This window comes from Mixophyes fleayi, chromosome 5 (assembly GCF_038048845.1).
Source record: "Mixophyes fleayi isolate aMixFle1 chromosome 5, aMixFle1.hap1, whole genome shotgun sequence".
NCBI lineage: Eukaryota > Metazoa > Chordata > Amphibia > Anura > Limnodynastidae > Mixophyes > Mixophyes fleayi.
Genome location: NC_134406.1, coordinates 242,128,253 through 242,379,810, shown reverse-complemented (window position 1 = coordinate 242,379,810; position 251,558 = coordinate 242,128,253). Strand labels below are relative to the sequence as shown.

The 251,558-nt window shown below is 40.0% G+C and overlaps 4 protein-coding genes across 7 annotated transcripts in view; 2 read left to right on the top strand and 2 right to left on the bottom strand.

Annotated features, from left to right (window-relative positions):
- Window positions 1-8,304: 8,304 nt before the first annotated feature.
- CNGB3 (cyclic nucleotide gated channel subunit beta 3) lies at window positions 8,305-127,084 on the top strand. The gene is made up of 19 exons (XM_075213753.1): window positions 8,305-8,386; window positions 11,648-11,745; window positions 21,278-21,416; window positions 35,588-35,710; window positions 49,065-49,216; window positions 50,960-51,169; window positions 58,634-58,842; window positions 61,790-61,840; window positions 64,589-64,675; window positions 69,409-69,473; window positions 71,075-71,197; window positions 81,934-82,075; window positions 84,277-84,436; window positions 84,642-84,739; window positions 87,834-87,917; window positions 104,583-104,701; window positions 108,826-108,972; window positions 111,711-111,864; window positions 125,735-127,084. Exons 2-19 carry the CDS (start codon window positions 11,697-11,699, stop codon window positions 126,029-126,031), a joined length of 2,409 nt encoding a protein of 802 aa, XP_075069854.1. The 5' UTR covers window positions 8,305-8,386; window positions 11,648-11,696; the 3' UTR covers window positions 126,032-127,084.
- A 17,471-nt stretch (window positions 127,085-144,555) lies between these two features.
- On the bottom strand, window positions 144,556-183,943 carry CPNE3 (copine 3). 2 transcript variants are annotated; one of them, XM_075213751.1, is made up of 16 exons: window positions 183,856-183,943; window positions 168,320-168,457; window positions 166,700-166,879; window positions 164,677-164,751; window positions 163,685-163,756; window positions 162,496-162,579; window positions 160,540-160,629; window positions 158,166-158,264; window positions 157,144-157,230; window positions 156,262-156,321; window positions 154,683-154,816; window positions 153,506-153,560; window positions 152,567-152,618; window positions 151,629-151,762; window positions 148,167-148,398; window positions 144,556-147,274 (listed from the first exon to the last, which is right to left on the bottom strand). In XM_075213751.1, exons 2-16 carry the CDS (start codon window positions 168,449-168,451, stop codon window positions 147,156-147,158), a joined length of 1,605 nt encoding a protein of 534 aa, XP_075069852.1. In that variant the 5' UTR covers window positions 168,452-168,457; window positions 183,856-183,943; the 3' UTR covers window positions 144,556-147,155. The 2 variants fall into 2 exon arrangements, with proteins under 2 accessions (XP_075069852.1, XP_075069853.1); XM_075213752.1 differs by lacking the exon at window positions 183,856-183,943 and adding an exon at window positions 183,675-183,739.
- Window positions 183,944-188,265: 4,322 nt separating this feature from the next.
- RMDN1 (regulator of microtubule dynamics 1) lies at window positions 188,266-213,975 on the top strand. The gene is made up of 10 exons (XM_075213750.1): window positions 188,266-188,474; window positions 201,390-201,507; window positions 202,163-202,250; window positions 204,594-204,753; window positions 206,596-206,685; window positions 206,999-207,054; window positions 207,706-207,793; window positions 209,292-209,322; window positions 210,908-211,041; window positions 211,725-213,975. The coding sequence occupies exons 1-10, from the start codon at window positions 188,367-188,369 to the stop codon at window positions 211,773-211,775; spliced, it is 924 nt and encodes a 307-aa protein (XP_075069851.1). The 5' UTR covers window positions 188,266-188,366; the 3' UTR covers window positions 211,776-213,975.
- An 18,066-nt stretch (window positions 213,976-232,041) lies between these two features.
- WWP1 (WW domain containing E3 ubiquitin protein ligase 1) overlaps window positions 232,042-251,558 on the bottom strand; it is a 93,404-nt gene continuing 73,887 nt past the window's right edge. For all 3 annotated transcript variants that reach the window (XM_075213746.1, XM_075213749.1, XM_075213748.1), the window contains exons 10-24: window positions 251,319-251,493; window positions 250,416-250,470; window positions 250,250-250,334; window positions 248,752-248,880; window positions 244,645-244,717; window positions 244,372-244,443; window positions 243,658-243,746; window positions 242,410-242,569; window positions 241,576-241,709; window positions 240,198-240,338; window positions 238,628-238,748; window positions 237,142-237,246; window positions 236,335-236,431; window positions 236,178-236,250; window positions 232,042-233,297 (exon numbers count right to left, since the gene is read on the bottom strand). In XM_075213746.1, the coding sequence (XP_075069847.1) occupies window positions 233,198-233,297; window positions 236,178-236,250; window positions 236,335-236,431; window positions 237,142-237,246; window positions 238,628-238,748; window positions 240,198-240,338; window positions 241,576-241,709; window positions 242,410-242,569; window positions 243,658-243,746; window positions 244,372-244,443; window positions 244,645-244,717; window positions 248,752-248,880; window positions 250,250-250,334; window positions 250,416-250,470; window positions 251,319-251,493 (1,609 nt within the window). In that variant the 3' untranslated portion in view covers window positions 232,042-233,197. The remainder of the gene's footprint in view (window positions 233,298-236,177; window positions 236,251-236,334; window positions 236,432-237,141; window positions 237,247-238,627; window positions 238,749-240,197; window positions 240,339-241,575; window positions 241,710-242,409; window positions 242,570-243,657; window positions 243,747-244,371; window positions 244,444-244,644; window positions 244,718-248,751; window positions 248,881-250,249; window positions 250,335-250,415; window positions 250,471-251,318; window positions 251,494-251,558) is intronic.

Below are 251,558 nucleotides of genomic sequence, written 5' to 3'. Positions count from 1 at the left end.
TATATATATATATATATATACACACACACACACACACACACACACACACATACCAGTGTATATATATATATATATATATATATATATATATATATATATATATATATATATATATATTAATGTATGTATATATATATATATATATATATATATATATATATATATATATCAATATATATATATTTACCTACCATTTCAGATGTTATTCTGTCTGCAATCTGACTTTCCTCTGAATTTGTTATATAACAGACATTAGTTCGATTTAATGTCCTTACCCACTTTGATTAAACCATTTCTTTTTTGCACAATAACGACAGCTGTTTCTAATGGAATTCAGACCCTTATAGTTTGATATCCCATATTGATTTTAAATTAGTTAATATGAGACACATTTAGAGCTTTTATAAGGGCACTCTTATCAACACAACATACTTGAATATGAGCACGAGAAGCTCAGTTATGATACTGGTTGCTCACAACTCTTTATATATTAAGACCCCTCTGTAGACAAAAAAATGTTTAAATAGGGTAACCGATAAGTGTAAGCTTTCTCGTGAGCAGGCCCCGCCCTACTTTTTATTTTACATGTCTGCAATTATTTTGTCTACCTTGTACCTGTTTTAAATATGTCCTGTTTATCCCACTGTACTGCTCTGCGGAGCAAAGCATTCAGTTTGAAAAATGCATTCTACCACTGGCAAAGAGTCAAAAGCACCATCCTAATACTACTAAGACAGGAGTCCCAAGGATGAGGTTATCAAGGTATTAAACTCTTCCACAAAATAAAGCTTGATGGTTTTTCTTGCATTAAAAGAATAAGTTTAGTTTTTGAATAACGACTTCTACAATTCGGTACATTTATCCCAAAGTGAAGTATACTGTAATACTAAGCTCAAGGTATCAGCTGGAAAAGACAAGAACTGCAAAGATCACAATGAGCTTGTAAAAATATTTGAAATAAATCAATGTAGGGCAATGATGGTGCTGATAACAAGCATTGTCCCAACAGCAGCTTGTGTAGAATAAGAGTAGCACATGCTATTGTGAGTGTTTATCTGAATGAAATGGCCAGTTTGATCCAGTATAAGGTATTCTCAGTGGTCGAAGTGGGCCGGTATACAACGATATACCATGCCGCCATCTCTGCCACTGCTTTCACTTTAGCTCCCAATGTGATGCCGGGCACATCTATGTAATGAGTGGCCCTCCCCCCATCTGTGCGGCTGTACAAAAAATAAATATGCTCGTTGGCATATTCACCTTATGTATCTTTTACCTTTTTTACCTTTTTGCACCTTTGTAGCTCCCATACGCACCGCAGAATTGGAAACTGAAACTATGCGTTCCACATGTATTCCATTCACTCTCAAGTGAACGGTGCAGGAATCTCTGAGTGTGAACAGAAAAATCAGCAGAAGTGACTGTGAGTGGGAACGTCCTAAGAAACAAAAGTGGTAAAGCAGAAAGAGTAAAATAAATGTGTGAGGGAAAAGAAAGCTTCATAAGTATAGATAAGAGGTACAGGGGAGAGTATGGTGCAAGGGGTTCGGTGAGAGGAACAGGGGAGAAGATGGTGCAAGGGATTAGGTAAGAGGAATAGGGGAGAAGATGGTGCAAGGGATTAGGTGAGAGGAACAGGGGAGAAGATGGTGCAAGCGGTTCAGTGAGAGGAACAGAGGAGAAGATGGTGCAAGGGATTAGGTGAGAGGAACAGGGGAGAAGATGGTGCAAGGGATTAGGTGAGAGGAACAGGGGAGAAGATGGTGCAAGGGATTAGGTGAGAGGAACAGGGGAGAAGATGGTGCAAGGGGTTAGGTGAGAGGGACAAGGTAGAAGATGATGCAAGGGGCTAGGTGAAAGGGACAAAGTAGAAGAAGGTGCAGGTGAGAGGGACAGGGGAGAAGATGGGGCAAGGCGTTAGGTGAAAGGGACAAAGTAGAAGATGGTGCAAGGGGTTAGGTGAGAGGGAGAGAAGAAAAGATGATGCAGGGGGTAAGGTGAGAGGGACAAGGTAAAAGAAGGTGCAAGGGGTTAGGTGAGAGGGACAGTGGAGAAGATGGTGCAGGGGTTTAGGTGAGAGGGACAGGGGAGAAGATGGTGCAAGGGCTTTGGTAAGAGGAACAGGGGAGAAGATTGTGCAAACGGTTAAGTGAGATGGGCAGGGGAGAAAATGGTGAAAGGGGATAAGTGAGAGGAACAGGGGAGAAAATGGTGCAAGAGGTTAGGTGAGAGGGACAAGATAGAAGAAAGTGCAGGGGGTTAGGTGAGAGGGACAGAGGAGAAGATGATGCAAGGGGTTAGGTGAGAGGGACAAGGTAGAAAATGGTGCAGGGGGTTAGGTGAAAGGGACAACGTAGAAGAAGGTGCAGGTGAGAGGGACAGGGGAGAAGATGGTGCAAGGGATTAGGTGAGAGGGACAGAGGAGAAGATGATGCAAGGGGCTAGGTGAAAGGGACAACGTAGAAGAAGGTGCAGGTGAGAGGGACAGGGGAGAAGATGGTGCAAGGTGTTAGGTGAAAGCGACAAGGTAGAAGATGGTGCAAGGGGTTAGGTGAGAGGGACAGAGGAGAAGATGGTGCAGGGGTTTAGGTGAGAGGTACAGGGTAGAAGATGGTGCAGGGGGATAGGCAAGCTCAGGGAGGACAGAAACCTTTCAATAACTATAAACGCTGGAACGATATCGGGCAAATTCTAAAGTGTGTAAACACTCTTGACCAGCAGTATAGGCAGATCTCTATAGAGTTTAAAGAGTCACAATCTTTTCAGCAGATGGTTATGAGAGATGAAGAGCACAGAACCGAAGGTAAATTGTGTAAAAACGTGTAAGTGTGTACACAAGAATCGACATACTGAATGGGACTTTCAGTCGTTGATAAAATCGTTAAAGATATTGCATCGGGAGAAATATTCTGTAGTGTGGTGAAAGGGAAACTTCCCTTTACAAGGCAGCGCCGCTTTAAATTTAAGCGCTGAAGACGCCAAACTTGTTGAAGAACCCGGAGCTTCATACATTTACCCCCATACCTCACCCACTGTAATTCTTCTCACTCACCACCACTCTGTGACACCATATCTCACCCACTGTACTTCTCCTCACCCACCACCACTTTGTGACACCATACCTCACTCACTGTAATTCTCCTCACCCACCACCACTCTGTGACACTATCCCTCACCCACTGTAATTCCCCTCACCCACCATTCGTGACACCATACTTCATTTTCTGAAATACCTTCTAAAACATCTGACAAAACAAGAAAACACCAAAAGAAAGTTGTACAACATTTTTTTTTATTATTTCTTAAATAAATTAATTTGCTCTACTTCTAAACGACACTCTGCTATTTTTTGCTATATCGGTCTGGTTAGATGGAAGGGCCGGGCCCTGGGATTGGTGGCTCTGCTCCATGTGACAGGAACCTGAGGCATGTAAATTGAATACTGAACTAGCGGGCTTTACTGTAGGTTTAAATGAGAAAGTGCAGTTTAGAAAACTTTTTGAAAGTTTGGATTTGGACGATTAAAGAAAACAGGAAAAAATTAAGATTAAGGAAAAAATATCTTACATTTATAACATAGAAGAAGGTATGGAACACGCTAATCGCTGGAGGATCAGAGACAGTGCTTTTATTAAGAAGGAACTTGCATGCTGACCTGGTGTTATGTGATTATATACAGTAGCTGTAGTTCAGACCTTAACATGTGGTAGTGATTCATGCCTACCATTCCAAGATTAAGCTTTAGAACAAAACTGCTAATACACTACCATGTATTAACAGAAGAGCAATAAAATATATAAGAACATTTTGAAAACAAGATTAAAAACTGTTTTATTATAGGGTTCTGTGGAAGTGTTCAGTGTGCCCAGCTGTGGATTAGCTTTATTGCCAATGACATCTGGTGTATTGGCATAATTTAGAGACATTATGCAGTGTTCCAAATTGTATTTCCAACAATTTCAATTTCAGCTTGTTTTGTTATGTTGCCTTATCTCCCAGTTTATACCTGTTCTCTTCTATGCTGTTGTGAAACTAGGATGCATAATAAAAACATGCTTTGAAAAGACTCATTAAGAAAGTTTACATAATTTTTATTTAAGTTATACTTCTATCTCACCTGCGCTAATGTTTTAAACCAATTCTTTTACCTGCAACAAACGCATTTTCTGATAGCGATCAATAAAGCTTAAAAAAACCCTCTCTAATACACCAGAATAAAAAAAAAGTTTTGCCTAAACACTCACGCAAAAGCAAGTCATTTGTTCGATTAACAAAGAAAGCACCAATCAGAGAAAGCGTAGCATTCGCGGACAGTCAATCACAAATGGTTTGGTAATCCAGGCGACCCTCATCAATATCATCGAATATTTCCTCCTTCAAATAAAATTGGACATGCTGGCGTTTGTAGTTGTACAAGTGGCTGTATGCTTTGGCAGTTAAAGGCAATCTGGTACTTGTGGTTTTACCAGCGCCAACATACCCAAGCAGCTTAAGGTTGCCAGAGCTAGTGAGGACCACTAGTGCCACAATCGAAAATTATTTTTTTGTTAATTTTTCGCGCACTGGCCACGGTGTTGGGAGTATCTCCAGTACTTTTAGCACAGGCCTGTTTTTTTGCTAGAAGAGGGGAGCGTGATTCCTTTAGAGCTGAAAAGCTTGGGGTTGTATCCCATTAGTTCAGGGAGACCCCATAGTGAAATTCCTGTTGCAGTGTCACCAAACTAGCCTGTCATTAGCATAGTGCTAATTTCGGCCTCACAGCAGAGTGACAAGCTATTTGTCTGACATTACTAAACTAGCCAAGGCTGCGATCCCTGGTGCTCAGTTTTCATAGGGGGAGGGGGGTTCACACATTTTTATTCATTTATAATACATCAAAACTCAAGTCATCATCATCAAGCCACTCTAGTATCTGGCCACATAAGGACACTCTTAGGGCCTGAGTCATGAAGGAGAGCAAAGCAAAAAAAAAGGAGTAACTTTGCACCTTGGCAAAACCATGTTGCATTGGAGGAGGAGTTAAATTTAAAATGTGGGGACAGATTTATAGTTGGGATAGGTCATGTCTTAGATCAACTTTAAATGTCAATGTAAAAATAAAACTATCAAGTATTTAAGTGCTAGATGAAAAAGCAGCCAGTATTTAACTTGTGCAAAATAATAAACTAATTTGCACCTCTTGTATTGTAACTAGAGATGTTCACTGACCCCCGTGTTCTGGTTTTGGTTTTGGATCTGGATTAACTTCGTGTTTTGGTTTTGGCAAAACCGCCCTCGTGTGTTTTGGTTTTGGTTTTGGCTTTGGATCTGTATTTTTTAGAAAAATTGCTAAAATATGCTAAAATCACATAATTTTGCTCTTTTTTTTTTTTCCCTACATTATTATTAACCCAATAACACTAATTTCAAATAGTTTGCAGTCAATTTTGATCATCTCACAGGTCACAATATTATTTTCATACACTTTCAAACAAAGACTGCAAACTCAGAAGACCAAGCCTGCCAGCCCAAGTATTTGTATTTCAGCTATGACAATTAGCAATGGAGCAATGGAGCTCTCCTCTTTTTGTGTTACCTATATAAAACTGTACATTATGGGACTGCAGATTTAGAAGACCAAGCCTGCCAGACCTATTATTAATTCTATTTAAACAAATATAATTAGCAATAGAGCTCTCCTGAATGTCACTGTAGACTGAAGAACACTGCTACCCCTCCTCTTTCTATTCTATCTATGACGCTGCCCAACTGCTCTACAGACTGTGCTTCCCCTTCTGTGTCCCTCTGTGAAATGGCGCTAGATCGCCGTGGAGGACGGTACTTATAGAATCCAAAACTCCCGAGATCCGATAACATAACAATGATGTTTTGCCTCGTTTTCAATTCCGAAAGAGCTCGAAAGTACCGAGCCAGCTCGATACTCGGATCTGCTAAGTTCGGGTGTGTTCGGTTATTGGGGAACCGAGCCTGGGCATCTCTAATTGTAACATGCTTTGTCCGTTTTTGCATTGCTCTCCGTAATGACTCAGGCCCTTAAAGCGTATCTGGATGCACTTTAAAGTTATCTTCAAGTAGACACACTGAGCTGCAGATACAAGCAACTCAGAATAATGTGTGTGTATGTTAAATTTATATTACATAATATATTTATAGCTACATTATATTTAGAATGTGTAAAGTGCATTCTGTACTGTGTTTCCTGCTGTAACACACAACGTTACATTTAAGCTACTGCTTGTGTGATTTTACCTTGTCATTTTTTACGACTGAGTATTTTTTTGTTAAAACAGCCGACTGATAATTTTCCCTTTGTAACATAGACATTTCTGTATCTGTAGACACACTGATCTGCCGAAGGATATGGACAGTGTTTATTACATTCTACTATCTGAGATTATGTTTCTTCTTAATATTCAGCCCTTTGCCAAAGGTTATCGTTCTCAATCTTACAATGTCTACTTTTTTGCACAATCTCTCACAAGCAGTAATTACAACTGAACACTGTGTACTTCAGAGATGTCATTACTTCCTAGTGAATAAAAAGACTGACTTCTCATCGGGGTTGGTAACCTCCATGACAATCAGTAAAAAATTGTCATCTTTCCACCTGTAATTAAGAAAAAGTATATTTCAATAAAAAATAAATCAGACATCTACGGACACTACAGTAAAATACACACAAAATGTGTCACACTAATGATTTTGTGAGATTGTGTGGGAATATGAGCACCTTTTGTTGTACTATAGATGTTGTATAATCCCTTATTTGTTCCACATTTTGCAATTGCATATTAATAGCATCAGTAGCATTGCTCGCTATCAGTTAATCTTAATATGATTTTGTGAGTGGTATTCAAATATCAGTAAGATTTTATTTTTCCCTGCCGTGTTAAAAAAAACCCGGCAATAGCGACCGGTTTGAGTTAGCACGGCGGGAAAACCTGTGCAATTCAATTAAAAAAGAGGGAACGCTGCCCCCGCATGTTAAAAATTGTGTTTGCGAGATTTTAGGAAAGTGAAGGGGAGTTTTAACGCTGTCATGCATAATAATAATAATAATAATAATAATAATAATAATAATATAAGGTTTTGCATACATTTCCATACATTGATAATATCAATGTATGGAAATGTATGCAAAACCTGCATACACTGATAATATATACATTACAGTACTTTCTTTTAGCATATTTTTTTATTGAACAATTTTTTACCATACAATCATCTATACCATGTCAAAACACATTACTACATTCTATTTTGTACCAAAAACATACATAAATCTAATTAAATAGTGATTTTACTTTTTTTTATGTTTTTTTTCTTTTAATATTTTTGTCACAAGAAAATCAACTTACACAAGTTAGGCATTAGTGATAAACATAAATTTTACTTTTTTTTTCCACATTTTTACATGATTTCCAATACTTTTCAGAGTTATTTTTATTTTTAACACACCTCAAGGAGGTGCGAGATAAAACAGCATATTTTGCCTGTTTTACCCGCCGCGTTAAAAAAATATTCAATAGCTTTTAACGCGGCTGCCTCTCGCACACCCTATACTTTCAATAGACCTTCTACTGGAGTGCGAGTGGACCGTTTGATGAAAAAAAAATGTAGCGTTAAAAATGGAATTGAATTGCGGGTAAAGTTAGCCCGCTCGAAAATGATAAAATAAACAGCATTAAAATTTACTTAACACGCTCAAAAAATAAACTTTCTGACAATTGAATATGACAATTGAATACCCCCTTTAGTAATATATTTTTAAGGGCTGATAATACCCATATTGATTGCTTCTGCAATGTTACCGTACACAGAAAGTCTCTAAGGGGGTATATTTACTAAACTGCAGGTTTGAAAAAAATTGGAGATGTTGCCTATAGCAACCAATCAGATTCTAGTTATCTTTAATTTAGTACATTCTACAAAACGACAGCTAGAATCTGATTGGTTGCTATAGGCAACATCTTCACATTTTCAAACCCGCAGTTTAGTAAATATAGACCTAAATGTTAATTAAAACATACAACCCATACATTCTACCCATGAAACTCACCATTTTGTTTACATATTAATTCTACATTCTAAATCTGTATACAATGAATGTGACACAGCTTAGCAACATTGTCTTTACAGTCTAGCAGCATTGTGCAGCAAAATACTGCCAGTGCTTTATCTAGTCGGAGTAAAGCATTATGGAATTAAATTAGGCTAAACCCCGAAGTGAAGTACTTAAAAGGCTGATTAGTTTGCCAGGTCAAAGCTAAGAAAGAAGTCAAACAGTCGACATAAGCAGCTGACGTAATCTTTCAGTTAGCAGCACAATACAGGACAAGCTTGTAAGACAGGAGAGCTTCATACCAGAGAGTAGCCTGTGCAAACGGTAATGTATGCATTTATTTATATGTATAGAGAATCATTTGGTGACTGTGCACACAATGTTACATTTAGATCTCAAGGAAAGTTTATGATATCATTGGAAAATACTGAAACTGAACAAAAAGAAGTAATATTAATATTTATATAATGTTTGTATAACTAGGGGCAATGGTAACACTAATGTAAGTTTGTGTTAAAATTTTAATGATGTGGTACAGTTAATAAGTGTTCCCAGAAAGCTACTGTATATGTAATCAGATACTGAACATTTATGATAAAATAAATCGATGTACTATAAGGACATTTGCTGACCCACTTTTATGTTTAGCTTAAATTGTATTTGCATGTGCATTAATAGGAACTAGAAAATCTGCTATCTGTGCATTATTAAGGCTTCCATATGCCAGGTGTTCCATCGGGACTGTGTAGCTTGGCATGATTATTTTCCCAGTCTTCAGTCCTGATAGACCTGCATTAACGGGGATTAATTAAAATCAATTCCAATCTAAAAGATGGTATTTAGTGACTGACCAGAGCACATATGGAAAGTTAATAGTGTACATAAATTGAACCATTAAGAGTTATTTTGAACTGCAGAACCTGTGGATATGAAAGGCCTGATTCATTAAGGAAAGTAAAGCAAAAAAAATTAGTAACTTTTCACCTGGACAAAACCATGCTGCATTGGAGGGGATGATACATTTAAAATGTGGGGACAGATTTATAGTTGGGGTAGGGCATGTCCTAGATCAACTTCAAATGTTAGTGTACGAATAAAGCTATCAAGTGTTTGTGCATTACATGAAAAAACAGCCTGTATTTAACTTCTGTGCAAAATTATAAACTAATTTGCACCCCTTGCATTTTAATATGGTTTTGTCCAGAAGAAAACTTACTCAATTGTTTGCCTTACTTTTAAATCAGGCCTGAAATGCTTAATTTTGTGCGCAGGTGCATCTACCTGTCCATCAAGCACATTTCAAGCTGCACGCCCACTTCACAGTCTTTGGGATCATCCCTGTGAAAACAATTTATTCCTGGATTAGCAGGTTGGTGAATGCTATCAAAATTTTGCATTTAAAAAAAAGTCACATCAATATCCAAGCTACTGCAACTTGTAAGTCAATTATATAGAAAACAAAAACTAAAGGTGATACAGGTATTGGTGCAACTGTGCTCTCTATAAGATTATATTTAACGAACATCTCTAGCTATTTGTGTATTTATGTTTTAATGATGAAGCTCCTCCTACTATTTTTGGGACTCCTCCTGTTTCTGAGATACTACCCCCCCCCTGTCCGTGCTGATCATGGTCTCTTCTCCAGGGCTCTGAATTTTGGAGACGTTTAAATGAACACACTGCTTCTTGTAGTGTGTCCATAATGCTGATCTTGTAGCAAACTCCACTGAGCGTTAAAACCTTTCAAGCTTTGTATTCTTTACACTTCTGCAGGGTGCTGAGACCATCGCCTATGTGGGAGTGGTAGAGCTCCTCAATAATCTATTACACAAGGCAAAGAACAATTATTGCATTTAAAATCTTCAATATTTGTAAACCACTGTTGATATAGGAAAATTATTTAAAACTAATTTCTATGTGGAGAAAATAATTTGCGTCAGTAATATAACACAAGTGAGGCCATTTGTTTAATCTACCGCCCTCCTTATACAAGCAGCATGCTGCGATAAGTAGGCCATTCAAGAGGTGATTAGGTCTTAAAACATTCTTTGACCTAATTTTTTGTGTCCTCTTAATAACAAGAGGTATACACTGTTGTACATTGACACTTATGTCTGCCCACTGCACATCACAGCAAGGGAAAATTTACTACACTGGTGGCTGGAAAAAAACTTGGCATGTGCAAGGGGGAGATCATTTTAATAGAGGAAAGCCAGAATACGGCACTGAAAGTGCCGGGGCAGTAACAGACACCCCTGGTTATGGAATCTGAGTGATAACCAGTAACAAACCAGTTTTGTCAAACCAGAGTTGACAAATTTTGCAACTTTATATTTCTTTTATAGTAAGGATATTTTAAAAGAGGAGGTGTGGTAACGATTTTTGAAAATCAGTATGTGTGTTTTATTTCACTTTACTATCATAACTGGGAGGGCAGGGGGACTGAAAAGACGCAGGGGTTTCAAAAAGTGGAAAAAAACCTTTTGGCCAATAATATCATCAGAATGTTCACAGCAGCACAGCATACTTCAGGAGATGAATGAGCTGATCTTGTGACCTGTACATTAGTTTGATTATGTTAGTGAGAACAGAGCTGGATGTGACACTGTCAGTGTCAGGATGTTGGGATAATGGAAGGAGCAGAGTCCCCCAGCAAAGATGTGAGAGGGGGTATATTTACTAAACTGCGGGTTTGAAAAAAGTGGAGATGTTGCCTTTAGCAACCAATCAGATTCCAGCTGTCATTTTGTAGAATGTATTAAATAAATGACAGCTAGAATCTGATTGGTTGCTATGGGCAACAGCTCCACTTTTTCAAACCAACAGCTTCATAAATTTACTCCACAGGCTCTTTCTGGGTCTCTAATAATATATCAGCCAAAGATAGGTAGGAGGGTGGTTTTGTTACATATGGGCACATTGTTTATAATCTTTTATCTTATAACAATAGCATTGGCCCTTATACTGACAGATTTTCCTGTAAATAATGGTAAATCAGCTACGGTTGGTGCTGACTATGTAAATTGCAGCATGGCACTCTGCCTAATTTCAGATTTTATTATTTCTTTAATTGCTGGTACAAACACAGATGTAGGACAGTACTTCACAAGGGGAATAAGTGAACTTTATTCAGTTTTTAACTGGAACTGTTCCTGGTATTTAAGCAGGACCAGCACACAAAGGAAATAATTAAATGCACCATATAAGATTGAGAGTTTCTCTCTGCAAATTAAATAAACTATAAGGGGCGTATTCAATTGTTAGCGTTAACGCTAACAAACGAGCGCTCGAAAAATCTTAGCGTTAATACGGTAATTAATCGCGTAATTTCAGCTCGCTGCTCCCTGAGCTGCGAGCTGAAATTCCGCGAGTAAACTACTGTATTAACGCTTTTCGCGCGCAATATTACCGTATAAACGGTAATATTTTTTGAGCGCTCGTTTTTCAGCGTTAACGCTCACAATTGAATACGCCCCAAAGTGTGATAGAATTGTTTTGTTCATTTGTTACAAATACCAATAATATGTAATTGCAGTGTGTCAAAGCATAAATTTAATTAATAAGCAATTTACTATCTTTTTAAAGAGTTTTATACACGAAAGAAAAACAAGAAACATTCAGAAGTGGTATAGACATGAGAAAAGTTACCTCCCAGGCACAGCTTCATGACTCCAAAAAACATGGTAAGTTTCATGACCATTTGGCTTTAAAAAAAAAAACAAACGCAAACTTAATGACTGATGCTATATAACAATGTGGGTGGCGAGAGATCCTAATCATGACACTATTAGGAACATATGTGTGGACACTTAGAATAAAAACCACATATGAATAGGTATACTTGAACAAAAATGTCACACAATAATCTAACATTTGCACAACTTGGCAGTTTTGGATCAATGGTTTATTTTCTCAAACCAGAGTTAAATTAAGCCCAAATGAAGCTCTAGGCAGGGATGCAATTTTGTGCCCTCCTCAGTTCTCTCCACAGTATACTATCATCATCATCACCATTTATTTATATAGCGCCACTGATTCCACAGCGCTGTACAGAGAACTCACTCACATTAGTCCCTGCCCCATTGGAGCTTACAGTCTAAATTCCCTAACACACACACACAGACAGAGACAGACTAGTGTCAATTTTGATAGCAGCCAATTAACCTATCAGTATATTTTTGGCGTGTGGGAGGAAACCGGAGCACCCGGAGGAAACCTGTGCAAACACAGGGAGAACATACAAACTCCACACAGATAAGGCCATGGTCGGGAATTGAACTCATGACCCCAGCGCTGTGAGGCAGAAGTGCTAACCACTTAGCCACCGTGCTGCCCACAATAATGCTAGCTATATATATATACATATATATATATATATATATAAATAATTACTATCACATGATTATAAAAGTTATGACGCCATATTGATTATACCAAAAGTTCTCCCATATTGGTTACATAGTAGTGTCTGCAATCTGAATATTATAGCAGTGCCCATACCTTACAAGGTTTTATTTTGTCCAATCAAGACATATTATGGAAGGCATGATTAAGCCACTTTAGGGGTGCCAGCACAGCTTAAGAGCAAAGCCTTGAGTAGCAGTCAATGCTGCTACTAGAACTGCTGACTTATATCTGCAGGGCTATAGAAGTTAGGCTAGTTTTGTGAATAATTCAGACCTGCTCTAAAACATCCTCATTGGAAAATATTTTACTCCTCAAATCATGGGCGGATCTAGAATATTTTTTTAGGGTTGGGTGTTTACACCCCACTTTTATCAATGAGCTGCCTGTGGCCGCACACTGTGTGCTGCAGGTCCCCGTGGGCAGGCAGACTATGCAGCCCAGCTGCTGTGATTGTGTTCAAAACACATAGCGGCCAGGCAGGATAAGCTGCTTGGGGACAACCTCATACCCACTGACCGATATAACCAAGCCAAACATATGGTGGTCTTACGGCTGTTGATAGGGTTACATCATTGCTTTTATGATGAAGAACATGATCTTTTGCTGGGTCACTGTGCTACATGCATTTGTTTTCCTTTAAAATGTTCCTGATAGGCTGCCAAGCCAAATTTTGCCTCCCAGGCTAAAATTTCCCAGCTAAACCCGGCATAGTTTTTATGTTGTGTTTTTAAAACAGAGAATAATTGGAGACACAGAGAAGGCGACCACATCATGGTATCCAGAAATTAATGCTTTTGCACACACGCCATACGAATGACACATTACTGGTCTAAAAATTAAAGCCATCAGGACACAATTACATAAGTCCTCTGACCTCTTCTCCAGAGCCTCTGTAATCCCCACATTGGTCCACTGCGATCAAGTGGACTATCGGCGACCTGACAGCGTGGACTGTCAGCCCGCTGATAACATGAGACGATAAATTTGATTCCTGCAGCTAACAAAGCTTCTACCCCTGCTCTGGTGGTTTCTCTAGATGCTGAAAAGGCCTTTGGTAGGGGTTCTTGGCCCTTTATGAGAGGTACTCGCAAAGAAATGGGCTTTTAAGGTCGAATTTATGCAGATTTGCTGCATTGTACCATAACCCTTCTGCTGCCGTCATTACTAACAGTGCTGCCTCGCTTCCTTTCCCTAATGAGAATGGCACCAGACAAGGCTCTCTTGATGAAGCCACTGGCATCTAGGATCCTCAATAGCCACAATATCATTGACATACATGCTGGCCTTGGATATTTTAAGCTTTCCTTGTACACGGATGATATCCTCTTAACACTTACAAAACCTCTCTCTTTATCACTTTATCACTAGCTGATACAGTTCTGAGCACTGTAGAGTTTTGTAATTTGTAGACATTCTCTTTAATGACGTTTTATCTTGTTTAGGAAATATTTGACATTTAATACACAACGAAAAAACAATGTTTTATTTCTTCTAGGCGCAGCCCACCTTTATCTATTTACGTCTAAAATAACCATGCTTGGTTATTCATCATTGTCCTTGTCGTGAACATAGAGAACTCACAGTTAGTTATAAGGGTTAACCCATCACATAATTGTGTGGAATAAGGCCTAAATCATAACTGCAGTGTAAATACGGTATATTAATTGAATCCATTGATAAGTTGAGCTACTAAAGTGTAAAATGTCAGAAAGTCTGTTGTATGTGTATTTGATGGCTCTGGACATCCCAGTGTGAGTGCCTTGTCATCTGTGGCAGTTTCAAAGAGCCCCTGCTGTGAGCTATATCCTGACACAAGTTAGTTTTTGGACACCGGAATAGACTTTTAGGAGCCGCTGAGCAGGGTGTCTGGTTCAAAGAGGCCATGCGCTGACTTGGCTATAATTTTATATAGACAAAAGAAGTCCGTTTTAAAATATGCCACTTAAAATCAATAAAAGTAGTGATCAACCACATATTCCTCAATAGCATGATAAAGGGCAGCTCATATGCCAAATTAAGCATTCTGTCACGCAGAATGGGGGTAAGCTCTACTAAGACATTGTATCTAGGCCTGTTTAGTATTAAAAGATGAACACATTCATAGGGGATTTATTAATAATAAAATTGGGTCTATGTGACGCTCTACAGAAAAGTTAGGTCACATAGTAGAAATGGGTAGTAAATTAGACAACATGCAAATGGTGATTGAAAAAAGTATCACAGACTACAACCCCGGGAGGTGGGTTGGTAAAGGTGTCTTTAAAAATCTGAGACCAGATACAACAAATTTTAAGTCTTTTGGGAAAATCAATCCACATTGATAAGCTGTCCATCTTCCTAGCCAATTTCCCATGGCACAGTTTATAGAACTAATGTAAGTTATACTCTGAATGTAACCCTTTTTACTTTAAACTGTTTTGCTTGTGAATGTTATGTCAATTGTTTTTATTAATTATTTTTTTATATCTGAATGCCCTGTACTTTTGTATATTAAATCTATAAATTTAGTAAGTTGCAGCCTTGATACTCTAACAAATCCATTAACCTGTTAAGAAGAATATAGCTTGACCAAGTTAACCCTTTGAATACCGGTGTGTGATTTGTTGATACATCTGATTAACAAGCTTAGTGTGTGCTTGCATTTACATTTGTGTGGCAATCTGGAGGTGTGACGAGTTAACCCTTTGTTTGCTAGTGTGGGCCTTGCTAGCCTGTGGGTAGCCAGAAGCCTTGTGTACCAGTGTGGGACAGTATATTGGGGTCCTATTGCCCGTATTCAATAGGTGGTGGTAAAACCTGAAGTGTGTGGGGATGGGAGAGCACTGTTATGGGGGTCGATTCAGTAGGTCTATAACCTGTGTGATAGGTAGAGAGAGACTTGAGTGTTGGAATCGTGTGTAACCTCATACAGTGAACATCTCAACTCACGGCAGCTGGGAGCGTGTTCGTGACAATCCTCCTCATCCCTTTCAGCATAGTAGTGCTAGCACACAATGTCAGGTCGTGCACAGCAAACTACTCTTTGTATCGCTGGTTTCACAATGAAACATAACGGTGTCAATCTGTTAGAAAAACTCAGGAATGTGTGTGCATTATGTGAATTTCAACACTCATCCTGCTTTGCACACACAATAAACTTGGTTGGTGCAGAATTTATTAACAAATGAGAGGTCGGTGCAGGAGATGCTACCTGTGGCCCATAAAATCTCTGGGCATTTTCAGCATTCAGCGTCCACATGTAGATCATTGCAGCAGCTTCCAAAATATGACCTGCCGTGCCACCAACTAAAGCTAGAGGTAGTAACGAGGTAGAATTCCACACTTTATGCACACTGCTGCGCCACTGTGTTTCATTGGGATTGTATATTTCACTAAACTACCATGTATATGCTACGTCACTAATTTTAGCCAGCCAGACTGTCTGTAATGACTGTAAATGAATGTTAATGATAGCAATGTAGGAACAAAAACAGCTCAAAATCACATGATTTTGCCTTTTTTTTTGCACAATTTTTAACTAAATCAAGATCAATAACCAAAACCAAAACACATGAAGATTTTTTGGCAAAACCAAAACCGAAGATGGTTTTTGAACTAAAACCAAAACCAAAAACACTGCAGTCTGCACTCATCTCTAACTTTTTTTTACCTATATAATGATGCTACTGACGTATTGTCATATGGTACATTTTTGTGCAGGTAATCTTAAACCAAGAACACATGGCAGTTAATTACCATACTTCCCTTATCATAATAATTAAAATCAATTCAGTCAATGCACATGATATTGTGTGATATGAACTCAAGAACCCCAAAACTGGAGTACATGTTAGTATTGCATACTCCATTTCTTTACCCTAAAACTGCAGAGATATATGTCTTACATCTCATTAAATACATTAACAAAATAAAGAGCTTATAAAAATTATCAGATATGTAAATTGTAGTATATTCTCTATTTTTCTTAAATTGTTTTGTGCATTATTATACAGTATTTACTTGACTAATTTGGCTATTAATTTTAAATGTAGGTTTGAATATATCAAAGTTTGTCAGATTATAGGAATTTCAACAGTAATGCATGAAGGATAATAAACTGCAATCCAGACACTTTAAAACAAGAATTTTAGGCTTAATAATTCCACATTGCAGAGAAAATGATTATACAACTCATTGGCTTTGGCACAATGTTGTCGCTTGCCCAGGGGAACATGCTAGCTCTGAAATGCTGTAATGAGGTTCGTCATAGTACACTGGCCAGGAAATGTGAATCACTTTCATCCCTCATATGCCCATGGAATCATTATTATTACCTAACATAAAAATAATAAACATCAAAAATTAACACTTCAGCAATTTTTTAAGGTCCTTTTGTTTTAACAACATCATTCTTCCTACAGGAAAGATGTATTATCTATAAATCACATTTAATATAGTTAGAATAATTTTAATAAATTGAAACAAAGAAATATGTTACAAAGCAAGGTTGAAAAAAGATAGAGGCCTATCAAGTTCAACCTTTTACAAACTCAAATTGTGTTGCTTGAGAGGAGGGCAATCCCCCAACCCATCCAGTGCAGAGGTTATCAATGTATCCTTACATGGGTAAAAAAAATATTTCCTGACCACAAAAATAGCAATTGCATAAATTCATGTATCAATCAGCCCAATGCGTTTTTTGGCTTCAATCTTTGCTAACCTGATTTCTTTTTTACAGCCCTACATTTGCCTGCACTTTAACATTTCTATAATGACTTTTCAGTCCCTCCCAAATTTAACACACACTATTTTTTTAAATTATGGCCTCCGATATTTTTTATTTAACCACATTTGTTGCCTTCTATTCCTATAAATGCTGTTTCCATATAACATATGACTGGCAACAGCATTTATTGAAAATATATTTTTTCCAAAATTCTATTTGGTCTCCTTGCTCTCATTAAAGAGTACACTTTGCCAGACTAGAAAATGTGCAATGTTTTCTCTGAGCGGATAAAACTTTGTCCTTGTAAGATTCATTGTTTTTATAGATTTCTTACAATATGTTTTATTGAAACTGAAGACAAATGTACACTAGATATATTTGTTCTGATTTATAATACCAAGTCCAGCAACGCTCCCCTTTTAATTGGTTCTTCTGCAACTTGCGTACGGTTTTAAAATAGATAAAAAATAATCTTTCCTTACCAGAAGCATTCATTTTATTGTTCAGTTTATGTCTGGATGGTTAAAATCATCCATGAGATCAACATTTTTCTTATTGTAAAGCCATGCTCAATTTGTGAGGGTCCAGACCCCAATTTTACTTGTGAACCTGGACATAAAAACTTGGCATTATTGGGAGTTATTTCTTAGTAAAATGAAATCCTGCATTCTAATGAATATTGGTTAACCCTATAAAATGACTGTCACCCCTGTGTGTAGTACGGGAGACTTCTAGATTATTAACAGACCGCCTAGGCTCCATGGGGAGTAGGTAATTCTCTTTGATGGACACTCGTGGCCTGCAAAGTGAGCGTGGCTGTGTAATAAAGATGCAAATCGAATGATCAAGGCCAGTCACCTGATCACAGACATGATGATGTGATTTGTGGAATCATACAGCTGGCCCTGCCCACTTGATGATGTCACTTGCATTCTCAAGCCCCACCCACACCCACTTTCATACCTTCTCCTGGAAGGAAGATATGAAACGTAGCTAAGTATGGTGCAGTCTATAGTTGAAAATCAGCCCTTACTGAAGAGTTATAACAATATAGAGAAACATTTAATTCTGAATATATGTTTTCAATGGAAATATGCACAGATAATATAGATTTTGTTTATGTGAATTTATGAAACACTTGTTTAACAGCAGTAAATCATCTACCTGACTGTAACCAAAGCTGGAGTCCCTTCCTCTATGTTTTAGTACACCATTGCTCTCCTCAGGCTCCACGCTGTTCTTTTCATCTCATTGGCTTCATATTCCTCACAGCTTGTTTTTTACTCTTTCTTGTCATTATTGAAAAGTTCATAAAGTAAAGCCACACACACAAAGCTATAAACAATTTTTAATTGGTTCCCATGACAATATGGAGCATTATCAAATATTAAAAACCTTTTTTATAAAATATTTAATAGCATATTTTTAAACTGTAAAGATCACAATGTCTTATGACTTCTTTAGTTACAAATGCTTTTTTTCATAATGATAATGCTGGTAACACAAGATGCAAATTTCAAGCTTTGCAGTAATAAACAAATGTGCAAAACTTGCACAGATTTTATGACACACTGAAAATAAAAGATGAACACACTTGTCAATTATTTATATGCTTTAGCAGTGTATGTAACAATATTTGTATTTATAAGATATGTGGCTCTGAATGTAGCTGTTTTCTGCATTTTGATCCAACTTTGTGCACTCTCCTGCAGCATCGTGGCTTAGTGGTTCTGCCTCACAGAACTGGGGTCATGAGTTCAGTTCCCGACCATGGCCTTATCTGTGTGGAGTTTGTATGTTCTCCCTGTGTTTTCGTGGGTTTCCTCCGGGTGCTCTGGTTTCCTCCCACACTCCAAAAACATACTGGTAGGTTAATTGGCTGCTAACAAATTGACCCAAGTCTGTGTGTATGTTAGGGAATTTAGACTGTTAGCTCCAATGGGGCAGGGACTGATGTGAGTGAGTTCTTTGTACAGCGCTGCAAAATTAGTGGCGCTATATAAATAAATGGTGGTGACAATGATGATGAAGTGTAAAGAATAAACCTAATTAAGGCAACATACAAAAGTAGCCATTGTATCTTCATTCAAAATATTAGGGTACAGATCACATGTAGTTTGAAAACATGAGGTCAATCTAGATAAGTATATTATTAATAAGGGGAGGTGGCCATTTGGACCTTGTATACACCTGAGTAAATAGAGTACACACTTTTCTTAATCATACGTATACATATAATCTAAATCAAAGTTCTAACATCCGCCTATATCATAGATATAATGTTATGCCTGGGAAATGTGCTGTGGTTGTCATTCCACATGAGCGTGTTAAATGCTTGTGCTATTTTGGTGCTGTTTGGTTAAAAAGCACAACAACATGGTTTCTGTTGCTGGGAGAAGCAGAGTAAAGGGACACTCTTTAATAAGAGATTGACTCCCCAAAATTGAACAATTTCATAGCTTTACAGGACAGTTTTAAAACTGCTGCAGTGCCCACAGCCCCCCTTCCTCTGATAATGGAACTAGAAAGTCTGTGTAAATGCAAATTAGGATTTTATGACTCATGTTCAAAACACCTTTCAAGTCATGTTTTATTTATATAAAACTTCTCACCAGAATGGCTTACAGACATGATTTTACCTCCACACAACAGGTCAAAAATTTCCTTTCATCTGCATAGAGCACATGCCTCCTGTAAGTACGATATTGGAAAAAACATGATATGATATTTTCCTCTGTCCCTATTTCACCAGCTTGTCATTAACATTTAACCCAGCTGCCTGGTTCAGCAGCCTCAATGTCTGAGTTTGTTCCATATCACTGTCCCTAAAGAGATATTTTCAAAGGCTTCAGCTTTTGCGACCCATGTCATAAATTGATACAGGGTGCTGATCTGTAACCATGGGTCTGGGCTCTCCTATCTGTAAACACCCCCTGGGGAGAACAGAGGAGTTTAACATAATCAAATGGACACATTAATTTAGATTCAGTTTCAACCCCTGACTGTACACAGCTCCTCTGAGCCATTTCAGGCTATTACTTAAACGCATATTTGCAGTTTTATATACCTAGTAATTAGCTTGCATATGACAACCATGTATTAAAAACACTCTTTCTTAAATTCAGTTCAAACAATAGTGCAAACAGGTTATGGATAATTACCATGTATTAAAAAACACTTTCTTAAATTCTTTTCTGACACTTCTGCAAAAAGGGTAAGTATAATTACTTGTTGATGAAAGAAATGATGAAGAGATTAGTGGCTTCTCTTATTCTCTGTAGCTGACGTAGATATAACTAATAGGAACTCCAGTATAACTCTGAAATATGCTGTATTAATCCTAATACACTAAGAACGAACACACTGTGAACTGAACACACTAGCTATCCAGCCAACACTTTCCCAATATGATAAGACACCCAACTGTTGTAAGTTGTGTTAATTGTGATCAGTGAGAAAGATTATAAAACAGGCTTCATGTAGAAATTGGGAATTCCTCAATACATGGGCACAATGATTAGTGCTGCTTTTTCTGGGACCTTGGGCTAGATTCTGACCATGGTGCTATCTGCATGGCATTTGCATGTTCATGTTATGTTCTCGTGGCTTTCCATCAATTACTCTGATTTCCTCCACTCTGCAGAAACATTCTGGTAGGATTACTGGCTATATTATAACCAAACTACATTGTAATGAGTGGGTGTGGCCACTAGGTGGCCGAGGTGAAAGGACAGCAATGTCTGGTCATTCTCCAAGGCCCCCTTTTGCTTTTTTGAGGATGAGCTGGGTTGGGCTTCACTGCTCATGCACCAGCCTCCTTGCAAACTCAGGAGAGCAATGCTAAGGCCTCTGGACAGGAAGGACTTCCATTACCCAAATTTTGCTATGGGTACCAATGGTGCTGTATTCCTCACTAATTAATTTTACAATGTTTTATTTTTTACATATCTCACAATATTACCAAATAAAAATTTAGGCCACATGATCCATATAGGCTATAGATCTATGAGAATAAAACATTTTTGAATATGTTCAGGTGAGCATGCGTCTTATTGTGGGAATTGTACCATATATAACGTAATCATTTTTAAAAATGTTTTTAGATGAAACAGCTCAAACATCAACAAAACGGACCAAACCTAAGCGATCTCAGAACCAGGAGAATCCCTCTTCCAGTAAACAGAGGGAATGTACCAAAACAGGAAATGAAACTCTTATTTGTGAAGAAAAACCTTTAAATGAGTAAGTACATAGTTTTGTGACTGAGCTTTCTAAATGTTGTGGAACTACAAGTCAGAGCATGCCTTACCCGCAGCTTGATAATGATGTAACAAACTTCTGTTGTTTGTTATTAGACATTAACATCTGGATGACCAGGTATTTTCTAACTTCCTGATTGGACCACACTTTACAGATTTACTGGGTCAGTCAAACCAAAAGAACATTAAAATAAATATCTTTATATTTAAGTTCATTATTTAGGGAAAACAGGCAAAAATAACAGAACAAACAAATGTTTTTTCATGATTCTTCCCGAAGTTACTTAGATCCAATTAGTACATCACCAGAAAGTTACCCTAACAATTATTCAGGTATTTCACCCAACTATAAGAGTACCAATATGTGCACTGTATGTAAACAGTTATAGAGACTAGAAACAAACGGCCCTGAGTCACTAAGGAGCGGGAGCAGTAAAACCCCACGAAAATAGGCTCTCCATACTGCTGTACTTAACAAGGAACGAGTCTCAAGATACGTTCCATGTTGACTAAGGATGTATTTTGACTATGCTCTACTCTACTACACAGCACATTGCAGGATACGTACCTGTCAGTTCCAGCAGACACTATATCCACTGAACCCGCCGCACAATACAGTGATTAAATTAATTCATTGATTTAAATAAACAGTGTGGCCCCTCCCTCCCAAACAGATTAATCCTAGTGCTTCCAACCTAGGCTGATAGTAGCAAAATCGGAGCCTTTGGCTTTCTCACTGACAGCGGGGGAATTTCCCCGGCTGGCTAAGCCTAGTGCTGGTTGTAGTATCATCAAAGGGGACTCCATGCTTTTTTTCTCATCCCGAATTTCATGCTACCAGCCTAGGCTGGCAGCACTAGGGTTAATCTGTTTGGGAAGGAGGGGGCCACATTGTTTCTTTAAATATATTTATTTATTTTGACACTGTCTAATGCTGCCGGGTCCGGCAGATGTAATGCAGCCAGACCTGGCGCAAGCACTTAGACTAGACTCCGAGCTGGAGCAGGAGATACAGCAGAAATCCAGCACAGGAAGCTGACTTGGACATGGAACGCACTTACTGCACATTGTCTACATGAATCCGCCTATTCACCAGTCCATTCATTCCACTAAACCGTAGGCTGTAGCAAGTGTTTTATTTACTTCTAAACAAGTCGGTTTTGCGCATGCGCAGACTGATCTTGTGGAGGATACGCTCAGACAAGCCAGATACATTCCTTTAAGACTCAGACCCAAAGAATTTAATTATTTTCACATGTTTAAAACTGCTTCAAACTAGCCAATAGATGGGCACCAAGGGTTTAGTTGATGTAAAATAGTTGCCTCTGTTAGCATCTTGGTGCTCTGACTGGCTGCAGGTTGTCTAGCCCCTCCCACTTCATTTCCTGCTTGTCTGTGTGCCCTCAGCTTTGAAGAATGAATGCAATAGGTGCTCTGAACCCAAAATTTAGATATTACAGTTACTGCTTTATAGTTTGACAAAGAGAAAGTTTTGATAATTTACAAATAACATCTGTTCAATTAGCCAAAAAATAGTAATTCCACTTTGTTCCTGAACATATTATTCAAACTGAAAAATGTACTTAGCCTCTTACTTACACAGTTTGATGGTGAAATAGCTGTGCAGATTGACTACTTCCAAGCTCTTTAAAAACATTCATGTAAGAGTAAATGTTATGTATTATTAAAAAAGGGACTCAATACATTCCCAGTTTCCAGGCGATCACTATCAGACAAGGAAACATTGTTAAGCCTTAGTACAACTAACATATATTTGGGAGAAAGCTTTCAAGGTCAACACTTTACAAAGAAATACTATCAAATATTTGTTTTTACATGAAAACATATAGTATTTAACTTATGTGCAAAGAAATGTGCTAATTTGAACCCCTTGCACTGTAACATGGTTTGTCCTGCAGAAAATGTACCCTTTTTTTTGCTTTACTTAACTTAATGAATCAGGCCAGGGAGTTCCAGCTCTCATAAACAATATAGTTACAATATGATAAGATAGTGAAATAGTGGAAGAAATTATTTGATTATAAGTTGTTTGTTATTTATTAATGATCAAGATGTAAAATCAATAACAAACAAGAGTCATCATAAATTATTTATTAACATTTGATGCGATCATTATTCCTACTAATCTCTTCAACTCTTAAATAATGTTATTATATTTGGGATATTATACAGCATTTCTGTAACAACTTGCATAGTTTATTATCTTCAAGTATCATTTTGCTGTATTTGTTTTTTTTCTGGTTGGATAAATCAGCAGCTGTTAGATGGATAGGTGAACACTCACTGAATATTTAGGAAATGAGAACTTGTTGAGAACCTGTTGTTTGAAAGAACCTTTCATGTTGGGTTGTTAATGCTATTATTTCCAGAGCTCACCGCTTATAAGAAAGAAACATTGTATAACCCACAGATAGCAATGCTGCATGTATACAATATTTAGGCTCAATAGGAGGTATCCCCATACAAAAACTCTGCGACCATTTGCAGAATAGCAGGTCTACATGGGAATCCAGATCCCATCACTCTTAAAATACTACATCTTTAGCCAAGGTGGCAGCATTTGCAGAAGGGAGACGTTGGGTGCAGTGAGGGCATTACTTGGAGTATGTGCACTAATGCACTTAGTTTTGTGGGGCAGTACAAAAAGAAGATTTCTTTCTCCGGAGTGAGCGGTGGTAATCGGTATTCCAGTGCTTGGAATACCAACAACCACTATAGCGACCAAAAAATCCCAATGACTGTATTGACGACATGATATAAATGTAGACATACCTTAATACAGACAGTTGAGATTTCTGAAAACACTGCTATGCGACTCTTGCTAATACCGAAGGTTCTGGATGCCGGCGCTTCAATTTGACATTACACAAGTGAGCGATATCAACATTTAAAGCATCATTTTAAGGTAGGACAGCACAGTGGCCTAGTGGTTAGTTCTTCTGTCTACCAGCACTGGGGTCATGAGTTCAATTCCCAACCATGGCCTTATCTGTGTGGAGTTTGTAAGTTCTCCCCGTGTTTGCGTAGGTTTCCTCCGGGTGCTCCGGTTTCCTCCCACACTCCAAAAACATAGTAGTAGGTTAATTGACTGCTATCAAAAATTGACCCTAGTCTCTCTCTCTGTCTTTGTGTGTATGTTAAGGAATTTAGACTGTAAGCTCCAATGGGCAGCAACTGATGTGAGTGAGTTCTCTGTACAGGGCTGTGGAATTAGTGGCGCTATATAAATAACTGATGATGATTAGGGTTAGGCTGGTACTATTGCCGCTTTAAATTTACAGATTTCAACGCCGCCCACTTGCGTGACATCAAATTGATGCGCCAGTATCTTCGGTATTAGTAACAGTCGCACAGTAGTGTTTTCGGACATCTACACTGTCTGTATTAAGGTAAGTCTAAATTTAAAACAATCTTCAGGGTTTTTTGGTTGCTATGATGGGTGTCGTATTGGGTACAGTATTCCAAGCACCGGAATACTGTATCCAACCCGGAGTCAGGTAATTGAAGTGAGATAAAGGGTTTTGAGAGGTCGTATTTTTAGTTGTGTTCATTACTTCTTTTTTAGGACATTCCGAACAATGTAATAAAAAGTTTAACATGCACAAAGTTCCATTGTGCGCGAATAGCCATCCCCCAAATACCTGTCATATAATACATTGAGAAACTCCACATTGACAGTCATACATAGCACAGTGATAAACCCAGTGTGGCAGCCATATATTGCACAGATAACACCCCTCCCCCATTTGCCAGCCACACATTGCACAGTGATAACCCATAGGCAGCCATATATTGTACAGCGGTAACCCTAGTGTATGACTCACATTGAATGACAGACCGTGGAGGTGACAGCAAGTGTGCCCATTACACCGATCTATACACCAGATAAATGATTCACAGCTGTACACCTTCGTATTCATTCATTCATTCAAACATAGTAAAATGTTTAATATCTTTTTTGAAAAATAGTTACATTGCTTCAAACATACACCTCCTGCTTGGCATGACTGACCTGTGAGCCCATTTGTGTAAAGGTTTCTAGAGGTGTATGATACAATCAATTAATTGCATCTATTTGGTCCCATCAAGTGACATGTGAGATGGTAACCAGGTGCATTCTCCCTCCGATAAGCAGACTTACTATAGAAGTTTACATCGACCATTACTCTGAGCCTGATTTCTGGTGCATTAAGCTAGGTCCTGAACCTGCTCTAGGTACTAGATCTCTGCGTTCTATTGATGTGTGTCTAACTCTCAGTTTCTGCCCAGGCTTGATCTTTGGACTACAAGAGTTTGCTAATGACTCTGACGTTGACTTGTATACATTGACCACAAACATTTTGCTACCTCGGCATGTTACTGGCTATACCTTTGTGTTTCAGACAATACCTTTCTATCTGTTCCTTTTAGTTCCTGTCAGCTTCTGCACAGTAGTGATAGTCTGTGGCTGTGACTTGTCGACATCCAGCAGTGAAGTCCATCATTAGAATTCATCACAATCTTATGGGGGTCCCAAGTAAAAATCAGGGAGCTAAATAGACTTCATACCCTAGAATATGCAGAGGTAATCAATAGCAGCAAAGTGGGTTCACCTCTGAGTCAGTCTATTACAGCACTTGTCCGGGGGATCTTTTATGTGACTGAAGATACAGACTAGTAAGACCAAGTAACCAGCTTCATAGGATGTATTTCATACTTGCCAACTCTCCCGGAATGTCCAGGGGACTCCTTATTTCGGGTGCAGGCAATTATCCCGCATCCTGCCCACTTCCTAGTGAAGCGGGCAAATAAAATGCTGCCGGCCTTGCCAGCCCCAGTGAACCCCTTTCTCTGCTTGTACAAGCACTTCTATAAGGGTGTGTCTAAACCACAAGCTATATTTTTAGTGTTTATTAGGTTTGTTTTTTATCTCTAAAAACAATTATTGACAAATTTTCCCTAATCAATCAATGGGCTAGATTTGCAATTGGGCACATCCAGTACATGCAGGAATATGTTGGTATCAATGGCTCAGACTTTATAGCACTTTCATTTTTTAACCAAGGCTACCACCATTGGTCTGAAATGGAAAAGGTATGATATATAGGTGATAATATATAGGTGATTCAAAATGAGCAAAATGAGACATATGCTACAGTAAATGCTACTCCACCTGTATGACAATCCCACCAAAATATACCTTTAATGCTAAACATCACTCTGCGCATGCCCAGCACAGGACCACACGCCAGTGAGCGCAGCCTTGTCTGCTCCGTATTCGAGCGTAAAGGACACTTACTACAGCCTATAATTTTGGGGAGAGAACAGGGCGGGGAAGGGACATATGGACATAGTCAATTTACAGTAAAGGTGTGTCAAAGTCAAGTCCACTCAGTTGCGTCCAAACCAAGCTCTGAACATCTCAAAGTTACTTATTTTTCTGTCTTTGTCTTGTTCCACTAAACTCTTAAATGAACCAGAATTAATTAACCTGGCTTCTATCACACTGAACAGATTCTGTTGCCTATTACGGGGAGTATTCATTGTTAGCGCATTGGGGTTTTTTCCCCGCCGCGTAAAAAAAATAAAAAAAATCTCCCGCGGGTTTTTGACGGCAATAGCAACCGCTTTGAGTTAGCGCAGGGGGAAAACTCGTGCACTTCATTAAAAAAAAAAGGGGATGCTGCAAAATTGTGTTTACGAGATTTTAGGGAAGTGAAGGGGAGTTTGAACGCGGTCATGTATAATACAAAAAAAAGGTTTTGCATACATTTCCATACATTAAATTGCATTACACATTGATAATATCTACATTACAGTACTTTCTTTAGCATATTTTTTAATTTAACTATTTTTACCATCATCTATACCATGTCAAAACACATTATTACACTCATATTTGTACCAAAAACATACATGAATATAATTAGTTAGTGATTTTATGTTTTTTATTTTTGTATGATTTTTTTATTATTTTTTCATAAGAAAATCAACTTACACAAGTTAGGAATTAGTGATAAACATAAGTTTAACTTTTTTTTCCATATTTTTACATGATTTCAAATACTTTTCACAGGTTTTTTATTTTTATCACACAAGGAGGTGCAAGATAAAACAGCATATTTGCCTGTTTTACCCGCCGCATTAAAAAACAATTGAATAGCTTTTAATGCGGCTGCCTCTCGCACACGATATACTTTAATAGACCTACTGGAGCGTGAGAGGACCGTTTCATGAAAAAAACTGAGTGTTAAAAATGGAATTGAATTGCGGGTAAAGTTAACCCGCTTGAAAATGAGAAAAAAAAAACAGCGTTAAAATTATTTTCAGATCTGCATGGATATGGCAATAATGCGATAAAAAAAAACAACTCGCTAACAATTGAATACCCCCCTACAAGTCTAAGTACTAGAATACAAATAATGAAATGCATACAGTACATATGAAAAAAAAGAAATGTCATAACATGATAAAACAAGGGGCAGCCTGATATCCATGCAGATCTGACTCCCTGGTCCTATGTGACATTTCCATAAATCTGGGCTTGCACTCACTGCAGAATTACTCAGTCAAGAAGTCCTGAATAACTCAAATCATTAATTCCTATATTATTAACAGGAGACAATAATTATTATTTTTTTTCTGTGCGTTCTTTTGCGAATTTATAATCCACATATGTACTGGACAAATGGTGCAGTATCTTGTGTAGATTAGGTCTACACCTGACTTCATCAGCGCATGTATCTTCAGATCCATTCCTGGTGAAATTCGGGAGTACGCGGAACCGATTTACACACGTTTTTAAACAAGCGCACATTGCGCTCAGTTTGCGTGTCTTGATGAATCGGGCAGCTATAATTAATGCCTATGGGCACTCTGCATGTGTAAGTGCTGTTTTGTTGACTATAACAATTGTATGCATATTTTAGCATATTATAATATGATACTCTCATATATAGTGTATTAATAATCCAAAAAAGAATACAGCATTTGTTTAAAATATATAACAATGGGGATACAAATGTTTTCCAGTGTTCTTACTCATTAAAATGTAATGATGTTTAACAAATCCAAGGTAAGACGGTGATCATATTAAAAAGCTATAATGGTAGAATGACTAATACATTACATATTTGGGGGATATCCAATGGCACATAAGTAGTAATTACAACCAAAAAGAGGACATAAAATTAAGCCTCATTTTATAATATGAAGGAGACCATTAAGAAATCAAATGAATTTTGGAAAAATTGGCTCTAGTCAGTATAATTATCTTACGTCTATGCAAAATACCACATTTTCCTTTCAATAAAAGGTCCTGGTTTTCGAAAATGATACCGTGTAGCTTAACTATAGTAATCATATTACTAAACTCTGAAATGAACCAGAATTAACCTGGCTTCTATCACGCTGAACAGATTCTGTTGCCAATTACAAGTCTAAGTAAGTAAAATATTTTTTTGTTCAAATAGTATCTAAACTCAACCTGCCTCTGCCAATAAAACTGCTCTTTTTTGTAGTATTAAAAAGAAAATCATATGTTTACTAGAATACAAATAATGAAATGCATGCAGCACATATGGAAAAAAGAAATGCCATAACATGATAAAACAAGAGGCAGCCTGATATGCAGGCAGATCTGACCGCCTGGGTCTTTGTGGGGTTTCCATAAATCTGGGCTTGCACCCACTGCAGAATTACTCAGGCAAGAAGTCCTGAATAACTCAAATTCTAGGGCTCTGAAAAACACTGAAGAAAAGAGTAATAAGAAATAAAAAAACATGATGACTCCCGTATTTAAGTAGACATATGAGTATATATATACATAATAAAGTTGTATGTCTGGCCATCCTATAAGTTGAAATCTCTTGAATACATTTTCTTCACAGTTTAGAAAATATTTTTTTAAGGTACATCATCATCATCCATTTATATAGCGCCACTAATTCCGCAGCGCTGTACAGAGAACTCATTCGCATCAGTCCCTGCCGTAGTGGAGCTTACAATCTAAATCCCTTAACATACACACACAGACCTAGAGAAACAAAGGGCAATTTAATAGCAATCAATTAACCTACAAGTATGTTTTTGGAGTGTGGGAGGAAACCAGAGCACCCGGAGGAAACCTACGTAAACACGGAAAGAACATACAAACTCCACACAGATATGGCCATGGTCGGGAATCGAACTCATGACCCCAGCACTGTGTGGCAGAAGTGCTAACCACTAATCCACCATGCTGCCCACATTTAACTAGGGCCTTAGTACCTTATTGTAATCAATGTTCATGTCCTGCTGGTCCGGGATGTTCATGGTTTTTAAGTGGGAAGTGATAGAAAAACCTTTTGGCCAATAATATCATCAGAGTGTTCACAGCAGCACAGCATACTTCAGGAGATGAATGAGCTGATCTTTTGACCTGCACATTAGTTTGATTATGTTAGTGAGAACAGAGCTGGAAGTGACACTGTCAGTGTCAAGATGTTGGGATAATGGAAGGAGCAGAGTCCCCCAGCAAAGATGTGAGAGGGGGTATATTTACTAATCTGCGGTTTGAAAAAAGTGGAGATGTTGCCTTTAGCAACCAATCAGATTCTAGCTGTCATTTTGTAGAATGTACTAAATAAATGATTGCTAGAATCTGATTGCTATAGGCAACATCTCCACTTTTTCAAACCTGCAGTTTAGTAAATATACCCCCAGGAGTGTAAAGCCGCATTGCTGGAATCCAGAAATTTGGTGGAGGGCCTAGTAATGCATCTACACCATCCTGAGTCCCCTGAAGAGCAAAGTGGGGGCGTATTCTGAACATGAATGGTTTCGGCACATGCTGAAGTCCTAGTCGGAGCTATACTGTGCATGCACTGGACCCATGCATGCTCAGAAGAGGTCCCCATTCATTGCCAGGTGTCCCTCAGTTCCAGCCCATGTAAGTGCTATAGCCTCTGTAGTGGTGATGTATTATATTTACCTTATCTTGAATGTAACAAGATGTCAGTGAACAATCTCACAAATCACGTTTTCATCCAGAATTGAAATATGTGTTCTGATTTGTCGACGAATAAGACGTTGCAAATAGTACATAGATGGGAGCAGGTTTGAGATGATGTTCAAAAGAGCAAGACACAGATACAAGGAAATATAAACGTATGTAAGCATATATGTAACTTCTAGTGTCTAATATCCATTTGCAATTAACTTATTTATCATCATACTATAAACCTTTTCGTAGGCTCCAACAAGAGTTGGCAACCATCAGTAAATTTAGTGACACTCCGTAAAAAAAAAGAAAAATCCACCAAGCAGTAAAAATAAAATAAAGTAATCAGACATAAATTTTCACCACTTAGTATGTGGGACAAAAGAAGTCTCTACCCGTTGGTCCATTCCTCACCGCTAACACCTATATGGTCTCATCTCCAATATACACTAGGGCACAGTACCATAATGGGATCTACATGGATTGCAGCTGGAATAAATGTTCCATTCCTCACACCAGGTTTTCTCAGTACCTCCAAATATGACACTTAGTTCACACAAGCTTCGAGGAAGCCCCAACAGGGAACCTTACACAACTAGAACACTCATGTACATACTCGACAAATTAAAAAAGGTACAATCTCCCAATGGCGCAATGTGAATCCAGCCCTTGGCAGCGTTCATTGAGGTGGAAGTGGTGGAAATGTCCCCACAGCAAACCCCCGCCCACCTTGCAGGCAGGTTAATGCCCTTTTGGAAGAACTGTCTGCTATTCCTGGAGACTCACAGAGATTCCCGGAGAGTCAACAACTCTGATATTAATTTATAAAATAAAAACATGGCATATTATTATTATTATTATTATTATTATCGTTTATTTATAAGGCGCCACAAGGTTTCCGCAGCGCTGTACACAATAGAACACGCCGTGCATATGAAGTAGGCAGAGTACTGCCCCTGCTACTGTGATAACTTCCATCCTTTAGTAAAATCTGATGATTTATCTTTTTTTTACCACAGCTCAGAGAGTCAAGAAAGCAATATAATGGTGCTGCGCTACCGTAATAACCATATTAAAGAACAGGTATAGCGACAGTGTGAAAATGAAACAGACTTTGTAAAAATGTGTAGATTAAACTGACCTCCTCTATAACATACTGCAAATTGAATTTGATATCTAATTTGTAGCATAGCAATAGATAAGGAGACCCAGGGGTTTATATTAATTGATGCTATGCATCAATATGTTTGTGACAAAGAGTTTAGCTATGTACTCAATCAGTTAATCGCATAATCATATTTTTCCAGCTTTTAGATATGGACTCATGCTGTAAATTAAATTAAGTGCTTCTATTAGGCAAATCAGATAAAGGTTCTTCAGGAACATTTTAAGTTTTGAAATGTTTCTTTAAAAGAAAACATACTCAATGTATGATTATAATGTTATTAATTTATATAGTCTAAATACTTGTAGGTTTATTGGGTTTTGACTAAATTTAGATTATTGTGGCTGTGTGTGTTCACATGGTAGAAAAAGTAGATTGTAAGCTCCACTGGGGCAGAGACTGATGTGATTGAATAGAGATCATCGGATTTCACAGAGTTACATAATATGTTGGTACAATATAAAGGATATTATAATTAGAAAATAAAAACAAACCTTTGATTGGTCGCGATAGGATAGGGCATCTTTTCTGAACAGGTTTCATAAACATCCCATTTAGTCATGTTATTTGCATTATCGGTGCACAGAGACAATGGGTGCAGTTACTGATTAAACTAGAAGGAATGGATGCTGTCATTCAATAAGCAGCAAAAGGTCCAGGGTGTTTTGGGCAGCAGGGGGTGAATGCATCAAGCTGTGAGTTTCTGGCGGGTTTGAAAAGTGGAGATGTTGCCTATAGCAACCAATCAGATTCTAGCTGTCATTTTGTAGAATGAACTAGAATCTGATTGGTTGCTATAGGCAACATCTCAACTTTTCAAACCCACCAGAAACTCACAGCTTTTTTACTCCTTTTTTAATCCTACCTTATTTGAGATTTGTCCCTTGAAATCGTTATACTTGTAATGTCCCTATTTTTCAATACTAACCAATTGCACAGTATAATTCCTCTGATTATGAATCCTGAATGCCATTTTCACTATTATGGAAAACTGATAAATTACAAAGATTTTCAGTACTATCATGAAGGGTAAGGGCTTCGGAAGATTTGTACCGGCATCTGGTCTGGACACTTTACATTTGCTATATAAACTCTTTACATCTGCTATAAAAACTACTGAATATATTGTCACATTATGATTTGTTATAGTGAGATATGTTTAAAGATCACTATTTTGCTATCCTCACCCTTCCACTCCTCTGTAAGTATACACCTAAAACAGGGAGGTCAAATTTTTTTTTTAAATAGATTTGCAAATATTTTCAGTTTTCTAAAAATATTGCTATTGCTTTACTTTAAAGGTCCATTAACAAAATGTATTAAAAGAAACCTGCATTCAATATAAGAACTATATCTAATTCTCTTCCACTAATCCGTTAGCTTTACTAATATTTCTATCTGTTTGACCTCTACATAACCATTTATTCCGTTCTTCATTTTCTTCTTAACTTATAATTGTTGAATTCTTTGTCTTCTACATAAGTATCTTTCGTATATACATGCATGGGAACTTTTATCCACATTTATGACCTTGAGTTTCTGGAAGACTTATTCTTAACTTATAAGTACTATTTTTGTGTCATGGTGCTCTGTCTTCCCCTAGACAGCACCTGTATCTTTTACCTTGCATAGCAGCGCTCTTCACAGTGACTGTAGGAGAAGTTACAGTAGTAGTGACAAGAGGAGAAGTCACAGTAGTAGTGACAGTAGAAGTCAGAGTAGTAGTGACTGTAGGAGAAGTCACAGTAGTAATAACAGTAGGTGAAGTCACTGTGGTAGTAACTATAGGAGAAGTCACAGTAGTAATGACAGTAGGAGAAGTCACACTAGTAGTGTCAGTAGAAGTCACAGTAGTAGTGACTGTAGGAGAAGTCACAGTAGTAGTAGTAGTAGTCACAGTAGTAGTGACTGTAGGAGAAGTCACAGTAGTAGTGGCTGTAGGAGAAGTCACAGTAGTAGTGACAGTAGAAGTCACAGTAATAGTGACTGTAGAAGTCACAGTAGTAATGACAGTAGGAGAAATCACAGTAGTAGTGACTGTAGAAGTCACAGTAGTAGTGACTGTAGGAGAAATCACAGTAGTAGTTACTGTAGAAGTCACAGTAGTAATGACAATAGGAGAAATCACAGTAGTAGTGACTGGAGAAGTCACAGTAGTAGTGACAGTAGAAGTCACAGTAATAGTGACAGTAGAAGTCACAGTAGTAATGACAGTAGAAAAAGTCACAGTAGTAGTGACAGTAGAAGTCACAGTAATAGTGACAGTAGAAGTCACAGTAGTAATGACAGTAGAAGTCACAGTAGTAGTGACAGTAGAAATCACAGTAGTAATGACAATAGGAGAAATCACAGTAGTAGTGACTGGAGAAGTGACAGTAGTAGTGACTGGAGAAGTGACAGTAGTAGTGACAGTAGAAGTCACAGTAATAGTGACAGTAGAAGTCACAGTAGTAATGACAGTAGAAGAAGTCACAGTAGTAGTGACTGTAGAAGTCACAGTAGTAGTGAGCGTAGAAGTCATAGTAGTAATGACAGTAGGAGAAATCACAATAGTAGTGACTGTAGAAGTCACAGTAGTAGTGACAGTAGAAGTCACAGTAATAGTGACCGTAGAAGTCCCAGTAGTAATGACAGTAGGAGAAATCACAGTAATAGTGACTGTAGTAGTCACAGTAGTAGTGACTGTAGTAGTCACAGTATTAGTGACAGTAAGAGAAGTCACAGTCGCAGTGACAGTAGGAGAAGTCACAGTCGTAGTGACTGTAGAAGTCACAGTCGTAGGGACTGTAGCAGTCACAGTCGTAGGGACTGTAGTAGTCACAGTAGTAATGACAGTGGGAGAAATCACAGTAGTAGTGACTGTAGTAGTCACAGTAGTAGTGACTGTAGTAGTCACAGTATTAGTGACAGTAGGAGAAGTCACAGTCGTAGTGACAGTAGGAGAAGTCACAGTCGTAGTGACTGTAGTAGTCACAGTAATAGTGACTGTAGTATTCACAGTAGTAGTGACTGTAGTAGTCACAGTCGTAGTGACAATAGGAGAAGTCACAGTCGTAGTGACAGTAGGAGAAGTCACAGTCGTAGTGACTGTAGAAGTCACAGTTGTAGTGACTGTAGAAGTCACAGTCGTAGGGACTGTAGCAGTCACAGTCGTAGGGACTGTAGCAGTCACAGTCGTAGGGACTGTAGAAGTCACAGTCGTAGGGACTGTAGTAGTCACAGTAGTAATGACAGTGGGAGAAATCACAGTAGTAGTGACAGTAGGAGAAGTCACAGTCGTAGGGACTGTAGGAGTCACAGTCGTAGGGACTGTAGTAGTCACAGTTGTAATGACAGTAGGAGAAATCACAGTAGTAGTGACAGTAGGAGAAGCTTATTTGACCATGCACTGTATATATTTAGGACATTTGTCTCCTTATTATCTTGAATATATATATAAGAAGTTATCTCACAGTGATTGTATGAGGAGGTAATTGATGATCTTGGGGTCTATTTATCAATCATCTCTTTATTCTGGCTAGAGGGCTTTAAGTGATAAATAAAAGGATGAAAGTGTTAAAAAAATTCACTTCTTACCACAATTTACCCAAAAAAAAAAAAGGAGCACAGGGGCAGCTGAGTGATAAGAAAAGTGAATTGATGATCACCTCAGTGTATATGACAGCCATAATGAGAAGCACTAATCATATCCTTTTCTTTACGCTTTTCAGAATTTTCTTGACAATAGGCCTATGGCTAAAACTTGTTTGTATTTGTTATGCATTCCATTTGTTGTTAACTAAACAATGGGATAAAACCATTAGTATAAAGAAAACACAATTTATGCTAAACATGTTGTCTTTGAGTTGTCACATATTAAGTAATATATGTAATATTTCAGTAGTTCAGTCATTTGCCCAAAGTACTTACTGCTTAAAGCCCTAATTGTAATATGTCTTGGTTGCAAATGCCACATTACATGTCAGTCACACCTTAAACTATTTTTATCTCTCCATTTCCTGTTTTTAAGGACCACAGTGGCACCTAAAATGTATCTAGGTGTCCTCTTCAGAGTTCCAATGGTCATCAACTGCATGAAGGGAATTCTAAAAGCCCAAAGACGACTCAAAATAGGTGGCTCTTTCCTGAAGAGGTATGATGTTTTATTTTATTATGAAATATTGGGAAAATATACAATGCGTTAGTAAAATTAGATGCAATACTCAGATACTGTAATAAAGCGGAAATATGCCCATTTGTAAATTCAAAGTGAACAGAAAATGCTTAGTGATAATTTGCAGATCTAGGGGCATATTCAATAAGTCCCAGGATTGCGGTAACGCACCAGAACGGGGTGTGAAGGTAATCAGCAGCACTGCAATAACGCTGATTATTGCAGTACCATATTATTGTCAGCAATGCACACTTTGCGCATTACCGCAATCAAGGATCCATATTGAATATGCTCCTTAGTTACATTCCAAAATTCCATTTGTTCATTTTGATCATTTTACATAATTTCATTAGTTGTTTATATTGCAATAATTCCACAATACATTATTTTGGACAGAATTTCCCTAGTTCCATTTCGGAGGAAGGTAAGGCAGGTATCAACCCATCATCGTGCCAATCACCGATAAACGACCATTAGGTCCGATATCTCATTAGTGTGTATACTCCATTGATCATGTCTTATCATTCCAAATACATTGTATCATTTGATTTGATTTTATAAACGGACTAAAAATCTCTGTACGATGGAACGAGTTTACAGAGTCACCATCTTTTCAACCGATGGTTATGACAGATGAAGAGCACAGATCTGAAGGTAAATCTTGTAAAAGGTGAATAGTGTGTACACATGAATCTGCATACTGATTGGGATATTCAGTCATTGGTAAAATCATTAATGATATCATCATCATCATCATCATTTATTTACATAGCGCCACTAATTCTGCAGCTCTGTACAGGGAACACACTCACATCAGTCTCTGCCCCAGTAGAGCTTACAGTCTAAATTCCCTAATATACAGACAAGGCATTGAGAGCAATTGTCTGTAGTTTGTACCCAACCTAAGCATGAATTTAAGGCACGCATAGACACTCTCACGATAAGTGGCCTTGAATGCATAGTGTAGTTAAAGTGGACCAAATTATATAACTAACTTGGCTTGCATCAGTTACCCATAAATATTGCACTGAGTTAAATTAATTGGTGTAGCTATTGTTTAAAAGGTTAAAAGCTGTGGATATTAAGAAGCAACAGCTCAATGCAATGAAATACATTTGCTCTCTGTCATACATTAAAAGAAAGAGTGTTTGAAATGAAAAATTAATTGGTACTTTAGTCGCGCTCTCTTTTCTCTTTCAATGTGTCTGGTGTAAAATTTGTAATTAACTTTTCAATCATTTTCTCATTTATTCTGGTACCTGGGATTGCATTTAATGTGCTGAAAATAGAGCTATATTTTTCCTAAGGGAAGGAGATTAGAGGATTCATCCTGTAGTGACTGACTGATTCCTTGCAATAAGCAGCCATTTCACATCTCACAAAGAAAAGGATTCTTTTGTAACGTGACCATCTCAAAAAGCAGAATTGACTTTTAGCTCTTGAGTAGAATCGTTTCCCTGGGTCTTTGTGTTGCTATTTTCTTCTTCTTTTTATGTAATACATGATTAACTGCTTGAAATTGAAAGTTAATTCTAGTGTGAATTGCTTGTGATTATCATTATCGTAAAATACTTCATTATTTAAAATAATAGCAATCTTTATCCAAAAGAAAAAAAACATTGGCTGTTCCCTGTTCTTCAATATACAGGTGAATAAATGAATTGTGTCCTAAGCCCAACACTGGTGCAATTGTGATAATGTAACAATGGAAATGATCATATTAAGCTAACGTCACACCTGCGCTATGTGCGCTCCCAGTTTTTAGTCTTAGGAACCTGGCGCTTAGTTACTCTGCTTGCTGCTCTCAAAGCTTATCTATCAGAGCTTGTGCGACAGGAATTGGATGCTTACACTACTGCCAAGAACGAAACTTTCAGGCCTGGCTTCCAGAGCCACAAAAAGGGCCATGCCCACACCAGGTGGAGAAACTGCAAAAGCAGTGATTATCAAGAGGTTGTTTACTTTTAAGCAACCCCTCTTTAATATAGCCTGTCCCCCATCTGTAACAAATAGGGTGGTACCCATTTCACTACCTCAATTAAGCTGAAAGTGCCAACTTTCACCATACCAGAGTGTAGTCTTACAACTAAAATCTATTCAATTTTATTTTATTTGTTGAACATATGCATCTGCAACTTTTACGCAATATATTGTTTTTCTCTCTTTCTGTACGTTTTAGCCATAGATGTATATCATCATGGAGTTATTTATTTTCATTGTCACACAGTTGTATCTAGAGAGCAATTTTAAGAAGGTTATGTACGAAGCGTAGCTGATGTACACCACAAAATGCTTGGTTTAGCACCAGTGCACCTCAATGATCCGCCCAGCATGCTTCGAGGTGCTTGACATCCCTCTACTTTCAGTAGGTCCTTCAGCAACCCAGGCATGAGGACAGGACATAAAGATCTCCAAAGGCGCACTGTGCAAAAATGTAAATGTAACATCTCCTACCACATTAGTTCCCCACTTCTGACTTCCATTAATTTTGAGTGAAGGGACCTTGGAATGGCCAAGTGGCAATTAATTACATGGGTGTCTTAAAGTATTTATTACATGATAATGATCTCCTCTATCAAAGTACAATAAAGGGCACAAAACGGATCTGTCAGATTCAGAGCTGTGGTCTCAAGATGCACTGAAACCACTAACTGGTATTTACGCCACTGAACTAGGAGGTGCGGAGTCTAACGTACCCTTGATGTTCACCAGCGACCTCCGCAAGGAGGTTTGTGCTTAGCCTCAAAGGGTACACAGGTCGCGGTCCTTCTAGACAGTTACCAGTGTAGTGATAGAGAGCAGTCAGAACAGTCTGGGTCAAACCAATCAGGAGGAGACGGTACCGAAGATAGAACCACAGAGAAGTCAGAGAGGCCGAGGTCACAATGATAAGGCAGATAGCGAAATCCAAGAGAATAGTCGACAAGCCAGGGTCACAACAGAAGGCAAAAATGGGCACAACCCAGAAGAGTAGTCAGAAGAAGGCGGCTCAAACCAGACAGGAGCAGGAACATACAAACAATGCTGGAGACAGGAGAACTGATACTCTGGCACCCTAATGGTGTCAGATTCGAGTTTAAATAGAGGCAGCAAGGAGGTGATTGGGGAAGGTAGTGGGCAGTCGGCCACGCTGACCGGCAAGTTAATGAAAGTGCCCCGTTGCCTAGCAATAGGACGCGCTACTGCGCATGCACCCGATGGCGTGAGAACGGCCGAGTACGCTGCATACCTGTTGCAACAGAACTATCAGGTGGCCTAACAGGATCCCAATAAAAGTATAGGACTTGACCTGAAGACAGGGAGCTCTGAGACCTATTTGGATTTGAAATTGGCAATGGGCCCATCCGCACATCAAAAAATGCCTCTTACAATGTGCTTTCTCTAACCCTTTATCTCATTACGATAATCTCACTGCACGAAAGGAAACCTCATTTTGAAAAGGTCCTCAAAACTAGAGGCTTTAGTGCGTCTACACCATACTTTTCAAGAAACGCATTTACTCCACCTATTTCCTCACCTCTGGCTTTGAAAAGGCCTTCACCTCGGCAAACGTTGACTTCTTGCTTCATGGGTCACTCTGCCTCAGTGGAAGTCATACTTGCACAAATCAAGGTGAACAACTAGTCCAAAGCTGCTTTTGTACACATGAACAATTAGCGCTCCATAAATTGCCGCCTGTGACATAACAATATGGTTAAAAGCACAGACAGAAACTGAAAATAAATCTCAATGTATGGGCATGTACAGGAAGGCATGAACAAGTAAAACAATATACGTAATCTGATTATGAGCTTTAACTTTTTTCCTAATTGTATTTAAAGTTCATCATTTATCACAGCTTATTTGTTTTGGCATTGTTCTATTTTTTGTGTTGCTTCTTAAACACATTTGATTTTTCTTTTCCCTTCTGCTTACAAGTATAATGAAGTGAATAAAGTTCAAATCTCAAACTTGACTTTGTAGGAATTAAATTCCCATATTTCTCACCTGACAGAGGACTTTTAATCCATTTACCAGTTATGGCAGTGAAAACAAAATTTAAGTTCTTTACACAAGAGATTTTCTTGTCTTCTGTTTGGAGTAAAACACTGAGTGAGTGGATAGCTGTGAATATGTGCCAAGCACCTTGGAGTATTGTTCTATTTTCTACTGATCACTGAATTATGTATGAGATTACAACAAGTGTCTTTTCTGATCATACAAGTGCCTGGGAGTTTTATTAGAAAATTATTCCCATGTTATCATGTACTCCAAACATCTTCCTAAAGGAGGATCTTGTTCTAGATTGAGAGCAATTTTGCATTTAATGTTCAATACATGGCATATGGTGTTTTCATTCATTATTATACTGCTACTTGAGAGCATGTTAGGGCACTTGCAACTGCATTTAACATAGATTGTTCACCTTAGGATAAGTGAGGTGCTGCCATTGTAAAAAATCTATATATAGTCTCTCTCTCTCTCTCTCTCTCTCTCAAAATCAACTCTTGATACAGTTTGATCAATATGCAAGTTTAAATCGGATGTGTGAACATTGTTTTATATAGGGATGTGTTTGACAACATATTTTTCCTGCACCAGTATAATGGGAGGCTTACATCATCACTCTGTGCTATTATTAAGGCTTAGACACAACCTGTTAGCATAGTCAGTTCCTTTCCACATGCAAGAACTGACCAAGCTGCATCAGATTGTTCTATCTCCACCAAAGGTATCACCTGCCTATCATTATGAAGTCATGGCAACCCTCCCCGCTCCTCCCCCCCAGCTGGGATAGTGGCTAAGGAAGCTATTCTATTACAAATTACCATTTCAAGGATCTATTTATATGAACCTACAAATTACACCTTGCAATGCCCAATATATGGTGCTCATAATGCCAGCATAAAATATATCGCCAAAAATAGAAAATATACAGAAGCCTCAATGATAACCAGACCAGTGTAATATAGTCCAATATAGTCTAGCAATGGTCACGGTAGTCTCAATAGTGTCCAGTATTAGCATGCTCAGAACTCACACCCACCAGTAATATGCTCAGTTTCAAACCAATGAGAAGCAGTACTTCCAGAAGTAGAAGCCCAGAGTTATTTGCATGCTAAATAGGCCTAGGCTTTGGGCTGCACAATGGGTGCTGACACCATTCTCATGCAGTTTAATTCTTCTTTTACTCCCAAATTGTAATCCAGACAGAGCTTGAGCATAAGGTGCGACTTGCCATAAACAAGCAGTGGGTTGATCAGATCTAATTCAGTCCTGCAAAGTCAGCTTCTTCATCTGCCTTTTGAACCTGTTGTGTCACAAGTTCACTGGCCGAGTGTAGACACTTCAGAGTGAGTTATAATCAGATCCTATGAATCCACCAAACACTGATATCAAATTACTGGCAGTACAGGGTGGGAGGGGGTTCAATGTTAAAAGTACTAAATGTACACACTCACTAGACAGTGAGCATGCTACAGTTTCTTCACTAAGCTCTGGAAGGCAGCTCACATTAGTGAGTGCAGCCAGCATCTACATAGTGCTGCCCTACACCTGAACGGAAGATGAGTCACAGATGCTGATAGAAGCATAGCACAGAGCCAATGCACCACACTTGCCAACTTTAAGAGGCAGCTGTCCGGGAGGGGGTCCGTCGAGGGGGCGTGGCCTAGCGTGGTGTGCCGTTAGGCTCCGCCCCTGTCCATCTTGACCCATTTTGGCCAATCGCAGCAGGGGCCGTTTTTGACCCATTTTGGCCCGTTTAGCTCCGCCCCCCCCGGCATCTTCAACAGCGGCGACTTCGGGATCCGGGATTTTTGCCTGCTCTCTCAGGAGTCCGGGAGAACTCCCAAAAATTCGGGAGTCTCCCGGACATTCCGGGAGAGTAGGCAACTATGCAATGCACCCACTATGAAGGTGGAGGTCACTTACAACATACAAAGCAGGGAAGGCAGAGCACAAATTCTTGTGGTGCCACTGATTTCACCAAAAGGTGTCGGTTTGCAGAGCAATGTGACAGTGTTTGCAGAGGAGCAAAAATTTGCACCTGACAGTAGAAGGAGTGAGCAGGGCCATTCCTTGCTAAATACAGAATAGGTGCACTGAAGCACCTAGTTTGGCAAAGCAGTGTAAAAACAAGATTTAATTTTGCAAAGCAAGATTAATGAAATGAGAGAAAGCAATGTAGAGGGTGCATTTTATGGGCAATAATGGCTGTGCAAAAGGGTACACAGCAATTTCCACTCCTCAAAAACACTTGATATTTGTACCAACTGAGCCAGAAAAGATTGAGTCCAGCTCTATACGCAGCACATTGAAAAGTACCATACTCAATCATAGCAAAGAGGTGCTTCATAAACATCAGTTCTCCCTGCAACACATTTGCTTTATTTCCAGACTGCAAACTCCAGTCCTGGTTTTGCATTTCTCCACACTGAGACTTTGATACACCTGTAACCAATCTTTCTCTCTTGCAACCATTAATCTTATCCTCTTTCCTGTCCATGTTTTGTTCTGAGTTGACTATATTATGCACATGCTGCAACTTGTTTTATTGTAGCTGAAAGATCAACAAACTTAATCTTCATCTTCATGCAGATCAAGTACTTTCATACAGCAAACAGTTTTACCTGGCTCATGAGGCTCGGCACTACATAACCCAGCATGTGTCACAGTAACTGTCTCCTTATACCGCTTTCATACTGCCGCCCCGGCAATATCCCGGGTTTTTCAAGCCGGGTTTTTGCCGGGGCTCGGAGCGTCCCAGCTCAGAAACACCATTCATACTGCACCTTGGACCCGGGAATTTCCTGGGTTGACCCCATTCATACTGCACAAGTCTGTGCCCTGGCAATTTGTGGGAGTCATCACCAGAGCAGTTTTCATTGGCTGAAAAATGGTCGAATCTTCCACGGGCTCCCACCGATGACATCATCCTCCAGAGACAGGCAGACAGCCAATCAGCTTGTTTTCTGTGCAACCCGGGTTGAAAAACCCGGGTTGCACCATTCATAGTGCAGGCAACCCGGGTCCGACCCGGGAATTACCCCTCGATAAATCCCGGGTTGAAGACCCGGGTTTTTAGACCTGGTATTTTTGACTTGTACCATTCATACTGCACCAAGACCCGGGTCGTTTGAGCTCGCCCCGGCAAAAACCCGGGATTTTGGTGCAGTATGAATGGGGTATTACTTCTCCTTGAAAAAAAACACTTGCTTTGCACATGTTGTGGACCACACCCAACTTACTTTAAACAGTGTTTTAAAGTTTCAACAAGATTCATAGGAGTTATTGTGATTTAGTGCTAACTTTAGACAGTAGTTGGCAGTAGTTCTCTATCTAAATATAAAATATACACTGCATATACCATTAAAACTACATCTAATACGTACGTTATAATAATATATATTGCTTGCATAATGCTTTCCTTATTATAGAAAAAAGAACAATACATAGACTATTTCAGTCTATTTCTAAGTGGTTTTATATATTGCACATTAAACATGGCTATAAGCTTTTACAATGCTAAGAATGAAATTGTATACTTGTGTGTCAATATGCAAGAACAAGTATTAAAATCCTTGCGCAATGACACATACCTCATAATATTTAGGAGAACTTTGCATAAATATCAGTTTACAAGAAGAGAGATTTAATGAGAGAAAATATGTTATTTAGAAATACAGGACAACACAAAAATTAAAAAATGGGAGGTAATCTAGAGTCTACTAAGAACCTACCGAAACTGACCATGCCAAAGAAAAAAAGAAACGCACAGGTTGTATTCAGACAATAGGAGTTTATGGTAAAGTCTTATGAATATAGGGATTTGGAATCCATTTTATTAACAACAATTTGACCAGCATCATTTCTAGAGAAGTCCCTATAGAGCCTAAAGTTACTTAGGAAAAACAGTGATTCCTGCTGATCTATGTGAACAGATTATAGAATATGGCAGATCTGGGTGTCATACTAGAAATCTCTGTAATCTCCAAATGCCTAACATTTTGGTCTACCACAGAACTGTACAAAATCTGATTAAAGCCTCAGATTAAAGGATGGATTAAAAAGAAAAGATCATTTTTCTGGCATTACATAATTTGACAGAAATAAAGAAATACAGTAAGGTTTCTCCATCACCGGCACATAATATATAATATAATATAAGGTGGCGTTAACTAAGATATACATAAAAAAGGAACAGAAGTATATTTCGAGGCACTCCAGGAAGTTTATTGCCATTTAAAACCATAAATGTTATTGATATACATAAAATGCATATGGCTAATGTCCTTTCCTTCACGCACCTTACCAACCTTCGTACCTTATAAGTGTAACTTAAACTAATGAAATAAAGACACAGACACGTAAAGCTACTTTGGCAAAAAGGTTGCAGTTTTATTAATAATAAACCAATTAAATGTATTCACCTAGTGGTGGCGAGAGCAAACTACAGTCAACTAAACAACCAATCATCTAACCAAATACTGCTATGCCCAAATGGCATTCGAACTAACCAAGAAATAATCCCTTAACATTGGCCGGTGTTAAACAGGCGTCAGCATGACTGCTCCCTTCTGGACTCAACATTGACGGCCACGCAAAGCACGCCAAGGGATCCTCCACTCAGAAGGATCAAGAGTAATGTTACTTGAAAGGGGCAGTGACGTGCGGCCAAATATCATAACCACCGCTGTGACTATTCGCTGACTGCACTGCTCTCCCACCAACTACGTTTCCTCTGTAAAAAAGATTGTTAAAGCAAACAAACAACTAGTTGGGCGGGCGGGAAGGCATCCGTGAAAGTGCGGGAAGAAAAGACCCAGCAATCCATGGGAGTTACTAGTGAAGAGGCTCTGCCACTCCCCATGGATCCTATTTCCTGGATATCATACAACATTTTACCCCAAATGGGTAAGGACCTGAAACACATAAACCAATGCTCTTTAAGTGCCCTCAGCTTAATGGCCTCCCTTAACATTAAAATAATATCATGTTACTGATTCCATGAGAGAAAGTGAAATATAAAAGCACAAAAGAGTAATAAAGTGACTTGGTAAACAAATGTGCAATAATAAAAATTGTAGAGTCAACTGCAACTGGTTTGTTATACTGCGCATATCGCCAGAAACACACTCCATATTGAATCTGGTAAGATGCCAGTTAGTTATATCATCAGTACACAGGGTGAGAGTCCAATTATGTTGCCATCCTATAGAAAAATGCCAGCTACTACATTTCTATTCCATCAGGCAGTAATATAACACCAACTGCTTTTTTTACACAGAGATATGATATAAGCTTTTGTGCCCAGTAATTGCAAGTTACTGATTATTTGCACAGAATAGTATAAGCCACTATGTCCAATGAGCAAAGTGAATTGCTAACTGCCTGGTAGATAACCAGCTAGTGGCCATATATCATCTTCATCATCACCATTTATTTATATAATGCCACTAATTCCGCAGCGCTGTACAGAGAACTCACTCACATCAGTCCCTGCCCCATTGGGGCTTAAAGTCTATATTCCCTAACATACAAACACACAGACTAGGGTCAATTTGTTAGCAGCCAATTATCCTACCAGTATGTTTTTGGAGTGTGGGTGGAAACCGGAGCCCGGAGGCAACCTACACAAACACATATAGCTTCAATATGAGTAAAAATATAAGGTATTATATCACCCCTCAATTGTAATGAATTGCTAGCTGCCTGATAATAAGCTAGCTAACGGCCATATAAAGCACTACCTGCTTAAGCATTAATATGCTAATATAGAAGTTTGTAGTGCTTCTCATTACAAACAGTAACTTATTGCCTGATTGAGTACTAGCTAGAGTCTGTGCATAATTAGGTGATAATAGGCCATGGAATTTCTGGCTGCCTGCTGATTCATGTACAGCCGCTGGATCGTGAGCAGGAATAAAGAGATACAAAGTAACGCCGACACGCATTTCGCTTTGTATGCTTTTTCAAAGCAAGACGAATGGTTGAATTGACAGGTCTTTTAAACTGTGGGAACCAAGCCCCAATGGTGACATCATCAATTTTAGACATTATTTTAGCCAATCCTTTATTGTTTTTGAATGGATGATTGGTAGTTTCAACTGCCAATCCGATTGAAGGATCCGCCCCTAATGGTTTCCCATAGGTTGGATTGCGTCTGTGTCTATTTTAAGGTACAGAGTTGAATTATCGACTGTATAATATTTATGTGATCAAAAATAACAATAGTGAGAGCAGATATTAGTCTACGATATTAGGAAATATACGGATCTTGTGATTGTATTACATTTAATTTGGTAATTTAGAATAATTAAATAAATAGAGAAAGAGGGGAAAATATAACTTATTACAGACATGGTAGGTAAGGTGTCACAAAAAACGTAAATGGTAATCATTTAAAGGATATGTTATTAAGCTGATTATTTGTTAATTAATAAAAGTAGCTAATAATATCAGGTTGTGATTAATGTAATCCTATATATATAGATGATAAAGCTGAGTAATGTGATAATACAGTGTTTATTGAAAATATAGTAAACTTATTTGAACAGTGCCATTATTAAATATTTATAAACTGTGTGAAAGGTGATGGGGCCCATATAGAGTGCATTAATCATAATCATATCACAATATAATAAGATAAATTAATAAGGTGTAAAGAAGAGAGAACATTATTAATATTATATTTTATATTTTCCCCACTTTATCTATTTATTTAATTATTCTTACTTACCAAATTAAACATAATACAATCACAAGATCCGTATATCCTAATATCTTAGACTAATATCTGCTCTCACTATTGTTATTTTTGATCACATAAATATTATACAATCGATGATTTAACTCTGTACCTTAAAATAGATGCAGATGCAATCCAACCTATGGGAAATAATTTTGGGCAGATCCTTCAATCGGATTGGCAGTTGAAATTACCAATCATCCATTCAAAAATGATTGAGGATTGGCCTAAAGCGATGATGTCACTGTGCTGGCTTGGCTCCTACAGTACAAAAAGACCTGTCAATTCAACCATTCGTTTTGCTTTGAAAAATGATATAAAGCGAAACGCGTGTCGGCGTTGCTTTGTATCTCTCTATTTTCTGCTCGCAATCCAGTGGCTGTATATAAATCAGCAGACAGCCAGAAACCCCATGGCCTATAATCACTTAATTAGGCAGGGTCACTAGCTAGTACTCAATCAGTCAATTAGTAACTCACTGTTTATAATGAAAAGCACTACAACTTCTATATTAGCATATTAATGCTTAAGCAGGTAGTGCTCTATATGGCCATTAGCTAACTTATTATTAGGCAGCTAGCAATTCATTGCAATTGTGGGGTGATATAATAGCTTATATTTTTGCTCATAATGACGCTATATATGGCCACTAGCTAGTTATCTACCAGGCAGTTAGCAATTCACTCTGTTCATTGGACATAGTGGCTTATACTATTCCGTGCAAATAATTCATAACTTGCAATTCCTGGGCACAAGAGCTTATATCACTACTCTGTGTAATAAAAGCAGTTGGTGCTATATTACTGCCTGATGGAATAGAAATGTAGTAGCTGGCATTGTTCTATAGGATGGCAAAATAATTGGACTGTCACCCTGTGAAATGATGATATAACTAACTGGCATCTTACCAGATTCAATATGGAGTGTGTTTCTGGCGATATACAAACCATAATATATCATAGTGTGTGATCAATCTACATAATTGATGATTTGATTATAATAGAATATACAAGAATACTTATATCAAATCGTTAATTTTTACTCAATAAGCAGCATAAAAAATTAAACAACACACAAAATTAAAGTGTTTTATATTAACATAAATAATAGAACAAAGCAGTTGCAGTTGAATCTGCAATTTTTATTATTGCACATTTGTTTACCATGTCACTTTATCACTCTGTTGTGTTTATATTTCGCTTTCTCTCATGGAATCAGTAATATGATATACTTTTAATGTATATCAATAACATTTATGATTTTAAATGCCAATGATCAACCAGGGGTGCTTCAAAATATACTTCTGTTCCTTTTCTATGTATAACTTTAGAATTCCACCTTTTACAGAAAATTATTATTTTTAATTATTATTATTGTTGTTGTTGTTATTATTATTATTACTATTATTATTATCTCTTATATATATAACTCCATATTATGCAACTACGTACAGAGAATATATGTCACTGACATCTGTCCCTGCTTCATTGGAGATTCACAACACTTCATCAAGAGGAAATGTATTCATGCCTGTGGGACATCTGTATTAAAAACCTTGAAATTATGGATCTGAAAAGGCATTTCAGAAACACCCACAAACGGAAAACATTGTAACAGAAAAAACGAACAGAGACAATCTTTTAAAAGCTTTTATTGGAATTGTCAATCTATTTATAAAAAAAAAAAAAAGCATCAACAAATGCTAAATTTGCACATTAATACTAGTGGACTAATATAGCTGTACCTGACTTTTAATAACTCCCATCTCTTTAGAATGTCAGCTTTTAGAATCAGAATTCCTAATAATGCTTGGTATTAATTTGAGAGACGCTGCATCAAGAAATCACTTTGCTTTATAAATATAAAATGACAGTCATTCCATTGGAGCCAATTTGTATGTCACTCGGAAAAGACAATTACCTTATATGAGACATTGTTACTGGCAAAATGACAACATGGATGAGTAGACATTAAGCATATTGCATAAAGTGACTGCTGCTAAAGTCCCTGTATGTAGAAGCGGATATTTAATTTCAGAAATGTTGCATTTATAATGTCACACACCTGACCATCAATCCTTCTTATAGACCTCATAATATAGTACTTAGTGTGACTATTCCCATATAAGGTGAAGAGTTTCAGTTTAATATGAAGCATAACTATTATAATGCATATATGAATGATACTATAAAATAAGTTTGATTGGTAGGTAATATTCAGTATTTGTGCTGAAGATTTTAAGTCACACGCCGTCTGCTGAAAAAGCTCAACAAAATATCTCACCCTTTAACGTTTAAAGCAGCATTATGAACCTTTAAATATTTTGTACATGTGTTACGTAGTCAAGTACATATGATATTTGTACCCATTCTTGAGGTTAAGCAAGTTGTCAGTAAAAATGGTAATTTGTTAAAAGGTGTCATTTTTTTCTACTCCGATCTTGCCTAGGTCCTTAGCGTGACCTGTGCAATGTCCATCTTTCTATTCTGGCCCTATAGCAGGATTTCAGCATAAGTTAACAGTAATATAATTTTATAAATATCAGTGTGGCACAGTTTTGTTGTTTATTTGAGTACTGTAACTCTCTCATTCTTAATTTGACAGAGGCGATGGACAAGACGGGACCACCGCAGGCAATGAGCGGGCAGAAATCCAAATTCATGACCTCATTAGACGCATGCGAGAAAGAACCAGTCATTACAAGGAGAAACTGACTGATGTAGACAGTTCATCAGCAGAGCCAAGCCCTGTAACAAGTAATTATAGTAACTTATTACTAATAACCAGATTTTTAGAATGTAAAAAAATAAAATTAGTTTTTTTCAATTCAAAAATCTTAATTTAGGAGTTTAAACATTGTTTGAAAATTTTAGCCGCGGTGTTCGGATGAACAACTGGCTGAGAATTTTCTATGGTAATACGGTACCACTACATTGTGGATTTCCCTTCGCAACTTTATGGGACGGCAGAGGGAAATCCACAATTTTGCTGTAACACAGAGTGCCTTCGTGCCCGCTCCGGAGGCGCTCTGCGCTTAATTGAATATGCCCCTATATATGCTGATTAACGTAATCTTTAAAACCAGCCTTCCACATAATATAAAAGAGTTTAGCATAGATGGTACAATACATTATCTAGTTTCCATTACGCTAAATTCTTTGCCTGTTTTATAAATGTGCTTATGTACTTCTCATGTATGTGTGTTCAAATGTAACCCATTACAATTCTCATGTTACCCTGCCTCCAGATCCCTAATCCTTACAAAACATTATGTAACACCCCCCTAGTGGTGTTTTAGTTAAACCTTTACCTCAGTGAATAGAGGAGGGGTCACCTAGAGGGTAAGATAGAAGTTTCTGAAAAGTTACATAAACTGGTTACCATGGTGATAACCCAGCCCAGCCTGTGAGACTAAGTGAGAGGAAGGAGGGGCTGTCATTAAGGGGGGATAGGAACTGAGAAGGGAGACACAAGAGGAGAGTTGTAGCTGGGGACCTGGGGTGGAAGCTCCCAGGCTCCCCCAGCATTGCCTGGAAGTCTGAGCATGGTGACTGAGCCAGGGCAAGGAATGTGTGCACTGGATGAGGGGGAGAACTCCATGCCACTATAGAGAACCCAAGAGAGAGGGGGACACTTCATGGAAGAGGCCCTGGAGTGAGGGCTGCTACAAGAGGCCTGGTAGCTGTAGTGTCAGATCCTGAGGCTGAGAGTACACAGAGTGACGTGTCAGAGCACAGGAGACATCATCCCCGCAGAGGAGGGGTGAGCTGCAGTTGAGAGGTACACAGAGTGTGTCAGAGCTGCATGGAGGAGAGGCTGCCTGCCTATTAGCATCCATGCATGTGCCCCTGCAGAAAGGGTATCTGCAGTGAGTATGGAGTGTAAGAGAGACCAATGATTTATGTTACATAACATCTGGATAACATTAAGAACTGTGCAGGAGGAGTAATGAGATATATTTGCAACCATATTCGTATTGCTCATTAAGAACTGTGCTGGAGAGAGTAAGGAGCTGTAGATATATTTCTTTATTGCTGCAACCATTATGATTATCGTGCTGGAGGAAGAGTGTAAATAAAGAGTTGAGTTTGTTATAGAGATGGTCTGGCGCCCAAATTATTGTGACTTCTATTACACTGCACCAAAGTGACATTACCTGTGTCCCACTAACTACAAAGAAACACCTGCATGTGCAGGGACCCCCTGATCATTTACACCCATGCCCATCAGCTAGCCAGGGCTTGAGAAGGAGGTGCACTGTGTACCCTTTGCACCCCACACTACACACAGTGACAGGGGGTTACAATTATATTACTGCTCATATAATATTACTGCTCCCACAATATCATTGCATGCATATCTTGCACTTAATGAGCCTGATGCTGGTAGAGACCAGCTACCCATCATCATTAGCCTAGATAAAGAAGGAGTAGGAGACAGAATATGTATAGGACATGTAAACTTATACATTATTTAAAAAAAAATAAATAAATTTACAGCTCCGGCCAAAAAGAAACTTCCTACACCCCCACCTACTATTAAAGAGGAAGAAGAAACTAGTGAAAAGGAAAAAGATGTTGAAAAGGCAAAAGAGCCAGAACCAGAGGATGAACATTATTGTGAAATGCTCTGCTGCAAGTTCAAGAGACGCCCATTTAAAAAGTACCTTAACAAATTCAAGATGCCTGATTCCATCGATGGTTATACAGGTAGGTCATGTGATTCTAAGCCTTCTTCTAAAAGAATGGTAGAATTAAACGTATTGGACCTGATTCCTTAAGGAAAGTAAAGCAAAAAAAATTAGTCACTTTGAACCTTGGCAAAACCATGTTGTATTAGAGGGGGAGGTAAATTTAAACTGTGAGGACAAATTTATAATTGGGGTAGAGCATGTCCTAGATCAACTTCTAATGTCAATGTAAAAATAAAGCTATTAAGTATTTGCGTCCTACATGAAAAAACAGCCAGTATTTTCCTTATGTGCAAAATAATAAACTCATTTGCACCTCTTGCATTGTAACATGGTTTTGCCAGGGTACAAAGTTACTCATTGTTTTGCTTTACTTTCCTTAATGATTCAGGCCCATTATATTTAAGTCAGCTCTTAATACAATTAATACATGTCTTAGAAAAATTCTGAAATTCTCTAATTTTGAAATTATATATTGTTTGTTTAACAACCTAGTAGGACCTTAAAGTAACTTTGTTCATCCTGCAGATAACACTGTTGATATTGCTGCTGATAGAAATCAGTTGGTCAGCGGCTAGTCCTCTGCATAAATAGCAATGTAAATAGTGACACCTGTAGACTATAAAACACGCCAATATTTGACAAATTTGATATCTGATTTATTCTTAACACCCCAATGTTATTGCAATTATGTAGTCTGTGTGGAGGCTGTATGTTTTTTCCCCATGTTTATGTGATTCAATCGGGTGGTTTCCTCCCATATACAACTTCTAAATAAATTAAGAACATGAGAATACCATTTATCAATTCACATGTCCCAAATGTCATCCTTGACCCTCTAGTTTCTAGTGAATTAATAATCTGCTGTGAGCTGAGCTTCCAAAATTGTTTTGGGCCTCAGTGAAGTAAAGATTCCTAGCGAATTCTAGACAGTAATCCAATGAATATTGTCTATGCCCTTATAATGGATGCCTTCAGTAGACCTCTGTTACAAAGCACACTCGATAAGCAAAAACAAGAGTGGAGTAGTTTGGATACAGATTCATCCAATTTATCCAATATGCAGTATTACCCTTGGACTCAGAATTGCCCTCCCTCCTATGATCACAAAGAGGCAAAACATAAGTTTTACTTGATGTCGGAATCTCACGAATTTCTTCCTCTGCTGGTTGATATATACACTACTCCATTGTAACCGTCCTTATTTTGTCTTCTAGAGAGTGCGGGAGAACATATAGGAGCATAGTTCATTTTTCAGTCATAAGAAAAAGCTGAACACTATTGACGTGATTAGGTTAATAAATTAGACGGAGCAGATAATTAAAAGGAGAGAGGAGCAAAGCGGTGGGGGGAGGGGGAAAGCAGCAATAATATAATATTCCTTATCTTTAATGGGTTTAAAAAAAGCTATATTAAAAATTGATGTGGTTATTATACAAGTACTTGAGGGCATGTGAGCAAGCAAGGCGCAAATTACTTTAATTATCATTAAAAGGATCTTGTGCAATTAATATTAACAGGTGATGGATAATATTGATTATAGGCTAGTACAAATTGGTGTATTATAAGATTCTCAAAGCAATATTGTCTGTCAGTGGCAGAGCCAAACAAGCAAAACAAACCAAATATTTCACCGTGTTCTTTAATATACCATAAGAAACATTCTTCCTCATATAATGTTTTTGTTTAAGTATAGTAACTATCAATTACAAAGTGGTCATATACTAGAACATATGAAGCAATTGCAATCCTCCCTTCAAAAAAATGTGCTATGCTGATATAAAGAAAAAATATATAGAATAATTATCAGTGTAATATGTTATTATTATATCAGTATTATAATATTATTTCAGTGGGGCAATACAAATCATTTAAAAAAATAATAATTAAATTATGTATATTACTAAATAGCTTGAGCACACAGCAAGTAATATATCCTGAAGCTAATTAAATGGTGTCCCTTGCGCTATGGTTTTCCAAATCTTAAGGATTGTGCTGCCCACTCCCCTAGTGCTACTGTATAAGCAAATTACTGTATATTCCAACGCCATTTTCTATCCATTGTTTTTATAAAGCTAATTCTGCCAGGTCATCTAGTCACCCAGGGTTCCAGGAATTTCAGCTAGTTCACCCAATCAGATTCACCCGTTTCTGTATCCTTTCCTCACCTCGTTGTGCATTCACCTGTTGTGGTGGTGACAGCTAAAAGAATATTGTAATTCACAGTAACACTACTGCTGTAGTCATGGGTCAGTCTATTACACAGGAGCTTTCAGTGGCAGATCCAGGGGGGGGCTGATTGGGGCGATGCCCCCCCCCCCTAACAGGGGCTTGCTGCTGGCGGCTGCACACTATGTGCAGGTCCGTTCGGCAGAGACAGGCAGGGAGAGTGTGCGGCCTGGCTGCTCTGATTGTGGGAGCAGGGGGAGGTAGGCGTGCAGAGCAGCCGGGCCGCACACTGTTCCTGCCTGTCTCTGACGAACGGACCTGCACATAGTGTGCAGCCGCCGGCAGCCTTAGCTGTCAAAAAGGGGGTGGGGACTGAATCGTCCCCCCCTAAATTGCCCTCCTATCTGGGGCTGCTCTTCTTGTCTCTTTCATTTTTGTCACATGCCACCTCTAAGTAGAAGACATACATGACACTGCTTTGAGGCTAGATATTTCATCTGTTAAATAGGCGAAAGGAAAAAACTTCAGGTCAGTACATTTTCTGCCAGCCAGCTCACTGCAGCCTTAGGGCAATGGTACTCACAATGGGCCTCATTTAGAATTGGACAAACATTTATTTGAATTACATAAATATATGCATTTCGGTACTGTGCTTGTCTACTAAAATGCATCTGTACCTAGATTTGAACATGTAATATCCCCTGGTTCTCTGAGGGGTGTCCCAGAAAGTGTGTTGTGTAAATGTGCATCTTCTCACCTCTCAAGCACAATGCCTCCACCGAGTCTTCTTCACCGCATGCTCAGATGTGGATACCAGCTTCTTCCACCAGGGGAGGACTCGGGAGACCCTTTGTACCTAATACAAGTGAGGCCGAGGGCACACACACAGACTCACAGATTTATGCAAAACTCACCTTGGTATATTTAATAAAAGGCCTGTTGTATGATGGCGGCATAAATAAATTAGTAGGTGGTTGTCAATATCAAAAAGAGCAATCACAGTATAGTAATTGTAACTAGTGGAATTAGAAGATAGCATGAAACAAGTATAGTAGAATAACAACTATTGAAATAGAACAATGACAATAGAATAAATAAAATTGAAAAACTGAATAATCAGAAGGATAATAGAAGAAAATAGAAACTCGACAGTATATCTATCCCAAAAGATATATGGAATGAATACATATTCCTACAGTACTTCCACACTGATGATCACAACCCGCCCACTTTCATTCAGGTGTTCCAGTTTGGCTGGTGGACAAGGCGCAGTGAAGGATAACAATCAATCGCAACAATTCATGAACTCAGTGACCACAAAGAGTTTCTGGGCTTACACTTCTCACCACGCTAGGTTATTAAGTATATGGATTTGTATGCCTGATGTAGAAACACTGTTGTATTTTAAGTCAGATGTATCTTGAGACAAATGTGACATCAGGTACGACAGCAATTTTTGCTACATTTTGTTACGCAAAGTTTCGTGATGCAATCTGAGTTAAGCGCTAACTTAGGCCAAATGATGTTAATTGTAAGGTAATATTAAGTAGATTGTACAGTATATAAATGCTAATGCAGCACAAAAAAAACTGCTCAAAATTACATTTTAATTATTTTTTTTTAGAATTGACATCAAATTTACATATTTTGCGGAAACACAAAACAAAAAATCAACCTTGGTTTGCTAAATCCAAAACACTAAAATGGTGTTAGAGCAGCGATTCCGAAAGTGTGCGCCACGGCTCCCTGGGGTGCCGTAGCGATCGCACAGGGATGCCGTGGCTAGGGCCAGTGGTAAGCCGGTTTAGCAAGTCAGGGGACTACTTGGTAATTATTTTGGCTTAGGGGTGCCTTGAAAATATTATGGAGACCCTAAGGGTGCCTCAATCTGAGAAAATTTGGGATCCACTGTGTAGAAGCCAAAACCAGGTATTTCATCTCTACACAAAATGTCTTGGTTTTGCTCCAGAGTTCCTAGATCAGTGTTGGCTAACCTATGACACTTCAGGTGTTGTGAAACTACAAGTCCCAGCATGCTTTGCCAATATATAGCAGCTTATTGCTGGAAGGGTATGCTGGGACTTGTAGTTTCACAACACCTGGAGTGTCATAGGTTAGCCAACACTGGCCTAGATGATCTGCCCAATGCTCTTCAAGGTGCATACCTACTCTCCATTATCGGGAGATATCTCCAGAATCTACAAGTGTGCATGAGTTTAAAGGGAGGCAATAAAGTATGAAGAGGTGCACTTTACACATTCTAGTCTAACTTACTACCACTTTACAATCATCCATTTAATTAAAGTAAACGTTTCCATGTTTCTCATTATAAATTAATCATTAGAGTGATTATGTGCATCTCTGCCAACTGACTAGAAGATGTAAATCTGTCCCATTAAAAATATAGGATGAAACCCGATCGCTGCTGGCTCTGAGCTGGTTGAAAATGTATGTCCTTTTGTGGAATGGAAATGGCTGAATGCAAGGAAGGAACACCCCTCTTTGCTCCACACGCAAGTGTGCATAAGCAGTTTTGCATAAATGTCCCTGGTGTACTTATAAGTTTAACATATTCAATCCATATATTCAATAATGTTAAGTAGAACTTTTCACTAATGTGAAAATATTGTACCTCTTTCGCGGCCAAAGTTCCAATTATTGTGCCTGTTGCTCTATGCTGTGCAGTGAATCTTATGAATGAATCACTTCTGCAGTGTGTGGTAAGTCTCCCGAAAGTAGGAAGATTGTTGCATCTTTACCAGTTATTTCAATGGGGTTTCCAGTGAAGTGACAATTGGTGATAGAAAGCAATGCATTATAATTATTATTATTATTATTATTTATAATATGCCACAAAAGGTCCGCAGTGTCGTACATCAAATCTACAATAGTATTGTCGAAGTCGTATAATTGGATGAACGAAAGTATATTGATTAATATTGTTTTGCCGTGCGATTGCGATCCGTACGCCACGTAACACAGATCCGTACGCCACGTAACACGTGGCATACGGCGATCGCACGGTAAAATACGCACGCACACACTCGCATTACAACATTTAGTTATTTATATAATTCATATTCATATTGGTTCCGTTACACTGTAATTTATGAGCAGATAGTATTTGGTTTATTATTAGTCTATATATATAATGATTATATGTACACTTCAGTGATAATCAAGGTTCAGGTTATAGGAAAGGTATCATGCCTAGTATTATTAAAACCCTATTCATCAGCAGCTGTCCGGTTCCATCGCCGAAGAGATCGCATATTGCATACTCTAGTTATTGATGTTAGGGAATAAACCTTTGTGTGATGCTGGCTATGAAATGCTAATTTACTGAGATGTAACTGGAGCATTGGCGGGAAGAAAGGAGCTCATCCCCTGGAGAGACGACCCCCACCTTTGGATTCCTTAGATTGAATCAGCCTATGACCTGTTTAGCCTGGACTCATCTGATGTCTGGACCTATAGAAGCAAGCCACGTCATTTGCATTGTTCTCTGTAACACTGCATGTGTATATATAATCATAGCTGCGCACCCAGTCTTCAGTCTTCACTGACCACAGTATTCTAACAGATATACTGTTCACTGGGTCCCGTGGGTGCGCAGAGAGCGCATGCGATAGCAGCGGTATGTATTTATCTTTTGGTGTTGGCTGTACTGTACTGTATCATAATATAATAATGTATTGAATTGTTGACTATTTACATTTGCTAAAATAAATCACTTTGTGCATTAGAAACACGATACAATCGCTTGACCAATGCTTATTTGAAAACGATAGAATTACTTTAATAGTATTCAATACACAGAAAGCAACTATCCATAACACATTACATAATACATAAAAAACAAAATGATACAAAACCAGACATCTACTATCTAAGAAATTATACACAGATAACTTGGTAACACAGATCAAGTTATATACGGGAGAGTGAGTGAGAGTGATGGTAATGTCCAGCGTGAAGTGGGCCGGGGCTGAAGAAAACAAGGTTTACTGCATGTAAAAAAAATGGTAATTAAAGCTTCCATAAACTCACATTATAAGATGTGACATGTCTCCATAAAGTGCTATGGTGCATAAAAAAATGGCACAACAAACTGTGCAAAAATGTAACCTGTGCGCTATTGTTGTGAAATATTTCTTTCGCAAACATCTTTTTCTATATACCTTCACATCTCTAATATTGGGAACAGGAAAAATATAAACAACTCATAGTGATGTTCAAGGATTTGTAGGAATGATCTTAGTGCAGCTATGACATGGTTGGCCAGGTGCAGTGGTGATATACGGTCTGCTTCCCTCCCACAATAATCGCTTATAATATCTGTGATCGCCAAATGAACCTCCTGTCCTTATCACTTGGAGGACTCCACTGAGGGGGACAGTGGAAGCTTCAAAGGAGGGACGTCACAGTTCTGCCCAAGGGACAGACTAGTGCACCGGTGCCAACCGAGTGGGCCGCAGGTGATCGTCCTGTTCTCTTTGTGATCTCTTGTGGCCCAAGGCATAAGAGGTTTCAGCTGGGGAGCAGCAGCAGAAATGGGGGATTTTGTTTCCCCTGTAACTCCTGCTACCGAATAATGTAGATAGAGGTAAATGGAACCAAACGGATTCTGATATTTCTTCTTCTTTTCCTCTTCTTCTTCCTTTGTTTCAGTGAAGTCCAGGGAAACTGCTCTGGATTATTTGCAGCAGGTCCTTGGCCTGCCATTCCCATCACGTTTCCATAAAGATCAGTTTAGCACATCTAACAGTTCTTTTTCTTTAACCTTTGGATTACCCTGGAAAGAAGAAAGAAATAGGAAAAGAAGAAGAATGAAGAAAATCCCTTTGGATTTAGGACTAAGGGAAAAATAAGAGTTTGGGGGAATGTTTATTTAAATGGAAGGGCTTTTACTACAGTGTTGGTGTTTTTTTAAGGTATGTGAATATGTAGCACTTGAGGTCCCAGTGGGTCCTGGATGCCTAAGCATGCTGGCGCTTGTAGTTCTAATCACAATTACGTTAACTGTGCTCATCCTACACTTACATACCTCTTCCTTCCGCCGATCCACCTCTCCAGATGTAAGGAGATATAAGTCTGGGATATCTTTATATGGATGTATGTGTATGCGGTTTTCATGAGTATGCACAGTAGCAAAATGCATATTTTATGCAAAACAATGACCCTCATTGTCTTTGATGTTAGTCATGTCAGAGAATGACAAATATAATGTTATATTTCACAATTGTTGATATAATTATTAGTCATAATGCTCAAGTATTACATTACATTTACAGTTAAAAATCTTTTTGCCTAGATCCCTCCTATCTGTTTTGGCTGCTTCTTCTCACTTTGTCATTCAACTGGAACTGCTGGTTCATTCCACTACGATGTGTATTTCCATATCAAACCTCTGACAACCTGTTGTACTGGATGATAATTGACTACATATCTGACATTTGCTATCTTTTGGATATTTTCGTATTTCAGCCACGTCTACAATTTATTAAAGGAGGTGACATAATAGTAAGTATAACTTGACATAAAGACGTAAAAATGGCTCTTTTGAGCTTAATTTCCAAATTTGACAACTGCATATATTATTTACTGTGTTTTATGCAAACTATGTGGCTCATTTATAACTGACCTTTCATTTGGCAACTTTGTACCAACTTTTGTGTAATTGTGCCTCTTTGGGCGTATCCTAAGGGGAAATCCATTTTCTTAATTACTCAGATAGATTTGCAAACATTTGTGGTCTTGGACGTTTTTGTACATGGGGTTACATAATTGAAAAAGTCCAGTCAAATCACAGCCTACTATACTTACATCTCTGGCCCTCACCACTCTTCCTGATTTCTCATTTGACTCTTGCTCAGGTAAAGGACATTAAAGTAGACTTCAGAGATCTTCATATTAAATCTCACTGAGTAGTTTGAAACTTACAATGAACTATTAGAGCATTAGCGTTACGCTCTGTGGGACAACAACCTGTGCAAATCCTTATTTGTGCTGACAGACCAGGGGTGCAGAGTCTAATGATTTCCCCGATATTCACCAAGAACTGCTGCAAGGTGTGATGGACTTAGCTGCCGAGAGCTCACAGGTCGCGGGTCCCTGGACTGTCTCAGGATGTAACACAAGGCCCAAAAGATGGATGAACGTACCCAGGAGATAAGGCAGTGTCAGGAGCCAGGAATACCGGGTGTAGCACAGAATAGTCAGGTAAGAATCAGGTACACGAGTGGTCAGATACAGAGTGAGTGGTCAGACAGGCTAGGATCTGGTACAGGAGTGGTCAGGCACAGAAAGGTCAGACGGGCTGAGTTCAGTACACAGGAGATCCAGCTATGCATAGTCAGACGGGTGTGGTAGGATTTATCCCCACCGACTATGCAGCAACGAGCTGAGAATATGGACTTACCATATTACTGACAGCCACTGTTTCCGGCAGCTTTATTTCTCTCCACAGCAAAAATGCAACTTTTACAAACATCTACACTAAGAAATTGCGTCACTTGTAATGACCCCACTGAAAATGCCGCTTTTAAAGCGGTAATGGCCAGACCCAGTGCCTGGATTACATCATACAGGCGTTGGGTCCGACTATTGCCGCTTTAAAAGCGCCATTTTAAGTAGGTCCATTAAAAGTGATGCAATTTCTTAGTGTAGATGTTTGTAAAAGTCACATTTTTGCTGTGGAGAGAAATAAAGCTGCCGGAAACAGTGGCTGTCAGTAATATGGTAAGTCCATATTTTCAGCTCGCCGCTGTTACGCTCATCGCTATTTTTCTGTCATTGAAAAGTTTGTCTGCATAGTCAGTGGGTGGTCAGACAAGCAAAGTTGGCTACACAGGAGATCAGCAATGCGTGGTCAGACAGGCAAGAACGGTACACAGGGAATCAGCAGAAGACACTCAGAGGGAGCAAGAAGCAAAAAACCAGGAGAGCAGCAAAACAGGGAGTCAGACGCTCAGCAACAACATTGCACTAACACAGGATGGGTGTCAGTGCAGAGTCTACATAGTGAGTGCCATTCAAAACACCCACCCTGACAGGCGAGTCATGTGACCTGCTACCCATAAGTGCCAGGATCGACACGAACGGAGATATCACTGGAGCGTGTGGAAGGTAAATTTGTTACAATTAGACTGTCCAAGGCCTCCGTAATGCTAATAATATGAAATTGATATGATTATTATTGGGCATGTCTAAATATTATACCCTTTTTAACAAAGGCAAACAGTCCTTACAATAGTAGATGCCAGGACAACAGTAGTCTAGGGGTAATAGTAAGATGAAGAACTGGAAGGTGCTATGGTTTAGCAGTCCTGGAAAATTAGACATTGACTAAAGGTGAAGTCAAACAAGAGGCAGACAGGATCAGGAACACAAAAGGGATATAGAATACAAGAATACTAACTGGTAGGACACAGGACAAAATGCTTGATAAGGCTGGAGCTCACAGCGGACAACTGTAAACAGGAACAATCAATGCCCAGCAATGAGCAGTACAAGTGGCAGGAATATAAAGCCAGGGAAGCAGGTTCAGGTATTCACATAGAGAGATTTAACCCCTCACAGGCAAAGTACACAAAGTCCAAAACAGCAGCCCCCCTGACGGAACCGAGGGACTACATGCCACAAAAAGTTTGAGACACAAGTCCTAACACATTTGTAGGCTGTTTCAAACCAGCATTTAGCTCTGGTTATCTGACTAGACTATTCAAGTCTTTCAATGATCCATTCATTTTCATCGGGTTCTGGAACATGAGTTAAAGTGTGGGTTAAAGCAGTAGGAAGATGTCCACAATCGGCCTTTGTATGTGGTCATCCTCGATGCAATGTACTGACTGGTCCCATTAACGGAGTAAATCAGGTGATCAAGCTTACTGACAAACTCCAGAGCCCATTCATTCTGGTCACCCTCAGGCCAAGTGACAGAAATGCTATGTGTTCAGTCTGAAATATAACAGATTAGGTACTTTGTTATGCACTTCGGGTGTACAACAAGATCTTGTTTTACTGATTTCAGCATTGAAGCATGAGCAACATTGTGACTAGAGAGTATTGCCCAAAGAACAGCCATCCTACGTAGCAATAAATTGCTCTTTGACAAAAAAAAATTGAACCTACTCTTAACAGTAGTGGTACTGTAGGGACAGGTAATGGGAGGTTGATTGGAAGCAGGTGAAGCAAGACTACTATTTATTGTACAATCCTAGCAATCTCTTGGACTTTAAGATATATAACGAGCAGTGAGTGCATGCCCTTACTGATAGAGCTCTGCACATCCTGAGCTGACAAAAATCTAACAATGGAGAAACAGAATGTTTGTAGACTCCTTCAGTCCATCTACTTAAATCTTACCTTTTCCCTGGCATAGAAATGTTACACTGACTTCATATTGAGTGAATATAGCAGGATCACTATATATCATGCTGGTTGCACAGTAACTTGCCTTTCTAATTAGACAGAGCGAAAACAAATAAGGAAACACTACTGGGAATCTGCAAAGTTTCGGGTAAGTCAGTTTAAAAAGAAAATATTAAATTGTGTTCTTTTTCTAATGTACCTGTGTGCAAGTATATGTCAAAGTATAAGATATACTTTTATATGATTACATCTATTGTGCATTATAGCCATATAAAAATATTACTTACAAAACTATTTCATATTTACATAAATTGTAAGACACTTTAAATACACCTCATACAGGCAGAAGGGAAGGAAATCTCTCCCAGCAGTATCAAATGTGCAGAATTATTATATATAGCCAGAATTTCAAGTAAAGCATCAGCCCCATTAAATAAAACAATGTCATATATTAGAATCTATTGGTACTATGAGGGAAGCTGATACCTAGGAGAGCTGCAAGTCAGCACCTACCGTAAGATGTTTCCTTGTTTAACAGCTGATTACTGTAAGAAATTTGTAAAAGACATTGGGAGAGCCCTATAAATGTGTGTATTTTAACTGAAAAAGCTAACTCCCTCCTGTCAAAGTTTATTACAAAACTTGTTGAGGGTCTGGCTTGTAACATTCTGATAGGGGCATTCAATTGTCAGCGAGTTGGTTTTTTTTTAGCGTGTTAAGTCATTTTAACGCAGTTTTTTATAATTTTCGAGCAGGTTAACTTAACCCGCAATTCAATTCTATTTTTAACACAACGTTTTTTTTATCATGAAACGGTCCTTTGGCGCTCCAGCAGAAGGTCTATTGAAAGTATAGGGTGTGCGAGAGGCAGCCCTGTTAAAAGCTATTCAATTGTTTTTTAACGCGGCGGGTAAAACAGGCAAATATGCTGTTTTATCTCGCACCTCCTTGGGGTGTGTTAAAAATAAAAAACCTCTGAAAAGTATTTGAAATCATGTAAAATGTGGAAAAAAAAAGTTAAGCTTATGTTTATCACTAATGCCTAACTTGTGTAAGTTGATTGAAATAAAGAAAACATAAAAAAACATAAAAAATAAAATCACTAATTAATTAGATTTATGGATGTTTTTGGTACAAATATGAATGTAGTAATGTGTTTTGACATGGTATAGATAAATATTCTAAAGAAAGTACTGTAATTTAAATATTATCAATATGTAATGCAATCTAATGTATGGAAATGTATGCAAAACCTTTTTTTTGTGTTACACATGACAGCGTTAAAACTCCCCTTCACTCCCCTAAAATCTCGCAAACACAATTTTTAACGCGTGGGGCAGCGTTCCCTCTTTTTCAATTGAATTGCACCAGTTTTCCCGCTACACTAACGCTATTGCCATCAAAAACCTGCGGGAGATTTTTTTTTTTCTAACACGGCGGAGAAAAAAAAAATCTTGCTAACAATTGAATACCCCCCTGAGATTAATCTCGTACATATTGCTGTGTACCGGGAGCCGGGAGCAGTACTTTGTTTCAACATTGAAGCTTCAGAGGAATCTTGGTTTTGATACATGTCTGTTCACATCTTACAGCTTACTTCTGGTACGTGCATAATCTGTTTTAAATTCTGCTGAATACATTGTAACATGATTTTACACCATAGAAGTGCCCCCTGGTTTTATTAAGTTTTATGCCCTGAATTCTGTTCATGTTTTACATATATACTGTATATACATGTGTAAGTGTGTTGATCTGTGTGTAAATACTTTTGCTTCCTTTACCTTCATTTGCATGAATGTTTTTACACTGTAGGCCTGATTCATTCAGGAACGTAAATGGCGAGACAGGCCGTATTTTGCATTAGATTGCACAGCGTGTGCCTAGAAATGGACTATACACCAGTGACCGCAGCAACATCCAACTCATCTTCGTGCGCAAAGGACCCTTACTACTGCCTACGATTTCATGGGCGGAACGGGGACGGGGTGTATGCACATAGTCAATGTACAATAATGTCGTGTCACCCTCAAGCGCACGCAAAAGTTTCTGATTCAAGCTCTAGGACTCTCTCAGGTGCCTGTTTTTCAGTCGTATCACTTACACCAGTTACAGGTCAGGTGTAAGTACCCAATGATACACCTGACCATATGCATGCTAGAACATGTGTTTTGCAATCAAGAGCAATTGTAGAAATGCGCTCTGCTGGGACTTTGTATTTCACATATGTACTGTATGTGCCCTGCAGTGTGTTGTGTCTGTCTCAATACGGCAAGTGCCTAGACCCGTATTCAACAAGACGCTTCTTCGGATCCACGTCTGGTTGAATATGGACGTGCATATGCCCCGAATTCTTTGCATTTTTAAAAAACAACGCACAAAATGTTTGTTTTACATGCCTTAATGAATCAGGATCTGTATGTGTAATAACATCATAGTATGTATGACCTCCATCCTATCTGTAACTCAGTACAATTTCCATTTATCAATACAATTTCCATATCCCCTGTAAAGTGTTGGGGGGGCACCTGTCAGATGTTTGGGCTGGGGAGACAGAAGTGGGCTTGTCCCTTTATGCAAATATAATTTCTAATACAGCTATGCTGAATTACTAGAACAATGTGTAAGAATATGGAAACTTTCAGGCAGTGCTCCCTGGGAAAATATATAAAACTAAGCCTCACCCATTTATATCAACATTTAAAGAATTAAAGTATTTCAGTAATGAAATTAATGGAATTCGTTAAATGGTCCAGGACTATCCAGCAATATGTGTCAGCATCATTTAATTTGTCAGGTTAACCTCTTCTGTCTCCTGGTGTGAACATGAGAAAAATATCAACATAATGTCATCTGTTTTGCTTAATTGGACACTCAGCCATGTGGTATTGTCTCACAGCTGGACGTAGCATCTGTGGCTCCGCTTGATCTCCTGTACATAGTCTTTGGATGCAAACCAGTGTTAAGAATCAACCGAATGTTAAAGGTAACGCTTATAATCCACTTTCAGAATGTGAGTGCGGATATGTCTGTTTAGTCTTCAAATGAATAATGAGTTGTCAGCTTTCAGAAAGCACAGATACATGTATTCCCAGAGTATAGCAATCTACATGTGATATTGTCTCTTTGCAGGCAGAACCTTGTCACTTGTCCATACTGCACAATGCAGCTAAAGTCTATGTTACCAGGGGCAAACGCAGAACTTGTAGAGGGAGGTTTCCACACCATGCCGCCAGTGGGCGTGACCAGCATGCATGGGGGCGTGGCTATAATTTTAGACAGTGCTTGGCTGCTCTCCAACTCTTCCTATCTCCATAATATACATGGGCAATGCTGCGGCACTACTGTTAGGTGTATGCAGCTCTCCCTTTTCAAGCAGAGCCGTGTGAAGTAGGGGCAGGGTCCAGCCACCTCAAATATACAGTGCCCTAGGCTTGGAGGGGGGTTTCCAGGCACTAGGAAACCCCCCCCCCCCCCCCCCCCCCCCACACTCAGTTTGCCTATGGTTACTGTGTGCATTACATATCTCCCATACATTACAAAGTTCCTCAATCACCCTCAACCTCCCTATATTAGCTGGCTCGGCTCGGTACTCGGATCTATTAAGTTCGGGTGTGTTTGGTTCTCGGGAACCGAGCCTGAGCATCTCTACATTTTACCTTTGCAATCTGGCTAGATCAAAATGCAATATGCAGCACCTTATGTATCAAACTCCCATTGTTCCACAGATTGTAAGCTTGCGAGCAAGACCCTCTTACCTCTCTGTCTGTATGTATTATCCAGTATTATTTTATTACTGTGTTTGTTCCCAAGTTTATAGCGCTTCGGAATTTGCTGGTGCTATATAAATAAATGTTGATTATGATGACGATGATTATATAAACCAGAAGGCAAGTTATCCTTACAAAGAATAAAGGATCAAATAGGGTTTGAGGTTACGATAGGTTATAAAATGGGCAGACTAGATGGGCCAAATGGTTCTTATCTGCCTTCAAATTCTATGGTTCTATGTTATGGTAAATGGACAAAGACAAAAATGTTGGCACTCTGCTTACAGGGTTACCTTGATTGGAGTTAATAATAGCTTTTAGAAACAGTTTATTCAATCATCTATTGAAATCTGCATCAAACAAATAATAAGGAAAAACAAAAAATAGGTGAAAGTCTTTAGGCACAATCTTTTTATAAATCAACTCAAAAATATAGTTCACCTGTACAATTTTTTATTACTTTAAACATTTACAAATATCAACCAGTATTCCATTTCCCACTGTCTCATAACAACATACTATTATTATAAAACTGCCACACTCATTGTACTTCTAATTTAATGTCTAATCATATAAATAGTTACGGTAAGTTACATAGTGTTGTAGGTTAAAATAAACGTGTTTCTTAAAGTCTGGGTAAAGCAAATGGTAAGGGATAAAGCCAAATGTAATATCCATCATTGGTTTAAACCAGTGGTCAGGGAACAGGGGTAAATTACCCCGAATGGGGTAAAAATTAAATTCCTGGGGGTAATGCTGCAGATTCACATGCGGTCATTTGGATTGTAGACCCCTTTAAATGTGAAATTGCTGTTGTACCAGAAGAGCCTCAAGGGTTGGCAGAGGCACTTCTTGAGCTTCGATGTAATAATGAAGCACGTATTGCATTTGAAAACAAAGCAGATCTGTCATATTTTTGGATGTCAACAGCTGCAAAGGCATTCAGACTTGCACATGAGGAGGCAGTCAGAAAGTTGCTGCCTTTTGCAACAACCTACCTTTGCGAACAAGGATTTTCCACTCTACCGAACATAAAAACAAAGCATAGAAATCGATTGGACGCTGAAAACTGTATCCAAATTGCTCGGACATCAAAATGCCCCAATATTGATGCTCTCGTATCAAAATTGAAGCAACATCATTTCTCCAAAACCTGAAGATTTTAAGTTGAAGCTTTCAAAGAAATTTGGAATAGATTCAATAAAATTTTGAATTCCAGTCATTAATAATATATGATTTCCTTCCTTTCAAATCAAGGGGGTAACGTCGGCGTATCTAAATATATATGGGGGTAAAAGGTAAAAAAGTTCCCTGACCCCTGGCTTAAACAATAGTGTAGCTCTCAGGTAAACACAGTGCGCAGAGGTGTGAGGGGTGCAGGGAACATGAAAAATTCCTGCAGTGAAACAATCATCATCATCACCATTTATTTATATAGCGCCACTGATTCCACAGCGCTGTACAGAGAACTCATTCACATCAGACCCTGCCCCATTGGAGCTTACAGTCTAAATTCCCTAACATACACATACACAGACGGAGAGAGAGAAAGAGCGACTAGGGTCAATTTTAATAGCAGCCCATTAACCTACTAGTATGTTTTTGGAGTGTGGGGGGAAACCGGAGCACCCGGAGGAAACCCACGCAAACACGGGGAGAACATACAAACTCCACACAGATAAGGCCATGGTAATGCCACAATAATGACATACTTAGACTGACAAGAATCTCCAGTGTCCAGTGGTCTAGGGCTTCCCCTTGATGCAGCCCTGTAGTAAAACTAGGTAACTTTCCAGTTGGTTGCACCACGGTGGCCTCCCACCAATACCGCCACGTTAATTCTGGCTGGTGTCAGATGATCTGTCTGACATGGGGCCTGATTCATTAAGGATCTTAACTTGAGAAACTTCTTATTTCAGTCTCCTGGACAAAACCATGTTACAATGCAAGGGGTGCAAATTAGTTTTCTGTTTTGCACATAAGTTAAATACTGACTGTTTTTTCATGTAGCACACAAATATCAACTTTAAATTTCAGTGTAAAAATAAGCTATGAAGTATTTGTGTGATACATGAAAAAACAGGCAGTATTTAACTTATGTGCAAAACAGAATACTAATTTGCACCCCTTGCATTATAACATGGTTTTGTCCAGGAGACTGAAATAAGAAGTTTCTCAAGTTAAGATCCTTAATGAATCAGGCCCATGGTTCCTAATTCAGTAATACCCTGTAAACAACTTAGCAGAGTATGTAGTCTCAGACAGGTGATGATTGAGTCATTGCAGAGCACAATTATAATACAATTATACATAGTTTTTTATTTCATTTATATATGATTTTAAAAACAATAAGACTCATTTACTAATCACTAATGAAACAGATGTGCAGTGCATTTAAATTTTCTTACCTAACGCACACATAGGCTACATGTCTCCTTCCCGATTTGGAAAGTAACTCTGTACAAAATGCTTTGTGTGATGATTAGATGGATTGTGAGTTCTCCTGAAAACGTGCAAGTTGGAAACCGTCACTTCAAAATCCTGTCTACCATCACTTGTGGACAACTCTGTAAACTCTGTAATGTTTCTCCTATAATTCTTCTGATTCTAGTCTTTGTTAATAAGCATGTACTGTTACAAGATAATACTAATTATAATATTAATAATCATTTTCTGAATAAAGTACCTCTGCTTGTTGTGAATGGGAGTGCATTGAAAGAATAGGCTATCTCCTGATCTCCGCCACCTCCAAAGATGTGTAACAATCATATTGTTTTGTTACGTGAAAAGCTCTGCAGCCGCACTCCACTGTCAAACTGAAATGCCCCCTGTGCACACTCCCGACACTTTGAAGCTCATTTACATAGATGTCCTGCAACATGAAATATAGTTTTTGTTTGTGAGGAACTGTCATGCTCATATCCCATTCTCAGTAATGACGGAACAATTTGACGATCTCCTACTGCCAAAAAGAGTCAAATTTTGAACCATAGTAGTTGTGACCTTGACCCTATAACCCATGCACAAATTTGCATAAAGTGATGCATTTGTGCAAGAACAGACACATGACAAAACGGTGGTAGTCAGCATATCGATGCTAACTACCCCGACACTACTTACCCAGATGTGGAGAGACCAGTAGCGGATCCATGGGGAGGGCGATCGCCCCCCTAGCAGGGGCTTGCTGCCAGCGGCTGCACACTGTGCAGGTCCGTTAGGCAGTGATAATGTGCTGCCCGGCTGCTCTGATTGTGTTTTAAACACAATCAGACCAGCGGGACAGCACATTATCACTGCCTAACGGACCTGCACATACTGTGCAGCCGCCGGCAGCCTTAGAAGTTAGAAAGGGGGTGGGGCTTAAATCGCCCCCCCCCCCCCCTATATCGCTCGGGGTAGAAAAAATTTCTAGATCCGCCCCTGGGAGAGACCAAATGGCTCCTTCCCCGACCAGCATGCGGGACAACTTCTGTGTATTGCGACTGAAAGTGATGGTGATCCCTGAAGAAGGCAACACCAGCTGATGACGTCACCGATAACCGCACAGCGGTCATCGGCGCTGTGAAGAGGGTTATGACCGCGTCACAGTTATAAGCAATACACAGAAGTCGTCCTGCACGCTGGTGGGGGAAGGAGCCCTTCGGTCTCTCCACGTCGGGGTAAGTAGTGTCGGAAGAATGTGTATCATTATTCCGTACCCAACCCATGTATTTTTTTGCAGCTTGCTAAATGGGCCTTAATGGATGTTTCTTTCATATATTAAACAATGAATGCATGCTTTGCTGTACATTGAAGGTAAAATAAAACCTATTTATATATGAAATATTTTTGCTTTCAGATTAAGTATTGTGACATTGGGCCGTTCCTTATTACGAGCGCTTGAGATTTTTGACTGTGCTGTGTTATTATTTGTGTGGGTCTAATTGTTTCATTTCTCATTGTTTCCCAGTATAGAACATTCTTTGAATTTAATGATCGGCTAGAATCTGTTCTCAAGAGAGCTTACATTTACAGGTAAGGTACAAATTGTGAAAACTTGCCAGGAAAACATCAATTATTCCAAAATGGAACAAAAATCAGCAGTGTTACTCTCCTGATAACCAACTTTAGCTTGTTTTATTTTCCTACTAATCAAATGGAGGAAGATTTCCTAAAACTTAATTTGGCCAGGATGTAAATTCCACTGAATTGCATTGCAGAAAAGGCAAGAAAATTACAGAAAATACAAAAACTGGCTGTTTCGCAGGACGAATGTAGCCTTGGGGGTAAATGTATCAACTGCCAATTTTTTCAACTCGCCGCTATTCGGCGAGTTTTCAGTGAAAATTTAAAGCGGCATTGGCTTTAAAGGCATTGCCGTTTTACATTTTCACTGAAAACTCGCCGAATAGCGGCAAGTTGAAAAAATCGTCAGTTGATACATTTACCCCTTGGACTATTAGCTCCTCAAAGTGCTTCTAGGTTTTCACCAGGATGCATAAGTTTACAACTTAAGATAGCCGTATATTCGGAGAAGTAGAACTTTGCCCAGGCAGGGGGAGTTACCTTTTTAATGGAGTCCATAGGTGTCCATTGGAGAAGCTGCTATGAATCCACCGCAGGATCCCAATGTGTATTATAATTGTGCTCTACAATGACCTCAGCTCTGCATGCATAATAGCCACAGAGGGGTCACCTTTTCCTTTTACCATCAGTGTTAGGTTGCCAGTGGAGGAGTTTTTTGCTCGCTTAGGAAGGGGGATTCGTCAGGGCCCGCCAATGAGTCCCAGCATGGACAATAGCAAGTGGCAGTACATTTTGCATACTGCAGCCAAACCAATAGCCCCCAATGTTAAATAGACCCCTATTTGTGTGTGATTTACACTACTTTGCCAATATTTAACACTATTTATCTAATCCTCCACTATGCAATTCGCACACAAGCAAAATAGAACAGGGCTTACAAAGATTGACCTGGGGGGTTAGCACAAGTAAGTGGTCCATGCTAGCAGTCATAGCTCTATCTATTTTCTCTATTATACTGCTGCTATGGGCCAGGTACACCCATTGAATGTCACAAAGCAACATAGGTGATATATAAAATGACTGGACACTAATACATTAATGAAGAGACAACAGAAGCCCCTCTGTAAAGTGACGGCCCACATCTGTAAAATCTGTGGGATCTGTCAAATCCTTCACAGGCACCATAATCTAGAACCTCAATATGAGTCTAGAACATCCAGTGACCATCATGTAAAATACCTAAATCGTTCCCCAAAACAGATTTATTTTTTAATAACACAATCTTGCTATTTCACCTGGCAGGAGTCCATGGTATAGTTTTGGTTCTTGTGGTTGATGTAATTTAGGCTTTACTATTGCTTTGGTGTAATAGAGATATAACACATTTTGCATAAACGACACACAAGAAACTGCCACATGGTGCATTATTCATGGTGTATACGATTAATCCTGCCCAGCTAATATCACGATATGATGGAGAGGTTGCTGCATGATCCAGCATACCCACCATGCCATCACCATTCATGCCATACATCTAAATAAAGCAGATTGTATGCATATATCAGGATTAGAAAACCATACACCAAAAATCACATCATTTTCTTTCACAGAGTGATTCGAACAACTGGTTACCTCCTGTTTATTCTTCATCTTAATGCATGCATTTACTACTGGGCCTCCATCTATGAAGGAATTGGTAGAACTAAATGGGTTTACGATGGACATGGCAACATGTAAGTTCTATTTATTAGTGGATCTGGAGATGTGTGAAAGTAAATGTTAAGATCAATGCATGTAATAGTTAAAATGTCTACAAAAATTGAATCAACTTGAACCCTACGTTATTGAGCAATAACCTTTAAGATGCTAGAGAGTATTTTCCGGATTATAATACATGTCTGACATAAGGCACAGTTAATGCTAATGTGTTATCATGAAAGGTCAACTTCAGCGTCCGCCAGTATAACTATCTGTCATTTTACAGGACTGACAGCTTGTTATTTCATTTGCTCTACAAATGACATAAAGACAATAGAAATGATGGAGAGATCCAGGATAAAGTATATTATTTATGCATCCCAGCTATTTTTGGTCTCTGGAGCAAGTGTCTCAAGAGTGACATGTACTATGAGGCTCTTACCTGGTTTACAAATTCTTGAAGTTACATTTTTAAGTCAGACAAACTCATTTATCCTTAATAGCAAACAGGAAACAAGAAGCATATTATTCATAAAACATTGGAATTGAGATTCGACCCTGGAAGCTACTAACTCAACACTGCTTTATTTTTGCCTTATGGGTTGATCTATTCTCTGATGGCCACAGACTAATTTTGTGTTTCTGCCTCCTGAAGGGCACATATTTTGCTGTGACTGGCTGTGATAGACATTACCATTTTTTATTATATGGTTCTTTGTTGCAAAGAGCAATTAGATTTTTTTTTATCTTACAAGTAATGAAGATATCAGCCTCTAGGTTATACTAACAGTTTCCAACTGTGAAAGTAGAATTCCTCACATGAACTGAACATAATTGAACTATAAATGTACTATAAATTAGTAGAGATGTTCACTGACCCCCGTGTTCTGAGTTTGGTTTCGGTTTTGGATCTGGATTAACTTTGTGTGTTGGTTTTGGCAAAACAGTCCTTGCGTGTTTTGGTTTTGGCTTTGGATCCCGATTTTTTTTCTAAAAATCCATATTTTATTTTGCTAAAATCACATATTTTTGCTTTTTTCGCCCTACATTATTATTAACCTCAATAACACTAATTTCAAGTCATTTGCAGTCAATTTTGACCACCTCACAGGTCACAATATTATTTTCATACACTTTCAAACAAAGACTGCAGCGACCTGGCTGGATGCTAAGCGACAGAGCAATGATTCAAACATATGGCAGTTCCTAGCACATCTAAGAAACATTGCAACACAACAGTGTCAGTAAAGAAAAGTGGTGCAATTAGCAATGGAGCTCTCCTGTTTGTGTTTTACCTGTATAACACAGTGCAATGTGACTGCAGATTTAGAAGACCAAGCCTGCCAGACCTATTATTTGTATTTCAGCAATGACAATTAGCAATGGAGCAATGGAGCTCTCCTGAATGTCACTGTAGACTTTGAAGAACACTGCTACCCCTCCTCTTACTTTTCCACCTATGAAGCTGCCCAACTGCACTAGAGACTGCCAAAATCTGTGCTACCGCTGGATCGCCGGGGAGGGCGGTAGTTATAGAATTCAAAGCTCGCGAGATTCGAGATCCGACAACATAACAATGACGTTTTGCCTCGTTTTCAATTCCGAGGGTGCGCGAAAAAACTGAGCCAGCTCGGCTCAGTACTCGGATCTGCTAAGTTCGGGTGTGTTCGGTTCTCGGGGGAATCGAGCCTGAGCATCTCTATAAATTAGAGCACTGTGAAATATAGGTAATATTTTATGATTTGGAGCTCCTATATTACTATTTATAGCATTATCATTTTTTTCCAATGATTTTGTCTGCACCGAGCTGTCTTAATAAAGGATTTTGTCATTTTGCCATTGTTGCATTTGCTTTCTCCCTTTCAATTCCAGAAATAATTAATTAGTCTATACAGTTCATCCCTTCACATAGCGTAAACTGTCAGCCATCATATCTCCATCTTTACATGTATTTCTTGCTAGGGGCAAATTCTGTCCTCTTAATTTCTCAGAATGTGGACTTTCAATTGCATTGTCAATACAGAAGTTTTGGGCAACCAAATCTGCATCAATGTGAATATTATACATACCTGTGTGGGAAGGGCGACTATTGGCCTATCTGAACTGTCTCTTTTACATCTTCCTTACTCTTCACTAATAGAACATATACATACATGGGTCTTCGGGACCACCTCTGCTGCAAGTCTCAGGCAGTCCCCTTCACCCCAGGGGTTTGCAAGGAGAGGTTTCCAGTCCCACCACCACTGCAACTTCAGGTAACCTTCAGGTCCTGTCCCCCAGAGGCACAGGCACCTTGGGCTCCAAACACCAGCAGCCTTCCAGCACTAGACCAAGGAGACCCACCCATTCAGGGTGTCCCGAACCAACCATACTAGGTCAGATACTACACTTGTGCTTAGCCAAAAGGATGAATCAAGATTGACATTTTAATCTCAAACTGGACATCGTAACTGGATGTAGATATACATGGTATTTATATCTGAGTTCCCTTGTTTGATTCACAAGTGCAGCATTATGGCACAGATCTACCTTACTCGAAGCATATAAGTGAAACAAGGTATTTGAAAGCTCACTCTTGGGTACCGATAAATGCTCTGCCCATCGAGAAGTGCATAGTACTAGTCTTTGAAGTATTTAGTATGGGTTCAGGCCACCTTGGTCCATTTAAATTTATAAATGTCTATTTCTTACCACTGTCCATCCAATTACCTCAGCCTGTTATTGTATCTTCACTATATATGATGGATGCCCTGTAACATTCAAAATTTATTGTGTGCATAGTCTTTGATGTTTTGTAGTATGGGAGCAGTCCACTTTCACCTATGATCATCAACATTTATTTATATAGCGGCAAGGTATTTGAAAGGTCTGCTCTTAACTAGCTATGAATGCTCTGCCCGTCGAGTAGTGCATAGTACTAGTCTTTGAAATTTTTGGTATGGGTGTAGGCCAACTTTGTCTATCATCATCATTTATTTATATAGCAACAGAAAATTACGTAGTGCTTTACAATTGGGTATCTACTTGTCTAAATATCTACTGATGCCATCTAATGACATCTGATTGCTACTGCCTCTTCACTCGTGTCACACGGCGCTCTTTTGGCTTCCACAACCGAAGACCAAGACACTCACCTGTTTCCCATTGAAGCATACTTCAGCTGCTGGCGTCCTGGCGTTGGTTCTGCGCATGCGCAGACCTAGAGCCTTTGTGTCCTCTGCAGGTTTCCCATTGGTTCTCAGTTCTGGCTCCAAACTTAAAAAGGCATTTCCTCTTTCTCCTCAGTGCCTGTTAATAAAGTTACCTGCCTTATTAGACTTTGTCTGTCTCCTGTACATTTACTTTGGATCGTCAGTGCCTCCTTGCCTTTGTTAACTTGCTGGCTGGACTGTTCACGCTGCACCTGTCTTCACTGTGCTGCTATACTACAGGCCCAAACGCCTAAGCTGCACTTGTCTCCGTTACTCTGCTAGCTAGACTGTTCATGCTGCAACTACTTTCATTGTGTTATTATATTACAGACTGTATTGCTAAGCTGCACTTGTCTCTGTTACTCTGCTAGCTAGACTGTTCATGCTGCAACTACTTTCATTGTGTCGTTACACTACAGACTGTATTGTTCAAGCCACACTAGCCTCCATTAAACCGCTACTTAAATTGTTCACCCTGCATCTGTCTTCACTCCGCTACTTGACTGAAGAGCTTACATTCCATCCACTTCCATTGTGTCTCTGCATAACATCTCAGTATCTACTCCCCTGGGATCTCGCCTGACACTCCTGGTAGGTGACCAGCTAGTGCTAGTATCCATCATCATCAACCACATGTGTTTGCCTCTGCCCTCTAGCAGGCGCAAAATATATTGCTTCTGAAGGCGTATATGCATCTCCATCCTAGCCTGCCTCAGCCGCATTTCAGTGAACATGCCTTTACTACACTCGGCCTGCGCTCCTTCTCTCCCCATTCTGCCTCTCCAGTGATGAGGATTCACAAATGTAGATACATGCAGCTCCGCATTTGCTTACTGTCAGAACACGCAAAGTGCAAATTTGCGCATTTTACTCTACACAAACAGGCGTAAGTTCAACTCGGCATCAGGCCAATAGTGTCAAGTACGACACAATTTAGCACCATCTTGCTATCCCCAAGAACAAAAACACTCTAAGGGCAAGTTGGACAATACCCTGGAAGGTTACGGAGACCCAGGTAACAGCTATAGATCTAAAGGTCTGGAAGTTTGTCCGACTCTTTGATGACCCTGACATTTGCTATTCTGTGGACAAACCAGATAAAATTGGAACTTTTGGGCATCAATGAGAAACAATAAAATATAATCATCATTTATTTATATAGTGCCACTAATTCTGCAACGCTGTACAGAGAACTCATTAACATCAGTCCTTGTCCCATTGGAGCTTACAGTCTAAAATCCCTAACATACACACACACACACACACAGACTAGGGTCAAATTATTAGCAGCCAATTAACCTACCAGTATGTTTTTGGAGTGTGGGTGGAAACCGGAGCACCTGGAGGAAACCCACACAAACACAAGGAGAACATACAAACTCCTCACAGATAAGGCAATTGTAGGGAATTGAACTCATGACCCCAGTGCTGTAATGCAGAAGTGCTAACCATTTAGCCGCCGTGCTTCAAATTGTGCAGCATCTAATGCTTAGTACTTTAGCAGAAACAAAGGATAGCTCTTAAGCTCGATTTATTTTAGAACCATTATTTCCTGAACATCTGCACCTTTTAAGGGATTGCCGTTTCTGCCAAAAGTTTTCAAACTATATTTCCGTGTTACTGGCTTTACATTAACTGTAGCATCAAAAGTAGAAGTAAAGTTATATATCACTTTAGAAGCTTTCCCAACTTACTAAATGTTTATTTGGAGAGATATTTTTTTTCAATATAACTTTTGAAATATCTGTTGTCTGCAAGCACATAAGAGAATACATACACCTCTAGCTTCTTCCTCTCTCATTATTTATGCTCAGTCTGTTACATTCTGCTCTAGCTGTTTACACATTAGCATGCCAGTCTATAATGGTATGTGTTTAATTCAGTGCCAGAGGCTCTGGAAAGGGTATCGATGTGTTGCAGAGCAACCTGGCATACTCTAGCCGAAAGCTTTGTTATTTCAGATCAATTTTATGAATAAAATGCATGTGTACTTTCATTGCTATACAACCATTGCCTATTATTATAGGTTTGTTATGCTTTGTCAATCATTTTGCAGATTTTTCACATATGCTGCTGTATTTTTGGACCATTTGTTCTGCTTTTATTTCCCTGGATCTTTTCTTGATTGTGATTTTAGATGCCAACATTAAACAGGCAAATCAACCTTTTCTAGTTTGATTGCTAAAGGCTACACATTAGGCTATTGCTTTTACCATTGTTACATGAGCTGGAATATTGTTTGACCTTGGAGTGGAAACTATCAAAGAAAAAAAAGTGGGATTTTAAATGCAGAAATATTAGTTACCAAAGTTTCAGCCAAATATCTGACAGGGGAGAAGGGGAAGAGTCCTGCAAGGTTTTAGAGTGGGTGTGGATATGAAAACTAATGGGTGTGGTCACCATTCTACAAATCAAAACTAAGGGCACAAGATTTTTGTCTCTCATCCACCCTTATTACATCCTCCCATTCCCAGTTACAGGACTTTTTTCGGGCTGCACCCACTCTATGAAATTCTCTCCCTCGCACAATAAGACTCTCCTCTGGTCTACAAACTTTCAATCGTTCTCTGAAAACCCACCTCTTCAGACAAGCTTATAATATTCCTCAACCACCCTCTTAACCTCACTACATTACCCTATTACCACCCGTTACACAATTTCACATAAGACAACTACCCCCTGACCAACATTGTTGTGTGACAGGATCATTTAGCCTATGAGTTACTTTTACCTTTGCAGTCTGGCTGGGCCGAAATGCAAAATGTAGACTTAGCCTCATGTGTCAAACTCCTATTGTCCCATAGATTATTGGCTCTATATAAATAAATGATGATGATGATGATGTTGAGTTGGCTGCAAAATGGGCCTAATTTACATTTAAAAAAGCTAAACTTAAAAATTACGTATTTAAGCCTAAATCCTGATCTATACACATTTTAGGATCTGTGCAGGTCGGCACCACTAACATATGCATCTGGTTTACAGTACACCAGGCACGCGTCACAGAGACTTGTGTTCCACTTGTGCCATGTCTTTAACCATTTGTTTTATGTGCAACAATCACATTCGCTATACGGCATTAATAAAACTTAAATAAACCTCTCTAAACAGCAGAAACAAAGCCCCACCTTGTGTAAATCAAAATATATATTTTTTTCCTTAAATATGCACAAAAAAAGTTTATTACCTGCTTTAGCGCAGCAGTGTAATGGCAAGCAGCCAATCACAAGCAGTTCACTAGAGACCATCTTTATCATCATTATCCACTATTTAAACCTGCCCCTGAACACCCGCAAATAATACAGCTTTCTCAGGTATAAATACATCTTTTCATGGTCTAAATTCGTTCACAATTGTACGTACACGCTGTGAGAGTCAAGTCATTGGATAAAGTCAGCTAAATTGATTAATATTGGTTTACTGTGCGATTGCGATCAGTGCGCCACATGTAATGATGCAATCACATTGATTAATAACACACACACTTACATTTTCACTTGTAAATAGTACACATTTACTAATAGTTCCAATTCCCACTCGCTTTTTTATAAGTTTATTAAAGGTTATTTATACAGATGATATTAAAGTAAAGGTATTTATGGTTCAGGGCCTCTTAAATGTAAAGAGTTTGGCCTCATATTAAAGCTTATTTCACCAGCATTAACCCAGTTTCGACAGAATAGCGATCGCATCAAGCGAATGCAAGTTATGAGCAATATGAGATTAATACTCAAAAATACTTTGTTTATGGGTCAGTTTAAACTTGTTCTTCGGCAGAAAGATACGTAGGCAACAGTTGGAGTGAGCAGCCCCCTCCTTTGTTAGAAGATCAAATGAACTGACCTTTGACCAGCATTCTACTGGAACATCTTTAACCCTGGACCAATGAAGTCCTCTCTTAGTGTTATCTGTGTACATAGGGACATCATCAGTGTTTTATCTAAACTTAACATAAAAGCAGCCTTGGATTTAGGAACAGTCTCTCTTTGCCAACAGACATCAGGCTTGACGGGCTGTTTCTGGATCCAGGGCTGTGCAGCGTATGTATCGGTTGTACTTTGTATTTTTCTTAGTTTTGCTATTGAATCTTTTCTCTGCACAGGAACCACAATAATCATATTGGACAATATTTATTGGTAGCAACAACACGGTCGTTACAATGCCCTTACTGTACTCGGCATATGTTAGAACGCCCCTGCTCCGCCTGTCCAAGCACAGACTGGTGTAGGTGTCAGAATGATGCAAACAGGGGTGGGCTGGCCCGGGGGGCAGGGGGGCAACCACCCCCCGGGCCGCTGGGTCAGACGGCTATTAGGGCCGGGGGGTAGGCCGGCCGCCCCCCCGGATGCAAAAAACATAGTTTTCCCCCCGCAGCCGCATCTGATGACATCAGATGCGGTCCGTGTCAGCGCACAGGCGGCCGCATCACATGACAGGGGATGCGGCCGCGTCATGACGCGGCCGCATCCCCTGTCATATGATGCGGCCGCCTGTGTGCCCCCCGGCCATCCCTCTCCCAGCCCGCGCCTGGACGCAAATCTACATGGACGCATATGCCCACTTTCTAGGCATGTGCCGAGAGATTTCACACAAGATATACTAAAGTGACGCAGTACTCGCTGTGCATCAGCCCCTAAATGTCTGTCGTTTTTCGACACAGCAGCAAATGTCCACCATTTTCATACACAACAACAAAATCATCGTCAAGATTTGCCCCTTTCCTCTCCCTGGATGTCACCAGGACCCATGATTCATGCTCTCCTCATCTCACAACATTTACTATTGGAAAAATCGCCTTTCTGGCCTGCTTGACAAGCGTCTGTCCCTCTGGACAACTGGACTGGGTCTAAACTCCCTCTGGGCGCCTGGACAGGGTCTGGAATTACTCTGGACACTTGGACCAGATCCAGTCTCTCTCTAGCCACTTAGCAGCTTCATCTCTCGTACTGGCAGGTTGAAATCTAACACTGGCAGATCCCCTTTTGCAATTCGCAGCTCTCATTTGGATATTGGCAGTTCCCTCTGTGATTCTGGAACTCTCAGTAGTAACCTAACAGCTCTCCCTGCTATAATGGCAACTCTCTGTGTAAGACTGGGAGCTCTCTCTTTTTGACTGTCAGCTCTCATCATAACTTTCAGTCTATGTAATATAGTTGTGCTCCCTCTGGATTTGCCCCTCTCTGCAGTCTCTCCCTCTTACCAGGTACTCTCCTTGCTTACAGACAGGTCTCCTGGCTCTGGTTGCACTGCTTCTTGTCTGAATCCTGGCTGTACTGGCAATGGCCATGAATTCTACCTCCTCAGTCACACTCCTGCTGGCACCAAACCCTTCAATCTGGTTGGGATTTTATGTACTTTCCGGTCTTCAGGCATGCTGGGAGGTGTAGTTTCCAAAGCCTGAGCAAGCCCTGCATTGTCCCCAGTCAGCGGCTCCTCCTCCCCTGTCACTACACTCCCAGGGCCCAGCCTTTCTAAACAGGTGAGCTCTTGGTCTGGGTGCTACATACAAATATATATTAATTGTGCCCACACTTGGGGGGTAGGGGAGGTAAAGGATGGTCACCTCAGGTGGTAACTGGGTCTGAAACGGTCCTGGCTATAAGCAAAACAAGTAAAATTGTCACCTATTAATGTGTAGAGTAGTGCTGTGCTATCTCTATAAAAGTAGTATACTTCAACCTATTTATTGACAAAGTAAAACTAATCAAAATAATCTGAGCTGAAAAGAAGACACAAAGAGAGGCCAAGTTAAAAATTGGCTCCATTCAGAAACTAGTAGCACAGCATAAAATCACCTCAATATTGTGACTAAGAGACTTATGAATGAACAGAGACTCTTTCTAGATTCATACACTAAACCCACTTATGAGATATGTGCTCAGAGGTATTATGTTCATGGAAACAGGTGTAGTAGGATGCTTGTTAGGGATTCATGAAAATCCCTCAAAAACAGCCATTGTCAGGGGACTGATGCACATTTACGTAACGTTTAAATTTAGTAAGAGGGCATGGAACACCATAGCAGTCCCCATAGATGTCTATGGGGACTGCTATATTCTGCAATTTAACAAGATTTTCGGAACTTGTGCCAAAAGCTATGGGGAGAGCCTTGTGGTAGAGGGTTATGAAGATCCCTCATCACAGCATACCTGCTCTCCCCTACGGTTACTATCACTTTGCGATAGTGACCATATTGGACGTAGGAGACAGGTCTTTGCAGGAACAGCAGTTTTTCATGACTGCTGTTTCTAGTGAAGATGTGTAATAAATAGTCACAATATTTCAACCTTTATCTTTGCGATTATGATTGAAATGGATCGTGTGGAAAATGTGGTTAATAATAAATATGCCCCTTGAAGCAAAGGCAAAATTGCACGTACGTAAAACAAATTCAAGACATTGTAGATGGCAGCGAAGGAAGTTTCAATTAACTAGTCAAAGACTTATATGGTACTCAATTTGCAACTATCTCCAATAGTACAGACCAATATCCACCAAATTTAAGAATATCTTAATTTTTCTAACTTTCATGATTGTGGCTAGAAATGAGGGAAGATTTAGATTCATCTTTCTGTACAGAGGAGTAGAAGAAGTAACTAAAATCTATACCTACTGGCAAAAATACATGAATATATTGGGAATTTGCCTCTGACTCTTGCTGGTGTAGCTGATACACCTAAATACTCAATCAGCCTCTAGGCATTCTAAGCTATTTTCATGAAAATCAGCCCCAGATTAGTTAGTTTTCCAGATATTAATGAACAAGAGCTTTAAGAAGTATTTTATTCAATTAAAGTTTTCTTTTAAAATTGTGTTTGTGTGGTTCTTTCTTCAATCTTTAGGTATAATGGCCTTTAGTTAAGAACTTGCCACTCTATGGTCCCAAACTTTTTAATTATCCTGGCTCCCACAAACCAGGGAAGGGTTATGAAAATCCCTATTCTGGCTTTTCTTGGTGCCCCCTCTCCCAATAAGAACACCAGCCCTGCACTTACCACTACGGCAGGGGCACCCACGTCAAGGATGTAGGCTGATTGCGGTATTGTAGAGTGTGCATTATTCCATAAAATAGATACATTTTTCTAATGTAAGTGGTATTGACATCATGTTTATCCAGATATTATTTATAGGAGTTTACATATATATTACCATCACTTGTATATAGGAAATATATAACATATTGGAATGATCATTCATATACTTTCTTTTACAAACAGGACGATAGAATTCTGTTAAACAAGATCTCACAAAAGAAAAATCACTACGTAAAATTATCTTTTTTTATGTCAAATAATCTTTTTATTGTCAGATTTGTTTTATTGTAAGTTGAAATTTAGAAATTTAAAATTGAGGTTTAACAATATTAATAGCTTTTAAAATCTGTTTTTTTTTTATTTTCACAATTCTGAACCACAGTTGGTTACAATAAGTAAAAACAGACTATTAGAATATGACAAGATGCATCAAGAACAGAAAATACACTTTCAATAGGCTACTGTCTGTGATAATGTATTATTAATATATTTTTGCATGTAACATTTAGAAATCTGTATAAACCTCCTTGTCTGATTTATCCACAGGTATCTAAGATGTTATTACTTTGCAGTACGAACGCTGATCACTATAGGTGGCCTTGCTGAACCTCAAACATTATTTGAGATACTTTTCCAGCTTCTAAATTACTTTTCCGGTGTCTTTGTCTTTTCAAGTTTAATTGGACAGGTAAAAAAAACACATTCAAAGATCACCATCATATTGAAGATAGCATTATAGTTGCATTGGTTATTTATGGAATTTTAGCAAAGTGCTGAAATAAAATTGGTGAAAAATGTTTAAGGGAATAAGTGTGAAAGGAATGAAACATTTACATTTTGGTTGCTATGGGTTACTATTGCCTTGTTTTCCCCCCAGGGTTGAACTGTCAAATTATTCAGTAGGGCAAAAAGAAGGGATTCAAACACAGCAAACTTTAAACACAGATAGCAATAACATTGTTCAGCCAGTAGAAGCCATTTTAAAAGAAGGAACACAAACAGTTACTATTATGGACTTATCGAAACGTATGATGGATGAATTTATTTTAGATTATTTCTGAATATGAGACAATAACAGTGTTGCTATTTAAATGATAATTGTATCCCTGTGGATACACAACAGAAGGGAGAGCGTAGCACCTTAATTTTGAATTTTTATCCTTCTATGACTCATTGTCTGGAAACCTTTTTGTATTTGTGTTAATTGAAAAAATGCTTCAGTCTGAAGGGGAAAAAAAACATGTTTAATAGTATTTAAATTAAATCTTGTCTGTGTATATAAATAATGTTCCAAGAGGAAATGAAAGTATTGAGTAAACCAGTAATAATTCAATAACAACATATTTAACTATTATGATATTTGCCTACTCTTCCGGAGGCTCCCGGACTCCCGGATTAGTAGGCCACTCCCCTACTGTCGTCACATGATTCACTGCTAAGTGCATAATCATGGCCCTGCCCACCTCTGTTTTATAAAAACTTTTCCTACCCCAAGACAGCGGAGGTCCTTACTTTGAACTCCTGCCATTAGCTACGGTATGGAAATAGAAAATGTGACACATGAGTGTGTCTTTGGGCTGTCTGCATATAATTTACATTATAAGATGTCAAGAGTACTCATCCACTTCAGTCCTGTCATGCACTGCAAACACTTCACACATTTTAAGTTAATAATGTACCATATAACATACTATAACGAGTTTATTATTAAAGGTGTTGGACCTTTGAAAAAGGAGGTAGTTGGATTTTTCAATGATGTAGCTGAGACTATAGCTAAATACTTAAATTAGAGAGGTGCCACAGGCTACGAGAACTGCATTTCATTGGACATGGGCCACAGAATGAGTCACGTGATCAGCTCGTTATTAATTTATGTGTCATTCACAAGTTGTTCCAGAACAAATCTATGGAATATACAGTCATTGGGCCTGATGCTGAGTAGGACGTATGCCCGTTCGCGTAGCATAAAATCCACAAGTTTGTACTGAGCATGCACAGAAAGCAAGCATATGTCTGTATGCAGGGTTTTACAGATCGACACTAGCGTCTCGTTATGACTGGAGATGTGGGACGGGGAAGGAAAGGGAAGTCAAGCATAGGTCAAGTACAGTAAGCGCGTTCACGCAAATGCTGCTGAAGCAGACTAGCACTGAGACGTTTATATACGCCTGTCACGAGCCATATCTTTTGCACCTGCTACAGAACATATGCAAATACACAGTGAAGATGATAACGGTCACCAGCACTAGCTAGCTGCTTCGGATTGGCTGGCTGTAAATTCATCTCTGAAGCTGTTAGGCACTTTATGCATTTATTGTGCATATATCATATTATATTGTGCATATATCATAGGATTGTGTGACCTTATTTTAAAAGTAATTTTCTGGCAGTTTCATTCATATGCAAGAAGGAATATTATATCAGCATAGCAGATGTGTTTTTCGCTATGAAAACTAATGTTGACAAACGTTTCTTGTGCTTATGACCTGATTGTGTATATGTGCATAGGGGTGTATGTATGTCTGACGTAAATCTGGCTGCAGGTGCATAGCTGAACGCATCATGAGATGTCTACGACTCAGCATGTGTCTAACACAACGACAGACCCATTGTTTCTCCAGGAAGTGGTCCGACTCTTTTTATTTCAGAAAATAGTTTAAAGTTAATTTTAAACACATATAAGTATTATGTTATTGGTATTAGTTCCTTGCTGATGTCTGTGTGTAAGCAATCAGAGCATTAGAATTTGCACAATAGCAAAGCCAACCACCTACTATGAACACAAAATATATATGTGAAATGCGTCGGTGTTATGAAACTAAGCTTATGCATCCAACTTGTTTGAAATACAGGTCTTCTAAAAATGCCATATTTGAATCCCTCTGTTAGATGCGCGATGTGATTGGAGCTGCGACTGCAGGGCAAAGCTATTACCATGCCAGTGTGGACAAAACTGTGTCATATATGAACACAAACAAAATCCCCAAATATGTGCAGAGTCGCGTGAGGTCCTGGTATGAGTATACATGGGATTCCCAAGGAATGCTGGGTATGAATTATCTTACAGTATATAGCAGGAATATATTATACTTATTTAATATCCAGTAGCAACTGAAAGACAAAAATCATCATTGGTCCTCATATTTTTATTTCTAAATTAAAAACTTACAGTGCGTGATAGAAATCACCTTAATGGATTTTGAGCTATGGTCTTAGTCTATTTGTCAATATGTTGTATAAATGTATTGCCACAGATGAATCAGAACTCTTGGAGCAGATGCCAACAAAAATGCAGCTGGCTATCGCAGTGGATGTGAACTTGGCTATTGTCCATAATGTGGAATTATTCAAAGTAAGTAGCTTTATTGATTGATTTTTAGCTCACAAATATGTAAAGTTTATCTAAAATGATGCAAAATTATTGTAACTAATAAGATATCTTAATAAATGAATATGTCATAATTTAATAAAAATATTTAAACTTTCAAATATATACATCACGTGCACATGTTTCAGGTGCATTTAAAAAGTAAAAATAATTATGATAGGCTAGTCTAGTAGGGGAACATTTTTTGCTAGAATAGGAATGCTTTAGTAAGACTAAGGATTATGAGAAAGAAACAGCAGATTATTACAGCGAAATACATAAGGCAATTGCTTTCAATTATATATACAGTATAGATTCTGTTTTATTTTTATTTATTTTCTTGTCATGCTAGAAAATAGGAACGCACACATCCATTAAACCTCACACATGAGGCACCATGTAACTCTTCCCTGACAAAACAGGTCAAATATAAACCACTGAAATGACTCCCAAAGATATATGTTTGATATATGTAAGATGTATGTTTGACTCCTAGATTTACCACTTTTTAGATTTTTATAAGAAAGTCTGGCAAGAAGCAAGCAAGCGTCTGTGTGTTTTTGAACTTATGTTTTTTTTTTAATGTACCTTTCAGTTGACAATACAGTAACTTGAAAATTGCTTCCTGCTGCCTTGTTTTGGAATTAGGTACATATTAGCGTTCTTTTTAGTCTGTCTAATTGCGATCAGGAGAATGCATCTGATATAAATCGTGTTTGAAAATATGGCAATTTGCATCACCCCCTCCCTTAACTATTTACAGCAGCCACAAATACTGCTAGATTCTTCTTTTGCTGCAACAATGTTGCTGCACTCTGCAAAACATTTAACACTTATGGGCATATTCAATTGTTGGCTTTACTGCCTAAAGTAACACGGCGCATGCACTATTACCGTCACTACGGTAATAGTGCGTGCGCGTAAATACCGTTATTCCGGTACATTTTTCGCTGGATTCCTGAAATCCGGCTTAGTATTACCGTAATAACGCTAATACTTTATCCGCGGCGGAAACCGCCAACAATTGAATATGTCCCTTAGAAGCTTATGAGTTTAAATAATGTTTCTTTGAAAGCATGCATAGGATCAGCAATCTTTCTTTCTATATAAACTATTAAGAGAAGTACAGGAACAGATCATAAGATAGCCTGTGAGGGAGAGTGTCACACATCAGACCCGCTGATCGATGGGCTCCCCGCTGTCACTTACCTTTTCCCCGGCGGCTGAACTCCTCTAGGAAGGACGCCACGGCTCTCTTGCCGGGTGATCTGCGTATGCGCGAACCGGCATTTCTCCCCATTCGTTCTTTCCAGCCAATCGGCTGGCTGCTTCCCCTATTTAACACACCTATTGCCCTTGTATGTTGCCAGATCTTCAGGTCTCATCTCTTATTCAGACGTCCTGTACCCTGGCTCCTGTTTGCATACCTGCCTCCATAGTCTCCAGCATACTGGTCCGCAGACTATATCACCCTGTGTGTCTACTCCACTATCTATGCAGTAACGCTCTGCAGACCATCACTACTTGCCTCCAGAGTCTCCAGCACATTGGTCAACAGACTATCTCCCTCTGTGTGTCTACTCCACTATCTACGCAGTAACGCTCTGCAGACCATCACTACTTGCCTCCAGAGTCTCCAGCACATTGGTCAACAGACTATCTCCCCCTGTGTGTTCACTCCACTATCTATGTGGTAACGCTCTGCAGACCATCACTACTTGCCTCCAGAGTCTCCAGCACATTGGTCAACAGACTATCTCCCCCTGTGCGTTTACTCCACTATCTATGTGGTAACGCTCTGCAGACCATTGCTACCTGCCTCCTGAGTCTACAGCTTTCTGCTATGCAGACGATCACACCCTGTGTATCTACTCCACTATCTATTGGAGTAACGCTCTACAAGCTCCTCTGTAATTCCCATTTATATACTCTCTTTGGTGTCTTCGTTTCTCATCTCTGTCTTGCTCATCACCTCCTAAGAGAACCACGATCTACGGTCTGTGAGCCGCAAAGTCCAAACTTCCTTGCGAGAGTCCCTGGTGAAAACCTCCTCTGATAGATTCCGCGCCTCTTGGGGGGTAGTACCAATTCAAGCAGACCATATGGGCATTCTTCAGACCTTTGTGAATGTGACAGAGAGCATATGTGTGCGCTCAAAAAAGATTTCTAACTAGGCCACATACAGGTTGATCCTGCCGTTAAACCCAAGATTCTAGTGATAACATCATCATTCAATTGACCACACACACAGGCTGTGTAATTTATGCCACCAGTTTTTTAATAAACCTATAGAACTGAAGGTCTGTTCTTCACCTATTTCCCATAGATCTATATATGCTCACCTGTACTATTTTGCCCTTAGGTGCAATAGTATAGGTTTATATCTATAAACTGGTGCATATAAGAGATATAATGAGAACTAGTATTCTGAATTAACACATAGGAAATACTGGAAGACAAATGGGTACTGAATACAAAAGGCACAATAGTCAGGAACAATCCAAACTAGCATCATGGGGCAAACACAGTAGTAGCGGTCACAAAAGTGGTCAGTTCAAGCGGCAGACAAGTGTAATAAATAAACATGGTGAGGTCAGTGCAGGTGGCAGACAAAAATGGTGAATTAGCAAACAGGGTCAAAAATCCAACAGACAATACCAACAGATTTGGAGCACAGCGCTTAAACAAGCTAACGCTATATCAGGAAATGAGAGTGTGCTGTTGACAGCCATATAAAGCTACTTGGAACCAATCCCAATAAGTCAATCAGTCCAGCCTACATTGTGCTGACCAGTAATGCTAAGCTCCTGGTGCCAGGGAAGTTTAGTGATATAGCAAAGCAACCAGTGTAATCAGAGGAAATAGATGTATTGGAATGCTTTAATCCACCACCTTTTCTAAACTAAACTCTGTTCATAATCCTGACAGGCTGATAGAGGTATTCTGCTGTTTAGGATCCTATCACCTGTGGTTGGTCGTTTGGGGGGACACACACACTGCAATATCAGGTCAATTTGTTCTAATATTATTGTAGCATCTCATTGATGATATTGACTGCTTTTTTTAATTTCTTTGCCAGGGTTGTGAATACCAGATGCTTCATGACATGTTGCTGAGGCTGAAATCCATTGTCTATTTGCCAGGTGATTTTGTTTGCAAAAAGGTAAACTAATATCATATTTTTATTTTGCCATGCTGTATCAATTAATATATTTTGCTATTTATGAACATATTTCCATAAATGTACAATTTACAACATTTTTATTGCATTCTGGAACATAAAAACAATCATGGATAATTGTAGCATTATCAACATATTTATAAAGATGTAACTGTGAAGCTGTAACTCTTACAGTTCTTCATCAGTAATTTAATGCCATTACCAAGCACTTAGAGACCAACAATCATAAAATACAAGTCGATCGAACATGGAAAGGTATCTCGTTATATCTGAAAATTTATATTCAAAGTCCTAGTAGTTATGAGCGTTATTAACAACTCTTTCATATTAGGCAACTTGTATTTTCATTTTTCGGCCTTTTTGATACAATGAAGTGTTAATATGCCAGTATGCATGCGGTGTGTAAGGCAGTGTAACAGTGCTCTGGCTTGGGGCAGAGATGCTAAAAGCCGAGGTTCTATTATGATGACTTTCCTCTGATGAACCATGTAGCTAATGTGCGGAGAAACGCGTAAGAAATAACCGAACGTGTTTTTCTTGACATTATAATTTTTTACTGAACTTTGGTCTTCAAGTGTTGATCATCCAGATGACAAAGGTCAGTGGTAACACGTATTCTGCAAGGCTGCCCTAAATTTATAGGTACCAAAAGTATCTGATCCATAGCTCTGCTATAACACTTCTATTAATCTAGGGGAACATATATAACAACCCTTACCTATATTTTCTGATTATTCAGATTATTATCCAGTTATCCCATCAGGAGCAGCTTTCTTTGCATACCTATAGTTGACATGAGAGTTTCTATTAAGGCAAATTTTTCGGTGTGCAACCAAATTATTTTTATTTTTATATGTTAGTATCCTAGGGAGGGATAAGCCCCACATGATAGAAGGCAAAATGTCAACTCACTTAGTATAGAAATGGCACCTTAGGCTTTTTATAGCACCCTATTTTTCTTTTGCCTATCCTTTTGATGAGCAGAAAAAATGTTTTCAGAGCTGTCTTAACAGGATACTATTTATTAATTTAGACATTCTCACTGTTTCTCACCCCACTTGTTTTGTTTTGTGCTACATTTTGATTCAACAGGGTAACAAGTTGGATCATTATCAGCACCTCTACCTAGCTTATGAGACGTGGTTTGGCCTCCAGGTTCTCACCTCTCTAAAGATTCTAAAGGTTCCTTCTTTGGGTCATGCCAAAGAGTTCCAGAATCCATGGCAGTACACAGAAATAACGGGAGAAAGGAGACCCCCTGCCCCCTAGGTGAACTTATTGATTTGGAGGCATAGTTTTTGGCAAAGTACTATAATACAGGCCTAAAATACATAATTAGTATTTTGAATTTTCTGTCTTTTGGTTAATTTAAAGTAGTGTATTAGGAGAGCTAGGAAACCTTTCTGATCATGGGCAGACTGCCCTGGTCCTCTGTCCAAGGGGCAGACAGGCTTGGATGTTCCCTTGCAGTAGTATCTGGGAGGTACCGCTTCTGGCTGGGCAAGAAAATATTTTTAACATTTTATCTAGGCTCCCACCTTCCCACTCTCTGAGTCTCTCTCATAAGGGGTAGGAGGGGGGAATTTTCTGGATCCTTGGGTAACTCTTTGGTAAATCCCAGGTAAAGGAATTGTCATGACAAGTGGTGAAGGGGCTATGAAGACCCTTGCTGTCATTGAACCCTCCTGGGACACAGTAGTTGGGAAACAAGAGCCGCTATCTCTCTGGAGAAGAGCATGAAAAGATGACAACCTTGAAGACTGTTTTTACTATATGAGGCACTTCAAGAAAAATTTGAAACCAGATATCTTGTATTTAGGTCTAGTGGTCCTTTAAGCAGTCAAAGGCTTTCACTAGGTCATACGATCATGTGACTTGCAGGAGTGATGAGAAAGTGTAAACACACATACATAAAATTGTTGGACCAATAGGGTCAGATTTGATACTGCTCATTGATCAAGAGTGGAATCCCCACAGGAACCTGGAAGTGACTTTGTTGTAACCTATGTTTTTATGGCATTTTATAGTTGTAATTGTCTGGATGAAAGTGCTAAAATAACTGGACGGTGTCCTGTCTCATGATATGGGAACTAAATACTGGAAACAACTCTCTTTTGAGAACTGTACTCAATGGGCCTGATTCATTAAGGAACAACATTTAGTGAGTTTTCTCTTTGACAAAACCATGTTACAATGCAAGGGGTGCAAATTAGTTTATTACTTGGCACATTAAATACTGGCTGTTTTTCATGTAGAGCACAAGTACTTGATAGCTTTATTTGTACACAAACATTTAGGTTGATCTAGGTCGTGACCTATCCAACCAAGGCCGGACTGGAACTAAAAATCAGTCCTGGCATTTAAAGCACACAGGCCGGCCTCTGTTCCAATAATATTACAGTACTTTTTGCAAAAGTTATTGTTATATGGTGTCCCGTGAGATACAAATGTATTACACGCAGCTTGACTCTCTATTTGTAGCATAGGGATTACCAGTATCAGATGATGGTATCTACAGGACTGGCAAGAGAAATTTGGGGCACAGGTACAGTGAACTTTTGGGGCCCCCCTCCATAGACAAGTAGCAAATGAACTGTGTGCCGCCGCTCAGCCGCGGCGCCAAAAAGGACGTGGCCACATTGTGCTGGGAGTGTTTTCAACATGGGGCATTGATACATATATTGTAATAAAACATTACATTTATCACACCCTACCAGCCACATTATGACACCCCCCAGCCCACTGTACTTATCTATGCTTCTGGTGCTGCTGACATCCATCAGGGTCGGAGCTTCCTGTAGAGTGAGCAGGGAAGCTCTTTGTCTCACGAGATTACCAAATCTTGTGATGCTTAGAGCTCCTCAGCTTGCTCTGCAGGCAGTATCCTGTCCAACGACCAGGAGCAGCTATCAGCTTCCTTCCCCTAACCAGAGCTGGATTAAGGCTCGGGGGGCCCAGGGTTTTTAAGACAGCAGGGCTCCTATTATGTAACATGGTTATCATTTAGACAAATGTTAGACAAATACACAGGCAATACTGTGTGCACTACTGTTAGATGCACACAGCTCTCCCTTCACAAGCAGTACGTTGTGAAGCAGGACAAACCTTCCAACTGTCCTTCCCGTCAGACCAAATCCTGACTAAGCAAGACAGTCACCCAAATTCAGGACTGCCCCACCAGATTCAGGACAGTTGGCAGACTGTCCTGCTTTCTCCTACCTGTCTTGTCACTTTCACCACTTCTAACTGCTGGTGTCCTTAGATCAGTTCCTTCTTGTCCTGATCCTGGAATGTTGAATGCCCTATTTTGAAAAAAATGGGTTCATGAGATTTAGAAAACTCCAAACAGCCCCAGTGTTAAAGCAATAGCACTTACGTTTTATAATTAGGCCTCCCGCCATTCCCAACAATAATAATATTCACATTAAATAATTAGACCTATTTCCCTCCAACCAGCCCCAACATTAAATCACGGCACCACATAGGACGCGCACCATGTGACAGGTGCCGTCCCATGTGATTACTTGTATTGGCCGCACATCACTGAATCTCCGTCCAACGAGCAGCGAGCAGGGAGGTGCTGCTGCCCAGGCGGGCATGCGGACAGCTGGATCAGCCAATCTAGCCATCAGCCCTTCTGGCATTTGCCAGAAGTGCCAGATGGCCGGTCCGGCCCTGTATCCAATTGTAAATCTGTCCCCACATTTTAAATGTACCTCCCCCTCCAATGCAACATAGCTTTGCCAAGGTGAAAAGTTACTAATTTTTGCATTACTATCCTTAATGAATCAGGCCCAATGTGTTTTTCAATTGATTATGAGGTTTTGCCAACAGCAATAATATTAAAAAAACTACCAATAAAGTATTGTACTGGTAAGGTCCCCTTCCAAATAAACAATTCAAGTTCTCCCCTCTGTAAGAAGTGATTGTGCGTTTCCCAGATGATGTAACCCAGAGATGGCTGCTGATGCTCCAGTTTTAATAGACCGGTATATTCACATCTGATTTCATTGGAAACCATTGCGGCTTAAATAGGTGAACGTAGGTGGATTAAAACCTTTTGAGAGTAGCAAATATTTGAACACACGGACCTCATTTAGAGTAAGAAGTAAATCCAGCGAGGAGGTGCATTTTTCATCCTGGCCAAACTGTGTTACACTCTAAGGGGCATATTCAATTAGCTTTCGGATTCGCGGTAACGAGCCAGAACAGCCGCGAAACGTAATACACGTTACCGCAATAACGTGAATTTTCCGCATTAATGCGGTACCGTAATACCCGCAAGAACGTGCACTTTTCGCGGTAACGCGCATTACCGCGAATCCGAAAGCTAATTGAATATGCCCCTAGGATTGTTAAAATTGAAGTTAGTGGACGATAATAATTGAGGACTGAGCAGAAATAGAATTTAAGAAACCTACCCCTGCATGGAATAGCGAAGTCATCTTGCAAAAGTTTAGTTTCAAGAGATTAAAAACTCATATTTATTAAACAATACTGTCTTTAATAGAGTTTCTGTATATTATTAATTATTATTATTATTATTTTTATTATTATTATTATTATTATTATTAATAATTATGTTATTTATTTTTACCATCATTTGAGGGAGATTTATTTGTACATTAATTTCTCATATCCATGGTTGATTTGCACCACCTTAAACTATATCTATTTTTACTTTTTTTTTCTTTTCTTAACAGTCCAGTCATAAAACTCAATAATATAAAACAGTCCAACGTTTCATTTTATGCTGTATTATTTGTATCTTTCTTTTATTTAAATAACGTCAAGCAGATTAACCATCCGTCTATGGTTGTGTTAGTTAATAAGCTAATCACTTAATTAATTAGTATGAACTGCAATATATTTTATCAGAAATAAACTCTTTGTTTTTGGATTAAGGCAGAAAATAAAGTAAAAATTAATACAGCTTTTTTTTTTTATCTTTTTACTTTTCGTTGCCTCTTTTCCCTGTCAGTTCTCTGTTTAAGATGTCTTAGTTGTATAATCACTTCTTCTCCTTATGGACTCACCTATCCTCCATGATGTCTGTCCACTTTCACACTTCTTATATTCTGTGATACACCTCCATGGACATTTCCACCCCTCACCTGTTTTATTTTTATTTGGTATTCTAGTATTCCATCTGGCAGTGTACACCTGTTTCTTGGCTTGGGCTTAATGCTGTTCTGTACCTACAGATCTGGCCAAAAGTTTTGAGAATGACACAAGTATTGGTTTTCACCAAATTTGCTGCTTCAGTGTTTTAGACCTTTTTGTCAGATGTTGCTATGGTATACGGAAGTAAGATTACAAGCATTTCATAAGTGTCAGAGGCTTTTATTGACAATTACATTAAGTTTATGCAAAGAGTCAATATTTGCAGTGTTGACACTTCTTTTTGATTACCTCTGCAATTCGCCCTGGCATGCTGTCAATCAATTTCTGGGCCACATACTGACTGATGGCCGCCCATTCTTGCCTAATCAATGCTTGGAGTTGGTCAGAATTTGTAGGGTTTTTTTTGTCCACCCACCTCTTGAGGTTTGACCACAAGTTCTCAATGGGATTAAGGTCTGCGGAGTTTCCTGGCCATGGACTCAAAATTTCGATGTTTTGATCGCCAAGACACTTAGTTATCACTTTTGCCTTATGGCAATGTGCTTCATCATGCTGGAAAAGGCATTGATCATCACCAAACTGTTCTTGGATGGTTGGGAGAAGTTGCTCTTGGAAGATGTTTTGGTACCATTCTTTATTCATAGCTGTTTTCTTAGGTAAAATTGTGAGTGAGCAGCATCCTGACACATGATTGGTCTCAGGATGCTTTACTGTTGGCATGACACAGGACTGATGGTAGCACTCACCTTTGCTTCTCTAGACAATAGTTTTTCAAGATGACCCAAACAATTTGAAAGGGGATTCATCAGAGAAAATTATTTTGCCCCAGTCCTCAGCAGTCCAATCCCTGTACCTTTTGCAAAATATCAGTCTGTCTCTGATGTTTCCGGGAGAGAAGTGGCTTCTTTGCTAGCCTCCTTGACACCAGGCCATCCTCCAAAAGTCTTTACCTCACTGTGCGTGCAGATGCACTCACACCTGCCTGCTGCCTTTCCTGAGCAAGCTCTGTACTGGTGGTGCACCGGTCCCACAGCTTAATAAAGTTTAGGAGATGGTCCTGGCGCTTGCTGGATGCCCTGAAGCCTTCTTCACAACTATTTAACCTCTCTACTAGAAGTTCTTGATGATCCAATAAAAGGTTGATTTAGGTGCAATCTTACTAGCAGCAATATCCTTTCCTGTGAAGCTCTTTTTGTGTAAAGCAATGATGACTGCATTTGTTTCCTTGCAGATAACCATGGTTAACAGAGGAAGAACAATTATTTCAAGCACCACCCTCCTTTTAAAGATTCCAGTCTGTTATTCCAACTCAATCAGCATGACAGAATGATCTCCAGCTTTGTCCTCATCAGCAGTTTCATCTGTGTTAATAAGAGAATCACTGACCTGATGTCAGCTGGTCCTTTTGTGGCAGAGCTGAAATGCAGTGGAAATGTTTTTGGGATAAAGCTCATTGTCATGGCAAAGAGGGACTTTGAAATTAATTGCAATTCATCTGATCACTCTTCATGGCATTCTGGAGTATATGCAAATTGACATCATTAAAACTTAGACAGCAGACACTGTAAAAAAAATAATGTCTGTGTCATTCTCAAAACTTTTGGCCATGACTGTACATGCTCAACCTGTCAATATTTGCCACATCCCTTTTTCTGACATAACAGGTATCAGTTCCAATCGCAATGTCACTGTCCTGGTGATTGACAGAGTGGGTGGTCCTAGAGACCACTACAGTGGTCAGCTCACCAGTGCGCTGAGCATGTAGCACGGTGGCTTAGTTGTTTGCACTTCTTACGAATAGTAAGTATCAATCACTTACATGTGTACACACCCCCAAAGTCTAACAATGCTAATCAGTGACACAATTACATTTTTAAAATAGATTGCATTAGTGGCTGCTATTAAAAGTTTAAAAATCGTAATATTGTTACTAGTTTGAGAAATAACATTCTGTCTCCTATTTTCTACACATACAGTAAACTCATTATAAAACATCACCCAGACATCATTGGTGTCACAAAGGGTAATCTTGCTCATTAAATGTTTATTTTGCTCCATCTAAATGATTTAAAAATGTTGATTTTAGAAAAATATTCAAACCACTGAAAGAGTTGATGTTTTATGCTGCATCATTAAATATTAATTTAATCTGTAAGCCTTTTGTCTGCTGTGAGCCAGAGGCTAAATTCATTCTGAAAAATCAGCTGTGTGCTGTGTATTTCCTCTGGCAACTTTTCAGAAGACCCTGAAACAAGCGAAGATATGTGGATAGGGAACATGACTGAGCTAAGAATAATCCGAGTTACATATAAAGTTACATATGAAGCTACAGTGAGTGGATTGGTTAAGGGAGCAAGGGGTGGGCTTATGCTTATAGGGAACTATGTATAAATGGAAGGGGAGGAGTGCTGACATTTTGCCGTGGAAAACATTTACACGTGCTATAGGGGGTGATGGGTATACAAAAATATGTTAGCAGAATCTTGAGGAAGTGCTGGTCCAACTGTAGGTCACATCATTGGTTAGAGGAGGAGAGTAGCTTTAGACCACTCTTAGAGGTCTGAACCTCAAAACAGTAACATAAACCAATCAGCTGAACATGTTCTTGGCAATCACTGCTGCAAGAACCTTTTATCCCTTCACCTCCTGCAAGCCCTGCACCATATTTTGAAATCTCACCGTTTGTGGAGACCATTCTGGGGCACCTGTAGATCACAGAAAAAGTCCATCAAGGAGGTATCCTGGGAGTAATTAAGTCATCAGCCATGTTATGCTCAACAGAAGGCATCATGGATCCAAGTAGAAGGGATTCAGAAGAGCCAAGAGAACTCTGGAGAGGAAGGTGTGGGTGCCACAGCACAGTGGATTGCATTTGGTGCAGAAGAGCCCTGGAGACAAGAGTCAGAGTGTGGGGAGGGCACAGCACAGACAAAGCAAATCTGTGGCTATCAGGAGGCATGGATGTTAAGGCTGGCAGATCTGTGGCTATCCGGAGGCATGGATGTTAAGGCTGGCAGGACTGTGGCTATCCAGAGGCATGGATGTTAAGGCTGGCAGGTCTGTGGCTATCAGGAGGCATGGATGTTAAGGCTGGCAGGTCTGTGGCTATCCGGAGGCATGGATGTTAAGGCTGGCAGGACTGTGGCTATCCAGAGGCATGGATGTTAAGGCTGGCAGGTCTGTGGCTATCAGGAGGCATGGATGTTAAGGCTGGCAGGTCTGTGGCTATCAGGAGGCATGGATGTTAAGGCTGGCAGGTCTGTGGCTATCCGGAGGTATGGATGTTAAGGCTGGCAGGTCTGTGGCTATCAGGAGGCATGGATGTTAAGGCTGGCAGGTCTGTGGCTATCAGGAGGCATGGATGTTAAGGCTGGCAGGTCTGTGGCTATCCGGAGGCATGGATGTTTAAGCTGGCAGGTCTGTGGCTATCCGGAGGCATGGATGTTAAGGCTGGCAGATCTGTGGCTATCAGGAGGCATGGATGTTAAGGCTGGCAGATCTGTGGCTATCAGGAGGCATGGATGTTAAGGCTGGCAGGTCTGTGCATCTCCAAGACACATTTTATTCTACTATTGGTCTACATACAATTTTTCCAAAGGGAGTAAATAAAATATCTCAATGTACTGATCCCTCCAAATATTTCTCTTTACTTCCTAACCACACAATACATTATACTGGTGAGATCTGCGGTAATCAATACAAGGGGTAATGAGATTATGTCCCTGCATTTGTTGAGGGACTTTAGTGAGTGTGAGATGCACAATGAGGATGTGGTCACTGCAGGTTTTCCAGTTAAAATTGAACAGCCTGATACTACCTGCATCCCGGCTGTTGTCATGACAAAATCTGGACCGTCACTTCCGGTTCCTGTGTCCCGGCCGTTGTCAGGGAAACTGCTGGGATGCTGTTCTAAGTCAGCGCCGTGTTCCGGCGATGCTGACAGCCGGGGGCGTGCGTTTGATCACCTGTGGGGCTAATTAGTTCATTTATTATTCTACTCCTGGGGCGCATTTACTACATCTCCCATCTCCCTTTTGATTGGTGCTTTTCAGCATTTAAGGCAGGGAGGGCTTAGCCTGCTTGTATACTGGACTCCGCTGTTTCGCTTGTGACCCTGACTTCGGCTTGGATACCGATTTGCCTGTTTGCTACGGACCCTGACCTTGGCCACCTCTGACCACTCGCTTCAGCCTGAGCTAGCTCCTCCGATCCCGCCTGTGCTACGGTCATCATAGATATGCTTTTACTACACTGAGCTTAAGACCTGGGGACATCCAAGTACCTGTGAACACATAAAGCTCTACGGGACAGGCGGCTGCTTAAGGTAAAGACCTCAACACCATTGTTCTAAAATCTCATCTTGGTGGTCGTGAGCCCTAACACAGCCTTCCCCAGTTGTGGAAAGAACTTCCTCCCTAGTGAGTACATAGTCACAAATTGCCCCAGTGGAGGTAGGATATTGGGGCTAGGGGAGTGGTCAGTGGAAACAATGACGTGCTTTCATCGCATTGGTGGGGAGAAAGATGTAGAGTGATTCTGTGTGCTCAAATAGTGGGACACAACCAGGGGAACTTGGTGAACTATGAGACTTGGTTATATGTGTGTTTCAAAGGGAGTCTAGGGGCCCACCAAAAGCAGGAAGTGAAGATAAATATTTGGACGGATCAGTACATTGAGAGATTTTATTTACTCCCTTTGAAAATATTCTATCTCGCCCAAGTGGGAAGGAATGAGAGTAGAAGGCAAAAGGAAGGCGATTGTAAATAATGAACTACTCCCAGGCCTTTCCGATTTTAGCTAGCAACATTGGGGAAAAAAAGCCGGAAAACTGCTGGTTGTAATATGATTAGTTCGGATTAAAAACAAGGTCCCATGCAGGCTGGAGATGGGATAACTTGGACATTAGCCTCTGGATGAAGTGTGGACTTCCTGCAATGGGATGACAGCATCCTTTTCTGGTGCCTGCCGTTGCTTCAAGAACAGGTAAGTTGCCGGCTAAAACAGGGCCGAGTACATGTCGCAGTTAAATGATGGCCAATGAAAGACGGGCGTATCATACAGATAGAGACATCGATGTTCAGGGTAGCCACCCACTAAGTGTTTTAAGAGGGGAAGGAAAGGCAGACACTGGGAACATGTGGGAAAATTGCATTGCACTGGTTAAAAGAGACTTGATATGCCCCTAGCTTAAGAGACATCCAAATGTCTGGGGCACTATAAGCGTACCATTTGCTGAGCCGTACACATCTTAATGTCTGTGCAGATTGGTTCTAGTAGCAAATATGACCAGTTTACACCAGGCACACATCACAGATACCCACATGCGTCCATGTTTTTATCCATTTGCTTAATGTGCAACAAACACATTCTCTGTTAGGTATCGATATGGCTTAAGAAACCTCACTAATACAGCAGAAATAACTCCTTGTCCTGTATAAAAAAAAAGAAAAGTTTTGCTTAAACCCATATGCAAAAGCATAATGTATGGCCAAGCGATGAAGAAAGCACCAATCAGAGTGAGCAGTGCAATCGCAAGCAGCCAATCACAAGTGATTCACTAGTGCTGTAGAAAGTCATCCTCATCATCTGCATATCTGCATCTTTTTCCTGGTCTGCATGCATTCACAATTGTACAAACACACCCTTGCTGCACTCACCCTATGTTAAGATCACTTTTTGGGCATGCACAGAGTGATTTCATGCAAGATAAGATACACAAACTGGCGTAGCTGATCCTGAGTGTTTCCTGGGATGCGTGCGGGAAGTGAAACTTTATGTGGATAAATGTGTGCCCATGGGGTGTTCAATGTCATATACCTTCTTAGAAACATTCAGCTCCTTACAGTGGGTGCTATGGGATTGGGACAGCAACAAAGCTGCTAGGTGGTGACTGAGTAACTAAATAATTATGCATATTAGGTGATGGCAAAGAAGTAATTTTAGATCATATGTCAGGCCCCAATTGGTGTCATAATAAAATAAAATTTTAACAAAAGTAAATGAAAAGTGGAGGTATTTGAGTAAAGGTCTGTGAGACAGAAAACAATAGGATAATGTGGTGAGGTATATGGACATTGTGAAATATAACTAGGTCTGCTTAAAAAAATATGAAAATAAAAAAGAATGGAATAAAAGGAAGCAAAGAAAACTATAGAAGGTAGGTGTCAAAGAAAATAAGATGGTGGAGTAGAGAATACATTTAGGTAATGGTAACCGATATATTCAGGGAAAGGTGGAGGTGGTGGAAGAAATTGGTATAAGTGGAAAAAGTAAGACTTGCTAGTGGAGCTGCTAAATTGTTGTACTTTGTTTCATTCAGATCCAGTTCAGTGCCTGGTGTGAATTGTGAGACAGTTCTATGTATTCTGGGCAGTGCTTCAGGCAGCAGTGGGACTAGATAGGAGGCAGTTGGGATTGGTAAGAGGTCAGAATGTTAGGTATATACATGGAATTGTAGTTCGCCTGCCAGAGTTAATGACTTGGGAGTGGTACATATGACAGACACCCTCACAGCTCTAGGGCCATGAGTTTGATTCCAACCAAGGCACTATCTGTCTTGAGTTTGCATGTTCTCCCCATGCTAGGTGGGTTTTCTCCAGATGCCCCAGTTTCCAAATAATATATAAAAATATAATAATATAATATATATAAATATAATAAAAATGGAGGTCTTGATGAAATTATGGGTAAGGTTTCCCAACAACATGATGGTGTGTCAGAGATGATGGCAAAGAGATACTGGCAACACGACAGATCCCAGAAAGGTGTGGACCAGGCCAGGATACAAATTAACAGGCTGATGTGAGAATATGTGGCCAGTGGGAGATGTTGATACATATACAGTTGGAATGTAGAAACGCATGCCTTTATATCAGTGACAGGGTGCAGCTACCAGAGATTGGTCTAGACCAGGGGTCAGGGAACTTTTTTACCTTTTATCCCATGTATATTTCGATACGCTGACGTTACCCCCTTGATTTGAAAGGAAGGAAATCATATATTATTAATTATTGGAATTTAAAATTTTATTGAATCTATTCAAAATTTATTTGAAAGCTTCAACTTCAAGTCTTCAGATTTTGGAGAAATTATGTTGCTTCATTTTTGATACGAGAGCATCAATAATGGGGCATTTTGATGTCAGAGCAATTTGGATACAGTCTTCAGCGTCCAATCGATTTCTCTGCTTTGTTTTTATATTCGTTAGAGTGGAAAATCCTTGTTCGCCAAGGTAGGTTGTTGCAAAAGGCAGCAGCTTTCTGACTGCCTCCTCATGTGCAATTTTGAATGGCTTTGCAGCTTTTGACATCCAAAAATATGACAGATCTGCTTTGTTTTCAAATGCAATATGTGCTTCATTATTGCATCAAAGCTCAAGGAGTGCCTCTGCCAACCCCTGAGGCTCTTCTGGTACAACAGCAATTTCACATTTAAAGAGGTCTACAATCCAACTGACAGCATGTGAATCGGCAGCATTACCCCCAGGAATTTCATTTTTACCCCATTTGGGGTCATTTACCCCTGTTCCCTGACCACTGGTCTAGACATACAGATCCAGGACGCGGTCCAGAGAGCAGCCGGTGTGTGGCAAGCAGCACAGATCTGAGGAGTCAGATTTGTTTGCTATATTGTGGTCCCAACTGGCCTTGGATATGTGCGTTACCCCTTTTGAATAAGGGAACCCGATGTTAGCATATTATGCTATCTGCTTTCTACTTTTATGTAATCAGTTATTACTGTGATCATTTTACTTCCACTCAACTGTTACTGCCAGTTCTTGGTGAGTTACAAGTATGTCAACATATAAGTGGAACAGTGAATAGCTCCGAATAAGCAAATAGCTTTTCTCTCAGCTGGTAATAAAAAGATTTGCAGTGTATTATTAACTTTCCTTCTGCCTTCTGGAGGAAAAATAACATGTATTAAAGTCTCTAATCTACCTACTAATGAAGATTCTTGAGCAAGAGAGGCAATGTGTGCCTCATGTCTCAGTCATGATCACTACTAAATTGATGGGTTGCTTTCTCATGAATATTGGGGTCTGGCCTCGGAATGGGGGCTTCCACTGGTTGTAATCTACAGGTACATTTTATATCAAAAGTTATTAAAAGTGACTAAATGACAAAATATGGGAAACGCTGAGTAATAAAAGCTTTTATGCGGACATCTGTTTTCTCCTGTGACAGCTTTGCAAAGTGCATCTAACAAATGAAAGATGGAACCTTCAAAACAGCGTGAATACCAACTGCAAATGTCTTCATTTAAGAGACAAGATATAATCATTTAACCAGCATAGCAGCTATGATTTAGATGTACCGAGGAAATCCACTTTGAAATTCTAACACTATACATTATCTAACAATAAGTAAACACAATTTACCAACCCAAGGCCAAAGCAGCAATTCTATCATTATTTGAAAAATGAAAGTGTATAAAATGATTATCTGACATCTAGAGGACTCACGCAGAAAAGGCATGACATTGTTGACCTAACTGATTACTTACCTTTTACATTGCTCCCTTGTTAAATTATGACTATTTTCCTGTTTCTTACAGTATTTGCCACTCTATTAAACCACAGAATTGCTTGAATCTCATATTTCTTCATGTTAAGAATTATTTGTCTGTCAGTCAGTTTCCCAAATCCTTAGTTACCCTATAGAACAAGTACTAAACCTAACAGGTCACATTTTATTTGATGCCTTCCTTCCGATATGTCTGACAAAGGGCACTGACCCCGTAATGACCACAGGGGGGTTGCATCTGAATAAGCAGAAGCAGTTTAGCATTGTTTGAAGCAAGATGGTGGTGTTTGCTGAGAAGCTGGAGATCGCACAGCCATAGGGGAGGGGCTGGGTGGAGGTAAGGTGTTCTTAGCATACTTGCCTACTTTTGGCAAGTGTAGTCCAAAAGAGGGGCATGACTAGAGGGCAGGAGGGGACGGGGCTTGGCCAAATGTGTCACTTTGCCAACCCCTCTTCCCCCCCGCGACGGAAATGCCATTTTGGTGCGTGGTGCGGGGCCAAAATGACACAATTCACCGCGGATCGCGCCATATTGGCTAGGCAGTTGAGGAACGCGGGAGACTTGCCTTCTCTCCCAGGAGTCTGTGAGACCGACCCGAATTTCGGGAGTCTCCCGGACATCCCGGGAGAGTTGGCAAGTATGGTTCTTAGTAAAGTACAAACTAAGCATAGCATTTTACCTTTTCGAGCAGGACAGTGCAAAATTGACACTTAGTTTTGTGGAGTGAGATAAAAGGCTGTTTAGGGGTGCTCCTTGCCTTCAGAGAATCGCATGGTCATTTCCACTACTCAAAAGGGCTTAAGTTTTGCACCAGCTGAGTCTGACCGTTTTCTAGTCTCTTCTTACACTTTTAATGAAACCACTTTCACAACTTCCATTTGAACTTCAAACGTATTCCCGAGCAATGTTATAAACAGTTTAATACATACAATTACAGTCTCTATATCCTTCTAAGCAAGTTGCTAGTTCCTTTTTTTTTACCTTGGTAGACCTTGTCTTCTATGTTTTTGGTATAGAAGTAATAGTAATTACCTAAGATCCATTTTACATGGCTCTGTAATCATTGTCTTGCATTGGAGGACTGATTTGGGTCTCTGCTGCCTAGACCAGAGCCTGGCTACCACGCATAGAAGCTACTTGTGATGTCACAGTGCTTCATAACGCTTTGGGATTGAACACACAACGACGAAGACGTTTAGTATTGCAGGTAGTTGCAGCAATGCATGGCTGTCATTTGGTGATGAAGGGCCTGATTCATTAAGGAAAGTAAAGCAAAAATAATGAGTACCTTTGAAATTTGGCAAAACCATGTTGATTTGGAGGGGGAGGTAAATTTTAAATATTTGTGTGCTACATGAAAAAACAGCCAGTATTTATCTTATGTGCAAAATAATAAACTAATTTTAGACCCCTTGCATTGAAACATGGTTTTGTCCAAGAGAAAACATACTCATTTTTTTGCCTTACTTTCCTCAATGAATCTTAAACACCAACACAGCATTAGGCCCAGGACCACATGCTGTATAAGTAGGACAGGCAGTTTCTAAGAGCTTAAGGTTATTGTAGACAGATGTAAATTTGCTTATTCTCCAGCTATATATTTATACATGTGAAATAAGCTTTAAGACAACCTTTTACATAAGGTACCAGCTAAAGTGCAGAGTATTATTAAAATACATTGTAAAAGCAAAAAATCAGCGCAGCAAAAACTTAGAAATTGAATATATTACTAGCAGGTATTGAAACACAGCTGTAGATTTAAGAAATACAGTAATAGATGAGTACAAAATATACATTCCAAAGCATAGAATAAAATACAGCACACGAAGCAGAGAATACTTTGCACATTTTAAAGGCTTTGTAAGGAACTAGGATGGGGTCTACTTAACCCCTACCTTGGTCTACCAGGAACCTAAAGCAATGGCAGTAGATGTCCTCCATTTACAACACATTTTAATTCCTTTCGGATGTACAGTATGCTAGGTAATACCTATCCTCTTCTCTGTTCGGAATCTCGGTGTAAATGCTGGGATCTATACGATGACCATTCTCTAAATCTTGTAGATTATAGCAACAGATAGAATCTCTGGGAGTGACATCACTGAGGTAGCAAAGGTGTTGGCAAGCCTGTCTCAGTGACCAACTTATTTCTTGAGGGATATTCTTCATGGGCCTGGCTTTCCCATATTCTCTTCTCAGCATTTACTCTCAACTTCTCCTCTTAGAAACATTTTCAGAATGTTTAACACTATCACAATCCTCCTGCCAACGTGAGTCACCTATCGTACAAACAAACAGTCCTCTAGATTGTAAGCTCTGGCGCACAGGGCCATCTTCCACCATGTTTTTTCTCACCTACTCATTCATTTTTGCCTCTGCATCTTTGAGATGCATTTTCAGCCCTGTCTCGCAGGCTGACCCTCAACGCCTCTAGCCCTGTTCCCACATTCTTAGATGCTGGCTTTATCCCCTTCCCTCCTCCGCACTCCCCCTCTTTACTGTATTTCCAGCTTCCAGGTTGTTAATTGTTTTCCCAAACTTTTTATTTCATTGTTTTATTGTTCATTTTACATTTTTTGGTTTGCTGTTACCACCATTGTATGGTGCTGTGGGCCTCTTGTGGCACCTTAACAATAAATGATTATAATACTAGTATGATACCTTGTGATTCAACACCAGTATCTCCTTTAGAATGTAAGCTCTAGTGAGCATGACCTCTCAGCTTCAATTTCACTATGTGTTGCTGTTTTGTTAATATGGTATGCTTAGTTTGACTGCTTTATTTTTATTGGGCCGACAAATTCCACATGACTGTATAGTCACGAATACAGAAATGAATTTCAGAATTCCTTCAGAATAATTTGCAAGTCTTAAAGTTTATATGACTGCTGTTATGATACAAAGCACAGAGACAGTATTATTCCAGTGTGACATGACCATGATTGCTCATATTTGCCACAAAGCACACTAATATGATTTAAATTTTTATGACTACAGGGAGAGATTGGACGAGAGATGTACATCATCAAACAGGGTGCGGTACAGGTTCTAGGTGGACCTGATGATCAGAAAATCCTGGTTACACTGAAGGCTGGTGCTGTGTTTGGAGAAATCAGGTTAACTTCACTTTCTGTTGCAAATTAAAGTAAAAAATTATAATTCCATTGTCAAAGAGCTCTGCTGTACAGGCAACAGTGTCTTGTAGTAGATAAATGCAGCATTCTGCACCTTTGTCTCAGTATGACTGTTGGATGGTCCCCGAGGAATACTCAATACTTCCAGAGGGGATCCTCCAAAATAGGCATGACCATCTTGCAAGGGGTGTAGCTATCATTTTAGACAGTGCAAAGCTTTTCTACAACCCCTCTCATCCCTTCCAGATGGATAGGCTATGCTACGCACACTAATGTTAGGTACACGTAACTCCCTCTTCCTAAGCAGAGCAGTGTGGAGCTGGACATTCAACTGTCCCCGCAGTCAGTACAAAGTTCTGATTGAGCGGGACAGTGGCCAAAAATCAAGACTGTCCAACCAGAACCAGGACAGTTGGCAGACTGTCCTGCTCTCTGCTACCTGGTCCTGCAGCTTTCACTACCAGTTGCTGTTGTTCGTGTCTTGAGCTTAATTGCTGCTTGTTAGGATCCTAGAATGTTGGGGCCGTGTTTGGAAAAAAAGATAGGTCGATGAAATATGTAAAGTCTAGCAATGAGTGAACCTGCTAAGCCTCCCTCCCCCTAAACAGCACCAGTTTAAATGAATGGCATTCACATTTATTGACCCCACTTTAAATTAATAGGCTGGACCTTAACCTCTGTATTAAATTAAATAGTCTGCACCATTAAATAAATAGCCCCAACCAAGAAATGAATAGTTACCACCCAACATTACATGATTAGCCCCCACCTTTATCCTACTAATAAACTAACATATCAAGCCCCCACCAGATCTACATTTAAAGCCCCCCCCCCTACATACAGTAGTGCCCTAAGGTTGCATGGGACCAATCTCAGTGTAACTCTAGACTTACCTTCCTCTTACCCACTATGAGGTCTGTGTTTCCAGCCACCCATTGTAGAATACATGGAAAAGAATTGTAGCATATTTGTGCTAAAAACTCATATATAACTCACGGAGCTCATTGTAGCTGCGTTTTTAGCACCTTTAGTAACATGCTAAATAGACAGTGGCATACGGTGAAACAATGTAAAAGCCAAGGTCTTAAAAAGGGAGTGACAAATTAGTAACTCCAAACTCCAAAATTGGATCAGCAGAAATGTTAAAACTCAGGGACCCATTCAACCTCCACCAGATCCCATATTGTCTAGACGCAAAAATATGCAATGTACGCTCGTTTTGCGGCCTAAGTGGATCAGGCCCAGCATTCATATATATATTGGAACTGCCTGTTTATCAAAACATTGTGGATAGAAGTCTTTCAATTATCGACTGAAGTCCTTAATATTGATTCAATCCCCTATGCTTTAGCCTAAATGAACTGCCAGAAGATTATATGATTGTCATTAGACATTGCCATTCACAGACTGTAGTAGATAAGATGTAATATTGAATTTGCTTTTTTTACCCTTATTGATCAAAAAGTTATGCAATAAGCATTAGTGATAGTAAATAAAACATCTATGGCAACATCATTTATCAATGAAAGTTCGCCCCGGAGACGGCTGACCAATAGTGGCTGGCAGAGACTTAGCATTCACCAGGCCAGTCTTGGTTCAATCTGCACATACATAAGCCGGCTTGTTGGCTTGCACATGCATACTGGAACGGGAAGCTTGGATTTGGGCTTCCAGTAGCAGATTCAAAAATAAGTAAATAAAGTTGTTTAAAAAAAGTGTAAAAACATGGGAAGAAATAAAATGAATTTATTAAGAAAAAAATAAAGAAAAAATGCATTATTTACATTTTTCAGCAGCTCCATCCTGAGATGGCATTAGCGCTAAGGAGTATAGCAGCAGTACTTTGCATGAGAAAGCTTCCCAACCACAGCACACAAAAACACATTGCAAGCTGAGTCAGGCTCTGCATCGGCAGCAAACGCACCAGGTTTATGCCAAATGCAAAATACCTGTGCAGAACTCTAATCTGCCTGCAAAAAGCAACAAAGTCACACAAACAAATGTCCGCTAGATCCCGTGATCAATGAAGGAAGTGGTATCAGCTAAAGAAGTAAATCTGTAATCATCCATCAGAACAGAGTATTTGCATCAGCCCTCTAGCAGGTGCAAAAGATATGGCTCCTCACAGGCGTATTTGCATCATACGCATTTGCATCAACATGCACTCACTGTACTCGGCCTACTTAGACTGCCCCTTTCCTCTCTAGTATCACCTGTCCAGCTGCAAGGAGGCGGAAATGTTAGATGTGTCCAAGACTGCATGTGTGCGTTCTGTTTGTTGAGAACTCTGCAAATTTGCATGTTTGACACTACACAAGCTGGTGTACAGCCTACAGCCCCCAAGTAATTCCTTCTACAGTCACTGTGAGAAGCACTGGTAAGCAAATATTTAAAAAATGAAAATCACATTTACTTGATACAAGTGGTTCACAGCACTTATCACATTTTGCACACAGCCTGCTAAGACCACTCAGGTGCACCACATTAATTTACATACTATTAAGTGGGTGGAGCTAATACTGAGCAATTTGTTGCATTGCATCACTATATACATAGGTAAAGATCTAACTTGAACAGATCAAGGCTGAATTTAACCTGAACACATCAAAACCCATCTGTGAGGGGTTAGCGTTCCCTTCCTCTACCTAACCCTGCCTCTTACAACCCTCTTCTCTTTCTTTGTATACTATCCTCTCTATACCTCTCCCCCTCCTTCTTACTCCTGTGCTTCCTTCCCCTCAGTGCTCTCATCCCTCACCCCCTCTTCCCACACTGTGTCTCCTGTCAGTCTCCCCTCACCTTTAGATTGTAAGCTTCCTAAAGCAGGGCCCTCTTTCCTCGTGTCCTCCCCCTCCTGTTTACCTTTAGCCCTCTGCCTCCTCTCTCCATTTCGTCACTTGACTCCTGCCCCCATCTTTCCTCTCTCTCCTTCCTCCTCTTCTCTATCTCTCCCTTGATCCTGCAAGTAGTGCCCCACACTACTGGGCTCTGGGGTAACCTCTTTTCCACTCTTTGCCCTGTGCTCCTTTCTCTGCTAAGTTGGTATTTACATGAACTTATTGCACTTTGTTTACACTATTTGCACTTTGTTTTTCTGCACTTTGCACACTTTACTACCCTGTGTGCCATGTATCGTTTCCCTGTATTGTTTTCCCATGATCTATGTACTGTGCTGTTCACCCTTCGTGGCGCCTCATAAATAATAATGATAATAATAATAATAATAATAATAATAATAATAATAATAATAATAATAATAATAAAACATGTGAAGCTTCAGGTTTCAAAATATTCAGCATCTCATACCCCATAAAATAATAGTTACCCATCTCATGCGGTGCACTATATATATTGCATGCTACACAGAAGTCCACACATAGTGACTACATTAAGCCCCCATAGCAAAATTTGTTTGGGGGGGAGGGTGTGTGCATGCGCATCTAAGTCACATTAAGGCTTCAGTGAGCATGACTGGGATAATACAGGGTTCAACCAGAGGTGGAATTACCATTGCTACTGGGTGAGAGGCGGATACAGTCCCCCCCCCCCACCTCACCTCCAGAGCCTGGACGTTGCTGCACCCCTTCAACTGTGTCTAGCTGGTTCACATCTGCACAGGGGAACTGAAAGGCCAGACATGGGCTTTCAGTTCCACTTACTGGGGGGAAACAAAAAGTTAAAGATATTTTTAAAAAGTATACATTGTAAAAATTTTGGCCATTGAAAAAATACTTTATTTAAATAATAAAGCATTTTTTAATGCATTTAATTCAGTTAAAAACCCATATATAATGCATATCTGAAAATATTACATTTGAAGGTTAGTGGTTCTTTAACTAGGCTGTAAAGAAAAATACAAATAAAACATTTAAAATATCACTGTATTGTAGACACATAAAACTGATTGTGTAGGTCTTCCATGTTAATCCGTGACTTGTTTTCCCAAGTGCACAAAGTCCTCTAGAGTGGCAGTGATAAAAGTAGGTTCCAGTAGGTCTTGTCTTTTCTCATCTGGTTGAGATGTGCTAGTGCCATGATTTCCTCTCGTCTCCTGTCTTCACATGTTTTGTTCTTTTACGTAACTATAACCCTGAATTTTCTTCCAGTCTCCTGTCCACTAGTGGAGGAAACCGACGAACTGCTAATGTGGTGGCCCATGGATTTGCTAATCTTTTTATTCTGGATAAGAAGAGCCTCAATGAAATTTTGGTTCACTATCCAGATTCAAAGAAACTACTGACAAAGAAAGGCAGGTATGACTTCTGCTGATTTTTTCCAGCCTATATGTTAGATATGTTTATGGCCATTAGTTCAGAAGATAAATAGATAGATAGATAATTAGTGGTCCTGAAGCAGTTACCATAGTAACATAGCCTCTGGTTTTCTGGATTCCTATGAAAACTATTCCCGATTAAACTTTTGGTTCTATGTATTTAACCATGCACCAGTGTTTTTTACACTTGTGGATGCAACTCAGCTGATCCAAACTCTGAACAGAGTGGCCCTGATACCTTGGCAACAGAGCACTCGGATCCGCCAGACCCTTCCAAAGTTGAAGCTGTTAGTCCCTTACATTTGCATTATATGCCACGGCCAAGTTGCAAAACTCTGATACCTGCTGACTGGCCTTTCCTGGCCACTTGGCCAAAGCTCTTTACTGAGATGGAAGGGTCTGCACCCCAGTTCCCCTACTCCAGTAGGCGCAGTAGGTGAACAGACTGGTGAGTAACTCCCGATGAAACAGAGTTTCTCCCAGGTAACTGGTTCTATCAACGATGCGAATAACACGCAGGTTTCCGAATCTGGTCGTCCTTCAGGGCCGGTAGGAGACAGAATTCCAACACCAAGCTCAGAAGAATCCCGAACACCCTGAATTTCCCCTGCAGGGCCTTTTTAAACAGATCAAAATTCCCACGAGGAAAGTTCCACCCTGCAGGGCTATTCTAAGGTCTCCAATCTTGGGATTGGCCGGGATGTGTCTAGGGGTTGGAGATGGGCAGGGAACAGGGACAGCCCCAGCAATTCTTCCCTGCTGGGATGGCTTCTCTATGTCTGGTAAAGTCCAAGGAAGAACAATAGTGGCTGATAGCCTCACTCCCAGTTAATGAAGAGCAAGTAGGTGAACCACCATTTGTTATTCCATGGAGATACAGGTAATACAGGTAACCCACTTGGCTAGTCTTTGGGAGAGATTCAATTCTAAAAAAATCCTCGCTAGGTGACACCTTGTGCAGATTTCTTCCCCAGAAATATCCCTAATTTTTGCTTGCGCTCTATGAATGAATGTTTTTACCATAACGGTAAAAATGCGTAGCCGCGACGTTCCTCAGAACATCACGACCAATTGAATTCCCCTCTTTAAGTCAGATAAAGTTAACATGATACTTTCTAAATGTTTAGCAGACGAGGTGGGAATGGTTGTCAGCCGAATACTGTCACAGACCGATAGATTAGATTGGACAGACAGATAGATCCATAGATAGATCCATATATTCATAGTTTATTTTTATCTTTGTACGTTTAAGATAAATTGATCCAATATAGTTTAGAAAAAGTCTTTAGGATTGGCAAGACTTCTGGACAATTAAACTAGCTATTCTACATATTAGGTTTAGTGGTTCTATACACTGCACAAAACAGTTGCTGCAATAATAGCAAACTAGGTCTAAACATGTAAAATATATTGCACTATTTCTATAAAGAAAAATATATTTTCTACAAAGAAATACAGAAAATGTCTTACAGCCAAATACATGCCGTTAGTCTAGTTTACTAAACAGATGTACCTGGAACATAAAAATAAAAACATACAGATGCACCTTCATTCTGAGCACTTGTCTGTCAGCTGAACTTTGAAATTCAGAGTTTTCTTTACTGTTTCCTATTTCCTTTTCAAACAGAACTTGGATCAATAGTTCTCAATTCCAGTCCTTAGTGACCATCTATTTTATAACCTTTATCCAATGCTATTAACGTCACAGATTTTCGATATCTCTCTGATCCAGTGCAAGTAGTTTAATTAAACCCAGAAAAGAAAACACTCACCTAAAAACTCCATGTAAGAGGGGTTCAGTGATTGAGATGGGGCTAGGAAGTGGTACCCGCTTGTGCATCAGAACCTATGTCCACAGGAATGTATTCTCACCTTAATAACCATATCCGCAATATATGACTGTTGGTGACCCCTAAGACTTTTTAAGCTAAAAATACACAATATATGATAGATAAAAATACAATACATAGTGTAATGTATTAATACTGCCTAATCATTTATTTATATTAGTTGCGTTTAATGTTAGCGCAGCTTTATACACTGTCTTTATAGTGTACTGTTATTATAAGGAGTTTACGTGTTACATTTTGAAGAGGACAAGTGGCAATGATCTCACATAAATTGCTCACTCTGGTACAAAGAGAATGGATTGAATCTGTCACACACCAGCTCTTCTAGTAAGCTCCGATCAATACTTGTAATCTCACCTTCAATCTTCCTGCACCTTGGATGCCAATTCAATGACATTACGAATCACATAAGACAAAAATCTAGAAACATACAGAAGAAGTTTAAAAAAATACTCAACTGGTGCCTTCAGGCTGGCCATTAGGAACATAAATCTAAGCGAATGATGTTAATTTTAATCCTGGAACGACCACTCGCAGTTAAACATTTAAATTAATTTCCCTTTAAGCTTCAGTTATTCTATGCTAAGAATTAGCTAGTGTTCTCCAATCTGTCTGTTGTTTAACCTGATAGTATTTATTTCTCTTCATGATCCATATGCCTTCTCTTATAAAGCCACCGGGTGAATGAGGAGAACAATGTGACAAAAGTAGAAGTAGACAGGGCTACAAGGCCTGATTGATTGTACGATGATGTGGAAAGGGAAACCTTCACATCGACATTTATTACACACACATAACAAATATGGCATATATTCTAATACTATATAAATAATAATCAACAAATAAATGTTGCATTTAACAACTACAGGAAATTACTGAAGGAGAAGGGAAAGCCGACAGGACCCACTGTTGTAAACAAAGGGTTTGCTCACCTAATACCCACAAAACCTGAGACACCTCGTCTGTTCGAAACCATACTGTCGGCCGCAGCTAACAAACCTGGATTCAGTTTACTACAGAAGGTGAGAAGGCAACGAGCTGAACGGGTAAGAACAGATCCAAACACAAAAAGTATTCACTTAATATATAATTATAATCAGTGGTGGAACTACCATCGGTGCAGTAGGTGTAGTGCACTGGGGCAATGGAGATAATGGGGGTTGGATACGTGAATACCGACAGCACATTCCACAAAATGATGACACCGATGGTGTCTTCCCCGACAGACTCTTCAGACCTACTGCTTGGCATACACACTTCAAAGGATTCCGATCAATGAAGATGCCGGGCGCCTAAAATGACTTCACTTTGATGCCCGACTGTATTATTGGTGCTGTTAAGGTGTTAATTTATGGAGGCGCCGGCTGTACAATCTACAAGCCTTTGTAAAGCACATTGTAGAGCCGGCGCTTTCTTCAATTAACAACTTAACAGCACCAATAATACAGTCGGGCATCAAAGTGTTGTCATTCTAGGCGGCCGGAATCTTCCTTGATCGGAATCCTTTGAAGTGTGTATTCCAAGCAGTCAGTCTGAAGAGTCTGTCGTGGAAGATACCATCAGTGTCATCACGTTGGAGTATGTGCTAAAGGGGTTGTCGGCGTCAATTTGAAGTCTACCACCGGATTATGGGGACCGCTGCACTGGGAAACTTGCAAGCTGTGGACCCCAGCTCCCTCCTCTCCGCTTCCCTGCACCGGGGCCCACAGCTCGCTAGTTCTGACTCTGATTATGATCTATGTCCAAGTCGTAGATTAAAGGACAACTATCTAAATAAATAACTGTGCAGAATTTAAAGTAAACAATCTCTGTAATGTGTTAGGCTGGTATCACCCCTACGTTTAGGAGCGTGTTCATGAGCGTTCTTTATCTGCAGGGAAAATGCCTCTTTTATACTTCAGTAGCTTTTTACAGCTTGTGTATGACAGACTAGACTGTTCAACATTCATTTCTATGGACCTGGTTATTAGCAGCTTCTGTTACCTGCCAAGTGATAATGCTGCATGTGGCGTTCTTGTTAGGTGGTTTGGAAACAGCTAGTTAGAGCAATTCTCTTCAGTAACGGTATCTTTTGTCCTAAACATAAATGACCGCTTTGAAAACACAATTATAGAATTGCGATGCCAGGTTTATTTAAAATAAAAAAATAAATAAAATAAAACTGGATAGATTTTGGTCATAGCTTAATCCAGGCATGTCAAACATGTCTAGGGGACCATTTCTAGAATATTATATTATATACATATATATATATCTTCTACCGTACTGCTTTGATTTTAAAACTACAATGTCTAAGTAAAAAAAAAATACTAAATAGGAGAAACCAGTCAGCACTCCTGTACTGCAAAAAAAAAATTGGCAGCCAATTGGCGCTACCCATTTTGAAAGAAGTATCCTAAGTTTTTCTTTTGCCATCCAGGAATGCAATTTGCTTTTATCTGTATATAATCGTCAGACACCATTAGTGGCTCATCTTCCACAGTCACACCAAGTACTTGTTCTCAAGCTTCTTCAGGGTGGTCTTACAAACAAACTGGAGCTTAAACTAATTAACTAATTATTGCCAAAATGACCGTAAAACTCAAATTAATAGGAGTCCAAATTAATTTGTGTCCAAATAAGCTAGACCTTAAATAATTGGTGCCCCGATACCAGAGTATAAATGTTTGTTTCTGTATTAACCGCTCCTCATTGCCTACAATGTGTTACAGAATCGTATTTCAAAGTTATCCATATACCAGATTTCAAAATGTTCTATTGCAGTGGATTCAGCATATCGCTGCTATATGGTATGGCACAGTGATTACCTTTGATGTCTCACAGTACTGGTGCCATAGGTTCCTCTCCAACCAGAGCACTACATTTGTAAAGCTTGTATGTTCTTGTAATGGATGTCACCAGCTTCCTAGATGAACCTACAGAACTGTGTCTGATCTTTACCTATAGCAGTTGCCTCTTGGTCTAAGGTAGTGTAGGCTTACTAGAAGCTGGTACAAACAACAGAAATGGGAGGTAGAACCCCTAAGTAATGACAACAAATTACCCCACGCAACCTAAGGTGTAACAAACAGCACAGAAAAGCATTAAAATATAGTCAGGTACAAATCTGAATTCACGACAGGTGGCAAAAACAATAGTAGGGGGATCCCAAACCATGGTCAGGGCAGGCAAAGACCAGGATAATCTATAACAGTCAGTGCAGACAGCAGATAAAAATAGTAACAAATGAGCAGGGTCAGTAACAAGCAGGATAATAGAACACAGCATAAGCCAGATACAAGAACTGCTGACAACCTTATAATCTCACCTGAGACCAATTCCATGGAATCAATCAGCCCAGTCCTTACAGCACTAATCAATGAATGTCTAGCACCTGTACACCCCCGGAGTCAGTGAAGGTATCACGGCAACCAACAAACAATCTAATTGACCTGAGATGCACAAATATAACTGAGGCTGTAATTATTTCAATCCGGGAGTCTGGCGCTACTGAGAGAACTACTGTGGGTTTCCTCCAGCTTCCTCCTACAATCCCAAAATATACTGGTAGGTAATTATAATGTGTGCCTACTTGTTTGGTAGAGAATTAAGAAAATAATTAGATTTATGATAATATATAATAATGTAATAATTGATGTCGGCATCACCTGTGAATTGTTGCTGAAGCTAAAAAAAAAACACAACTCTGAGATTCAGATGGAGTATTGAGATCAACACGCAAATTTGAACACTTTGGTAAGTGTGTTATATACATATTTGTTGAGTGTATTATATACATATAATCATTGTCACTTTACGTAAAACAAAACATACTGTTCTTTTTGGGTCAAGTTTCTCGTTTCGTACTGAGTTTAGATATAAATTAGATTTGGGAGATTCACTATGAGACTTCACTTCATTGGACTTTTCACAGTACATTAAATATTGGTTACTGCAGTCATTTGGAGAAAATCTTTTGTACAGAGAATTAAGATAAACTCCACAATATATGGTGTAGCATAAATTCTGCCCATGCTCATATTGGACAGCTCTTAGATCATCAACATATTTTACACTTCAGTTGCAAAGTCCTTGATGAGCCCTTGATCACTGTTGATGTATGCTTTGTTATACCATCATAAACACAATATCACCTATATTATTGCAAAGTACAAAGCAGACACTCTTTGCATTTGCCCCCCCCCCCCCCCCCCCCCATAGAGATACCATAAGTTGACACTCAGATTTACTGCTGCTCATATTTAAATTATATTAACATGAGATACAAACTAACTTTCCTTTTATAAAATGTAAGCTCCCAAGGTCAACAGACTCGCACAGAAGGTCGTAGAAGAAAGGTTTATATGGAGAGCAACTTATAATTCTGCCGTTAGTGATGCATTCCTACAGAAAGGTCGATAGATGCATCATGCAGCAAAGATGATGGATAGCCATTCCCAAATATAGCAGGAGAAAAGACAGATTGCATAGGCAGAAGAATTTTAATATGGAACCAACTGAAAGGTGGGTAGACAGTGCACTGTGGAAACTTGCAGATGAACGAGATCATGGGTAGAGACTGCATAATCCACATTTTAATAGATTACTAATTCAAGCCACCTGTCAAACAAACCTTAACAAAATGTTTCTAAGCTCTTTGACACAATGATTAAAGTACTTTTGTACTCGGAGATAATGGAAAATAGATCAGACTCCAGTTTATGGAAAAAGATATTATTGCTTGATAACAGAATTCTGGTGCTTTGTCAAAGATAGTATAGTAAGCAGCTAAAAGAACAAATGTATATTTTCTAATTTAGAAGCCATAGGGGCATATTCAATTGTCCGCGCTACTGTCAAAAGAAACGCGGCTTGCACACTATTACCGTTATTACGGTAATAGTGCGCTTAATTACCGTTATTACGGTACCTTTAACGCCGGCTTTCTGCTTGCAGCTCAGGGAGCTGCGAGCTGAAATCCGGGTTAGAATTACCGTAATACCCGTAATAGTTTTACTTTTACTTTTGCGAGTAACGTGGCTAATTGAATATGCCCTATGGTGTTAAATCATATTGTTGCATTTATGAAATGATAGTTTCAGCCAAAAATGAAAAATACATTTTTAGGCAGAATTCAGCAGACATGGGGAGTGTATGTGATGGTAGTTTTGGGTGGAGGTATACTTTAGTTTTAGTTTTCTCCCATGCACCCAGGGAGTATACCGGGATCCTGCCTGCACCTCTTGCAGCATGATGCAGCAATTGCGTTATTGTGCGACAGGGTCTAGGTTGCGATTACGCAAATCGCCTCATCAAGCCTCCCGCTTCTCCCTTTAAACCTTCAGGAGTAAAAAAGTAGACGAGTATGAGCTTCACTGCAACATGAACTGATTACATTTTCTAGCTGTATAGCGCTGAGGCATATTATTATTATTATTATTATTATTAATATTTATTTATAAGGCGCCACAAGGCATCCGCAGCGCCGTACAGAGACAAACAAAATCACAATACAATGGGAGACAGCACAGTACAGTAAACACAGCAACTCAGTACGCTCAATGCACAGCTAGAGAGGGCGGGGAAGGGGGAGGGAGGATCCGCAAACGACGGGGCCCAAGAAGGAGGGCGCGGAAGACAGGGAGACCCCCAGTGGGGAGGAGGGAGCGAGAGTGGACGTGGGGTGGAGGACCCTCGAGGAGGAGGGCTAAGTAGCTGGAGAGCAGAGTTAGAAGTGGTGGAAACAGGAGGAGAGATGGCCCTGCTTAGAGGAGCGTACAATCTAAGGGTTTGTATATACCAACATATGTTGGTGTTATATAAAACAAAAGGTTAATAATAATAATTGCGTATTTTTACTACATGTTTTTTCCATCTCTTTCATTTGTAAATTTTTTTAAAAAATTGCTGAGGCCTTAGGCTTTGTGTAGTTATTTCTTAAAAAGGTTAAATTTTCTTTACCATTATCTTCTGTGGAGTGCTGCAAACCCTATCAATACATACTTTTTGTGTGTGTGTGTTTTTGTTTCTTGCTGTTTTTCATATCTTTCCTGTCTGACATGAACAAAAGACCTTGGACCTGAGTCACTAAGGAACGTATCTGCCAGTTTTGTGCATATCGTTCGCAAAAATCACTCTGCACATGCTCAGAACCGGCCATACACAACAGAACGCAGCCACGTGGAAGTTATCTTCAAACGCAAAGACACTTGCTACAGCCCACGATTTAGGAGAGTGAATGGGGTGAGGAATGGGTGGATTTACATAGGCAGTAAACAGTGTTATTATTATTATAGTAGATTTGTAAGGCCCCTCAGTGCTCTTCAGCGCCTTACAGTAGGTAACACGATATATACATAAAACAAGTACATACAAGGCAGACAAAATAAATGCAAACATGAAATCAAAGGGTATAAGCTCATTGAAGAGCTTATATTCTAAGTGGAAGAGGGCACAGCTGAAACAAGAGGAGCTAGTGTGACTAAGAGTGTATAATGGGATACCTGTGACGGTGCATTATTGGGAATAGAATCATCAGGGGTAAGTAAAGCTTTAAAAAAAAGAGATGGTTTTTAGAGAACGTCTAAAGATATGAAGGCCGTGTGAAAGCCTTGTAGACGCGAATGAGAGGTGATTACCAGAGGCAAGACGAGGTGCAGGTCAGAGGTAGATCTAAGAGGGCAGTATTTGATATGTGATTTGAGATATATGCAGGGTTGATGTTGTTGAGGGCTTTGTAGGTAAAGGTGAGTAATTTGAATTGGATTCTGGAGGACACAGGGAGCCAGTGTAAAGATTTGCAAAGTGGTGCAGCAGCTGTGGAGCCGTGAGAGAGGAAGAGCAGCCTTTATGATGGATTGAAGTGCGGATATATTGGTGTCGGGAATGCTGGATAGCAAAGGTTTGCAGTAGTCAAGACGAGAGATGATGAAGAATGGATAAGAGTTTTGGTAGCATGTTGAGTAAGAAAAGGGCGTATTCTGGCAATTTTTTTTTAGGTAGGAATCAATAGGACTGGGAGAGTGTCTGGATGTGAGGAATAAAGCAGAGGGCGGAGTCAAGTGTGACACCAAGGCAGCTGGCTTGGGTAACTGAGGAAATTGTGGTGTTATTGACAGTGAGGGCATTCCCTTGCAGAACGTCATTTCAGGAGCACGCAGAAGTAAGCTGGTTTTCTGACGTATCTCTTGCTCCAACTACAGGGCTAGTATAAGTCCAGAATACTAGTTATGACGGCTGAGTATGCAATGCTAAAACAAGTGCTTGCAATCAGGAGCAACTGTAAAAATGTCTGTTATTTACAGAAAACATTAAGAACATCCTAATAAATAAATAAATGTTTTTTAAGAAAAAAAACAAAATAAAACATTTTTTAAAAATGTGCATGTATAATCGTAAATGACTATAATATTGACATGTAACATTGATTGAATACATATATTTTTTTTCTGTACGTTCTTTTGAGATTTTAAATTCCACATAGGTATTGTACGTATCCTGTAGTGTCTGGTCTAACAGAGCAGAGTAAACCTGCACCTGTCGTCATCACCCCACATATCGTGAGATCCATTCCTTGTTGACTTTGGGAGAATGCAGAGTTACATGCAGATAAAACAAACGCATGCGCTCAGTATGTGTGCCTTAATGACTTAGGCCGCTAGTGTTCTGGATTATAATTACGTACGTTACATACGTTAAAAGTAGAATCAAAAAGACAAAAAATTGAGGCATATTTCAGAAATACAAATAACGTAAGGACAAAAAGCAGCAAAAAATGCAATAACTCTCATGTTTGCTTTTACAATCCGCATGTGTCTGAAAACTTCCTGTCTTCCACGCTTCGAATATCTACTATATAAACGCCTAGTGGCGTGTGTGAAAAAAAAAAAAACAAGCTGCAGCACCACCTGCTGGGCAGAGTTATACACTGACCTATATATTTCTTGAAGGAGAAGTGACAGTTGGGAGTGGTTGGTGGTTGCCGGGGGTGACAGTGGGGAGTTTTTAACACCTTAAGTAGCTTGATGAAGGATGTAGCGATGAAGATGAAGGATGAGGTGATGGAGAAAAATTATGAGGTGGTGACATGTGGACAAAACCACGTTAAAAAAGGGCGCTTGCGTCGGGAAGTAATGCTCTTCCCCTGAGGAGGCCTGGGCTAGGCCCAAATGCATGACAAGAACCTTTTTAACACCTTAAGTAGCTTGATTTGACTAGAATGCATGAGTATCATGCACGGGTTAACTTGTAAAATAATATGCAGGGACCAGTCTAGTGCCTGGAGGTTGTTGTGCTTGTTGCCGGAGCCGTAGCTAGAGATTTCGGCGCCCTGGGAGAGATAGACCACTGGTACCTTTCCCACTACCACCACCAATTTTGGCATCTAGTAAATGCTGCCTCCCAAGATGTGCACTGCTGGAAAAATACTGTGGAGGTAGGATGGGGAGGACACCAAGCCTTTTAGAAGTACTAGATGAATCTCCAACCCTGTACAATTCTCTCCTACCTGCTGTTCTTGTAGTTAGACCACATGAGCTACTGCTGACATTTTAAGCTCACTTGCTGCTTGGACGGATCCTGGAATGTTGGGTTCCTCTTTGGAAAAGAGATAGTTATTATTCACCTCCTGGAAAGTGGAACAGTGAGTGAACAATCTAGGACTCCCTCCACCTTGACCAGCCGGACATTAAATCAGTAGCTTTTGTTATTTAATAAACAGACCCCCTTCCACCCAATCCGCCCCAGAAGTTAATTGATAGCATTCCCATTTAAAAAATATGCCTATTTCCCCCATATAGCCCTGACATTAAATTAATAGCATCCATATTTAATAATTAGGTCTCCTTCCCCCTGACCAGCACAACATTAAATTAATAGTGTTTACATTTAAAAAATAAGCCTCTTTCCTCCCAACCAGCCCCGACATTAAATTAATAATAGCATTCTTATTTATTGCATAGATCTATTTCCCCACTTCCCCTGACATTAAATTAATAGTATTCCAATTTAATAAGTCAACATATTCCCCCGCTACCAGCAACACCAACAGTAAATTAATAACAATCCCATTTAATAAACAGACATAGTCCAACTCCTACCCCAACCCCACTTCCGCCATACCTTACATTAAATTAATAACAGCGCTTGTAAAGGGCTAGGTATTTAATAAAAAGGCCTATTTAACCACAAGTCCCAAAATCAAATTAATAGCTTACAAATTCCCCCAACATTTAATAGAGACTATTAATGCCAATGAAGACATCCTCTTCTTTTGAATATATTACTGATTTATTTTTTTATAGTTATACTTAATTACTTATGTTTTGTGGTATTTATGTGGCATATATTTTTGGCAAACAAAGAAAAATCCCCATTCTCCATTCTTCCAACCCGCAGTCCCTTGAATCCCCCCCTTGTTCTCTTCTGTCCCCTCTAATCTCTTATTTTCATCCCCTCCATTTTCTCCATCCCCCCCTTCTCACCAGCCCCCTCTACCTTGTTTTCTACAGCCCCCCCAGCCCCTGTTTTATCCACCCCCCTTCTCCCCAACCCCCTCTCCCCTGTTTTCTACAGCAACCTCTAACCACTGTTTTATCCACCCCCACTTCTCTCCAACCCCCTCTCCCCTCTGTTTTCTCCATCCCCCTCTACCTTTTTTTCTACAGCCCCCCCAAACCACTATTTTATCCACCCCCCCTTCTCTCCAACCCCCTCTCCCCTATTATACCCCTCTCCCCTATTATACTGCAGCCTCGACCCAGGTTGAGGCTTCAGTATGAATGACTCCAGGTATAATTGACCCGGGACTTTTGGTGGGTTAATTCCCGGGTCCGACCCAGGTCCCCCGCACTATGAACAGTGAGACCCGGGTTTTTCAACCCCGGTCTAACCGACTAGTGTAAAAAAGTAAAGACAAAAAAAATGGATGAAAAAAAGTTGAATTTTAAAAAAAGAATAAAGAAGTCCTCTTAATACCTCCACGCTGACTGTCCGGCAGATTACATGAAGAAATTACGTTATTCCTATTGGCCAGGGAGAATATTATGCCTTTAAAGCGGCAATAGTGCACCCTACGCCTGGATTACTTTATACAGACATAGGGTCCGCTATTGCTGTCAGTGCAGGCGCGGTATACAGCGTGCTGCTTAGTGCAGAGGTCTCATGGGACTGTGACATAATCTCGCAGGATCACGAGGCCTCCTCACTGACCAGCACGCTGCGCTGACACCCGCACTGACAGCAGGGTAAGAAGAAAGAAGAGGAGCCGCCCAGAGGCTGCATTGAAGAGGACCAGGTAAGTGTCTATATATGGGGGGAGTGAAGGTCATACACTGGGGCTGAGGGGAAGGGGGGAGGGGGCCTTTACAAATTACCGGGGGCCTCTTAGCCCAGGGGCCAGAGCTTTCCTGTATAACAATCCTCTCACAATACAACATCTTGGAAGTGGATTAGTGGCAAGAGAAATGTCACATTATTGCGGACCTGATGTTATTAGAGGGATAGTGGCATCCAAAAATATTTGAAATTTAACAGATCAGACAAAGACGTGGAAAACACAGCTCTGTAAGTTTGCCCAGAACCTTCACAGAGGAATAATATAAACAAACACATTTCCTCTGTTCTAGATGCAATTAAGCAAATCATTTTTTAAGATTAGTGCTGTGAGAGTTTCAGGATTTCATAAAGAGGTAAACGGGTTGTGATAGTTTCGTGAGGGTAAAACTATATTATATTACCATATACCTTTTCAATTATGACTTATTTATTAATTGTAAATCTAGTTATTGTTGCCTAAAGGATTTCTGGTGGCTTGTGAAATTTTAATGGGAAAGAAATGTATGTATAATAAGTTGCATCCATTTAACATAAAAAGGCCCAGAACATTGTAAAAAGTAGAGTTCTGGAGAAAAAAAATGCTTTGTCATTTTCTTTTCTAACAGACTCCTCTAGGCCAGTGACCGGTTTCAATTTTTTAATATTAACTCTGCCAGTTTCCTGGAGATTTTTAGCCAGGGGCTGAACATACACAGCATGCCTAATATTACCTCACAGACTTCAGCTGACAAGACATCTAGAACTTTGCCAAAGCAGCTACACCACAAGATAGAGATATCAAAGTTTGCTCCCTGCTAGAATATTAATACAAAACAAATTTGTCATGTCCATAACAAATAGATGAGATAAAATGTGATGGCAGATAGATAGAGGGAGGGGGGGCATAGCAATATGTAGACAACGAAAACATTTCATAGCAAGAAAAATGTAATAATAATTCTCTGGACAGCAATATACTGTGGTACCAGCAAGAACTTCCTAGGAAGAATTATTGTAAACAAAAAAAAACGTAACTAAATTAGGCAAATCTGATTGTTATTAACATTACTGAAATGGTGATGCCTCACTATAGTGTTTCCTAGCATTAAACCTCTGTTGTGATGACTGACTGGGCAGATAATAAATCATTGGTAGGTTAATTGGCTGCTATCAAAATTGACCCTAGTCTCTCCCTCTCTGTCTATCTCCCTGTCTGTCTCCCTCTCTCTGTCTCTGTCTGTGTTTCAGTGTGTCTATATTAGGGAATTTAGACTGTAAGCTCCAATGGGGCAGGGACTGATGTGAATGAGTTCTCTGTACAGCGCTGCGGAATTAGTGGCGCTATATAAATAAATGATGATGATGATGATATAGCTAAAGTGTATAGTATCTCTATAAATAAAGTACTAATACCTAAACTACATAACCCATTGAAAAAGACCAGCACCACCCTCCTGAGATGGCGTCACAGCTTTTCGCAGCTTAATAAAACACCTAATGCTGCTGTCACCATACAGGTATATGGGGACAGCTGTAGGTGCCGGTAATTAGGTTAATCCCAGACAAATCTCTGATTTTTCAGTGTTAACCCTTTGTTGAATAAGAAAAAGTGGCGAAAAGGCTTTTTTTGGTCCCATTGTGACAATAAACGGCTGATGCCCCCCTTCCTTATCACCCAACTCCCTGTTCCCTTGAAATAAAGACATGCCCCCTGGTACCTACAGGCCCTGGAGATCCTACCCCCCTTTACCTTGGCTTCTTACAGGACCCCCCCATAAGGGTGGTATCGAGCATTTCAAATTGGGGTATCCCCATGACCATCACATGCGCCCCCCCATGGCCGCTGACTGCAGTGCTTCTCTGCCTTGCTGTGCCTCGTCTGCAAGTAAAACGCATGTTAACATACATACAACTTATTACCCCTCTGGCGGGGGAGGGTGAGAATTCTAAAAGCAAATTCTCTTGTATACTCATGGGTTCCCTTATTTACACCTCACTAATCCCTTCTGTCCCAGCCTACTTTTCCCTCCCTCCTCTCATTGGTTTTCCCTTACTCAGCTCCCCCTCTGTTTTACCCCTGTTATTCCTAACCCCCTTCCCCTTTACCCTCCCCTAAATCTCCCACCCTCTCCCATCTCCTAATTCATGCCGGTCAGGCCCAGCCTCAACGTTTATCGTCCTTTTAGTTCTAATTAGACCTCTGTTTCCTTAATAGTCTAGATCATGGTTGTCCACCCTGCGGCCCGTGGGGCGCATGCGGCCCAGCATGCCTGTAAATGTGGCCCAGCAGGAGTTTTGGTTGTGGCAAGGGAGCAGCGCTGGAAAAAAAAATCCTGCAAAAAAAAATAAAAATACTTACCTTGCGGTCACGTCAGCTGGCGCTCCGGCTCCCTCCCTGGTCTCCTCCTCCGTGTGATGCTCGCAGTGAATGTCGGGGGTGACGTCATCACACCCGACATCCATTGCGTAGCGCAGCACAGAGGAGTCACCCGCGTGAATTATCAGCAGCAGTGAAAGATTATCCAGTATCTTATTGTTGTTACTCTGAATTTGGACTTTCTGCACAATGCAGTTATGAACTAGCTGTGTTGCCTGTATGTATCTAATATAAATATTAAGAGATGATTGTATTTTTAATATTTTTAACCATTTTAAATGTGCAGTGCTGAGTAGGGTGAAAATATCACCCACTGTTACCCTCATCGGAGGCTGCTCCATGAGCCATTTTTCCCGCCACCCTATCTTTAAATCTCTGTAGATTTCTATTAGTCCTCCTGATGCTCCTATATCGGTGACCATTTCAAACTGGTCAATATAAAAAATGATTCATGGGTGCAGAAAGAGAGGAAAAAAAAGTTTTTGGCATTTAATTCCTCGAACCCCACTAAGGGGCAGATGCAGGTAAGTTAAATTGTAGCTGGTAATGGGACTACTGCTTTAATCATGATTCTGCAATAAGTTTCCTAACTCTTACTAACTTCATTTCCAAGTAAGTTTAATATGTTAACTATGTTTTCTATGGTTTTTTCGATGATCAGCTATTGTTAGGGTTAGTGTATTTTATGTGTGGCCCAAACAAACTCGTCGTCTTCCAATGTGGGCCAGGGAAGCTAAAAGGTTGGACACCCCTGGTCTAGATGGAGAAGTCTATCAGGGCAGACAGTGATGACATTTATGAGAGCCAGAGATGTTGTATCATAATAATTACAATGTGTTATAATAATTATATTCTGTGAAACTAAATAGTAAGAGAAGGATAGAGAGATGCTTTGGATCCAAAACAGTAACATTCCCTCCAATTAGGGTCTTTATTTAGTTTGTTGGAACAAAAGTATTTTTTAGTCTACATTTTATAGGGCTTTTTGTAATTGGGGGTCAATTTATTAAAACTTCTAACTTGCAATGATAACAAAATACGGTATTTCAGCATGAGTCCCTCCAATGCCAAAACCTCCAACAATTACAAGAGAGTCCCCTATGGACGAACGCAATTAAATAATGACAGTGTGGCACTCGAGCTTGCACTTACCTGAAAGAGTTAACATAGGGTTTAGACTCGACCAATAATGTGGAGGGGAGGGTCTTGTGTCTTTGTATAGTATGCTGCACTTCCTGGTTTGAGTCACTCTGCTGGCAAAATCTCGCCCACCCACGCTAATATAAGTATGTTATCAAGGCTGGTGGGTTTTTAGTCAAAACCAACGATATGGCTTAGATACAGGTAGTGGGGAGGAAGGCACTGCGCTCAGCGGCTGATATATACGGCTCTATCGTGATTGGCCGCAGGTATCTGTCCCCTTTCGATGCAATGGTAACTCTTGTCCCTTCAGTGGAGAGGGGCCTCACCCGGCTCAGTGAGGGAGGGTGAGTGAGTAGCGAGGTGAGTGCAGTTTACTCTGACACCAGGTTAGGGCTGGCCAAGCAGTTGGGGTCATGAGAGGAGTGGGTGGACTTAAGGCGGTACGCCATGTCCACGCTTGGTTGGGTATCGCTGGAGCTGATCCGCAGTGCTCTTTCTCCGCCACCAAGATAATTAGGTTATAATAAAATACTTTAATTTGCCATTTTATCCAGGTCTCTGTGTCTTTATTTTATATAAGTTGGTTATTTTATGTAAGGTATGGTGAAGGTGATGAAGGGCATACACAGTGAACTATTTAATAAATACATATTTTTTTTTTTTAAATAAATGTTTTTGTTGAAAATATCCATATACTTCTTTATGTACTAGGTTACTGGGAAAACTGTTTTTCATATTTATTTCTATTGCAAAATCTAAGGCATGAGCCTCTGCTTAACTGTCTGCTTTATAACATATTTCAGTATAATGACTGAGATTTATTTGTGGCAGAAGTCATATTCTGACTTTGATGTTACTGAAGGAGAGGGCTTGTATTTCCATGGCTTATTACTCTGCAGTCACTTGGGTAATTTGTACCTCTGCCCTGATGTACTGTAGCCGAGACAGACGCTTATAACAAGAACATCTGAAGCCTTTCGCTGTGATCTGTGACACATACATATGTTTACCTGTGACAGTACACCATTATTTGTTGCCTATTTTAGTACAAATAAATGCATGTTCTCTCTTCTGTAAAGGGAAAACCAGAGCTTGGCACTTCAGGGATGAAAACGAACCAGAGTGAAATGCCCTTAAATCAAGAAGGACCGGAGAAAAGTAATGAAATGAAAGAGGTACAAGAGCCCTCCAAGCAAGCGACGGCCAGTCAGGGAGATGAAGGGAAGACGTCTAATGTGGCTTCATCAAAGAGAGACGTCCACACGGACGAGTCCTACGTTATAACAATGTCTCGCTCAACCAAGGCTGGAGAAGGCGAACTGCTCACTGTGGAAGTCAGAGAATCGGTAAAGAAAGATAAGAGCCTGAAAGATTGAGTGGTTTCTCACTTCAAGACACGGCATTATCAAAGTATAGTTGTATATCAGTGAATAAAATTTATTATTAGTATTTATTGACAGTGACAGAATATTTTGCATTATACAAGTGGGGAGTACATACTATATGTTGAGATACTTACACTGAAAATTACATTTTCAAACAAGCATAAATGCTTATTAGCTCATATGGGGGTAGCTGGTTTGCCAACTCTGAAATTAAAACCAAGCAACCACTTAATGAAAAACAAGCCCAAAACAAGCCCAAACCAATCCTAAAAAGCCCCCAAAAAAGCCCAACCTACAGGGGCTCTCCATTTAGAAAACCTTTATAAACACAAGAGGACACATTTATACACTGATATGGCAAATGAAAAAGCAAATGCTGTAATTTAGGACATTGGTACAGCGATCATGTGTCTGTCACAGCACTTATCTCAGTAGGTTGCTGTAGATCCGTCTTCCTGTGATTTATTCCACGTCCTCCTCTGACTCCGCCCACCCACAAAGCACCACTTCATTGGAGGAATTCTCTGCACAACCCGCCCACAATAAAAAAAAAAACTGAATGCACCAATCACAAAATGGTAACAGAGAAAAAAAAACAAAAAAAAACGATTATGCAGCCTGAGGACTTAGAGAACGTGTCCAAGCCCAAAAACAAGCTACCCGCGGCAGTGAATAAAAAACCACAACTTCACAAAAAAAGAAGCCCAATTCCGCTTGTTATAAGCGGAATTGGCAACTATGGGGGGTAGATTTATCAAACCTTCTAAACAGAAAAAGTGGAGGTGTTGCCCATAGCAACCAATCAGATTCTATCATTTTCTCGCATGTACTAGATAAATGACAGCTAGAATCTGATTGGTTGCTATGGGCAACACCTCCACTTTTCCATTTTAGGTTTGATAAACCTACTCCCTGACTTATAATCTAAACATATGAGACACGAGCACTATTTCAAACTAGCGGAGTAAAAAATCAGTTCCATATAGCTGATGTTTCCTCATTTCTTTAAAGAGTTGGGTTTTAAGATATGCTAAATTAGAACTATGCAGTGTTTTCATTATTAATAAAGTTATTGTGATTATGCTTATCTTTTGGTTGTGTTTTATAGTAACATGAAGTTTTTGATCCATACTAAAGTTTTTATAGACTCCAGTGTCAACAGTGACATTAAAAGCTATACGAGGATATTACTTTCTAGTATTTACTAAATTACAAAGCTTGTATGTAATATGTGAAAAATCATCCAGTAATGAATATACCATTCATCTTAATGAGCAAGATGAGTCCTTGAATACTATTATATAAACATGAATTATTACTATAAACAGCTAAATGTTCATGCAATTTTAAAATAGTATATACATCAAAATATCTTAGTAATATAATATAGCAATATAGATAGGTATGTTATAGTGTGTAACTTTGTTTTAAATATTTTTCTGCTTGTCAGAAAAAAATGTCCCTGGTATGTATTTTGATGTATTCAGCAGCTGAAGTGTTTTTTGTTTAAAATACAATTACTGTTCTGTCCCAAAGTAATGCTGCTGCTTACACAAGGTCATTTCTAATGGCAGGAACGGATAAAAGCTTATATGTGATTGATACTCTTTATGTTCTGTCCATGTATTTCCATCTGCGTCATTACTTTTCATTATATTCCATAGGACACATTATAAGCTGCATTTATATTGTAATGAAAATGCAACATACAGAAGAAGTCAAAATGACACAGTTATAATGAGTAACCAGAGAAGCTCCATTGTGTGTTATATCTAGGGCTCATTTACTAACAGAATATGCAGATGGGCAGCAGTTAATTATTTGCAAATGCACGTATTTTATCAACGTAGCGCATACATAGGTGCACTCCTAGGTCCTGGTCTAGGAAGTGTCACTGTAACATGTAGGCCTAAATGGATTTGACCATGGTGGACAAAGCCAGGGGGCGATCTAGACTTTCCTTTTAGGGGGGAGGGGAAGGATGGTTTATCGATTAACCCCGACCCATTCCCCTCTCCAGTCTCAACTCTTGTAGGCACTGTGCATTAATATGCTATGTGTCATACAAATTAATTCTGTGCCCCCTTCATCACACTGCTGCCCTCCTGCTACCCTCCTGTCACACTGCTGTCTACTTATCACACTGTGCCCTCCTATCACAGAGTGCCCCCTTATCAATAATGTGCCCTGCCATCACACTGTGCTCCCTTTTCACACTGTGCTCTCCTATCACAGAATGCCTCCATATCACACTGTGCCCCTTTATCATACTGTGCCCTGCTATCACACTGTGCCCTCCTATTACAGAGTGCTCACTTATCACATGGTCCCTACTTGTCACACTGTGCCCCCTTATCATATTGTGCCCACATATCACACAGTGCCGGAGAAGGACCGCAGTGAAAGTGCTCAGCAGCACTGATCGCGCCGGGGGCGCCCCCGCCCCCAACCGATCAATACTGCTGCTGAGCACTTTCAAGGGCCCCCTGGATGCCATAGGCCCCTGGGCTGTAGCCCAGTTAGCCCTATGGTTAATCCGGCCCTGCACAGCACTTGCACATTTTTCAGAAATTATATTTTCTGTATTAAGAATATAAATTATTGTAAGAAAATTAAAGTATATTTTACATTATCTGTGTTTGTTTCCATGCAAAAGCAGTGCAAATGCACTTTTGTGACGTCACATGACTTCTTTTCGGCAAATAAACCTGTTTTATGGTTGACATGGGCAGTGACGTAACTGCAGATGGAGTAAAGGGGCCACTCCCCCTCCAAGGCCCCTGTAACCCCTCTCTGCTCTCAAAGTGCAGACTGGAGGCCACTTCTGAGAGTCATGAACGTGAATGCTGAGAAGAGGCCCACACAATGCTCTTTTGAGAGAGGGTATCAACAGACCTCTACACAATTTGTACTTTCAGGTGTGTTTTCAGCATGTTATGGGAGGAGTTATATGGAGAGGGGACCTCAGACATGGCTTGGGATTACACACAAAAATAAGTTTTTGTTCAAGAAAGGATTGAAAAAGGTGTATTTAGGTGGCCATTTCATGTTTTTACAGGTCCCAGGAGTTTTTCCTCTCTGCAATAAGTCTTATCGTTTCAGTAGGACAAATTTTCCACCTTTGTGGAAGATCACATTGCTGGACAGATATTGACAATGTAAATAAAAGTGTAAACACATAAAATCGATGCATATAATAAAGGCCATGGCAATGTTACGTCACACTCATGATTAATTAGACATAAGTGAAACTAAAAAAAGTGCTATTTTAAGAGAAAAATGTAAAAGTTTAAATTAATGACAAGCCTGTTCCTAGTGTGGTACTGTGGAAATGTGGTCTTTAAAGTGACTTTTTCTGCCCAGTTATAGCCTTTTACGGTGGATCTGTGAACCCTGTGAACTAGGCACATACAGGGTCAGTACCGAGCACCAAAAGGTCCTTACAACTGCCAGTTTGAAATACGGTGAATAAAGTTAAGTTAAGTTAAGTTCACCGTCAATGAAAGATAAGTTCTCAGTTACATTATCTGTGGAACACATGATAGTAGCTCAAACAATGGCAAATACCAAGACTGGGCTATGGATAAATATGCAGATCTTCTTTCCAATTAAATCAGAAAAAAATAAGTTTTCTGCTTCAATACAGATGTTGCTCTGTTCGACATCCATTACAGATGCATTAAGATATATTTGTGTAACTTAGAGTAGCCCTAAGACTGGATATATTTTGTAAATGTGCCGTTAAGGGAACTCTCTGCAGGGAAATGGCAATTGCTTGTCTACATCCTTAATCTCCATTATGTGAAGCACTGAGAATTATCCTCTGTATAACACAGATGAACTAGGATATTTGTTAGAAATTTGCAAAATCTTGGTTTTCTGTTTTTCTGTTGCTCGTTTTTGGTAAGAGCAATAACCATTGTCTCCATTACTTGTTTCATTAAATGTATCCATACATGTACTGCACCTAATACCGCAGTTTAACATATCAGAGTCAGCACTGGCTAGCACATAATACTCAGCAATGACCAGCATTACACAGCAATGATGGCATTCTATAGCCCAATATTGACCATCATATTACAGGTTATGGGGCCTTTTATTCAGAATACTTGGGACAGTAGGTTTTTATTGTAACTTGGATGCACCATGCGTAAAATATATTCAATTAAATTTTAATAAATACCCCTATTTTACCACACTGGCCCTGTCCTTCCTATCTTAAGTAAAAATTTTAGCGCTGCTCCTCACAGTGACTATTGACACTGTGTGAACATGCATGTGTGTAATACAATTTTAGCAAAACAATAACAATTATTAACTTTGTTTTCTTTCTGATTTTTGGAATTTTCGGGATTCCGGGTCTCCAGATAAGACTTCCCATACCTGTATACCTTAACAGACCAGCGTTACCTGGAATATATTTACCACTGTGTTATTTACATTACATTTGCCTTTGGTTCTTTGTTAATGTTTTCCAGTGTTTCACTTAGTTGTAAACATGTTTCTGGTTATCAGTAAATGCCCCCGGGGGTATTAGGCAGTTGACCTGCTTTTTGGTTAAGATACAATTACAGTTGTGTCCCATAGTAGTATTACTGCTTACACAAGGTCATTTCAAATGGCACAAACAGATAAAAGCTGGTATGAGATTGATTTTCTTTGTGTTCTGTCCCTGTATTTCCATTTGTGTCGTTATTCTTAATTTTATGACATAGGACACATTATACGCTGCATTTATATTTTAATTAGAATGCAACAAGCAGAAAGAGTGACTATGAGGGAATGAGGTGTCAGCCACACTGGTTAAAAAGGACAATATGGTAGGGGTCAATTAGAGAATAGGCTATTTAATGACAGTTTGTATTGTGAAAATAAGTATGGTGAGAAATTTATGTCTAAGCCAAGAAATCACTTCAAACGTCCTAGCTAGTATAAGCGGAGATAAATGGTTATACTTACTAACACATGTTGGGCCTTAGTCATTAAGGAGAGCAAAGCACAAAAAAGTAGTAACTTTACACCTGGGCAAAACCATGTTGCATTGGAGAGGGGAGGTAAATTTAAAATGCAGAGACAGATATATAGTTCGGATTGGGTATGTCCTAGATCAACTTTAAATTTCAGTGTAAAAATAAAGCTATCAAGTATTTGTGTGCCAGATGAAAAAACAGCCAGTATTTGACGTATGTGCAAAATAATAAAGCTATTTGCACCCCTTGAATTATAACATGGTTTGTCCAGGATCAAATGTACTCCTTTTTTGCTGCTTTGCTCTTCTTAAAAACGCAGGCCCATTGATAAACTGAGCAGGAGCTGAGCCCACTCCTCCAGACAGGTAATTCAACCCATCAAAGCCCCAGACCTCTATTACATAGCTCCTCAACAACCCACCTCTTCAGACAAGCTTATAATATTCCTCTACCACCCTCTTAATCACCCTAGGTTACCCTATTACCACTCTCTACACAGCTAACACAAGGCAACAACCCTCCGGACAACACAGTTGTGTGACTGAGCATACATGCCACTAAATACTTTGTAACCTTTGCATTCTAGCTGGACAAATATTCATTATGATGTAGCACTTACCATTGTGTATCAAACCACTGTCCCATAGATTGTAAGCTTGCGAGTAGGGCCCTCTTACCTCTCTGTCTGTATGTATTACCCAGTATTGTTTTATTACTGTTTGTTCCCAATTGTAAAGCGCTACGGAATCTGCTATATAAATGCAGATGATGATGATTATGATGAACGCTGCAAAAAGTAAAAAGGAAGTCACTCAATCGATCAGCGAAAAAAGGCACTGGGGTGAGAGAAAAAAATATACTGCACAAATAATAGAATCCGCTGCACTCATATGCCAGACAAAAAAAACATTAATTTAATTCTGCATTTAAGAGAATAATAAAAGTTAAGGCCTTAGCTGCATATATTTTAAGGCATTTTTTTGAGTTGTAGATTGTGTCCATAAAACGCCACTGAAAATTATTTGTACTGATTACATTACCTGGAAGGACTCCTGATACCTGAAATGGTCTGTTGAAGACTCAGATTTACAATGTTGCTGCCACTTTGACAGAGTAAGTGATCCATGCCAAATTTTTTGCCCAATCAGATTGATGATTGATGTAAAATATTAGAAATGAATCCATAATTAGTCCTTTCAATTTGGAAATTCCTTTTAGAATGGTAAGAAAAAGAAAAAGACAAGTTAATTCCCAATAGTTAGCGCTCTAATATGTAGCAATAAATTGGGACCCTTTGATTGACACTATGTTGGTGAGAATTTCATGGTACTTGAAAATCTGAACCACAAATATAATTTGCTATTTTTTGTCAGAAGGTAAGTGGCACAAATGAAAAAACTAAGATATTTTACTGAAGCGATCTACGACTGTTCATATAATGTTGAATACTTCAGATAAAGGTACATTGACAATAAAATACATGAATAAATTATTACATGGTTCTTTAGCGATGGGAATAAGTTGAAACATGCGCAAGAATCAGTAGGAACCATAAGAAGTCTAGGATCAGTCGCATATGCTGCAAAGACGTTGTTGTATTTTCTTAGCATTTGCTGCCAATTCCAGGTTTCTTATGGTCTGCGCAAAGTCTTGCAATTCTTAAAAGGTTCCAAGGAATTGTAGCAGTAACTATAGATTCACTTGTATAATATATAACATCAAAATACATGTTCTGCAACATTTGTTATTTTCTGTTTAAGAATATCAGATTACTTTGAGATTGTTTCAAAATCCATAGGAGAGTGTTAACCTAACAAGGAAACAGAAATGCAGTAATTAGAAGTGTTGTGTCCTGCAGTGTCTGCTGGTCCTGTCTGTGACATCCCGGGTGCCAGTTCTTCACAGGCAGGAAATACCCCAAAAAAACGATCAAAAAAGAAAATAAAATTAGATCCTGAATCCCACTCTTCAGAAATAATGAAAATGTTGACAGACATGTAATACCAGCTGAAGGAGCACCAGATTTATGGAGCCGTGAAGAGCCTAAAATCCAGCCAAAGTACAAAAAAGAATTTTTCACAACCTTGTCCCATTTAACAAAGGCTTAAGCAACCTTCAGCTGTTTAGCACCATCCCCGTATACCTCTATGGGGTTGGCACACTGAATCAATTCATCACCCAGTGAAAAGCTTTGCTTTTCTCTTTTCACCACTAGCACTAAAAACATAACGCCATCTCAGGATAGAGTTAGTTACTTTTTCCAATGTTGTGCGATCCTAATGGAGATTATACTCTTCACAAGCTACATGGTCCTCCACTTTTTAGGACAGAGTTGACTTTACTACAGATGCGCGTCGTAACATCAGCATATGCTCAGTAAGTCAACGCTGATGGAGCCTGTCCCTTTAACAACAAAACAAGGGTTTCATTGTAGAGAAGGTTTATTACCAAGGATCGCACGGCAGATCAGTGTCATTGAATAGCAAAGGTACATCAGATCCTTAAGTACCCACTGCCCACAATAATAAATATACTGCTAAAATACCTTTAGCTAAATCTGAGGATGAAGAAGTTGCCCATTTGGCCACCCAAACCATAGGCAAACCAGGGGGGGTTCTCTAGTGCCTGGAAACTCCCCTCCAAGCCTGGGGCACTGTATAATTGAGGTGGCTGGACCCTGCCTCGGCTTCACACAGCTCTGCTTGAAAAGGGAGAGCTGCATGCACCTAACAGTAGTGTATGCAGCGTTGCCCATGTATATAATGGGGATAGGGAGAGTTGGAGAGCAGCCAAGCACTGTCTAATATTATAGCCATGCCCCCATGCATGCTGGTCACGCCCATTGGTGGCGTGGCGAGGAATCCCCCTTCTACAAATTCTGCGTTTGCCCCTGCAAACATCTGTTTAGTTTAAAGAAAAACATTCTTCAGACGGTAAACCAGGCTGACCTTGTACTACTCAACCTCATCACCCAACACATCCAACCAATCCCTGCACATATTCCCAAACCTGCACCATACTCTGACATCGCAGTCATGCACCAACAGTCCCAACGCAATATACTCTCCACAACAGGAACATCTCCCTTTTGTCTGTCTGGCAACTGACATCATCTCAAGCTATGTCAATATTTGATGCTCAAGCATCTGAAGATGTGGTACCAACTATTCTGAACCAGGGCCACTGCGTTTAATGTCTGCTCCTTAGTCTATAGACGATTGGAGCAGGTGCCCCCGTCATGTTTTCTTATTGTGCATATTGCCCATTCTGTGTCTGTCTTTTCTGCCCTAACAAGCTCAGTTGTAACGAGTTCCCAGCAACTTCCAGGAGTATATAAGGCCTGTTAATAAACTGGAAGTTGCTGGAGAATTTTGTGGCCTGTCCCTGTGTTCAGCCCTACTTTGTATCGTGCCGAGAGCTTGCTGCATCCTTATATTAGTCGTACAAAGTTATATGGAAAGCATAAAGCCTTTAATATCAATATGGGAAGTAGCACATTTTACGGCATTGTAGTGGATTATTTGTATACATGACAAATGTATATTATATAGTACATAAACAGTCTACTACATAAATGAGGCACACAGCTTAGTCAGTAATTAAAGACCTTCCTAGTAAATTAAGATATGGTTTCATTACATGTGTTGTTAATCAGAATATCTTGCAAATGATAAGTGCATGAGGAAATGGTTCTCATCCATCCACATGTAACTTAAGAGTTTGTAATATTAGATTTTTCTTCTAGTATTGTGTGCCCTAACGGTGAGGTTTTAAACATTTTAGAATTGCCTCTTATACAGTTGGTGACAAAACTATAAGCACTATCAACAATGGGCAATAAAACAATCACATAGGTGGCATCTGTATCCAGATGTGCTTGCCATCCAATACAAGGAGGCTTTATCGGGAAGTGTATTGTTAAATTCATAAATTCATCACTAATAGCGCTACATACCTTCCCTAGGTATATTACTAATTTCAGGGGTCATCACATGACTTGGCAAAAAAGTCTCATTCCTAATCTCACAAATTGTCATATATAAAAAAAGAAAGTGAAAACGTTCTCCAGTAACTAAGTATATAATAAACTAAGCATGTTACTTTCCTGTGTACAAATATATTATTTACATGTCATTCCCCTCCCCCTTTTACATTTTTATATAAAAGAAATACTGATTATTCCTCCTGGGTTGGCTTTTTACTAGACACAAGACAGATGGATATATTATACAAGTTAACCCGTGCATGATACTCATGCATTCTAGTCAAATCAAGCTACTTAAGGTGTTAAAAAGGTTCTTGTCATGCATTTGGGGCTAGCCCAGGCCTCCTCAGGGGAAGAGCGTTACTTCCCGACGTAAGCGCCCTTTTTTTAACGTGGTTTTGTCCACATGTCACCACCTCATCATTCTTCTCGATCACCTCATCCTTCATCTTCATCGCCACATCCTTAATCTCCATCATCTTACTGTTCTAAAACCTCTCAATACACGTTTCTGCTAAACACCTTATCGCTGTGCTCAATCAGTCTTCCTTGAAGGGCAGTATTCATAACCTGCACATTCACATCACTGCTTCTCCGTACTCGTGAAAATGCGACATACAATTGTCCATGACCAAACACAGGCTCTGGTAAATAAATACCCACACGGTCAAGAGTTTGAGCCCTCAACTGGTAAATTTAGCCTTTACTACCCCTCCCACGGGGGGAAGGGGAGATGATGGAAGTTAACTGACTTCACTATTATAATTTTTTTGTCAAATAATGCCAGTATACCAAATTTCAGGTCAATTGGATGAGCCCTTTCTGAGAAAATAGTTTTTTCCACACACACACACTAACACACGCCGCTAGGCTTATATATATTAGATACTTACTACCAGAGGGCAATGATAAACATTAACACAATAGTGAGAAATGTTTACCTTTCATTTAAGTGTAAAATTTCACTCAACCATATTAAACAGTCATCAAATTTAAATACCAATTAAGGCCATTATTTGACATTAATTTTGACATTAATTGTGTATTACAGGGCTGAATAATAGGCATGAAATAACTGAAGGGCTTCTTTTGACTAATAAGTCCATTATGCTGTCATGTTAGGAGGAAGGTTTTGAACTTTAATTAACTTTAACTAAACAAGCTGAAAGTAACAAATAGCTTGGCAGACGTATAAATCACCAATATTAAAGGAGACATTGGCAACTGAAATCTTTGTGTATTAACTGGTGCTGTGGTACAGTTGGAATTAGGAGAGACAGTGAAAGGAGGAGTCATGAAAGATGAACCAGTCATTGTAGAGAACCTCTATCTCTTCTGTTTCTAAAGAAGATGTAGAGTGCGGCATTATATGCTTTTTGGTATATAAATAAATGATAATAATAAGGCTTTAGCTCTTATGCTATATAGGCACTCTTGTAGTTATTTTGCAGCTTGGAGTAGCTGTGTGCCCAGTATTCTTCTTTGGTATCATGCTCACTGCTGGACACATAATCAGTACACCCGTTCCCAAAGTCCACAGAAGCTGTGGCGGCAGCTGCTGCCATCAAGGAGGCTGCACAGATTATCAAAGGAGGAACAGATAGGTAACAGCAATGACAGTTGAACTCTCTGTATCCAGCAGCTGAACTGAGATGGTATTACAGTAAATCTTTGAAACACTGATTACTATTTATGTTTTATTATTATTTTTACAAGTAACCAGGTTTCCATTTATTAGATTTTTAGTAATACTATTTGTAGACATCTGTTTAAGTAATTAAGGATAATGTTTTGGTAATGAAAAACTTGACAATGGGTAATGAAGCTGGCTGAAATAATTTGGGTCCACAATTAAAAAAGTTAAGGATCCCTGGCTAAAGGTACATTACACAGCTGTGGAGACAACTCCTCTCCATCGTTATCACAATCTACAAAGAACCCGTTTCCCAATTCCCAGCATGGTCCCTCATGTATCCTTTTCATAGTTTAACCTGTGACTGAGGATGATTTATTTTCCCTTTTCTCCTCCTGCCCTTATACATGCCCTCTTAATCCTATTTCCTCACATCTGTTTTTTTCTTTCCCACTAGTTCTGATTCCTCATCTAACTGAAATCCTTAACCTGTTTCATCCGGATTTTTTTCTATTATCTTTTAAGCAAGAATTGGTTACTCCCATCCTAAATAAGCCATATCATGATCCATCCTCTCCCTTAAACTATTTCCCTACTATAACCTCCCTTTTGCTTATAAACTTCTTGCATGCTCTGAGTTGCATTTCTCTGTACTAACTCTATGATGGACCACCTTCAACCAGTATTATGAGCACTGTATTCCATGGAAATAGGTCTCACTAATGGTCTTCTGGCTTTCAAGCCCAAGAGTTATTACATGCTATTAATTCAACTATTCATACAAACCCTTAGCTCCTTTGACCTAAAGGTTCTGATTCTCATCCTGTCATCCTATGTTGTTCCCTTTATGTTTATTTTGCATGTTCTACTTCATCTCTACTTCCTTTATCAGTTGGAGTAACCCAGGGTTCAGTATTTGCAGGTTTGGTATTTAGTACCATCAGGGCCGCCGATAGGAGGGGGGGCGGGTACATTTTACCCGGGCCCGGGCTTGCCAGAGGGCCCGGGCCAGGCCCTCGTGCAGATTTTTTAAGTGGGCAGATGCGGGAGGCTGCCATACCCGGACATTGCAAGAGAGTTCGCAAGCATGGAATAGAGGTACAGTGGCATATGCAGAGGAAGCAATGTTTGCACTGGCTGATGGGATAAGTTGGCTGAAGTGAGGACATTCCTTCAGAAGTATACAACACACACACCAGTACACCTAGTTTTGTGGGATAGTGTAAAAAAAGATTTCATGTTGCAGATCGAGATTATTGAAGTGAGATAAAGGGACGCAGGCTGCCCACGTGTATCCTTCCATCGAGTCTCATCCTATACGTTATAACAGGACTTACTTTACACCTTCCAGTTGCACTTGGGCAGAGAAGAGTCGTTTCTCGGCATAATTCGTCCTATGTAAAACAGTAGCTGACATAAGTCATTTCCCCAAGGGCACAATAGTTGTATTCTGTTCTTCAGTTTCTGCAATCTGATTTATTTGAATAAACTATGCTAAAAGCACTTGTTAATTTATTGTTTTGTTTTGAACATCAGTTATTTAACTCATCCCTTGTTGATTTAATTGGGAAATCAATGGGAGAAACAGGACCAGAACTGGGTCATGTTGAATTATATATTGAAATATCTATTAAAAATGTGTATTCACAGATCTCATTGTATACATGTTACAGAAAATACTTAAATTTGGGAATTTCCATGCCGGTGGTGGGAGGGTATTAATCATAATTTCCAACTCTCCCGGAATACCCTGGAGACTCCTGAATTCCGGGTAGGTCTCGCAGACTCCCGGGAGAGCTGGCAATTCTCCCACACTAGGAAGTGGGCAGATTTGAAGCCTCCATAATGCGATTCTCCGGGAATTGCATCATTTTGGCCCGCCCCCATGTTAAAATGACGCATTTGCGTCATTGCATCACAGGGGTGGGGCCAAAATGACACGATTCACAGAACCCCGTCCCCTCACGCCCACCTCTACTACGAAACTCCTGGAGGCCAGCCTTTAAAGGTTGGCAACTATGATATTAATGAAAACTAGTGCATAGGTATCTGAAATAAGAATGCAATTCTAGCTTTTACTATTGCCGGATCAAAAATGAAAGAAAATGTATGTTTACTATTTATTGCTTATAGCATTTTTTATGCAGTTATCTCTGCACTAGTTCCATAAAAGTGAATATGGAATCTGGGGCACGTAAACCTCAAGCACCTTATATATATTTTCCTACAGATTGTAAGCAGGGCCGTCTTACCTCGTTGTCCGTTTGCTAATATCCAGTTCTGTTTTATTACTGCATTTGTTCACAATTGTAAAGGACAGTGGAGATGCTGGTGCTATATAAATAATAATAATAATAATAATTTGTGTGTACTTTTCTTTCTGATAAAGTTTATATACACTATCCTAACAAGTTATAAGAAAAATAAACTAGACATGGATGAAGCTATGTAGTTTGGATCGCTGGGGCCATCTAGTGGTTATGTGTAAGATACAAGCCTTATTTTTACACCCAGCTATATCTAGCAAATTAAAATGGGCTATTTAAATGCTAGATGTTACTTAAAACAAAAAAAAAGGTTATTTTAAAATGTACAACTTCTCCTAGTGAAACAGATCTGCAAATTGCTCAATTTTCTATTGCATTTCATTGAAAACAGTCAGCGATCAGGAAAAAAGATCGTACAACAGGGCTGTCTGACTGACGACTCCATCCAACCGCTTCACTTTATTATACAGTATTACAGGTTTTTTTAATGTTAGTCAGCCCACGACCATATACTTATGCAAAACGCAGCCAATACTCAGCTAGCAGTGCTCTAAGAGATTATTTCCTTTTAGCTAGGAACATACTAGATATAATTCCACACAAAATGAATTTGCTGGAGAATGCTTCACTCTTATTGCTGGTTTCTCCATCTATCCCAGCTGTTGTGGAAGATTCGTAATGGAGGAACTCGCATGTGCCGGTACAGAGAAAATTGCACACAGAATGGATGATAGCGGTTTGAAGGGCAGTAGGTTCTGTAGTAGATGTGATAAACTGATTCCACCATTCTTACCGTACTGATCAGCCACAACATTAAAACTAGGGATGTGCACCGGCCACTTTTGGTGTCTCGTGTTTTGTGTTTTGGATTCGGATTTTCTTGAGGTTTTGGGTTCGGATTTGTTTTGCAAAACACCTGATGAAGGTTTTGGTTCGGATTTAAGGTTTTGGATTCGGATTTATTTTGAAAAAAACATAAAAAGTGTTAAAATCAAGTTTTTTGGTTTATTTTCACTCCTACGCTATTATTAACCTCAATAACATTCAATAACAATCATTTCCACTAATTCCCAGTCTATTCTGCAGAATCAGTGAACTTTGTAATATTGCAGTACCAATGGACTTATACTGCAGGATTGTTTTTGGATATTTTTTTTTATAATTATTTTTTTGGACTGAGCACAGCACAGCACAGCACAGCATGAGATATAGCAGGACAGAGGACCACCTAACACAACCTCCCTCTACCCTGATCAATGCCCAAGTGAAGATGGCGGCGGCTAGCGGGGAATTTATAGAATACGAGTATCGCTAGATCCGACAGCGGGATTATGACTCAGAGCCTCGCTTTCAGTTTTGCAATTGGCGGGAATACCCGGATCTGTCTCGGATCCGGCTCGGATCGGCAACGTTCAGGTGGGCTTGGATTTCAGATATCCGAGCCCGCTCATCTCTAATTAAAACCACCTGTCTAATATTGTGTAGGTCCCCCTTGTGCCGCCAAAACAGCTCTAACCCGTAGAGGCATGGACTTCTGAAGGTGTCCTGTGGTATCTGGCACCAAGATGTTATCAGCAGATCCTTTAAGTCCTGTAAGTTGCAAGGTGAGGCCTCCATGGCTGGGACTTGTTTTCCAGCACATCCTACAGATGCTCGATCAGATTGAGATATGGGGAATTTGGAGGCCAAATCAACACCTCTAACTCTTTATCATGTGCCTCAAATTATTCCTGAACAATTTTGCAATGTGGCAGGTCAAATTATGCTGCTGAAAGAGGTCACTTCCGTCAGGTAATACTGCTGCCATGAAGGGTAGGGTCAGTTTTCCGATGCTGGTAATTCCAACAATAGGTATAGCGACCAAAAAAATGCGCCGACATGGAGGAAATACAGACTTACCATAACACATCCACACAACGTGTCCGACGCGCCTGATATAAATTGCGACTGCAGAAAAGGCTGCTAGTGGGATTCTCGTCACTTAGAATGGCCACAGTCAGATTGCCGGTTTTAAGGGGGCAATGCCAGGACCCACTGCCTGTATAATCTGGAATCCCTAATCCTAATCATAAATCTAACCCTAACCACAACCCAAAAAATAGATTATACAGTGCGGTGGGTCCTGGCCAGCAATCAGTGAAGTGGGGGTAATAGGTTAATATACTTATTACTAATAACCTTATGAGGGAGAGAGAGGTGGATTGAGAGAGGGGAAGGAAATAGAGAGGGAAGAGAGGGAGGGACAGAGAGAAGGGGAGAGAAAGAGAGGGGGAGAATATCATCATCATCACCATTTATTTATATAGCGCCACTAATTCTGCAGCGCTGTACAGAGAACTCATTCACATCAGTCTCTGCCCTATTGGAGCTTACAGCCTAAATTCCCTAACACACACACACAGAGACAGACACACACACACAAACTAGGATCAATTTGATAGCAGCCAATTAACCTACCAGTATGTTTTTGGAGGGTGGGAGGATACAGGAGCACCCGGAGGAAACCCACACAAACACGGGAGAACATACAAACTCCACACAGATAAGGCCATGGTCGGGAATTGAACTCATGACCCCAGTACTGTAAGGCAGAACAAACAAATAGAGTGACTGTGTTATTGGGCTTCATGGTGTCAAAACATTATTTAAACATTATTAAACTAAGTAACATTTTATAAAGTATAAATCTTTCTGTATGTATCAATGGATCCATTTGGCCATTTAAAGTGTTTGGCCAGCTTGAACCTTGCCTAAAACTAGAAATACATTCACAATAAATGGATGGGGGCTCAAATAGTTACATACTTAACCTGGAATCATAATGAAGGACTGAATGCCTAGAATTAGATGTAATATGTATAGGATTTCTTCTCCAGTATGTTTGTAGTTGCAAACAGTACCGTATATGGTGTATAAAATATCAGTATTAATTAGAGATGCTCAGGCTCAGTTCCTTGAGAACCGAACACACCCGAACTTAGGTACCGAGCAGAGCCAGCTCGGTACTGTCGCGCGCCCTCGGAATTGAAAACTAGGCAAAACGTCATTGTGACGTCATCGGATCTCGCGAGTTTTGAATTCCTTTTTAAGATCCAACATAGTGAGGGTGGGAGGAAAGGCGGACCCCCATTTTTCTTTTCTGCCACTGCTGTGTGCCAATGTGTCCTAGATGTGCTAGGAACTGCTGTGTGTTTGTGTCATTGCTCTGTCGCTTACCATCCAGCCAGGTCGCTGCAGTATTTGTCTGAAAGTGTATGAAAATAATATTGTGACCTGTGAGGTGGTCAAAATTGACTGCAAATGACTTGAAATTAGTGTTATTGAGGTTAATAATAATGTAGGAACAAAAAAAGATTTTATAAAAAAAAATCCAAAACCAAAACCAAAACACAAAGCTAATCCAGATCCAAAACCAAAACCAGTTCACGGGGTCAGTGAGCATCTCTAGTATTAATAAGACATCTCTCACATATAAGGCAAGTCCCACATATCACTTTATGCAGCCTCTGTTATATAATAAATTATTTGTATATTCTTATGCGGTTGATGCTTTCTTGCAATAACGGAAGGGGGACTTTGGAAACTTCCTCCCATTCCTCTTTATGTAAAGGGCCTAGATCCTCCTCCCATTGGGTTTATTACAAAAGAGAACATAGTATGTATTATAGTTATTAACCAGCTATAGGCAGTTGAATGTAATTTCATTTGTCCAGACGTGACGAGTCCTCTAACCTGGATGTTTGTATTGGGGGGGGATTATATTTCTGGCTACGGATTATATTTGGGTATGTGTATAAAGGACCACCGTGGCACTTGGTCTTCATGTGAACCTAATCCCCCTTCCATATACAAAATGTCCTTGGGTAATGATACCATAATCCTCCCACCAAGTTTTATTAGGAAGCGTTGCTAATTCCGGGGCTCTATATTTTTCCAAAGTAGGGTAAAATATGTGGGGTAAAATAAACGACTCTATATACCAGTTTATGAGCACCCCTCCAAGCAAACAGACCCAATTTTATTATATTTATGTGGTATTTAACCAAGGTGTTAGGCAATTCAGCAATTTGTGCTTTGAATGCTTTAGCTGGCGATGAAACCATTTACTTACATGTTGCATTTGGGCAGCTACGATGTGTAAATGAAGATTTGTTAATCCCGCCACAGAGGTTGTATTATATAGGGTCTTTTAACCAACTCTTGGTTGAGATCCTTCCAATGTAAGTTGGGTAATAAGTTTAAGTATTTATGTAAAGTTTTTATTGGGGTGAATACTGGTCAATGTGAGAAAATGTAATTTAGCTTGAGTAATAAGTTCATCTTTATCAAATTTTATCTTTCGAATAATAGAAAACAGGAATTTTGCCCATCGGGTTATTTTATGTTAAATTCGAGAGCTGGAGCAGACTTGGCTTTATATAATTAAGTGGATTTAATTCTATGTTTACTCCTTGGTATTTGAATAAATTTGGACATGAGAGCCGACATGGAAACACTGAGATTGTTTGTATTCTATTATCCTCTGGAAATAAAGTGACTTATGGCACCTCTATATATCTAAGGCAATTATGTTGTTCATTTAACCTCTTTGTGCCACCATAAGTTCTAAGGTTGCACAAAACCTGCCTGAGGTATTGGCTGAATTAGAAACTATAAAAAGTTTTTATTGAAGCTGCCCAACCGTGTACTAATAAAACTGCCTTATACCCAAAGGTTTAATGCTTTCTCGTAACATTCACTTGTATGCAGCTTTCATCCAAGTTCTCGTCTTATTCAGGCAGCAGAATTGACATCACAAGGTAAATTCCATTCATCCAAATACTGCACCTTAACACATGTAGTAATGCATCGCTTGACTGAAGTAATGATGTAGTAATATGTAATGATCACAAAGATGATGATGAGACCTGTTATGGACAAGTGTACAACATTTCTGGCTCCTGCATCTCCAGATTACACATACCGATAATTTATGGTACAAAATTGTCATAACACTTTTTTTTTCTTATGTCACATGGGCTTATGACAGATTCCGATTGGTTGCTACAGGTACATTTGTGCACACTGCGCCTTGATATTAAATGCTATTTCCACCAAAAACTAAACATTTAGTTTTGGAGGAAACAGAAAAGAATTTGCATTGCGACAGATCGATGATCCAGTGGGTCTCCTGATGTGAATAACCGTCCTGAGCGGAAGATCCACCCCTTGATCACATGATCACTAGGATAGTCTTGACCCTCTCCCATGAACTTCCCAACGGAGAGGGTCAAGGCCCTGGGGAGGGCATTTGAGAACCCCAAGCAAAGCCAACCTGTGCAGGAGAAGGGACCTCACACTGGGGCCCATTACATAGATCCACTGAGCGCAGGTAGGTAACATTTCAGCTCTATTCCACCCAAATCTTACTCTTAATGGGATCTTATTTCAGGACTAAATCCACCTGAGTGAATAGAGCAAAATTAATCAGTGTGAGGCCAAACTCTATAGCTGCCAACATCTGATGACAAGTTCCAGAGATCCTTTGCTGTTTTTCCCCTACCCTGTAGATATATATCGCAAAGACCCGTTCATTAAAGATTAGAAGTTTTTCACAAGATATGTAGTTAGGTTACTTTCCTCTCAAATATTTTAAGAACAGAACAAGGAAGCAAAAATTATTTACATAAGTCAGGGTTTAATGTACAAAAATCATATACAGTTGGCAATTTAATTTAATTGATGTCCACAAGAAAACAGATTAATGAATGTCAACGGTTTACGAGTTCACTAAAGGTTTTAGTTATGAATACATTTTGTGAATCTAACCACATCTAGTTACATTATACTGATAACCATATTTACTCACAATAAAAGATAAATGTAATAATGTGTGTTTTGTCACAGTGTATTACTTTGTGCATGTTGACATGTTAACAAGAAAAGTGGCATATTTAAAAAAGACAAAGAAGTATATATATTCTCATATCATCAAGCACAAACCTGTCCCCCTCATTCAGCCAGTGCACTGCGTTGCTCCTACACATGTTCTCAGAGAGAAACTGACCATATATCGGGTCTCTTATGAGAACTTCCCTGCCACCACTGAGTCCCATGCCCGCTCCTGCCTGATCACAGAGGAACTGACCATATATCAGGTCTCTTCTGAGAACTTCCCTGCCACCACTGAGTCCCATGCCCGCTCCTGCCTGATCACAGAGGAACTGACCATATATTGGGTCTCCTCTGAGAACTTCCCTGCCAGCACTGAGCCCCATGCCCGCTCCTGCCTGACCACAGAGGAACTGACCATATATTGGGTCTCTTCTGAGAACTTCCCTGCCAGCTCCTGCCTGATCACAGAGGAACTGACCATATATCGGGTCTCTTATGAGAACTTCCCTGCCACCACTGAGCCCCATGCCCGCTCCTGCCTGACCACAGAGGAACTGACCATATATCAGGTCTCTTATGAGAACTTCCCTGCCACCACTGAGCCCCATGCCAGCTCCTGCCTGACCACAGAGGAACTGACCATATATCAGGTCTCTTCTAAAAACTTCCCTGCCACCACTGAGTCCCATGCCCGCTCCTGCCTGATCACAGAGGATCTGACCATATATCGGGTCTCTTCTGAGAACTTCCCTGCCAGCACTGAGCCCCATGCCCGCTCCTGCCTGACCACAGAGGAACTGACCATATATCGGGTCTCTTCTGAGAACTTCCCTGCCAGCTCCTGCCTGACCACAGAGGAACTGACCATATATCGGGTCTCCTCTGAGAACTTCCCTGCCACCACTGAGTCTCATGCCCGCTCCTGTCTGATCAGAGGAGAACTGACCATATATCGGGTCTCCTCTGAGAACTTCCTCTGTGTTCAGGCAGGCTCGGGCATGGGGCTCAGTGGTGCCAGGGAAGTGATCTGCGACCTCTTCCCTACAAAATAAGTTTAAATTTGTAGACTTTTTGTACTCCTTATTTACAATCTTAATTCGATTATTTTTGAGGAAAGACAATTGAGACGTGTTTTGCCCCATACACATGTAAAACCTCTATTCCTTTTACAGTGCACCCGTTCAGGGCCGGATTAAGGGAATGGAGGCCCCTGGGCTAAGGGGGCCTCCATTCCCCCGTGAGGTCCCCCCCCCCCCCCCCCCGTGATCCGAGCTGTAAAAGGAAACATATCCTACAAGATCAGCAAACTTGTTTCAAATATAAACTGAAATATAGTATATAAAACAGTGCATAAAACAGTTCTTAATTTATCTAGTCAAACAACAACCCGCGACTGATCTAAATACACAGAGATGAGATGACTCTGAGATGAATTAATCTGTATGGTGTCTTTAAATATTAATCACGTTTCTGCATTGACAATTTTTAACCTGCAAATCTTTTATTGGCTTACTCTAGACCACAATTAGCTATTTTTTTTTGCCATGTAATTGGTGAACTGTTGACTTGCAATGCATTCTGGTAATTGTAGTTCAACAACATATGTGCATTGCCCAATCTCGGCTAGTTTTAAATAGACAACAGTAAATTCAGCCGACAGCAATAAGCAGTTTAAACTGTTTCCAGAATTTAGTGCAATCACCTGGGTTTTCTGTGTGCTGTTACATTGTCTAGTTCAATATATGTTGAAATGAGCAACCATGGGAAATGAATAAGATCCATCCAATTACAGCCATGTATATTAGACAGGATTCCCTAGACGCAATACACATCCATCACGGTGTCCTTGTAACCAGCCTGTGACTGAGGATGACCTAGCTGCTAAAAGACAAGTCACATAAGCTGTCATAATAAAAAGAAAATAAAATACTTGTGTAATATTGGGACAGTCGGGACATTTGGCAGATAAGCAAAACGTTAAAACATAACAGATATAACTTTGTGGTATTGTACTATGTTACAATAAGGTTAATGCTATATACATAAAATAATACACAAGTGATGTTAATATGTGTATAAACATTGAGTTTTGAGTCCTTTGCTTATAACCGGTGAGAACTGATAACTTCAGCCTTCATCAGAACTTCTGTATTATAAGGAATAATATACCACCTATTTTTATAGATATTAGAGGTCACCGCAGACTTCTGTGACCTATATAACAGTAGTCAGCCTGTGGCCTCATGCTTTTCTATAGCATCAGTGACTTCTAATATCCATGTAATGTACAGTAGGGAATGCATTATCCTGTATAACGTACACATTCTCAAGAGTACAAACAAATCTTTGTGCTGCACCGTTGACGGACTTCTCCGAAGCGTCTTCATTTGGCAGCAGCAGGGTCGTTTGGTGGCTTTAGTTTGTATGTACTGAAATAGGAGACAACTTGTTGTGGAACTTCTGCCAAGACACTTTGGGCAAGAGCCTCCTTTGGAGCCTGAGGTTCGGGAGAGAGGAAAGCAATTACTGGATGAAACCAAGTACACAACATATTATAATAAACTGTATGAAAGCACACACTAGGATGATCCTTTTGCTGGGCAAACTAAACAGTTTGGCATAAAAGTTCCTGGGGCACTTGAAGGCTTAACAAATGAGTAATACAGGCAGATAGCGTTCATCATCTGCAGGATATCTTAATGAAGGTTTTAGACATCATTTCAGTTCCACGTATGAGGCAAACTTTCCAATATTACTGGGAGTGCTACCAGCTTACGTCTCAATTTCTGGTCTCTCTTCTAATGCAGTGAAATGCGTTAAGAATGACATGAAAATGGAGATTCTCATGGAAATCAGTTGACAACCGAGAGGGTAAAGGAGTCATTAGATATATAGTGGAGTTAAGATTTCTACAATACAGTGGTTTTATTGGATGTGTTCTCAGGTTTTTGATCTTTGATTTCCCATTCAACCAAAGAAACATTAAGTTATTCAGACAATAAATTACAGTTATGGGATCTTTAATCTGGAAATTCATTATCCAGAGACAACCCGAAAGGAACGTCGTAAAAATTTGCTTCTGTATGGTGAAAGGCTAAAGTCTCTGAGAGGAGCACTACTAAACTATTTAATGGGAAGGAGAAAGCCAGGGGCAGTACGCAGAAAGACCAGAATTATTAGGTATTAGACATGATGGTCCAACTTACAGAGAACCCCCTAACCCATAGATCTCTGAGTCCTACGCATTCTGAATAACAAAGCCCATAGCTGTATACCAAATCCACTGACAAATTAAGTTTCTCCTAAGATGCAAATATAGGTGTCTAGCAAGATAAATATTTATATAAAACCCTTACAAGACCTGTAAATCTGCTGAACGTTCAACAAACCTGAGCAAAATCCCTGTAAGGCACAAACTGGACAATGTCTCTTATGGCCATCTCTCCGGTGGGCGATCGGAGACCACCATTGTCGCCATCCAAAAATTCCATGGCACTAAAATCAGCTCCTCCAACACCAACTATTATGATGGACATCGGGAGCTTGGCGGCATTGACGATGGCTTGTCGGGTCTGATCGAGATCCGTTATCACCCCATCAGTGATAATCATAAGCACAAAGTATTGCTGTGAAAAACACAATTACATTTTTACAAGTGTTATATACTTGTACGGCTTTAGAGTAATCAAGTTTTCTGGATTCATAGCCAACAACATTTATTTATTTTGACTAGAAGGTTCAAAAAGTGAATGTGTATTGGCATTTACTCTGATATCATAAGTACAGCAGAAGCAAGTTTTAAACTTTTAGGGTATATTTACTAAACTGCAGGTTTGAAAAAGTGGAGATTTTGCCTCTAGTTATCATTTATTTAGTACATTCTACAAAATGACAGCTAGAATCTGATTGGTTGCTATAGGCAACATCTCCACTTTTTCAACCCTGCAGATTAGTAAATATACCCTTTAGTAAGCACAATATTGAAATTACCTGCAATACATGTTTCTGCCACAAGATGGCACTTTGAGAGAAATTGTACTACGCATGTCAGATAAAGTATAAGTATTATGTCCTTTGTGAATAAAATGACTGTTTGCTGATTGCCCCTGCTTAAATGATTAGATTGGCAGCATCTGTGGTTTTAGCAGAAGTAACTGTCAGTCTCTGGGACAAAAGACACACGCAGCTGAATAGTGGAAAACGGCAAGTTATTAACAGTTACCTCCACTCAGATCATAGATGCTGCACTATGTAATAAAAGTATAATAAAAGCTGTCAGCATACCCCCTCTCTCCATATCCTCAACCAGCCCCAGCACTAGACAGACTAGACTTGATTTCACTTAACTGGGAGACCACTTGAGGTCCCCTTTGTATAGTAAAAATCACCCCCATGCTGGTCATTGCAGGACTGGTGCCTCTACAGGAAAGGAGGCTTCAAAAAAGTGCACCCCCTCCCAGAAGCTTCTAGCCTCGCCATAAAAAGCACTGGGGCTCATCCCAACACGACTGGGATCACTATGATAGGAACATTGCCACCACAGGGACCCATTATAATGGTCAGAGGTCCATTATCAGAAAAATAAAGCCCATTAAAAAACAAGACCCACAGGGAACAACCGCCATGAAATTATCAAAGCCAGTCCAGCCCTGTGCCACCCTTCATCGCTAGCTAATCACAAGTCACCAGCGTGGAAAATGCTTCCGATTGGCTGGTGGTGAAAAGGTCACGTCAGAGCCACGTTGCACCTGATGTTCGTTGTTCTTTTTATGGGGATTTTTACTTCCATTTTATTTCCTATTTTGACTATGACTGATCAAGAAAGTTTTTATATTTAATAACATAGTGAACCAGGGTTTTAGGGAGTCATTTATTTAATTAAAAGTTTATTCTAAAATGTTGGTATAGGGGTCTTAAGGACCAGTTTTGTGACCCATGCTCACGGTTGTTTGCTGTTTTTTTCTGTAAGTGACTGATCACAATCTGTGCTAAGGCTACAGGTTCTGCCAATCATCCTTTTCAAATTAATAATTTTAATTAATATCGCCACCATCTGTCATTTTGTGTAAACTGCAGCTTTCATTATATTTACAATGATTCAATGACAAACCCTGCATTTATATAGTATTGCAAGTAAAACTTTGTGATTAACACTGCCTGTAGAACACAGCGGAAACACTTGGCCGTAAAAGACAATTTGCCGCTTGTTACAGCTGTGCCTCACTGTGACACCTAACAGAGCTAAAAGAATCGGGCAACAAATAAGTCATTAGTGATATATGAGGGAGAAGCCGTGGCTACAGTGGAGTAACAGAGGGTGAATTATGAACCAGAATTCTGGGACAACATTTGCATCCTGGGTGCCAGGCTCTGTAAGAGACCTATAGGGAGACAACCTCACTCTTTCTAATCTGGATGCAGCAGGAATACAAATTGTATGAAAATAAAACTTCATTGTTCAGAGACAAAAGCCAGGACACATTCTTCTATACAATCAACTATTCTACACGGTAATTAACGTTTGAGGATAATTGGTACCATGACACATTAATGCAATTATATAAAAGCTTATTTCTAATTTTTTTGACAGACCTTCAGCAAAACACCGGATATGATTCATACTATATAGAGAAGTTGGCTGCTCTGTATAATTATATTCATAAGCATAAAACTGAGAGCTGCTACATTGCTGCTTAACAGAAGCAACTGGATGAACCATAGCGGATAATTTACTAGAGGCAGAATGTAAGTGTCCCATAAATTCTGTAGCGCCTTCACATAAGTCTATGTGCAGACCATGCGGGTGTTTCTATGTGTGGAGTAAAATGCAGAATGATTACACACTGGACAGGATGACGGGAGGATCATGGGCATGTCTCATTGCCATGGGATAGGCCCAATGATACAAGGTATTAAAATTAGTTGGCAAGGATGGATCTTGTGCATGTGTGAAAGCATGCCTGGATTTACTTGCCACCGCACAGCTTTTAAGTCATGGGGGGGTCACCAAAAGCTTACTCAACCTTTTAGAAATTGTAAGTAGGTCCATGGCTCCATGCAGACACAATGACACCAGGCGTATGGCACAAGTATACAACAATGCACAAAGATGTGATGATGTAAACCAATGCTTTTAGTAAAAAGGGAATTAAAATAGTTGTCACCTGAAATAGAGGCAGCCTGATGTCCCTTTACTGTTGGGAATTATACAAAACATGAATACATGTCAAAACAAAAAATATATTGGGCGTAAAATCTAAATTAATAAGACAAGTTTGAAAAAGTAGCCATGATCAGTGGTAACATTTTTACTGTGTGCATAACTGTGGAGCCCCACCTTACAAACCACAATCATCATACAAATTGGGTATGTGTATGGATCATGTCATATATACAGAGGAGCTAAACCTCTGTAAGTCTTACTTCAGGGGTATATTTATTAAAATGCTGGTTTAAAAAAGTGGAGATGTTGCCTATAGCAACCAATCAGATTCTAGTTATCATTTATCTAGTATATTCTACAAAATGACAGCTAGAATCTGATTGGTTGCTATGGGTAACATCTCCCCTTTTTCAAATCCGCAGTTTAGAAAATATACCCCATAGACTCTAATGAAACCGTGCTTTGGTGGGCACATTACTTGGAAAGTGTAGCAGAATTCTTTTTACCAAGCAAGGAAAATTTGTAATGTAGAAGTATTTTTCCATGGAATATATTTTGGATGTTCATTTACCAGCTGTATAAAAGGTAAAAGAAAAGAAGAAAAGTAGATAGATGTTCTGGGGATACAACACAAATCAACCATAGGATATCATTGTAGATTACTTTCAGCATCGGTGATATCACCGCACTTACAGAAGCCGTCTGTTGTTGTGTAGCGGCAGAGGCAAATCTAGCCACGTGATTAATAATTGGAGAGAAGTTGGTGGGTCCATACAATTTAACTTGAGGGAGACATTTCCTGTACGCATCTATAACTCCTTCAATACCTGTGATTGTGAGAAGAGAAAATGTGTGATAATAACATTATGTATTTCTGTTATCCACAGCAGTGACAGAGATTCTCAGACTTCGTAACACCAGCACTGTTTCAGGGAAGTCTGCCTGGCCTGGAGCGTAAGCAGGGCCCGATATACATTTGTTGTACCCTCCAAGGCTGCAGCATATGGCCAGCTTCCCATCAGGGAAGCCCTCCATGGCTCTATCCCCTAGTTCAGCCTATACACATACATGGAAATAATTCACATCAGACCATGTTTAAAAATAAGTTCGATATAATATACAAAATTAAAATAATTCAAAACAAGAATGGAGCAGAGTGCTGCCCCTAGACCCTGCCGCCCTAGGCCCAGGCCAGTAGAGGCTTTCCATTCATTATCCGTTTAGAAAGCCAATTGTGATACACAGGATAAGAGGGGATACATGTCGGCTGTACTGCACATTATATAAGCTAGGATGTTACTCAGACTCTGCTCAGGACACGCTACAGAGCTGGTTAGAAATCCAGGTAAAGACACCTCAACAACATATTAAATATTGTACACTTGTTGTATTACGTCCGATCACATCGGCTTCTATAGCAACACTGACCAATAGTACATATTGTAATACAACACAGTACCATATTACACACTGCATACGGACTTTGGTATTTACGCATCGTTTTTACATACTTTATTACCATTTAAATGGGTGTAATAAGCACAGGTCTCCTGGATGCCCATGTTGTGTTAAAGCATAAATGACAGGGTCTATACATTATGCAAGTATACAGTGACTGTGTAATCCCTTACCAGCACAGAAGGGGTTTGATGGGTTAAAATTTATTGGGAACTCGTGTGAAACCTGAAAAAAAAAAAAAAGAAAAAAGATATATTCACGATAAATGGCAAAGTTCAGGTCTCGTAAAATAAATTTTACATAAATAGAATATATACATATATTGGGCCTGATTCATTAAGGATCTTAACTTAAGAAGTTTCTTATTTCAGTCTCCTGGACAAAACCATGTTACAATGCAAGGGGTGCAAATTAGTATTCTGTTTTGCACATAAGTTAAATAGCACACAAATACTTGACAGCTTATTTGTACACTGAAATTTAAAGTTGATATTTGTGTGCGACATGAAAAAACAGGCAGTATTTAACTTATGTGCTAACTTAGGTTTGGGATGAGTTGGACCAGAGAGTGAAGGAAAAGCAGCCAACAAGTGCTCAGCATAGATGGGAACTCCATCATGACTGTTGGACAAGCCCCCAAGTAGCTGCTCATGAAGCTGGTAGAGAGAACGCCAGGAGTGTGCAAAGCAGTTATCAAGGTAAAGGGTGACTACTTGAAGAATCTAAAATCCAAGATAGTTTTATATTGTTTAACATTTGTTGGGTTCACTGCATAATAGTTCTATTTCTGTTATTTTATAGTTTTGATGACTTTACTATTTTAAAAAAATGGGGAAAATAATAAAAATAAAGAAGAACCCTACGGTTTGCTTGGTACATACATGGCAGCTCAAAACCAAGCACATATAGCATCAGTATCAAAGGTAGATCTTTCTCTCTCATCGTACTGTATTCTGGGTGTGAAATAATACAGACCTTGGAAATATAATCACTTTTAAACTTTGTTAACATAAAAATACAAAAGTCCTAAAAACAGCCCAATAAAATTGTACATCTTTACCACACACACTTTTTGCAAATGTATGAAATTCTACAAAGTGTAGATGTGTTACCTGTCCTGACGGTGGTATCTGAGCTCCAAAACCAAAGGCTGGGAACATTTTATCACTGAAAAAAACAAAATACAAAAACATGAAAACAACCTGCATCAATGCTACGCAGTGCAATAAAGCTGTTACAGGAGATTCTCAATAACCCAATGACTCAATGTCAGTATAATTAATTCTGTGTACATCATTACATGTTTTACCTGCGCTACTGCAGGAGTCAGGTTAGGTGCTCAAAAGAGCCAGGGCCCGACCACACAACCAAATTCATCACATTTATAGCCAGTCATACCATACCATGTAACACTGATAAAATAAGACATTTTTGTTTAATACATCTATACTAAGCTGACATTAATACATTTAAACAAACAAACCTTCTCCATATGTACATAGAATAAGGTAGTATACAAAACATAAAAAATGGCAAAAGCAAATAGCAATTTTGCCCTAACATCTAGAAAATATATATATATATATATATATATATATACACATATATACACTTAAATAAACAGCTGATGCGTAGGTTTTATACTGCCCCCTGCTGGCCATATGTGGTAGCACAGCAGCAGTATTTGTATCAAACATCTCTGCCAGCGATTCTTGCACGGGAGGAATTCTGTACACACATTTGACTTTGTTTTCAAAATTATGGCTTTTTTTTTTTTCTTCATTTTTGAGCCCCTTTGGCCTCACCTAATTTTATTGTAGATACTTTTTCATATTACATATTACAAATTTCATATTGTGGGCAGCATGGTGACTAGGTGGTTAGCTCTTCTGTCTTACAGCACTGGGGTCATGAGTTTGATTCCCGACCATGGCCTTATGTGTGTATATCTAGACTGTAAGCCCCAATGGGGCAGAGACTGATGTGAGTTCTCTATACAGCGCTGCGGAATCAGTGGCGCTATATAAATAAGTGATGATGATGATGATGATGACATAAAAAAATAAGTCTGCAAATGGTTTTTATTAAATATGTTTTAAATGGTGAGCAAAAAATTATCCTCAATGATTAGCAACCCTGTTCAAAACATTGTATAAACAAAGTAAATGAGTAAGTATATGCATGTCCATTTCACCGGAGAAAACACTGGAGCACAATTTATATGCAGAATAGTCTGTAGACAAAATGTAGGAGAACAAAAGAACAATAAGAATAAATAGTAGTACTTACGAGTCATAATCCTGAATGACGCATCCAACGGACCAGATAGCTTGCAGGTACTGATTGACTCCATTGGGACTAATGTAGTGCAGAGAGTCCGGTGAGCGAGGATCTCCATTTGATCCAGTAAAGTCAATTCCAACCTATCATAGTAACAATGAAGAGTGCTCAGGAAATAGATTCATAAATCTTTCACCCTTTCAAAAACTTGCACCTGTAACAAACTGTTGATCTGTGCTGATTAAAAACACTTTCATGCAGTTGTCTCACCAGCAACTTCATTGTTTGGGAAGAAGTCAATTCAAGGCGATGTGCACACCAGTGGCGGATCCCCCCCCCCTAGCAGACACTTGCTGCCGACGGCTGCACAGTATGTGCAGGTCCGTCCAGCCGTGACAGGCAGGGACAGTGTTCTGCCCGGCTGCTCTGATTATGTTTAAAACACAATCAGAGCAGCCGGGCAGCACACTGTCCCTGCCTGTCACGGCTGGACGGACCTGCACATACTGTGCAGCCGTCGGCAGCCTAAACGGTTAGAAAGGGGCGGGGCCTAAATCGCCCCCCAGCCTAAATCGCCCCGGGTACAGTACTTTTCTAGATCCGCCCCTGGTGCACACATTTCCTGGGTACTGCGGTACCCAAAATCACAGATTTTCCTTAGCACCTCTACGGGGTGGCAGGCAAAATCCATGGTGTTGCATCACCACGGAGTGCCCTGCAACCATTCTGGAGGCAATCTAGGGCACACTGCGGAGAATTGAATTGGCCCCATAAGTCTCCATAATTGTTTAAATACAGAGGGACAAGGAAGAGTTCCAAGCTCATTACAAAGGAATGCAAAAAAGACAAACAGGCACATTTCACAAATGCCTCTTAGAACTGATTTACTGCCTGGACAAGCAGGAAAAAAAATCCTGTTTTCCATTTGCATTTGGAAAAAATGAAATGGAGATCACTAAGGCTTAACATAGCACCATACCCATTATACCAGGTGGCACCACACCGACTGTACCAGGTGGCACCATGCAGACTGTACCAGGTGGCACCATACAGACTGTACCAGGTGGCACCATACAGACTGTACCAGGTGGCACCATACAGACTGTACCAGGTGGCTTGGGATGTGCTGATTCAAACACCATTTATTCCACTCCATGATCATGACAACAACTTTCTTTGGACTGTACAGAATAACTATCAGAACCACTGTCCTTAGCACATATTATGGTAGTTTCCACTACACAGAACAATGCGGCTGCATGTACAGTAAGGATAAACATTTCACCCACTCTCTATGCATTTAAATGCATTTTATTTTTTACTCCTCGTCAGTCTCTGCCTGTTGACATAAAATCTATGGCAGTACATCGTTCCTCTAAGCGGATTATTTCCTTCGTTAGGCTATCTTGTGCAATTAGACAAATGTTTTAAAGATCAAACGAAATGAGGGGGGGGGGTTAATTCTAAACTCACTGATGAGCAACCATATTTTATTTTTTATTAAACAAAATTATTTATTAATTAATGGAGATTATTTGTATGACAGTAGGCCACCTTAATTCGAAAATAAAACATTAAATATACTTACAACAAAGTTCATCTGACATCCTCCCATAATATAATCAAGAAAGGTGTATTCCACTACAATCTAAAAAAGAAGAAGGAAGAATACAATATGCTACCTTCATGGTGAATAACCAAACAGGAAGACAGTCACAAGTAGCAAAAGAAACCCCCCAGCTAGCTCAGCTCTGCCCTCTGCTGGACAGATTGAGATCTTCAAGTTGCCTATCATTATTTTAGGCTAGTGACACATAGGAGCTTGGAGTCCTAGGAACCCAACACTTACAGGATATGTTTGTCTGGCTACACAAATAATAGACCCATAGGAAGTAATGATTTAGGCCTGGACCAAGGATTCAATTTAACATTTGCAGTTTTCACAGCAAAAAGATGATGTTTAACCGTTAAAGTGTTTTGAACAGTAGTAAAATGGCAAAATTTAAGCCGCTCCAAAAAGTTTGTTTACATTGTAACAGGAGACTGAAAAGCCTAAGACACAACTGTGAAAGTGGCATTTATGGCACAAACATATCTATTTTACACATTGACAAACAGGCACCTGTTTCCTCCACCATATTCATGTATGAAATGTCATTAAATCACATTCAGGTTTATAGACTTGAAAAATAAATGAATATGGACACCTATGATAGCATATCTGCCAACCAGCCTGATTGTCACCATCAAGGAGGGACAAAGCCACCTAGAAAAGAGATGCCCTCGTCCAAAATGGCCGCAGTATGGTTGGACTGGGGCATGGTTTCAGTAGGTCCTGGTGTGTAACCCGATTGTCCCGATTTCTCAGCCAGGCACGTCGGCAGGTATGACGATTCACAAGGAAGAAGAGCTAATTGAACGGATTTATCATATAATGCACAGGACAGTACTAAAGAGTTAGTCCACCAACCTGGCAATGTTTTACACTCACTACCCCGGAGTTTCTGTAGCTTTTCTTCTTTTGTTTCTTCTTTTCATTTATGCAATCAAACTCCACCTGAAATTACACAATAAAATATTGCTTATTTATATTTTATGAACTAATGGATTGTTTTTCCAGCCAGTTAGTGTTGTAATGTTGGTGAGCTGCTGCTGTGCTTTCCAGAGCTCTGTGTCATTGCTCCTACTTCTGCCTACAACTAATGATATAGGACAGTGCTAAGACTCATGCCCAGGAATAGGCTATAACACAGGCAATGTAACAAATGACAAAACCAATACAGTGGTCTGACGTAGAAAATTAAATAATATTCTTATATCTACACAGTATGTATCAAAGCATCCTGTGATTACTGGGGGCGCATCTCATTTGGGCACCGACATTTGGCCTCTGTCACTTGGGTTTCACATTATTTGACAGCAGTTTATTTAAGTTCTATACATCCGGGCTTCAACTTAATGAAAACAGAACTAGTTATTGGGGTGTCTAAATTACACCTATCCCTCTACGGATGCAAATTCTACTACAGTCTTATTGTCAGTACACTATGTGACATATATGAAAGGTATAACCTTTGCATTATATTGCCTCAGCTATATTATGAATGAAAGGGCAGCACGGTGGCTTAGTGGTTAGCACATCTGCCTCATAGCACTGAGGTCATGAGTTCGATTCCCGACAATGGCCTGTGAGGAGTTTGTATGTTGTCCCTGTATTTGCGTGGGTTTTCTCCGGGTGCTCTGGTTTCCCCTCACACTCCAAAAACATACTAGTAGGTTAACTGAATGCTATCAAAATTGAACCTAGTCTGTCTCGGTCGGTGTGTGTATGTTAGGAAGTTTAGACTAAGCTCCAATGGGGCAGGGACTGATGTGAGCGAGTTCTCTGTACAGTGCTGCGGAATTAGTGGCGCTATATAAATAGCTGATGATGATGATGATGATAGGACTTGTGCGGCAACCTGCAGTATTTGCTATCAGGTGATCACTTACTGGCATTGAGCGACTCGCTTCCTTTAGTTTTTCCATGTTGGTCTGAAAGATTCCAATTAAGTCATGTGACCCATCGTTGTCGTAGTCATAACACTCAACCTGGAATACAGAACGTAGACTTCATGTCAGCAGTAAGAGACCAGTAAACTAAAGCACAGCACAAAATTTCCCTGTATAAATGTAACATCATAAAAACAAAGCCCATCTGACACATACATTCTTTAAGAACACAAAGAAAGAACTTTATTATATGGAATTTACAATGAAAAAGGCCACAATGCTTATTAAATAAAAGTACTGATAACATATTAACATATAGAAATATAAGGGAGAGGGAGGAGGAAAGAGATGGATTTTAGGATAAAAACAAAACATGTAATAATATAGCACTCTTGAAAGATGGGGGTTTGCAGAATACAAACATTTTGTAATATACAAGATGGTGCAATATGTATTTATTAATAGTGCAATAACCCATATTAACCAATGAGATGTTTGCTTTCTTTAGTTTAACTTACATCAGAATGAACAAACTAATTGCTGATTGGTTTATATGGTTTACTGCTAATAAATTACCCCTACAGCCATTGTGATTTTCTATTTAGTTTTTGCATTGGCTGATAAAGCAGTGTAGGCAGTCATTTGTTGGTATGCTTGAAGAAAATGCATTTCACTATAAACCAGTCATACTCTTCCGAGAGACTGGTGCTCACCTAGAGCAAGGAATACCAGTGTATATTCTTTCTTATTATTATGAAATGCCTGTAGGCTAACCAACATACTATTATCAGAAGGGGAACCTAGGGTGATTTTGTTCAGCAGTTTAAAAATTGCTTAAAAGCTCCACAATAAAATAAAATTAATTGGATATATTCTCAACATAGTTATTTATTCTTCAATCAAGTGAGTTTTTGAAAATCGCTGCTTTTCCTATTAATTCCAGTGGGCTTTCCTGCTTAAAGGGCTGGGACTAGTTTTCACTTTAGCAGGGTGGACCCCAAGCTGGTTGTCCCCTTGTTTTAGTGGGGACCAGCCATGGGTGACTAGCCCACTTATTATTATTATTATTATTATTATTATTATAATATTATTATTATTATTATTATTATTATCAACAACAACAATGTATTTCATTTAATTTACCGAAGCTCTGCTCACACTGATTACTGTAGTCCATGCTGTGGGCTTTCTGCATCTAGCGCACACGCCTGAGAGCCCACTGATGTGAATGGCCATTGAAATTCATGGAACATCTCACTGGTTTTCAGGGATCTCGAGTGTCTGAAACCAGTGAGATTATATTATATTTGGAGATATCAATAGCGATTTACCGAATCGCCCTTTGCTAGATTCCCCTGGTTCCATTATTGATATTGATTTTAAGATGATTGATGACTTTGGAGGTTATAAAACATAGGGATGTACATGCTGATTTGCCTTTGTTAGATTTGCTGAATTGCCAATCGCCATGTAAATTACTAAAAAATAAAAAATAAAATTAAACAAAAAGTGATTTACACGCCAATTTCTGCAAATCCCCTTCACAAGATTCCCCATAATTCTCTACTGCTTAATAGGCCCTCTCCCCACATCCTCCTAGAGCTGACTGTAAGTCAGTGCTAACATCTGTTATACAGCGATGTATAAAATGCTGAAGAGATGGATTTATTCTATGCTCTGTGTTGTCAGTGAACTGTTTGCAGTGTACACAAGAACACAGAGTTTATGTAACAAACGGCATGTTGAGAGAAGATATGAATCATGCCTTTTGTATTTCTATGTACATTTTCATGACAATCCATTATTACAAACACTGTGATTGTGCTACAATTTACCACAGTTGGATATGTTTCAGAATTACATGAAATAATAGGGCAGGCTTTATTACTCTGTATTTCTTTATGACGCACCGAGAAATGTCACACTCTGGGCAGAAGGAGGATTGTCAGACTTAGGGGTAGATTTATCAAACTTTCTAAAAAGACAAAGTGGACTTCTTGCCCATAGCAGCCAATCAGATTCTAGTTACCATTTACCTAGCATATGCTAGAAAATGAGAGACAGAATCTGATTGGTTGCATGGGGCAACACCTCCATTTTTCCTGTTTGGAAGGTTTGATAAATCTACTACCCTACAGTGCTTTTTCTGTCATGTGTTTTGCACAAGGAAAAATGTAAAACAGCCTTGATCTAAAAATGAAAAGCCTTTTTTAATAATAGTATATGTCTGAAATACTAATAAATAATAAGTGTGGTTTGTCCTTTACATTATTAAGCAAGGCTTTCCTATATTTGATTGTTAAAAACAGAATTTTGCATTACATAAGGAGTAGTAGAAGAAAGATTTGACAATTATTCACAAAATGTTCTTTACCCGGATGGGCTTGTCCATATCCCCATTGCAGAGAGACCGAAGTGGGATCTTAAAGGGCTTCCACACAGGATTCAGGTTGTTTTTAATCACCTGGAAAACACATACAGATGATGACTACATACGATCTACTACACATAGTGAGTCCATTTGAGCAGATAATATAATAGACTAATTATTAATGGTCATTAGCATATTTACATCACCATTGGACCCTCGGGGGCTAACAGAGAGCCCCTGATCACCCTTTAACAACCGAAATATGACTGATGGAAATGATTTGGGAAAGAAAATTAACTCTTTCTTGGGTCAGCATTGCCACAGGTTTACCAATATGTATTGTGATGTTTCAGATGATGTCTTATAAAGAAGTTTTTCCCCCCAAAGTTGTCATTTGATAGATGTTTGTGGAGTCTTGGATGGGACGTCCAGGAATGAAGCCCCTATTCTTGGTCTCCCTTGACCTCACGGAGAGCATTATTTTGTAATTATAGTATAAGTAAAGCCAAAATTAAAAATACTCATCATCACCATTTATTTCTATAGCGCCACTGATTCCGCAGCGCTGTACAGAGAACTCACTCACATCAGTCCCTGCCCCATTGGAGCTTACAGTCTAAATTCCCTAATACACACACACACACACACACACACACAGACTAGGGTCAATTTTAATAGCAGCCAATTAACCTACTAGTATGTTTTTGGAGTGTGGGAGGAAACCGGAGCACCCACCCAGAGGAAACCCACGCAAACACGGGAAGAACATACAAACTCCACACAGATAAGGCCATGGTCGGGAATTGAACTCATGACCCCAGCGCTGTGAGGCAGAAGTGCTAACCACTAAGCCACCGTGCTGCCCATTTTAAAATCCCTTTTTAGAAAATGCAGACGTGTCAGGACTCCGGTAGGAAGTACGGTGTAAGGAAATTCCCACAGTCACAGCCCAGGATTACTGTTTAGAACACAGATGTAAAACAATTCCAGCCCACGCGGAAAATAGGAGCTTATTTTACACATGGAGCAGAGAACAATGATGTCCTGTGACCCATAGCAACCAATCAGATATCAGCTTTTATCAGGTTAGTGTAGCCCAGGGGCGGATCTAGAAAAATGCTGTACCCGGGGCGATTTAGAGGGGGGGGGGGATTTAGGCCCCGCCCCTTTCTAACATCTTAGGCTGCCGACGGCTGCACACTATGTGCAGGTCCGTTCAGCCGTGACAGGCAGGGACAGTGTGCTGCCCGGCTGCTCTGATTGTGTTTTAAACCAGTGGCGGATCGCCCCCCCCTGGATCCGCCACTGGTGTAGCCCAGTGATGGGCAATCTGATCTGACACTGCAGGGGCCGCATGGTGTGGCCCTCTAACCTTCAAAAGGGCCCCACATCACCCTTAATCTCTGTAATAAGTAAAATAATACATTTAATCAAAGAAGAGATCTATCTATAATAAGCGTTACATGCTATAACTAACAATTTTTACTTCCATAACAATTCTCAGACACTCCTCATTCTTGCTAACACACTTTAACATGCAGATAATTCTTTGGGACATGTGGCACAATTGCAGAACCCCTGAACCACAGAGTATTTGCCAGATCGCACCACTGGCGCACGCCATCTGTATCATTAACTGTACCTGTCCAGCACAAGGTCAACTGCCAAGACACGCCCTCTGACGGGTGTGATAGACACGCACTCTGACGGGTGTGATAGACACGCCCTCTGACGGGTGTGATAGACACGCCCTCTGACGGGTGCTCAATGACACCATTTGTCAAAAATAAAAGTGCTATATACAAAATGCTGCATGTAAATACGATATTAGATTTTATTTATTTCAATATTTTCTTATGGGATTCATCTGATGTCAATTTACAGTTTCCCACGAGACTCCCCAGAAATTTAATTTAAACAGTATCTGTATACATGAAATATTGTGATTTTTATCCTTACGTCTGTTCTGTGAACCATCTGCCATCTCCCGTCCTCAGTCTGTCTGTGAAACTCCAAGTAAGGGTCAGATTTTCCAAACAAATCCTGGAACATTAATATGCAAAACTGTAAGTTATTATATAAAAGATGGGACTGTGTCCTCTCTTACAGAGATACAAATCTGCAGAACCACCACACAAAAGAAGATGTAGTCAAAGGACGTCCCTGAAATTATATCCATGGATTTTAACGGAGTAAATCAAACCCCATTTCTGAAGCTTTGATATAAATTTTGCAGCAGGTAAGTCATAAATATAATGTGTGTAAATATATTTTTAATTACAAAGAGACAACACAGTGTCTACAGATCTGGAATACAGGCAGGAAAAGAAAGACAAGAATAAGAGACAGGGCTTTATGGAACTACTTATGACAGCATGCGAACATAAGATTAATGTGTTCATGTTAACATTTCTTGTAGACGTTTAAGAACAAAGCACATATAGTTTTAGCCTACAGTGCTACACAGGGACGAGTGTGTAAAAGCCGACATGGGAAGAGGATTGAAAGAATTTCACTGAAAACATCAGTATTGGTGGCATTCACTATTAAATCCTGAATTCTGTCGTGTATTGGACTTCTGCATACGGCTAGGTGCTGGACTGCTGCGCACCGGTAGGTGCTGGACTGCTGCGCACCGGTAGGTGCTGGACTGCTGCGCACCGGTAGGTGCTGGACTGCTGCGCACCGGTAGGTGCTGGACTGCTACGCACCGGTAGGTGCTGGACTGCTGCGCACCGATAGGTCGCCTTTTTCAAACAGGCAGCTTTGCTGTTAATAATGCCCCTTCCCCAGTTCATGCAAATAAGACACACAGAGGATTGGGGCATCACACACACACCGCTATGTGTCTGAATCCATCCAGCGAGCGGGATCAGTACAAAGAAGAGCAGAGATGACCTGTTGAAGACTTGAAAAGCCCCAGCAGATGGGAAAATTACAAATGTAGGGATTTATGTTTTTTGGTGATGTTTAAAAAATGGTTCAAATGCCCCTCCCCAAACCAAAGACACACTAAGCACACAAAGACACTCTAAGCACACAAAGGCACACTAACCGCACAAAGACAAATACAGACACACTACCGCACAAATTGCTGTACTTTGATAGGTTCAGGAATTTCAATAAACTTTCAAGATCAACTCAGTACCTTTTTGTCCAGTTTTCGAGCTTCAACTTCAAACTCCACCACTCGGTTGTCTTTAATTTCTTCTGCGAAAATCTAGAAAAAAAAAAAAAAAAGTACATATAATATTGGGTCATTTATCAAAAAAATCAGCAATACAGTGCAACATTGTATTTGTTTCCTATGAAGCTTTTAAAATTGAATAGCTAATTTGTATACCTATGCCTACTTTAAGAGCCAATCCACATTACTGCTTTGTTACATTTTTGAACAAATACACTAAAGCCTATCTCTAACCAGGTTATCAATCAGAGCTATACCCAGTATGTTACTTGTCCAGGGATAGGTTTAAAAACGAATGTTCTATTGCTTCAGCTGCTTCTAGAACCAGAGAACATTGCTTCCTGACAATATGGATACATTTATGATTAAAGGAGAACTCCACCCACCTTTCAAATTCATGTTCGGTAAATGATATTAACAAGATATGCAAATCAAGGTCATCTTTTTTTCTGTTGATATTTTCCTTTTGTATATGCATAATGTAAAAATTAAGGAATAGGTGTGTAAAATTACTCTTGTTATAGGCTTTTATCTAGTTTCTTTAATGGTACTAGTAACTCTACTTGCAGACTTCTTCATTCCCTTTCCCATAATCCTTTTGTCCCCTTCAGTTTGAGGTGGAGGTCAGTGCCACAATACTTGTGTGGAATCATTGGTGGCATGGCCAAGTTCAGAAAGAACCAGAGAAAAATGTCAGAAAGAGGTGGCAGACCCTAAATTTTCTCATAGTCTGCAGTGGAATATAATATATAACTATGTCTAGTATATGAAAGATATTAAAGTACACCCATCTATTTGTGAAAAAAAGATGACTTAGCTTTGCTGGCTACCTGCCAACGTCTGTTGTGGTAAACATAAATGGGATGATGGGGAGGAGAGAATAGAGAAAAACAATTCAAAACAAAATGGCTGCTCCACGGATTACAGCGAGACTGGACAGACAATGACCATACCGTGATTGTTCCTTTTCCCGCAGGCCTGCCATTTTTTAACACGAGAGGTTTGGTCAGTTTCTTACTGGAGACAATCTTAAAAGCAAAACATAAGACAATGCAAGAATTAGTTATTAATGACAGACAGTGGACATATTATTTACATTATTTTATACATCCACTTCATAGTGGACGTGGTCTCCAACAAAGGAGGGGAAATGCTTATATGAGGATTGTCCCTTATATAGATTATGTAGATTAGCTGTTTGTCTACAGGTACCACTGCCTTGACTGTTCATCTGATTGGATGCAGACTGTATCCATCACAAATAAATGAACAATATATGTTCTTGTGCGACGTGTGCTTATGTGACATAACTGTGTTCTACATAAATCCCGCTCCATCCTGACGCCCACCACAAATTCTCACAGCTGGAGTATTAACTGACTATTTTGTAGATTGCAGTGAATCACACTAATGTGAGCTTTCCTCTGTCAACATAACTGTCGGGATGGATGCAAATTCTTCTATGCTAAACAGATGACTGCCATTGGTAGAGTGTAGAGATGCTCAGGCTCGGTTCCCCGAGAACCGAACACACCCGAACTTAGCAGATCCGAGTAACGAGCCGAGCCGGTTTGGTACATTCACGCGCCCTCGGAATTGAAAACGAAGCAAAACGTCATTGTTACATCGTCGGATCTCGCGAGCTTTGGATTCTATAAGAATCCAGCGCCATTTCACAGAGGGACACAGAGGGGTAGCACAGTTCTTGGCAGTCTCTAGTGCAGTTGCGCAGCGTCATAAGTAGAAAAGTAGCAGTGGGGTAGCAGTGTTCTTCAAAGTCTCCAGTGACATTCAGGAGAGCTCCATTGCTCCAGTGCTATTTGTCATTGCTGAAATAGAAATAATAGGTCTGGCAGGCTTGGTCTTCTAAATCTGCAGTCTTTGTTTGAAAGTGCATGAAAATAATATTGTGACCTGTAAGGTGGTCAAAATTGACTGTAAATGACTTGAAATTAGTGTTAATTAGGGTTATTGAGGTTAATAATAATGTAGGAGGGGTGGGGGGGGGAGAGCAACAATATGTGATTTTAGAAGAAGACGAGAAAAAAAAAAATAAAAAAAAAAATCGGGATCCAAAACCAAAACCAAAACCAGAACCAGAACACGGGGGTCAGTGAACATTTCTAGTGACATCTGACTGCACAATCTGCTGAGCACACGTTTATCATATTCCCCTATAAATACAGAGCACTGTACTGTGATCAGTATCTGCACAATAACCAGCGGAAGGGATGAACAGTAAGGCCTCTCTGTCTGGGGCTGCCGGTACAGACTCCATCCTGTCATGCAGGCAGCAGGGGAGAATATAATGCGAAGACATCAGGACGCCACAACACACACTTCATTCTACATATATGTAGAAGCCTTGGCCCATATGCATAGGAAATAACTGAACATCTTGGCAGGTCGGTTGTAATTTACATGTAATAGAACAACACATGTAGGGTGTTAGAGGAGATCAGAAAGTGAATTATTACATGAAGGCGAACAAATTGCAAACTGAAAGTTTTAGCTATGAAAATATAGCAAGTTACATATGTACTATTAAAAAAGTGATAGGGGATAATTCAATTGGCCGCGTTACTTGAAAAAGTAACGTGTACCTGCACACTAGTACCGTCATTACCATAATAGTGCGAGTAAATACCGCTATTACGGTAGTTTTAACGCCGGCTTTTTGCTCGCAGCTCAGCCGGGTTAAACTTACCGTGATAACGGTAAAAGCTTTAACGCGACGGTACTTCGGGGGGGATTGAATTCCCCCCATAGTGTTTCTTTAACTAAATTGCATTCAAATCTAATGGTAAAAGGGATATATGCGAATACTGTCAAAATATGTCATGGATGACATCATGAAAGATAAAATTAGAACTTCTCATTACAATTCAGGGATAATGATAGCGAACTTAGAATGATGCTAAATACTGAAATAGAGATCAGGAAATAACCTCGGCTTCTGGAATGGACAGTACTTACTTGTCCCAATGTGCATTCAAACTCTCCCAAGAAATCATCATCGCCTAGATCGTAGCTTTTATTGTCAATATCATAAATCCCGAACTTCAGCTTTTGGACCACTTCAAAATAGTAATCAACCAGGAACTTCTTGCAGAATTTGGGGTTTAAGCAATTTTGTATTTTTTCTGTACGATCCACCTATCAGAAACAAGGATGACATTTCACATCACTCACTATGTTCCATATTAGTAAGGACATTACATACAATGAGGCTGAAAAGAGGATCCAATATAGGAATCGTCTCCTTCCAAATTAATTGTAACAAACTGTCCCAGATGTGAACCTGCCGTCTAAATCGAACAGTCTAATGGGAATAAACAGTTTTCAACAACGACATCTGCAAGGGAGAGATGACATCTGTAGTGGAAAACCCACAAGTCGCGTCCCCCTAAAACCTGCCTTACTAGGCAGCAGCTGACTATACCGAAGGGCGAGACAGGATCCGCAGCCAGTATACAGGCCAATGGGCTGGCAGGAATGGCTCAGACTCAGCAGGTCAAGGATCGGAGTCACAAGCAGACAAACAGGGTCACTAACAATAAGACAGACAGAATATTGCTCCAGCACATCAAACGTCTCCATAACCTGTGGCTCAGGCACCAGGCAATGGACTAAGCGACTTTAAATAGATGTCACAGGCCAGCACCTCGCACGTACATATTACAGGGATTATTTTGGATTATGCACCAAAGAAAACAACAAAGCTCATCTTATATTCATATAACATTGAATGGTTATAGGGTCACTGGATCTAAAGCACAAGTTAATCCAAAAAGGAATTTTGAAAGTCAAATATATAATCTCTCTCTCTCTCTACATGAAGACACCACGAGGTAACCGACAATTCACTGGTGTCAAGCATTTGGTCTAAACTAAGGTTTCCCAACTCCAGTCAGAGTACCCCGAACAGCTCATGTTTTCAGGATTTATGTCCGTTAGAACAGATAGTATCACTCAACATGGTTAAAGAAATGCTGAAAACATGACCTGTTAGTGGTTCTCGAGGACTGGAGCTAGGAAACATTGGACTCTAAGGGGCCTATTCAATTGTCCGCGGTTTCTGCAGCGGAAAAACTATTACCAGTATTACGGTAATAGTAAGCTGGATTTCAGCTCGCAGCTCCCTGAGCCGCAAGCTGACATCCAGCGAGAAAAGTACCGTAATACCGGTATTTACGCGCACTATTACCGTAATGATGGTAATAGTGCGCGCGCCGCGAGACTGTTGGCTATAACGCCAACAATTGAATATGCCCCTAAAGTGTTAAACACAAAAAGGTAACCTTTGTAATTAACATTTCATCCCTATCCCAAAATGTCAATTACTCCTTTGTCTTTTGACATTATTAAATGCTACTAAAAGTGTCTCCTCCCTCTCAGCACACTGTACTACTCACTACATTGATACTACCATGTGATATATAGCAAATCAGGCATAAAAATGTTCCCTTCAGTGTCCGTTCTTGGCAGGAATGCTGCTGATCTCAGCACATGAACTCATCAATGTCCTATCTTACAGTACATGTCTTCACACCTGAAACCTTTATACATATTTGTAAACCCAAATACTTTAAGTACCTCACGCCACTGCTGGCCGCTGGTGTTTATCAGGAGGACGCACAAGGGATCCGATTTGGAGCCGACATCTTTATCTAGTAGATGGTCGCAGGAAATACTCAGTTCCACTTTGGTTACACATTGTGCAGCCATTTGCAGCTGTATAAAATCAATCAGAAAAAAGTAATTTTCCCAAACAAATTAAAACAAAAATAGTCAGTAACAAAAAAATAATCACACTCACAGTGACAGTGTTTTGCTCCACTCCTTTGTAATAACTCCATTGGGCAGATTTACCAAGCCTTCTAAAAAGGAAAAGCTTTGCCAACTACAACCAATGAGATTCTAGCAGTGCCGTAACTAGACATTTTAGTGCCCTGGGCGAGACAGGGCACCGGCGCCCCCATTCTAAGTGGGAGTGACATTTGCCAAGTGGGTGTGGCCAACCTAATGTGGGGGTGTGGCTAGCACTTAACTGAAATAATTCTGTTACATGTCTGCAGAGAGAGAGAGTGAGAGAGACTCTTCATCCCTTAAGTTCCGCAGTGGAACGCATGTGTGTTCCACTAACAGGAAGTTTGGCAAGTTTGCGTTCCAAATGCCGAACTTCCTGTCAGTGGAACTTAAGGGATGAAGGTACAGAGGCAGGTAGCGGGCGGGGTGCTGCGACCCCTTGGCCTTGCGCCCTGGGCGACGGCACCGCCCACACATGCCTCGTTACGGCTCTGGATTCTAGCTTCTATGTTCTAGATACTTCGTAGATAAATGATAGCTAGAATCTGATTGGTTGCTATAGGAAACACCTCCACTTTTCATTTTTTTAGAAGCTTTCGTGCATTAACCCCCAAGTCACCGTAGGTTCCTCTTATTTGGCCTTTTATCAGTGTAAAACTATTTACCCAAGTGACCACGTCTATGTCCCATTTGGCCATACATGTGTATTACATATATAAAGAACCTCTATTTCATTACTTATGTTTTTCTATTAATCCATTTGTTGCTGATGTTGTGTTTCTTATGTTTAATAAATCCAAAATAAAGGGAATAAAAAACAAGAAAATCACTAGGAAAACAGCAATTTAATGCTAAAAATGCTTTATAGACTGAAGGTAGTTTTCCAACTTTTCTGTCAGAACATTAGTTATTATGTCCATTTACAAGCATAAAATATGAAAATGACCAGCTATAAATAAAATATAATACATCTACAGTGAGTCACACAACCCTGCTGGTACAAGTTTATATTACAAATTACTTTCACAGAAGTTCTTCCTGATGGGGATTTCTGGATAGAGGAAAGTTACAAGTGCTTTATCTGATAATCATTTAGCAGTTTAAAGAGTAAGTACAGCCACCAGCTGAGGTGAATAACATACATGAAATAACTGTTGTGTATTTATTTAATGAATGGTGTCCTCATCATGCTCTCGTTTGCCCCTCTGCAGCAGTTGTCATGTTAGGAGGGGGGTGTTTATCTAACATGGAGTTTGGGGAGCAGTGTGATAGAAGAGCTCTGTGTGGATTCATACACAAGGGCTGAGCCGGTGATTACACAATAACTCAGATTGCTGCATTGTCGGCTTTTTGACCAGAACGAGAACCCCTCAGGGCAATGTCCTAAATGTGGGAGGAGCTTCAGCTGTGTGGGATAGTTTATATTTCAGCGAAGCTGCAGCCAGCTGAACACTGAACAACGTAATTTACCTCAGATGTTCATATCTGAAAACGTTTGGGGTTTAGTGGTCTTGTAAATTGTCTGCGATATTATTTTTACAGAATGATAATTTATAGACACTATGGGGCAGATTCAAATTATTTGCATTTTCGTTCGCAGTCCATAGGGTTGCGTACGAAAATCTGCGTTATTGCGGTACCGTATTACCGGCAATAGAGCGCTTTTCGCGGTAACGCACGTTACCGCGGACTGGAATCCTAATTGAATATGCCCCTTCATGCGGATTTTTTTTTTTTCAGACATAACATTGTTTTTTACCGACATTACGGTAAAAAGTCTCGGACAACCGAGTCTGTCCCTATATACCTAATATATGGTTTGGGTATGATCGGTCGACGCTGAACCTCTCGACAGTCAGACTGTCGACGGTCACAGTTTCAACATTCAAACGGCAATGTCCCCATCAGCATAATATAGTAGATAATACACGCTGTGACTGTCGACTTTATTACCTCACGGTCGCAATGTCGACATTTTAAACACATACACACACTGAACCAGTCAACAGTCTATCGAAATTTCGGCGTTAATAGTCTGACTATTAACAGGTTTAGCATCGATAGATTCACTACATCCCATATTATTTATACAGTATTTATTACACTGGCGCCACTTGAAATATGGATTCCGCCCACCTGTGTGTCCAGTACTCTGCAGCCATGTAGTGTTGGGGGTAACTGCTGGACTCGCATGATGGTCCAAGAGGACTTTTACTCTGCATTGTCAACCCTGCCTTACCCAGTGCTGATTGTAAGTAAGGAAGGGGGGGGGGGTTATTCGTTTATCTTGAAACCTCTACGCACTCACTCAACAGAACCAATGCCTGCGGAAACAGGTGGACAAACGCCAAGATTCAAGAGTCACCTATATAGTTAATAAGTATTTTTTATATATATTTTTCAGCCTGTACTCAGCAGTGAAGCTGGGTACACAACTATACAATTATCGTGCAGATCACACAATCGACAATGGTTTAGTCAGATATTGTAAGATTGTCTACGCTCCCACCATTATGTTTTATCATATCAAAACACATTGTATATGTTGATTTGGTTTTATAAACTCCTTAAAGATCAATATTGGAACGATATTGGGCAGATGTGGAAGTGTTTACACACTCACAAACATCTGTCCAACTTCTGTCGATAGATCCTCCAAGATATTGCAGCAGCGTAGGCAGAGTGTATACAGAGTCACGAGCTTTTCAGCTGATGGTTATGAGAGATGAAGATCAAAGATCTGAAGTTAAATTGTGGACGCATGAATTGGCATACTCATCTTCATGCTCATCTTCATGCTCATCGGGACTTTCAATCATTGGTGAAGTCGTTAGAGGCGCTGCACCTGAAGTATGATTGCATAGGTGTGTACCCAGCTTCAGTGGAGGGTAAGCGTGCTGTTTAATTGTACCACACCCAACACATTTCCCACAGCTCGTTATCCTTGTCTGGCTGAGATATCTTTTTCATGTCAATACATAGAAGTGTAAATCATTCCAGCACCATCCATCTAATGCTCTTGCCTATAATTAACAAATATTAACAATGCCAAACAGTAGTTCCATACTGTAACATGTGGCAATCTCTGATCAGCTGGGATGTAGTGGCACTTGTTTCCCTTTGTATTATGAGCCAGGAGATTATCCTATAGTCATATACAACTAAATACTTAACAATGTAGTAATAAAGACGGCATCAGAGAACCCTCATTGCAGTGCAGCTGGAGATGTGTTCATAGAGGATGAGCTATGGTACAAAATAGGGACCTCACTGGCAATACATGCAATATACAACTTCTAGAGTACATGCACAAGAACATAACCTCTTTTTCATCCTAAGACCACAAATCTGCCCAATCGCTTTGGATGTCCCATACTCTCTTGGTGTAATGTCATCATCATCATTTATTTATTTATATAGCGCCACTAATTCCGCAACGCTGTACAGAGAACTCATTCACATCAGTAATGTAATGTGTATGCATCCTTGCCGACTCTCCCGGAGTGTACGGAAGACTCCGAAGTCCAGGTAGGTCTCCTGAACTCCATGGAGAGTAGGTCAACCTCCCGCATCTGCCCACTTCTTTAGACAATTGCATCAGTTTGGACCCGCCCCTCGCTGTAAAATGACACGTATGCGTCATTACATGACAGGGCGGAGCCAATAATGATGTTATTCACTAAGCCCTGCCCCTTCCCCCCCATACCCCTTCCAGGAACTCACAGAGGGGCACTTGAAAAAATAGGCAAGTAGGTCTGTTTGTAATGTCTATGTCAGTTTCTTCGGCTTACCCCAATCATTCATTAATATTTAAGATGAATTTCAGGTTCAAAACTAGCATTCAAACAACGCACAGAAGAGAACAACAGAAAGGCTCAATTCATGTTTATTGTACTTATGTGCTACTCTTATGTACACTTTTTTTTTTAACCCAAGTTGCAATTCATGCACTTTGTGCAGCTAGCGATTCCTATTCTGGTTTTACACCACTGCTGAATTTTAAGATTAATTATGCCACGGTACCTATCTACTGATGCTCTCTCCCCTGGGCACCACATCTTCTGTGCACGAGGATCACTTGAAGACATTGGACAGCAGAAAGATCTGATGTGCAGAGCTAGACACAGAGGCCCATCAGGGCTGCCTTGTCATGTTGCAGCTTCATAATACATACCTCCCAACATTTAGAATCCAGAAAGCAGGAAAGACTAAGCCCCGCCTCTGATTCACCCAAGCCCCACCCACTAATGGTTATAGTGTGGTAAAACGTCACCTACTTTCCTCTTAAACCCCAACCCTTTAGTGGCCCACGAATAGGGGTGTCCCGGTGTCGAAGTCAGCAATAAAGTCAGGATAAAGTCATTTCAATTAATATCGAGCAAACTTGGTTGTCTTTGTCTGAAACTATGCGTAGAGCACGCTACAGAGTGGAGGGACGTATTAAGCCGCAACACGTGGAAATAACAGGTTTTACACCTTTATACACATTCACACGAACACACACATTTGTAATTAGTACACATTAATTGTAGTTGCAACACATAGTTATTTATGTCGAAAAATAGCAATATTTATGTTTAGTATTATAAGTTATATACATGTTAGTGAAATCAAAGGTTCAGGTTGTAGGAAATATGTCATGTTTGGTATCATTTTAATCGCCCATTCATCAGCAGTTGTCCGGTTCATTCGCCGATTAAATTGTACACTGCATACTCTAGTTAGCGATGTTAGGGAATAAATGTTTAAAGTGATACTGACTGTATAATGCAAACAGACTAGTTGAAACTGGATTCTTGACGGGAAAATCGGAGCGCATCCCCTGGAGAGATGACCCCCACCTTTGGATATTTTGGTTTGAACTGGCCTATGACCTGCAGTACACTAGGCCTTCCTGAAGCCTGGACCAATAGAAGCAAGCTACACCATCTGCATTGTTTTACTGTATTCACTGACTGCATATAAACAGGGGCTCTGGACCTAGTGACCAGTCTTCTTTGACCACAGCCTTCAGACCTGAATGACTGTTCACTTGATCCAGAGCGCCTGCGATAAGTATCGACTGTACTTGTTTTTATTTCGCATTGTTATTCTGCTACTTTTGGCTATTCAATTACTTTGTGCTTTGGAACCACATATCAGGATTCGACAATTGTTATTGGATAGCGACAAAACGTGCATAACACTGGTTAATAGGGACAGTTGTGAGGCATGATTTTATAATGACATTTGTAAATCTCTGCATCATTATTACTGGTACCAGGACTTTCAAATTTCAATCCAATTTGCAGGATGAAACTGCAACATGAGAGAGGTGGGTTTTCTAAACAGTGTGTGGCACAATCGCCAATTCTGTTGTGTCTTCCTTTGTAGTATTCAGATTACTTCGAGGAACCCCAAGCAGAGAGATAAAGAGATCTCAGCGGAGGGAACTCCATTATAGTTACATCAGTCAGGTGATTTTTAAAATACCATTTAAAAAAGTTGAGAATGAAAAAGCAATCCAAAAGGTATTCATTTATGGGGGCATTTCTGGATTAGTGGTGGTGGCCGGGCCATTTTCCCACTCGCAGAAGGACCTTATGTCCTACCTCATCCCAATCCAGAATCCAAGACTTCTAAGGAGCTGCCCTCCCTGCACTGGAACGACCTTCCACGCTCCATCCGATTGTCTCATAATCTGTGCTCCTTCAAACAGGCACTTAAAACTCACCTCTTCCTCAAAGCCTACCAGTCATCCACCTAACCCTCCATGCTCGCTCTCATCACCACGCTCCTCTCTCCATGCTCGCTCTCATCACCTCGCTCCTCTCTCCATGCTCGCTCTCATCACCTCGCTCCTCTCTCCATGCTCGCTCTCATCACCTCGCTCCTCTCTCCATGCTCGCTCTCATCACCTCGCTCCTCTCTCCATGCTCGCTCTCATCTCCTCGCTCCTCTCTCCATGCTTGCTCTCATCTCCTCGCTTCTCTCTCCATGCTCGCTCTCATCACCTCCTGCGCTTGTTACCGTCCTCTGACTCCCTTTGTGCCAGCCATCTGTTTGCCCCGCCCTTAGGATGTAAGCTCTTATGAACAGGGCCCTCTTCTCTCCCTTCTTTCTACCTACTCTTCTGCTCCAACTTCACTATAACTAATATGCCTGGAGCCTGGGGTCATAGTATTACTTGTTTATTGTTCTGTACTGTTTTCAATGTATGGTCTATTGTTTGTATTGTGTATGGCGCTGCGGAAATCTTGTGGCGCCTTATAAATAAAAGATAATAAATAATAAGGTCACTTCTCCCTTCTCATCCTCCTTGACCTCTCTGCAGCCTTCGACACCGTTGACCAACCCCTCCTCCTTCACACCCTCCAGTCTTTCGGCCTCTCCGGCCCAGTCCTGTCCTGGTTCACCTCTTACCTTACTCACCGATCCTTCTCTGTCACCACCTCTGAGTCTCTCTCCCCCCTGTCCACCCTTCCAGTCGGGGTCCCTCAGGGCTCTGTTCTGGGACCCTTACTCTTCTCTCTATACACCTCCTCCCCGGGTGAACTCATCAGCTCCTTCGGCTTCAGCTACCACCTTTACGCTGACGACACTCAACTATACCTCTCCTCTCCTGATCTCTCTCCCTCCCTCCTCTCTAGGGTGTCCGCCTGCCTTTCTGCCAACTCCTCCTGGATGTCCTCTCGATTCCTCAAACTTAACCTTGCCGAAACTGAGCTCATAGTTTTTCCTCCCTCGCATACCTCATCCCCTTCTGACCTCTCCATCTCTGTCGACAACACCTCTATCTCCCCTGCCCCCCAACTTCGCTGCCTTGGTGTCATCCTCGACTCCTCTCTCTCCTTTGGCCCCCACATCCTCTCTCTTGCTAAATCCTGCCGCTTCCAGCTGCGTAACATCGCTCGCATCCGGCCCTTCCTCTCCCAAGATGCCACCAAATGCCTTATCCACTCTCTGATCATCTCCCGCCTGGACTACTGCAACCTCCTCCTCACTGGCCTCCCCCACTCTCATCTCGATCCCCTTCGATCTGTTCTAAACGCTGCCGCTAGGCTTATTTTCCTTTCTCGCCGCTCCTCTTCTGTCTCCCCCCTCTACCTAGCCCTTCACTGGCTCCCATTCCCCTTCAGAATCCTCTTTAAGCTCCTCACACTCACCTACAAGGCCCTCGCCAACTCCACTGCGCCCTACATCTCCACCCTCCTCTCTATTCATGCTCCATCCCGCCCTCTCCGTTCTGCCTCTGACCGTCGCCTCTCTTCCCCCCTTATAACCTCCTCCCACGCGCGTATCCATGACTTCGCCCGCGCTGCCCCCCTCCACTGGAACAAGCTCCCTCCCTCCATCAGAACTTCCCCTAATCTGTCCAGTTTCAAACGGGCCCTAAAAACCCACCTTTTTCTTAAATCCTTTCTGTCTCCCACTTAACTTCCTACCTTATCTTCTGCCTCCGTCCCCCTACTCTCCCTCTCTCCCCTGCGTCTCTCTGTCTGTCCACCCCTCCCCTTAGATTGTACGCGCCTCTGAGCAGGGCCTTCTCTCCTCCTGTTTCCACCACTTCTAACTCTGCTCTCCAGCTACTTAGCCCTCCTCCTCGAGGGTCATCCACCCCACGTCCACTCTCGCTCCCCCCTCCCCCCTGGGGGTCTCCCTGTCTTCTGCGCCCTCCTTCTTGGGCCCCGTCATTTGCGGATCCTCCCTCCCCCTTCCCCGCCCTCTCTAGCTGTGCATTGAGCTTACTGAGTTGCTGTGCTTACTGTTTACTGTACTGTGCTGTCTCCCATTGTATTGTAATTTGTTTGTCTCTGTACGGCGCTGCGGACGCCTTGTGGCGCCTTATAAATAAAAATTAATAATAATAATAATAATAATAATAATAATAATAATAATACTAATAATGTCATGACAAATGTTTGGCGGCAGTGAGCAGGTATAGGCCTGCAAGTTGTTTCGCACCCTCCAGGTGCACTTTATATGAGAAATGAAGACCTGCAATCACAGAGAGAGAGAGCGCGAGCTGGTCTTTTTCATGGGGTGTCCCTATGTGTATAGTAGGCGAATAAAAGAGAATTTGCCCATAATTAAATGCACAGTGGGTCACATTTTCCCATTTTGCAAGTGACCCCCAGCTGTCGGTTTCTGCACCGTCCCAGAGATGGTAGATAGAGAAGCTCCACCCTCCTAAGAAGAAATGTAAAGAGATCTGCATTTAGCTAAGGCATGGAGCAGATTAAGTTATGAATAAATACTTCAACTATTAGCTCATATACAAACCTATGCATCTTATTTATTAATCTACAAATGGGAATTTATTTACTCTTCAAATACAACTACAAATACGTTTTTGTTTGTGATAATTAGGAGAAGTCAATGGTAGTTTTCATTTAAGTGTCCTCTTGTGTCATTATGTATCTATGTGTAATGAATTATTGTGACGTGTACAGTCCCAAAGTAATGGCGCTACTTGTTTCATTACTGCCAAGATCAGAATGTATGCTTCCAAGCAGAATACCCTCTCTCCAGGGAATGTCTATGTATTAGATATTTTATTTAAAAGCTTATTATATTTTCATGCAAATTTAATAACAACAGTGGAAGGGGGGAGCGCAGCTAAGCAAACAGTAGTCATAAGCTAACTACAACAGACAAAACCACAGCTTTCCAATGCATTATGTATGTCAGCCAGTAGGCAGCCAGCAGAGGTCATGCAAGGTAACGAGGACAGACAATTGCCTGGAGAAGATTACAACTATTCCAGACCAAGCAGAAACCAATGAGGACTAGAATAAGATCTTTGTTATTAGATCATTTCCTCATTTTATATGGTTAAAGGTCCAAAAACTGCTTTACAATTACATTATACTTTAGATTTACAACATATACAGCATCCTAGTGCATAAATCTAACCAGGTAAACCATGCCTGCCGCTGGCGTGAAAAATCCCCCTATTACCATTAACACTAGTAAAAGCATGTAATCAGCAATGGGGATTGTACCTACTGGTTCCAATGAGGCCATAACCTGAGTGTCACCAGCGATTGTCTCACCAGTGATTGTCACACAATCGCTGGTGTTTTACTGATACCACTTAGCAGGGCTGCCACCAGAAATTGCAGGGCCCAGTACAAATGTAACAGACAGGGCCCCCTCCTTCCTTCTCTCACCCAACCCTTATTATTAAATTATTCTCTACCAAACATTTGCCTTCCCCCCATTCTCTACAGTCACCCCCCACCCCATCCCATCTAACCCCTGCAGTAGTTTACTTACCTCTCTGCGTCTTCTTGCTGTCTCCTTTCGGCTCCTCTCTATTGACAGCGCTGTGACACTATTAATTAATCTCTGCCCGGGAGCCGAGCACCTGGGGGGCAGGGACTGGAGCAAATAGCAGCAGCTGTGGGCCCCCAACATCTTGGGAGCAGAGGCAGACATGCTGCCTACAATTATGTGCAGAGGTCTCTCACATCTCAGGCGCTGCTTAGAAATGGCGCCCGCTACCTCCCCTTATTCACTGCGGAGGCCTCCGCACCTAATAAATTTGTTTGGGCCCAGAGCTGGTGGGGCCCCACTCTGCTGTAGGGCCCCATACTGCTGTACTCCCTGTACCCCCCTGATGGTGGCCCTGTCACTTAGTAACCTTATGCGAACAATAATTGCAAGTATGCAGAAAAATAAGCCAGTCAATGAAAGTAATCTATTCTGCATCTCAGCAATAACTAAACCCAGAATTAGTGTTTATTATTTTATTAAGATTTCAAATTACTTTATTAACTAAAGGAGAACTTGTCGACACAAAACTCTAATATGTCTTTTTTGTGGATGTAATAGTTCTGCCAGGGAAAACAAACAAACTGCTGAATCAGTTCTCCTTTCTTCTGCCAGACCTTACTGCTTTTAGGGGCTGCGCACTGAAAGTCTGCATGGGTTATGGCACAGCATTCTGTGTAGAAGCTTTGTAGAGCAGATCTAAGGCCAGGAAGCAGCCAGCTCTACATGCCAATTTTATAAACTTCCTAAAAATCATGACTGACGACGGATCGATATCGGTTAATGTGGAATTGTGCACACACTCACGATCAGCAGCATAGGCAGATCTCTGTACATTGTGTACAGAGTCACAATCTTTTCAGCAGATGGTTAGAAGAGCTGAAGGTCACAGATCTGAAGGTAAATTGCGTATAGTGTATGCGCATGAACCGGAACGCTGATCGGGACTTTCAATTGCTGGTGAAATCATTACAGAAATCGCATCTGAAATAAGATTGTATAAATGTCTACTTGTGGGTTCTCAACCCAGATCGTACATGTCATGCTTAATATTTAATTTTACTTTAATTTATGGAGCTTTTGGACCAATAAATAAAATAGCTAATTTGTACTTAACTTCCCCTCAAAATGAATTACACCATCATTACAGATTTCTACACTGGATTTTTTTAAACACAATTTTATCTAATCAAAAGAGACTTAACTGGATCCAGATGCTGCATTTATGGAGATATTTTTTTATTTGGAATACAATTAGATATTGACTGTGTCGGCAAAGCTAGAGCAAAGCCCTATTATGAAATCCATCCTTGACATTATAAATCAGAAATGGATTTAATTCTCATCAGCTGGGAGATGTTTCTCAGAGAAACCAGCTAAGCCAAGACGGTGGCATACGATGAACGCGAGACGAGGAACGAGTCACATGGTAGTCTGTAATCTAATTATACCCTATTCATACTGCACCAAAATCCCGGGTTTTTCCCGGGGCGAGCTCAAACGACCCGGGTCTTGGTGCAGTATGAATTGTACAAGTGAAAAATCCGGGGTCTTCAACCCGGGATTTATCGAGGGGTAATTCCCAGGTTGCCTGCACTAGAGAGAGAGAGAGAGAGAATTTTTTTTTTTTCATATTCCAGCTTTCAGCCAATGAAAAGTGCTCTGGTGATGACTCCCACTAATTGCCAGGGCACAGACTTGTGCAGTATGAATGGGGTCAACCCGGGAAATTCCCGGGTCCAAGGTGCAGTATGAATGGTGTTTCTGAGCTGGGACGCTCCGAGCCCCTGCAAAAACCCGGCTTCAAAAACCCGGGATATTGCCGGGGCGGCAGTATGAAAGTGGTATTACATGCCAACCTCTATCACACATCCCAGTGGTTTGTGTGTCTTGAGCACTTTAAATTTTAGGAGTAATTTCTATTGATGTGAAAGGATGCAAATCTTCCCTGGCTCCTTAAAAGATCCCGATGACTCCCAGATTTGACTTACAGACTCCTCAATTGTTTTGCTCACTCTGCCACATTACAAACTGAGCAGCTTTTCTCTCACAAGTAAAAAAAAGAAAAAAAAAAAAACAGCGTGTGGGGGTGATAATTATTATTATTATTATTATTATTGTTCCATTATGCAACTAAATGTAGACTAAACGGTCGATAATTCAAACATTTTCTTTTTTTTAAAATCTCTTTACATGTAATCATTCACATCAGTCCCTGCCCCAGAGGACTGCCCAATCTATATTACCTACCACAAGATCACACACACTAGGGTGACTTGACAGAAGCCAAATTAACTACTAGTATGTTTTTGCACTGTGGTAGGAAACCAGAGCACCAATAAAAACAAGTAAACATGGGGACAAAAAACTAACTTCAAACACGTTGTATGTTCTACCCATGAAAATGATGGTGTGTATTGTAATGACGGCCCTATAGCTGCATTACATTATGAACACAATGAAACCGTCTGGCTGCTCCGTCAGCACAAGATTTTACTGTGTGCAATGCAATAACCCATTTTTATGATGACTAACAATCTGGAAATGGTCCTATTGAAATTCTACAACTGATATGATTGAACAAAACTGCAGCCGTTCATTCGGAAAATAATAAAAACGATGTGTTGTGGCCAGTGTAAGAACCTCCTGCAGTAATGTGCTATTTTGCATAACTCAAAATATGTGACATTATCTAGTCACCCCCTCTCCTTCACCTCCTCCCACTCTGCCAATACCCAATACCCAATGCACAGTATAAAGTTTACAGTACAAAGTATATCTAAAAAATAAATCAATTAAATTTAAAACTTACAATATACAAAATGGATAAGTATTATGGAAAAAATTGAATGATGATTGCATGATGTATTGATTTATACTGATATTGATTTTGGTTATGCATCTCCTATTTTTCCCTTTCTTATTGCTACATGATTATCTGATGCATATATTCTTTTTTTATGATACATATTGCTAGTTGAAAATCATATATTGAATATCTACTATGTGTTTTGTGTTTGAAAAATGAAAATAAAACGTTTTTGAAAAAAAGGAAAAGAATTTCCTGCAATAAAGAGCCTCACTGTAAGAGGTATTGACAAGTTTAGTTTACAGCAGCCAGTATAATCCCACAGGACACAAGACTGAACGTGTACACTTCACCCCAGGAATAATCAGCAGAGATGGCAAATTGCTTCTTACCAGTCTTATTGACCAACCACGATTGCGAAAAAAAACAGAATGTGCTGAGAAATATTCTACGGTTAAAGTAATTTTCCCTACAAGTTTAGCAGTTTTCCTTTTATTAGATGATCCATGAAGCTACCTTAATGCATGCGTGTAACTTCCAATACCAGAGTATGTAATATCTAAAGAAGAGATTTCTTTAATGCCCTATAATTGCGTCAATAGTGTGTCACAAACACAACGAGTCTCACAGGCAGCTCTACAGAATAAGAATCTGACACATGACTAAACTGGTTGCTATAACAAGCCTGCCCTGAGGCACTACACAGTTCTGACACTCCCACACCATAATGATCTTATTCATGCATACATCGAGTGAAAGGCGTTAGCAGGTGGAAGGCAAATTTCTAAATGTAGGGAGTGGATGAGGAGAAAAATATTTCAAAAGGCCACTCAATGCATAATATATATTATTCCAACATGTATGTGTAAATGTTGCCCCACAGCATGGCAGGAGAGCTAGTGAGGGTGTGTGTAGTGAATAAAGCACAGAAATGGAGGCTGCGGATTGTCCAATCAGCTGCGGAGTCCACGTCTTTCTAGCAGGTATGAATTTCACACTCTATCCTTTTTCACCAGCACTAAGGGGCATATTTAAGAAAGCACAATAGTGCTTTTACCGAGTAATTAAGGTGCCTCCGTGTCCTCCGCAAATTTATTAAGGGTGCATCGCAGCAGATATCATGGATATCTGCTGCTTTGCACTCCTCTTCTTTTTTGGGAGCAGTCACCATTCAACAGTATGGTGACTGCTCCCAGCTGCAATCTAACAAGTTCCGAAAAAACATTTTTTTCGGAAACTTGTCTTGATAATGTTCGCCAGCTGAAGCTGGCGTACATTATCAGAAATGAAAAAACCCAATGCTGTCAGCTCTGCTCCGAAGAGCAGAGCTGGACAGTGCATGTGTGGAGGGATCACATGATCCCTCCCTGTCACTCACCGCTCGCAGAATTGCAGACAGACCGGGATCTTTGTGGAACTGCACATGCGCAATGGAAAGAAGAAGAGGAACGAAGAGGAGATCCCGAGACAGCGCGTCCCGAAGAGAGGGGTAAGTGTGATTTTTTTTTATCACAGAAACAGCAGTTTTTCGGAACTGCTGTTTCTGTGTTCCATTTTTAATAAATTTGAGAAATAGATCAATCCTTATCCATGCGATAAGGATTGATAACTATTTCTCATTTCTGCCGATGAATGATAAATGTGCCCCTAAAAGCTTATTGGTTCCTCATTGGAACCAATAAGTAGTCCATCTAGCAGCTCGTATACAGTAATTGTAGCCTAAAGCTTAAACCTGATTGTTGTATATACATTTAGTTATGCAGTCATTAAAACAAGAAGGTAACTTTTATAGGACAATAAAAAATGAAAAAATCTGCTGCATATTGTCTGTAATATAATTAAATAGAAAAAGGTACAGAAATTAACATATGTTATTAAACCTTTCCCTTCCTTAAAGACAAACTTACCCTATTTTACACTGTGTATTAGTTTAATGTAAACATTAAGAAGTTAATATATACTATTCATGTCACAAAATGTTTCCAAAATCCTATAAAGGTATTACTAAGTTTCGGCACAAATTTTAGTTTATCTACAGTCATTGCTTTTGATTCCACCCCTTTATTTAATCCAAAACCCACATCTCATCTTAATCATGTGTAGCACTGAAGCGCACCCATTACTAAAGACTAAACTTTTCAACAACAAAACTACATGTTCCCATATGATAGCTCCACTTCAAATTCAAAATGTTAACTACCCAATAATACAGATTTATTAGGCATCTGCATTATCAAAGTTAATGATAGTGAAATGTGATAATTTTCCAGTATTTTGATCCCCCCCCCCAAAAAAGTGGGCAACCAATTATAGCTCTTGTATCCCATTTTATGTTACAAAATGATGAAGCGTTCAGAGATAACGCTATGGGAAAAAATAATCATAATACACCCTCACACACAAGTGATACTGCGGCAATTTTACAAAGCAAAATTTACAAAGCTATTTCATGCAATAAAAATGTTACCACATGGAGATAACAGGATAAGGTCACATGGAAACAGGATAATGTCATTATTTCTACACTTCATCAGATTACATATATTAAGAAATCCTAGCAGTTGGAAATAATGTGTAACTGTACATTTTAGTGGGTTGGGCCCTCTCCCAAGGCTGTATGAAGTATAGTTGACTTTCTCCCCTATACCTGTACTATTTACTGCATGTCTCATATCTTGGGAAGCTGAGAATGAATCAGTACAGTAGATGATAAACTCTGAGCCCTGCATTGTATAGAATCCTTGCCTTGTTTTATGTGTGCATGCTGATTACACTGAAGACAATGATAACTATACTCTGTTTTGTTATTTATACACAAACACTATTTGATAACATTGCATGGATTCCTATCTTACACTCTGTAAGTAAACGTATGAACCTGTTTGTAGATGTGCACTGCAAACTTCATTATATGCATAATACAATGAGCGAAACTTGCCCATCCTTATGTCAACAATCATCTAGTAACGACCTATACTTTACACATTATATATATATATATAATGCAAACTACATAGGATCTCTGCAAGTAAACTGCATGACTGATGTGAATATCATGACAACATGCATAGAACTTACATCCCACCCAGAGGTAACACTTCCTTCCCCACCAGTGAAAACCAAGGCACATTCCACAGTGGTCACGAGTGGGGCCCTTCTCAGGCACACAGCTACACAGTGATCCTCTGCCACAGGAATGCAGCAATCACATCACAGCCCCCTCCCAGTGTCCCACCAGACCCCACAGACAGTCACCCACCTCTCTGCCACAGATCTCTTCTCTCGTTCCTGTTCTGAGTGCTCACTGTGGGTAGTGAACCGACCTAAATCTGTCCCTCCCTCCCCTGACCCCTCCCAGATTCCCCACACCACTGACAGGATTTCCTACAGACTACAGTATAGTAATCCACATGCTGGAGTCCTGCCTCAGTGCCTCAGAGCAGAAGGCAGTGCCAGAGTGCTGAGTGTGCATGGTACATAGATGGTGCAGGGACTAGATGGACGTCATTACTCAGCAGCTGTACATCAGTGTAGTCAGACTGCACATTACAGTCTATTAATGTAATCTAATGCTTCCTTTATAGTCAGAATGAAAACTACTGCAGTCAAATCCTACACTACTAGTACACAGAACTGCCACAGTAAAGAAGTTACATGAAGGGAGTCGTTTAATAAACTTATTCAACAGGTAACTGAGCAGAACAAGTACTGTAACCCATGGCAACATATCACACCTTTCTGTGCTGTAACCCATAGCAACCATCCACACCTTTGTGCGCTATAACCCATAGCAACCAGACACACCTATGCTTTCATTTTCTAAGCTGTACTATAAATATAGCCAAATCTGGTTTGTTGCTGGGGGGCAACACCACTTTTTGTTTGCCCTGTCAACTGCAGAACCTCTCTTAGAAACAGCAAGAGATGACAAGAGTATCCAACACTGCAAACAGTCACTAGTCTCCTAGAGCAAGCTGACATAGCAACAGACAGCTTCATGGTGGGCTTTTCTATAAGGTAAAGAGTAAAATTTGAACGTGAGCAGACAACTTGCACATAACGTGACCTCCAGGATGACGTGTTTAGCCCCCCCACATACACACACACACACTTCACCAATGAACGGGTCATGATGCGGGAGGTTGTCCTGCTCTCTCGGGAGTCCGGGAGAGCTCACAAAAATTTGGGAGTCTCCTGGCAGGCAACTATGATATATGGGCATGTGGGGAGTCTGTCACGGTCGTCTGTATTTCTTGATCCGATTCAGGACCCTTGGGACTAGCTGGAGCAGGACTGAAACAGAACCTAGCAGCCTGGATGATCTTCCTGCTCATGTTTTGGCTGATTGTAGAATATAGCAGGGGAATGAGCAGTCTGGAGATGTTGACAGGAACAGTGCACTTTGCATTATAAAGTGCACTGTTCCTGTCTGCAATGCAGACAAGAACACTGGAGCCAAGCACTATCCTCTGGAGAGAAGTGTGTTGTTCTGGCAATGAACAGATCACAGCAGCAGGTTTAAATAGGGTGTCCCAAACAACTATCGGCTGATCAGTTCATGTGATCACAGCTGCTGAATCTGGTTGGTCTGGAATGATCACCTGACTGCATCCAAGATGGCCACACCCATGCAGCAGAACAAACAGTGTGTGTTTGTTTACAAACGGAGGTGTGGAGAATGGGAATGTTTCAGACGACCAGAAGGGACCCAGGTAGCCGTGATATGACAGCGGCGGATGGGGTAAGTGCGGCTAAGATCCCGATTTGTGACAGAGTCTCAGTGAGTTGTGGGCAGGTTAGCAGTGCCGATGCGTGGGGGGCATGTGGTATGCAACAGGCAATTTTAACAGTCATTCAGTAATATGGTGGGGGCTGATGTTGATATCAAAATGTGCGTCAAAGTGATCGATCACATACTACATATTTCAATCCATAAACAAACAGGTGGATTTCAATCTCCACCTTCAGTCAATGGATAAAACCAGGAGACTGCCCAATATCATCCACCATATTAATGCCCAAAAGAAACCAGCTATAATTCGCAACTTAAATGCCGGAAGAAACTTTTGACAGGGTGAACTTCTTTTTGCGACCCATCGTGACATGAATTTTGGAGATTCCTTCCTTCAATCCATACTTTATATTATAACCCTTCCACCACTGTAAAACTCACTGAAAAACTGAGCCCAAACAGGTCTACCGCACTCTCTCTGACTAATTAGGAAAGGCAGGGCTTCCACCTATCACCTTTCCTCTTTAATGTCTAAGTTAAAATAGTTCAGCTAAACTCTAATGTTCATAAATTATTGATGTTTGAAGACAACATTGCTTTACTGCTCTTTAAGCCCATGATCTCACATTATTTGGAAGTTGGAACTGGTAATAACCCATAGGTATAAACTAGTATATGGAGAAAACACAGATATGATGTGATGGGGAGTTGGGCTGAGCCACCTCACCCTGGCAGCGTGTGTACAGGTGAGATAATACTTAATATTATACTCCCTGAGTATAATATTAAGAAGTGGGAAATCTAGGCTGATTCACACAACTTGCAAAGTGAATCAGCCTGGATTGGTTAAAGGGCAGGGGGCTGGATAACCCCCGCCAACATGTGTGGAGAACTGTGTAATAAGAGGCAGTAGAGTCCATTGGAAGAGTGGACTATCTTGTATTTTTGTACAAATCATCAGTATCACAGAATGATGGGTAACAATAATTGAAAGAGCAGGTTAAGAGCTAACTCTCTAAACCAGGGGTGTCCAACCTTTTAGCTTCCTTGGGCCACATTGGAAGACGACGAGTTGGTTTGGGCCGCACATAAAATACACTAAAACTAACGATAGCTGATCATCCAAAAAAAACATAGAGAACATAGTTAACATATATTTTTATATATATATATATATATATGAGAACAAAAGTTATATTATAGATATATATATCTATAACAACTTATAATGGGCCAAAGAGAATAATATATAATGCCCCATTAGTATTACAAGTAGAAGTATGTAGCAGGGAGATAAGGTCCATGATGCTCCAGGACCAGGTGACTTTTATTCACTGGTCAGCGTCCCTTGAAATAATAAAAAAAATCCCCCTTAACTTACCTTTTAATCGGCTTGTTCTCCTGTCCTCTTATCTTCTGCAATTCTGTGCTGCTGATTGTTCTTCTCGCGCGGGTGACTCCTCTGTGCTGCGCTCCGCAATGGATGTTGGGCGTGATGACATCACGCCCGACATTCACTGCGAGCGCCGGATGGAGGAGACAAGGGAGCGAGCCGGAGTACCAGCTGACGGGACCGCGTGACCGCAAGGTAAGCATTTTCTTTTCTTTTGCAGGATTTTTTTTTTTTTTTTATTAACAGCGCTGCCCCCTTGCCACAACCAAAACTCCTGCTAGGCCACATTTACATGCGTGCTGGGCCGCATGCGGCCCGCGTGCCGCGGGTTGGACAAGCTTGCTCTAACCCATTCCCTGGCTGTTATTTGTTGAACCTCGTATGTTGCGTCAACTCTCTGGCTGCTACCCTGCAGTCCTCATCCAAAGTAAGTGTTCAGGAGGAACCGCCAGACAGCAGCAAAGAGGTGCTGTAGCAGTTATACACAATACCCAGAAGTAAGCAGGTGAAGGAGCCTGGTGGTGGCAGTAATTACTCTCCTACAACTGATGCCCAGTTGGCACTTCTAGTCGGTGAGTGTCTGGTGACTGAATGCCACCAGCAGGGCTGTAACTAGGGCTGTGCGAGTAGGGCGATCGCCCAGGGCGCAACGCTGAAGGGGGGGGCACAATTTAGGAATATTTTAGATTCATTTGGTTAAAATTGAGGACTGGGGGGCAGCATTTGTCTTTCTTGCCCCAGGCGCTAGAATTCTAACTTACGGCTCTGTCCACCGGTAGGAGTGGTCTGTTACGGCAGGTTGCTGACGGTAAAGAAGAACCCCAAGACAAGCGATGAAACCATAAATAAACTGGATAGAGAAAGTGGCAGCGTTAGTCCATCAGGTCATACCTGAGAATCCTCCCTCCAGCTACCAGCTCAGCAATGTACAAAGTGCTAATAAGCTCTAATTAGTAAGAGAATAAAGATCAAAACATATGAATGTATAGATAGGAAAAAGCATTAAACAGATCTGTCCACATGAAACAATGGGGGTTAGCTTCTTCCTTAATATGACAGGACATTTTTAGACAATGATGTATTCATGGGACCCGATTCACGTGGAAGCACAACTTCCACGTGAATATTTACTTTCTTCTGTCAAACCTCCTTCATACATTTTGCAATTACCATTTCACGGAGAAAACTGCTATTTCTCCTGTATTAGTGGCTGATCACAATATAGTACATAGACCCCACGGAGTCGGACAGGCATAAATTATAGCAGCAAATCACTATTTGTAGCGCCTCCTACTGGCTTATAAGGGTATGTGTGCTGCTACCCAAGGTCGGCAGAGGGCGCTAGCACACATACATGAGCGGAGGGCGGGGCTGGTAACATCCAGAACTAGCGGAACACGTGAGAACTGGGTGACAGGACGTGTGGTAGGAAGCGGTAGTTGTAGTACTGCGCAGTAACGGCCAGCAGGGGGCGGACAGGAGGCCAGGAACACGTGACTAGACGTATAGAGGGAGGCGAGGGAACTGGCTGTTAGGCCGGAAGTCAGGAGGAAAGTGTGCCGGAAGTGGGCGTGGCTGACAATATATAAATGAGTGGAGCGGGGTTGTGCCCGGTTATGCTGGTGACAGTGGACGGACGGGCACTATGTATGTGGCGGCACGGAGTATAGGCAGCAGCTGGTTACAGCGTGTTCGTCACAGATCTGTCACCTGGATAACGAGCAGGAGCCTTGTCCGGGCTGTTCCCACTCATGTAAGAGGGGAGGGGGTGATCCTGTCCTGTAATGTGTATCAGTGTCATACAGCCTGTGTCCTGCCTCTGTAACATGTGTATCAGTGTCCTACATCCTGTGTCCTGCCTCTGTAACATGTGTATCGGTGTCCTACAGCCTGTGTCCTGTAATGTGTATCAGTGTCCTACAGCCTGTGTTCTGCCTCTGTAACATGTGTATCGGTGTCCTACAGCCTGTGTCCTGTAATGTGTATCAGTGTCCTACAGCCTGTGTTCTGCCTCTGTAACATGTGTATCGGTGTCATACAGCCAGTGTCCTGTAATGTGTATCAGTGTCCTACAGCCTGTGTTCTGCCTCTGTAACATGTGTATCAGTGTCATACAGCCAGTGTCCTGTAATGTGTATCGGTGTCCTACAGCCTGTGTCCTGCCTCTGTAACGTGTATCGGTGTCATACATCCTGTGTCCTGCCTCTGTAACATGTGTATCAGTGTCCTACATCCTGTGTCCTGCCTCTGTAACATGTGTATCGGTGTCCTACAGCCTGTGTCCTGTAATGTGTATCAGTGTCCTACAGCCTGTGTTCTGCCTCTGTAACATGTGTATCGGTGTCATACAGCCAGTGTCCTGTAATGTGTATCAGTGTCCTACAGCCTGTGTTCTGCCTCTGTAACATGTGTATCAGTGTCATACAGCCTGTGTCCTGCCTCTGTAACGTGTATCAGTGTCATACATCCTGTGTCCTGCCTCTGTAACATGTGTATCAGTGTCCTACATCCTGTGTCCTGCCTCTGTAACATGTGTATCGGTGTCATACAGCCAGTGTCCTGTAATGTGTATCAGTGTCCTACAGCCTGTGTTCTGCCTCTGTAACATGTGTATCAGTGTCATACAGCCTGTGTCCTGCCTCTGTAACGTGTATCAGTGTCATACATCCTGTGTCCTGCCTCTGTAACATGTGTATCGGTGTCATACAGCCTGTGTCCTGCCTCTGTAACATTTGTATCAGTGTCCTACAGCCTGTGTCATACGGCCTGTGTCCTGCCTCTGTAACGTGTATCAGTGTCATACAGCCTGTGTCCTGCCTCTGTAACATGTGTATCAGTGTCATACATCCTGTGTCCTGTAATGTGTATCGGTGTCATACATCCTGTGTCCTGCCTCTGTAACATGTGTATCGGTGTCATACAGCCAGTGTCCTGTAATGTGTATCGGTGTCATACATCATGTGTCCTGTCTCTGTAACATGTGTATCAGTGTCCTACAGCCTGTGTCCTGTCTCTGTAACATGCCTCCATCTGATATGTGTCATACAGCATGTGTCCTGCCTCTGTCATGCCTCCATCTGATGGGTAACGCACTGCTCTGTCCTGTTCACTTCTGCCTGGTTGTGGTTTTACACAGTGAAGTGTTCCAGGTTTCCTCAGCCTCTGTCAGCTCTAGAATCAGCTGCCTCCTATATTCTTCCTCCTGTTTACTAAATTATACATTTATTTCTATATGCCATGTCCATAGACCTCTAACTATAGCTGCTTAATTGAGTAATCTTGTGCATTAAATGTCCCCAGTATCCTAATCTATAGACTTGTAATTGATTTTAACAGAAATGTTTAATATGCTATATTGGTTAAATAAAATGGACATTGTATTCAATATTAAACATTATCTGCACATAAGTTATCTATAGGGTATCTTGTGTGCTGTAGTAGGGAAGGGTGAAATTTATAATAAACATAATTATGACTGTAAAGCCTCTTTGTGTTTATAATGGTACTGTCTAGTCTGATTACAAAAATCTCAAATAAATATCTTTATTTCTATTTTTATATTATCCTTTGTAGTAATGACCTTATGGGTTGTGCAGTTTTCAAATTAAAAATGGAATTGTTGCAAAATGGCTTTTGCTGCTCAGGGATAGAGTATTTATACAGTATCCACCTGCAGGCATGCAAATGTACTAAATGCCGTGAAGTCATGTAGTATGAGACTTTCATCTCCAGGTGGATTTAAATTGATTCTCTTTTGTTGATTAAGAAAAATATCACTGCTAGTTTATGTTCATGAGCAAACTGAAGAAAATTGTAACCAATAGGCTCTCATACACACATTATGACCCGTAATAGAATTTTTTAGTATAAATATACATTTTATTTAATTTCCTTCCTAATTGTACTTTGCAAGGTGCACACCACTATTTACTGTATCTAGCATGGTTCTAACACTTGTGATCTCTGTTTGCCTTCAGTTCTGCTCTCTGGAGTAGGAAAGATCCAAAGTATTGTCTGAATACCTTAGCCTTTCTCTTTTCTTTTTTTTTTTTTTTTTTTTTTTTTTTAAAACCTGCAATTCGCCCTAGCATGCTGTCAATCAACTTCTGGGCCACATACTTACCGCCTATTCTTAACTAATCAATGCTTGGCGTTTGTCAGAATTTGTGGGTTTTTGTTTGTCCACCCACCTCTTGAGGATTGACCACAAATTCTCAATGGGATTAAGGTGTGGGGAGTATTTCTGGCCATGGACCCAAAATTTTGGTGTTTAGATTCCCGAGCCACTTAGTTATCACTTTTGCCTTATGGCAAGGTGCTCCATCATTTTGAAAAATGCATTGTTCATCACCAAACTGTTCTTGGATGGTTGGGAGAAGTTGCTCTTGGAGGGATGTTTTGGTACCATTCTCTATTCATGGCTGTGTTCTTAGGCAAAATTATGAGTGAGCCCACTCCCTTGGCTGAGAAGCAACCCCAAACATGAAATGAATGGTTTCAGGATGCACTCACCTTTCCTTCTCCAGACTAGTGTTTTTTCAGATGTCCTAAACAATCTGAAAGGGGATCCTTCAGAGAAAATGATTTAACCCCTGTCCTCAGCAGTCCAATCCCTGTACCTTTTGCAGAATATCAGTCTGTCCCTGATGTTTTTCCTGGAGAGAAGTGGCTTCTTTGGCCTTCTTGACACCAGGCCATCCTCCAAAAGTCTTCGCCTCATTGTGTGTGCAGATGCACTCACACCTGCCTGCTGCCATTCCTGAGCAAGCTCTGCACTGGTGGGTGCCCTGATCCCACAGCTGAATCAACTTTAGTTTTAGCTGTGATCAAATCATTGACAACCTTGATCAGGGCAATCTTTGTGGAGTGTTGAGAGCGAAAAACTGATTGAATAGGATACAATAGGTGGTTCGCAGAAAGGAAACGTGTGAGGCGAGTGTAGGCAATTCACTCAAAGTTTTGAAGGGGCATGGGAGCTTAGAGATGGGATGGTAATTTGAGAGTTTGGGTCAGAATTTTGTCTTTTTCAGAATAAGAGTAATCACTGCATGCTTGAATAGTGATGGAAAGATACTAGTAGAGAGAGAAATTACAGATTTTTAGAGGTGGAATGAGCACACGATACATGGACCTACCAATTCGTGAGAGTATGGGGATCAAGAGGACAGGAGGTAAAGTAGGAAGATAAGAGTAGAAGCTAATGAAGTAGGGAGCAAATGGAAGATAGGGTGTTCGTAAGGAATTGAGCTGATTGCTTGTCGAGGGAGATGATACCATTTCAGTCTGGATCTTATCAATCTTGTCCTTGAAATAGGAAGAAAGATCCTGGGCACTGATGGTGGTGGGAGGACTGAACAGATTTAAATGTGTTAAAAAGGCATTTGGGGTTAGAAGCCTGAGCATAGATGAGAGATTGGAAGTATGCTTGTTTAGCAGTGTCTAGAGCATTTTGATAGGAGTGGTAGATGGCAGTATATGCGCTGAAATCAATAGAGGTAAAACATTTACACCAGTGACTTTAATCTTTACGAGAGTTTTTGTCAATTTTGTTAGTTTAGTGAGCCACTGTTGACAACGAAGTCTACGTGGAGTATGAAGTCACTGGAGCCACTTGATCAAGGGCAGTTACTAGGGTTTGGTGAAAATGAGGAACTGCCATATGGGGGGGAAGGGAATGTAGAAATTGGGGAGAGAAGGTGTTGAAGAGAGGTGGAAAACTTGAAAATCAAGAGTTAATAATCCTGCAGGTATGAGGAGGCTTGGAAGAGATTGACAGCAGAGAGAGTAAAGAACTGGGGGTGAGCGAGTATCTAATAAGGTGATTCTAGATGGGGAAAGGAGTGTTTAGGAAATCAGAAGCTGCATAGTCTAGAGAAAACAAGATCAAAACAGTGGCCATCCTGATGAGTAGCGGATTCAAAACACTGGGAGAGGTCAAGTGAGGAGGTTAGCGAGAGCAGTTTTGAATTAGCAGTGGAACGGGGATTAGCAATAGGGATGTTGAAATCACCCATGATGATGGTGGGGATGTCCGAAGATGAGACGTGAGGGAGCCATGCAGAGAAATATTCATGAAATTGTTGGTAGGGTCCAGGGGGGTGATGGATAACAGTGATACGCTTAGATAATGGGTTAAAAATCCTAACAGTATGTACTTCAAAAGATGTGAATGTGAGTGATGGGACATTTGGTAGAACTGTGAGGAGAGTAGTCCATCCCCACCTCCTTATCTGTCTGGTGGCGTGGGTGAAATGGAGGCAGGTGAGGCAGTGTCTGATTGTGTGATCCATGTTTCTGTTATTGTCATAAGGTTGTTTTAAAGGAACAGGTCATGTATTGAGGTAAGTTTGTTACAAACAGAGCCTGCATTCAAAGGGGCACATTTAAAGAACTTTGGAAGAGAGGGGAGACAGGTGATGCGATTGAGGTTTGCTGGATTTTGGTAGCGTACAGATGTGTTTGAGAAGTGAGGGGGGACCTGGATTAGGTGATATATCACCAGCTAATAGAAGCAGGGAGGAAGAAAGAGGGAAAAGATGATTGTAAGATGTGTCCTTTTAGTTTATGGCTTTGGGATGAGGCTGTTTATAACTATGGAATTTAAACAGTTCATGAGTGTTAACTAGAGGTGAGTGAAGTAATGAAGGATGATATAGTCCTAAAGATATTGCCATGAAAGGAAGCAAGAAAAATAATTTGACAAACATTGGGATTTTGAAGGCAAATAGCAACAAATGCGAGAATTAAAAGAATTACCTAATTGTAATGTCATGTGCAATCAGAATCATCTTCATTATCATTTATTTATATAGCGCCACTAATTCCGCAGCGCTGCACAGAGAACTCATTCACATCAGTCCCTGTCCCATTGGAGCTTACAGTCTAAATTCCCTAACATACACACAGAGACAGAGACTAGGGTCAATTTTTAAAAGCAGCCAATTAACCTACTAGTATGTTTTTGGAGTGTGGGAGGAAACCGGAGCACCCGGAGGAAACCCACGCAAACACAGGGAGAACATACAAACTCCACACAGATAAGGCCATGGTCGGGAATTGAACTCATGACCCCAGTGCTGTCAGGCAGAAGTGCTAACCACTGAGCCACTGTGCTGCCCTAGAAGTAGCAAAATAATGCTGCGGGAGATGTAGATTATTTCTAGATGTTTGTTGTTGTTCAATGTTTGTTCAACTGTCTTGTTTAAATGTATTTTCGAAACACTTTGTGAGAAACACTTAGGGCCTGAGTCATTAAGGAAAGTAAGGCAAAAGAAGAACTAAATGTTCTCCGAAACAATCCATGTTACAATGCAAGGGGTGCAAATGAGTTTAATGTATTGCACATAAGTTAAATATTGGCTTCTTTTTAATGTAGCACACAAATGTGACGGCTTTACTTTTACACTGAAATTTAAAGTTGACCTAGGACATCCCCTATCCCAACTATAAATCTGTCCCCACATTTTAAATTGATCTCCTCCACCAATGCAACATAGTTTTGCCCAGATGAAAAGCTACTCCTTTTTTATGCTTTGCTCTCCCAACATACATCTGCCCCCCACATATGTCTTCCCCAGACTAATGTAATTATACACATTGATGATGATTACCAGCACTAGCTGATGATGATTGCGTATTGACATCGGAAGCTAATGCTTCATCAATCATGTATAGTGATTTTGTAGGCTTATATTAAAATTAATTTCTCACTGCTTCCATTTTGTAGACAAGAAGAAAGATTACACCTGCTGTATTTTATTTATTTTTTTAAACGTAAATACTTAAACTTAATAGTGCTTTTTCCGTTATCAAAGTAAATGTTCATTTTTTTTATATTTTTTTTTGTGCTTATGACCTGGTTAGGTGTAAGTGTATATACTATTGGTGCAGAGCTTTTATATATCTTGAGATGCCTCAGACTAGGCATATTTGTCTAAATTCACTGTTTTTATGTGTCTCTTTATAGCTTCTGTGTTGTGTTTTTTTTGTTTTTAACATATGTCCAACTCTGCATGAGCCCCTCTGTGTCCAGTCTCCCTGCTAGTGTTGAGCAGTGCTCTAAGTGAATGACAGTTTCCCTTTATTAGTGGGAAGGGAGGGAAATAAATGACTCCATAATTAAAATGCTAAACACATTTATTAACCTTATTTGTGGCCAATTCAGTTGTACTGCCTGCAAGCAAATTATGAAGATTACCATAGTAAACTATTAAGGTAAAATGGAATATTGTGGTAGTTTGATTGTTTGCCATTGTAATTTGTGTTTTGTTTTCCGCAGGCTAACCTTTTATTGTACATATGGCACATTGTCTATTTTAGGTTTTGAATGATTTTTAAGGATAATATCCTTCATTTACAATGATATGTACATGAATTGCACATAAAATAATGCACGTAGCAGATGTTTACATATCCATCATACTTCAGAAACACAATGGGGCATATTCAATTAGCTTTCGGATTCGCGGTAACGCGCATTACCGCGAAAAGTGCGCGTTCTTGCGGGTATTACGGTACCGCATTAACGCGGATTTTTGTTCGCAACCCTATGGGCTGCGACCGAAAACCCACGTTATTGCGGTAACGTGTATTACGTTTCGCGGCTGTTCCGGCGCGTTACCATGAATCCGAAAGCTAATTGAATATGCCCCAATGAATGTAAACCATGAATTAAATGCATAGAAAGTCTAGAGCGAGTCACAACCCATATATTGTCACCATTATCTCTCCAGCATCACGTTGGACATTGGAATTATGTAAGCACAGACTTTTACCCCTTGTATGATCTGTAATGCCTGATAACAAGATAAGGCAGCCTGGCTGTCTACTAATGTATAACTAATGAGCATGAGTGTATTGACCAAAGCTGACATCTGTCTTTATTTGTAGTGTGAGACAAATGTTTATGTAATGGATTGAAATGCTCAATATAGGTCCCTACCTTTTTTTTTTTTTTTTTTTTTTTTCCCCCCCATTTATTTTTTCTTGGGTGGTATGCACCCCCTATGATACTTTTTGCATGCTTAATGTGTACTGCTAACTCTATTGCTGCATTTTGATTTTATTTTGTAGAGACCTCATGTACGTAGTGATATTTTCATCCTTTTGAGTTAGTTAATTCCATCTCATCACCTTAGACATGTCCCCCTCTATAGGTTATACAAATCAGGGAGGTTCTCCATTAGCTGGTTGAAAAGCTGCCACCGAGTTCTCCACGTACAGGACTGTTGGCTCATAGACTATGCATAGCATTGTTCAATGTCCAATGATTCTTGCAGCACCTGATTTGATGTTTGCAAGCTGAAGGGTTCTTTGTTTTTTTTTGGTTTTTTTTAAGCAAGTATGAGTTAGAATGGTAAAAAAAAGCCATAATGTTCAACCTTTTCAAAAATACAGCTGTCTCTTGCAAAACCTCAAACGCATCACTTGTCTTCCTTGTCTTCCAAAGAAATCTTAACTCTCTTAATTTTAAACAGTTTTCCCACCTCTCTCCCAACACCTTCTCTCTAATCTTTACACTCTCCTCCCCTGATGCGGCAGTGCCCCATTTTCACCAAACCTTAGCAACAGCTCTTGATGAAGTGGCTCCAGCGCCTCTTCATGCTCCATGTTAACTTTGATGTCAAATGTGGCACACTAAAGTAACATGAGATAATCAAAAACTTTTCCGTTTTCTATCTATCAATCCTATTGAAATGCTCTGTACAATGCAAAACAAACACCATTATCCTCACCATTTATTTATATAGCACCACTGATTCCACTGCGCTGTACAGAGAACTCATTCACATCAGTCCCTGCCCCATTGGAGCTTACAGTCTAAATACACACACACACACACACACACACACACCAATTTTGATACTAGCCAATTAACCTGCTAGTATGTATTTGGAGTGTGGGAGGAAACCGGAGCACCCGTAGGAAACCCACACAAACACAGGCAGAACATACAAACTCCACACAGATAAGGCCATGGTCGGGTATTGAACTCATGACCCCAGCACTGTGAGGCAGAAGTGCTAACCACTGAGCCACTGTGCAAACATACTTCCCATCTCTCATCTCTACTCAGGCTCCTAACCCCAAACGCCTTTTTAACACATTTTAAATCTCTTTTTCAATCCTCCCACCCCAAACTCTGACTACAAACAGTGCCCAGGATCTTGCTTCCTATTTAAAGGACAAGATTGATGAGATCAGACTACAAATGGTATCCTCTTCCTCGTCAAGCTATCTGCTAGAGACTGCAGTGACTAAGGGTTGTCCATGATTTGGTCACTGCTAAAACAAAAGCCGATCACTCTTCTAATTCTCCTGGATCTCTCTGCTGCATTTGATGCTGTTGACCAATCTTATACACATGCTACAAACCCTAGGTCTTCAAGACATTGTCCTATCCTGGTTTTCATCCTACCTGTCTAGTCACTCTTTCAGTGTAAATTTCTCTGGATCCACCTCTGCATTGCTTCCTTTATCAATCCGAGTCCCACAAGACTCGGAGAACAACAGATGGCCTAGTACTATCTGAGTCAGTCTCTACACTGGTTGCCTATTTTGTTTCTGTTTTTAACTGCATCCAATATAAAATACTTCTACTAACCTACTAGGTCATCGGCAGAACTTCACCAACATACATCTCATCACTTGTCTCAAAATATCTCCCAACTCAACACCTCCGTTCTGCTCAAGATCTGCATCTCTTGTTACATGCTCCCATTCCAGGTTACAGGAACTTTTTTGAACTTCACCCACTCTATGGGATTCCCTTTCTCACCCAATAAGACTTTCCTCTGGTCTACAAACAGTCAAGCATTCTCTGAAAACCCACCACTTCAGGCAAGCTTATAATATTCCTCAACCACCCTCTTCACTTCACTAGATTACTCTGTTAACACCCATTTACACAATTTCTGTAAGACCACAACCTTCTGGTCGCCTGACTGACATTGCTGTGTGGCTGGATCATATAGCACACAACTTTTACCTTTGCAATCTGGCTGGACCAAAATGCAATATGTAGCACCTAACCTCATGTATCTAATTCCCATTGTTACAAAGATTGTAAGCTTGCGAGCAGGTGCTTCCGACCTCTGTATTACCTAGTATTGTATATTACTGTGTTTGTCCCCATTTTGTAAAGCGCTACGGAATTTGCTGGCGCTATAAAATGTTGATCGATGGAGGGCATACAAAACCTTGCAAGGCACTTTAACCTCACATGAAGCGAAAAACAATCGCAGGTTAATTCCCTGACATATGGCATCGGTTCAATTATTATTATTATCTTTGACTTACAAAGGGTCCGCAGCACCGTACATTACATATACAGAACCAAGACACAACATGATACACAAATATATACAAACACAGGTGCATGGGTAAAGCAAATCAGATTATATCTGACAGATAGTGAAAGGGATGGTAGAAATCAGCAGGAAGAAGGCCGAAGCTTAATAAAACAGGTAAAACAGGGCTAGGAAGCAGGCCAAGAGGTACAGAGGGTGAAGGAACAGTAGAAGGAGCACACAAGGAAAGAGGGCCCTGCTCATGAGAGCTAACAACCTAAAAGGAAGGGGGAGACACAAAAAAGGGTGGTACTAACTAGGGGAGAGAGCCAGGACAAGAGAGTTAGGAGGACTGATAGACTTGAATATAGAAATGAGTCTTAAGGGCACGCTTGAAGCCTTTGAGAGTAGATGCTAACCTGATGGAACGTGGAAGATCGTTCCACAGCAGGGGAGCAGCCCGGGCAAAGTCCTGAAGATGAGAGTGAGAGGAGGTGATCAGTGAAGTAGTGAGGCGGCGGTCAGAGGCAGAGCGGAGGGGGCGGGTAGGAGTGTAGGTGGAGATGTAGGGGGGGGAAGATTGACTAAGCTTTAAATATCTGTTATAACGATCTTTTCTCCTGTGAGAATGGCATCCAGGCCATTTACTGAATCTACAATTAGAAGCTGTCTGTGTAGGGTATTCAAATGGAAAAATATACGTACACAAAAGCACCCGGGATCATATACATAAAGATGAATGGATATCCTCGCTCACATTATCAGATATATCAAAGGCCATGTAAAAAATGAAGATACAAAAAATAGTGTAATACATTCAATGTTATCTGTCAACACACAGTACTAAGTCCCAGAGGTATCCCCAAGATTGTGTAGGATATTCCACAGCCTAAATATTCTGCATTCTCTCTTTAATTTCTTAACCCCTTCACTGCTGAAGCTGCTCTTACACCTCTTCGGAGTCTATTTAGCCACTTTTTGGGCTGGTCCTATTCAAACATCAAGCTCAGTAATATATTTACGCAGTACATACAGTGTCTTGTTTTTTTTTCCTTCTAAACACCACAAAGAAATATTTTGCTGTGCTTGCTTTGAGCATGATTCTACGCATAGGCTTTCATAATATAATCTGAACTTTTTAACATTTATAATTCATGGTCTTCAAATGAAATGTATGTAGGAATAAAAAAACAAGGCAAACCATGTTAGAAATTAGACAACCTCCAGCATCATACAAGGGTTCTCCTGAATTTATTGATGCCAGGGTCCAGGAGAGCTGTATGTTGTATCCCCCTAATCTCTGGACGACCTAACGCATTCTGTAGTGTAGGGTGCTTTTGTCTGGTGATCACCAGATAATGGCTATTAATGGGGCACAACTTTTGAATGAGACTCCTATTTTAAATAGGTGATTCCCATAGTTTCCAATAGACATGATATTGGAGATCTGGACATTACAACACTCCTCCCGATTCTGGGCTGCTTAATGTTTTCTGTAGTGGAGGGTGTTGTATGGTGATCATGTCGTCATGTGCAGTCTCTTCGCCTGGCCCCCACCAGCAGCACACACTGTTCCCCCAATACAGTTATATTTAGCTATTTAACCTCAGGAGTGCTAGGTACTTTATAGTATCTTTTTGTCTTTAGCACTGAAGAGATTAAAAAGTAGATGTTTCTTTACCATCACACTGGTTACCTGTGAGCAGACACACAGGGCAGGATTCAATTCAGTACAAGGTTCCAAAGCAGATGTGCACGATGTTCAGCTGCTCCCACTACCTGTTATGGTAGAGAAATCTCCATTGATTTTTGCTATAAAGTGCATGCAAAATGATCAGAGATTTCCTCCTCAACACAGCTGCAAGGCTCTTATGGGACCTTGCTCTGAATTGAATATACCCCATAGATTTATTTATCTTTAGGGTTTTTATTCTGCTATTAATGAGTTACAGTTTGCAAAGTGTCATGTGATTACCATAGCAACCACTGTCGACTGACATGATGGATTGTCTCCTTTAAACCTATGCTACCACCTAGGAAAACTGTTTAATCTTAATGTGTGCCCTCTCCCTAGTTGGATCTTTATGAACGGATACATGTTGCTGATTTTCCTGAGGCTCTATTAATCTTGTCATCATTAAATGCAATGAGGAGGGTTTGTGAGATGACTAGTCACAAGCCTCAATCTTGTGATTGCACTCCCCCCAGGGCTGTGAGAGAGAGTTAGGAGCCCAGGGAAAAATAGCTACTTCAGAGTAAATTCAACTAGGGGAAGGGGACACGTTAGGAAAATATTTTCCTGGGTGATAAAGCAGCTTTAAGCTGATGGTAAGACACGTTAAAGTGGAGCGCTACCCTCCGTCTCCCATCTTGGTAGTGGTGTCCCCAATGATGTAATGAGGACAGGAAGTGGGGCAGCCTCCAGCCGTCCGCATCGCTCTACTGAGCATGCCCAGACAGGAAGTGGGGCAGCCTCCAGCCGTCCGCAGCGCTCTACTGAGCATGCCCAGACAGGAAGTTCAGCTTCCAGTGACAATTGAATTGTAATGACCTTGATAACTGAAGCTGCATCCCTTTTCTCTATCAACTTATATATAGATATATATTTTGTGCCTCCGGTCACTTTATAAATGAGCAATCTGTTTTCTGACATTGCCTATAATATTGGCTTAATACCTGTATATATTATACTGCCTGTCTGTTAGTCGGTATCCACTGTGAGCAACTGTATATACATATTTATCATTACAAGTTCTGAAATAAAACCAACAAATTGGTTGTCTAAAAGCTTCTTGTGGTTTAACATCTACCACCAATGCCACTGACGCCTATTGCATATAACCACCAGTATTCTGGTGAAAGGTTTCTGTCAATAAGCAGCCAGTCTACCATCCATGGATGTCACATGCCCATTTCTGTGTATGACTAGGTTATTGGTTAAATCTTTGTATTGACCCTCCCATCCTCATCTTTCAATGTAAACTAACCTCTCTGCTTTAATAATACATTCAGATATTCTATTATAAAGTATATATTATACAAAGTAAAGGGAAAACACATTTTATTTATAGGATTCCATTCCAAATAGTTTCTGCTTTGGCACAGATGCTGTAAGCTGCACAAGAACAGCAGTGACATCTTTTAATGTTATATAAAATGATTATATTCTGTATAATAATTCTATGGAGTAAAGTGTGCTCTGATGTCGCACCATATCACATTTATAGCATGTGTTTACATGGTCCTGCGTGCGGTACATGTCTGGAGTGTATACAGACAGTCTGAATTGGGACAGTGGTGGGTGGATTGTGGTAGCTTTACAACAAAATAATCCTTTGTGATTTATAAATGACATTAACACTACTTTCTTTTCACTATAGGTTCCAGGGAGAGTTAGCTTGTTGGGGAAGGGCCTTGTCTTGTCCTCCCTCTCTTTACTGGCCATTCAGTCATACAGATGGAAGAGTAAACATGCTGTAGTATATGCCAGTATTAAAGGTACTTTTAGAATTTGCCTAATGTACTCTTTTTGTGGTATCAAACAAAAATAAAAACTAGACTTAAAATTATGTTCTCTGGTGTTTTTTTAGGTGTGATAGGAAAGTCTCCTTCTTAATCTTTCAAAGGAGAACATTAAATATATTGCCTTAAATCTCTCTCCTCCAACTAGTAGACCTGGGGGTAAATGTATCATACCCCGGTTTCTTCAACTCTCGGGAGTTCGGGGGAGATGACAGCTAAAATTTAAAGCGGCGCTGGCGTGTAAAGGGAAACTTGCCACAAGTGGCAGGAGAAACGGAATAGATATATTTATTATATCATAAAATTTAATTACACAAGATATATTTTTCAGTAAGGCATTAAATAAGAATACATACATATAATCATACAAATATAAAGAGCTTTGGGAAGGTGAAATACAATCACAAATGAAATATAAGAAAAGTAGACTTTCTCCTCCACTGTAATCTCTGAACTCCTCTTGTTCCACTGTAAATATATGCTATATTATATTGTAACTGGGTGTACCTTGTTTGTTTTTTTTTCTTTTCACCTTAAAATATTAGTTTTTAGTCAAAACTCATGATGTAGGAAAATGCATTCGGATAGCAAACTCTTAATAGCATTAAACTATTTGTCTTTTCTTTTGAAGTTGAAGATGTGAAGGAACAAGCAGATTATCTTTATGGCAGTGGAGAAACGGAGAAGTTATATGAGTTTCTGAGCCAGTACAAAGACAGGTACATGGGAGATAATTGCGCCTTTCACTTAATGTAAACGTTCACGAACGTTTCCAAGTCTGGAAGGAATTGTGTTGCACATTTCGTTGAAGAAACATTATTTAAAACACAAAAACATTTTTAAAATTGTCATACACAGTGGAGACAGTCGTTTCCTTAGATGAATCCATATTCCTGAGCATGCAGCCTATACATTCATTAGGAACCAGTGATCCTTATTTAGCCATGAAGTGTTTCCATGATGACTCTAGTGGGAGATGCAGACTTGAAATAAAACCCAAAGCAGCCTGGACTGGAAGAAATGTCGGGGTCTATAGATAATGTGTCACTGGTACTTGATATCACTTCTACACATAAAGATGGTAGGTTGCTTTTAGAAGACGCTGGCAAGTTCTTCTGTGCCTTCCCGGTTTGTACATATTTGCTAGTTAGACCTTATGGTGAATATTTAGGTTCCTACTGGGCTCATATCACTTACCTTGATATTTTGTAGAAGAGGGTTTATGACAGGCTGCACCATCTCATAGAGAAGTAGTGTAGCAGTTTTGAATATTCACTTTCCTTCAATATGCCTCTCTTCCCCCCCATATAACTTCCTCCCACGCGCGTATCCAAGACTTCGCCTGCGCTGCCCCCCTCCACTGGAACAAGCTCCCTCCCTCCATCAGAACTTCCCCTAATCTGTCCAGTTTCAAACGGGCCCTAAAAACCCACCTTTTTCTTAAAGCCTTTCTGTCTCCTACTTAACTTCCTAACTTATCTTCTGCCTCCGTCCCCCTACTCTCCCTCTCTCCCCTGCGTCTCTCTGTCTGTCCACCCCTCCCCTTAGATTGTATGCTCCTCTGAGCAGGGCCATCTCTCCTCCTGTTTCCACCACTTCTAACTCTGCTCTCCAGCTACTTAGCCCTCCTCCTCGAGGCTCCACTCCACGTCCACTCTCGCTCCCTCCTCCCCCCTGGGGGTCTCCCTGTCTTCCGCGCCCTCCTTCTTGGGCCCCATCATTTGCGGATCCTACCTCCCCCTTCCCCGCCCTCTCTAGCTGTGCATTAAGCTTACTGAGTTGCTGTGCTTACTGTTTACTGTACTGTGCTGTCTCCCATTGTATTGTAATTTGTTTGTCTCTGTACGGCGCTGCGGACGCCTTGTGGCGCCTTATAAATAAAAATTAATAATAATATGTATTACCTACAGCAGATACCTGGTCACCCTGTGATTTGTGTCATCACAAGACTCCTAGTTTTAAAATGTTAGAGGTTAAACGTTCATAGAAGATAATCGTCTTTATTCTCCACTGTATTTGTATATTTAATACAATCGCACTACCTAATAGCTTTTGCGTTAGCAGCCAGGGGAAATTAGTTCAGACTGAAGCTGGGCCATAAGAGAGCTAGTAGGATACCCCTATTAACAGTAGTAATGACCCTCCTATAGCTATTATTAAAGAGCTTGTTGGGTTTCATTTGAGCATAATCTCGCACAAACAGTTTAAACACAGATACAGTTTTGTGTCCTTGTATAAATGGTTGCATGCTTTGCCACCTCCTATAATAACACCATTTGGTGTATGGAAGCACCATGTTTGCAGAGGGATGCTACTGGTATGTATATAAAGTCACATTCCTGTCCAGTCAGCAATATCTTCTGCGTGTAATTTATAGCTAATTTTCTTACCTCTCCAAACTTAGCTCCACAACACACTAATTTGGAGGGACTGTCTTAATTCTTGGACTCTAGTGCAGGGCCTACAAGAAGTTTTATATGGCTTTACCAGAATGTGTGTGGCATTGTTGAATGGGGTCTTGCTGGTCGGCGTTGTTTGGGTAGCGCAGGCTGGGGCTTAAATTATCCAAATTTATACTTTCCCTTTTAAATGTTGAACAGGTACATAACTAAGACATTTGTGGGCCTATAGCAAAAAACTATTTTGTAATGGATTCCATGTACATTCTGGAGGGTCATTGCCCTCACTTCTCAAGGGTAAAATGAAGTCGCACATGCACATGGGGATTTGGCAGGGAAGGTGGGCCCATACCAGTTGCATTCCTTACTTCTATGACTCCAGGAGACTTCATGTTGGGAGGACTACATAATCACTGTACTATCAATGCATGAGATAATCCACCCTCCTTAAGAAGCTGCACACTTGTATGCCAGTCATCCCTTATTTCTGGATAGGGGCAAGTAAAGGGAGAAACACTTGTTACAAATGTCTTGGAATTTAGTGTGTTCTATCGGGAGTACCAATGAATCAAACATTGATGCTCTATGATGTATAACTGATTCTAGGAAGGCTAACATAACTGGATGAGACACTTTGTCTTGTATAACTAACTTCCTTTTCAGTGAAGATCCTGAAATTCTCTGGCGAATGTCCCGGGCTTCTCGAGATCTATCTCTACTCGGCAAAATTTCCAGCGATGAGAAGAAGCGATTGGTTTATGAATCTTACAATTTTGCTAAAAAAGCAATGGAAATCAATGAGTCCTGTTCTGCAGCTCATAAGGTCTGTTTGAAAGTAACATAATGGGGTTATTCTCCGACATGTATAATGACTAATAATGTAGGCAAAATAGCAGTTTTACTCTAATTGCTGTTAAATATTGAGTTTATTGGAAGAGTGACTTTGTTTGTTGTATAAATTATTGTTATATTTTTGGAGTTAACAAGAGAAGAGGATTTGCACATCATTGTTTATGATCTTCTGCCTTAAGTGCTTGGTCTCGCCCATACATTTGTTGCAGCTGTATATTTGCATTTTGCTGCACAAAGGACCAGTACATCTTCTCTCCAGTACCGGAACCGGGCTGTCCGTGGCACCAAAGTGCTGAGTTAGAGCATGTTACCATAGTTATACCTGTCACCAACACTGAAGCTCATACTATTACATGTGAACTCCTGCTCCCTCTATGACAAAACGGTGGTTCCCTGCAGCAACTTGATCAATGCCTACAATAGTAGCTAAAACCTCTAGTTTAGGCTGTGCACTCAGATGAAAGATGAAGTGTTCAACATAACGTACAGCACAACGCAAATTAAACTCTGGTATAAATACAAACATGGGGGGGGGGGGGCTGAGCCCTACCAGCTGCCTAGAATAGGCATGGATGGGGATGGGGATGTGGTGACAAGCCAAACTAGAATATATTAGAGTTCACTTGCTATCTATTGCTGGACTCTCTGACAGACACACAGATATGTGAAAGGGATTATTTCTGTTAACTTTTCTGCTGCCAATGGTGGAAAAGCCTGTGTCTATTCATTCTTAATGAATCCTGCCCCATATATAGCAAATCGAGGATGCCCCCTACCCCACGGAGACCTAAATTTGTTGGGTAACTTAGAGAGCCATCTCCTGGCACTGGAGGGCTCGGTGCTCTGTATGGACTAAAGGACTTGCTCTACGAATTTGTTAGGCATACTTTTTTTTTTTTTTCCCAGGTTATTTCTAATCTACTTGTGCTGGAGTTTTCACTTGCATAGAATCAAGTATATTTAAGATGGCAATATTGCATTCTGATTATTTCCCTGTTTGCTATCATAGAACTTGGCATGGCAGCCACAACTACAGCTGGGGGATCTTTGTTTGCTTTTTTTATGCATTTTCTCTAAGAACCGCTTTTTTATGTGCTGTGTTTCCACCTGGAAACAACACAAATGAATAGCACTGCTAACTTCTCTAACTAATTTCATCCTGGATTTGGAGAAAAACTTTTTTTCCTGCCTGCTGTATGGAGATCTTTGTCAGTATGTGATTCCAGTGTATAACGTGAACAATTTCACATGTTTGATAACATGATAGCTAATATTGCAGTGTGTTCTATCCCAAAACAATCATAATGCCTTAGAATATGATCAACCTGAGCCGGATCATTACAGGACATGTGGTAAATGGACATTCAGGCAGATGGTAGTCATCTGCTGACCACATTGACAGGTCCCAGTAACGCTAGGAGTGATGGTGCTATTCTGCCTTACATGTTGGGCACAAGCTGGATGCACACACTAATCTTACCACTCTAAGATCAGCCCATGTTAAATCACATTCATGCTTAATCCTCAAAGGGGGAATAGGAAAAATAAAATGTACGGTATTCCCTAATAGAACAGATTTTACTAAAACATATTTTATTCTGGTCACAATATCTCCTGCAAATAATTCAAAAAAAGAATCTGTTATAGAAGTTCTAGAACTGGCTGAATACACTTAGGGTTATATTTCCAACGTTCCACAAAAAAAGAAAGTGTAGTGTATAGGTATAATCTTCCTTTTTGTAGTAGATTGCTTTCTTTACCGCTTTCAGACTTATTTATGTTTATAAGTGTGACCTTCCTGTGTTTCTTTCAGTGGCTCGCTATAAGCCTCAGTGACGTGGGGGACTATGAAGGCATAAAGGTGAAGGTTGGAAATGCGTATCACATAAAGGACCACTTCCAGGTGCAGTAAACTGAGGCACAAAGAATAGGAACATCTGTAATTATTGCATTTGCCTATATAAAGCACTTACAGAGATAAATGCACAACGCAGCAAACTGCAAATAGAGGAGCAGTTAAAAAATAAAATTGACATTTCTGTAAACTTTCCATGACGGGTCCGACCTGGGAAAATGTGTATGATGCTGCTGATTTACACCTTTATTATGTGATCAGTTGTTTAATATACAAAGCAGTCCTGGAATTGACTGTACACATTCAGTAAGATGATGGCAGGGTTGTATTATGTAGGTAAATGTGGAAACTTTAATTACAGAGAGCGATTCAACTGAATCCAAAAGATGCCACCTCCATTCACCTCCTTGGCCTCTGGTATGTAATTTAAAAAAAGTTTAATGTTGATAAATAGAAGTCACTTATGTTTTGGTTTATATTCATGGTACCAAGCAACCTATGCTGTTTCCTTACAGTATAGGGAGGAACACACTGACTTTGTAGAAATTAGGATGGACCATTTTGTAGAGCTGATCTTTAATGGACCATTTATTTTATGTACTTATAAGGAAATAAATGTTCATAGCTTACAACCACTATCTTCTATGGCGAGCCATTGGCCATCTAAGCCACACCTATGCTGGATATGACCTATAAGACGCAGGGCAGCAACCTTATGCCCAGACGCCCTGACGTAGAATAAACAGAGATCACAATTCATTCACTCATATCTATACTTTACCGATAGTTCCCTCTTGTGTCAGCTGAAGCAGTGAGGTTGTTGGTACAGATAGCTGAAGGTCATAAGGCTTTGTTATATACACACAACTAGGATTATCTGACCCAAAAACTTGGTACTCCTTCCACTGCTGCGACTGCACAAGAAAACATGGCTGCTCACTTCATCTGTCTTCACTGGACAGAGTATTGTCATAGCTTGATTAATATATTCCTTATAAATTTGTATAGACATTGTTAGGTCGGGAGTAGTCGTACAAGCTGCAATATTACTGCGTTTGTGCTGTCCAGGTGTTACTCATTTGCTGACCTGTCCTGGTACCAGGTGAAAATTGCCGCAGCGCTGTTTGCAACGCCGCCATCATCAACATTTGAGGAGGTAATATTACTTTTATACAAGGTGTTTATAGAGCTGTTCCATTCTTTATTTAGCAAAACAAGGATTTATTCATTCTTTCCTTTATACCTCGTCCCCCCACCCGACATCTGTGGTTTCTTATTTATACCCCCACAATGCTCCTTGTCAGATGTGGTAACTCTAATTATTGCCACTTCGTATAGTGGTAGTTAGCTGCTGTCAATATGGGAAAACTAACCCACTTGGTTGATTAAGAAACCCCAAAAATATTACTGTTATAGAGGCCATTGAGGAGACATTGTGTATACCAGATGTGACCTCTAATAGCACACTGTATATAACTCACCCAGAAGCAGAATGGGCCACTATTACACCCCCATCCTTCCTGCCCATTGGATAACTGTCACAAGGGGAACATGAGTACACGGGTAAAACAAATAGGATGTCTGTGCCTGATCTGATCTTGTTAAATATTGTTACATGGAAAGAACAGATTTATAATGGTTATATACTGACACTAATATACCTGTCTGTCATGTGTAGATGAAGCACATGCTGGGTAGAAGCTGCCACCTGAGAATCACATTCTAGTCATCCAGTGGCTGCTGGCAGAGCTGGGAAATGACTGTCACATGTAAGATGTTCTCAGCACATAAACTGTCAGCTGCTGAGTATAAGGTCTTATACCCATTGCCATTGTTGCATACGTCTCACTAGATTTAAACACACTAGTTTGTTTCTACTGTCGCCACACCAAGTAGTTTGTCCTAAGTTTTTTGTTTTTGTTTGTTTTTTACATGTCGGTGTGTACAAGGCCTGTTTGTTGGTGTGGCTGCTGGAGTAAAGACTTTGATGGAGCAATTTTTTTTACTGGAGCAGTTTATCTGTTGGCCCTATACTTAAACTTTCTTAACAGGTGTAAAAGGTTAAAATCTCCTGTGCAAGGTCCTCTAAGAAAATCATTATTTTCATTAAAAAGCTCTTGTGTATTGCATAGTTGCCAACATTGGCAGCTTGTGCCCCGGGAGGTCCGGGGGACAGGTGGGTGTGCCGAAGAATTATGCCGTTAGCCCCGCCCCCAAAGCTGTCACCACCTTTTCGGCCAATAAACCCAGGGGGCGGGGCCACAATGATGCGCAAATGAAACCAATAAGCCCCACCCCCTTCATTTACTTTCCACAGCCGGTCGGGAATCGGGAGAATTGCCCTCTCTCCCGGGAGTTCGGGAGACTGACCCAGATTTCGGGAGTCTCCCGGATTTTCCGGGAGAGTTGGCAAGTATGATGTATTGCCCAGCAGATGCTAGTCACAATGACTGTCGGTGACAATGTGCCATAAGGAGGCTTTATTTCTGCAGTGTGTGATGTTTTTACCTGGACACATACTTTTTTTTTTAAAATGGTGTTCCTACTATATCAGGGGAGAGAAGTTTTTATCCTTTATATATAAAGTGCCAACATATTATGCAGCGCGGTACATTGAGGGGATCTTGAAGTAACAGGTTGTATTTGTCTTTCAGGCTTTAATATACTTTGAAAAAGCTGAAGAAGGTAATGAACAAAACATTCTATAAAGCGGATGGAAACCTGTCCTTAGTCTTGTCCTTCGTAGTCTATAAAGCTGTCACTTTCACCTTATGCTAATGAGTAAACTACCTGTGGCCTTGTTAACACAATGAAACACCATTTTTATAAAGTACATGTCCTGTAGTTATTCCATCAACACTCTATATGATTCAGTCAGGCAGAAGGAGATTAGAGAAGCACAAGAAATGTGGTGTATTTAGGATGCAAGAAAAAAAAAATAACTTAATTATTGCTGCATTCTTCAAATACTTTTTTAATTAAGAGAACAATATTTTACACATACATTTTTATAGAATGCCCCCTTCTCTCCACCCAATTGTGTTGTATGCTAGTTATTACACTGTTGCATATTTCCGGTTCAGTACTAAGCATCTTGTGGACACAGCTTATAAGTATGTCATAACAAGTTTCTGTGCAGGTGTTACGTGCATGTGTGGAGCAAGGAGCACAATATACATTCCTAAGTCATTGATGGTATATGCATTGGGTCAGAGGACCTGGTTGTCTATCGTCATTGCCTGTATGACAGAACTACAGTGACCTCCAGCCAGATTCACAGACTGTTTATGATCCTTCTATAATTCAGTGTACTGATATGAGGCTCCTATGCCTCTGGTTGAGGAAGACTGTGGTGTCTGAAATCCAGGCCTCATAGACCACTGACAGAGCATGTTTTCCAGATCTCCTTATGGATCATAAGGGAAATTATCAGAACCACTCGTGGATCATCTAACTGTCATTGATACTTGTGCTCCATTTAGAAGATCAGGGAAAACATGGACTGTTAGTGGTCCCTGAGGACTGGGTATTTGAAACACTCTTCTAGAACACACCTGTATGTGAGAACTTAGTTCATACATCCTGTGTTTGGCTCTTATGAGCCCAATCTATTCCCTATGGCTGCTTCCTTGTAGAGCAATCCAAGACTTAAGCTGTCTGCTGGTACCTGTGACTGGTGTGGTCACTCAGCACACAGTATGTCAAAGTGTGTGCAGGCCTTTTTCTATGGCAGAAATGTTAATAAATTTGTAATTTAATTTGTAATTTCCCATTTTTCCTGCTCATATCTTTTAAACACCATTCTATTATAATTGAAATCCTTATAAACTGAAATCTTTCCATCCACCATAAACAAGATGTTACAATCTACTTGTCCACAACTTCTGTCTTGTAACCTCACTAGAATGAATTACAGTTCTTTTGGTAATGTGTCAGGTCTGTCCATATATCACTGCTACACTACAGACCTTAAGGGATGTTACACATGTGAAAATCTAAGGGCTAGATTTACTAAGCTGCGGGTTTGAAAAAGTGGGGATGTTGCCTATAGCAACCAATCAGATTCTAGCTGTCATTTTGTAGAAGGTACTAAATAAATGATAGCTAGAATCTGATTGGTTGCTATAGGCAACATCCCCACTTTTTCAAACACGCAGCTTAGTAAATCTAGCCCTAAGTGTCTGGGTTTTTTTTGTTTTTTTTTGAACAAGTTATATGTTGTGGCTATAAGAGAACGTGACCTAAAGCCAGTTATTTCCTCTTACAACAGTTGATCCAAATTTCTACAGCAAAAATCTTCTTTACTTGGGGAAGAGTTTCTTAAAACTGAAGAACAAGGAGTTGGCCGTATTGTGGCTGCACAAAGCTAAAGATTATCCTGCACGAACAGAGGAGGATAAGGAGGTAATGCAAATGTTTTCTTGTAGCCCAGTGCACCACATGTTCCTAAAGAGTAAGAGTTACCATTTAGAAATCCATCTCAGACTGACAAGCTAGTCATTTATCATAATCATCATTTATTAATTTATATAGCGCCACTAATTCCGCAGCGCTGTACAGAGAACTCTCTCACATCAGTCCCTGCCCCATTGGGGCTTACAGTCTAACTTCCCTAACACACACACACAGAGACGGACAGACTAGGGTCCGATTGTTAGCAGTCTTGTCATTTAGGAGAACGATCATTGTGTGCAATGTCATTTTTTTTATGCAGTTATTTATCTGTATATTATAGACTATACGGGAAAAACAATGGTTATATCTTCCCCAAATACTTGGTCACCTGCAGCATTTTATTACACTATGTACAACTAATACAAAATAAGGGAATGGAAGACTTGCCATATGATCTCCTCAATAGCATAGTCATTCCCTATGTAATTACCAAGGAGTGGGGGTTAGGAGTGCTGGGCTGGTTTATGTACCCTCCCTACCACTGCCTTTCCAATGCTGAGGCAGCCTGTAACTTCACTAAGCCCCTTCACTGGATCCTAGCAAAGTTCTAATTCAATCCATATCTTATGAGCATGGTGGAGCTGTATTGTCACACGTGTCAATTACCAATTACTGTTGTATTTCTATTCTAGGTTCACAAGGAGGCTACTCAAATGCTGAAGTCACTGGGTGAAAAAGTCTGATTGTATATACACAGGATAACGGATAATCCTACTTCTCTAGGAACTAAATTTTAAATGATTGATTAATGTAATTGTAACACTATTTATAACACTTTTTCCTTTTTTTTTCCTTTTTATATAATTCTTTAAATTAATGTAGCTTTAGGACATGCTTCTATACTCCCAGGAATGAAGGAAAGTGTGCCTTCAAACATCTTTAAAATTATGTATTTCTTTACTTATGGTCTCTGTACCCGATTACTGGAGTGGGTGCGAAGCCCAGGAGTGTGGTTGCCAATATACCTAAACCGTTTCTCTTGGCATCAATGGATGGACATTGTCCCTGGCTCCTTAAATAATGTGTTTTTTTGCTTCTGTATTTATTTTCCTCATACACAGCTAGTATTGGGGAGGGGAAAGAGAGTTTAAAAGACATACAATTTCTATTTTAAAGTCTCCAACTTTATTTTGCCTGTAAAACCTATTCTGAAAATGGCAGCTATCAACGAAGGATGTTAAAAATAAAAATAAAAATATATAGTATATATCCAGAAAGAAGTGTCCCCTTAACCATTGCCTGTACTGGAAAGTGACTGATCTTGAGAACATTCTGTTATTCTGCCTCTTCTATGAGATGTTTTGATAGAAATGTCAAACAAGGACTGTACCATACTGCAAGATGCCTCTCAGTAAATAGAGGGCCCCTGCCCTGGGGGAGTGTCTAACCCATTTTTAAAGTTCTACTTGTAGAATAACCTATGTCTATATTTTAATACTTAACAATTATAGAAAATAAATCCAACTGTAAAAGGGAAATGCCTATCTTCTGACCTTTAAATTGTAGAATCTTTTTAAACGTGTGAACCAGTTAGTTTGAAGCCATGTTCATTTGCATGAAATTTATAATCTCTACAATACAAAGAATAGTCTGAAGAAGGCTATATCTGCATGGAAACAAAGTATTATATCTTGTCCATATATAATCTATGCTAAATTAGTGCATGAAGTGAGCACTCTTCATAAAAGCATGTACCTACAGCAGAATGGGCGATTTCCCCCCACCCCCCCCCCCCCCCGGCACTAAACACAACTGTGTCCAGCTTAAACTTAAAATGATGTGAGTCATATGAAGGCAGCTCAGAGGTGAGAGCCTGTGCTCTGCACTGCACATGTCCAGCACATGTTTATTCAGACCTGACCTGCTGCCTGTACAGACCAGAGATCTGTACAGTCCTAACCCGCAGCCTTAGGCTCAAACATGCTCGGTCATACACATGCATAATACAACTAATTTTGATGATGAGCTATATAATTTATGTAAATCAAAGCTGGACCAAGACTGACACCGGTGAGGTTAAAAAAATGTAGTAGTCATCTCTTTTTGATCATTTTGCAATGGTAATCCTGATATTGACGCAAGACATTGAGTCTTTCTCTGTATTGTAGCTAGAAATATGTACTTCTCCGCTGTGGCAGCTACCATACTTCTATTTGCAACACTAGAACTTAAAGGAGAACTTAGCCCAAAAGTATTTTAGTAGGCGTTTTCCAAAATCTTTTCTTTTTAAATAAACATTAGATTAGGGATTTGTTTCTTATTGATGGATTCTGCCCCTTTCCCTTCACTGTGTGGCTTGTGCCAAAACGGTTATCTCCTTTCACATATCTGCCCATCAAACCCGTAGGGTTAACCCTCGCCTACCAGTATTTCAGTGTACATATTAGAGGCTGTTTATGAAGTATGCTAACAATATATTTTATTTGCACAAGGTGTAAAATCACAGAAATACTGAGTGTACATTTCTTCAAAGTTGTAACTTCTGTACAGGTCATAGACTCAGCTGCTATGTTTCTGGTACAGGGGGGTTACCAGGATGGGAGCACCATATGGGAAGGGTGTGGCACTCAGGGGCTACAGTACCTCTGCAAGTTCTCAAGGCAACGCTGAAGATTATAAAACAGACGCTCAATCATGTTAAGCATCGGAGTACACAGAAATGTACTGTCCCTTTACTGCTAAGCAGGGAGAGGAAATGTTTAGGTAAAAAGCTATAGAACGTCAGACTTTATATACACATCATATGCTTCATTTCCACCATTGGGTAGTAAAACATTTGTAATGATTATTAACAGAGAGATGGTATTCCAATTGACAAGGAAACTCCACTCTTGTATATTCATATCCCCAGTAAATAAAAAGATGAACTGCAAATTGCTGAAACATTTTCTGCTGTAAAGTAAATCTCCAAGTTACGTTCCTCAGTGTTTGTTGTCTCTGCAACTAAGAAGTGGAAACACTATTGTACACACGTTTTTGCTTGTATTCCAAGCATGTAACAGGAGAGTTTAAGGACAAGCACAAATACAAGAAATGTTTAATTCTCTGATAGTCTGGTCATTCAGAGAATTGAGTAGAACTTTGTAAACCAATCTTGATATTATTACTGGTATATTACATCAATGCATTGAGTCTCTATTCGCTATTGATATCAATCTCTCCAGCACATACAGTTTACTAATCCATGTTCTACCAGAAGAGATCTACATTTTATGTATCCAAAAATACCAAAAATACCAATTCATTTACAAGTTGGTGCAAATCAGATGCTGAAAAGTACATTACAGTTAAAGAGAACCCGTCCCCCTTGTACTTATTCTGCATTAAAGCAGAAAATTATAACGTTCAGATATGAAGCAGATTCATTGTTCAGTGTCGTTCCACTGCAGATATATTAAAGAGTCCCCAAACCTCAAACATTTCCTCTTTTTGAAAATATATTTAGTTTAGGGAAAACAGTGCTGCTCTGAAGTATATAGATGTGTATGTATAGCTGCCAATATGGGACTGTGGGGGACGGATTACAAAAATTTCAAAAGAAACAGGATAATCCCACGGCACAAATATGTAGTATATATATATATATATATATATATATATATATATATATATATATATATATACACACAGCATCTAGTATGTAAAAAATGGAATCATAAAATGGATTATAGGCATAAACAGTAAGTATTTTCAGGCAGGTATAATAGCTCTTAATATAAATACTTGTATGCAAGTAAAACACACAATCTCAAACTTACTGATCTCTATCGATATATTGAATATTCAAATGAAATAAGCTGAAATAGTAATGTCCAGAAAAATATTGATAAAACAGTCTTTATAAAAATGAATTTCTGTGGTTCTCAATCCAACTCATTTAAAAGAAATGTCCCGTACACATCCCCACTGTGAATGGAAATCGCAGGGAAAAAAAATCACAGCTTGATACATTTACTCCCAGGTCTTTGATGGTGAGTTTTTTGCTTAACATCCGCTTAGAGAACGGGAGAAAGAATCCTGTATCGGTGAACTTACCATGGAACAAAGCCTGGAGAGGACAGCAAATCACAGGTCACTACTGCTCAGGAACTACAGACGCTTTACTGGACATCATACTACATTTAAACAGACGATATCATATAGCCATGTTGCTAAAATAAGTTAGATCCTATACATAATACAGTTATGTAACAGAACATCAACACACTCAGCCGACAGTCCTAGGTACAGGCAAATTAAACAGCCTTCTTCTCACTGGGCCCAAATAATACAAAGTGACCATCCCAATCTGTACAACCACGCGTTTCTCCCATATCAGCTTATTGTTTTACAGCTCCTCCAGAAGTACAGATAATGCTGCACTGCATATAGACGGAGCTCAGAGGCGTTCGTTTCATGCACCGTTTCTCACATATGTAAAGCGCCAACAAGGATAAAAAAAAAAAACTACTCTGTAAATAGTGTACTGAGTGTCCTTAAGCTCTATGTATATTTTAACACATCAGTGTATTACCGATGAGAAAAATTGTAGAAAAATCTATATTCATTGTCTTAAATAAACCTCTTTTTCTTCAACCACAATCTTCCACCTTCACCATCCAGCACCTATTGTGATTAAACTTACAGACATTTGCACCATTGAGAGCATTGTATCTCAAGCCTTTAATAGCCTTGGGCTTAAAATGTCTTGAATTGACTTTACTGCTGTCATTACTGCTTTTCATACGTAATAATTTCTGTCTGTTGGTATTTTTACTATCAAAGAGTTCTTTATCCAAAAGATATTGAGGGTAGCCCGGGTCTCTAAATAAATCTAAAAGTACCTTGGCTGGTTCCAAAAAACCATGATCTGAGCTGGCGTTCCTTTGCAGCCTTAAACGATGACCCTTAGGGATATGTTTCTTCCATGCCCCCAAGTGACAGCTTCTAAATTTCAAGAAGTGGTTGCTGTCAACTTCTTTATGATTTCATTACAATGTTGCCACCTTCAATATGTAACACCCCCTTCGGTATTATGCGTTGTGAGGGTGTATATACATTAAATGATGCAGATGCTTCTCACCTCTGTACTTGGTTTTCAGTCTCTCCACCTGAATCACCACTTTCTTCTTCTGGGGGGTGTTCTTGAAATGCACCAGGGGGGAGATTCGGGAAACCCCCTGCCCAGTACTAACACACTGTGACACCCTCTGTGCTGCAGAAGCCAATCCGGCACATTTATTGAACTGGAACCACTGAATGCAGCTTTTGTGATTTTATAGAAAAAATAGACTTTAGTATAATTTTAAATAAAAGTGTGAACAATACAATACAATACAGTGTGGGTGAAAGTAGAGCACCAACTCACTATGAACAGCAGGTTAACACAATAACTCTCAATAAATCAATAATATTAATTGCCACAACTTTATACACCAGACCAATATATCATATGTTAACCTTACTGGCTCCTGATACTGAAATTATCTCAAGGAATAATTGCATATATTATTACTTATATTTTTATCATATACTGCCAAACACACCACACAGATGGAGCGGTGCACTGCACATTGGGGCCCTTCTGTATGGATGCAGCATGGCATGGAAGCAGCATGTGTCTAGTTTGCAGCTTTTAGGGTTCTTTAGATCACTTACAGTAAGGTACAGCAATCACAGTATGCAAACCTTCCTGTAGCAACATCTGTAAAATCCTCATCTTGTATCCTTGCTTTTTGTATCCTGGGACTTGTAGTTCCACAAATTTAACACCAGAGGATACACCTTATGGTATAAACTCAAATGCTGATTAAAGAAACACTTGTAGCACATTTATCTGCCCACCCATCTATCTGACTCTTCAGCCTTTGTGGCCAGATATAGTCCAAACCCAACTTGAATAATAGCAGATAGGTTAATTAACCACAGTTACTTATCTGGACCAGTGTGTGTCCCAGGATATGAACCTGATTCTCTCCAAAATGGCTGACTTGCAAATGTCCTTCTTCTGGGGTGCATGCAAACCTCCTCCTACAGCTTCAAACTGTGACTTCCAGCAGTTTCTCTTCATCATTCCACTCTGCTCTGATATCTCTCAAGACTGTCTGTTCTCTCTGCTCAGACCATCAAACCAGTGTCCTTATGTTTAGGGTCACCTATCTAGACTTATCACACAGCTCAGTCTCTCTCTCAGGATGCTCCTCCCTCTCACTCCTCCATTGCCCTCGGGTTTCTCAGTCTTGTTAGTCTCCACCCCCTTTTCACAGCTGCCTTGTGGGAGATGTAGTTTCTCTTCCCGGACTGGTAAATGACAATGTCCTTCTCTTTTGTTACTGATGCAATTGTGATAAGTAGCCCCTGGGTACTCAAGTCCAACTGCAGCATCCCCAGAGGTTACAAATAGATAGGGAAGTATCCAGAGAGTTGATATGGCTCTTATTCGAACTGCTAGCGAATTTTAAAGCAAAACTATTAGTATTTAGATAATCAACAAAAAGTGCAGAAGTTCACCATCTCCTCTTTTCCACAAGTTTGATGCCTGAGTGTCATCCTTGACTCCTCCCTCTTCTTCACTCCCACATCTAATCCCTCACCAAGTCCTGCCGCTTTTATCTTCACAATATAGCTCGTATCAGACCCTTCCTCTCCTTGATGCCATTAAAACTCTCATTCATTCTCTGATCATCTCCCGTCTTGATTACTGCAACCTGCTTCTTACTGGGCTCCGCAGCACTCATCTCACTCTTCATACCATACTCAATGCTGCAGCCCCGACTAATCCTTCTCTCTCCCCAGTCTACATCTGCTTCCCTCTCTGTCAAACACACGGCACTGGCTTCCCCTCCATTTACAGAATTCTCTTTGAGCTCCTCATCCTCACCTACAAAGCCCTCTTCAACTCCACTGCTCCTTACATATCCAACCTCATCTCCAGTCATACTCCTTCTTGCCCTCTACGGTTAGCCAACAACCGCAACCTCACCTTCCATCTGGTTACCACGTTTCCCTCCCCATTCAAGATTTCTCCCGTCCTTCCCTCCTTCTCTGGAAAGATGTCCCTCATTATATCAGGCTATCATTTACCCTGCAAAACTTCAAACGATACCTTAAAAGACACATGTTCAGAAAAGCCTACCCTTCCTCTATCTAACCTCTCTACCCTTCCTCTATCTAACCTCTCTCCTGTCCTTATCTACCCCTCTTCATGATCCATCTTCACTAATTGTAGTATACCTCACCCTCATTCTTCCTTCGTTCCTCATACTACCTGCTCTTACTCATCTCTCCATACAGATTTCTAGTTGTGAGCAGTGCCCTCTAACCCGTGTGTACTCCTCCTCCTTCTGTTACCTTTGCTTTTGGCTGACCAGCCTCATTTATGCACCTCGACACTAAGCCCCTGCCCTCAGTTCTTCTCTTCTCCCATTGCCTTCGCTGCTTCAGCACTGCTCTGATCCTGTTAGATGTGCCCACATTGCTGGGCACAGGTTCAACTTGCTTTAGTTCACTCCCCACTTCTCCTCCTCTACTTTCCTAGTTTCTAATGTTCTAGTATTCACTTATACCTCTATGCCCTGTGCACCTGAGTTGTTTTTTAGCTGCCTTGTATGCTGTGTTCTGTTTTGCCCTATGCTCTATGTATGGCAATGTGCGGTGGTTGAAGACCTCCAGAAAAATGACAGTCTCATTAATTTCCCATTTATTGTTCCAAAAGTAATACAGTTAATATTGTGATTCAGGGTCCAAGTGTGTGAGGGGTAGGGAGGCACAAACATGGGTTTTAGCAGGTTTATATAAATTGAATACTCTTTTAAGCTCTGATAAGACACTTGAGCACTTGTATGTCTGCAACCACTCAATGATAAATATGCTGTTTATACCAAATGGCAGCATTAAAAACAATAGTAAACATTTTAAGTGTTCCATTTTTTCTGTGTCTAGCCAGTGATTTTACAACAACAATAATGAAACATTAAATATTAATATGTGGTTACTTATCACTCTCTACTGTACACATTGTAACTGATTCAGAATGGGACTGGAAAATGTGTTGTTATGCAGGGGCGCACGCAGGGGGCGGTTTCTGGTTCTCCAGAAACCCCTCCCCTCCGCGAACGAACGGTACTATACAGCAGCCGCGGCGCTGTCAAAGAAGCGTCCGCGGTGGTGCTGTATTGTGCCGCAGACACTTCTTTGACAGCGCCGCGGCTGCTGTACAATTCAGAATCGCCGAAATGGAGCTACTGTGCATGCGTGGCCGCATGCGCAGCAGTTCTCCCTTTCTCTCTATTTTTTTCATTGAAGGAGGGGGAAACCCCCCTTAAAAATCCTGCGTTTGCCCGTTATGAATGTGCAGTATGTGCAGAGAAGGATTCAAATACCATAACATGGATGAGGATCCTAGATGATTAAGGTCCCTACCTCTACTGAGTGTGGCTTTACAAACGCTACAAATGGCTAGACAACAGGATTTGTGTAAAAATAATTGCACACATAAGAGGTGGATTTTTGGTCTTATCCCAGGCATGACAATGGCCTTTTTCTTATCACTGGCAAGAACTGCTGCAATCTTTGTTTGAAAGTGTATGAAAATAATATTGTGACCTGTGATTTGCAGTCAAAATTGACTGCAAATGACTTGAAATTAGTGTTATTGAGGCTGGAGATCACTCTGTCATGCTGATTGAGTTAGAACAACAGACTGGCAGGAGCGTGGCTTGGTAGCCATACTGGCAAGTCGGAAAATTATCGGGCTCTCCGTGTGCCTCATAAATACCCGCCGATACCGTCATCTTAGCGGTAACTATAAGTCCCCCATTCACAGATATAAAAGGGGTAACCCTTCCTCCACCTGACTGGAGACTAAAAGTTTCTTTTTTGAGGTAGCCTGGACCCGCCGGCAGACACCCAAAGTGGTGGCCTGCCCGCGAAAAAGCAACAGCTCCCAGCCCCATGATATATGGGGAAGCCCTGAGGAGCTTTAGTGCGCTGTTTTCGGTGGAGGCGCGAGATTCAGCTGCCGGGCGGTTCTGAAGTTCCCTCGTCGGGACCTGTGGCCACAATCAAGCAGAATCTATATATAGCCCCCACTTGCCGAGTGGTTTCGTCGGACAGTCCGCGGAGGGTATGCCGGTGCCGCTTATTCAGTGACTTCTGGGGTGGTCCCTGCCGCCAGTGGCCGTGTGAGTAGGTGGAACCCTGAGAGGGTGAAGGACCTGGGCTCAGGACTATTACATGGGAGACACCTGGTTCATGGTCGGCCGACCTGGTCTTTCCTACTCACATCTATTCTGATTGGTGAGCTACTGCCATCGTGTGGATGCTTTGGTCACTACACTGTCAGTGATATATAACTATTCCTTCTATTGTGCAGCACTGCTGACATCTAGTGGTGGTTAAACAATATTCCATTGGCTATTTCAAGTTTTCATGTCTAAACCTCTGAATCTGATAATTTTTTGAGATAAGGACGTAATGGACACATTGAAATATCCTTCCATATAGACCCCGATATACGCTCATTGGGATGGCTGTCTAGACCAAATGTGAGGGGACAAGAACAGCAACAACCCTTTCTTCGCATTATGTACTACAAAGGATGACTACTACACCGTTTATAACTTGCTGAACACGATTTCAAATCGCCCAAATGGGCAAGGACCGGAAGAGCTCTGCTAAGAAAAATACAAAAAAAGCTCTGGAGACCTCCCTACGCTCTGATCTTCGCACATATCTGAAACCTCCCTTGGCCCTAGAAGAATCTGATGTGGCCTCTTCCCCTGCCGCTTCTATTTCATCGTCCCCTGCTTCACATTAGGAGGGCAAATGGAGCCGGGGCGGTTCTGCGGCAAATGAACACCTGGACCTTTCTCAAATCATGCAAATACTTAAATCTCTTCCGACTAAACAAGAGCTACCCTCCAAAAAAGATTTTGAGGCACTGGAAGCTAAATTGCAAGAAATCGTCCACCAAGAAGTGGCTTCGTTACAAACCGATATTGCCCACCTTGGCCATCGCCTGGTAGCTCTGGAGTAACACAAGGAAAAAAGTGATGATCGCGTTACAGCCCTGGAACACACATTGGCTGAACAGGCAAAGGCCTTGCAATGGTTCCAGCATAAGGTAGATGATTTAGACAACCAAGGCCGTCGGAATAACTTATGAATCAGAGGTCTACCTGAAGATGTCCTCACCCAGGGCCTGATAGATGCACTAACAAAGGTGTTCAATGAAGTCCTGGAATTACTACCAGATAATGTAATGGTATTCGACAGGGTTTACAGAGCCCTACGTCCCAAGGGGGATCTGGATTGAGAGCTACATCTCGGGTAAATCACTTCAATTTACACCCTGGTTGTCGTCTATCCCTAAAATTGTACATCCGACTGTTACCCCAACTCTGACTAGATGGTCAAAACTACGCTCAGTCCCACATATTTCCTCTCGATACTCACCTCTGACTCCGACTTTTGACAACACAGATTTCCCCCCTGGCCTTACTAGACGGACTTTCAGATATTGGATTGGGGCAGGTCTCCATTGTGTTGGCCAGCTGGTGGGCGTCTCTGGGGCTTTACCTTTTGCCGATCTCCAGTCCAAATGGGAACTCCCAAGTGCGGAGATATGGAGACATATACAGCTTTGACATGCTCTAGGCTCCCCGGGGATTCGGGAGTCCGCGGGACGGCCGCTTACTTGGTTTGAAACACTATGTACCACTTTATCATATCCAAGGCATACATTATCATTAATTTATAGTATCCTTATTGAACATTCCTTCAGTAAAAGACCCACCTTCATACGGGATTGGGAACGTGAATTGGATTGTTCAATAACCGAACAAGATTGGAAAGACATTTTTTTACGCACACAGGCTAGTTCGATTAGCATACAAATAATTGAAACTCAGTACAAGATTATGACGAGATGGTACCGATGCCCTAGTCTGCTTGCCAAGATGTTTCCGGGGCTGTCAAATATGTGCTGGCGATGCCAGACAGCGCTGGGTACCCCATTACATATATGGTGGGAGTGCACAGTGCTTAGACCCTTCTGGGATGCAGTTCTCATTTTAGCTAAAGCTATAGTAGGTGTGGAGCTACCCAATTGCCCTAAATATTGGCTACTGAATGATAACAAAAGGCCGTGATTACGGTCCACTGGAGATCGCCAAACGCTCCTACCATTAAAGAATGGTTTACACGTTTGGAGTTCTACAGAACAATGGACGAGATGCTTTATTCATCAATGGATAAATATAGAGAATACTATTTTGTGTGGTTCAAGTGGCTTGAATTCAAGGATAAATAACTGAACCTTCTTACATATTCCCCCTAGACCTACCTTTCCTTCCCTCTTTTACCCGTCTTTCTTCTCTCCCCCATCCTCCCATTTCTCACTACTAAATAACATATTACATGCTTGTTGTTTTTGGCATTCAGTATCATCTGTAATTTATTGTCTATTGTGTGACATGTATGTTGGTATAAGATGTTATACTACCAATAAAAAAGAGATTTACAAAAAAAAAAAAAAGAACAACAACAGACTGGAACTGGAAGCTTTAAAAGGAGAGTGGTGCTTGAAATAATTTGCCTTCCTCTGTTAACCATGGTTACCTGCAATTAAACGCTTCATCATTGCTCTTTATCATTGCTTTGCACAAAAAGGGCTTCACAGGCAATGATATTGCTACTAGTAAGATTGCATCTAAATTAAACATTCACCGGATCATCAAGAACTACAAGGAGAGAGATTCAATAGTTGTGAAGAAGGCTCTAGAGTGCCCCAAGAACATTCAGCAAGTGCCAGGATCATCTCCTCAAGTTGCACCACCAGTGCAGAGCTTGTTCAGGAATGGCAGCAGGCAGGTGTGAGTGCATCTGCACGCACAGTGAGGCGGAGACTTTTGGAGGATGGCCTGGTGTCAAGAAGGCCAGCAAAGAAGCCACTTATCGCCAGGAAAAACATCAGGAACAGACTGATATTCTGCAAAAGGTACAGGGATTGGCTGCTGAGGACTGGAGTAAAGTCATTTTTCTGATGAATCCCCTTTCAGATTGTTTGTGGCATCTGGAAAAATGCCTGTCTGAAATAGGAAAGCCATCAGTCCTGTGTCATGCCAACAGTAAAGCATACTGAAACCATTCAGCCAAGGGAGTGGGCTCACTTACAATTTTGCCTAAGAGCACAGCCATGAAAAAAGAATGGTACCAAAACATCCTCCAAGAGCAACTTCTCCCAACCATCCAAGAACAGTTTGGTGATGAACAATGCCTTTTCCAGCATGATGGAGCACCTTGCCATAAGGCATAAGTGAAAACTAAGTGGCTCCGGGATCAAAACATCGAAATTTTGGGTCTATGGCCAGGAAACTCCCCAGACCTTAATCCCATTGAGAACTTGTGGTCAATCCTCAAGAGGCGGGTGGACAAACAAAAACCCACAAATTCTGACAAACTCCAAGCACTGATTAGGCAAGAATGGGCGGCCATCAGTCAGTATGTGGCCCAGAAGTTGATTGACAGCATGCCAGGGCGAATTGCAGAGGTCTTCAAAAAGAAGGGTCAACACTGCAAATATTGACTCTTTGCAGAAACTTTATGTAATTGTCAATAAAAGTCTTTGACACTTATGAAATGCTTGTAATTTTACTACAGTATAGCATAGCAACATCTGACAAAAAGGTCTAAAAACACTGAAACAGCAAACTTTTAGACATGACTGTACAAGAGTTTTTCCAGAAAATGTATACGAGTAATACGATCCATTTTGTCTCCCAAAGATGTATTCAAACACACTCAGCAGGATCCACCTTTTTACCCCTTTTCCAGCATTGTATCCCCCTGCCCCTGTGCCACATGTTGCTCATCCTGTACCTCGTATATGCGTGCGTGCGTGTGTGTGTGTGTGTGTGTGTGTGTGTGTGTGTGTGTATAGACACACACACACACACACACACAAATTCAAGGGAGCCTTCCAAATCTTTGTCTCACTTCTTCTCCTCTTTCACTTTCAGGTGCGCCCTTAAGGGGCAGCAGGGGGGTTCCAATTGTCAGAAAACACTCCCCTCCCTCCAGCTATATCTGTTATCAAGCTGGTCCCCTTCCTCGGGACCAGCCGAGGACCTACAGATCTGTTCTACCCCATCTGCAGTATGCGTCCTGCCCCCCCTCTTACACAGGGCAGTCACCATGTCATACATACCACCAATTTAACCTTTGGTAAGTGACATATTTGAATAAACAGAGTTAGATCATGTTATTGGATAATTAAGGAACCTGATTTACTGTTGTAACTTATTTATTTTATTAGCCCTATATATTTGAGGTACACATATGTGATTATTATATACATAATTATTGTTTCATTTGTAAGTTAGGTGCAGTTCAGGTTCTATTATCTTCTAGTATTTGGCTCTTATATACGGCCACTGACTTTTGGCACAGTGAATGAATCATACGTAGTAAGAATTTTTGTATAATATTTTGCCTATATATGTGTCCTGTAAGAATAACAGTCCATTTTCCAACAGGTAAATTGGATATTTGTCTGGAAATAGAAATATAGGCGTTAGGATTTATATTTGTTTTTTTTATACACCTAAAAAGATCTTCAGGTATCACTTGTAATATGAAAGGAGTTTATATTTGATGGTGTACCATTTAGGAATCCGAAACAAAACAAATTTTGATGTGCAGTGGTTCTTAGGGGTGTGGTAGAATTTTTGAGCACTTATAAAGCCGACACAGTTGAGAGACGAAAAAAATAGCGATTACAATAACAGCAACAACCTACAAATATCTACTTACCGTATAAGAGACAGGCAGTGTTTCCGGCACTTCCAATTACCTCCACATGTAAAAAGCGACTTTCCCAAATATCTACAGTGCCGAATCATGTCATTTATAATGGTCACAGTGAAAACAGGGCTTTTAAAAATGACAATGGCCTGACCCACCGCCTAAATTACATTATCCAGGTGGTGGGTCCACCCATTGTCGCTTTAAAAGCAGTTTTCACTGTTTATCTGCTTATGCTTTATTTCCTTTATGTCCCTATCTTTTCGCTCTCAGTTTAACCAGACCCAGGGATCTCTCTCACTGGTCCTGTGTATCACACCCTCTCTCTCACCCCCGGCAACCACAAGGAACTCCCAATTGTCACTTCTCCCTGCAGGAATTATTATTATTTTTTTAAATTTCTTTATAAACACAACAACTAACAAATGTACCCACAGCCATCCAGGCAGGTAAATGAATACAGTCATGTGTACATACATATATTTACATACAGATACACCCAGAGGTACTCAGGTTTTGGGGTAATATACAAATAACAGATATGTCTGGTCCATCATCACACTGCTGTCCCCTTCATCACGCTGTGACTCCTCATTACTGTTCCCCCCTCATCCAGGGGCGGTTTGGGACCTTTAAGTGGTCCTGGAAAAGAATTCTAGATGTGGGTGGGGCCAACACAAAAGTAGGCAGGATTTAGAACTACTGGAATTTGGTTGTAGTAACATTTAAGAAAACCTAGTGGGTCATCTCTAAGGCAATGCTGGGCAAAAGCTGCCAGTCCCGTGCTATAAAAATACATGAATCCTTTTGGCTGATTTGCGACTGGTTTATACCTCTGAGCTCACACTTGTTTAGTTGCCTACTAACACATCCTTCCAAAATTCTCTTCATAGAAACATAAGACTTTGTTTATAAGTGTAACTATTACGAAACATGTTGGCACAATTGTATTTGATCTGTCTGCCAGAGCAGGATATGAGCACCTCACCGCACTGTTGCATCTTTCCCTGATATTCTGAGATGCAAACTATCAGTCAAATATATATATATATTTAAAACAAAAGGCACTAAAAATAAACCTTTTAATAAATGGCTATCCAGTGCAATCATCACAAAGGTGAAATTTTGTAACCATCTGCAAGAAAACACTTCTTTTGTAACAATGGTGTATGAGCCCTAAATGTGGGGTGTGTTTGAATTAATAAGAGTGCAGGGAGAGTTGGCAGACCATGGCATAAGTGAAGGGTAGAGCTATTCCAAGGGTTTGCTGACGATATAGTAAGCACAAAGGAGGAAGGATTAATGATATTGTCAGTGCAATGGGGACTGGCCATGTGTTCTACAAAATGATCTGAGAATGGGAACAGTGCAAGGTAGGAGGCAGGCAATGGAATCAATGTAAGAACCACTAAAGTATCACCTGAGCTGAAATAAGGCTCTGGGGGGCCCAGGACACTTAAGACAGGGACAGGAGATGGGGGTTATTATTTTAGATACATTTCGGACAATACACAGGCAAAACTGTGTGCACCAATTATGTACACGCAGCTGTGCCTTCAGAAGCAGTACGCGGTGAAACGAGACACATCTCCCAACTGTCCTTGTAATCGGACCAAATCCTGACTAAGAGAGACAGTCACCCACATTCTGGTCTGCCCCCACCATATTCAGGACAGATGGCAGACTGTCCTGCTCTCTCCTACCTGTTCTTGTCACTTTCACCACCTGTGGCTGCTGGTGTTTTTAGATCATCATTTCTAATGTTGCCATATCCAGTAGCACTTTAAAATGTCAACTAGCGTTACCTTTTACATTAGGTTTTTAAACACAATGGAGAAGTCTTTAATGGCCTCAAAAGTTTGTAGCAAGTTTCTTTTTGTTTTGTTTATATATAATGTCAGCGTGTACAAGGCCTGTTGGTTGGTGCAGCGTGCTGGAGTAAAGACTTTGATGGAGCAATTTGTTTTTACTGGATCAGTTTATCTGCTGGCCTTAAACTTTCTTAACAGCTGTAAAAGGTTAAAATCTACGACCTGTGTGAGGCTCTCTAAGAAAATCATTATTTTCTTTAAAAATAACCTCAGCAGTAGACTCTTGTGTCACCACCCTTAATGGTCTCTCTCTTCCACAGCAGATGCTGGTCACAATGACTGTCAGCAACAATGTGCCATAAAGAGGCTTTACTTCTACGTTGTGTGACTGTTACCTGGACACATCCTGGGACAGAACCTCTCAGGGTGTAATGGAGAGAAGTTATTATCTTTTATATATAAAGCGCCAACGTATTATGCAGCACAGTACATTGAGGGGATTCTGAAGTAACAGGTTGTATTTGTCTTTCAGGCTTTAATATACTTTGGAAAAAGGTGAAGGAGGTAATGAACAAAACAGCAGAGAATATTCTATAAAAGGGATGGAAACTTGTCTTTAGAATTGTCCTCCTTTGTAGTCTATAAGGTTTTACACCCCCCCACCCCACCTCCGTCACTTCCACCTTATGCTAATGAGTAAACTACCTGTGGTTTTGTTAACACAATGAAAGACCATTTTTATAAAGTACATGTTCTGTAGTATTCTTTACATATATTTTCTAATTCCATCAACATTCCATATGATTCAGTCAGACAAAAGGTTCCTGTGAGATTAGAGAACCACTATAAATGTAGTGTCTGAAGAATGCAGCAAAAATGACTTGCTGTTTTTTTTTGTTTTTTTTTTACATCCTAAATGCCTTTTTTAATTAACAAAATAATATATTACACCACAATTTAAATTCTTTCCCCTAGGAACATGTCCAGATTCCCACATTTTTATAGAACGCCCTTTTCTCTGCACCCAGTTGTGTTGTATGCTAGTTATTACACTGTTGCATATTTCCTGTTCAAATATAAAGTACTAAACATCCTGTGGACACAGCTTATAATGATTACTTCATAACAAGTTTGTGTGCTGGTGTTAGGTGAATGTGTGGAGCAAGGAGCACAATATACATTCCCAAGTCATTGTTGGTGTATGCATCAGGTCGGAGGACCTGGTTGTCTATCTTCATTGCCTGTATGACAGAACTAGAATGACCTGTAGCCAGATCCACAGACTGCAACATACTGTGATCTGTCCATTCGTGTGTTTATTACAGAGAACAGGGGGACAGTGTCAGGAGGCAAGTGGGACTAATATATAAATGCTTAGTGGCGTCTGTCTGTCTGTGGAAAAAAAAAAACCCAAGTTGCAGCGCCACCTGCTGGGCGGAGTTATACACTGACCTACTAAATTCTTAGTGTGTGTGGGGAAAAAAAAATTCAAAAAGGGCTGAAATTTGGTAGGGCTCAAACTCATTTTCGTGAGGTAATTTTACCTCATGAACACACGTGTAGAGGCGTGTGTGTGTGTGTGTGTGTGTGTGTGTGTGTGTGTGTGTGTGTGTGTGTGTGTGTGTGTGTGTGTGGAAAAAAACTATTTTCTCAGAAAGGGCTCATCCAATTGACCTGAAATTTGGTATACTGACATTTGACAAAAAAATTAGAATCGTCAAGTCAGTTAACTTCCATCATCCCCCCTTCCCCCCGTGGGAAAGGTAGTAAAGGCTAAATTTACGAGTTGAGGGGACAAACTCATTTTCGTGAGGTAATTTTACCTCATGAACACACATTAAAAAGGCCGCTTGCGTCGGGAAGTAACGCTCTTCCCCTGAGGAGGCCTGGGCTAGACCCAAATGCATGACAAGAACCTTTTTAAGACCTTAAGTAGCTTGATTTGACTAGAATGCATGAGTATCATGCACGGGTTAACTTGTGTGTGATATATATATATATATATATATATATATATATATATATATATCCTTCTATAATTCAGTGTACTGATGTGAGGCCTCTGGTTAAAAAAGACTGTGGTGTCTGATGCAGAGTTTCCGAAATCCAGGCCTCATAGACCACTGACAGTGCATGTTTCACTGATCTCCTTATGGACCGTAAGTGAAATTATTAGAACCACTTCTGGAATTTCTAAACTGTCATTGCTTTAGAAGAGCAGGAAAAACATGGACTGTTAGTGGTCCCTGAGGACAGGATATTTAAAACACTTCTATAACACAGATGTATGTGAGAACTTAGTCCATACATCCTGTGTTTGGCTCTTATGAGCCCAATCTATTCCCTATGGCTGCTTCCTTGTAGAGCAATCCAAGACTTAATATGTCGGCTGGTATCTGTGACTGGTGTGGTCACTCAGCACACAGTATGTCAGTGTGTGGAGGCCTTTTTCTATGGTTTCGACAGAAATGTTAATAAAATGCAATCTCCCCTTTTTCCTACTAAAATCTTTTAAACACCATTCTATTATAATTGAAAACCTTGTAAACTGAAATCTTTCCATTCACCATAAACAAGATGTTACAATCTACTTGTCCACTACTTCTGTCTTGTAACCTCACTAGATTGAATTACAGTTCTTTTGGTAATGTCTGATGTCTGTCCATATACCAAAGCTACACTACAGACCTTAAGGGATGTTACACATGTAGAAATAAGTTATATGTTATAGCTATAAAAGAACGTGACCTAAAGCCAGTTGTTTCCTCTTACGACAGTTGATCAAAATTTCTACAGCAAAAATCTTCTTTACTTGCGGAAGAGTTTCTTGTAGCTGAAGAACAAGGAGCTGGCCGTATTGTGGCTGTACAAAGCTAAAGATTATCCTGCACGAACAGAGGATGATAAGGAGGTAATGCAAATATTTTCTTGTACTCAGTGCACCACATGTTCCTAAAGAGTAAGAGCTACTGTTTCATTTTCTGTGTAATGAAATTTACATCTGTTTGAGACAGGCAAACTCGTCATCTAGGAGAACGACTGTTGTGTGCAGTATGATCTGTAAAGATTTTTATGCAGTTACTTACCTGTATATTATAGACTGACTTAGATATGGGAAAAACAATGATTATATTTTCCACAAATGCTTGGTCTTCACCTGCAGCATTGTATTACACTGTGTAAAACCAATACAAAGTAAGGGAATGGAAGACTTGCTCCGCAGTAGCATTATTGTGTGTGTGGTGCATTCACTATGACAAATATTTTTCACAAAGTCTGCTGCCTCAGTTTTTATGATGGCAATTTGCTTATACTCCAGAATGTCATGAAGAGTGATCAGATGAATTGCAATTAAATTTCAAAGTCCCTCTTTGCCAAGACAATGAGCTTTATCCCAAAAACAATATTTCCACTGCATTTCAGCTACAAAAGGACCAGCTGATATCAGGTCAGTGATTCTCTAGTTAACACAGGTGAGAGTGTTGACCAGACAAGGCTGGAGATCACTTGGTTATGCTGACTGAGTTGGAACAACAGATTGGAAGCTTTAAAAGGAGGGTGGTGCTTAAAATCATTATTTTTCCTCTGTTAACCATGGTTATCTGCAAGGAAACATGTGCAGTCATCATTGCTTTACACAAAAAGGGCTTCACAGGCAAGGATATTGCTGCTAGTAAGATTGCACCTAAATCAACCATTTATCGGATCATTAAGAACTTCAAGGAGAGAGGTTTAATAGTTGTGAAGAAGGCTCTAGAGCTCCCAAGAACTTCCATCTAGTACCAGGATCGTCTCCTAAAGTTGATTCAGCATGCGGGATCGGGGCACCACCAGTGCAGAGCTTGCTCAGGAAAGGCAGCAGGCAGGTGTGAGTGCATCTGCACGCACAGTGAGGTGAAGACTTTTGGAGGATGGCCTGGTGTCAAGAAGGCCAGCAAAGAAGCCACTTCTCTCCAGGAAAAACAATCAACAGACTGATATTTTGCAAAAGGTACAGGAATTGGACTGCTGAGGACTGGGGTAAAGTCATTTTCTCTGATGAATTCCGTTTCAGATTGTTTGGGGCATTTGGAAAAATGCTTGTCCAGAGAAGGAAAGGTGAGCGCTACCATCAGTCCTGTGTCATGTCAACAGTAAAGCATCCTGAGATCATTCATGTGTGCGGTTGCTTCTCAGCCAAGGGAGTGGGCTCACTCAAAATTTTGCCAAAAGAACACAGCCATAAATAAAGAATGGTACCAAAACATCCCTCCAAGAGCAACTTCTCCCAACCATCCAGAAACAGTTTGGTGATGAACAATGCCTTTTCCAGCATGATGAAGCACCTTGTCATAAGGCAAAAGTGATAACTAAGTGGCTCAGGGATAAAAACATCAAATTCTTGGTTCCATGGCCAGGAAACTCCCCAGACCTTAATCCCTTTGAGAACGTGCGGTCAATTCTCAAGAGGCGGGTGGCAGTGGCGGATCCACGGGTGGTAGTGGCGGATCCAGGGGGCAGCATTGACAGTGTGCTGCCCGGCTGCTCCGATTGTGTTTTAAACACAATCAGAGCAGCAGGACAGCACACTTTCACTGCTAAACGGACCTGCACATACTGTGCAGCCGCCGGCAGCCTTAGAACACAGAAAGGGGGCGGGGCCTAAATCGCCCCCCCCTAAAATCGCCCGGGGTAGGACAAATGTCTGGGTCCGCCCCTGGCAGGTGGACAAACAAAAACCCACAAATTCTCCTAGCACTGATTAGGCAAGAATTAGCAGCCATCAGTCAGTATGTGGCACAGAAGTTGATCAACAGCATGCCAGGGCGAATTGCAGATGTCTTCAAAAAGAAGGGTCAACACTGCAAATATTCACTCTTTACATAAACTTAATGTAGTTGTCAATAAAAGCTTTGAACACTTATGAAATGCTTGTAATATTACTTCAGTATACCATAGCAACATCTGACAAAAAGGTCTAAAGACACTGAAGCAACAAACTTTGTGAAAACCAATACTTGTGTCATTCTCAAAACTTTTGGCCATGACTGTATCTCCACCAGAATGGGCGTTTTATTCATGTAGTACAAACCTTGAACTGGAACTAAACAACACCGTTTCCAGCCAATATAAAATGATATGAGCCATATGGAGGCAGTTTAGAGGTGAGAAAACCTGTGCTCTGCACTGCACATGTCCAGCACAGGTTTACGCAGACCTGACCTGCTGACTGTACAGACGAGAGACGGCCGTTTACCCTCAACCAGTCATATACATACATAAAGCTAATTTTGATTATGTCCTTTTATAATTTATGTAAATCCAAGTTAGAGAGATCACAACTTTTAAACAAGACCATGTAAAAGAATGACACATGTGAGGTTAAAAAAATTTATTAATCATCTCTTTTTTGATAAGTTTGCAATGTAATCCTGATATTCACGCAAGACATTAAGGGGTATATTTACTAAACTGCGGGTTTGAAAAAGTGGAGATGTTGTCTATAGCAACCAATCAGATTCTAGCTGTCATTTTGTAGAAAGCAATAGATAAATGATAAGTTGAATCTGATTGGTTGCTATAGGCAACACCTCCACTTTTTCAAACCCGCAGTTTAGTAAATCTAGCCCCCAAGTCTTTGTCTGTCTTGTACCTAAAAAGCTCACACACTGATTGTTCCATCACTAACACAATGTTGGGTGCATTGCGGAGCGACAGCGCAGTGACGCCCTCATAGTTAATGTTAAGAATCATAACAAAACTAACTAGGCAAATAGAGGCTCCACTCTCGGCCTTGGCTACATTTGCACCAAAGAGATATCAGCTACCACACTGAAATAAATGAAACTGGCAGAATTGTGCATATTCTGCCATGGTAAAAAGCCAGCAGCAGGTATGTTTCTTGTACATTTTAATCATGATGATTTTTTTTTTTTTGGCATTAGCCTTCAACAGCTTTGTTGGCAGCCATGCAATAGACATCCGTGGTAGAAGACGTCATATGAGAACAATCACTGTTTGCAGATTGTGTTTTATTGAATAAAGCAAGTCCAGGCCTCCTCAAATGGCTGTTTTATATACCTCAAACTCTATAAAACTAGAGTTCTCAGTACATACACATAGATATATAAATTTTAAAATAAAGTTTTCAGTCAGCATTTAAAATTAAAGTAATTTTTTTTCTTCTATTCAGTCATTTGAAGGGAAAATAAATAAAAATAGAAAAGGCTAAAGTGTTTTGCATATCTATGTGGAAGAACAGAAATATCTACGGCATTCGTTTCAGAAAGATCACTGTACAGACTACACAGCATATATACAATTAAGAGTGTGCAATTTTACCTGGCTGGGCATTAAACAGGTTTTATTTTTAACTGTTGTTCATTCGGGTAGGGTACATAATTCCAACAGTGGAAATGTTGGCACTTAACCTGCCGACGCTTCCACTGTGTTGACAGTGGCGACCGTGTGATTGTTGACATCGTGTCGGCAGATTAAGTGCCGACTTTGACAATGTCGGAATTATGACCGGTTCACTCTTGCCCAAAACCTTCAGTCTCCTCAATGGCAAATAGTAACTTCTCCTTGAGCTGCTCGAAGTTTTTATACGGAGGCAAGTCCAAGCGATTGAAACTGCAGAGAAAAAGGTCAGGATTAATAAACGCCATTTAAATACAGAGATAAAGATGATCGCTCAGTGTATGCAGATCCCCTCTGATTTACACAATTATACTGGACGCCTGGCTGCATATAGGTCCATGATGTAGAATAGTAACCAGTGGAATATCAGGAATTGGCCTGGTAAGTTGTGAGCATTGCATTAGATACACATTAGAGTTACACTAATTGTGGCAGTGTCCTTTTTATCTGGATTAAATCACTAGCTGATCTCTCCATATTGGAGATATGGATAATGTTCTTGCTCTCACTGCAGGTCATATCAAGTGTTCAGAACTGAACAGGAAATGCAGTTTGAAAATGTTATTTAAATATCACAGATGTGAAAAATATATAAATCAGACATTGCTATAAATCCCACCGATACTCAGTACAGGCCGGATACCTGGTTTTAGAATCCCACTAGGCAGCGTAGAAAATCTGTATTGGTAAGTCATGGGGTACAAATATATGTCATACATGGTAAAGTCATAAAATATTATTAGGAGACCACACTGCCTTGTAGGCCCACATTTAGCCATTGCCCCAATAATGTGTAATAGCTGCCTTATGTCTGGTGTAGCCAGTATGAAATTAAGAGAGAATTTTGCTTTCATAAAGTAACACTATAATGTGTTAATTCAAAATATACGTGATCTATGCAGGAGGCCGTTTATAAAAGCTTGATTTATCTAATATATTTATACTTTAAAAGCAATACAGATCTTACATTTATATTGTATAGAAGTACAAGAGTCATTTAGTTTATTATTATTCCATTATGTCAGATTCTGCTTTGTATTTGGCATTCTCTATTGACTTATAATTAATGATGGGCTTAATCCATCTAACAGGATTAGTTCATTAGGGTGAAACATTTTTTCTTTTATTATGGATCATATTTTATCCTTAATTAATTTATTTTATTAAATGAATGGAGCTATTCATTTTTGGATACTATTTACCTGCTGACATAACTGCCAATCTGTCTTTTATATAATGAATTATATTTATTATGACAATGGAGACCATTTGTTATTATTATTTTAAACGAGTCACGTGACTAGAGGAAGGTCGGAGCTGTTCATTATGACTATCCTGCCAACAGGCTTGTGATGTAAATGAGAGACTATCAACTGGGTAGCGAGAGCCACATGACCGCTGTCCGCTCTTATTTGCTTACTAAAGATCACTATGACAACGGACCAACGGAGTCCTGTGAACGCTCTCTTCTTGCATAAACACTGCTGGAGAATAGTTCCACTTTCTTGCCTCTGATGAAACAGCCACTCAAGGCTGGGAAACGCGTCAGCTGACGCGGTCTTCGGCTCTATCTATTTTGACATCATTACGGAATTTTTATAAACCCCGGGGATTTCAGCACGTTAATGGAGCTTGGAATATATTTCTATACTCTGGAAGTATTTATTCCCTCTAAATCTCCCTATTGATAAAGGATAATGGACTGTGTGGAAGGATAAGTTTATTATTACCATCTACTTATCTATGCTGTGGATTGGTCCCGTACTCTGGAGGGTTCTGTTGGACACAGCCCAATAATACATCTAACTGATTTATTATTTCTGCCTTATCCAGAGGAGTCCTTTCCATCCTCAATGTTTATGCAGAGAATTATAACGAGGGACATTAAATGTCTTCCTTAATATTCATTCAAGAGATGCGCTATTGAACTGAGTTATACCTATTTTATTCTATTGTAAGCTTTAGGTCATCGCCCTGGATTTGTTATTGTGAAAATTAACATGGTCCTGTGTTGAATTAAGTGACTACCTACGTCTTGTGACTTTCTTATTATTGTTTGAGTCGATACAGCCTATAGTTTATTTTGTTTTTATATTTAGGGTCATTCCACGTCAGGGTTGTCCACCACCCATCTCAGATTTCTACGAAAATTTTTTAGTTACGAGAGGATGTCAAATCAACTATTTCTGCCAAATATCTCGACTGACAATTAGTTATTATTTATTAAATAATTTACTAATCGCGGCTTCTTTATCCAGTTTATTTGAAGTACCGCAAGAATCCCCTTCCCATCAGTTTCTGTTTGTTTCATTTCCTGTATGGGAATTTTATCCCATTGCCTCAGTTTAGTTCACTTTTTTTTGGTATGGTTTTTAACAATGTGTAAATTATGTATGCGGTACAACAGTAATCGAACATCAACTTCATTATTTTTTTTTTCTCCACTATGAAACAGAGTACCTGGCTGATTTTTTTCGTGGTAGTAATGTATACATTTTTTTTTTAAACAGCCCCCAAAAAATGGGATCCCTAATGTCAATTGAACCTAGCATTTTTAGTTCTATTAGAAAAACGTGCGTTTTTGCCGTAACGCAAAACATGAGGCAGATAAAGTAATTTGGTTTGGATTTTTGGATTCGGGAGGAAGAGTTACCTTAAGGGTCCAAATTTTGTGGTGACTCCTTAATAACCACCCGCGGTACTTCAAATAAACTGGATAAAGAAGCCATGATTAGTAAATTATTTAATAAATTGAAAAATCAAAATTTAATCAACTAATTGTCAGTCGAGATATTTGGCAGAAATAGTTGTTTTGACCTCCTCTCTTAATTAAAGAATTTTCAAAAAAATATGAGACAAATGGGTGGACATTTCATGTTTTTTTGGGTGATCTGATGTGGAATGACCCTTTATGTACTAGTATTAAAACTTATATTTTTAAACATATCTGGTTCCAGCTCTCTTCCTATCTCTTTTGCTGTGGTTTATAAAAGCTGACAAATGAAGCATTACAACAATCAGTAATGATTTGTTCTGTGTATAGGGCAATCAGCAGAATACTCCTAGTGATCTGTATTATAAACAGACCCTTACCATGTATGGCTTCTTGGCAGCCAGGTCTCTCTGCCAACTTTCTCTATGCAGAACTTCTGAGGGCCATTACTTCCTGCAATGATGATAAGTGTATGTCAGATTGACTGCAAGTGCAAGTTATTGGATGATGTTACAAAATTACCGATCAGACACTTACCCATCAATTCTGCAAAGCCACCTAGAGGTAATCGGCACGTCCCGGTGACAAATTGGAGTAACCGTAACCGACCCTCGTTGTCCATTTCTTTCACAAACTACATCAAGATGAAAAAAGTGATTGTGTGTACAACATTTATCCAATAGTAGGAAATATAATGCATTTATTCAGCGGTGTGTGGATCTAGAAGACCTCAATAGCCACTTGTCCACCGAAGAATATTTCAGTGCTTCAAAACGAAGCAGAATAAAACATGGTAAATATACAGAGAGCGCGTTCTATTTGCAAGCTTACATAGGCTGCATGCTTACATGGGCTGCATGCTTACATGGGCTGCATGCTTACATGGCATACATTAGGAGAAAAATGTTTAATAGACATAGATATAAATAGATAGGGTATGATATATATATATATATATATATATATATATATATATATATATCATACCCTATCTATATCTCTATTTATCCATCAATCTATCCATCATCTATCTATACATCAATCCATCTATATCTATCTATCTATAATGCTATGGGACAAATTCAAATAATGGTGCGGTTCCGTAGTAGATCTGTTTACAAGTGATGGATAATGGTCTTCGCTCATTTTTTGCGTGCAAATTTGTGCAATGTTATCGTAATTGCCGTGTCTGTGGGCATATAACATATTGCACAAGTCTACTACGGAACTTCACTGCTAATTGAATCAGCCACTACGAGTTAAAAATGCAAACCGTTCTTTTGAAATGCTCAGAAATAGAATACAATTACTGATTAAATGTTACATATCAACAGTGTTAATTACCTGCCAGAACCACATGATCTGCTTGCTGTTTCTTGTGTAATGGCGATACACGGTGTTCCGCTGCCAGTCCGATAAGTCCACTTCTTGCATACCGCACAGCATTACCTGGGAAACCAAATGCCATTCTCTTATATTCCATTCTTAGTAACAACCTTCAGCCTATTCACCCCACTGAAGATAAAAGACAGCTTAGGCTGTAGCACAACTAGCTGAAACACCAGCATGGTCCAGGAACCCTCACCTACCAGTACATCAGTGTACATATTAGAGGCTGTTTATGAACTATGCTAATAATATATTGTATTTACAAAATCCCAGAAATACAAGATGTACATTTCCTCAGTTGTAACTTCTGTACAGGTCATAGACTGAGCGGCCATGTTTCTGGTATGGAGGTCTGGGGCCCTTACAGAGGGGTTACCCGGATGAGAGCACCATATGGGAAGATTGTGGCACTCAGGGGCTACAGTACCTCTGCAAGTTCTCAAGGCAACGCTGAAGACTATAAAACAGCCGCTCAATCTTGTTAAGCATCGGAGTACACAGATATGTACTGTCCCTTTACTGCTAAGCAGGGAGAGGAAATATTTATGTAAAAAGCTATAGAACGTCAGACTTTATACACATCATATGCTTCATTTCCACCACTGGGTAGTAAAACAATTGTAATGATTATTAACAGAGAGATGACATTCCAATTGAGAAGAGAACTTCACTCTTGTATATTCATATCCCCAGTACATAAAAAGATGAACTGCAAACATTTTCTGCTGCCTAAGTAGGTTAAAAACATTTATATATGCTGCTTTTTCTATCTACTTGTGAGCTGAAGACTTTAGCATACAGCTACCAAGTGAGTGTGACAATAATAAATTCTGGGCCTCACAGCGATCAGGAGTCACTTTTTTTCCCTTAAAAAAAAACCCAACAACAACTTTGTTTAACAATGTTGCTGCACTTTGCAAAACAGCCCTTAAGCGCTTTTGGACAGATGACACAGCTACATTAATTAGTTCCATATGGTAAGTCCGTATGAATGCAGACACCGCAATATAAATGTGGAAAAGGACATGTAACCTAGATCCCAGTTTGTGGAAGACATATGAATAACTAATAAGATCTTTTGAGATATTTTACAGTAAATTTCAAGACTGCACATGTCCAACGATGACAGATTACAAATAATCTACATATAAACTATTGAACACCATCTAATTTTCACATTGACTAATTTCCAAGACTAAAAGATAAACCAATCCCACGCGTCTCTTCATGGCTCCGTTTACATGGTCATATATATCACAGCCATGCCCAGAGATATATCATATATTCATGTGGCACCATCATAAATCAGTAACCAGAGATTCTGATCAGCAGCCACAGACTAATCTGCAAGTGTAAACGTGTGATTATCCTACACAGTATACACACTCTGCCCCAACAAAACAGATATATATGTATATATGTACATTTGTATAAAACGAACCTCTAACTCTTTTTCATCAAAATACTGTAGCCACTGCAGGGGGACAACGGCGTTAAAGCCATCGAGAAATGCTTTGGTTTGTTCTTCCACCCCGCGTGAAAACCTCCATTCGGCCATCAGACTAGAAAGAGAAAAGGATGAGAAGTTTCACAATTCAAAATTGTACAAATATAAACTTATGTCTCAACACAACCTTTAGAGGGTGATCCATCATTAAGAGCTATTTTGCACGGATAACAGTTTCAACAATTTTACAAGTTTTAAACCGGCCAAACACAGTATCGCGGAAGCTGGTCTGGGAGAGAGACCGCGCTCCATTACCTACTCTCTCCCAGGAAGTTGGTGATTACACTGCATACAAAGAACAAGTTGGTAAGTAAATACTAAGTCAGAGCAATCATAACTTGGCTCCATCCAGGTAAACTGTTCGTGAACTACATGTGGTCTCGCGTACAAATGAATGGAATGTCCAAAATACAGCCGTTACCTACACACACAGTGGAAGCTGACGGTTTATGGGCTGAAACAATATACCCAAGAAGGCAGTCTGTAGATAGAGCAGAAACCAGTATTCTTACATCTATAGTATTACCCAGTGTAGTACTACACATAATAGCGGCTTCAGCTGTGTGTAGGCAACACGCACATTTAAAACTCAAGCCACCTGGAACTCATGGGCTAATCACTGAACAGATCGGAGTACTTGTACCCAGGCACACAACGGGACACCCCACTATAGGTAATATTATAATATAATATAATATAGGTAATATAGGTAATATTTTAAAGCTAACTTAAGTTTAGGAAGGGTGCTCCAGTTTTAGACAACCACAAGATTAGGATTGAGATTAATGATAATCAGACAGTAAATCTCTTAGTCAATCTTCCCCTCCCTACATCTCCACCTACACTCCTACCCGCCCCCTCCGCCGCCTCACTACTTCACTGATCCCCTCCTCTCACTCTCGTCTTCAGGACTTTGCCCGGGCTGCTCCCCTGCTGTGGAACGATCTTCCACGTTCCAACAGGTTAGCATCTACTCTCAAAGGCTTCAAGCGTGCCCTTAAGACTCATTTCTTTATTCAAGTCTATCAGTCCTCCTAACTTCCTTGTCCTGGCTCTCTCCCCTAGTTAGTACCACCCTATTTGTGTCTCCCCCTTCCCTTTAAGATGTAAGCTCTCATGAGCAGGGCCCTCTTTCCTTGTGTGCTCCTTCTACTATTCCATCACCCTCTGTACCTCTTGGCCTGCTTCCCTAGCCCTGTTTTCTTAAGCTTCGGCCTACTTCTCTCTGATTTCTACCATCCCTTTCACTATCTGTCCCAGAAATAATCCGATTTGCTTTACCTTGTTACCTGTGTTTGTGTATATATTTTGGTTTCATGTTGTGTCTTGGTTCTCTGTTTTCTGTATATGTAATGTACGGCGCTGCGGAACCTTTGTGGCGCCTTATAAGTCAAAGATAATAATAATAATAATAATAATAATAATAATAATAATAAATCCAGACCCTAGTGAGACCACTGTTAATGATGGACATGTTCAGACAGCTTGTGTACAGTCTTCTTACCCAATGTATTCTTCCTTGTTTTCCTCAGTAACAAGGACGTTGGATCCTTCAGGTTTGAGGTCATGGGATGTGACTTTACCTAATATCTCCATGTCCACAGCAAAGTACATCTCCAAGTTACATTCCTCAATGTTGTTGTCTCTGCAAACAAGAAGTGGAAACACTATTGTACACACTCTTTCGCTTGTATTACGAACATATAACAGGAGAGTTTAAGGACAAGCACCAATATAAGAAATATGTTTTATACTCAGATAGTCTGGTCATATAGAAAATCGCGTAGAACTTTGTAAACCAATCTTGATATTATTACTGGTATATAACATCAATGCATTGAGTCTCTATTCGCTATTTATCAATCTCTCCAGCATATACAGTTTACTAATCCATGTTCTACCAGAAGAGATCTACATCTTATGTATCCAAAAATACCAATTCATTTAAAAGTTGGAGCAAATGTGATGATGGAAAATCCAAGTACATTACAGTTAAAGAGAAGTTGTCGCTCTTAATTATTCTGCATTAAAGCAGAAAATGATAATGTTGAGATATGAAGCAGATTCATTGTTCAGTGTCGTTCCACTGCAGATATATTAAAGAGTCCCCAAACAATTCCTTTTTTGGCTATATTTTTGGTAGGGCTGTTAGTGCTAACATCCTGTTTATATTTTTGAAAAATAAGGACATATTTTCTTTGGACAGACAGTGCTTATTTACCCAAAGCTACTCCACTTTACTCCTCTAGATTTTTTAAAAGTGACCTGATGGGATCGAATATGTATCAAAATCTGAGTTATTTGAACTGCTGTGACATCACTGCGTGAATGGATCGACCAATTCTCAGAATTATTGTCTGCAAAACAAGTCTGCCAATCAGTAATACGACTTCTTATAAGGGTAGAGTAGCAAGAGGTGTGCGAATATATGTGATATCGAGTAGTTTGACCTTGGTTCTCAAGAGGACATTTTGTGTTACCTCTACTAAATGTTTTATCAGGTGTCCGTAATATGTGAGAAACAGACAAAACTAAGGTCCTTTGTTCTCTATATATCTGTTTTGTTTTATTTGTTGTACAAGCTAATTTTATCATGTACTTCCCATGTCTTTACATTTGCATTGTAGTCTAAACCTTAAGAATGTACTATGCATGTTAATATTTGTTTAGAAAGGTATAAAAGCTGGACAATCTAGACCCCCACTAAGGGTTTGGGGAGCCAGCTAAACAACATGCCAGATCACTCTCTTGAATTCATTAGTACTTGGAAAAAAGAGCTACTTGAAACATTTAGAACCTTGATTGATCAGAGATTCCTTTTATGATTAGTCATTAGTCTCTCGCAACCTTAGTAAACTGGACACAATTCTTTGGTTACTTACCTAATCCATATGAGAGAGTTATAGAATTCGGGATCAATAGACTCCAGGTCTTTGATGGTAAGTTTTTTGCTTAACATCCGCTTGTAGAATGGGAGAGAGAATCCTGTATCAATGAACTTACCATGGAACAAAGCCTGGAGAGGAAAGCAAATCACAGGTCACTACTGCTCAGGAACTAAAGACTCTTTGCTAGAAATCATACTACATTTAGACAGACAATATCATATAGCCCTAAAATAAATTATATCATATACAGTTATGTAACCGAATGTCAACACACTCAGCCTACAGTCCTAGGTACAGGCAAATTAAACAGCCTTCTTCTCCACTGGGCCTAAATAATACATGTGTCAGAAATCAATCACCAGAGCTGCAGCAATTTTCTGCCTCTTTTTTTCCCCCTGGTCCTCGAACTTTCTGGATAGTGGCTAAATATACACTTGTCTCTCCCCATACTGTGTGCCAATCTCCTCTTCATTAATAGAAGAGGGTACCGAGTGCTCCCCACAATTAAAAGCGGTTGTCAAAGCAACATGATTCCTCCTACACCAGGAATCCGTTACACACACATTGTGCACGTATGTGATACAGACATAAGTCCTCATGTTATTGCTTAGAAATTGGTGAATTATGAGGTCATCTCTTCAGGGTTGATTAGAAAAATGTGTATTATAAGGAATTATCCACTCTAGAACTACCCTGGTCTATCATGTATTTTGCATAATGGGAACTTAAGGCAAAGCTCAAAAACATCCTCCAAGTATGTTATTTAGCTACATGAACGAGGTAGAACACAACGTGCACTTCTGAGCAGCACAAGAAATGGGGACTGACCATGGCAATAAACCGTCCGATGAAGCAGAAGTAGGTCAGGTGATCCGGATTAATGGTGGAGGCTGGGTTGATCTGCAGGCAGTAATTGCTTTTACCAGCGTATTCAAACAAACAGTACATTGGATTCAGCACTTCATGGGAGAGCAGGAAAAACCATTCTCTGAAAGAAAAACAACGATTTAATGTGATTTACTCACAACGTTTTACTGATTTTTAAACCTATAAGAACACAAAATTAAAAAAATAACCTTATACATTAAAAAAAGAAATGCACAGTGCGGCTACTCAGTACACGGCTAATAATAAAAAACAGCTTTATTCATTTCACCGTTACATAGGATAAAGACAAGTTATACGTTACACCAGAGGAAGGCAACTTTTCGTTCTCCAGCTGTAGCAGGATGATCTATCCCAGCATATATAAACAATTAGTGGGGTCACTGTGTTATCCATCACTTAACGGACGTTCTACAAGTAAATGTTTTGTAAGCAAACACTAGCAAAAACAGAAAGAAGCCGCTATTTAGGCTCCCGACTAAGCTCTGTACCCCAGATGGAGGACATTTTATAAAGACGGACAGTGGAGTTTCGGTCATTCATTATCTACTAAACTTATGTGGAGACTTTCATTCTGCATCAAATAATGTTACCCATGTCAATCTTTTATTCTTCAGATAGGACTGTGTTTTGGTACCACATAGGGACCTTTCTATGATTTTTTTTTTTCCCCCCCCTCGAGCTCCCTTAAACACACTAAAGTCAACTCACAAAAATATACAGCAATTTCTATTATTAATACATATATACCAAGTATACATTTAAAATATAACTATGATGTTTCCATATTTTATTTCACATATTGATATATTTGATATACTCTACTTATATTTTTATTGCTAGCGCACTAGTCACTAACCCTTTAAGTCCTTAAATCATAAAAAAAACACACATGTTCTAACACTAGGGGGCACTGTGCGACAGCTGCTTAGATGCTATAAATATCAAAATCTCTCCCTCCTGCAGTGAAACGCGTGTGCACAACCATGTCAGACTATGAGGACAAGCCTGCATAGATAACAGTCACCATGGTTTAGTTTCATGTATTTGCACTGGTGGTCGCAGAGGGGACACATCCTTCATGTCCATCTTTTACAATGACTATTTAGGACAAAGGTACTGTCCATGGCATTATGTAAGAAGTATCCTTTCACATGGTCAGACTAACATATAACCAAGTAAAATAATTACCTTGCCAAGCCTCCATAATCTAAACCTTCTTCCCCTCTGAACATAACGTACAATCGTCGTCTTAAATCGTAAGGCTTTAATGCCATGATCTGTATGGGAAAGGATAAGAACAATTAGGAATCTTACTTCCATACACATTCACAACATCCATCTCTATGACCGAACCAACTGAATTTGTTAAAAAGTGGGCAACTCCTCCTCAATCCCGGTTCCCTGTAGCCGACTCGCGGCAGCTCTCAGCGCTGGCGGACTAAGCTCATCCACAGCTCACAATAGTCAGGTAATGAAGGGGAGAGGGGATTCCTGGCATGGGAGGTGTGTTTTTATTCTTGGAAGGGTCTGTCCAAAAGGGGCATTAATAAAAAAAAAAATTATATATGTATATATATATATATATATATATATATATATATATATATATATATATATATATATATATATATATATATATATATATATATATAGCATTGATAAGCAGCTATTGTGTTGAACAATGCTGGAACCTATATTGTGATTCAGAAACAACAGTCACTGTTACATGGGCATGGCACACCATGAATGTGTGGCATAATGTAGCCTTACCAAGCATCAGCAATTGACTGAAATTATTCTACCCAAATCCCCTTTTCCTATGACGGAACTACAGTGGGGGGGTCCCTCCTGGAGGACGCCCCCTACCATTACTAACAATGTATCAGGGAAGCAGAGATTTACCTGTTGAAAGGAGTCTTCAAACAGTGTCTGCCTGGACACGGTTATCTTCACATGGCTGGGCAATGCATTAGACTGCAAAGAAGTGTATACAGTGTAAGTATTTCAGGTCTAGTGAGAGAGACAGAACAACCACCTGTTTAATGCACAGGATTATAAGACAATTTTTCCCACCATAGTCATCAATCCTCCAGCACCACATACCATAGTGTCCTCTAGCTACATAACATATTGGATGTAGAATATCATTTAAACAACACCTTTAAAAATGATTACCTGACACAAATACCGAAAGTGGGCAAGCTTCCACCGAAAACTGCGTTCGTAGGCAATATGGGGTCCTTTTGTCCTAAGGCCACAAAGCAAATGGAAAAGTGATTAGTAATTTATCTCTTAAAAATCATTCATTTGAACAAAAAAAAAATATATAGTTCATTTTAAATATGGTTCATTTTGATTCATTCATTTCTGGTGTGACACTGTGGAACGGATTGTCTGCTGTTTTTCCCTGTCTGAATCAGTGACTTGGTGAGTTTTAGGGGAATTATACGGTTCAAGATGATAAGCAACAGGTAAGATGAAGCTTTGTGGCTATGTAAACATATATGTTACACATGTGCTGCTGTATGGTTGCACTGTAAACTGTAGGTCTAAAGCTGTCACTATATAAGCTATAGCAGGACACTGCACTGCATGTATTTCTATGTCTTGTGTTCTACAACCCTGCGTCTGACGCAGAGAAGCCATGACGATTAGAACAAGGTGAAACACAGTCTCTGCACTATTGAGCAGCTGATGTTCGTGTAAACATGTTCCCTGTAACCTTTGTAAAAGCAACATAAAAAAAAATCTCTTTTGACAGTCAAGATTGTTCCATGGCCCTTATTAGGTAATGCAAATAATTATGTAGGTGAACTATGACATTTGTGGTTTAATACATGTTAGCAGTACAATGTATGTGAGCCATAGGCATGACTAGGGTATTACACTCCCCCATCCTGACCGTACAGACTGGAGTGGCTATGCAAATCATATAAAACCATTGCTGCAGTAACATGTTTGACCAGAGAGTGGGGCTGTAGAGCTTTAGTTGTTCCACTGTGTTCAGCAGATACTGTTACTTGTCGGTCAATCCACACAAGGTAAAGACCAATTATTAGGTAAGAAAATTCTCCCATGAATTTGTTATAGTCTCTTAATAATATAAAATTGCCTGGAAGTGGAGTGTTCTACATCCTAATAAGAGAGATATTCACTGCATGTAGACGGGGGAGAAACCCCCAGCCCAGATGAGGGTTAGACCAGGACTGGGGAGATCCAGGCTGATTGGTGTTGCACTACATTCCAGTGATGTGACTGATACACCATATATTAATGTTATGGGCAGCACAGTGGCCTAGTGGTTAGCACTTCTGCCTCACAGCACTGGGGTCATGAGTTCAATTCCCGACCATGGCCTTTTCTCTGTGGAGTTTGTATGTTCTCCCAGTGTTTGTGTGGGTTTCCTCTGAGTGCTCTGGTTTCCTCCCACACTCAAAAAACATACTGGTAGGTTAATTGGCTGCTATCAAAATTGACCTTTGTCTGTTTGTGTGTGTGTGTATGTATGTGTGTTAGGGAATTAGATTGTAAGATCCAATGGGGCAGGGACTGATGTGAATGAGTTCTCTGTACAGCGCTCCGGAATTAGTGGCGCTATATAAAATAGCTAATGATGTAGGCAATGCCTATTTAAAATGACTCGCATAGCAATAGAAGTTCTGTCTTCCCTTGCTGTACTGTAGCGCACTAATGGGAGTTCAGCCACTAGCCCATGTCTGAGAGAGAAACACTGAGCATATGAAACAATGCAGCCCACTATCCCCCCACCGCTGATATCTCTCCAGGCCAGAACTAGAGACACAGATGGTTTATCACCAGATGTCTGTCCATGTTACACAGTGCAGAGAGATACACAATCTATGGGTCTGTCCCACAGCAGCTATAGTCTTTCAGCACTGACACCTGATAAGTGTTCCCTCTGTAGCTGCACAGCAGAGAAGGGGGAAGCAGAGCATCATCTGCTGAAAGGATCATGTCAATCCCTCATTACCCATGTGCTAAACAGAGCTGTACTTCGGGTGACTGTAGGAGGTCATCGGTATAACCGTGCAAAGTGGAATTTCATGTACTGTTATGCGGTCAATAAACAGCAAATAGAATTACAAAACTTCCTAATGTTGGCTCTGTAAGGTTAAAGGTTGACTTCTAAATACAGTACAATTAATAAGCATTTTTCTTATGTATGGGTAATGAAAGATGTGATGCTTGTGTTTGCCGAAAAGCAATTGGACTCCTCCTTTCCCTAGGATACTCTGTAAAACTGCTAGCATAAAGCAGATGATGGGTAGAACTATTTGCTTGGCACACAAACGGATATTAATTATTATGCTAATAAAAAAGTTACAACTTGGTTCTACTTACATAGTGACTTTTCAGTTTATGAAAGTGTGAATGTTTATTTCAATGCAGTTAAATAACCACAGCTGTGATCTTGGCTGTCACTTATGCCCGGTTTTTATGAAGATATTAAACAGCGGAACCTATTGCCTTGGTAGGAGATTTAAGCAACAATCCCAATAAAAGCCCAGAAATCAATCTGTCTCTAACTGATTTAGTACTACTGCATATACCCAACTACATTAAACTGGAGGGTAAGACTGAGAAGCAAGACTTACCATCTCTCATTATGGAATATTACAAGTCTAGAACACGCTATTTTGGATCTTTATATTATACACTATTTTTATATTATGTCATTTTGTTATTTTCTTTCACCTTGTGCTCTCCTCTTTTACAATTATTTAAAGCGCTCAGCAGTAGTTAGAATGGATGGGAGACTGCTACAATGTATGTATGCCCACCTCCCACCAGATCCTAGGTAGGGCAGAAGATAGTGGCTGGGTGTACCGACACTGCACTAAAGTGATTTATGTCTGCTCGGCTGCTGGTTAATCTACAGCTTCAAATCCTCTGTGAAGCTGAGAAAGCAGATCCCCAGTACATTTAAGGGTTAACAGCCGGAGCTGAAAACGTCCACTGTTAAGACAGCAGGAACTGGGAACAATGAATCCGGCATCACGGTTAGTTAAGGGAGTCCGGCTGCTAGCTGCAAGAATGTAATGGCGGCACTACAATGCTTAGATGTCTCGCCTTCATTGATGGTTCAGTAACAGGTAAGATTCTTTTGTATTTGAAAGCCACGGTCTCCTAACCAATTTACTACTAGTCCAAGAAGAAAATGGAACGGACACTAGCAAATCCCAGAATTCTATGGAAAACAACAATATATAACTTGGGGCTTTTAAACTGAATATTTTATTGTGGCGACTCTATGATCGATTGGTCATTATTTTCTAAATATTTTTTTTGATGTCCTCTTAAAATGACAAGTAATTATCAATGAACGTTCATTATCTTTGTTTAAGAGTACATAGGTATACTTTTGTTAGTTTTGTTTTCCATAATCCAATTTCTTGGTGACAAAGGCATTCGTATATATATATATATATATATATATATATATATATATATATATATATATATATATATATACACATATATACACATATACATATATATACACACACATACATACGCGCACACACACACACATATATACTATTACTAAAAAGTACTTCTGCATTTGAAATACTGTCTACTGCTGAGGCATTTTCAATTTTAAATTTATTAACTACCAGGGGACTGGAACCTACCCTTGAACTATTAGTTTATATTTTATTAAGATACGTTTAGTGTTCATATTAATTGAGTGCTTTTTTTTTTTTTTTTTTTTTATTACGTTTGTTGACTTTAAATACAGCTAAAAGTACAATAAAAGCAGTTTGTGCCAGCTTTTCAAATGAGGGAAGATGGAAAAATGTTGGTGTGAAATAAAGCAGCGGATTGAATGAGCCAAAAAGGAAATAAAAAATGTTTTACAGACAGCAGATGAAGAGATATACACATGCTCTATGTATATTCTTCACAATAAAACATGGTGAGGTTAAACTGGTTTACTATCTTCTTTGTAATGGACATATGTATGTGCGTAACACAGTTATATACATGTGTTAGGTCTGGAACACACAAGTGAGTTATGGCAATGAATGAATCCTGATAATTGACCAGAGCGAGTACATAACGTATTACTGCTCCACATGCAGCGTTTTTTTTAGCAGTTCGACTAAACGGCTGCCCGAAAAAACACAGCAACGAACAATGTGGCAGCTCTGATAATCACTGTTGAAAAAAATAAAACCACTTGTGTGTTCCTAACCTTTGTGTTTAGACTATTTCTTACAGCTTGGATTTGACTGGTGATCATGCTTCCCGTTAACTTACACTGAAGACTTTCCAGTCCGGGGGTCATTGAAAGTCGTGGTCTTTGTATTATGATCTACAAAGTACTTTACTCCCTCTCTTGTGTAGCGGATTTCCCAGCCCTCTGGTAATGGGTCCTCATTTTGTAAACTGTAGGGAGGGAGCAAGCATTAATAGGTAGCCTTTCTAAACACAGCAAGATGTATAAAGAACACACAAACTATATACTGCCATTAGTGTTCTTCTAATAACTATATCAGAAGAATGTATTATTAATTATACAGCAATAAACATTTTAAAACACTAAATATTAATATCCACTATTAATATTATACACTGGGTCCCAAAGAACCTTACACCCCCAAGAAATTTAATTGTATGCAAATTCTTGGGAATCCGAGGAAAACCTAGATACCAAGGATACTAGGGACTACAGACATTTTGTTTTTTTTAACAACCCACTAATATCTATAGAGCATGCTTCTTAGGCCACTAGATTTCACGTTACCGATATGAAAAATAAAACGGGACATCCTGACCTTAATGGAAACTGCTGCATCACAGAATAGCTTTGTACCACATAGGGTAATCCTATTAAAGAATAACCCTCCTCTGGAATTTGTGAAGGAGAAATTGCAGTTGCACAGTATAGATGGATTAAAAACAGCCAGTGAGGCCTCTGTAGAGGGTTCAGGGTACGCAGCTCAGTTTAGAGTTTAAAATGTATTCAGCAAACATTACTCAGGAGCATGAGTCCATTTCTCTTCTAGGATGACCAGTCACCCCCTCTGGTCCTTGTGGCTCCGCCCAATATGCTAATAAGGCAGTTTAGCATGACAAACAGTAGGGCCAGCAGGCTAATCTGCCACCCTCCCCTGCTCCATGTCAGCAGTCTATATCGGTGAGAAGCGTTGGCGTGGAACAGGGTGCTGGAGGGGAAGGGACAAAGTGGGCTCATTATTGCATTTCTCCCTCTCTCCGGCGAACTTTAATTTGGTGGAGGCTTTAAATAGCACCTGACCGGTCCTGTGTAAACTGAAAAAGCTAATTACATATTTAAGCCAAAAATGTGTAACAAATATTCTGGTTTGTCTATTATGAGATGTGCTCATCTTTACATTGTTCACAGGGCGGAAGCAGCCTTTTTCAAGGCCGGACTTATATTTCACAAGACAGTGGCCTATGAATTCACCATTGATATCACTGCAACACAAATACTTCCGACACCAACGCCTAATGAACGGATACGCTGCTATCGCATATAAATCGGTTCAGCCTACAGGTGCCATTCAAATGAACATTACAGCTCTCGATTGTTATAGGTGATGCCTGTTCATGTGGTTATACTCGTTACGGAATGTTTTGCTCCTCTAAGTGTGCAGCATTATGTGAAATGTTGGCGCTTCAGAAATAAATGACAACACCTGTTATCCTGAGCTGGAACGTGGAATGGAGCAATGTGATGGGACAATTCTATCATATAACACAGGGGATGAAAGTAGTTTGATGAAATTCTTACCCTTGTGTACGTGGATCCTCCCATTGCGTGGTCTTAGTATTATGATTTACAAAATACACTCTATCAGTGGAATCCACTCTTCTTTCTGGAAAACAGAAATATTGTGTTTTGCCACATGGCCATATTTAGGAGTTCCCCATAAATACCGCTCTAATACTCCTCTTACCCCAACCTGGTGGTAAAGGTCCCAGAGGGTCATTTTCTGCTGATAACATTGAAGCCTAGAATTGAGCAAGATATTAGAGATTCAGGTTAATCTGGCACAATTGAGTTTTACATATTTAAGTCGAGCCTCGGATTGACTTGAAATTGCCCGCACTTCTCAGATCTGAAAGCGAGGCAAACAATTTTCATATGGTTGGATTTTGTTAGTTTTGGCTGCCAGCAGCCCAGGCTATTGACGTTTTGGATGTTGTAGTCCTGCTCAAGTCTCTGAGCACAACTACAGCTTCCAGCAGCCCAAGTACAGACACATGGTATTATTGCACCAATCAGTGAGCAGTGTAGGCTGAACCTATCAGAAAGGCAGCTGTTGTCACTGCTGGCCAGAGATATGGAGAGAACTGTATGCTGTAGCCTACCCAGCATCTATGCTCTGTAAGGAGGTTTAAACAAGGCAGGTAAGTACTTTATCTTCTATGTCTTTATTGCAGTCATTATCATGTGTCAGACTTGTTAGTATGGTTTGTCATGCTCTGGTACCGTGTGTGAGTTGGTTATGGATCTGTTGTGTAATACAATCCTGGGGACGTCAGGGGTGCTTCGCTGCACTCAACTTCATTCTGCATTAATTTAGCATTAGACATTACACTTATATACTGTAATGATGATTAAATAACGCTGCATATAATGCCGAATACTGGGATATTTGTGATGATGATTTGTAATATTTGTGCTTCTGTATTGTTGATTATTGGGATATTTAGTAGATCAAAAAATGATGATGAGAATAGATATTGCTTGATAAAGATGACCAATCTTTTGTATTAGCTCAGTGCTCAGACAGCTATAATAACCTCATAGAAGTGTGAAACAATTGAAGAGTTGCACAAATACAGATCTCAATTACCGAATAAAGGTATCGCTGGTTGAACTGCTGCATAGCACCCTGGAGTTGATTGCGCTGCGACTGCCATTGTTCAAAGTTTCGGACAGACTCCATGGTCGGCCTCTGCCAGGTCGTAGTTCTCGTGTTATGATCAACATAGTAAACTCTCCCACGATCGTCGACCCTTCTTTCCCAACTGTAAGACACAAACATGTTTCGCAAGAACTTGTCAGAAAGTGTGGGTGTACAAGGCCCGTCCAC

Coding starts and splice junctions, on each gene's coding strand:
- CNGB3 (XM_075213753.1), top strand. CDS start 11,697: ATGAGAAAAGTTACCTCCCAGGCACAGCTTCATGACTCCAAAAAACAT. Junction 35,711..49,064: donor GGTGGCTCTTTCCTGAAGAG/GTATGATGTTTT, acceptor TTAATTTGACAG/AGGCGATGGACAAGACGGGA. Junction 108,973..111,710: donor CTACTGACAAAGAAAGGCAG/GTATGACTTCTG, acceptor TAACAACTACAG/GAAATTACTGAAGGAGAAGG.
- CPNE3 (XM_075213751.1), bottom strand. CDS start 168,451: ATGGCTGCACAATGTGTAACCAAAGTGGAACTGAGTATTTCCTGCGAC. Junction 166,880..168,319: donor GCGGCCAGCAGTGGCGTGAG/GTACTTAAAGTA, acceptor TGTTTCTGATAG/GTGGATCGTACAGAAAAAAT. Junction 156,322..157,143: donor TGAGTGTAAAACATTGCCAG/GTTGGTGGACTA, acceptor CTTCTTTTTTAG/ATTGTAGTGGAATACACCTT.
- RMDN1 (XM_075213750.1), top strand. CDS start 188,367: ATGTATGTGGCGGCACGGAGTATAGGCAGCAGCTGGTTACAGCGTGTT. Junction 201,508..202,162: donor AGTATATGCCAGTATTAAAG/GTACTTTTAGAA, acceptor TTTCTTTTGAAG/TTGAAGATGTGAAGGAACAA. Junction 202,251..204,593: donor CTGAGCCAGTACAAAGACAG/GTACATGGGAGA, acceptor CTTCCTTTTCAG/TGAAGATCCTGAAATTCTCT.